The following is a 288,358-nucleotide window of genomic DNA, read 5'->3' as shown; positions in this document are numbered from 1 at the left end:
ATTAACGAGATGGAGGATCACAATGTACATTCATTGATGTGGTCAAAGAATCTCAAGCAACAAAGAGGAGAAGGAGGGGTAGCATGTATGGTTAAGAAAGGATTGGAAGATTTTGTATCAATTGTGAAAGATGACAAGTACAAACTCTATGTCTGGATGAAAACTATGACATCAAAAAGAGCACCCATTTTTGTTGTCGGTTGCTACATTCCTCATCATGATTCCCCTTTTATGCTTGCATGGATAGAAATCAACCATTTTTTAATTTAGAAGAGGACATTGCATATTTCAAAGACAAAGGTGATGTTATCATCTTTGGGGATATGTGTGCTCACACAAAAACATTGTAATATGATACTCAACATTAATTTGATATGCCATACAATTCAAGAGAGTGATTGGAAGTTCACTTGTATGATCGTACTTCAGTGGATAAGAAAGAGTTGGATTACTATGGAAAGTTACTATTACACATGTGTAATAGCACGGGTATGCTCAAAATGGTGTATCTTTGTGGAGTCGAATCAATGGATTTACATGTTGGAAACATAATGGAGATAGTGTGATTGACTATTTTCTACTCTCCAAAGCCATTGTGTATCACATAAAGGGTTTTATATTTGGCCAGTGGACCCCGGAATCACACCATCAGACCTTATGTATTGACCTTGCATGTAGAGAAGAAACTAAGCATGATAATCTCATCCAAAAGGAAGAGAAGTTATCACTAAGTATGGATTTCATACGGGCACCAATGTACATTGAAATGGTTAAGCAAAAGTTATGGATGACAAAGCTTCAATATGATGCACCATTGGAAACTAAATGGGAAGCTTTCAAGAAAAGTTATTTGTTCTTGTGCCGAAGAATTCTTTGTGATAAAGCATGTCCATGGTATCAAGAAAGATAGACCACTCAAAAGGTGGTTTGATAAAGAATGTCAAGATGCTCAAAAGTCCTTCATAAAGCTTGTTGCAACTATGGACAAAGACAACTATCTAAGTCATTTGCATACATACAAGGCATTTATTCGAAAGAAGAGAAGAATATGGAAAGTAAAGCAAAAAAAATTTCAAGTCCAAGAAAAGGCACGTGTATGTGGAAGATTTTGGAGAAACTTCAGGGGCAAGTGGGTTAAGAATTTTGGTAACTTGAGTATTGTGGATATGTACACACATTGTAGGAAACTATATGAGCAACCAAATACTAGAAAAATACCATTTTATGGTTCACTCCCATGTATGACCTCTTTTTTTACTATTGCGGATGTATGCAGTGGGCTTGAAAAGTTGGCCACTCACAAAGCAGGAGATCTTCAAGGTATCAAGCCGAAGATGATTAAATGGACATAAGATTTTACACATGAGTGATTGTGTGATAAGTTCAACCTTGCACTTCAATATGGTATGCCTTATGATTGGAGTACTAATTGGGTCAAGCCTTTGCATAAAGGAGGGGATGTAGAGAATGTAAACAACTACCAGACTATAATGATTGGGTCTCTTATGGAAAATTTGTTTGGGTGCATAATGGAGATGAAATTGAGTGATTGGGTTGAAGAGAATGACAAGCGTGCAAAAAGACAAGCGGGCTTTTGTTGATTCTATAACACCATTGATCATCTTGTCACTCTTCATGTTCTCATGGAGGAAAGTTGTTTGAAAGGCGAACAATTGTATTTTTGTTTTGTGGACTTCAAGAAATCCTTTGATATGATTCCATGTAGCAATTTGTGGAGAAGGATGGAAGAACTCCAAGTTCTAAGTGAGTTTATGCTTGCGGTTTCTCGAGTCTATGAGAAGGTGATGTGTCAATTGTTCATGGGAAGACGAATTTCAAAGATTTTTGCAAGTACTATTGGGGTTACACAAGGATATCTGTTGTCACCAACTCCCTTTGGTCTATGCATTGATCAATTGGAACAAATGGTGCTTGACTTTATGCAAGAAGAAGACATTGAAGAGGTCACTATTTGCAATGCAGTAATCATGCTTTTGTTGTATGCGGATGATGTAGTGCTTCTAGGACACACTTTAGAAGATGCACAAAAGTTTATGGTTGTCCTTGAGAAATTTTTCTTGCATAGTGGATTGATTGTGTGGGGTGGAAGAATCTCAAAGTCTACTTGGAAAGAGTTTGAGAATATCCAAAAGTGTTTTCTTACAATCTTCCTCCAAGTTAAGACACAAACACCATATATGCTCCTACTCCTTGAGTCGGGATCTCTTCCAATTGAGTTATGGACATGGAAAGGGTTGTGGCGTACATGATAAAGATGTGTTAAAACCCCTCATGTCAATTTTCTACAATTGCGTGGGAAGCAAGCAAAAAAGTTCAAAAGATGCATAAAAGCTAAAGCTTGAGCACGGGATGAATGCAAGACATAAAGAAGTGGTTTGATAGATATGATGCATTACACTTGCTACATGATGCCTCAATTGACTCGCAAGTGAATGAATCTTTTCTACTACACCAATGTATTACGGCTTGGGAGGAATTTGATGGGTCACACTTCATACATTACACCACCCATATTGCCCCCAACTACATCACTATGTTCTTTGCTGAAAGAGGAAATCATACTCACACTTACATGCTTGAGCATATCCCCTAGGCCCTTGTCAGCGATACATACTATTGCAGCCATTTGGCTTAGCTCCCACTCGCTTGAATGTGAGATAGGGCATTGGGGCAATGGAGAAGAGTCAGATTGACTGTGCACATTATGTTCACTACAAGTTCAAGAGTCTGAGTACCACACACTACTAGAGTGCTCAGCTTTTGGTCACATCCGAACTTGCTTTCATCACATTTTTAGTCATGAATTAGACCTACACACTTTCCTCTCCCAGCGACAATGTGGGCTCTCCATTGCGGCTCTTATCACCACAATTTTGGAGCATTGGGAGTCACTCATCAGCCACACACATACCACATTCTATGTACTTTGGTCCCATAGGTCATATTTGACCTCGAAAGACGATAATAAAATCTTTCTATCTATCTTATCTCTCTCTCTCTCTCTCTCTCTCTCTCTACCTCTACTCTGTATTTTTCTATTTCTCTCTCTCTCTCTCTCTCTCTCTCTCTCTAATATATATATATCTATTTATACCTTATTTTCTCTCTCTTTCTCTAATTCCTCTTTCCCCCTATTTCTATTCTCTACATTAACTCTCTCTCTCTCTCTCTCTCTCTCTCTCTCTCTCTCTCTCTCTCTCTCTCTGCCTCCCGCCCTCCCGCTCGCATTTCTCTATTTCTACTCTTTTCTCCCTCTCCCTTTTCTATTTCTATTTTACTTTCTCATTTTCTCTTTCTTTTTATGTATATATCTATTAATCTCTAATTTACACACCATCAGTTTTCTTGAATTTTTTCTATAACATCTTTAATTTCAAGAAGTTTCTGTACCACTGTCAAGTTTCCAACCCTTGATTAAGCAAGCTTTAAGCAAGCCTAATCTACTCCTACATTGCATTACAAGAAAAAGCCATCTTTTACATCAATTTTCTTAAACCTAATTTACTCTTACATCGATTTACAAGAAAAAACCATCTTCTACATCAATTTTCCTAAACCTTAACTTCCTAGATCAATTTACAAGCAAAAACCATCTTCTACATCGGTTACCCTAAACCTAATCTATGCGCATGCGTAGAAGCAAATAAAAGAGGTATGCATTTACTTTTCTCTTTTATTTTTTTTCCTATCATAGGCATTGTTTTAATGTCTTCTGCAGGATGATTGGGACAATCGTGGTCCTCGGAACGGCCCCGAATGTGGCCGAGGACTAAAGGAAAAACTCCCTTATCCTTGCACCAAGTGCAAACGGGCAATCCCTCGCTTAAGGGGCATTGCTTTGGAGCATGTGGAGAATGAAGAGCTTTGGAATGCTCAAAAAAGTACTCAAGTAGATGGTAGCACCCCCCCCCCCCCCCCCTTGCTTGAGGATGCCCCCCCATTGGTCTGTGTTTGGTGGTGGTGCTCTGGCACACAGGCCGGAAGACAACAACAAGAGAAATTGGGAAAAGGCATGGTGCATGGTGACCCTCCCATTAGATATACTTTGACAGCTTCTCCACACATGTCTCAGGGACACTTTGAGCTTGAGGATGAGCACATGTTCAACGTGGTTCATGAGTTATTGGCTCATGAAGGCAACATGTGTGAGGAGTATTTTAGACCGTGCACTCAACTGACAATAACAACGGAGGATAGGTTGTCATTGAGTGCCCACAGACCTCTTTACAATGGTGGAAAGTACTTGGTGCTCCGGGCATTGTTAGAAGTACTCAACTTGCAAGCAAAATTGAGCTGGAGCAATGCAAGTGTAGATACACTCCTTCTGTAAGTTATATATATGGATTCTTATACATAGCAGCCTCTTATTGGCCTCCCCTTGCATTCCTATAAATACTCTTTTTGTTGGAGCTTGATGGGAAAAATGCTTCCTAAAGATCACCACATGCCTTTGGATCGTTAACGAGTGAGACCTTATGTCACTGCACTTGGCATGGAGTATGAGCGCATCCACATGTGCATTAACAATTGTATACTATACCACAATGAGTATGCACATGCTACCTCCTATTTGGTGTGTGGGGAAGCATGCTAAAGACGAGACTGAGCGGGACACACCTACCCCGCAAGGTATTGAGACAATTTCCACTTATCCCTTGCACATTCAACACATGTTTAAAAGCAGGGCTATGGTGGAGCTTCTTACATGGCACACCAACCATTACTCAAATGGTGGAATGATGCATGTCCCTATCGATTCACTTGCATATTGGAGGCACATCAAAACTCATTGGCCCATGTTTGGGCTAGAGCCTTGTCACTTGAGGCTTGAGCTGACAAGCAACAATGTCAATCCCTTTGGCACCAAGTCCACATAATGGAGTACTTGGCATGTGGTGATCATCAACTATAATGTTCCACCATGGGAGACAACTCAAGAAGGGAAATATACTTCCTTCTTTTCTTGTGCTAGGGAAGTACGAGGTGGAAAATATTGATGTCCATTGTCTACCTCAAGCCCCCCATTGAGGAGTTGGGGGAGTTATGGAAGGACATCCGTGCTGTTGATGTTTCACTTACAAAGGAGAGGAGAGAGGCAATTGTGAGGGGAATCCTTATGTGGATTATGCACGACTATCCCGTGCTTGGAGAGTTTTTTGGTCTACTATGTTCATTCTACTCTCTCCTTATCATTTGAAGGTTGAAGCTTTTCTCTCAAGATGTAATATAAACGTGTGGGGTTCTCCACATCAGGCCATAATGCCTGTCCTACTTGTGGGCCATCATTGGTGACGGAGCATCTAGATGCCTTGCACAAGGTAATCTATCCAAACAACCATAGTTTCCTACCCCAAAGTCATAGCAAATATAAGGCTTCAACAAATGGTAAGACTCCACTAAAGTGCATGATGGAAAATTGGGTAAAGATTTGGGAAGAGCACTACAATAGATCTCCAACCCTGACTACTCCACCAAAAGGTATGTCGTGGCACTCCATATTTTTAAGGCTTCTATATTGGAAGAACTTAAAAATACAACACCTCTTGGATCACTATAACATATGCGTGGTATTATCGCTCACATTACCACAAAAAAACAAACAAATTTGTAATATGAAATTTCCCGTATGCGAAAAAGACTGCGGCAAACAATGCGGTAATGGTCTAGCGGTAAGGACACGATAATGCCTGCGGCTATATTTCCGCGCCTATTACCGCGGGCTTTACTGCAATAATACCCGCAACAATTACCGCGTAAACATTATCGCGATCATTACCGTGGACGGGTTTATTATAAAAAAAAAGATGACCGTTTGGATTATCCTTTGCAGAACCATCCAAAAAGTCATCTATTTTTTTATTTATTTAAAATATTTTACAAAATTATTATTAATTACAACAAAATATCACAATTGGACAATACATTGAGCCAAAAAAAGATTGATAATTTCATTTACATAAGTAGAATTACAATTGGAGGAGGTATTGAGCCAAAAAATGATAGGTGTTGCATTTACATAAAGGGCAAAAAAAGCCCGCATGTACAAAATAGAGGATGGTCATGTGGGATAGGGCAAGCGGGGTCCGTGTATACAAAATAGAGGATGCTCATGGGGGAGATGGCGGCATTTCGCGTGGAACTCCTTGACTCTGCAAAACCAGAAAAAGAAACAATTAACACTTGTTATTTAATATTTGATGTAAAATCACAATTTGATCATTTAAATAAGATTAAACTTACATGTTGCAGACTTCTGCATGCATTTTCGAACTCCTCTCGAGAGACCATCTGATTTTCAAACAACCAACACCAAGTTTGATACTCGGTATGGTTCTCTCTATATCTCTGCACATCTCTTGTCGGGTGACTCATGGTAATGTTATACTGACAAAAAATAGCAACCAATTAATTAAATGAAAAACATTAGATTTTTTACAATAAAACTAATATTTTTACTTACATATTTGTCTTTCCAAGCCGTTTTTCCTCCCGAACCATAATGCGTAGGAGTCTGATGGGAACTTGGCCTCAACTTGACGCGTATACATCCTCGCACCCGTTTCCCTTTCGTCCTCTTTCTCTTCCATAGCTGTCTCCCACTCCACATCATGGATATTTCGTGGCCGATAGCTGTGCTCTGTAGACTCCATTGTCTTCTTTGCAGCTCTCCTAACACTAGATTTTTTGTTCTTGAGAAATGTTTTGACATGCTCTTGCAACCATTGCCTTGAGAATTGTTGTCCCTCAGGGTTGGGAAAACGCATGTGCATGGTTGTCTCTATATATGTGAGGTTGTAGGGATCTTGCTGATCAAATTTGAGAAAACACTTGATATATGTGGAGTGGATTAATTGGTTGACGTCTGTGTGGAATCTCCTGCCCTACGCTGTCCCGAGATCCACCATACCTCCTCTATGAACCTGGTAGTATAACCCGCGAGCATCTGGTGAAGGCATGTCATGGTCCTCATCTTCTGCTGAAGCAGGGAGTGGTGACTGTGGAGGAGAATCTGTAGTACTCCCCCCCCCCCCACAAACAACAACTAGCTCCGCTCCCTCGTCGAGATCGACCGGCGCTAGCGCGCGAGCTGCCCTGGCGCTGACTGCCAGAAGAGCGCCGACGTGAATCTGGGGCAGAAGGTGAGATAGATGATGGATAGGTGGATGGCTGTGGCGTCGCACCCAACGGCGTCGAACCCTGGGGCATCGGACCCTGTGAAGGAAAAGATGAACTTGGAGTTGTAGGTGGAAAACTCTGCAGGTATGGAGTGCCACCAGTTGGAGTAGAGACCTCAGATAATCCAAAAGCTGCTAGCTATGCCGGTGAATAGCGCTGCGTAAGGGTCTGCTGCGAACCTAACCACTCAGCCCGAAGACGCAATGTCCTCTCTACATCTGGATCAGTCACCCACAGGTACGGCAGCGGACCCACCAAGAGCGTCCCGAAACCAGTCGAACCCTGATGATGACTGCTTAGGCAACGACTGTGAATGATAGGCAGAGAGAGCGTCGGGATATGACATCCTGTCCGCCATGAAATCCTCAATGCTGTGAAAACGTGGTGTGGAAGAATAAGACATGGTCTGCATTTATTACGACAAAGATTAACTAGGGTATAAAAATTTGAATATATGATTAAAAATTTACACATTGATTTTTTCAAACATTGGATTTTTTAACATTGGATTCTCTATAGTATCCAATGTTGAAAGAATCCAATGTGGAAAGAATCCAAGGTGTGTCTAAAACCTATAAAAGAGTCTTGCAAAGCCTTGAGTGCTAATAAGATATTAGTGTGTGTATTGACTAATAAGAGATTATTGTGTTTATGATTAGTGTGACCGATTGCACGATCACTTGGACGGCCATTGGGGCCTAATACGTCACCTACGACTTAATCATGGAGGTATGTTTATGTTTTTGTGTTGATTACTGTTTGATTTAACATAATTAGTGTGTGTAATTGACATGTTCGCACACTAATTAGTGTGTAATTGACACGAACACACACTAAGTAGTGTGTGCATTGGCCAATCACACACTAATTAGTGTGTGTTTAGGGTACACTAATTACTGTGTGCATTGGCTTGTGCACACACTAATTAGTGTGTGTTAACATACACTAATTAGTGTGTGCATTGGCTTGTACACACACTAATTAGTGTGTGTTAACACACACTAATTAGTGTGTGCATTGGCCAATCCCATTGACCAATGCACACACTAATCACAAACTAATTAGTGTGTGCATTGGCTTGTGTAATTGGCTTGTGCACACACTAATTAATGTGTGTTAACATACACTAATTAGTGTGTGCATTGTCTTGTGCACACACTAATTAGTGTGTGTTAACATACACTAATTAGTGTGTGCATTGGCTTGTGCACACACTAATTAGTGTGTGTGCATTGTCTTGTGTAATTGGCTTGTGCACACACTAATTAGTGTGTGTTAACTTACACTAATTAGTGTGTGCATTGACTTGTGTAATTGGACTAATTACACACTAATTAGTGTGCGCATTGGCCAATCACATTGGTCAATGCACAAAAAATTAGTGTGTGCATTGGCCAATCCCATTGACCAATGCACACACTAATCACAAACTAATTAGTGTGCGCATTGGCCAATCACACTGGTCAATGCACACACTAATCACACAGTAAATAGTGTGTGTTTAACACACACTAATTAGTGTGTGCATTGGCCAATCCCATTGACCAATGCACACACTAATCACAAACTAATTAGTGTGTGCGTTGGCCAATCCAATTGACCAATGCACACACTAATTACACACTAATTAGTGTGCACATTGGCCAATCACATTGGCCAATGCACACACTAATTAGTGTGTGTTAACACATACTAATTAGTGTGTGTTAACACATACTAATTAGTGTGTGCATTGGTCAATCCCATTGACCAATGCACATTGACCAATCACATTGGCCAATGCACACACTAATCACACACTAATTAGTGTGTGCATTGGCCAATCCCAAATTTAACATATTAGGTTTTGCAAGTAATAAATTTAACAAATTTAACAAGTACGTTTAGATTTTGCAAGTAACTAATAATTAAAAAAATTAGGTTTTGGTGTGTCTTTACTTACACTAATTAGTGTGTGTAATCACACACTAATTACTTTATGCACATACTAATGCATAACTTATACTAACATATGCATGTGTGTGCGTATGTGTATTTGCATGTGTATTTATTTGTGCATCATGTGTATGTGTATTTGCATGCGTGTTAACTTGTTTGTGTTTATGCATGTGAAAAAATCAAAAAACATAACAACAAAACTTACATGGAATTGAAGAGCTTGTTGGGAGAGGGTAGGAGAGTGGAAGAGTAGAGATGGTGGAGAGTAGAAGAGTAGAGATGGAGGAAGAGCTCAAGGTTGTGAGGTTTGCGCTCTCGGCTTCTGTGGAGAAGACAATGAAATTCGAAATTTAGGGTTTTGAACTTCGCGAGGCACGCGGGTGCCTCTATTGATAAAAAAATTTGAAAATTGATTTTCCGCTGATCCTATTACCACGAGCATTACCGCCATTGTTGCCGCGCTCGTTACCGCAAGTATTACCGCGGCGCAATTTCGGCCCATCCACACAGATGGCCACATTCTGACATTATTACTATTGATTTCCAAAATCTATTGGTACTATGTTTTTTATAAAATGTATATTAAATGAAAATATTCCTAGTACTTTGGAAATGACATTTCTACATAAAAGTTTTGATTACCATGCATGTTAATTTAAAAAAAAAAACTTTTTACTGATATTTTATTAACCTTTTTTGGTAATTTGATTTTAATTAATGTATGTAATTTATTAATGTAGGTTGCTTGGGATGATTTTGGCCCGTCCACTGAACCGGATAGATCATGGTGGTTGGCCGAGCGATTACCATGCCCATGCGTGCGGTGCAAATGCGCCATTGCTCGACTTCGACGGATATGCTTGAGCCATGTAGAAGATTATGGACTATGGGATGATCCTCGCAAGCGTGCGCGGATGGAAACAAACAATCCGCGAATTGTAGCAGCTATTGACGTCACCCCTCATTGGCGTGTGGTTGGTGGAGGAGGGGAAAGGAGGGTGGAAGAGCGCATGCGCCAGGAATCCATTAGAGAGGGAGGAAGCACATGAAATCAGCCAATTGCTTCTCCCTCTACGAGTGACCACATCCCATCTGCTTACGTGGATGCAGAAGACGACCATTTGCATAGAATGGTTGAGGATATCCTTGCACGAGAGGAGGAGCATGAACCAGAGTGTGCATGCGAAGAAGCTTCCGAAAGAACGAGGAGTGAGCTACTCGATTCGGCACACACTGCACTATATGATAGATGCTCTTACTCCATTTTAAGGGCATCTCTTGAAGTCCTTAACCTTCAGGCGATGTTTGGATGGAGCAATGTTAGTGTCGATGCACTTTTGAGGTATGTATACAGATTGTGAAGGATGCTTGTGGAGTGCATAAATTAGCTTTTTTCTTGTGATAGGTTGCTAGGAAAGATGCTGCCAGCTAGCAATCACATGCCAGAGAATAGACGAAAAGCACGCGATGTGGTGACTAGATTAGGGATGGATTATGATCGCATTCATGCTTGCGTGAACGATTGTGTGCTCTTTCGTAATGAGCATGCCGATTGTGACACATGTCCATCATGCGGGGAGCCTAGGTTCAAAGAAGGAATGCAGAGCAACAGAATTTCACGTAAAGTTTTGAGGCATTTTCCACTCATCCCTCGCATCCAACACATGTTTAGATTGAAGGGTACGAGCGAGCTTTTGAGTTGGCATGCAAAAAATCGCTCCACAGATGGTATTATGAGAGTGCCAACTGACTCACCAGTGTGGAAGCACATAGAGGACACATGGCCAGAGTTCAGGGATGAGCCTCGTCACTTGAGGATTGGGTTAGCTAGTGATGGAGTGAATCCATTTGGGCACCGCTCTACTTCATGGAGCACTTGGTCGGTGGTGGTTGTAAACTACAATATTCCTCCTTTGGAGGCAACAAAAAAGGAAAACATTTTACTATCACTTCTCATTCTAGGAAAGCACAAGGTAAAAAAAACATGGATGTATATCTGCAGCCTCTTATTGAAGAGCTTCAAGAACTATGGAGAGGCATAGATGTCATTGACATTTCACGCCCACCACGAGACCGCAAAGCCGTCATCAAGTGCATCCTCATGTGGACCATGCATGATCACCCAGGATTTGGAGAGGTATCTGGTAAGTATGCACATGTTAATTGTACTCTTTGCTTTAGGTTTATCATCTCATGTGTAATGTTTGTTTACCTCTTGCCAGGATTGGCAACATCTGGACATAGTGCGTGTCCAACTTGTGGCCCTTCCCTTGTGAGAGAGAGACCTCCTCTTCTTGGGAAGGTGATCTATCCAAACAACCATCGCTTCCTGCCTCCTTCACATCGTAGATATGCTCCCCCTATCAATGGAGTGCAGCCGTTCCATTGGAACATGGATGATTGGGCGAAGCATTGGGAGGAGCATCATGGTACCTCACCGCCTCCCAATGGGCTGCCAAGGGGTATGTCGAGGTACTCAATCTTCTTGTCGCTCCCCTATTGGGCTTCGTTGAAAATTCAGCACTTATTTGGATCTTATGCATGTGTTCAAAAATGTTGGGCAAGCTATATGGGATCACATAATTGGCAAGAAGGATTCATTGGGTGCTAGGGTAGATTTAAGAGCCATGAGATGTCTCCCCCCTTCAGCCACGCCCCGCATGGGGGAGCGGGGAAAGATGATTCTCCCAAAAGCACCGTGGATACTGTCAAAGGCAGACCAAGAGCGGACAAAGAAAGTTATCGCATCCATCCGAACTCCAACGGGATATATGCGGTCACTCAAAGGTGCTTTCGCAAAAACCAAAAAGGGTGGCTCCACTCAATTGTATGGATTGAAATCCCATGATTGGCATAAAATCCTTCAGGTAAGAGTAGAACAGTTTGTGGTGTCTATGTGTCCTTATATAAAGGTTGACATTCACAAAGATGTTTTATTGTTTGTAGTTTGTACTTCCTATAACTATTAGTGGTTATGGAGACACTAAGGTGAAGGCTGCAATATTCAAAGTGGGTGAGATTGTGAGGTAATGGGTTTTTTTCAAGTACTATATCATGTTGTGCCTGCATGAACAATGGAATTTTTTTTCATCTACTATATTATTTGTGCCCTGTAGATTTGTGAGCTCCAAGGAGATAGAAGTAGAAGCCATACCAATAGCCCATCGGCTAGCAGTAGAGGTAGTGTGTGCTATTGAGGATGCATTCCCACATACAATCCTTGTTAGCCAAGTACACCTATTGCTTCACCTTGTTGAGGAGATTGCCATTTGTGGGGTGGTTCACTCTAGATGAATGTTCTTCTTGGAGAGATTCTTGAAGACTTTAAAGGATTTTGTTAGATTGAGGTCACAACCGGAGGTATGCAAAATCAATACAATATAGATAGAATCTATATGCTATGGAGTTACTAATAAAAATATGTGGTTTTGATGTTTTCAGGCGAGCATGGAAGAAGGTTGGGTGGTGCAAGAGGCATTTGTGTATGTCTCACAGTATCGCATCACAGTGGATCCATCATTGCCTCGTCTGTGGAGTGAGGAAGAGGATCCTAGGAAGCACTCAACCATTCCCAGTGGAAAAGGCTCACTCTTGGTCATGGATAGAGAGTTTCATGCCATAGTCAACAACTACTGTTTACTCAATGCCACTATCATGACCAAATGGGTCAATATGTACTTGGAAGCCTGCGCAGCTAGAGAAAGGGATAGAGATGCATGGAAGAGGTCCCATGGAGGTAGATGTGCACCTCCTTTTCCTAAAGAGCTTGCAAAATATCCTGATTTGATTCAAGTAGAGTGGATCCATAATGCCATGACCAATGCCAAAGCACAAGGAGAACAAATAAGCCCTAAAGAATGGGAGTATGCGCGAGGATGCTTGCGCAAGGTGAGTGTGTATATGTTATGTATGCATGTATGCAAATAACTTAATGAAATGCGATGTAACCTCTTATGAATTGTGATTGTAGGGTCTCATTTTCAACTCCATTTGGTCCGAAGGCCGACATTTCCGCACCCGCAAGATAGATGAGCGTCGGACCACTAATGATTGTGGCGTGATGGGAAACTTTGACACAACAACAAATGAGGTCAGATATTGTGGTACTATAGAGAGAATAATCAAAGTGGATTTCAGATCTTTTCACAAATTCCTCTTTGACTGCCGATGGTTTGCGGGTGAGGTCAAAAGACATGAAAATGGGCTCATTATGGTGGATTCCACCCAATTCCATCGGGGAAAAACTGACAACTTGGTGTATCCTAGTAGTTGCGAGCAGGTAATTTAGGCTATGTGCAATTAACTTAAATTAAAAATTTAATATATGTATATCAGCTTATTCTTTGTGTGTGACGTACAGGTCTTTTATGTGCCATGTATATATCAAAGAAGACTTTGGTATGTCATTCCAGTCACGCCACGGGGTAGATCTATCTTTGCAGAGACGGACATTGAGCCAGTAATTGATCCCATCATACCATCACCACAAGATGCAGAGGAAGATGTAACTGAAGTTGAAGAAGGTCAGCCAAGCCTTGCAAATAGTCATCTTGAGGAGGAGGAAGAGGGAGAAAGCGATGATGATTCTACAGGAGGTGATGGAGAGGAGGAAGAATCTCTAAACTTGTTTATTGATTTGAATACTATGGGTCTAAATATGGATCCTAGTGCTTGTAGAGATCTTATACAAGATGAGAATTAATAAAACTCTCCATTCTTTCACTTGGTGTAGTATATGATTAATTCACAAATGTTTCGTTATGTGCTTATGAATAGTATTTGTAATGGTTTTGTTGTGAGTTAAATGATTTATGTATAGAATTTTTAGAGTGAAAGAGAGATTAAGTTAAGTGAGCATTCTGGAGAGTGTAGGAGTTGTAGTGTGTAAATACATTTACAATTGTATTGGATTTAAATGGCAACCCACGTGAGAGGGAGGGGGGAGGGGGTCTATGGCCTTAGCGGTAATGGGTGCTGCGATAATACGGGCGGTAAAATGCCGCTTGAACAACAAAAGGGTTTCTCTCTCCTCATTTCGAATTCCTCTCTCTTGTTTTGCGGTAATGGTCCGCGGTAAACACCACGATCTCTCATAGTGGATCCCATGCACATATTCAAGAATTTAGCTCACACCATGTGGGACCACATTACGGGGTGTTATTATGAAGGGTCATGGGTGCAAGTGAAGCTAACATTTTGTGTTGTGCACAATGCGAGAGTGCTTTGAAGAAGAGATCCTTTATTGTTCTCCTTGCTCAACACCTTTTGATGACAAGAGAGCTCTTACACCACTACGTAAATTCTTTCAGAATATGCAAAGAATGCGTGGATTCAGTCGCTCGTGGTAAACTGTGTGCACTATTTGGGGGAAGCGTGTGGTAGTAGAAGCGGTAATATCTGCGATAAAATTCAAACACCGGCCAAAAATTTGGTATCCCACACTCCTCTCTCTTCATTGGACAACCCATTTGCAAGAGAATGAGAAAGGTCCTTGCAAAAGTGTAGGCCACTTGCACATTGTTGCAAGATAGAGCTTGAAGAAACTAGCATAGGTGCTACCATAATCTGGTAAAATGTGGGCACACTTCACTCTATCATGATGAAAATTGAAAACTGGGGGCTCAAAAGGGGCACTAAGCAAACAACACTAGTATTACCTTCAAGGTGAGGATGCTTTATTGAATGAAGGGCTTTCTAGATCATCACAAGGCAGGGCATCCCCAAGCTTGGAGGGTGTAGGTAGAAGAGGAGGGGTTCCACTTGTAAAACAGTCTTGTCTGTGTTTTGCTATAATGGGATGAATTGGCTAGCTCTGTTTGTCAGAGCCAATCCAAAACATGATGGATGGATGCCATGCAGATCGCTCCTATGGGCATATACAAAGTCCGAGAAAGTAGTATCCATGCCTCGACAAAAGATGCCATCCATGTTTGGCTTCTCATCTCTAACGGTGCTTGCTTTACATGGAGGCGCATGCATAACTCTAGGATGGAGCTTCCTCTTTTGTAGTTTCATGTTTATCCACATAGCCAATGTTTCATGTTTTGATCTCATTTTTTGCATTTTTCTAAAATTTTAAATAATGTTCTTTAATTTTTAATCACAAGCAAAACAAAGGGAAACACCAAAATTTGAATGTTTAAGCGCTAAAGCAAGGTTCGATAGTTAGCGCGATAATTTAAGCGGCAATAACTACTGCATACTTGCGGTAATATAAGTGGTAATATATGCCATAATATTTGAAATACAAAAAATGTCCCCCCGCCCCCCTCTCTCTTCTTTTGCTAGCCCATATTGGACTCTCTCTCTACAAAATGCAATAAAAGATTGCGGTAAATGTTTTGAGATTTTCATAGTGAAACTAGGATCTCAAAGGTCCCATGGAACATTTGCTACCTGTCAAAAGAGAAGGGAGGCCTAGGACTTCTCAACTTGGAAAAAATTTCCACCAGGATGGCTGCTAAATGGGTCCTTAGAGCTTCAGACTCCAAAGATTACTTGGTTTCTCTCCTCAAGGGAGACATTCACAAGTTTAAATGTTTGAACTATAGAGTTTGGAACAACCTCCAACTTAGGGAAATCGTGCTCTCCTCAATTCCTATACACCCTGTGAGTACCAAGTTGGCCTGCAGGATGTGGAAGGCCTGGGATTCCATCAAGACCAAATTTTAGCCTGGTAAGCATTGTTAAATATTCTTCCATTCCTTTCCCGACAAATGATCCAAAAGAATTCTCCTCGGATCCTATTCCAAACGATTGAGAAAATTAAAATTGAATCACCAAGTAGAAATTGCTTCCAATTGGGGGTGAAGCCAAGGGCACTAATTAGAGGGACAGAATTGCAGAATTAGAGGGTCAATTCATGAACAAATATGGGATTTCCTCTTTTACTTGGTGGCACCTACTACAAGCTCATGTTCCTAGCCCAGCAGACCTCATCCTATTCCCTGTCCAGACAGCCTTGTGTAGGATTAGCTAGAGAAGAACAAAGTGTTTAGTAGGAGTTCCCTTATTCCATATGGATTGGAACTTGAAGAGCCACTGTTTACTTGCCATAGTAATTTTCCATTTTTTGTTCAGAGTGACGTGCATAGGTTCTTGGAGCTTAGGTGGAAGGTTGGGGAGATTAGGCAGTGCGCTACCACCTGCCCAATAGATAGCCTTGGGGGAGGGGTATTGATAGGTTGACAAGGACCATTCTAGCTCTTTCGGGAAAAGAGACTTCCTTGTATCTATAAGGGTTGTAGTTGGTATCTTCTTAGGAGTGCCACAGGTCGTGATTCCTTTGTTGTGTATACGTCGAGCTGTCCGAGACTGGATCTAGGAAGGTGGGGGAATGGGGGGAAAATTCCACCATAATGATTCTTGGGCTCTGAGATCAAGACTATACTTGGAATCCCATGCCAATTAACCTGCAAGAGGGCTCTATATCTATTCCAGGGATTCCAAAGTGACTTTAGGAGATCAAACCCACTTGCTTTTATCTCATATAGTCCAAAAAAAATGGTGGTCCATGGGAGATTGAATACCCCTTGAACCCCTTTTATTTTGAATTTGACTAGGTTGCAAAATAGAAGGGAGGCCCATTATTCCTCTGCCTGGTCTAGGTCTCTGAGGATGAGCTTAACAACCATCTTTTTAGCCCAGCCGTTGATGCTTGTGAGCCCTAACCCACCTTGCTCTTTGGGGATACAACACAATTCCCACTTGACTTTTGCTATCCCTTTCTTAAGAGGGTCTCCTGTCCATAGAAAATTTGTGCAAATCCTATTGATATCCTTTAGGTGGGCATCAGGAGGCCGTCTCCAGCATGAGAGGAAGTAGAGAACATAGCAGTAGATGAAGTGTTTGATGATTAGAGCCCTACCTGCTAGGTCGACTTGAAAGCCAATCCATCGGTTTAGTTTGGAGGAGAACTTTTCCAAGACCCATTTTCATCTCTGAGTCATAGCGACTTTGAAGCTAAATGGTATGCCTAAGAGCTTGAAGATAACTCTATCTTGAAGAATAGCACATGCCTGGTCATAGATCTGCCGGCTAGGGAGAGGGGAATGTGAAACTCCAAGTCCTCTTTTTGTGTGCATGGTTGATCCTAGATTCTGAAGTAGTGTAGAATACCCTTGGGCATTCCCAAAACTGCCTAAGGGGTTGGTCGTCGTTTTATGAAGCAGGCCATTGGTGTCATCTGCAAATTGAGAGAGACACTGCTACCTACCATTTGGCAAAGAGATACCTTTTATAACTCCTTCAACTATCTTTGACTTGACCAGCAAATTAAGAGGGTCAACAGATGTGGCTAAAAGTAGGGGGGCCAAAGGGCAGCCCTGCCTGACCGACCGATTAAGGGGGAAGGGGTCAAAAAGGGAGCTATTCACCAGTAGGGTTTGCACAAATTTTACCACCTTGGGGCCAAAACCAATCATTGCGAGACAGTCAAGTAGAAAAGACCATTCCAGTCTGTCATATGCCTTGTCGAAATCAACCTTGACAAACACAAAATCCTGCCCAGACTCCTCAACATATTCAATCCCTTCCCACATTGCAATAACAGCTTCCATTATTCTTATGCATCTGATGACTCCCTCTTGCTATGAGGACAACCACTCTGTGAGTGCTAGGAGATCCTTAGTGCAATGGATTTAGCATAGATTTTGTAGGCCAAGTTAAGTATTGTTAGGGGTCTCCAGTTGGATAACTCCTCCTTGGGACCCTTTTTATGAAGGAGTTTGATGACCCCTGTGTTCATCTAGATGGGAGAGCAACGTACTTGACTAACATTAGGAGAAATATGAACCTTGCATGGGCCTTGTAAGGAATCCTAATTTTTAGGGATTAAGGCTAATGTTGTGTAGGGTTAAGGGGACAAGGGCATTCAAGAAGCTAGTTTTGAGTAGACTTTTCTAGCCTTTTTTTAGACACATGTAGGATGTGGACTTAAGAGGTCACTTTCTCTCTCTAGCTTTTGGAAAGTGAAGGGAGTAAAGGGGTGTGGCCACATTAGCAAAAACGTCGGTCACTAAGAGCCAAAATTTGACTTTTTTTCAAAAAAGTTATTTTTACTTATTTTTGACTTAAAATTCCCTCCCAACATATATACACATCAAAAAATCATTTTTTGACATTTTTTTAAACCTACAAACACTAAAAGTCCACTTTTTCAAAAAAAAAATCCCCCCCAAAAAAAAACCTTTGTTCTCTCCTCCTCCTTCCTCCTCTCTCCCTCTCCTCTTCCTCCCTACCCCCTTCTCTCCTCCTCCTCCCCTCTCCCCCCTCTGCCCCCTTCTCTCCTCCCATGTTCCTCTCCTCTCCCTCCCTACCCCCTTCTCTCCTCCTCCTCCCCTCTCTCTCCCTCTCCCCCTCTGCCCCCTTCTCTCCTCCCATGTTCCTCCCTCTCCCTCCCCCCTCTTTCTTTTCATTCTTTGCTTCCTCACGCAACAACTACCATGGTGCTCACGGACATCACAAATCGTATCCCTCCACCACCATGTACTCCGCATAACAAAAGTGTACATATTGCTTGTCCGCGGTGTTTGCACCGAAGGCCGCACGTGAGGGTGAACAGAGGTCATCCCAAGATCGTCATACTGTCGGTGAGACGAATGTGTATGGTTCTTCAATATCTTGGGAGGGGAGAAGTAGGCTTGTTAGGCTATTGCAATTGGTTGTGTATGGGTGCAGGTGCTTCTTTGCATTCGTGGATGCACGAATGTCAAGCTCTTCAGCTCAAAACAGTGGCATTACAAGAAACAGTGGGTGCAGGTTAGAGAGGTCAAGTGTCACCACTTTTCCTCTAAAACAGCCTTCTTTGTTACATCTTGCAGGTAGGTGCTTCAAATCCATCCTTATTAGAGGTGGGTAATCTCATCCTAATGCAAGAATGGCTCAAGGAACTAGCATAACATGAAGCTTTTACGGTGGCACAAAGCTCTCCTCAAGCAATGTGGCTCCCACTACACCAAAAATCACTATGCTAACATGGAGAGATCCCTAGTAGGACAATACAACAACTTTTCATCAGCAGCACACCCTTTCCTAACATGAGGGCACCCCCACCAGAGATATTTTTATATGATAGGTCACCCCATGAGCATACCATGTCATGGAATGGATGTAAGAACTATGACTGCACTACCCCTTGGAAGTTGTTCACGAATGTATGTTTATCAAAGTTAATGAGAAGAAGTTTGGACTTTTTTGTTTGTTGATGTGTAAGAGCACTCTTGGTCTACCATATTTTAGATTGTTTGATAAGTTAAATAAGATTTGTAGTCATTTAAAGTATCATTTTTCTTTTGTAGGATTGTACATGAGAAGACATGATAAAGTACAAGAGATCTTGACGGAATAAACCTCGATGAGATTCCCACCATGCACTTGTGACACCATACCTCTCCTTGAACCCTTTGACTTCTATCGTTGTGGGGAGTCCAATGGGGGGCTATTTTCAAATTTTTAGCATAACTTTTTTTTGAAGAAAATTTTGGTTATTCTAAAGTTTATACACAGTCTAGGAGTTCATTCTGATTGTTATTCTTCAGTTTCAAATTTTGATCGAGTACACTTCTTGGAAGCCACTTTTGAAGGTGTTAGGGCGAGATTTTGGGAAAGTTTTGTATGTAGGAAATACAGTCCTTAACACAATAAAAAACAATGGTTCTTTGAGTATTTTCAAATTCCATGGTTTTAATGCTCGTTGGAGCTCGTAGATTAAGAAAAAAGTAAAAAATGTATGTTTTACATCATTTTTAAATAAACTGTCAACTTGCACATTGAATTTTGGAGAATGCGAGCAAGATATGAATTTTTCTCATCACATGATGGTCGAAGAACGCGATGAGATGAACAAATTCATGTGAGACAAGCCCAGACAGATTCGGAGCCGATTGAAATCTAGAAGCTGTTGAAAACAACCGAAAAGTTCAATACTTTAAAAAAAAAAAAAAAAAAAAACTTAACACTTGAATCATGGCCATGCATCAAAAATATGCTCACACGGTGAAGGAGGTGCTTCAAAGCTATGGAAATCAGTATAAAATGCAAGCAATAGCGTTGGAGGCTATTCAAGAAGTTGTAGAGGCTCACATCATTTCAGACGACTTTGCAATGACAAAATGATTAAGAGTTGTGTCTACTGTCTCCATAGTGATTTGGCTTTTCGGTTTATCCATGTGTTTTAAGTCAAGTGGTTTTGGCCATGAAGAGTTAAATTTAAATCAAATATTAACATTTTTGCCATCCTAAGGGGCAAACAAAGCTAGAAAATGCAAAAAAAAGGGTGGCCACAAGGGCGCGCAGATGGCCCATCCAGCAGTTTTGGATGGCTCATCTGCGCGCCCTTGTGGCCACCCTTTTTTTTTGCATTGTCTAGCTTTGTTCGCCCCCTAGGATAGCAAAAATGTTAATAGCTGATGAAACCAGATGTTTATGTAGCATGAGACTAGATTTTTATATTGTCCAATGTGATTTGGCCTTTTGGTGCAGGGAACTAGTAAGTTGAGTTGAAGGAAGGCATAATGTGCTTGAAAAGTTAAATTTTACATTCATCTCACCTTTTTCAAGGTCCTGGAGTGCAACAATAGCCTAATTATGCAAAAAAAGGGTGGCCACAAGGGCGCGCAGATGGCCCATCCAACAGTTTTGGATGGCTCACCTACGCGCCCTTGTGGCCATCCTTTTTTTTGCATTATATGGCCTTGTCTGCCCCTTATAATAGCAAGAATGTTAATATTTGATGAAACCAGATGTTTATGCAGCATGAGACTAGATTTTTATACTGTCCAATGTGATTTGCCCTTTTGGTGCAGGGAACTAGTAAGTTGAGTTGAAGGAAGACATAATGTGCTTGAAAAGTTCAATTTTAGGTTCATCTCATCTTTTCCAGGGTTCTGGAGTGCAGCAATAGCCTAATTATGCAAAAAAAGGGTGGCCACAAGGGCCCACATATGACCCATCCATCAGTTTTGGATGGCTCACTACGCGCGCTTGTGGCCACCCCTTTTTTTGCATTATATGGCCTTGTCTGCACCCAGGATACCAATTTTTTTTTAGATTAAGTGAAAGCAAATCTTTATGCAACATGATAGTACAAATTCCACTTCTTTTCACTCAGATGTAATTAGAGCTCCCCCCCCCTCCCCCCCCTTTCTTTGTGTTCAAAGGTCCAGAGCATTCACTATGTAAAATTTTCCTATATCACGTGTGTTCACTAGAATGGATTAAAAGTACCCCTTATAGGCCTTATCTACACATGTTTCTGCAACTTTACAAGAATATAAAATCCCTTCTGTTGAACACATGTGCTATGTTACATATACTTTAGTGAACTCCCCATGTCAACGGCCTCACAAATCCTGTGCACTAAACATTAAACACTCGAAATTTACCAAACAAGGAGCCAATTTTTACTTCCTTGTGTCCACCTAGTGTTCTTGTGAAACATTGCTAATGATATATATTCAACATCCCCAAATGAGGACATCTTGACAAAGTTTATGATCCACTTTAATAAGAATAACCATTAATGATTAAACTGAAATCAAAATATTGCTTGAATTTCTTCAAGGTGGAGTGATTAAGACTTGCGACTTGAATCATCGTACAGGCAAATCAAAATATCCATAAAAGTAAACAATATTTCTCAGATCTGTCTGAAAATTCAGTAATCTAAATTAAATACTCTCACTCAATGCCACACCATTTAACAAAAAAACATATTTATATTGCATTTATAGAGGAATCCAGCCTCATGAAAAATAATTACAAATGGAGACAATGTTGTTGCTGTTAGGCTTATCTTACAAGTATTTGTCTTCCTCATCTAGAGATTCATATACACTTGAGTATTTGTGTGTCTATGACACTAGGGAAGATAGTAGTACTATATGGATGGCTTCTATGAGAGCTCCTAGAGAGTCCCTATTGGTTCAAGATTCTAAAAAACACTTACTATTCTTATCAAAATCTTTTAACATGGTAGTGAAAGGTTCCTCAATGAACAAAAATAGAGTAATTTCCATCTCTGCACATGGTTGCTTGCTCATGTCCTCTTAAAACAAGTTGAATCTGTAAGTAAACAAAAGATTATGTGAGGACAAAGTTATAAAGTACAAAATGATATCATTCCAATTATCTAATGACAATTATATGAAGAATAAATTACAAGAAAAATCTTTGACAAATCTCCATAGATAACACAACTTACTTACATTGTGAGACTCAAATCACATGCTACACAACTATAGATGGCGCACCAAAGTCATCAACAAAATAGCACCACCCAGTGTTATGAGGTGTGAAGCCTAAACACTGAAATCCATAAAGAGGTTAATTCTCTCCAGCATGATAAACTTAAAGATGGAGATGATGTTAAGCTCTGAATGTAAGCTACAAGGGTAGTTTTCTTACCATTCTATCTTTATGTTGGAGATGAACCCTTGCAATGCCCAAGCGATATTCACACCTCCTATTGTTGTGGTATGCAACTGATGTGAGCTCATACTTTTGCCACCTTCGGGAGTAGAGGTTTCCATGTAGTGTGAGTAAATGAAAGTAGAAGGAGTTGAATCTTGTTTCATGTTGTAATGGAAATGAGAGAAGGGAGAGGAGCTAGCTTGGTGTGAAACTATGTGGTGGGTAAGGGGAAGAGATGGAGGAGGAGCTTGCTTGGTGCTACAATGGAGGTGGGAGAAAGCTAGCAGAGAGATAATGATGGACTATAGGGGGTGCATGTGGTTGTTGCAGCAATGGAGAGCTTGGAAAAAGGTTTGTAGAGAGAGAAAAACACTTTTTAGCTATAGAATAGGTTTGGAAAGACTTTGGAGGGTGAAAATGATGTTTTGATTTGTTTTTTTTTAAAAATCAATTTTTTGGATTTTTTAGTGCACGTTTTTAACTTTTGAAGGTCAAAAATAATTTTTTGACCATGAAATAGGTTTGGGGACCTTTTAAGGAGGGAAAACTTGAAATTTGAAATTTTTTGAAAATTTAAAATTTTTAGTGTATTTTTAAATCCGGGCCAAAAAGTGGGGGAAAAGAGGTCAAAGTGGTCCCTCCCCCCCCCCCTCTTTCCCCTAGCCACCTCCCTTACCTTCTCACTAGGTAAGAGACAATTAAGAGGTGTAAAGCTACCTTGTCCCCCTACTTTTTTGAGGGTATAGAGTGTGTCCACCACCCTCTTCCTATTGGCTGACCTCTAATTAACCTTAATCCCAAAGGTTCCCTAGAGGGTTCATATTTTTCCTAATGATTCCTCCCAGACTATAACAAGAATGGGGGCAATCACTTTCTTGAAGGTTTGATAGAATTTGGTGGAAAGCCCATCTAGCCTAGGGGTTTTCTTGGGTTTGAGGGGGTATATATGGACCATTTAATTTCCCATACAGAGAGGTCAGAGAAGTGGCGATTTCAAGGTTTATATTTTTTGAGGTGGCTTTACCTTTGGGGCCGACCAAGAGAGGAATGGCTTCCCTCTAGTGCTTCCTTCTGAGGTGTCTGAACATCTCCTTGGTGGGATTTTCTACTTTCCCGGCTGTGTGCTGCAAGGTAAGGTCTTCCTCAATCCCAAGCTGATGGCGAAGTGTGATGATCTTATCCTGGGTGTCAGCGTCCTCTCTATTGGAGGATTCTAGTTCAATGAGTTCATTATAGATTTTGTCTTTCCTTCTCCTTCTAATCTCAGTGACTTTTTCCCTGTAGCTTACTAGGTTTTCTTGGGTGTTTGAGATGGCCGCTGCCCAGGCTTTGGCCGGGATGAAGCCTTTAGAAAACGATTGAAGCCAGACTGCTTTGACGCAGTCCTGCACTTCTCCTCGTTGAAAGAGGTAGGTGTCAGTGTGGAACCAATGGTTGCGGATTTCGTTACACTTATTGTCCAGGGTGATGAATAAACAGGTAATGGTCAGACGCACACGAGGTTAACCTGGGTTTGGCTTTGATCCGGTTAAAGTTCCTAGCCAGAGGAACACTGATGTAGCATATGTCCAGCCTTGATTTTCTAGCATTTTCACCTTTTGAATAATTTTGCCATGTGAAATCTCCAGGTGTGCATGCATCCCACATTTCTAGATTGGATTTGAGGAGCTCCCATTCTTTGCGTTTTGTGCCTACTATTGTCCCCCCCCCCCCCCCCCCCCCCCCCCCCCCCCCCTCTATTGAAATCTATCCTCCATAGCTTCAACCATCTTGAGGTCTCCAAATAAGATGGCCTGCCCACATAAGCGGTTGAGTTGTCTCCATAGCTAAGTTCTATCTTTAACGGATCCACCTGCATACAATGAGACCAGAAGGCAATGATGAGGGGCCTCGATTGCCACGGCCACCGAATAATCGCCTACTGAGAAATGTTGTTGATTGATCTTCCAATCTTGAGGGATCCCTAGGAAGGTGCCACCAGAGCCTCTACTGTGGGTTGAGTTGTGCCAATGATGTTCCTTAGAAATAGTTAGGAGACTCTGGTTGAGGTATGCTCCCGTGGTCTTGATCTCTTGGAGGCTATGACATCTACCGGGTAGTTACCTAGCCATGCCTTGATTTTCTTGGCTTTGTCGGGTCAGTCAGCCCTTTTATGTTCCATGATAGGACTTTCATTGATTATTATGTTGATCTCTATGATTCTTGCTTTGGGTCTGCAGTGAAGCCTGCATCACCGAGTTGTGCATTCTCTTATTGTCATACACCTCCATGGGGGAGGGGCCCGGCGTCGAGTTCTCCTTTTGTTTGGGAACAACATTTTCTTTGTTGTGGGTGATGCGAGAGGCTTTATTTAGGTCAATAACTGTTTCTTTGTCTCCCTTATTTACATGCATCTCTAGCCGAGACTCTGAGTTCTCCTCCTCGCCCGATTTCTAACCGATTGAATCAGGTACCTCAGAGTCTTCCCACTCTAGTAGAGAGGCCAACATCGCAAATCTATTGGGGGATCTGGGCTTATTTCTCTCGTTGGTTTGTTTCTCGACCGGAGGTCTGTCTGCCTTTGCCGGTTTTGGGGGGGGGGGGGGGGGGGCTTGGTGGGCCTATAGGCCTCTTGCTCTCCGTCTCTATAGGGTGGTCGGTTTCTGGATTGGTTTGGGGTTCTTGATGGGAAAATCTTAGACGAAGTGCCCCTTTATGCCACAATGGAAGCAGGCGTTGGGCAGATATTTGTAATTAAGTGGCTGTACGAAGTATTATCCATCGTCCAAAGCTATCATCATGGCTTGGGGAAGGTCCACAGATGTGTCCATCTCTATGAGTGCCTGCGGATGCTAGGCAGGGATGTAATCCCCTCGAGGGCGTCCCCCTAGCACTTTTTTGAGTTCAGACCCTATCACCCGTAGGTGGTTGTGGAAATGCAAAGGAAGGTTAGGAAATTTCACCTAGACAAGGAAGGTCGATAGAGCATCTTGCTCAGCGTTGTACTCCTTGTGCCACTTGAAAAGACAGAGAGGAGAGGTTCAAAGAAGCCATTGGCCAGAGTTGAGGACGCAAAAAGCCATCTCAGCACTTCTGGAAACAAACACATACTATTTTTTGGGTAGGGCTTGGATGGTCTCGACCTTTGCCCTTATAGGGCCCCAATGATTCCTATCCATCCTCTCAGAACGTCGGCGGGGGGGCGGGGATACCGGCGAGCAGTCCTATAAGAGCTCTGTTCTCTAGGTCTGCTTGAGTTTTACGAACTTGGGCAGCAGGAAGGATAACAAGAGGCTTACCGTCTGAAGTTTGTCCAAAGCCTCTTGGCCCGCAGCGCTTCCATTGCCTCCTTGGTGAGGGTTAGGGGCAGCAACAGTGGCGGCTAGAGCGGGAGGGCCCTTAGCAGACAACGCAGGAAACCCTCCTGCTGGAATGGGAGCAAGTGGCTGAGTGAAGAATCCGACGCCATGGCGGACTAGAAGAGATGCTTCGAGCCTTATCGTGTTGTCGGGTGGAAAAAGAAGTTTGCCTCTGTTTAGTAGCACGGTTAAGTGGTTGTGATAGGTTAGCACTTCACGGTGGAGGCCATTAACTCCCCGATGTGGGTGACACGGGAGTTATTTAGGGAGTGGTGCGGTAGCCTGCTACCAGAGGCCCATATATTAGGGGGTCTTGCCTAAGAGGCCCATATATTAGGGGGTCTTGCCTAATGAGGGTGAGATGACCTGGGATAAAAAAAGTTCTACCTTTCTTATATATATATATTTTTGTGTGGCCTTTCAATTTGTGTGAAAAGAATAGGGAAATTTGAGGGCTGCCGCCAGAGGGAGTGCTGGAGAAGGAAAGAAAGTACAAAAGGTCGTGTGGAATTATGGTGCTTTGTCGTCTTCACAGCTGCTCAAAACGGCCAGTTTGGAAGGAAGCAATTTGGTGCCTCCAGAAGAGAGACACACAGAGAGAGAGAGAGAGAGAGAGAGAGAGAGGAGAGAGAGAGAGAGAGAGCGCTAGGCAGCTAGTAGCTATGGCAGTGTGGCTGCGCAGTGCGTGGTAACAACTGGGCTCTCTCGATTTGCGAAAGTCGGAACTTTGCAAGTGCAGTCGACAACGTCATAATCGTACTTTATATGTACGTCACAGCGACAGACACTGTCACAGAGAGAGACAGAGAGAGAACTCGCGGGAGAGAGAGAACTCGGGGAGTGAGGGAACCCCCAGGGGCCAGACTCCAGGCCCCAGGGGGAGTTGCCGAGTTGGGGAGGAGAGAGAGAGAGAGAGAGAGAGAGAGAGAGAGAGAGAGTCACGGATGGCAGACTTTATAGAAGAGCGGCGCTGATTAAAAGAGCAGCCTTCTTTCATAATCGCTGAAGCTGCTTCTGCAAGTAAAGACCTTATTATAGTTTGTGCGCAAGGTACTATCTCTCATACACACATGTCACACACACAGTACAAATTTACATGCGTCGAACTTGGATAGCTGCCACTGCCCGATTCGCTGCAGAGGCTGTCCAGAATATTATTACGATTTTTAGGTTGCTTGCTTCTGGCTGCATCAGACGTCATGCAGAGCTTGCTCATAATTGGTACCTGAATTTGCTGATTGGTGCAGCTGATCACGCACTAAATAATTCCCGGACCACCAAAATTTGCAAACCTTCCCGCAGAGAGCGTGGCTCACGAGCACGCACACAAAACAGAGAGCGGCTTCACAGCCAATCGTCGGTGTGCAGCTTCTAACTGAGCCCTAACTTTCAAGCATTTCTTAAGAGCCTTTTTTTTTGGTTCCATAAGTGCGCCTAGAAATCATATAAGAGATACATCAGTGCCCCTGCAGAAGCAAGATTCACTATGATGGAAGCCATGGCTTGATGTGATGAATTGGGCTAACCCACCCCTTACCTGTGGGTTCTTTGTAACTCTCTTTTTTCTGCATTTGTTAATCAATTTCTACTTTCATAATTTTTTTTTTACAAAATTCCTTTTCTTGAATTTGCCAAGAGGAAAATTTGAAAAAGTAGGTTATTTTTTTATTTTTTACACTATATTTTTCTATTTTGGGGCGGAATTTCACTTGCTCTCAACCGGCATTTTTGAAATTGAAAACGTCACGATGTTAAGTTGAGACACATTTTTCCCAAACACTGCAAGGGAGGATATCAACAAAACGTTCAATACCATAAAGTTCAACTACACAGCTCTCATTCAAAGTAGTTGAAGTATACATCAAAGTAGCTTTCATTCACTGATTACCAAGTCCCATTGAGCCTGCACATGTATGCTAGACTTGGCCAGAGTCTAGCGGTAGGTCTCCAACTCCTCTGCAATTTCATTCTTCCAATCGTTCAAAAATGAAGGGAGGCCGGACTCTTGACTTGATCTTCTCTTCCTTCAACAATGAGCACTGTGTAATTAGTGGTTGCGACTTTGAGAACAACTGCCCTAGTCCTTCATATTGTGATGACTTTTGGTTTGGATCCAAATATAGGATAGGTTTACACTTAGTCATACCAAATGATTCTAATGACTCTTGGACATAGCAATACTGAGAGAGAGAGAGAGAGAGAGAGAGAGAGAGAGAGAGAGAGAGAGAGAGAGAGAGAGATGCCCCCCTCTATTTGCCATATGTCCAATTCAACGAAGTATTGAAGTAAGCCAAGATCTATCCTCTCGAAATCCTTAGCCTAAGGTCTCCAAAGTAGTGCAGGTGTGCTCAACATGGCTACATCTAATAACAAAATCATCCACATAGAGGATAATAAGAGTCACCAATCCTCCCTCACTGTAAATATACAAATCTAGGTCTACATAAGAACAATGATGTAAGACCTAGGGTAACTGAACATAGGATCCTCCTCCCTACCGCCTGCCCCTTATATAGGCTGGCTTCTAGCACTTGCCCTAAGCGGATCCCCAGTCCGCACTGGTCCAGCCGGCCCTTGGCCTAGGTCCCTGACCCCCCTAGGTTGGGCCTTGTCCCGTAGGACCCTTGTCCTGACATTACTCCCCCCTTAAGGAAGAGTTTTCGTCCTCGAAAACACAAGTAGTAATATCTTCTTAAGAATACTGATGTTCTCTTTATTGACGTCCCATAAGTGATCCAGTTGTCTGTATCACCGATAATTGGTGCAGTGAGGAGATTCAATGAAACCAAGAGCAACATCTTGATTTTCAACATTGTTGTCCGTTTGCAACCACTTGGGTCTAAATGGTAACTGGGTATAAGCATGTTAACTTGTCATGCTTTTTGGTGTCCCGGACAATGCTAGTAAGAGGTGCTTGTTAGCATCTATTTCAAAACCAAAGAGCAAATGAATTTTGAAATTTTAATAACCATAAGATATATTATTTGTTCCCACCCATATGCGGTGTGGCCTCTGTTTTCAGTTACGATGACGACGTGGGGTGTGGCCTCTGTTCTCTCTCTCTCTCTCTCTCTCTCTCTCTCTCTCTCTCTCTCCGGCGCAGACTCCCTCTCTGTCTCACTCTTAGACCAGTTTACAGTTTGCCCTGTTCCTACTCCCTCCCTCCCTCTCTCTCTCTCTCTCTCTCTCTCTCTCTCTCTCTCTCTCTCTCTCTCTCTGTGCGGCGCAGACTCTCTCTCTGTCTCACTCTCAGACCAGTTTATAGTTTTCCCTGTTCCTACTCCCTCCCTCCCTCCCTCCCTCTCTCTCTCTCTCTCTCTCTCTCTCTCTCTCTCTCTCTCTCTCTCTCTCTCTCTCTCTCTCTCGCATTGCTTCTTGCCTCGAAGTTGAGTTGTCAAAGCTTAGCAGACTTGCAGATATGGAAAACCAACAGACAACATTATTGCCACTAGAAATGGAGGCAAAAGGGAGCCATTACAGGAAATGAATCACGACTACCAGCATCCAGCTCTTTCTATTATCAAGAAATATGACACAGAAAGAAAGCGTAAAACAGCGGGAGCATCGACAGATGACAACTAAATGAGGACATCATGCCACGATGAGGAGAAAAGAAAAATCTCCTTCCAGATTGTGAAATCTTTCAAGAGGAGGAATGAAGGTCTCAACAAAGAAGCAAAGTGTGAAATCTGAAATCTTGTTGCTCAACATCCACTTGTTCGGGCAATCCGTGATCGGTCTTTAGAGGAGGAGGCTGTTGTGCAGAGTGCAATTGTCTCCAATGTACGCAACACACTAGCTATCGTTAACACTAGGTTGGTAACCTAACAGGACATAAAAGTGTCCTTTCAGGGTTTTGAAAAAAACCTCCAAAACCATAGTAGATCCATTCATTTTGTAAAATCCTTTCATGAGGTTATAGTTCAAGGCGTACTACACATGGAAAAAATAAGAAACTTGTAAAATTTCTCATCTTTTGGTCACACCAAGCCTCCAAAGTTGATGGACCAGTACATTTTCATCAAAACAGTCATTTCTTACGTTTTGTTGCATAAAAATAAGATTAGGGATTTTTGTAGGACTTGAGATAAATTCCCTAGTTAACTTCAATGGGTTGGTGATCAGAACATATGATTGCTTCTCACTCACTATTTTTTGTTTTGCCAAAAGAAATAGGTACAAAAAAGTTGAATTTTTGCCATTCTGCAAACCTATCATCAAAGTTTCTATAGCCACGCTCAATACAAATAATATATGCATGTTTTCTTAGTTCCCTATTGTCCTTTAGGTTCATAAGGAGCCATGGAGCATGTCAAAAGAATAATACATCTCTTACCAAGGGGAGTCTTGGGGACAAAGATGAAGTGATAAATACAACAAACATGAAAAAACTGGGTTCAACATTATGAGTTGTAGAATCCCATAGAAACTATTCAATATCTAGCCAAATTTGATCCTTATGACTAGATATGGTTACTACCTACAAAATGCATGTAGTTGCCACAAGAAACTAACAATATTGAAAAAGCTATACTTGATATACTAGAATGCTTCGTTTTCTTCTATAATTGAGAAAATCAACCATCGTTGTCTACTATGCAAAATAGGGTATTAGGTGCCCCAAAACTCAAGGAATATTAGCTTTATGTTACAATATGCAACATAGAAAATCAAAACTGCATTTGGATATCATGAAAGCCACCAAAAAAATCATAGAAGAGCTAAAATTGGCTAAAAAACAGGATTTGACAATTTTTGTAATTTGGTCATAACTTACAACTTTAACATTTATTTCTCCCTAGAAGCATCAGGACATGTTGAGGACTACTAAAGATATTTCTCTAGCATTATAGACCTCACAAACATGAATTCTAGAGTGGTATAGTTGCAAAAAGTTGAAAAAAGCCAAAAACAGGACCCGTTTTTTCACACAATTTAGGTTGTGAAATGTTGTGCAAGGACAAGGTTAAAGATAGAATTGATATTCCAAAAAAAATTTCAAGTTTTTTTCAGCTCATGAGACAACTTTCTAGACATATAGAACCTCAAAATCCATTTTGAAACTCTTGACATAATTCAAGGAAAATGGTCACTTAACAGGACATAAAAGTGTCCCATTACCAACCTAGTGTTAAGCAGCCAACTTCTAACGAGGAGCTGTTTTTTAGGAATGCAGCATTGCAGATGATGATAAATTCAAAGGAAAACATGCCTATTGCCAAATTCTCCAGGGTCCTAAAAGTCGACCATCGCAGCTTGTTCAAAGCAAAATCACGGCAGGTGAAGTTTGGTGTCAATGCTCGACTGTTTTCATTGGCTGGATGTCACAAGCAACACCGTCATAGCCCTATCACATATGAAATTAAGGAATTGGTCTACACATTTTGGATAGAGGAGATTCGTGTTTCACCCAATAAGAAGGATGTTTGTCGAAAGAGAGTGGGAAGGAAAAGCTACATAAAACACCCTGTGCACCTCCTGGATGAGTCTCAGGTGATCAATTACATTCTTGCGCCATAACTTATGCATTCTAGCATGCTAGTAATCTACCTAGCATACAGAGCATGATAGTTATCACAATATGTTATGCTATGTATGCCACCTAGCATGTGTGCTAGTTAGCATAGTCTCACTCCTAGTATGCTGGGTATGCTGTTTAGCATGATAAGTATGCTGTCTAGCACAATATGTAAGCTACTATAACACCCTTTATGCTAGTTAGCATACCTATTATGCTAACTAGCTCGCTCAGAATGTTCTTTGACACAATGAGTATGCTAGCTACCTTTCGTAGTATGCTAACTAGCATAATGTGTAAGCTGGTTTATGGTATATGCTAGTTAGCATTCCTGTCTGGTGGGTATGGTGTTCATCATAAATCTTCTGCTAGTTAGCATGCCTAGTGATCTTGAGGACTACACTGGTTAGCCAATATGTATGCTACTTTAACACCTTTTATGCTAGTGTGCTGGCTATGCTATTCAACATAACAAGTGTGCTGGTTAACCCAATATGTATGCTAGTTAGCATACTTTCTATTCTTCTTAGCACACTTTGTGTGGTTAACCATGACTCATATGTTAAACTACACACTGATTTTGCTTGTTAGCAGAGCTAGTATGCTAGCTAGCATACTCAGATGTGCTAACTAGCAATATAGCATGTTAGTAAGAATACTCAGCTAGCTAACTAGCATGCTGAGTATGCTAGTTAGCACAGCTAAGAATGCTAAGTAGCATAACGGGTAAGCTTGTTTATGCTAGTATGCTAGTTAGCATATTGAGCTATGCTAACTAGCATACTCATGAGTATGCTGGTTAGCACAGCTGAGAATGCTAAGTAGCATAACGGGTAAGCTGATTTATGCTAGTTAGCATTCGTAGTGTGTTGGCTATGCTGTTCAACATAATAAGTGTGTTGGTTAACACAATATGTATGCTAGTTAGCATACCTTCTATTCTTCTTAGCACACATTCATGTGGTTAACAATGACTCATATGCTAAATTACACATTGATTATGCTTGTTAGCACAGCTAGTATGCTAGTTAGCATATTCAGCTATGCTAACTAGCATGCTGATGAGTATGCTAGTTAGCACAGCTAGTATGCTAACTCAGCATGCTAGTTAGCATACTCAGCATGCTAACTAGTATGCTAATGAGTATACTCAGCATGCTGATGAGTATGCCTCGTATGCTAAACTACACACTGATTGTGCTTGTTAGCACAGCCAGTATTCTAGTTAGCATACTCAGCATGCTAACTAGCATACTGATGAGTATGCTAGTTAGCACATCTAGTATGCTAACTCAGCATGCTAGTTAGCATACTCAGCATGCTAACTAGCATGCTGATGAGTATGCCTCGTATGCTAAACTACACACTGATTGTGCTTGTCAGGGATTTCATTAATGTAATCACGATCAGGTGATTACGTAAATAACTCTAGTATTTACACAAAAACATCATGTGATCACGTTAATTGTTAACGTGACTTTGATGATGACCTGCAAAAACCTATAGAGCCGGTTAGCCCACCGGGCTTCCACCATTTCCCTGCGGGCACCGCTGGGCATCTGTGTCTCCTCGGCAGGCCCGCCGGGGTAGGGTACTGCATTAGCCCGGTGGGCCCGCTGGGAAAATGAAAAAGCCCAGCGGGCTTAGTTATATATAGTAAATAGTGTGCTAACCCCGGTTTTTTATCTAGGAAAATCCTTGGGGAGTGTATATAAGTGCCGGGTATTGTCATCTCCTTCTGATTTGACCTAAGGTTACAGAGTCACAGGTCCTTTTTTGGGCCGGACGTGATTCTTAATTCGGTAACCACTTCTAAAAAATTTTAATTCGTTTACCGACATAAAGGTACGAAACCAAAAAAACTGAAAACTTGGAGAATCATGCTCATTGCGAAGAAGCCATTGGTCCAAATGAGGGCTGTAATTGGTTTTGGAAGATGAGCATATGTAAATGTCTAGTCGATAGTCAAGGGTCGGATGTCCTCTACTAGTGTATCGGGCATATAAAGATCCTTGAAGTCTTATATTTGAGTTGATTTACAATATAAGAGCTATAATCCTTGTTTGGATTAAAATAGCTTTTATATATTGAATTGGTTGCATGGGTGGGCTACAATCCTTCACTGAGTTCAAGTTGTCCCCAATTGGGTGATTATATTGAAGATTTATTTGCGTTAGTTCATGCATTGGTTTATACAGAGATTGCATTATTTATTACGATAGATTATTAGTGCATGAAATGACCAATTATATATTTTATTGCTTTCGTTTTTTTTTTGTAGCAAATGAAATTAGATGTGTCTTATTGTTTTGCAAATCAAAGTGAACATATAGATAATCATTATAATAATAATTGCATAGAGAGATTCATAGTATTGTTATGGTTATTACGCCATGTATAGATTACATTGCAATGTGTATGGTTGCTCACAATATAGGTGATAAATGATATGTGGATTGACTAGCGTGCATTCAAAATCTCATATTGTGCATCATGGTTACTTTCATATTGAATGGTTTTTAAATTATAATATATATTGAAAATAAAAAAATTGTTTTCAGTTTGTAACATCTTGTTCTTTTCTCTTTAGTTTTAATTTAAAAGCAATGGAGCAAAATGTGGGCACAAGTGGTACAAAGAAGCCAAAGAATAAAAAAGCTCATGGCAAAGAGTGGGATTATGCTCACAACATATGCGGCCGATATATGGAGTGGCAGTGTAAATTTTGTCACGCAAAAAAATCTGGCAGTGCACCACGTATAAGGGATCATTTCCTTGGTAGCACTAAAAACAATTGTAGACAATGTGAACATTCTCAGGCACCTGCAGTTGCAAAGCATTTGAGAGAAGAGCTCGCCAAAAAGGGTGGCAAGAAACGACAGATATATAGCTCTGTGCCTTCGAATCAAGAGTTCTGAGAGCCAAATATTAACTCCGCAGATCCTGTAGTGACGCCAACTAACCTAGGAGAGCAACTTGCGCAAGGAGAGGAAATTCCAGGCAGTATTCCTTTTAAATGTCACAATGAAGGTGGACTTTGTCAAATGCGTCAAAAATCATTACATCAAAGCTTTCGAGTGCAATCTCTAGAAGAAGCACAAACAACACTCGCCAAAGCAATATTCTTTACTAAAAGTGCTTTGGTCATGGTAGACAACAATCATTGGAAGGCTACTTGGAAGAAAATCAATGAGTTTGGCCCAGGATTTTCAGCTCCTTCTTATCACACGATAAGAAATGTTTTCTTGGACAAATGTTACATCGAAGTCAAAGAGCGTGTTGGCAAAATAATACTTGGGAATATTTCACTTTCAGGGTGTACGATTGTGAGTGAAGACTGGTCAAATGTTCAGAGAAGACCGTTGATCAATGTAATGCTGGTTTGTCCAAGGGGAGAAATGTTTATAAAGGCGATTGATAGTTCTAGTGCAATTAAAAGTGGCAAATACATTTGTGAGGTCTTGATTGATGTAATTAAAGAAATTGGTGTTGAACATGTCGTTCAGGTTGTGATGGACAACGCAAAGAATTGTAAAAACGCCAGTAAATTAATAAAGAAGTGCTTTCCACACATTTTTGTCAATGGTTGTAATACGCACAGCTTGAACTTGGTGTTGAAAGATTGGTACACTAGAGAAGAAACCACATGGTTCGCCAAAATAATTGATACAGCACATCAGGTTGCAATTGTGAAATTTATCTTGAAACAACAAGGAGTGATCGATTTGTATAGGATGCGCATGTCAGTGATGCTGAAACTTCCTGCTGAAACTCGGTTCTGCACACACTTTTATACCTTGGAATCACTTCTCCGTAATAAATGTGTTGTGATTGACACATTCAGTTGCACGTCCTTTGATGAATGGCAGCTTGAGCAGAAAGAAACAGTGAAGGATAAAATTACATGTCTACGTGGCAATGTAAACAAGGTTGCTTGGTGGAGGAGTGTAATGGATGCATACCATGTAATGATGCCTCTTATGTTCGCGATCCGCAATCTTGATCAAAGGGCACCAAACTTGGGAAAAGTGTGGATGACATTGTGGTCAGTCCAACAGAGACTTGAAAATCCTGAAGAGCTGAAAGAGTATGTAGTAGATAAGGAGTGGCGATTACCATTCTCTGGCAAACAACGGAAAATTTTGGCTAAGTATTTTCATGCAAGGTGGAAGAGCGCTCATAGTCCACTCCATAGCATGGCTTACATGCTCGATCCAGAGTATTGGAATTTAGATCTGATGTCCAATATAGAGGTGGTAGGCGATTTCTATCACGTGGTCAACACGTTCTACTCCAACGTTCAGGACCGAATTGATTGCATCAAAGAAATGAGCGCATTTAGATTACAAGAAGGTCCTTTTGCGAATGATTTTGTACAGGTAATGGCAAAAGAGCAACCTGCATGGAAGTGGTGGATGATGAATGGTGGAGAGCATTACTCTACCTTACGTCCTCTTGCAATGAAAGTACTCGCACAATGTGCATCAAATTCAAGTTCAAAGAGAAACTGGAGTATGTACAAGTATGTTCAAAACACTATTCGCAACAGACTATTAGCAGATAGAGCAGAGAAATTAGTGTATATGTATTGCAAGGAAAAGATACTGAATCACATCGAAAGTGCTGGCTACGAGGAGGAAATGCCAACCTGGTTGTATGATTGTCAAAACAAAAATGAAGAAGATTTCAATGTTGGTGTATCTCAATGCACTGTAGACGAAATAGAAGAGAATTTGATAATAGATGTGGAGGTTGAATTACAAGGAGAACCACAACACTCAGACTTAGAACCAGATAACAACTCAATTGATTCAATATAGCTTGAGAGTAGAATGAGAAAATGTAAAAAACCATTGTAAAAGACCTTGTATTTATATGTGTTTTGAGTAATTACAATGCTTCATATTCTCGATAGTACATAGTTTGTCGCGATATTACATAGTTTGTCGATCTCAATTGTGTTGCCCTGAAGCAGCATCTTGCTTATCCAACAAATTTCTAATTGTGCTAGGGGTATCTGGGCGTGCTTGCTTGAATTTATATTCGTTTGCCATGCCAAACATAATATACATTCCTTGTGGAATATCTTGTGAACAAATTGCGCATCGGCTATTGTTTTGCATCAAACGAATAAGACAAACTAAATGATAATAGTGACCACATGTCAATGTATAGTACCCACTCCATCCATCAAAATTCTTGTAGCAAACTGGACATTGGGAAGATGAGGATGCATCTGAAGTAGACGAGGGGACCAACTCCGGATGCAAGACAAGGTGGATGATGTGTGTCCCTTGTACAGGTGTTGGATTCACTCGCTGTGTTAGGGCTCCTGACTTAAGCGGTGAATGCTTTTCTCCATCCGGACTTGTGAGGGTTGCGGTGTCTGGGTGGCTAGAAAGACGTGTTATTTCTGTATCTTTCTCTGCCAACTGTGTTGTGTAAATATCCTTCTCTTTCTTTAACTATAGGTCGTCGCCTTCCACTATCAATGCCAGCTCATCTCGGATGAAAGTGACACAACTCTCCCTTAAATCATGAGTGGCAACAATTGTCTCTTTTGACGAGAAGTCTACTGGTCGTTGTTGCACAAAGTGAACATACAACATTTTGGCAAAATATAGCGCACAATCTACATTGTGCAGGGGATGGCCATAAACCTCCAAATAAATCCTCTCAGCGTTATCTTTGATACCATCATGCGTGCACTTCGAAACTTTCCACCTTCCTTTCTTGATCTCTGCATCCTCACATGGCCATATTGTCTTGATTATGTCATTTGTCACTTCTTTATTGATCTCTTTCCACTTCATATAGTTTGGATTTGCCCACTTTGAGAGTCGGCGAGCAGTACACGTCGCTTGTTGTGCCGACATGCCGTGTGCCAGAGACTTCATGCGCTGAAATGCATTAACAGCCACTTGTTGTTGATCATTAGGCAGTGATTGGGTGCCAATATCTTGTTCTTGATCGGCCATTTTCTCTTAGAGCTGTAGTCAACAGAGTGGCAAATATTCAATATCATTGGCAAATATATATTCTCACTCATTGGGACACTGCGTGGAATCCACTAAAAACCACCACTTCAAATGCGACTAATTGAACCACAAGGAAAATTTGAAATAATGACAGTTAAAACTTAAATGACAAATTTGAAACAAGGTAGATAATTGACTCAATTAGGTGAACCACTTCAATTAGTTAAATGACACAAGGCAAGATAATTGACTCAATTAGGTGAACCACTTCAAACCAGATAATACAATTCAATAAAAATTTGAAGTGGAGATGTGGTGTACCTTAATAACTCCCCAAGTTAAAAATAGCTCCCACTTTTTTGCCCTGGCATGAAGTATGAAAACGTAAAAAAACATCTATTTTCAAAACTAAACCAAACGTCCGTTTGACCTACGGGAACAAGAAAACGACATTGCTTTTCATTTTAATAACCTTAGAACCCTATCAAACAAGCATTATGAACCTAAATTCAAGAAGCGGACTTTGGAATCTATATTTGTTTTTTATAAAGAGACGCAAAAATTGGGGATCTTACATTTTGCTGCTCTCTTCGCTCCAATAGCATTTCTATATTGTAGGGCATCAAGGAGTGCGAAGACTTTGTGTCTACATCATAGAGGATCTAGAAATCTGACAAAAAATGTCAACATGTCCTAATTGAATCAAGTGCTCCTACTCTATACAAATTGATACACAATGTATGATGCTAACTTGGGCATCTAGTGATATGCAATCACTCACTAATGTCAATAATTGATGTGTGGTGACTAGCCCTATATATATTTTTATCAACCCTAATTGCAATTAGAGTCAAATGTATGAACTGTAAAGTAAATTTTTACTCTACTCTAGGTGGTACCTAGGTCTAGCCTCACAAAATACTTCTCTACAAAGAAATCTAATTTTTTTCAATGTATATCAAGAAAACCCTAATTTATTTGGGGTTTCCAACACTATAAGAGGAAAATTCCACAACCGCTAGCATTGCCATGGATTAACAAAGGAAATTAGAAAGAGAAAATATTGCATGTGTATCAATAATAGCGACAAAGGATGTGGTATTGGTTTAACAACAATGTACGTGGTAATAGCGGCGGTAATAGAGCCGCGATTATTACCACAAATATTATCGCACATATTACCATGTATATTACCACGCATATTACTGTGCATATTACCGTGCATATTACCTCACATATTACTGCATATATTACCGCCATATAGATTATAAAAAATAAAGACGCTCATCTGGTCCATCCAGTTTGGATGGCCTAGATGAGCATCTTTGTTGTTGACCTTCATAAAATTATATAGTCTATGATTGTCTTCTTCAAGCACACATTTCACATCAGCAAGTATTGGTTGCTTCTTCTTAATACTCTTCTCTCACAAGGGATCTCTATTTATTTTAGGGGGTTTGTATACTCATCTTTGACATTAAAGAGTGAGTCAAATCAACAAATGATTTGGAAACTCATATTGTAGTTGATTATTAAGAGCCTTTGTGCATGATCATAATTCTAGTACTAGGAGCACAGCCATAAGCTTCAAAATAAGCATTGTATTTGAAAATTTGTATCATTGCCATTGTCATTGCAAGTTCCATGTTTGTGATGGGGTCCAATGATTTGGCCTTCTCAATGATTATGCATTCATCTCCATTAGGAAAAGTTTGGACTCAAAAATGGGCCTTGTAAGAATTGTTGATGTGGCATAGCTTTCAAAAAGTGGGGATCGGTAAATTTTTTACAAATAAGATCCAAACTTGTCGGAGGTTGAATATTTAGAATCTACTCTTCAAATGCTATCTACTGATATATAGCATGCATGTATCGGACATTGCCTTCATGTAGATCTAGAAAAAGGTGATTTTAGATTACCATAACGGTAACAAAACCTGACTGATTGAAAAAAAATGGCATAACTTTCATAGAAGTCATCCAAACGTTTCGGACCTTGGCTCTTTAGAATTCATTTTTCAAGAACTTTCCAATGATATGTCATATCATGGGGTTCTAAGCAATATTTAGAGGGGTCTACCGGGTTGCTTTCTTTTGTGCAACTTTGATGATGTGGCACTCTTAAAAGGCCCAAAAATGAGTTCAAAATTTTCCTAATGATTATGAAATCTATAATAGGGATTTAATTATCATCCATGAAGGTCAGATATGACCTATGGGACCGAAAACAAAACATAGCAAAGGTCCTTCTGAATAAAGGGTTTGTTGGATCTCGGGGGCTCCACCTAAAAATATGTACGTGTAGCACGGGACTTCACCTATAGGGTTTTTTTATGTACCAAAGAGTTGCAGAATTCCATGTACAAGAGGGTTTAAAAATGGGAAATTGAAAAAATGTTACAAGTTTACAAAGGAAGATGGGTCTTTTAATTCATGATGAAGTGTGTGTGTATAGGGGTTTTAAAAATGTTGGGGTATAAAGCCCAATGTGGTCGCCCAGGTAAGTGGGCGGGCCGCCAGGTATGTACACATATTCTTTTGTAAAAACCTAATAAGAACTCACTATGCTCTACACATTACAGTCGAGTGAGTTCACCATATCGTCGTGCTCTTCTTCTCGCACTCTCTCTCGCGTCGCACTTCCGCTCGTACTCCTTCAACTGGTATCAGAGCTCAGATCGAGGCTCGGGGCAGCACTGCAGGAGGCTAGAGTCACCAACTCAGATTAGAGTGAAATTCGACAGGCGAAGACACGGCCCCAAATCTCGTGGGACAGCCTGAAGGCCTGGGTGTTGTCAGAATTTCATTCTGAGGTCATCTCGGCCACCGTTCGGCTTCGACAAAGGTCTGCGCAGGCCATTCTTGACTACGTGGTCTCAGCGGGTGCAGATCCGACTCTGCAAATTTGGGGTTTTCGGCCTACGACTATAGTTGCTGAGGGTATCGACACTCCCAGAGTGTTGATTTGTGGCTGTCTACACATCGAAGGATGGCTCACAGTTCGTGGAAATTTTTTTAAAGAGATACCTCCTGCTCATAAACTCTAATTCTAAAAAAGGACTAAGGACACAACCAATATACATAAAATTCTATCACAATGGCTCCATAGAGTGCACTTTCAAAATGCATGCCATTTCAAAAAAAAGCAACACAATTTCCAATAGATTTTTGGAGCTTTGTGGGTAGAAGCATGGATTTGATTGATAGCCCCCAACTCTCCCGACCTCTTTTGCTTGGAGAGATAAACATCGTTGTCTCTATATTTACATTCTTGTTGTACAAGTCCTTAGTTAAGAATTATGAAATAATGTATTCATCTCAAGCAATCAGAATATTTTGTCTTGTTTCCTATAATAGAGTTTAGTTTTGATTCTCATCCTTTGTGTACTCGAGTACCTAGCAAGTGTCAAGAGCACTAACATTTTCTCTAGATCATTTGTTATTTTTGCAATTTCACAATCCCGATGTTGAACGATGTACCATATGAAATTTTTAGAAGAACGCGGTTTGCATTGAGACCTATTGGATCATATTCAGATTTATTACCTAGAATCTCCAAAAATTGCCTTCTCAGATTTGCAGGCAGTAGTCCATGGAGTTAAAAATAGCTAGAACAATATGCGAGTCAAACTCGGGTGTGCATGATTAATGATACACTTGCTAGTCTGAACATCCCATCCCTTTCTCCTCGTTGTCCATGGTGCACCCACTTTTAAAAAATTAGCTTGGCGATCTTTACCAAACTCTCTTGACTCCTAGATCCTTGCTTTTCTCCCGTGCCACCTAATTTTTGTCTTGCCTGCTCATGTTGTTGAACGACTCTTGCCATCTATATGCCTTCTAATCTTTTTCTCCCTAAGGCATAAATGAAGGTTTATGGTAATAAAGGAATTATGCTCTCTTCTTTGTAAAAGTCTTGAAGGTTTGTTCTCTTTTTCGGCCTAGTCAAAGTCATCTGAAAGTGGCCATGTCGACACGGAAGGCTTGGGATGGGTGGTTGAAACAAAATGGATAAAGCTAATATCTGAATAAAAATCGAGTCTAAATTTGTCTTGAACTCACCATGTCGACATGGATACTTTGGGACGATTGAGAGAAGCCATTGAAACTGTACTGGGAGAAAGACCTTGCTCATCTATGCTTGTTAAGTCACTTTGCAATACTAGCCATGGTGAAGCTCCACACAACTTTCACATAGTTTGCAAAAGTCTAATATCTAAATAAAACTGAGTCTACATCTGTTTGATACTTACCGTGTCGACACGGATATTTTGGGACAATGGAGGAAAGCCATTGAAACCTTGCTGGGACAAAGTCCTTGCTCAACCATTGAAGCTAGTGCATGTTTAGGAAAAGTGTGCCTCAGCTTAGCATTGATCCGGTTGAAGCATCAGGCTGAAGGGAGGAAAAGAAGGAGAAATACGCTTTGAAAATTCAAGAAAACAGAGTTAAATTGTAAAAGATGCCCGATATTTTGCATACGTACTTCTGTGGATCTACCCTAAAGGAAATCATGTATGTTTGTGAAATTGATTTTTCTCAAACGCTGAGTCTGAAGCATGTGAACCTACTCTCTCACTCACTCTCAAAAAACTATCTAAAAGAGCGCGCACCGTCGCGCGCTCTTTCAGATAGTCTAGAGAGAGAGAGAGAGAGAGAGAGAGAGAGAGAGAGAGAGGACACTGAAAATTTGTTGAACGAGGCCACTTGAGGCTCGAAGAGCGAGTGACATAGAGATGTGCCGAGTCTAAGAGACTCTGGTTGTTTGGGATGCTACCTTGCTGTGCTCTCTTTGCCAGGATTCTACATGCAGCCATCACATGTTAGCAAAGATAGATACCGTTGTAGTGCAGTGCGTATAAGATGGGGGAATTAAGAGTTTGTGTTAACACGCACAAGGGTCCAAGGGAGGAATAAGAGTTGAGGATCAACGGTGCCATTGCGCCAGCTAACACGGGAAGCAAGTGCTTCCATGCAGCTTGCTGCCAAGTGGCGGAGTCAGGGAACTCTCAGTAGAAGAGGGTGGAGATGCTTCTCCCTGGCTTGCTATTCCTACACCTCGCCATCCCATATCAAAGCTGAATCCAGGGCCCAGAATGCATTGCTTCTCCTTGTTGTTCCTCATTAGTAAAAGAGTCAACAATGCTCCATCCCATAAGTAGGAGGAGAAGGTGAATTTCGAACGTTGAACTTCTTGTGGTGAGCATGCCGTTGTGGAAGAAGAACCTTGCGCTCTCTCTCTCTCTCTCTCTCTCTCTCTCTCTCTCTCTCTCTCTCTCTCTCTCTCTCTCTCTCTCTCTCACACACACACACACACACACACACACACACACATTCTCTGAAAGGGAAAATTACCGAAATACCATTTGTAAAAATTCCCAATATACCCTTCAAATTTCAAAAACTCCCAAAATACCCCGAGTATTTTTTCATAAATTGTTGTGAGAGTAAATTTATCCAAACCATTTTTTCTTAATCTTCTTATAAGATGATTGATTGTCTATCATACAAGATGCTAAAGCAAGAATTTGAACTTGTTATGTAGGCTTTGGAGCTGAATGGCTTTATTATTTTTAGACATAATTGTCTTTTGGGCAAGTGGTCAATCTAGGTTCAAGTATACCTATGTAAGAACATACACTTCTGTATGAAATAACATACAAGCATGATTTCCTTGGGAAAGAAAGATAGAAGATATAGAAAAAATGAGTCTCGATTGGACAGGTGGTCAATCTAGGTGCAAATATACCTATGTAAAAACATACACATGTGTATGAAATAACATACAAGCATGCTTTCATTGGGAAAAAAAGATAGAAGATATAGAAAAAATGAGTCTTGATTGGACAAGTGGTCAATGTATGTGGTGATATGCACATACAACAACGTACGACCATCACTTGACCTAGAATGGACAGGTGGTCAATGTAGACAATACATCTAACAATACACATAAAAAATGAACCTAGATTGGAGTTGTGGTCAATCTATGTGTATATCTACACATGTAACATCATATGACCATCACTTGACCTAGAATGGACAGGTGGTCAATCTAAATAACACATGTGCCTATTAAAGAACATGGTTATACAAGTCTTTCCTAGAAAAGATCACAATCACATATGACCATCGCTTAAGCTAGAATGGACAGATGGCCAATCTAAAGTGCACATATGCTTAACAAAGTACATTCCACCATAACCTAGCATGGAATGGACAGATGACTAAGATATTCAATAGACATGAATATGAACATACAAGCACACTTTTCTAGGAAAAGAAAGATAGAAAATATAGAAAAAATGAGTCTAGATTGGACAAGTGGTCAATCTACGTGCATATATACTTATATAAGAACACACACATGTGTATGAAATAACATACAAGCATGCTTTCCTTGGGAAAGATAGATAGAAGATATAGAAAAAGTGAGTCTGGAATCGACAAGTGGTCAATCTTTGTAGAGAAATACAGATACAACAACATACGACCATCACTTGACCTAGAATGGACAGGTGGTAAATGTAGACAACACATCTCACTATAAAGATAAAACATGAACTTAGTTTGGACATGTGGTCAATCTATGTGTATATCTACACATGTAACATCATACAACCATCACTTGATCTAGAATGGACAGGTGGTCAATCTAGACAACACATGTGCCTATTAAACAACATGGTAATGTAAGTCTTTCCTAGAGAAGAGAACATTCACATATGACCATCACTTGAGCTAGAATGGACAGATGGTCAATCTAAAGTGCACATATGCTTAACAAAGTATGTTCCACCATAACCTAGCCTGGAATGGACAGATGACTAAGATATTCAATACACATGAATATGAAAGAACATACAAGAACACTTTTCTAGGAAAAAAAAGATAGAAAATATAGAAAAAATGAGTTTAGATTGGACAAGTGGTCAATCTAGGTGCATATATACTTATGTAAGAACATACACATGTGTATGAAATATCATACAAGCATGCTTTCCTTGGGAAAGATAGATATAAGATATAGAAAAAATGAGTCTGGATTGGACAAGTGGTCAATCTTTGTAGAGAAATACAGATACAACAACATACGACCATCATTTGACCTAGAATGGACAGGTGATCAATGTAGACAACACATCTGACTATAAAGATAAAAAATGAACCTAGATTGGACATGTGGTCAATCTATGTGTATATCTACACATGTAACATGATACGACCATCACTTGACCTAGAATGGACAGGTGGTCAATGTAGACAACACATGTGCCTATTACAGAACATGGTTATGCATGTCTTTCCTAGAAAAGAGCACATTCACATATGACCATCACTTGAGCTAGAATGGACAGATGGCCAATCTAAAGTGCACATATGCTTAACAAAGTACATTCCACCATAACCTAGCATGGAATGGACATATGACTAAGATATTCAATACACATGAACATGAAAGAACATACAAGCACACTTTTCTAGGAAAAAAAAGATAGCAAATATAGAAAAAATGAGTTTAGATGCGACAAGTGGTCAATCTAGGTTCAAATATACCTTTGTAAGAACATACACATGTGTATGAAATAGCATAAAAGCATGCTTTCCTTGGGAAAGAAATATAGAAGATACAAAAGAAATGAGTCTGAATTGGACAGGCTAGGTGGACAATCTCCGTAGAGAAATTTACATACAACAACATATGACCATTACTTGACCTAGAATGGACAGATGGGTAATCTAGACAACACATTTGACTATTAAAGATAAAAAATGAACTTGGATTGGACATGGTTCATCTATGTGTAGATATACACATGTTACAACATACAACCATCACTTGACCTAGAATGTATAGGTGGTCAATCTAGACAACACATGTGCCTATTACAGAACATGGTTATGCAGGTCTTTTCTAGAAAAGAGCACATTCACATATGACCATCACTTGAGCTAGAATGGACAGATGGCCAATCTAAAGTGACATATGCTTAACAAAGTACATTCCACCATAACCTAGCGTGGAATGGACAGATGACTAAGATGTTTAATACACATGAATATGAAAGAACATACAAGCACAATGAGTTTGGATTGGACAAGTGGTCAATCTCTGTAGAGAAATACACATACAACAACATACGACCAACACTTGACCTAGAATGGGCAGTTGGTCAATGTAGACAACACATCTGACTATAAAGATAAAAAATGAACCTAGATTGGACATGTTGTCAATCTATGTGTATATATTCACATGTAACATCATAAGACCATCACTTGACCTAGAATGGATAGGTGGTCAATCTAGAAAACATATGTGCCTATTAATGAACATGGTTATGCATGTCTTTCCTAGAAAAGAGAACATTCACATATGACCATCACTTGACATAGAATGGAAAATTATAAAATACCTTAACTACACATATTGAAATCACCTATTTATAAGGAACAAATGCTAATGTTAAGAATGCAAGTATGCCAAGAAGACCCTACTACAATCCATCTATCCTAGAATGGACTAGTTGTGAATCTAGTGTGCACATGTTATTGGACATATGCACTATAGATTGTTCACTTCCCCATGTCTAGCCTATTGGAAGGCCATTATTGCAAGGGACAATGCACCCAAAGAGATAGCATTTCAACTACATGTATTTAAAATCAAATTTCCCTCCAAAGTTCAAAGTTCCCTCCAAAATTTAAATTTTCCTCCAAAAGTCAAATATTGGCCAATTTGAATTTAAACCAAGAAACCCCTATCTCCTTCTCTCTTGCCCCCAAAGGAGCCTATATTGTCACTCTTGCTCTATGTCTCCCTCTCCTTCTTCCTCAAGATATCCTAGAATGGACGAATGGTCAATCTAGTGTGCAAATGTTATTGGACATATGCAGTATAGATTGTTCACTTCCCCATGTCTAGCCTATTGAAAGGCCATTATTGCAAGGGACAATTCACCCGAAGAGATAGCATTTCAACTACACGTTTTTAAATTTGAATTTCCCTCCAAAGTTCAAATTTCCCTCCAAAATTCAAATTTTCCTCCAAAAGTCAAATGAAGGGAAATTTGAAGTTTAACCAAGAAACCCCTATCTCCTTCTCTCTTCCCCCCAAAGGAGCCTATATTGTCACTCTCCCTCTGTGTCTCCCTCTCCTTCTTCCTCTAGATATCCTAGAATGGACGAGTGGTCAATCTAGTGTGCACATGTTATTGGACATATGCAGTGTAGATTGTTTACTTCTCTATGTCTAGCCTATTGGAAGGCCATTATTGCAAGAAACAATGCACCCCAAGAGAAGATAGCATTCAACCTACACGTATTTAAATTCAAATTTTCCTCCAAAATTTAAATATTGGCCAATTTGAATTTAAACGAATAAGCCTCTATCTCGTTCTCTCTTCCTCCCAAAGAAGCCCATATTGTCACTCTCCCTCTGTGTCTCCCACTAGATATCCTAGAATGGACGAGTGGTCAATCTAGTGTGCATATGTTTTTGGACATGTGAAGTGTAGATTGTTCACTTCTCTATGTCTAGCCTATTGGAAGGCCATTACAATTACACCTATTTAGATTCAAATTTCTCCCCAAAATTCAAATCTTGAATTTGAATTTAAATCAAGAAACCCTTATCTCCTTCTCTCTTCCCCCCAATGAAGCCCATATTGTCACTCTCCCTTTCTCTCTCCCCCTCTCTTTCTCCCTCTGTCACTCACTTGTTTTCACTCTTTCTCCCTCTTTATCTTTCTACTTTCCTCTCTCTTTTATCATGTGCGTAACAAAGGTGTAGCTGGTGGTGGAAAAAAATCAAAATCATCAATAAAACAAAGCACGTGCAAGCATATACAGGTGCAGATGTAACTCTTTTTATTACATACATGTTTTTTAAATACTCGATGTATGATTATGCTTTTTAGTTAGATTACTGATTTGAATAACTATGTATTAATAAGTACCTAGAAGTAGGAATTAGAGATGAAAGGTAGTATTCTTGCCTTTTTTACATTCAAATATAGGCTCATATTCATACTCTAAATTAAATTTTATAGCCTAAAAATTTGAAAATCCAGAGAAGAGACTAGAGACTTACCCATTTTTGTCTGTGTGTGTTGTTGTCACTGTTGTTGTTGTTGACGTTGTTGCTGTTGTCAATGGCCACAATGATTTTATTGCTTCCAAGTTATAGCATGGATCTCTCAATGCTATATACATTCACACAATAAACAAGATCTTGATATCCGTCTAAAAAATGAGCATGCTACTTTCAAATCTAGAGATATGTGCACATGTTCTAAAGTCCTTCAGACTAATATGAACTAGAAGATTCCAATATAGTGTTCAAAATAATATTAGCAAGTGTATTCATAGGAATGGAGGGTCATTGATCTCCATATATAGAAACTTGATATTTTTTTATTTTGACATGTTAAATCTTTTTCTTTTAGGATGGATGTTCAATCTGGAGAAAAGGTGCATCTACTTCTACAAAATGAAATTGTCATATTTGGATCTATTTGTAGGATAAATCCCAATGCAACATGTGGTGGTACAAAGATAGGTCTAGGAAATGTGTCAGTGTTAGTGGAGGAATGCTTAAAGGATGTTTTGTTGCCTTTTCCTACAATGGATACAACCTCATTGCAGAACTCATGTAGGAGTAGTGTTCGATGGCCAAAGAATTTACTTGGACCTTTGTCAAGACAACAAAACTTAATATCATCTGATATATGCAATGGTCATGAAGATGAGAAAGAAAATCAGGCAGATCCTATGATTGTGGATGCACTACCAATAACTTCTCCTGAATTTGAAAGGTCTATACGAGAATCATGGAAGAACCAAAGAGTTCTTTTAAAGGATGAGACCATGATGCAGACTATCAATAAAGGATTGATCTTATATGTGTTTCCAGATGAGTGCGTTAACTTTCACGAGCTTGGAGATGAGAATGTGGGTGTGGTAGTTAAAAGGGAAAATGCAAATGATGGAGTACTGCTGCATGCAAATAGTGTCACTTTGATTACATGGCCAATAAAACAGATAACAATGCTAGATGGAAGTCCATTGCAGCAGTACACTCCCCTTGATGATTTGAATGCTCAATATGCACATGTATGTGGTGAAGCTAATGATAAACCTGCAACTCATGATGCTAGTGCTACTCTTTGTTCCACAAAGAGACGATACACTTTTATTAATAGGATACAGAAACAAAGATCAAAGCCTATTGCAAGTATCTACTTATCACTTGAGTCAATCAAAACTGTTTCATGCATTGATTACTGTCCAAAACGATGTTGTCAGCTTGTCAATCGTGAAGTGTTGCTGCATATTTGACAACAATTTTGGGGTCAATCTCAAAATTCACGCACAAACTATATCTATGATGTTCTCTCAACATGTTATGATCATCAGAATTCAAACAAAAAAATGCGATACCAATTTCGGTTGAATGGGAGTTCCATCTGTTTTGTAGAGCATGGTATGAAATGCATGGAATACCGAAGACATCATTTTATCGCTATAAGGAAAAATTTGAATTGGGAACACGTCAATATGTGCATGGAAACACAGGTGTATTGAGGAGGGGACTTGATTATACTAGCAAGGCCAAATCAATACTTGATGAGTTTGTGGAAAGAACTCTGAACAGATGCCGCACAAAAGTAGGACCTTATTGGATGGATAAAGGGAAACTCAGTTGGTGATACCATCCACTATAAGCAGATTGACATTTTAAATGAAGTTAACACTACTCTTGAACAACTTGGATGTGAGCAAAGGCTATCTAAGTCCTCCTTTTCTAGGATTTGAAATAAGGAATATCCACATGTATCCCTAACAAAGACAAGTGAGTTCTCTAAGTGAAACTTGTGTAGCTCAATCAGGGCAAGGCTAGAGGCAAAACCTAGTCTTCAAGAAATATTAGTAATCTTGCAGGAAAGAGAAATTCATATGGCACAACAAAAAAGCTGTAGAATCTTATACTATGCATGGCGAACATTGTCTGAAACCCAACCTCAAAAATATTTATGTATCATCCATGATAAGATGGACCAAAAGAAGACTGCCATACCAAGGCTACGTGTTGTGCCTAACGGTGTAGATTCAAGGTATAACTTGCAGGTGGCATTGATTGGTATGATAACACATGGACATGTAGCTGGCTATTATGGACACTTTGTTTTACATGGTTTATGGACATTTGACCCCAACCTCACAATTGGATCAATAGCATCATGTTTACATAACTTAGAGCGAGAGGATCAACACCCTATTGGTGATTTGGATACAAGTGGACCTCCAAGGAGTAATGTTTCATTTCTAAATGCTCTAAACTCAAGGGATTCCTTAGACTACCACAATATGGTTGATGGAAAATGTTCTAGCATGCAAACACATGAAAGTAACCCAACAACTAATACATGTTCTAGCATGCAAACACATGAAAGTAACCCAACAACTAATACAAGTTCCTTTCATACATTGCCAGAGAACTTGTTATTGTAGCTAGATAATTGTGCTGGAGAAACTAAAAATCGATATCTTTTTGCATATCTATCCTTGCTAGTTGCAAGGGGCATTTTCAAGACTATCCAATTGGGATTTTTAATGGTAGGCCATACACACGAAGATATAGATGCCATGTTTAGTAGATTTTTAGAGAAGTTGCGGGTCTCACAGACTAACACTTTGCCACATTTGATGAATACATTAAGAACAAGCTCAACAACTTCTCCAGTTCCCTTTTTGCTTGGGGAGGTACCGGATTTCAAGAAGTATTGTGATGGCTATATTTGTGATGGTCAAGATGCACTTGTAGAACATTCAAAACCCCTTCAGTTTAGGTTCTTAATGCAAGATGAGACACCAGTTATGCAATATAAAGCTCATGTAGGTGTTCCTAATTGGAGTGGAAGCATTCCAATATTGAAGAAAGATGCTAGTGGAAAGACAATGCTACCACAAGGGAATCCACCTCTTGTACCAATGGAGAATTTCATAAAGGCACATGAGGAGGTCATATTGGGTCTAAAGAACTATGTTAAATTTGGGCAAATCTAGGAAATGGTTCATTTGTGCCAAGATATTATCGTCCTATGATAGAGTATTGGAATAATGTGATTGAAGAGCTTCACAAGCCAAACTTGACCCAAAATATATACTTTGAGAATTTTTGGCCACGATCTCAAGGATTTCATCAAGCTGATGATGTTGTCACAATTCAACAACAAGAGGTAGAAAGATTCATTGGAATTGAGGAATATAATGATCATTATTGCGGGCCTCAGCGAGAAAAACCAAGGCAAGAGTTCGATCCTATTCTAGATGTAAATAAAGGTGACTTCCTATTGCTAAGGCCAAGTGACCCAGAGATATATTCCGTTTGGCTTGCTACAGCTTTGTCTAACATTGATAAGGATCCCTCATCACCAAATTATCAAAACCTATATATTCAATATTGGGCACCTTGTGTAAGAAAGAGTGGGTTGACAGATGCACATGCATATTCCAATTGTTGGAACGGATTTTGGATGCTCAATGATAAAGACCAACCAGCATGGGAAAATGTAGATGCAATTGTTTGGTCTTGGAGATCAAGCAAGAAAGGTCCATTTGTCAGAATTAAGATACCAAAAAGACATGCAATGAAAGCAAAAACTTGTTTGGGCCTACTTGAGGTGCAAGAACAAGGAAATGAATTGGATGGTGACTCCACTAGGAAGTAGCACATTGTAAATTCCAATGTATCTCCATGAAAAGTTTCATTTCTCCATAATGTAAGTATAGTGATCTTGCAGGTTGTATTTCTCTTGGATTGAAAATATGATAATGGGTCAAACTTTCATCCATTTATGGTCATCATTGTCATAAGTGTAGAATGGTGTTTATCAACACCACAATGGTGTTCATTGATACCTCAATGACAGTCATCAACTCCATCATGGTGTTTATTGACACCATAGTGGTGTTCATTGGACACCACATTGACATTCATCAACTCCATCATGGGGTTTATTGACACCACCAATCAACTTCATTATCAATTGTATGCTTGAACACTATTTTGAGGACTTTCAATGGTGTTTATCAACACCCAAATCTTAATGGTTATCTCTCATGTTCACATGCATTTTGTGATCTACTACTATAACATGCAGTCTTCATACTCAACCAAACAATGTTATCACATGGACCACTATCTCGCTTGCTAGTAGAATTCCCAAATTATGTGAAACTAGTCCATTTAAAAATTCCCATAATGAGAGACTTTTCCCACATTACCTAATATGGATTTACATCCTAGGCTATACTGTTGGTAGGCATTTGGTGACCAACATTGTTTGTCAATGACAACAAATTTGTTCGATGATGCAATGCATGTTAGCAAGCAAGATGTTGAAAAAAATTGATAGTATGCCACTACGACCTATGATGGGAGCACATGCATTGCAAAGTGGGGAATAGAATTTGTCAGTCTGATACAACCACTGGCATGAAAATCGAGGTGCAATATATTATTGTGGCCACAGATTACTTAACCAACAACCTATCATCCTCAAGAAAGCGGTTAAGTAGAACATAAAAGCAAAATCCTAAGCTTTGTACTAACTAAAATTGTTAGTTTAGGTAGAACAGACTGGCACATGCATCTTCATTCAGCCTTGTGGGCGTATCAAGTTTTATTCAATACAACTTTGAAAATGACTCCTTCTAAGTTGGTTTATGGTCTTGATGCAATACTACTAATGGAGTTCTTATTACCCACTCTTAGAGTCACACTTGAGTTGGAATGAAAAGGGCACGAGTTGTCAAAACGGTTCGAGGACTTAGAACGACTAGATGAACAACAATTAGCGGCCATTTCTCATATATATATGCATAGAAACAAAAACAAAAACAAATATTTGACTCACATTTGCTAACTAAAGTTTTCAAACCAAGGGATTTGGTTCTAGTATACTCCTTGAAATAGCATATACCCAAGTTCAAGAAAAAATAACATGGTCCTTTTTTCATTGAAGATGTTTCACCGAGTGGTTCCGTCAAACTAGCTATCTTAGATGGAGAAATCATGGAAAATTGGATTAGTGGATGTCAACTCCGCAAATACCATCTACCCTTGATTAATGATCTTTTGCAAAGGATGCATGCAGCAAGGGAACAAAAGCTTAAATGATAACAGGTGATTGAGGAAGCCTAGAAGGAAGCACGCATTCAAGTTTTGAAGTGAAGGGAGGCAAAGGCAACCTATTCCTCAAGCTCTACCCCTCAATACCCTTCAAACTCAACTCCTTGCAGATGATGAGGACAAAAATAATGATGAATGGTTGGATGGTCTTGATATGTGAATCATAGTGACTCTGAACAAAAATTACACGATCAAGGCCTTAGTAGATACAGGCGCCGGAGTCAATGCGATCAGCTATTGTACTTATTGCAAAGTAGCTACTCAACCACTTGAGTATTGTTGAGCCACTCTCAACAAAGAATGCAACAAAAAAATCACTCCAACTTTAGGGAAATCAACTTGAATATCATGGTTCATGGATTCTTTTGCCCGCATACTTTCTTATGTATAGCAGATGAGCACATGAATAAGGACTTGATCTTGAGAGTTCCATGGAAGCGGACCTATAAAGGAATCTAAGATTGGTATACCAAAATTTTGGAGCTTACACTTAAAGGACGACATGTTAAGTTACCACTTTTATACATCAAGGAAGCATGGAAAGAGGCTCTCGATGATTTCCAAAAAAAAAAGCAGGAGTCATCCGATACAATTACTATTGCTGCTTTGCCAAAGATATCTTCTTACAATCGTAACATGCAAGGAACCAGGAAAATTTGGGTACCTAAAAGTCAACTCATCAACCGACCTCAACAAATCTGGGTGCCTAAGAGGCTATTGCACATAGGCAACAAGCCTACTGTGAAACAATACTACCCACCTCAATAGAGGAGACCGCCATTACAAACAACAAAGTGGGTTTGGAAGCCTAAGCATAAACCATAAATCAAGACCAACAAATGTTGTAAATTGGAAAAAATCAGGTACAAATGGGTACCAAAAGTTAAATCATCCTCCACAGTGGTGACCACAAATTTTAGTCATCATATGCGGCGCATAGTGTATATCTCACAATCAAAGAACAAGATCAATCTCTACAAGATTTACTCTTCAAGAGAGTTTCAACACAGGATACCTCGCCATCGAAAACCCTTGAGTGCAATACTCAAGACCCACCTCTTGCACAACATAGTGTGTTTACATGCATTGACATCAATAGCATAATAGGGCCAATCATGGCCATGCATAGACATGACTTTCTAGCCCATGCATTGCACAACCCGGATGGTACTCTATCGTCTCAGAGGACTTGAGCAAGGAGGGGGAGAGAAACATTTTGAATGTGGACCCAAGCGTATGAATTTGAAAGAGAAAAGGGCAATGTTTTGAAGTAAATGTGTGTTAAGGTGCTATTTTTTTCTAAAAATAAGATGAGATGCCTTAATAACTAGAAGAATGAGAGAACATAATATGATAACCTTAGGTGTGTATATATTGTACATACATGTCAAAAAAAGACAAAAATAGTGTAATTTTACTCGTGTTGTGTGTTTTCACACCAAGATCATGATCAAAATGGAGCAATCCACAAAATTATAGCCAAATAATATCATTAGAAGTGTTTTAGAATTTTTGAGTATGGATGGAATTTTTTTGAGTAGTTTGGTTGATTTACTTCACTTTTTGCTAGTAAAAGGATATAAAAGCCACAATAAGTAAATATACAAGCAAGAATGTCAAAATTGGATTCTGACTTCAAACACCAAATCTCAAAGCTCAACAAAAAGGCCAATTTTTTTTTGGGGCAATTCCGATTAAGAAGCTCAGTGGCTACTCTGACTCACTAACCATTTGGGACAAATTGTGAAAAAAGGGTCCATGGATCTTGGTTTTCAAAAAATTTCGATTGGTGAGCACATTGTGAAGCCTACTGGGATCAATGGGTAGATAAAGAATGGGGGGTGGCAGAAAAGTCCAGGTATGTATAGCCAGTTTTCCTCTCATTCCATCCTTGTCCTTTGAGAGAGAGCTCTAGCAAGAGGATTTTTGTGACCTTCTACGTGCTTCTACGCATTGTCTATCAGCTCTTATTCGCTCCAACCATAAGGGATAAGTTCCTAACTATATCAAGAAGCATTTTGATTATTCTTTGTCGGCCATGAGGACTATAGGGAGCACGACAACATTGGAAATATGGGAATTTTTTAGAACAAAGAGGAATACACTAGCACCAGCCACACCAAACATCCAAATCCTACCAAACTTGAAGCATAGGCTCATCTCAAGCGGGGGAACACCTTAGTAGGCTCCAAAGTGCAAAAAATGCCAAAAAATTTGACCTAGCATCTTTGGTGCATCGAAGATAAGAAGCTCACATCTACACCAAATTTGACCCAGGTGTAGATATCATCATGTTGGGGAGTTGTGGAGAATTGGGGCTGCATTAGAGTTCAACTCATCAAGATAGGAAAAAATGACCATATCTTCACCGCAAGGTGACATTTTGCACCGTGCAAAATACTGATCCGTTTGACCTCAAACTCAAGGGTGTCACTCTACACATTACACTCGACCCTTACATAGGGACTCCAATTCAAGCTTGGCTCAAAAGAGGACCATCAACTTCATTAGGGGGCAACACCAAGTGCAGGATACCCGACCAAGGCCATCACCCACCATAACTAACATAGTAGAAGCTGAATAGGGCAAGTTAGGGACATAAACAACAATAAAATGCAATTTGTATCTTAGGTGCACCGAAGATGATCTTCCATGTTTTAAGCACTTTTTGCACATTTTTTCACATGAGCATGATCCCCATACCTGGCACATAGCCTACATCACCCTAGTACAATTCTCCCATGCATACATTAGACCATGATCACTTTATTGCAAAAAAGACACTAAAAGTGGACATAACTGACTTTCAACTTCTCAACTGAGCCCAAAATTCACCAAACACCAAGTCCCCACTCCATGAAGCCAATCAAGCTGATAGGAGCCCAAATCTTAGGTGTGCCTAAGATAGAACTATGACTAGAGGGGTCTGACCCATCAATCATCATCACAAAAATGTTTACATGGCTCATCTAAAGCACCATGACCATTTTCATCAAGTTTGAAAAAGCACAACTCCATCAATCATCAAAGTTGCCCATAACTCTCACCGTACGTGTCAGAAATCCATGACACTTCATGCATGTCATCTACAACACATGTACACCCTGTGCATCCGCTCTAGTACCAATTTGCATGCATACACACACACACACACATGCATGTGCCTAAGGTAGAGTTTGCCAGAAATTGTGATTTTAGTTCTTCTTATTTGACTTGTTAGCTTTGCTACTTGTTGGGAAGTGGTTTGAAAACCAAATTTGATGAGTTTTTGTCAGGTTCTCTCTCATCCACTTTTGGAGTTCCAAAGAAGAAGACCATGAAAGAAAAATTGGCAAAGCTCCCCCCATACCAGCTTGAAGATATATCTTTGAAACAGCCCAATGTTACATGGCTAGCTAAAGAGAAATTAGAAATTCAACATGTCACGGTGTACCATGTAACATTCAAAAGTGCACAAGGATCCCAAGTAGAAGTGTAGACCATGCCCAAGGAAGCTCAAGATTTGGCCAAAGAAGACGCACTTAGGACATTATGGGAAAAAATCAGCCTAAAAGACTATCTTGAATGGGAACCATGTGGTGTGGATTACAAAAGAGCTCAGGGGGGGGGGGGGGGGGAGTCACTATGTATAAATTGTGTATATTGCGTGCGTTTAAGGACTATTTTAAAAACTCCTTACTTGTGAGTTCTTGACAAATAAAAGACACCCTTTTTCTATTCAATCTGTAAATTTTTCTCCAAATTTTATTTTATGCCTTCTGTATGTGAAAATGTGAGAAAAAATGAAAATAAATAACCCCTTGTACTACACTCACATGCTAGTCACATATTTATTAAGTGACCCCCCCCCCCCCCCCCCCCCAAGAAAAAGGGCCTATGAACTATTACACAGCATCACTGAAGAAGATTGGGCCACCATTTTTTACTTAAATGACACCCCAATTGAGGTCAACATCACAAAAGATCAGGTAGCAGACACTTTAAAACTGCCAAAAGGAGGAAAGTCGATGACAGACTGCCAGCTTCCAAGCACTGGCATATTTACAAGCAGATCCACTTCGAGTCACATATCTCAATCAGAAGGAGATAGTGTGGGCACTTTGACTCTATCACCAACATTTCCACTTCACTGCAAAGCGACCACCGAGATACATTGTTCCAAACCATGTAGTGGCATCTACATTTACACAAGCATCCAAAAAAGAGGGAGCCACCAAAGTAGACCAATTCCACTGCATCCATAACACTCTCACACATGTAAAGAATCTAGAGAACGTCACCTTTTTTGAATCTCTTGAAGTACTAACAAGGATAGACTATCATGCTATCGACCAGGCAAAGCATCTACTGCCAGCACCAAAACAAATTGTATGGCTGACAGGCAAAAGTGAAGAAGAAGAAGAAGTGTAAACTAGAGCACCTCCAGTAGCCACAAGATTGTGGACAAGACTAGTCAACACATGGGAACAAGAAGCAACCACAACAATTGCGTTCATAGAGAAGGCAACAGAGAGCGACATAGAAGATGAGAACTCTTCTTGAAAGAAAGAAGAGAGAAAAAGGAAAATCTAAAGAGGATGAAGAGGAATTCAAGAGAAGGCCAAGACCTACAACACCAATAGAGGAGCCTATTTAGAAAGAGGTGAGAGTAGAGAGATAAGCATCTGCATTTAAGCTCAAAAAAGGGCTCAAGGGTGACTTTGAAGAGAAGTGGAAACATCACCCAAGAAATTCAAGATTCAAACTAAAAGCCCCATGTACAATTTTAATGATGATCATGTGGTTGGCTGGAATACCTCTATCAAAGGAAGAGAGACAAAGTGAATATGCAAATGAGCAAGAAAAAGAGTCAAACCCACCCAAAGACTCAACCGCCAAAACAAGTACAAGTACACAATGAATAAGCTTTGCACTCTCCTCCACCAAGGTAAACCCAACAGGATGAAAGTGTTCCAAATGTTGAAAATGTAGAAGCACAGCCAGAACCTCTCAAGAAACTTGAGGAGGACCAAGTTGACAAGCCAGATGAAGACCTCCCACGATGGAAGCTTAGGATAAGCAATCAAATCAATCAAGATAAGCAAGCCATTCGAGAAAGTTGGAAAGTATAGACGACAAATTGATGAGTACACCTAGTATACGCATGAATCCATGGATCAAATGAAAGAAGAGATTTACGCTCTCCACCAATAACTTCACAACTTATATCAGCAATTGATGTACTCAAATGAAAGGCTCGACATGGAAAAATATTTTAATGAAGCATATAGTGAATCCATGGAAGCAAAAAAAAAAAGAAACTAAAAGAACTTAGTCTAACTTCAAATTCTGAAGCGGACTTAGCCCTCAAAGCAAAGAACCAGAAGCAAGATAAAGAGCTTCAGGAGGCAACAATCACTTTACAAGACTCAACCTCAATAGTTCAAAGGCTGCAGATCCAGTTAAATATTGCCAATACTAAACTCTAAGAATCAAAATATCGCTATGAAGAGCAAAACATTCTACTCAATCAGCTCAAAGATAACCCCATTGTGGCCACACTACGAGGCATGGATGATGCCTACAAAGACCTGGAGCAAAACGTTAGAGACATGGGGATGGAAATAAAGCTAAAACAGGTACAGCGGGCAAGAGCTCTCTATTGGAATTATGCAAGGGGAAGAAGGATATTAGAAGGAAATTGCGCAACTCAAAGAATACCTTCACAAAGCTCAAGAGGAAGCTAAGACACATGCATCCACATTGGGGGAAGAACAAATAAACACGACAATGGGAGATACAAATGCCTATCACTTCATGAATTTTGAAGAGGACTAATCTCAAGAACGCATTCTCCTAGATCTTGTGATTCCCGAGAGGAAGCTGGACCCTCCCCTCAACCAAAAAGATTTACTGTAGAGGAAGAGACTGCACCCGAGAAAATGCATTCTCCTAGATCTTGTGATTCCCGAGAGGAAGCTGGACCCTCCCCTCAACCAAAAAGCCTTACTGTAGAGGAAGAGACTGCACTCAAGAAACAAGTGGAAGATTAAATAGGGCACATATGGAAAGAGGTGTTGTAGTGGGAAGAGAAAATCTTGTACTCAATCAATGTCAATCTTCTCTCACTGGCCAATATCAATGATGCATGGAATCAGGAGGCTCTCCTCTTCCCACTCATCAAGTTTGAAGTGCTACAAATCAAGGAAAGACTGCTCAAGGACATTGAGACTAACCCTCCAATGGTACATCCAAAATGGCAAAAAATTTGGTTAAACCCATACCCAAGTATCTCATCCTGTATGCAAATGCACCTTCAAGTATAAAGCAAGATCATGTGCAGTGTTCGATACCAAGAGTCCGCAGTTGGCAAAAACACCTCATCATTCAACAAAAGTGGCCAACCTAGCTAAATTATCCTAGGCTTCCACCACCACCAAATGGCATCCCTACTAAAGATTATATGATGGACAATCTTTCATTGACTATTTAAATTTTTAAAGGAGTACGATATTTTGCTTGCATCATGCTGGTAAAGATCTCCAAGATGCTCCTTACCTGTCTTCAGACTTTCCTCCATGCAGAGAAAATAGATGCAACATGGTTGTCATTCCTCGAGAATTACAAAGGATTGTGCTATGATCTATCAGGCCAATCTTTGGAGGAATTGCTTCATGGATTTTATGCTCGGGTGATGTTCTTGCCATCCTATTGCCTTTGAAGAGGCATTTTATACGAGCTTCGTCACTTACAAATTAAAGATTTTTTGGCCCAATCATCACTAATCTCTGAGCAAGATTTGTAAGCTATTCCGCAGTGGAATAGAGGAACAAGATCACCATGCAATTCATGTCCATTGAAGATAAAGAGCTTCACCTCAAGTATCAGCAAGGACTAAAACATCATGCAAAAAGGAATGAAGCCAGAAAGACCGACCACTACTTAGCACCCTAAGTAGTTGTGTCGCGGACAAAACAATCAAGCTGGGAGGGAACGCTAGCTGCTCAGCTAACAGAAGGACATCACTCTTATTTTAACCCTCATTGATTGTATCACAACTTTTTCTATTAATGACAAATCCCATAAAATTCCAAAGCTCTTGTATTAGCATTGACTATTAAAGAGTGTAAAGGGACTGAGGCTTCTAAATTTGTAACTAAATTCAGTTCCTAAGCCTTGTTACTGAGCCCAAATAGTTAGGAATCCATTCTTTAAACCTTGGATAAGGTATAAAAGCCAACTTTTGTAATTTTGAATCTATGTTTTGGATAATGAAAGGGAGCATACGCTGCAGCTAAGTACTATGAGTTATGTGTTTCTTTCGATTGCTCGTGTCTGCCTCATGTAGTGTTGCATTGTGAATCCGAGCATACCAATGTGCTCACAGGTGAAAGCTCTCTTTTTCTATGTAATTTTCTCGCGATGAATTTGTGTTTTTAGGCATGCTCGTATACGAGCTATTTTCATTTCCTAAACACAATATATTAATTTTTGACCTTAGGGATAGATGAAGCATGTCCTAAGGAAGCCCTAGGCTGTTTCGGAGGCCGAAATTGACCTGTCCAAAATAGGTTGTTTATCTTAGGCACAATTTTTTCAGAGTTTCAATAATAAAATTTGAGCATATGGAGATGTTCGAGATACTTTGCACATTCTAGGTAGTAAGTTCCATTGCATTCGGACATCATAACTATACAAAATCATCGAGTAAACCTTGTGGTAAGGAAAGTTGCTTTTGATGTTTGACACAGCTGAGACCAATTTAGGCAAGACCACATAGGACTTGGGTTCTCCAAGAGATTATCTATCTCTTGTAGCCTCCATGCACTAGTTAGGTCAGCTACGTCCCATGGATTGACATTTTATGTATGTAGTTATCGCTTTTCTAGCATCAATATGGTGAGGCTTGGTAGTCAACCGACATATACCCATGACTATTACCACACATATTGTTGAAAAACCATTGCCGTGTCTATTGCCACTCTTAGTTTTGCCAACACAATTCTTTCTCTCTCCTTTTTTATTTGTCATTCTATGGTAATAGGAGCAGTTCTCAATTTTTCCTTTCATAGTGAAAGACTAACTCTTTCTCTTTTGCATATAATGCATATTAAGGGCTAACAAGTGCAAAAGGTCTCTCACAAACTCTTCTTACACTCAAAGTTACAACTACAAGTGACTTGTGACACCTTAATTTATTCTTGACATGATGCTCAACATCCACAGAGTTTGATTCTACTTGAGAGTACTTTAATCCATTAATAGGCTTGCGGAATTATTTTCAAGACAAGTCCTCCAAGAGGAATATTCATTCCCCGAGTTCACGTTTCTAGACACGTTACTTTATTCCCAACAAGATGGTCAACATCCACACAATTTGATTGTTCTTAATAGCACTTTTTTAACCATAATCCATTAATAGTATTGGAATTACTTCCAAGACAAGTCCTCCAAGAGGAATATTCATTCCCCGAGTTTTCTCTCCTTCTTCCCCTTACCGCATCCACACCATGAATGCACATCACCCTATCATGTCGTGGCTCGTGAGTAATGTGAAAATAAAAATACCTACCTCACTCTTAATGTTTTTGATGTGTGGGACCAAATGGCACAATGTACATAGTGTGATATATGATAAAACGGATGCCATGGTTGTAGGCATGTACATACCTTGTCAAGCAGGCAAGGCCACGGATGTGGCACCGTTGCATGTTTTACCACATTAAATCAATCCTAATTTTCATTAGGAATGTACAAATGTCAAGTGCTTCGAAGTGGCACGCTCGTTTTGCCTAGAAAGTTCAAGACGAACGATCTTGGCCAAAAATAGCACTTTCATGTGCAGGCATAAAAGACGTTTCCAAAGTGCTTACCAAGTGGGAAAATGAAATTCAACATGAAATTTGAGCCCAATGAAATTTTACCACAAATTTAGAGATTTTCCCAGCTTGTTTGGGCATTTTACGGACAAAAAGGGGCATTTTTGGGCAAAAAATGACCATAAAATGGTCAAAAATGGCTCAAAATTCCATATCAACGATGGTTCCATCCTTTCTCAAGCTGAGAGGGACGTTTTAGAGCCAAGAGAAATCTCAGTTGGACATATAAGCAAGGAGATACAACCATTCCATTACATGGTGCTAGTGCAGTCCCATGTTGCTTCCACTACATGTTCGAGGCTGTGAGGCCTCCAATTAGGGTTTTCCCTCTTCAAATAACTACTTGGACTTCTCCAATGGATTATTGAACCTTCCATGAAATGGTCACAACAAAGAATCAAAGCGTCAATTTAGGGTTTTTAACAGGTCGAAAGATCATTGCATTTGCGCAATTGGGAGCGAGGGTACACCTAATCTTCACACACACAAGAGTTTCAGTTAACCTTCATTCTATTTCAAAGTGGAGATTTCATGGCTGGATGTTTTTTATTTTTGAGTGTGTTTTTAGCTTCAAATCATCTACACCTTGCTTGATTTGGCCATGAATCCTCACAGTTAGAGGCCCGATGCTTTCCTAGCCACACTACATGCTCCTTGACACATTTTTGGTGAACCCAACGTGAAGTAGGCTAGGGTGAGGGTTCAAAAGCTTCATTGAAGGTTTCAAATTAAATCTTTACATCTATGGAGCAACAAGAGCAACATGGGGTTCGATTTGATCCAGTCACAATGCAAATGTTTCAAGCGGAAAGGAGGGAGCTTTCATCAACCAAAGTTCTTCAATCTGTGGTGATGAGAATGGACAAATTCAAAGGTAAATATGTTAAAAAATTATCTTTGTGGATATGTAAAGAAGATGGAGCTTTTTGAGTGTCCGAAGCAGAGATGGTACAAAGTTTTGAGATAGCTGTGGTTCTTGAGATCAGAGAGCATTTAAGGGGAATTAGAAATGAGCATGGGGCAACATGGAAAGCATTCACGTTAGTTTTGAAAGAAGAGTATTTCGTGGAAGACTCTGAAAGGGTGACAAAGAGGACTTTTCTAGAGTGGTTAGTTTGGCCAAAAGAGGGACTTTTGCCTACTATCAAAATGCTAAGGGAATTCGAATACCGCTATGATCGACTTTAAAGGACTGAAAAGGCTACCTTAAACTTGGAGAAGACAAAGATTTTTTTACAGGCCGTAAATAAAGAGATTCAAGAGAAGTTAGAACTACTACTTGAGGATAAGGATGCGGAACAAGGCTTAAAGGCTGATTGGAATGAAGTTGAAGATGCAATTTCACTGCTAGCCAAGTGACAATGATGGAGAGACAAGATGATAGTTAACCCTACTCAATCCCCAAGTGTTCCCAAGAGTTCTATAAAGCTTATGATTGTGGTTAGAGTGACAACTCCATCCTTGATGATATTGTTAAAGGAATGCAAGAGATAAAGTTAAAGCTTACAAAGCTAGAAGAGACGGGGCAACCATCAGGTCAACCTACAGGGCAAGGACCTCAAACTAGAGAAGGCTTTGTAAATAGATGCATATGGTGTGATAGTACTAACCATGCAAGGAGGGATTGTGAAAGTTTCAAAGATAACTTGATGAAGGAGCTTGTTTTCTTTAAAGATGGAAAAACTCACTTAGGTGAAATAGCTAAGCTCTTGGGGACAAACTTTGGCAAAGGTGGGGTGAAGAAACTAGTTGAGGACATGGTTACTAGCCATGCCATCTCAATGGTTGAGACAGCCGCGTATGGGTTGAAGGTGGAGCCTATTAAGAAAAAAGGATTAGCCAAGGTAGGGTAAGAGGAATCTTATGGTATTGGAGAGCTATGGCCATGCGCTATAGAATCTACTATGAAGGTAAGATGACTACAAAGGTTTTACATGACGCTGGAGACTGCATTCGGCTAGAAACAGGTTGGAACAACCTTGTAGATTCTTTGTCAGTGCATGTATATATTTCTAAAGTTCAATCCAATGAGGTCATTGTCGAAGAGAAACGTAGGCGTGAGAATGGGGATGAAGAGCCTTCAAAACTAGTGATGAGGAGTGGAGGCAAAAATGACACAGTGCCTCGTAGATCACCTTCCCCGCAACAGATGCCTATCCCCAAAGTGTATATGCAGGAAGCCTCTAAAGAAAAGAAGAAGGATGCAACAAAATCTAAAGCAAAGGGTCCGGCCTACAAACTCCAATTTGACATAGAGGCAGCAACCGATCTCAAAAAGGTTATTGAAGAGAGGATTTTAAATAGTAAGGTGGAATTTACCTTGGCTAAGGTCCTTGGAATAGCAAAGAGGGAGTTTCATGAAGAAATATTTGATATCATAAAGAGGAAGCGGAAGTCTCTTACTAAATCTATCCATGTACAAGGTGAAGAATAGACTTTAAATGCACAAGGTGTACAGGTCTATGGTGAGCAAGGTGAAGAAACTGCCATTGGATGCTACAAGTCTAGGGGAGGAGTAAAACACGCTCACTTCGTGGATGATGAACATGAAGTTGAGACCAGTCACAAGAGTTACTACTTGAAGAGTCATTGGGAAAGAGCAACTACTGAGACCCTGGTAAAAGTGGGAGACGTAGAAGAGCCATACATTGCGTTGATAGATCATGGGTCAGAAATTAACCGCATGTCAAAGAGTCTTTAACAAAAAGGAAAATGGCCAATTGATATAAATCATGGATGGATGATTTGTGCAACAAACAACTCATCAACAGGGGAGCTATACGGAGCTTGTCCAAATGCAAAGGTGACTATAGGGGATGTGAAAGATGACCAAACTTTCTTTGTGGAGGAGATGTCTACATACCCTCTTATCCTTGGGCAGCCATACATCATTGCTACTCGCATGGAAACCAAGGTGATGGACGATGGGTCAGCTTATGCTAGGATAAGGACCAGGGATGGAAAGAGTGCAGTACAGTTCCTTACTGTTTGTGTGGACCATGAAAGGAACGGTGAAATCCTTAGAGAGCAACCCTTGCCAAAGACAAAAAAACAATTCAAGGAATACAAAGATATGAGGGGTTCTGGCCATGTACCATTGTAGAGTGGGATTGCAGTGATACAAGAAGAGATAAGTTCTCGCATGATGTTTATGCAAAGGAAACATTTTCTACAACTTTTGTAGGATTAACAAACTATGGATCTATTGTGTCTACAAAGTGTGAGGACTTAAAACGGGGTGAGCAACAACATGTAAATAGTGTACAAAGAGGTTTGAAGATGAATGGTTTGCTAGAAGATGGTGAATGCATTGTAGGTGTGTCTGATGATTGTTTGTTTGTGGATACTATGCAAGACTTGGAGTCTTTAGTGGATTGCAAATCTCATATGGGAATTGAGGTCGTGAAAGTATGCTCAATAGAAATGTACAAAGTCATTGTGGATCTCAAAAATTCTCAAGGGGTTAATGTACGAGTGGAGACCAAGTATAAGTCTGTGGCAAAGAAAGTTAAACTAGTGGCGTTGCCTCTACCAAAAGACTGTACAGATAAGATATATGAAGCTGCTTTGCAACCTAGTCTTCGTGAGCCGAGCAAGATTGGACATAAGTTTACACATGATACTTTGAAGGAGTTAAAGATTGGTTGCAAGTACAGTTTGACAAATGTTGAAGGAGTATGCTTTGAAGAAATGCTTGCCGAAGATGGGAAGGCTTTTGCATTTGAGCCGCATGAGATAGGGTGTGTTGATCCATCTATTGTTTCTCCTATGGTGATCTTCACTATCCCTCATGTATCTTGGAACTTAAGGCCTATTTTGGTTCCAAAGGCCCATTTGCCAAAAATCGTTGAGTTGCTTAATGAAAAGATTAAGATGGGTATGTAGGAGCCTTCTTGTGCTCCATATTCCAACATGTGGTTCACAGTTCCAAAGAAAAATGGTTCATTACACGTCATCCCAGATATGCAACCTGTCAACAAGGTTACAATTAGAAATATGGGTACAGGGCCAGTTGTAGATGGATTTGCAGAGGCATTTGCAGGAAGGGCAATAAATTCTATGGGGGATTTGTACTCAAGGTATGATCAGTTCCAACTAGCAATGGAAAGCAGGGACCTGACTACCATGAGGACACCTTTGGGTTTGGTAAGGATGTGCACCTTAACTCAGAGAGAAACTAACTCAGTTGCACATATGATGAATGGTATGAACAAAGTCCTACGTGAATTCATACCACAAACTACAATGCCTCTCCTTGATGATGTGCCAATCAAAGGATGTGATGTAAGTGATATAGATGTGGATCTGGACTTGAGGGGGTACTGAAAATATGTGGCAAACCACATCAATGATTGTGATAATATCATGTCAAGGTTGGAAGAGGTGAAATGTTCCTTGTCTGGCCAAAATTCAGTGTTTGGTGTGAGCAAAGTCCTTATTGTGGAACATATGTGCGGGCCATATGGTAGAACTTGGCCTTGTCCAACAAAGATTGATGTGATTCAAAGATGAAAAGAGACATGTATTAATGTAACTGAGGTTCGAAGTTCTTGGGTGAATGTGTGGTCTATGTTATCTGGATTCCACATTATGCGCATGTGGAATAATCTTTGTATCAACTTTTGAGAAAGAACCAAAAGCTTCAATGGGAAAAAATGCATACCCATGCCATGAGAAAATTAAAAAAGTTGCTACTTATGTCTCCAACTTTGAGGAAATCAAACTATGAATGTGGAAGATATGTAATTATGATAGTGGATACTAGCCCCACAGGAATTGGATGGGCGATTGGGCAAGATGATGATGATGGCAAGCGATATGTGGTGAGAGTGCTCATAAACGCAACTATCCACAAGTAAAAAGAGAGTTATGAGGAGTAGTCACAGCATTGAAATGTGACAAAGAGTATTTCATAGGAGCAAATGTAATTGTGGAGACTGATTAGGCTACCCCTTCTTGGAATGATCACAAGCTTCTCAACTCCCGACATTGCTATGTTGAGATGGATTGCCTACATAAAGTCCTTAAATCCAGAATTTAAGCATATTGCAAGGAAAGATAATCCAGTTGCGGATATGCTTTCAAGAGCAAGGTATGAAAATGAAGAAGACATGGTTGTCGAGGGCAATGATGTAGGCACACGGTTCTATAGTATCTCTCATGCCAAGGGTGATCATGTTTTCTTGGCTAATTCACTTGAATCATTTATAGAGGACCTATATCAAGGTGAGTGGTTAATCATTGAATGCTAGTTGAGCACTTTGACAAGGCAAGAAGGGTGGACTAACCAAGAGTTCAAAAGAATACAGAGAAAGTCCTATGGATACCCTTTTGAATGATCGGTACTTATGGAAGTATCCAAAACAAAGAAATGGAATTCCATTGAGAGTCGTCAATGAAAAGGGCATTCAAGTTGAGCTTATGAAAAAGTTTCATGAGATTCTTTACGCTGGACATAGAGGTGTATGGGCCACCTTTACTAAACTCAAAGAGAGGTATTGGTGGAAAGGTATGTATAAAGATGTATCTCACTTTGTGGAGTCTTATGAAACCCATCAAATGTATTCAAATGTATGTCATCGTGATGGGTTTCACCCTACTTACCCATTGGCTATGCACCATAAGTGGGTAGTAGGTCTGGTTACAATGCCATTAGGCTTATGGAAAATGGTCAAAAACCTATAATGCCAATTGAGGATGTAATTCCCACATGGAATGTATTACCTTGGGAAGATGGAATGACTAGGGAAGAACTTCTTGATTTGTGCATACAACAGTTAGAAAGAAGGCCTCAAGATATTGAGAATGCAGTAGCACAATTGAAAGATGCAAGGTTAAAGAATAGAGACATATTTGATAAGAGGCATACGCTTAGACCTAAAGCTATTGAGGAAGGTGATTGGTTGTTGGTGTATGACAACAGTCTTGACAATCAGCATTCAACAATAAGAAATCTTTCAAAGAGATGGTTTGGTCCTTATGTGGTTCAGCACGTACATGGGAATGCAACTTATACCTTGCATGAGTTAAACGAGATAGAATGAAGATTCCCATCGCAGGGAAAATAATCAAGTTATTCATCAAAAGAAGAGGTGATGCAAATCCCTTTGATTCACAAAAAAATCAGAATGAAGGCTTTGATGAAAATGGTATGGATGTGGATGAAGAACAAGAGGATGGTGCGTTAGATTTTGTTGCAAGCGATGATGAAATCGACATGTATGTGGACTTAAATGAAGACTGAACATGCTGCAAAAGGATATGTGTGGCACATGCCGAAGGATATGCAGATTTAGAGGGGGTGGATTTAGTGTTGTGGCACGTACATAAATAAAAATATCTACCTCACTCTTAATGTTTTTGATGTATGGAACCAGCTGCTACAATGTACATAGTGTGATATATGCGATAACGGATGCCATGGTTGTAGGCAGGCGAGGCCAGGGACGTGGCACCGTTCCATTTTTTACCAAATTAACTTTCTTTAGTAATGTAAAAATGTCAAGTGTTTCGAAGTGGCACGCTTGTTTTGCCTAGAAAGTTCAATGCTAGCAGGTTTCGTGCACGGACGTAAAAGACGTGTCCAAAGTTCTTATCAAGTGGAAAAATGAGATTCAACATAAAATTAAAGCCCAATCTATTTTTTCGCAAATTTATGGATTTTTCTTAGCTCGTTTGGGTATTTTACGAACAAAAAGGGGCATTTTTGGGAAAAAATGGCAAAAAAATGGTTAAAAATAGCTCAAAAATAGCAACAAATGGCTCAAAATCATGCATTAGCAATAGTTCCATCGTTGCTCAAGTTGAGGGAAAGTTTTAGAGACAACAATGCACTCATTTGGGCATATAAGCAAGGAGATACAACCATTCCATTACAGGGTGCTAGTGTAGTGCCGTGTTGTTTCCACTACATGTTTGAGGCTGTGAGGCCTCCAATTAGGGTTTCCCCTCTTCAAATAACTACTTGGGATTCTCCAATGAAGTACTGAAGCTTCCATGAACTAGTCACAACAAAGAATCAAAGCGTAAATTTAGGTTTTTTAACAGGTCGAAAGGGCACTGCATCTGCGCAATTGGGAGCGAGTCTACACCTAATCTTCACACACACAAGAGTTTTGAGTTAACCTTGGTTCTTTTTCAAAGTGAATATTTCATGGTTGGAGTTTTTTTATTTTTGAGTTTGTTTTTAACTTCAAAATATCTACGCCTTGCTTGATTTGGCCACAAATCCTCACAGTTAGAGGCCTGACGCTTTCCTAGCCGCATTGCATACTTCTTGGCAACACACACACACACTCTTCAAGGAAACCTTGGCACATTGGGTGAATAATTCAATAGAACCTCAACAAAAGAGAGCGTAAACTAAGAAGATAGATTTTATACCATCTTTGAAGTGATGCAAGATGTATACTCAAATACTAGCTCATAAATGTCCTCTATGTCAATGGAACCAGCTTCAAGTATTAGGGGTTTGAACCTAGCCCTAAGGTACTGTTGTATCTTAATTCTTTTGAAGCTAAATGTCCATGAAGCTTATACCTACTTGGATGGAGAAGATAAACCTTGTGTGAGAATAGATGACCATAAGATAGATTTTGAACAAGAGGTTCAAATTAATAAACAAGGAGCATCTTACATGGATTCTTAAGGGAACAATGTATGTGGTAGTAGAAAACCCAGATACTATGGATAAATAAGTAAATAAAGTGGAAACTTAGGATCCAAGTAAGGATATCATGGAGGGACCACTTTCCATAGGATTGTAGACTATAAACTAATGAGCTCAAGGATCCTTAGACGCTTCAAAATTGACAACAAAGTCTTGGGAGTGTACTACTAGAAAAATGTGGATTCAAATCAAATGTTATGGGTAAAAAATGCAAGACAAAAATTCCTTGTGAATAGCAAGATAGTGTATATCTTTAGAAAGGATGATGGAACCATGCCTTGGGCAAGTGAGGCCAGCAAATTTCCCAAAATGTATGAAGAAGTACAAAATGATGGGAATGGAGATCCCGATACTCACATGGAGAGAGCCGAGTTTATACACCTTCTATCAACGTTAGGGCGTCTCATGTATGATCTACTAGTGTCAAGGCCCGACCTAGCAGCTACAATGGAAGCATTTTAAGCAAGGAATGTCAATTGTACAATGATTGACACTAGCATGATGCATGGTGGAGTTTTGGAGACCATACAATTTTGTCTACAGAATTTACATGTAGGATCTAGCATGGATATGCACGCTCAACTATCACTAGAGCTTATATGACTGCATGTACATGGACTGAGTGAGCAAGCAGGCATAGGCTAAGAGAGTCTCTCACCTATTTTTTGGACATAATAGTAGTTTACCTAGTCGCACCCACTTATCAATGCATTTTCCTTTAAGCAATAGTTTGTTGGGGTTAAAGGTACATGGGCCTTTACCTCAGGGTAAAATGATCAAAACCATGTCACATTCGTGTGGAAACTAACTAATGTACCAAATGGGTAAAAGTAATCTGTCATTGAAAGACAACAAAACAACTAGTGTGGCAAGAATTTTGACTAGATATGTATGTCCAACTGTAGATCAGGGAGGAAACTTCTTCGACAAATTCATTGAGCAATTAAACAAGTGTCAACATGATTTTGCACAAGAAATCTAATGTTTATTAATTACCATCAAGCTAATGGACAAGATGAGAGTAGGAATAGTTTTCCTTTTGAGAATTTTGAATAAGATATTGGTAGAAAATAAGAATCAAGACCAATTTTTGGGGTTATCTTGTCAGCATTTAGAGCTGATTTTAAGGTTCTACTGGTCTCACACCATTCAAATTGGTGTACGAATGGAGGCAGTGGTTCCAATGGAATATGTTGATCCAAGTTTGAGGGTAGCTATAGAAAACAAGCTATCACCCAAGGAATCACTTAGAGCTACATTGTAGGATTTATTTTTTCTGGAGTAGGATAGGATTCAAGTATCTTATTTGGTTGAAGTAATCCAAAACATAAGACAAGTGTGGATTAGAAAAAATGTTAAGTTCAAGGTCCTTGAGGAGGGGGACTTGATACTATTGCATAATTCAAGACTAGGACCTAGGATAAGAAACTTGAAACTGAGGTGTGTAGGTCCTTTCAAAATCAAACTGTAGATCACTATGTGGGTGGAGTAGGTCTTAGAATGAGCTACTCCTTTTTTTTTTTTTAATGTACACACAATAAGGTGAGGAGTGGACGGGCGCCCATAGCATGGGTGCTCAAGCAAGGCACATACGCCTTTACCCCAACAATCTCCCACATAAAGGTGAATGTGTCCTACTAGCTAAACTACTAGTATGTACAATAAAACAAGTTAGAGACTCTCTCAATCTATGCCCAGTGGCTTGCTTAATTGATCTACATGCAGTCGCATCAGCTCTAGTGATAGGCAAGTGAATGTAAATCCCATAGATAATTCTCTATGGTCTACAAAACTCCACTATGCATCATGTTAGTGTTAGTCAACATAAAACTAACAATCCCCATTGCAAATGCTCCCATTGTAGGTGCTAGGTTGGGCCTCGATACTAGTAGGTCATACATGAGATGCTTGAATGCTAACAAAAGCTGCATAAACCTAGCTATCCTTGTCTCCCCTTCCCTATCTGCATGTATTGCATCATCATTACTACTCATCGCATATGGATGTGTCAATTCCAACACTAGGATGGCTACGTCCCTCTCATCCATAGGTGGAATTGTGCTTCTTGGCACCAACTCATCAGCCTCTAACATGAGTATGTCAAAGAACTCCATTTCTATCATCTTTGCATGTTTCTGTAGAGAGAAGCCCTGCTATGAACAATTTCTAAGTGATTATGGGGATCTCCATTCCCATCGTACTTCTTCATCCATTTTGGGAAATTTTTTGGCCTCACTTGCCTAAGGCATGGTTCCATCATGCTTTCTAAAGATATACACTATCCTGCTATTCAAAAGGAATTTTTCTCTTGCATTTTTTACACATAACATTTGACTTGAATCCACATTTTTCTAGTAGTACACTCCCAAGATGTCGTTGTGAATTTTCAAGCGTCTGAGGATTCTTGAGCTGATTAGTTTATGGTCTACAATCCTATGGAAAGTGTCCTTCCATGATATCCTTACTTGGATCCTAAGTTTCCACTTTATTTTCCTTTTTATCCATAGTATCTAGGTTTTCTACTACTAAATACATTGTTTCCTTAAGAATCCATGTAAGATGCTCCCCGTTTATTAATTCGGACCTCTTGTTCAAACTCTATCTCATGGTCACCTATTCTCACACAAGGTTTATCTTCTCCATTCAAGTATAAATAAGCTTCATGGACATTTAGCTTCAAAAAAAATCAAGATATAACGATACCTTAGGGCTGGGTTCAATCCCCTAATAACTAAAGGTGTTTCCATAGACATAGAGGACATTTATTAGCTAGTATCTAAGTATACATCTTGCATCTCTTCAAAGAGTTCCTTGACGAGTGTGTGTGCGCAAATGCATGCATTCATGGTGCGAATGTGATAAGGAAAAGAAGGAGAGAGTGAAACAGTATGTGGGTGGAGTAGGTCTCAGAATGAGCTACTACTTATTGTTGTATATATTGAGGCGGTCCAGGAAATGCAACAAGAGAGGCAGCCTCTAAGCACCCCTCAAGGCTCCCATGTTGCTCAATTGGGGTTGGGGCATCCACAAGCAAGACAAAGCAACAACAAACCCACAGCCAACAAGTGAAGGGGCACCACCTAGTTATGGGATGCAAACTAGGACGTAAAAGAGATTTTGTCATGACCAAGGAGGCACAATAAAGCACACAAAATCAATCTCACACCAAGGCACACACCAAATGAAACAGAGAGAGTTAGAGCAAAGGGAAGAGAGAGAGGAATGAGACTTGCATAATACCTCGTTTGTGACTTGCAAATGGAGGTCGTTTGTTGCAGTTGTATCACATAGCTTGCACAAGATTAAACCAATGCCTAGTTAAGTCTAATCATTGTCATCATGCACACATTGTCTTAGGGTTGTGGGATGCCTCTCACCACCATACCCTCTTACAATGAGCAAGAACTTGACAATGAGAACAGACTAATCACTTACTCAGGTAGCTCAAATGACAAAACTTAAAGATAGAAGTCACTTTGCATTTTCCAAATAACTCTACACAAATTGAAGGACAATGATTTTGAATCCAAGCATGCCTTTGAATCACCAAACCTCAATTGTTGATAGTGGAAGAGCATGTACAATAGTGGTTTGAGATATGACACTCATACTCTCTCACTTTGGAATGTGTAGCATCAAAGCTTTTCTCACACCAAGTGTGAAGCTCACAAGGTGATGATTACACCTAAATCTCAACTCCCATATAGAGTGTTGGGGTGCTTTGTGAGATATTGGAGAAAAAGAGCTACGAGATGAGAGGTTAGAGATGATTTACAAGAAGGAGAGGGGCCTATTTATAGGTTGCAAATTCTCATTAAGGTTATTAATAAGCCTATTTTACATGTTAATCAAATAAAGATTATGATTTTTTGAGTATCAAAATATAGTGAGCCTTCTTTGTCGGCTTGAGTCATTGATGTGGGCTAAAGATAGAGGAATTATTGATGGTAGATAGGGTGAAATTAGAGACTTAAGGAAGGAGAGATAGATAGCGAGAGAGAGAGAGAGAGAGAGAGAGAGAGTTTTTACTATGTACATGTCCTGAGGTAATGTGCCTTTTATGGTTAGGTCAATGGATATTTTGTGTTAGTAGGTTAGTGGTGGTTATCTTAGTAATAATCACTAAAAAATTAATGATATATTTACAATGGATAGAATGAGGTGGATGGTTAAAGGAAGATGGGTGAATGAAGTGAGGAAATCCCTGTGTTGGTGAATCTTTGAAGAATTTTTGAACCTACTTGTGTAGGTTATAAAAAATGACTGTAGATCCTCTTCTTCTTCTCTTCTTACGTCATCGCCACAAAGGTTGAACACATAATGAAAGTGACAATGTTGGTTGATGAGAATCCCTTAATTTGCAGAGATTAATTAGGGTTTTACATTGAATTTTATGTATATTGAGAAAAGCTAAAAGGAATTGTGATTTAGAGGTAATAGAGAGAGGCATAGATATGGTGTATGTACATGTAGAGTTCATATGAGAGCTATGGAAGTGAGAGTGGAGGTTAATGGTGAAGAGGGTGAGAGAAACCATGGAAGGTGCAGGTTTGAGTGAGGGATGGAGAGGAATGTGTGTGTGTGTGTGTGTGTGTGTGTTTAAGTATGAAAAATCCCCTCATAATTGAACCATACTTAGACAATTGCATTAGATAATATATTAAATAACAATATTGTAAAACAAGATGTCATAAATTGTTTCATATACACCAATACATCATTCTGTATCTAATGGATAATACAATCATTTAGATCAAAAATTTGATCTTTGCTCATTACAATATAATATCTCAGTGTTGTATCTCTTACCTGTCACCATCCAAGAAACACAAGCCCGCAGAACTGGCATTACTTGGGAAGAAAGGTGTCAACGACTCCCTCCCCTTGTTATTGACATCCTGTACCATTTCTGGTTCAGAGGAGATACAATCAAAATATGCCTCCTATGACTGAATATAGAGCCAAATGAGTAAAAAAACCTTTTCCTTACCTTTCCGCTGAGACTTCTTATATTCTTCTATGACTGAATGAATATCGAAAGAGTAACTAAAAAACCATTTTCATTATTTTTCAGCTGCGTACGACTTATGACAGCAATTTTCTTGTGTATTTGACCTTTTTCCAAAAAATAACAGTAGAACATTCTCCAAATGTAATATAGGACCAGAAAATGCAAAAAAACGAATTCAAATGTTACACGAATCCGCTTCCAAAACCTAAAGTCTAGTAGAATCACCACAAGTTCAATACCATGGCATGGAATCTATGCTATGAGCTATGTATAGGCAAGTAGTCAGGTAAATGAAATCATATAACGGTCAGAGTTCCTCAACTGTTGACACCGAATTTTCTAGAATACATACCTGTAGACTTAATAATGCAAATATACCTATTTTTAGAGAATCAAAAAATTTAAATGTATTGAAGACCAGTACCAATATCTTACTGAGCCTATCACTATCTATTCAGGTTATACATTATCAAAGCCAAAAACGAGGAAGTAGGTATTAAGGCACACCATGACTTTCACGCACAAGGAAGCCGCAACCATGTAGGTTATTTTCAATGTACAAATCATATAATATAAGCTTTGATACACAATACTAGTTCCAATTTCTGATTGTAAGTTCAAATGTTATACGTATTGAGCAAGTGTATTATCTGTGATTCCTGACACATACTTAATTGTACATGAAAAAAAATTATACATGTGTTAAAAAACCAGTACCTCCACCATCATGCAATGCTTAAATACTGAGTAGGTGCAAGAGCACCTACCTGAAGTCCTTGCTGTGAAGTTGTAGATTGAGAAATGCTATCGATCCAGTATGGGAAGTCTACCTTGATAGGCATCAGTAGACAAATTAGATGCTTGCACCAGTTTTCCTTGCCCGAGTCCTCTTGAGTGTTTACAGCAACAGTCGCCTGCTGATGTGCAGCCTTCGCTACCATATCCCTCTGAAGTATTGCATGTTACGTGTGTATGTACGTATGTAGATAGGTGTTTGATAGCCGCGTGTGAAGCGTAGCGTGTATACCTATTGCCTGCTCTATACCCGAATAGTAGCCACGTGATAGCCACATAGAAGAAGAGAAAGATGGAGCATGAGCATACCCGTATGCAGAGAGCCTCCCAATGAGTACTCACTGTGAGCGAGTCAAATGGAGATAAGGTGTGTGGGGAGAGAGAGATCCGTTGTTGTGGATGTGTGTGCACGCGCGTATGCGCACGTTCATTCACAGGGCAGAACGGGACCCAGACAGGTTTGTGAGTATGTAGAGAAAGCCAACGGGTTCATATAAATAAACCTCAATACAAAAAATAGAGGGTCCATTATGAAGCAAAAAATAGAGGGTCCATTTAAAAGCTCCTACACCACCCACATGAAATTAGGTGTGAAGAGGGCCACTGAAAATCCATTTAAAGCATGTATGCTAACCATGGCAAGGAGTGAGCAAATTATATCTATCTATTGTTATCCACCCACCAGAAAGCTAGGTAGGTGAAGATAGATTGATGAACCGTACCAAGGTGAGGAAGGTCAACCAAGGATACCTTCATACAAAGATTAACTAGGAATGCCTTCCCGCCGACTTATTGATGAGGAGGATCCAAAACCTTAGCCAAAAAATTAAAAATGTATCAATGGACATGTAGATGCAATGGTTTCATTATGATCCTAAAACACACACATTATTATTAGCTAGGTAGTGACTGGAGCAGGGCCAAAATAGAGAATAGTATCTATATCTAATAAGCAAGGGTGTGTGTGGGTGTGGTAGAGATTTGGTACCATGAACGATTACCTGTGGTCTTCTATAGAAACACAGTGAAACTTTTCTAGAGAATAGCAGCTCTAGGTTAGCACATCAGAAAGGGAAACTGTCAGCCAAGGGTTGGCCAAAAATTTGCCAGCTAGATAAGTATGTGTGTGTGTGTGTGTGTGTGTGTGTGTGTGTGTGTGTGTGTGTGTGTGTGTGTGTGTGTGTGTGTGTGTGTGTGTGTGTGTGTATGTGTGTGTGTGTGTGTGTGGAAGTGTGAAAGAAGGTGAGGGAAGACTAGGATGACTTGTGAGAAAACGTGGACAGATTAGGGTCCACCAGAAAAATCATATCTCACCGATAAAAGCTCCAAAAATTATGAAAACGTTTGAGGTGATTGTTTTTTTCATTTTGGTCACTTCCTCAAATTTGGAGTGGAGGTGGATGCCAAAAATCCCACCAAAATGCATGTTTTTCCTCCTACAAAAGTTTTCAGTGGCCCCCCTTTTGTTGAATTTCCATAATCCTCCAAGAGTAAGCCCCTCCTTGCATGAGAGCATGACCTAATATATTCTTGAGGGTTTGAAAATATGCATGGATTAGGATTATTCACAAATATGATATATGGATATGATGGAAAAAAATAGGTTAGTATATAAACAATTTATGGAATCTGGAATAGTGTCAGTTTTTATATAAATATAAATATAAAATCACAAGTATAGGGAATTAAATGAGGGGGTCCTCATTTTTTGTTATTGATTTATGACTATTTACAAGAAGTAAAGAAGAATGCATGTATAAAAATGGTAATTTAGTAAAAGGGAATGACTAGGTGAAATGTATTTTTGTGATTTTTCTCAGAGTGGGTTCACACCAAGATTTAGAGAGGCTTGCATGAAAATATATATTAAATAATAAAGAGTAAGTACAGTGTAACAGAATTATGGTAACGGTAAGTCAATGTACATAACATACTTCAGTAAATAATGCACACCTAGGTAAAAATATTTAAATAAATACCTAAATAATTATTAAAAATCCCTATTTATAGTCCCTCTATACCATGAAATATTTACACACAGATGGTCCATAATATATTTTTAATTTTGTTTTGTTATGTTTTTTTCGTTCAACTAGCCTGGGAGCTTTAAAGGGATATGGGAAAGTCTCAGCAGTGAAAGGGCGAGGATAGCCATAGGGTTTGAGTAATTTTGATAGGGTGAGGTAGCTCACTATGGTAGTAACAGATAGCCAAAAAAGGCTATCATTAGCCCCCTCCCCCCCCCCCAGATAATGGAACATTCATGTACCATTGTCCAATTGATTAAGGCAGAGAGATATATCTTGTAAGGCTTGTAACGTCTGTCTTTGTCTGCGCTTATCTTTCTTGAAGCACGTGTGTTGTATCATTAGAAAACGTTGTGCACTATGAAAGATTTTCTACAAACCCAATAGCATGATGCAATGAAGTGGTTGGGTAAACCGCCTTATCAAAAAAATCATGAACACCCCCCAGGATCAAAGATCTTGGAGTTTTCTTTCTATAGAAAGATGTATGGTATGGAATCACTTACTGAATTTGGTTGAAGAAACTTGTAACTCATTTTTTGTCCGTCATTGCTTCCACCTCTATGAATGTGATATAAAAGATAGGTTGCTCTTCCTCTTGAGTAAAGTCAATGTATCTGCTACGATCTTGAAGAGCTTGTATGAGCATATCTATGAACTCTAGCTATAAAATTCATTCAACCTGGGTAGGCTCTTAAAGTCAAAAACTCCGTGACCCTCCTAATTAAGAAGATCTTGAGCCATGCCTCCAGCTATAATTTAAAGTTTTTGCAAAAATTTTATCACATAAGTAGAAAATAGACCTGTAGCATTTAATGGCCTAAAAACTTGTGTATAGCGGAAATTAGCATGAACATAGTGGGCATTTCAGTAGAATAGATTCCTAATGAGAATTACAAGAGTGCTTTGGTGGAGAGAGCAACAAAAAGCATAACACCTAGCTAGATAGCATGAACAATACTTTCAAAAGAGAGAGAAATTAAGCTATTGACAACAGTTGAGGACCGGATTTACATGGAGCCGGTCCCCCCTCCAAAAGGCTTTACATTATGGTTTCTCCCATCAAGAGAGACATTGTACAATACAATTCTTTGTGTTCCTTCAAGACTAGCTAGTGCAATGAAGATGAAAGCTTCATGCACTAAGCAAAACACTTATCAAACACAACATCAATTCTCTCCGGTCTCAGACTCAAGACCTCACATACCTTCGAAGATGGTGAGAGCTAGCGGGGTATGAGAGTAGATTGAGAGGAAGAAGGAGTATTCTTACGAGAAAGATGTACATCTCCTCACATAATCACTCATATTAGCATAGCTTAGCTTAGTAATTAGCATGGTAGAGGAGATGAGCATGCATTGAAGCTTGGCTCTTGGTTGGATTTGCATCACAAAGCCAAGAGTTGTTGGTGTAGGCCTCCCTTCTCACAAGCTTGGAGTAGGTGGTAAGCTTTCTATTAAAGATTGAGAAGGAGAGAGAGTCTTCTTTAGTTCACACATGAGATTGTGTGATTGTGTGTGTGGTAATGCCTTGCAAAAATCAGCCCCCTCTCTCTCTTGGTCGACCCCTCTTGCTATTTGCTCATGCTACAGTCTCATTGGACCTCCCTAGAGCTAGCCAATGATAATTAAGCAGTATAAGTGATAGCCTTTTGACATGTGTCCCCCTTTTCCCTTTTGTGAGAGCTTTATGTAATTAATAAATGCAACTAAACTCTCATTGGACCCCTTTGCCTCCTGGCCAATAGGAATCAGTCAAGCCATTGGGCTGCTGAATGCTCATTGGTCCCCTTGGGAGACTGTCCAATAGTCTTCTAGAGAGCTTAATTATCATTGGTTCTTTTATTAAGTGTTTTTAAATTAAAAATTAAACTAGATTTACTCTAGCCTAATTCTCATTGGTCCACCTCCAAGTCCATCCAATAGGAATTGGGTACACCTTGTGGGCATGATCTGGGGTAGGGATCTGACATGTGTCCCTCATTCCCTTTGTGTGAAGGGAGCTTGTGTGTGTGTGTGAGAGAGAGTTTCTCTCTAATCCCCTACTCCCAAGGCTCGCTCCCTCCTATGTAGGGATTGATAAAGACTTTTGGGACACACACAAAGCATCCTATTCCCCCCATGCTTGACCTTTGGACACAACCTTTGAATTTTGGAACCTTAGCATTTTGGAAGTCTTAATGGGCTGAACCTTAGGGTCTTTTAAGCCCATTGTTGCACATGGATATTTTGCAGATGGCCCCCCCTTTGGATCCCTATTTTCCCTCCTTTGTATCCCTACTGTGGCCGGTCTGCTAGCTTAACCAATATTCTAGATTTTTCTCCCCTGGTACTTCCCCATATTAAATGATCAGTTTAACATGAGAAAATCATTTAGGAGAATTAGATATTGATTATTATGACAAGACCAGGCTCTATGGACCTATACCTGTCCAAAAAAAATTGTGAACCTGTGAACCTGCTTCTTACAAGCTATACCTAGCTCAAGATGTATCTGCAAATGAATACATAGCATGAGACTGCACAAAATCATGCTAGAAATTGCTCTTGGGAATGCCCCACACAATCATACATAGTCTGCACTACAAGAAAGTGCAACCTGTGAGCAAAATTGCCTAGAACTGGCACACTACCTCATCGATCGAAAAAACATGTCGATCAAAAACCAAGTGCAAAGCACAATCAACCAGATACCTATGGTGGAAATTTCTATTCAAGAGCCGCACTCATGAGAAAAACTGCTCCGCAATTAAACTTTGGATATGCTATGCATTGATATGTGATGCCAAAGCTGGAAACTAGGGAACCATTGAAGACAAAAAAAAGAAGGTCGATGTTGCCTTCCACCGCCAGATGGAAGCAACCTTCGATTTCGTCTCCGCTACAAGACACTGAGAAGAACGCCAAATCGCCTAATTGTTGTCAAGTCGTAGAGGAGAATGCCAATAGCAGAGAAGTTTATGGTCTTTGTCAATCTCCTTGCTCCGAGGCTTGCCAGATTGTGTGTGTGTGTGTGTGTGTGTGTGTGTGTGTGTGTGTGTGTGTGTGTGTGTGTGTGTGTGTGTGTGTGTGTGTGTGTGTGTGTGTGTGTGTGTGTGCATGCACAAATCCTCATTTTCCTTGCACTTACTTAGAACTATTCAACACTATTAAGGTCCCCAATTTGTTGCGCTGGTTTGCTTAACTACTCTAGAATTTTCTGTGCTGGCTCCCAATTGCTCCCAATTGCTCACTATTGATTGCAATGTTTGCTTTTTCTTCTTTAACACACAAGCACACATACCTTGCCTTCAAGTTTGCAGTGCTGCCTACTAGCATTGATTTCTATTGGTCTACACTTGGCCATCAAATTGCACTCCCAATGGAGCTTCTAATGCACTATCTCTGCATTTGATTCAGCTGCAGGGCCTGCTTGCCCGATTTGTTCTCAGACTTTTGAGGTCCCAAGGCTTATACTCACAATTAATGTCTCGCTGGTGAAATGGTTTGACTTTTGGATACCAAATTCTCAGTTGTTTTCTCCTTTTCCACTTATTCATGAGTTTTTTATGTTCAATTTTAGCTCTGTCTAAAGATCCAATGAAGCAAATGACACCAAACTTGGTATCCTTTGCCTATACAATGCAAAAAATTAGGCTATAAGGTCAAATTTGAAAGATGGATCCTATATGTGTACACTATAGAATAGGTGCACCTATTTTCTAGGTGACCTATGAATGTCCAATTTCCAAATTTATCACATGCTCATGTTTTTAGTGATATTTGGAGTATACTATTGAGTTTACTCAAGAAAATATAGTCCCACATTAGTACTTTGTAAATATAGGCGTGCCTATTTTACACTTGGCTAGATTTTGATCCACTTCAAAATTTATTAGCACATATCCAAAATTGACAATGTTTTACTTACTTTACTCCTACCAAAACCTAAAAAATAGCTCAAGATGAAGATAAAGAAACAATTATCTGTATATCTTACCTTCCTAACTTAGTGTTATCCTTACCAACCCACACAAGACTCAAGCACCATCCACCATACTTTTCCTAACTAGCATATAGCTACCAAGCTTCCTGGCAAGTCTTGCTACTCCCAAGTACCCTACACAATCAGTAAGCTACCTTGCAACTATGTAAATTGAAGAAGGCAACTATTATAGAGGAATCTAAAGGAAGTAATGGAATTTATTTGTGACTGATGGGTTTTCCTCTAGTCTAAGTTGCCTTGTCCTCCGAAATGGTACCAAAATGTCAACAAGTTACCAAGCCTCATCATATTAATGGTAGAAAAGCTAGAACCACATATACAAATATATCAATTCATGGAACAAGCCAACCCAACCAATGCATGGAGACTACAAGAGGTAAATAACCTCTTAGAAAACCCCAGCATACCTTGCTAGCCAAAGTGAAAATCTCAAGTGTACATCAAACACCAAAAGTTAATCTACTTTCTTGAAATCTCCAAGTGATGATTTGAGATAACTAAAGTGCTTCTAATTATTAATCACTTGAACGTACCACATGAATAGACCATGCCATATTCAATGTCCCTATGACATCAACTCTTTATTTAAACACATTAGCAAATCACAACATTTTTCAGCAGTTTATTTTAAGCAAGATCTATCTAGTTCTATGCTCAAAACTTGATTCAGATATGTATTTGGTACAATGTAAGCAAAAGCATAGGCTAACATACTTAAAATCATGAGATATTGTGAGAGATTTACATCAAATGGAAGAGCTTCCACACGTGGACATGTAGCTATACTCCAACTTGAAATGCCACACTACACAAGGGAGATATGAGCAAGAGAAACAAGAGGGAAGACAGAGTCGACATAAGCAATTGTACCCTCACTTTCATTATCCAAAACTTAGGCTTTTATGCCTTATCCAAGGTTTAAATAAAGAATTTGACTCAAACTCAAATCTCCATCATCCATTGATAGAGTAATTAAGAAGTAAGAAAATATTTTTGGTTAATTTTTGGGCAATAACAATAATTTTGTTAATTTTCTATTTTTTGATAATAATAAGTAACTATAAAAAAATAATATACATCACCAAAAAGATCAAAACCAAAATCTAAAATCAAACATAAAATCTACAAAGTGTACACTTCAAGAATCATAAAATGGAAAAATTTGAAGGATGTCAAAATTTGGGCTCGTCCATACCTGGCGCAAATGATATAAATGAAAATATGCATTTCTTGATCATCAAAATTTTAAATTTTTTCAACCATAGATAATATAGATGAGGTGACTAAGCAAACAAAGTACAAATCACAAGACAACTTTTGAGTAAGTGGGACAGATATGGGCAAAAGTGGGGGTAACTGCCTCATTTTCACTAGCATTTTGTGTGTGTGTGTGTGCACGCGTCTGTGTGTGTGTGCGTTGAGGTAGGAAAATCAAACTTGGCGGCCTCTACACCAAGATGATGCCTAGGGAACTCATCAACGGGGGGGGAGATAAAAACTTGGGGGCACCACCTAGCAGATGTGCGGCTAGGACGCACGCGGTAGGGTCTCAGAGAGTAAGACACACACACACACATACAATATCTAGGATGCTCGTGCTCATCCAACGAAGCCAGGAAAATAATACACACCGTCCATATAATAATTACGAAAATAAAGAGCACATGCATAGGGAAAGTGTGAAAGAAGGAGGAAGAGAGAAAGAAAGAGACCTTTGAATGTTACACTAAATATCACACCAAAACTCATGAGTCACAAGCATCAAATGCATGCATATATTTTACAAATAGAGTATATGGTATTTTATAGAAAAGAGAGCTCTTGTTGTTTCTCGTCCATTCACGCTAGCATGCCCACAAGGATGCTTTTACTTTGATTTTTGAGCAACAATGCCAAAAATTAGATCATAAGGTTGTGAAAAACAAAACTTCAAAAATTTTAAATCTTGGTCATTTACTATACTAAATGTTGTATCTAAATAACTTTGATTCTAATAATGATAGTGTGTATATCAAATGTTGACCATGTTCTCATGGCATTCATGCGTGCATGTTGGACACTCCATTTTTTGTAAATTTGTACGTATGGACATGGCATCAAGTGTCAAAAGGATGCGTGGGATTTTTTTTATGGGTTTCTATAGCGAGCACATGTACATGCAATGCAAGACACTAGTATATCACAAGTTGGTGCCTGTTAGTGAGTTTTTTGAAGTATGATCTGATTTGTATATAACTTACACTCATATACAAACATAAAGAGGCAAATTCGGATTACTTGGCCACACGGTGCAGGCACCATCTAGAACCCAAAATACTGACGGATTCCACACTGCTTTACCAATGGTGCTAGTGAGGTGTGTAGCATATCATGCGGAGACTATTGGTATGATTTACGAGATGCCATTGAGGCGGTCCGGGGCGGGCAACAAGAAGAGTGGCCTCTAAGCACCCTTCTAGGCTCCCGTGCTGCTCAATTGGGTTGGGGTTGGAAAAAAATAACAAACACAGACACATACCCGCAACCTAATCCTATACAAATTTGGGGCACCACCTAGTTTTGGATGCGAACTAGGACGCGTAGAGAGAGAGAGAGAGAGAGAGAGAGAGAGAGAGAGAGAGAGAGAGAGAGAGCTCATTAGGCAAAGTTTGGACTCAAAAATGGGCCTTGTAAGAATTGTTGATGTGGCATAGCTTTCAAAAAGTGGGGATTGGTAAATTTTTTCCAATAAGATCCAAACTTGTCGGAGGTTGGATATTTAGAATCTACTCTTCAAATGCTATCTATTGATATATAGCATGCATGTATCGGACATTGCCTTCATGTAGATCTAGAAAAAGGTGATTTTAGATTACCGTAACGGTAACAAAACCTGGCTGATTGAAAAAAAATGGCATAACTTTCATAGAAGTCATCCAAACTTTTCGGACCTTGGCTGTTTAGAATCCATTTTTCAAGAACTTTCCAATGGTAGGTCATATCATGGGGTTCTAAGCAATATTTAGAGGGGTCTACCGGGTTGCTTTCTTTTGTACAACTTTGATGATGTGGCACTCTTAAAAGGCCCAAAAATGAGTTCAAAATTTTCCTAATGCGGGCTGCTTTGAAATGTATCAGCAGTGATCAAGCAAACACAAATATATATGTAAGAAAGAAAGAGAAGGGGGAAGGGGTGCTAGTTGCACTAATACCTTCTTACAAATTTGTCATGACCAATCAAAGTGAGATTAGTGTCTGTTCAACATAGCTTGAGTAAATTACACCGCAACACATCACAAGAAAAGCCACCCCAATCACTGTCTTAAGGCCAGGGGAGTCCTCTCCACCCTGTCACCCTCTTACAATATGTGGGATTTTTGGCTAAATTGATAACAACACCGAGAGACAAGCTATCAAGAGCTTAAATAAAACACCAAGACACTTACACATCATTGTTTTCCATGACTTCACGTTGGAAGAGAGACAAAGTATCCATGCTTAGTCCAAATCCACGTTCCTTGATTTAGCAAATATTGGGCTTACACTAGTAGGAGAAATGATAGATTTCCTACTCTCAATTGAATTATCACTCTCTCTTACAATGGCATAGATCTCCCTTGCTAATTGTTAAGTATGGAGCCTGATTTACCCTTGTAATTTTTTGTGGTAAAAGTGCACATTTGTAAGGCCCCCACTATGAGGAGAAGCCATTGTGCGTGAAGGAAAATCACTCACCGGAAACCAAAATTTTCACGGACAAGAATCAGGGGCAACTTTAAAGGCCTCGGGGGTGGAGGCCCCCGAGACTTTTTTCCGCCGGAATATTCTTTTTCGCCGGAATATTATGGCCGGACGACGGCCGGAAAGTGGTCGGAAAACAACCGATCGGTTGGCCGGTGGCCGGTAGTCAATGGCCGGTGGTCGGAAGTCAATGGTCGGTGGCCGGTGGTCGGAAGTCAATGGCCGGTGGCCGGTGGCCGAATTCAAAAGCGGACTTGTCTTCTCAAGGGCGGCCACACATGGGCGGATTGGAGGGTCCGATTTGGACTTATTGGCACAAGGGTGGCTACACATGGCTGTCTCTCATAAGAGAGGGCAGCCCTTTTGGCCTATAAAAGGAGGCCATTTCTACACACATTTTATAGTGTGAAGTTGATGCAACAAGGTGAGTGTGAGGTGGTGAGAGTGAAGCAAGGCGGGAGCTCCATTAAGGGTATAATCCCTTTGTAAATTACTTCTTGTTTTGAAGTACTAAAGCCATTGAGTGGCTGCTTTCCCGTGGACGTAGCCCACATTGGGTGAACCACGTATATCGTGTGTACTCTCTCTCTCTCTCTCTCTACTCTATAATCTCGTGTATGTAAATCTGTCTCTCTCCATTAAGTAATCTACTCAATTATCTATTTAGCTACGTCTTATTTCCTAACACTAATCGCCCCTAATACAACACATATATATGCATAAGCCAATGAGATTACATTCAAGAGCTCCTTCTTAAGAGGTTGATCTTGGCTCCTCAAGCTATAGCATAGTGCTCTTGCTTATGGCTTTCCCCTTTTGTGCTAGCTACACCCTCCTTTTATAGCAATTTCGAGGGCTAGGGCTACTCCTCTAACCATGGTTGGATTATATTTTCAGCACTTATATAATTCCTTTTGCTTGGAATTATCAAGAATTTGGTGGGGATAGATGACGAAAAGAGAGTGGAGAGAAGTGGAGGTGATAGGACTTTTCATAGTAGGTTAGTGTTAGTAAATTTGTAGAGTTAGTATTTTTATTGATTTACAAGTGGAAGTGGATATTTACAATGGGAGTATCCATGTAGGATACAAATAAGGAATACAAAACTCTTAATAGGTAAGAAAATATGGATTTCTTACGATGTTGATGCTCCAAGTGTCTTGAGTAGGGTCAATTTTGACGCTTGTTGACGGTCCACTAGCTTTGACGGTACGTTTTTTCTCCACTCTTGACCTTCCTTGGGAGCCAAGGTAATTGAATATAAGTAATCAATCACTATGATGCTGTCTTTCAAGAGAAGAGGCTGAGTTTTGTGGTTTTTTTGATAGATGTGGGTAATATGGAAGAGGAAAAATGACACTAGGTGGTCAATTTTGGAATGGAAGTGTGTGTAAGAGACATGAGTTCACCATGGTTTCTCTTATTCTTCAAGGTTGAGAAGAAGTTAAGTAGGGTGCAGAGAGGAGTGGTGAGAGAGGTGGGGATGATGAGTGAAGAAGTGTGTGTGAAAGAGGAAATGATAAAGTCGAAGAGGGAGTGTGGTTGCATACCATGGGCAAACTGGGGTCCACCAATAAAATCATAGCTCACAGCTCGTAGCTCAAAAATATATGAAAAACTTTGAGGCAAAAGTTCAGCCCACGAGCTACACCTTTTGTTTGTATCACCTTTTCAAATTCGGAGAGCAAGTGACCTTTAAAAATTTAGCAAAACCAACTGTCTTTTCCCACTGCACAAAGTCCTTGTGGGGTCCTTCTTTGGATGATTCTTTTGAATGCCTCCAAGAGTGAGCCCTCCATAGTGCATACATGCATGCCACATACCCTTGACCTTATTTGGTAGGTCTATAATTGAAGATATTGTTGAGATCATGATATAAATGAATAGTACAACTAAGGAAATCAAATATTGAGGGGTCTAAAAAAATATGTACATGTCAAATATAAATAATATAGGTGGAAAAAATATAAAGGGGTCAAAATAAATCTGTCATTGAAATTCTACCATAAAATGATGAATATTTTTGGTGTTCTAATTTATGAGAGTAATAGAGAATAGACGTAGGAAGGAAAAAATCACAATAGTGAAAAAATATACACATAAATAAAACTAGTTTTTTTGGATTTTTGTTGGGGATGGAGTTACACCAAAAATAAGAGAAGCTTGCATGAAATAATATCTATATGGAATAAAGAGTATGCAAAATGGTTAAAAAAAATGTGGTAATGGTGAGTCAATGTACATAGCATAAATACTACACCTAGGTAGAAATATTTAAATAAATACCAAACTAATTATGAAAAAACCTTATATTTACGCTCTATATACAATGCAATATTTACACACAAAGAAGAGGCCATAATATACCTTTTTTTTTTTTTTTGGCTCAACTAGCCCAGTGACTAGCTAATTGAGGGTTTTTAAGAAAATATGGAGAAAGTCCCCTAACTCACACATGCCTATGTACAGTGAAATGGTAGGGATAGCCACAGTGTTTGGGTGATTTTGGTAGGTTAGGTAGCTCACTATGGCAATTTGGATAGCCAAAAAATGGCTATCATTAGCCCTCCCCCCGGATGATGGTATATTCATGTACCATGAGAGAGCATCTTTTCCAAAGAGAGTGCTTCATGAGTCCTTGACGAGATCTTCATTATTTGGCCCCTTGGCATTTTGGCTCGAGTTACACACATGCTTCATTGAACAATACTTACATAAGATAGCTGCCCTTTGACAGATCTTTGGTAGATTCTTTGGTAGAAGGCGACTCAAATAGTGCTTCAAGCAATAACCATTTACCTTCCTAGAGTGCTCTTTCCCATTCAAGTCCATAAGTTGATAGTAACTTGAATTGAAAGCCTTCTTAACTATGTATGGCCCCTGCTATCTAGTTTCAAATTTGGCATCAAAACGATTATCGAGTCGATTGTCATACCTTAGCACAAGATCTCCTTCATTGATGCCTTTTTCCTTTAGTTTCTTGTCAAGCTTCTCCTTTGCCTGTGTAGCTTTCCTCTTGTAGCACTCATATGTTGCTTCTCTTTTCAACTCAAGCTCAGCTAAGGTAAGAAGTTGATCCATCCATGCTTCTTAATCATCTTGTGCTTCTTTGCCATGAAGTCGCATTGTTGGAATTTTGAGCTCAATTGATTGTAAAGCCTCTTGACCATAGACCAAGTGAAATGGTGTGAACTCTGTGGCTTCCCTATATGTGGTTCGATACGCCCACAAGGCACCATCCAAGAAGTCATCCCACAACTTTGTCTTGTTTTTATCCATCTTTCTAATGATGCCTGTAATGACACCATTAGCTTTTTCTACCAGACCATTTGACTGGGGATAGTAGGGTGTACTGTGACGATGTAGAATGTGAAGTTCTTCACAGACTTCTGTGAGCAAGCCCTTCCTAAACCCTGGACCATTATCAAAAACAATCTCCAAAGGTGTGTCAAATCTACAACAAATGTGAGTGTAGACGAATTTGCTCACTATCCTCTCGTTTACCTTTGCCACACTTTGTGCTTCCACCCACCTAGTCATATAGTCTACAGCCACTAGAATGTAGAGTTTACCATTTTTTGTCCTAGGCAGAGGACCCATAGCATCAATGCCCCACTTTTCAAAGGGTCTATTTGCAAGCACGATTTGCCTTGGACCATAAACCAATCTTCTATTCCCATTAACCAGACAATTGTGACAACTTTTACACCAATGTTGGACATCCACATGCAAGCTTGGCCAAACATACCCCGCAAGCAAAATCTTCTTCACAGTTAATTCTTGGTCAAAATGACCACCACATGCCTCTTCATGCAAACCTTTTAGAATGGCTGGAATTTTCTCAATAGTTGGTACTCTTCTGCACACTTGATCCTTCCCTCTTTGATAGAGGGAGCCTTCTAGGAAGAGATAGAAACTTGCCTTCTTCATGAGTCTCCTTTTCTGAGCTTTAGTGAAGTCTTGTGGAAACTCGCCCTCCAAAATGTAGCCAATAATGGGAGCCAATAACTTCAATCTCTGGTATCTCGGTTGCTTGACAGCTGCTGCCACCATGATGACCTACACTTCTTTCTCAACACATGTAATTGTCTTGTTGTGCAAGTAAATTGGCATCTTCATTTTGTTTCCTAGGAATATGATATAGTTGCACTTCTTCAAACTGATTAAACATCCTATGACTGGCATGAAATTTTGTCCTTAAGCTTTCATTCTTGCATGCCCAAATGCCTAAAATTTGTTTAACAATGAGAAGTGCATTACCATGAGACATTGTATCCCTTGGCCAATGCACATCTTCAAACCATGAAGTAGTGTGTCGTATTCTGCTTCATTGTTGCTAGTTGAACCTGGTAGATTGACCTTCTCTTTCATGACCACCTCTCCACTTGGGTTGAGCAACACTAGCCCTCCCCCTGCTTTCCCTGTGGCTCGTCGAAAAGCTCCATCAAAGAACAAGGTAAAAGCATTAGGAATACTTTTAGGTGGTGGCAATGGTAAGGTCTTTACTTCAGGCACCTTAATCTCCTTCTCATGTACCCCATAAGTAAGGATCCCTGCCAATTGTGCACGCACACTATCTTCTACTTTGAAAGAGTATTGAAACTCTTGCAACTCCATAATCCACTTTGAGATCCTAGTACTAAGATTCATTTGAGATGACACCCAAGGGAACAAATTTTCTGCAGTGAGAATTACAAAAGATTTTGGTAGCAAGTAGGATCTAAACTTTCTTACCTCAAACATGAGAGAAAGAATCATGAGTTCTACCTCCGTGTAGCCTCTCTCCACTGCATTCATGACCCTACTAGCAAAGTAGATAAGTCGCATTCTGGTACTGTGGGGATCTTGTTGTAGCAAAAAAGCACTTATTGTTTCTTTCCCAACACTAGAGCTAACAAAGAATGTGTACTCCCAACAAGGAGACATAAGTGTTGGTAGCTCTAACAGAATGAATTTGATGTTACAAAAATATTCTTCAAGCTCATCAGACCAAACAAACTCGACCTGTTGTGTCAACTTTTGCAAAGGGTGAAGTAACTCCGAGGCTAAGTGAATGAAGCGTGACATATACTTCACCTTTTGAATGAATGAGATGACCTCCTTAAGACTCTTCGGTGACGGTAACTCAATAAGAGCCTTTGACTTCGAAGGATCCACCTCGATGCCTTTGTAAGAAACTTTGTGACCAAGCAAGATCACTTCATCCTCACCTATGTGGCACTTCTCGGGGTTGAGTTGACCTCCCATGTCATAGAGCTTCTTAAAACCTTCTTCTACCCTTTGTAGATGTAATGATTTTGAACTATAAATGCAGAAATCGTCAATGGATACCCTAATTGACTTTCCGAAGAATGCTTAAAACACCATGTTCATGAAACATTGGACAGTTGCAGGAGCATTTGTCAGGCCAAATGGCATGAGTCTAAAATCATAACAACCCCAAGGAATGATGAAGGTTGTTTTCAATTGGTCCTCCAATGCAATCCCTATTTGAAAGTAACCTGAGTAGCCATCACACATAGTGTACTTCTCATGACCAACTACCTCATTCAGTATCTCATCCTGAAATGGGAGGGGAAAGTGATCTCTTTTTGTTGCCTCATTGAGCGGATGGTAATCTACACACACCCTCCACTTGCCGTTCTTCTTCGGAGTGACAACAACGGGAGAGACCCACTATGAATTCTCCACCGGATAAATGAAACCTGCTGCTAGAAGCTTTCTTACCTCCTTGAGTAGAGCCTGCTCCTTGATGACTCCTAGCCTTCGTAGCTTTTGAGCTTTAGGTTTGGCCTCTGGCTTTAGCTCAATCTTGTGTTGAACATCATCTACTCCACGCACATCGGTGTAGTCTTTAGCAAAAAGCCTAGGAAACTTCCTTAGCACACATTTGAACTCCTCTCTTTCATCCTTTGTAAGTGTTGTTGATAGCATACCTTCCAGCATCCCTTCATCTTGAACACCTTCTTTCTCTTGAGGACCTACCTCCTCCAAGCCGTGACAAGAGGTCTCTTGGTTGTTTGCCTTAAACCTTACCCCCATGACCTCGATGGAAGACTCCTCTTCAGTAATGCTACCACTACTTTCTTCTTCTGAAGTGTTATCGATCCAATCTTCTTCCATCTCACTTTGAGATGATTCTTCATGGAGCTCCTCTTCACGTTGCTCCTTCATGTCAAGGACAACCTTCTTATGATTGTCATTCCTGCAGATCAACTTTCCACTTTCCCAATCCTGCAAAGCTCGCATTTTCATTAGCCATGGTCTCCTAGGATAAATGGGTAACCATTTCCCTTGGTCGACATAAAATAAAAATCCACCGCCTTCTTAATGCCAAAGGCCTCCACAAAGACATTTTTACAAATTGCTACGCACCTAGCCTTGCTATTTTTTGCCATTTTTACTTTGATTTCAGGTGTCTCATGGATGTGCATGCCTAGTTTTTGCATGAGTCCCTCTGTCATGATGCAAATTTGTGCACCCCCATCCACTAGAAATTTCCTAACCAATCTTCCTTTGATGTAACAATCTAGCACAGGTGTAATATCCTCATTCATTTCAGCATGTGCAATTTTTACAACAGGCACACTCTCTTTTACCTTTCTCCTAGCGCTAACTGCCTTTGTTAAATCCCTCCTAACTTGTGGGCATAATGCAAGAAACTGAGGCCATGAGATATCAGGACCCTTACCTCTCATGTCTTCCAACAAGTTGTATGGAGCCAAACCATGTCCAAGAGGGAAGTCTTGGAGATTGATACGACGTCGAGTCCTCTTAGCTTCCTTGGTCTCCTTTGCCTTCTTGCCTTGTCCATGGTCACTCTGTGATGTGACTCCTTCTTTCTCTTTACCTTTTCCTCGACCACGCTTAATGCCATTTTCTTCCATGTCAACCTCATTTGAATTGTTCACCTCTACCACATGCACATTTGGATCTGGCAAAGGTGGAACTCCTTCTACCCCTTGTGGAGGTGTTCTTGTTCCATTTGGCCTTTGTAGAAGCCTTGTTTGTTGACCCATTCCTTCACCTGCATTCATTACTAGGTAATTCAAGTTAGGTCTCCCTAGCTCGCCACGGGGCCAAGGACAATTATACATCCCATGTCCAGACTCTCCGCAATTCCAACATTGCAAGACTCTCCTAGGTCGTGGCTCTCTCTCTTCTGACTTCTTTGCTTGTGCCTTTGGACCTATGGCTTGTGCAAGGTGAATTGACAAGCTACTTAGAGATTCATTTAACTTCTCAATTACTTCAGCTGTTACCTCAGGAAGCTCCCTAAATGTTGATGCTTATGACTTACCTTTGGGTCTAAGACCTTCTATTGGAACCTCTCCCCTTAAGCACTTGAGTTTCCTATATTTCTCAGCAGCCCTAGTTTTCGCTGTATCAAAAGTAGCAGGTGCACCCGTCTCAACTTATACCTTAAGGTCAGGATAGAGTCCGGCTATGAACCTCTCCTTCTTTAGAAATTATGCACCATCACCAGGGTTAGCAACATTTCGTATCCATAGAGCCCAAAGACGTAGAAACTCTTGCTTGTACAAGTAGTAGTCATCTAAGTCTTTTTTCTTATGAGAAACAATGTCTTGCCATAATTTTTGAGTGTTTTGGGGATCAAAGAAGTATTTTTTGAAATGATTCAAAACTTTCTTGTAATTCCCCTTAGCTTCCTCAGGCAAAGAGTCAAACCAAGTACTAGCATCTTTCCTAAGGACCACCTCAAACATTTCTACACGTTCTTAATCAGTTATTATCCTCTTAATACGGCAATACATCTTGAAATTCGCTAAAAATAATTCTACATCCTCTCCAGGCTCTCCAAAGAAAAGAGGATATCCAAACATTTGGCGTTGGCTCTCTATTGAACTGATTTCAAAGTGATGCATGTTTTTGTTTTTTTCTTTCTTTAAAAGATTTACACAATAATATTTTCTAAATTGCAATCTATTCTACAACAAAATAAAAATATTCACATCAAATGACCTATGATAATCAATAAGAGGTAGAATGACAGGGTTTGGTGACGCGAGAATTTCTCCTACTGTTTGGGCACCAAACAGGAACACCATACGTAGTTGAAAATGGATTTTTCTACTAATTGCAATGTTTACTCTAATGTGTGGAGTGAAATGAAAGGGGAAAACCTCTATTCCTGGGCCATTATCCATGGTCTATGCATGACCTAATTCTTAAAACAAGACAAAAATATAGACGTCCAAACTAAGGCCGTACCTAATGAGAGGCAAAATAAAAGGATTTAAGCGTTTATTTCGGCTAACCTAAGAGAACCTAAACTTCTACGAATTACACATTGAAATTGCAACTTAGTACTAACAATTATGTGTACCTTTTGCCTTGCAATTGGAATGAAAGGATCATACAAATTCCGTGATTCATGCAAACTACTTGACTATTCTAAAGATTGATCCTACACAAAATATACACAAGCCTTCCTCAGTGGGGAGTACCAATTTGAGGCGGTCCGAGGCAGGCAACAAGAAGAGTGGCCTCTAAGCACTCTTCTAGGCTCCCGTGTTGCTCAATTGGGTTGGGGTTGAAAAAAAACAACAAACACACACACAAACCCGCAACCTAACCCTACACAAATTTGGGGCACCACCTAGTTTTGGATGCGAACAAGGACGCGTAAAGAGAGAGAGAGAGAGAGAGAGAGAGAGAGAGAGAGAGAGAGAGAGAGAGAGATAATGCTCGGGCTGCTTTGAAATGTATCGGCAGTGATCAAGCAAACACAATTATATATGTAAGAAAGAGAGAGAAGGGGGAGGGGGTTCTTGTTGCATTAACACCTTCTTAAAAATCTGTCATGACCAATCAAAGTGAGATTAGTATTTGTTCCACACAGCTTGAGTAAATTACACCACAACACATCACAAGAAAAACCACCCAAATCAATGTCTTAAGGCTAGGGGAGTCCTCTCCACCTTGTCGTCCTCTAACAGTATGTGGGATTTATGCCTAAATTAATGACAACACCCAGAGACAAGCTATCAAGAACTTAAAAAAAACACCAAGACACTTACACATCATTGTTATCCATTACTTCACGTTCGAAGAGAGACAAAGTATCCAAGCTTAGTCCAAATCCACCCTCCTTGATTCAACAAATGTTGGGCTTACACTAGTAGGAGCAATGATAGATTTCCTTCTCTCAATTAAATGATCACTCTCTCTTACAATGTCATAGAGCTTCCTTGCTAATCACCCCTAATACAACACATGCATCTGCATAAGACAATGAGCTTCTACTCAAGAGCTCCTTCTAGAGAGGTTGAGCTTGGCTTCTCAAGCTATAGCATAGTGCTCTTGCTTATGGCTCCCCCCTTTTGTGCTAGCTACACCCTACTTTTATAGCAATTTTGAGGGCTAGGGTTACTCCTCTAACCATGGTTGGGTTAGATTTTCAGCACTTATCTAATTACTTTTGCTTGGAATTATCAAGAAGTTGGTGGGGATAGATGAAGAAGAGAGAGAGGAGAGAAGTGGAGGTGATAGGACTTTTCATAGTAGGTTAGTGTTAGTAAATTAGTAGAGTTAGTATTTTTATTGATTTACAAATGGAATTGGATATTTAAAATGGGAGTATCCATGTAGGATACAAATAAGGAAGAAAAAACACTTTATAGGTAAGAAAATATGGACTTCTTACAATGTTGATGCTCCAAGTGTCTTGAGTAGGGTCAATTTTGACGCTTGTTGACGGTCCACTAGCTTTGACGGTACGTTTTTTCTCCACTCTTGACCTTCCTTGAGAGCCAAGGTAATTGAATACGAGTAATCAATCAACATGGTGCTGTCTTTCAAGAGAAGAGGCTGAATTTTGTGGTTTTTTTTATAGATATGGGTAATATGGAAGAGGAAAAATGACACTAGGTGGTCAATTTTGGAATGGAAGTGTGTGTAGGAGACATGAGTTCACCATGGTTTCTCTTATTCTTCAAGGTTGAGAATAAGGTGAGTAGGATGCATAGAGGAGTGGTGAGAGAGGTGGGGATGATGAGTGGAGAAGTGTGTGTGAAAGAGGAAAATGATAAAGTGGAAGAGGGAGTGTGGCTGCATACCATGGGCAAACTGGGGTCCACCAATAAAATCATAGCTCACAGCTCGTAGCTCAAAAAAATATGAAACAATTTGAGGCAAAAGTTCAACCCACGAGCTACAACTTTTGTTTGTATCACCTTTTCAAATTCGGAGAGCAAGTACCTTTAAAAATTCACCAAAACCGACTATCTTTTCCCACTGCACAAAGTCCTTGTGGGGTCCTTCTTGGATGATTCTTTTGAATGCCTCCAAGAGTGAGCCCTCCATAGTGCATGCATGCATGCCAAATACCCTTGACCTTATTTGGTAGGTCTATAATTGAAGATATTGTTGATATCATGATATAAATGAATAGTACAACTAAGACAATCAAATATTGAGGGGTCTAAAAAAATATGTACATGTCAAATATAAATAATATAGGTGGAAAAAATATAAAGGGGTCAAAATAAATCTCTCTCATTATAATTCTACCATAAAAAGATGAATATTTTTGGTGTTCTAATTTATGAGAGTAATAGAGAATAGACGTAGGAAGGAAAAAATCACAATAGTGAAAAAATATACACATAAATAAAACTAGTTTTTTTGGATTTTTGTTAGGGATGGAGTTACACCAAAAATAAGAGAAGCTTGCATGAAATTATTTCTATATGGAATAAAGAGTATGCAAAATGGTAAGAAAAAATATGGTAATGGTGAGTCAATGTACATAGCATAAATAACACACACCTAGGTAGAAATATTTAAATAAATACTTAAATAATTATGAAAAATATTTATATTTAGGTCCTATATACAATGAAATATTTACACAAAAAGAGTCCATAATATACCTTTTTTTAATTTATTTTTTTTATTTTTTTTGGCTCAAGTAGGCCAGTGACTAGCTAATTGAGGGTTTTTAAGAAAATATGGGGAACGGTCCCCTAACTCACACACGCCTATGTACAGTGAAATGGTAGGGATAGCCACAGTGTTCGGGTGATTTTGATAGGGTGAGGTAGCTCACTATGGCAATTTGGATAGCCAAAAAACGGCTATCACCATAATGGAAGTGGAGTGGTGTGTGTTAACTATGGTTCATACTAAGCCTTTGAAGGCTGAGAGAGAGAGAGAGAGAGAGAGAGAGAGAGAGAGAGAGAGAGAGAGAGAGAGAGAGTTATTCTCAATAGTGCATAGTGGATGCCTAATGATCATCAGCCTGGTGATAACTATCATACCCTCCTTCTCTAGAATCTGCTAATGGTAATGAGTGCTTACTTGTGATCATGATCCCTTGAGAGTGACCTCTTATCCCTTTATATAAGCAGAAGAGAGGAGATTTGGAGAGACTATTTTAGTGCTGATCTTAGCTTAGATGCATGGAACCAAGCACTTAGCTTAGATGCATGGGACCAAGCACATGGATTTGGCGCCCACCAGTAGACCACTTTCTTGGCTTATTCAAAAAGGAGGTGCGGCTAGATTCTCTCCCTAGTGTGTGGGTGGCCCCTGGAGCTAGACAGAGGGAGAGAATATATAGTTTTTATATTTAAATTACAAGAGAGTAGGCACAAATAGATGACTGAAGATCTATCCACCATTGATTGGCTGCTAGGAAAAAAAAGGTGCATGGTACTAGCTTGGATATTCCCTCCACCCAGTCATGGTACCTGGGATGCTGCCCGCATGGTTTAAATGTTTCTTTTTTATCATCATGATCACCCGCTTTTGTAATTCAACACAAGATCAAATGTGATCGGCTTTGTCATTTTCCTTCAAGATGCCCTTTTTCATGATCCCAATATTTCCATTTCCATTTTTGTTGATTGTCATCTGGGCCACCACCATCTTGTGCATTCAGTGCATGTGAAAAGTGAGTGTGTAATGTGTGCGGTGTGTCTACATAGGTAATACAAGAGATGAGGAAGTGGTCATGAGAGGTTGAGAGGGAGGATGTGTTGTGAATGCGTGTGTCATAAAAATCTAATATCTAACCAACCCAAATGATTTTCTCATATTAAACTGATCATTTAATGTGGGAGAATAGACTGGAACATGGGTTAGAATATAGACGTGTGCTTTTGGGTCTATCTGTACACGAAGCCAATGGTAAAGGGGCCCAAATGAGAGATGATCTGTCAAAGAAAAAGGTTAGCTAATGGAACTTAAATACCTTAGGGTTATCTTCATTAAAGACCTCCAAAGGTTAGTGCTAAAAGCTCTTTGACCTTAGGTAAGCTATGGCTGACCTTGAGGTGGGAACCCAGCCCAAGCTTGAGGTGCTTTTTGTGCTTGATGACTAAGGTGCTTGAGGTGCTTCTCGTGCTTGATGACTAAGGTTCTTGAGGTTCTTCTCGTGCTTGCTAACTAAGATGCTTGAGGTGGTTGGCATGCTTTCCAACTAGGGAGCTTAAGGTGCTTGTGGGAACACTACACAAGCTTGAGGTGCTTTGTCATGCTTGCTGACTAAGGTGCTTGATGGTAAGGTGTTTAGAAAGTCAAATCCCATCCCTACAAGAGAGGGGTTGAGTCCTAAAGCTAGGGGGATGAGAGAGAACACACATACCCTCACACAAGGCAAGCTTGATACAAAGAAAGCAAATAGGACACTTGTCAAGCTCCTCCTCATCTTGTCCTCCTTGTGTGCCTAAAGCCTATTGGATAACCTCCCAAGGGGTCCAATGATAAATTAGTTAATTTTATTAAAAAAAAATTCATTTATCAAGTCTTTTCTCTCAATGGGAAAAGGGTGACACTTGTCTCAAGACTACCCTTGTTGTTTGTTATGCATCTGGCATGTGATTGGCTAGGCTTGCATGGGTCCATTGAGCTTCAAGCATGAGCTAGAAGGGGGGGTCGACCAAAGCAAGAAGTGAGGATGCTTGGGGGGTATACTCTCCCACACACACTCTCATTGTGTGAAGTGCAAAGTGCAAGAGCTCCATCTCCTTCTCCAAGCTAGTAGAGAAGTTGAGAGTCTACACCAGCACTCTTGGCTATTGAATGCAAATTCAACCAAGATCCATTCTTCAATGCTTGAGCTTGTCATCTTCTCCATCTTCATTAATATGCTATTATGTATGAAAGCAAGAAGAGTAATGATAAGTGAGGAACTATTTATTTCTCCTATGGAATGTTTCTTCTTCCTCTTCCCTACCCTCATTCCCCGCTAGTTCTCTCCACCTTCGAAGGTATTTGAGGCCTTGGGACTGAGGATTGGGATAGTTAATTATTCTTGCAAATTTTATGCTATGCTCATGATGCATGAAGCTTTCCATATTCATTGCATCACCTAGGTTGGAAGGAACACAAAGATTGTATTGTACCAAGTCACTCTTTATGGGAGAATCAATAATACAAATGCCTATTGGAGGGGGGACCGGCTCCACATAAATCCGTTCCTCAATTATTGTCATGTGCTCTAAACTCTCTCTCTCTTGCAAAATTACTATTCATGCCAAGTTAACTAAGTACTATGTTTATGTTGCTACCATCAATTAATTTCACCCTCTATGCTGTCAAAGTAATCTCACAAAAATGCTTTTTCTAAGTTTCTTAATTCCTCTACTCTCAAAGTTCATAGGCCATTTCCATTACATTGGTATCAGAGCATTTGGCCTCTCTTCTTGCTTAAGAAGAGAGGTCCTTAAGTATTCTATTAATGGTTGACTTTGTTAAGTATATTAGGGTAAGTGGGACTTGGATCTCAAGGCTATTGTCTTCTAAAAGATAGACTTTGTCGAGTAAATGCAACAGTTTTGTGCGGGATTACCTGAAGAGATGGCCAAGTACATCAACTCTCAACGGCTTGGTTCTATCACTGAAGTAATCCATCACACCATGGTTGCTTCGTGCATCAATTTCCAACAAGGGGCTAGACAAAATGTCAAGCCCATGGAAAAAAAAGACAAAAGTGATGCAAAGGGAAAACCAATGCCCAAAATTCTTCCCAAGGCAATTCCATCAACAACAACAACAACAATTGGTCCAAGGAGAAGGGAGTTTACAAAAGTAAAAACAAACTCTCTCCTGAAGATCTTGAAGTTCTTTGCAAGGACCATAAGTGTTTTAAGTGTGGGGAGCAAGGACATGGCTATCGTTCTTGCCCCAAGAGAAATGCTTGCAATGAGACTCCTAGAGCTTCCACCATCGAAGCTCCAAAAGAGGATTCTCATTGCAAAGATCACCTCTCTCCTATGCTTGGGGAAAGGTAAGGGATCGCCTTCATCTTGTTTGACCATGGCTCTACTCACAACTTCATATCAATAGAGTTGGCCACCAATTCGGGCATTCAATCTTTCAAGATGGAAGATGCTACAACTGCCAATATTGCTTTCAAGGGATAGCAATCCTCCGTTACTCCCTTCATTGGGAAATTGAGGCTTCATCTCCAAAGCTATGTCGACAAAGAAGACTTCTTTATCTCTTCTCTCCAACATGAGGATGCTATCCTAGGGGCACCATGGTTCAATCGCATGGCTGCCAACATGAAGTTCCTTGAAAGGAGAATCTACTTTACCTACAGGAGGGGAAAGAACATGTATATAGATGCTAGTGAGTTAGGTCATACTATACCACTGGTAAATCCTCCTACTTTTGATAAATCAATGAAGAGCTCCATTTTTGCGTACATGATTTTTTTCAAAGAGTCCCTAGAAGGTCCTAATGTTTCATCAAATGTAAATGGTAGGAATCAAGAAGAGTTAGACTTGTCTAATTTTCTAAAAGGATTCAAAGATGTGTTCATCGATGATATACCTATGGAATTACCTCCAAAACGAGGGAATGATGACCATCAAATTGAGCTCCTACCAGGAAGCTCATCACCTAACAAGCCTCCTTATCAAGTTTACCAAGCTCAACAAGAGGAGATCATGAGGCAAGTGCAAGAATTGGTTGACAAAGGGATGGTTAGGCCTAGCTCCTCTCCCTTTTGTTCTCGAGTCCTTTTAGTACAAAAGAAAGATGGTACATATTGAGGCGGTCCGGGGCAGGCAACAAGAAGAGCAACCTATAGACACCCTTCAAGGCTCCCGTGCTGCTCAATGGGGCTGGGGCACAACACAACACAAACCAAAACAACGAACCCACAGCCAAATCCCAACTACACCAGGGGCACCACCTAGTTTAAGAGCGAACTAGGACGCAAAAGAGGATAATCGTTAGAGCAACCCACAAACAAGCAAGGAATTTACACTAACCCTAACACCAATGGAACACTCTCACACACTAGAACACGAGAGAGAGAGAGAGAGAGAGAGAGAGAGAGAGAGAGAGAGAGAGAGAGAGAGAGAGAGAGAGATAGTGCTCGGGCTGCTTTGAAACGTATCGGCAATGATCAAGCAAACACAATTATATATGTAAGAAAGAGAGAGAAGGGGGGAAGGGGTGCTTGTTGCATTAATACCTTCTTACAAATCTGTCATGAAAAATCAAAGTGAGATTAGTATTTGTTCAACATAGCTTGTGTAAATTTCACCACAACACATCACAAGAAAAGCCACCCCAATCACTGTCTTAAGGCCAGGGGAGTCCTCTCCACCCTGTCGCCCTCTTACAGTATGTGGGATTTATGGCTAGATTGATGACAACACCAGAGACAAGCTATCAAGAACTTAACAAAAAACACCAAGACACTTACGCATCATTGTTGTCCATTACTTCACGTTGGAAGGGAGACAAAGTATCCAAGCTTAGTCCAAATCCACCCTCCTTGATTCAGCAAATGTTGGGCTTACACTAGTAGGAGAAATGATAGATTTCCTACTCTCAATTGAATGATCACTCTCTCTCTCACAATGGCATAGAGTTCCCTTGCTAATCCCCTATTAGAACACATGCACATGTATAAGACAATGAGCTTCCACTCAAGAGCTCCTTCTAGAGAGGTTGAGCTTGGCTTCTCAAGCTATAGCATAGTGCTCTTGCTTATGGCTCCCCCTTTTGTGCTAGCTACACCCTCCTTTTATAGCAATTTTGAAGGCTAGGGTTACTCCTCTAACCATGGTTGGGTTAGATTTTCAGCAATTTATCTAATTTCTTTTGCTTGGAATTATCAAGAAGTTGGTGGGCAAAGAGAGAGGAGAGAAATGGAGGTGATAGGACTTTTCATAGTGGGTTAGTGTTAGTAGAGTTAGTATTAATTTACAAATGGAATTGGATATTTACAATGGGAGTATCCATGTAGGATACAAATAAGGAAGAAAAACTCTTCAGAGGTAAGAAAAGGTGGATTTCTTACAAGGTTGATGCTCCAAGTGTCTTGAGTAGGGCCAATTTTGACGCTTGTTGACGGTCCACTAGCTTTGACGGTACATTTTTTCTCCACTCTTGACCTTCCTTGAGAGACAAGGTAATTGAAGCTGAGTAATCAACCACCATGATGCTGTCTTTTAAGAGAAGAGGCTGAATTTTGTGGTTTTTTTGATAGATATGGATAAATTGGAGGAGGAAAAATGAGACTAGGTGGTCAATTTTGGAATGGAATTGTGTGTGGGAGGTATGAGTTCACCATGGTTTCTCTTATTCTTCAAGGTTGAGGAGAAGGTGAGTAGGGTGCAAAGAGGAGTGGTGAGAGAGGTGGGGATGATGAGTGGAGAAGTGTGTGTGAAAGAGAAAAATGATAAAGTGGAAGAGAGAGTGTGGCTGCATAACATGGGAAAATTGGGGTCCACTAATAAAATCATAGCTCACAGCTCGTAGCTCAAAAAAATATGAAAAAATTTGAGGCAAAATTTCAGCCCACGAGCACAACTTTTGTTTGTATCACCTTTTCAAATTCGGAGATCAAGTGAACTTTAAAAATTCAGCAAAACCGACCGTTTTTTTCCACTGCACAAGGTCCTTGTGGGGTCCTTCTTTGGATGATTCTTTTCAATACCTCCAAGAGTGAGCCCTCCATAGTGCATGTATGCATGCCACCTACCCTTGACCTTATTTGGTAGGTCTATAATTGAAGATATTGTTGAGATCATGATATAAGTGAATAGTACAACTAAGAAAATCAAATATTGAGGGGTCTAAAAAATATGTACATGTCAAATATAAATAATATAGGTGGAAAAATATAAAGGGGTCAAAATAAATCTCTCTCATTATAAGTCTACCATAAAAAGATGAATATTTTTGGTGGTCTAATTTATAAGAGTAATAGAGAATATATGTAGGAAGGAAAAAATCACAATAGTGAAAAAAATATACACATAAATAGAACTAGTTTTTTTGGATTTTTGTGGGGATGGAGTTACACCAAAAATACGAGAAGCTTGCATGAAATTCTTTTTATATGGAATAAAGAGTATGTAAAATGATAAGAAAAAATATGGTAATGGTGAGTCAATGTACATAGCATAAATAACACACCATAGGTAGAAATATTTAAATAAATACCACAATAATTATGAAAAATCCTTTTATTTAGGCCCTATATACAATGAAATATTTACACACAAATGGGCCATAATATACTTATAATTTTTTTTTATTTTTTTGGCTCAACTAGCCCAGTGACTAGCTAGCTGAGGGTTTTAAAGAAAATATGGGGAAAGTTTCCTAACTCACAGACGCCTATATATAGTGAAATGGTAGGGATAGCCATAGTGTTTGAGTGATTTGATAGGGTGAGGTAGCTTACTATGGCACTATGGAAAGCCAAAAAACGGCTGTCATTAGCCCTCCCCCAGGATGATGGTATATTTATGTACCATCATAGAGCATCTTTTCCAGAGAGAGTGCTTCATAGTCCTTGACGAGATTTTCATTGTTTGGCCCCTCAGAATTTTCGCTGGAGTTACACTCATGCTTCATGTAACAATACTTACATGAGACAGCGACCTTTGGACAGATCTTTGGTAGATCCTTTGGTAGAAGGCGACTCAAATAGGGCTTCAAGCGATACCCGTTTACCTTCCTGGAGTGCTCTTTACCATTCAAGTCCATAAGCTGATAGTAACTAGAATTGAAAGCCTTCTTGACTATGTATGGCCCTTGCCATCTAGTTTCAAAATTGGCATCAAAACGATTGTCAAGTCGATTGTCATACCTTAGCACAAGCTCTCCTTCCTTGATGCCTTTGTCCTTCAGTTTCTTGTCGTGCGTTTCTTTCGCTTGTGTGGCTTTCCTCTTGTAGCACTCATATGCTGCTTCTCTTTTCCACTCAAGCTCCACTAACGTAAGAAGTCGATCCATCCATACCTCTTGATCATCTTGTGCTCCTTTGCCATGAAGTCGCATTGTTGGAATGTTGAGCTCGATAGGCTGCAAAGCCTCTTGACCATAGACCAAGTGAAATGGTGTGAGCTCCGTGGCTTCCCTATATGTGGTTCGATATGCCCACAAGGCACCATCCAAGAAGTCATCCCATAATTTTGTCTTGTTTTGCACCATCTTTCTAATGATTCCTACAATGACACCATTAGCCTTCTCCACCAAACCATTTGATTGTGGGTAGTATGGTGTGCTATGACGATGTAGAATGTGAAGCTCTTCACAAACTTCTGTGAGCAAGCCCTTCCTAAACCCTGGACCATTATCAGAAACAATCTCCAAAGGTGTGCCAAATCTACAACAAATGTGATTGTACACAAACTTGCTAACTGTCCTCTCATTCACTCTTGCCACACTTTGAGCTTCCACCCACCTAGTCATATAGTCTATAGCCACTAGAATGTAGAGTTTACCATTTTTTGTCCTAGGAAGAGGACCCATAGCATCAATGCCCCACTTTTCAAAGGGTCCATTTGCAAGCACTATTTGCCTCGGGCCATGCACCAACCTTCTATTTCCATTTATCTGACAATTGTGACAGCTTTTACACCAATGTTGAACATCCACATGCAAGCTTGGCCAAACATACCCCGCAAGCAAAATCTTCTTCACAGTTGATTCTTGGGCAAAATGACCACCACATGCCTCTTCATGCAAACCTTTTAGAATGGCTGGAATTTCCTCGATAGTTGGTACTCTTCTGCACACTTGATCCTTCCCTCTTTGATAGAGGGAGCCTTCTAGGAAGAGATAGAAACTTGCCTTCTTCATGAGTCTCCTCTTCTGAGCCTTCGTGAAGTCTTGTGGAAACTCACCCTCCAAAATGTAGCCGATAATGGGAGCCAATGACTCCAATCCCTGGTATCTCGGTTGCTTGACAGCTGCTGCCACCATGATGACCTGCACTTCTCTCTCAACACATGTAACTGCTTGTTGTGCAAGTAAATCGGCATCTTCATTTTGTTTCCTCGGAATATGATATAGTTGCACTTCTTCAAACTGATTAAACATCTTACGAATGGCATGAACTTTTGTCCTTAAGCTTTCATTCTTGCATGCCCAAATGCCTAAAATCTGTTTAACAATGAGAAGTGCATCTCCCTTTACCATGAGACGTTTTATCCCTTGGCCAATGCACATCTTCAAACCATGAAGTAGTGTGTCGTATTCTGCTTCATTGTTGCTAGTTGAACCTGGTAGATTGACCTTCTCTTTCATGACCACCTCTCCACTTGGGTTGAGCAACACTAGCCCTCCCCCTGCTTTCCCTCTGGCTCGTCGAAAAGCTCCATCAAAGAACAAGGTAAAAGCATTGGGAATACTTTTTGGTGGTGGCAATGGTAGGGTCTTTACTTGAGGCACCTTAATTTCCTTCTCATGTACCCTATAAGTGAGAATCCCTGCCAATTGTGCACGCACACTATCTTCTACCTTGAAAGAGTATTGAAACTCTTGCAACTCCATAATCCACTTTGAGATCCTAGTACTAAGATTCATTTGAGATGACACCCAAGGGAACAAATTCTCTGCGGTGAGGATTACAAAAGGTTTTGGGAGCAAGTAGGATCTAAACTTTCTCACCGCAAACATGAGAGAAAGCATCATGAGTTCTGCTTCTGTGTAGTCTCTCTCCAAAGCATTCATGACCCTACTAGCAAAGTAGATGGGTCGCATCCTTGTACTGTGGGGATCTTGTTGTAGCAACACGCACCAATTGTTTCTCTTCCAACACTAGAGCTAACAAAGAATGTGTACTCCCAACAAGGAGGCATGAGTGTTGGTAGCTCTGACAAAATGACTTTAATGTTACAAAAATACTCTTCAAGCTCATCAGACCATGCAAATTCTACTTGTTGTGTCAACTTTTGCAAAGGATGAAGCAACTCCGAGGCTAAGTGAATGAAGCGTGACATATACTTCACCTTCTGAATGAAAGAGATGACCTCCTTAAGACTCTTCGGTGATGGGAGCTCAATAAGAGCCTTTGCCTTTGAAGGATCCACCTCAATGCCTTTATAGGAAACCTTGTGACCGAGCAAGATCACTTCATCCTCACCTATGTGGCACTTGTCGGGGTTGAGTTGACCTCCCATGTCGTAGAGCTTCTTTAAACCTTCTTCTACCCTTTGTAGATGCAATGATTTTGAGCTATAAATACAGAAATCATCAATGAACACCCTAATTGACTTTCCAAAGAATGCTTGAAACACCATGTTCATGAAACGTTGGAATGTTGCAGGATCATTTGTCAGGCCAAATGGCATGACTCTAAAAGCATAACAACCCCAAGGAGTGATAAAGGTTGTTTTCAATTGATCTTCCAATGCGATACCTATTTGAAAGTAGCCTAAGTAGTCATCACACACAGTATACTTCTCATGACCAGCTACCTCATTTAGTATCTCATCCTGAAATGGGAGGGGAAAGTGATCTCTTTTTGTTGCCTCATTGAGTGGACGGTAATCCATACACACCCTCCACTTGCCATTTTTCTTAGGAGTGACAACAACAGGAGAGACCCACTCTGAATTCTCCACTGGATAAATGAAACCTGCTGCTAGAATCTTTCTTACCTCCTTGAGTAAAGCCTGCTCCTTGATGACTCCTAGCCTTCGTAGCTTCTGAGCCTTAGGTGTGGCCTCTGGCTTCAACTCAATTTTGTGTTGAACAACATCTACTCCACGCACATCGGTGTAGTCTTTAGCAAAAAGCCTAGGAAACTTCCTTAGCACACATTTGAACTCCTCTCTTTCATCCTTTGTAAGTGTTGTTGATAGCATACCTTCCAGCATCCCTTCATCTTGAACACCTTCGTTCTCTTGAGGACCTACCTCCTCCAAGCCGTGACAAGAGGTCTCTTGGTTGTTTGCCTTAAACCTTACCCCCATGACCTCGATGGAAGACTCCTCTTCAGTAATGCTACCACTACTTTCTTCTTCTGAAGTGTTATCGATCCAATCTTCTTCCATCTCACTTTGAGATGATTCTTCATGGAGCTCCTCTTCACGTTGCTCCTTCATGTCAAGGACAACCTTCTTATGATTGTCATTCCTGCAGATCAACTTTCCACTTTCCCAATCCTGCAAAGCTCGCATTTTCATTAGCCATGGTCTCCCTAGGATAAATGGGTAACCATTTCCTTTGGTAGACATGACATAGAAATCCACTGCCTTCTTAATGCCAAAGGCCTCCACAAAAACATTTTTACAAATGCCTACGCACCTAGCCTTGCTATTGTTTGCCATCTTGACCTTAATTTCAGGTGTCTAATGGATGTGCATGCCTAGTTTTTGCATGAGTTCCTCTGTCATGATGCAAATTTGTGCACCCCCATCCACTAGACCTTTCCTAACCAATCTCCCTTTTATGTAACAATCTAGCACATGTGTAATGTCCTCATTCCTTTCAGCTTGTGCAATTTTTACAATAGGCACACTCTCTTTTACCTTTCTCCTAGTGCTAACTGCCCTTGTTAAATCCCTCCTAACTTGTGGACATAATGCAAGAAATTGAGGGCATGAGATATCAGGACCCTTATCTCTCATGTCTTCCAACAGGTTGTATGGAGCCATTCCATGTCCAAGAGGAAAGTCTTGGAGGTTGATACGACGTCGAGTCCTCTTAGCTTCCTTGGTCTCCTTTGCCTTCTTTTCTCGTCCATGGTCACTTTGTGATGTAACTCCTTCTTTCTCCTTACCTTTCCCTCGGCCACGCTTAATGCCATTGGCTTCCATGTCAAACTCATTTGAATTTGTCACCTCTACCACATGCACATTTGGATCTGGCAAAGGTGGAACTCCTTCTACCCCTTGTGGAGGTGGTCTTGGTCCATTTGGCCTTTGTAGAAGCCTTGGTTGTTGACCAGCTCCTTCTCCTGCATTCATCACTGGGTAATTCAAGTTAGGTCTCCCTGGCTCTCCACGGGGCCAAGGACAATTATACATCCCATGTCCAGACTCTCCGCAATTCCAACATTGCAAGACTCTCCTAGTTCGTGGATCTCGCTCTTCAGACTTCTTTGCTTGTCCCTTTGGACCTACAGCTTGTGCAAGGTGAATTGACAGGCTGCTTAAAGATTCGTTTAACTTCTCAATTACTTCCGCTGTTACCTCAGGAAGATCTATCGATGTTGATGCTTGTGACTTACCTTTGGGTCTAAGACCTTCTATTGGAACCTCTCCCCTTAAGCACTTGAGTTTCCTATATTTCTCAGCAGCCCTAGTTTCAGCTGCATCAAAGGTAGCAGGTGCACTCGCCTCAACTTTTACCTTAAGGTCAGGAAAGAGTCCGGCTATGAACCTCTCCTTCTTTAAAAATTCTGCACCATCACCAGGGTTAGCAACATTTCGTATCCATAGAGCCCAAAGACGTAGAAACTCTTGCTTGTACAAGTAGTAGTCATCTAAGTCTTTTTGCTTATGAGAAACAATGTCTTGCCATAATTTTTGAGTGTTTTGGGGATCAAAGAAGTATTTCTTGAAACGATTCAAAACTTCTGTGTAATTCCCCTTAACTTCCTCAGGCAAAGAGTCAAACCAAGTGCTAGCATCTTTCCTAAGGACCACCTCAAACATTTCTACACGTTCTTGATCAGTTATTATCCTCTTGATACGGCAAGACATCTTGAAATTTGCTAAAAATAATTCTGCATCCTCTCCAGGCTCTCCAAAGAAAAGAGGATACCCAGACATTTGGCGTTGGCTTTCCATTGAATTGATTTCAAAGTGACACCCAGTTTTGTTTTTCTTTCTTAAAAAGATTTACACAATAATGTTTTCTAGCTTGCAATCTATTCTACAACAGAATAAAGATATTCACATCAAACGACCTATGATAATCAATAAGAGGTAGGATGACAGGGTTTGGTGATGCGAGAATTTCTCCTACTCTCTGGGCACCAAACATGAACACCATACGTTGTTGAAAATGGATTTTCCTACTAATTGCAATGTTTATTCTAATGCGTGGAGTGAAATGGAAGGGGAAAACCTCTATTCGTGGGCCATTATCCATGGTCTATGCATGACCTAATGCTTAAAACAAAACAAAAATATAGACGTCCAAACTAAGGTCGTACCTAATGAGAGGCAAAATAAAAGGATTTACTGAAGCGTTTATCTCGGCCAACCTAAGAGGACCTAAAATTCTACGAATGACACGTTGAAATTGCAACTTAGTACTAACAATTATGTGTACCTTTTGCCTTGCAATGGGAATGAAGGGATCATACAAATTTTCGTGATTCATGCAAACTACTTGACTATGCTAAAGGTTGATTCTACACAAAAATACACAAGCCGTCCTCAGTGGGGGCACCAATTTGAGGCGGTCCAGGGCAGGCAACAAGAAGAGCAACCTCTAGACACCCTTCAAGGCTCCCGTGCTGCTCAATGGGGCTGGGGCACAACACAACACAAACCAAAACAACGAACCCACAGCCAAATCCCAACTACACCAGGGGCACCACCTAGTTTAAGAGCGAACTAGGACGCAAAAGAGGAGAATCGTTAGAGCAACCCACAAACAAGCAAGGAATTTACACTAACCCTAACACCAATGGAACACTCTCACACACTAGAACACGAGAGAGAGAGAGAGAGAGAGAGAGAGAGAGAGAGAGAGAGAGATAGTGCTCGGGCTGCTTTGAAACGTATCGGCAATGATCAAGCAAACACAATTATATATGTAAGAAAGAGAGAGAAGGGGTGAAGGGGTGCTTGTTGCATTAATACCTTCTTACAAATCTATCATGACAAATCAAAGTGAGATTAGTATTTGTTCAACATAGCTTGCGTAAATTTCACCACAACACATCACAAGAAAAGCCACCCCAATCACTGTCTTAAGGCCAGGGGAGTCCTCTCCACCCTGTCGCCCTCTTACAGTATGTGGGATTTATGGCTAGATTGATGACAACACCAGAGACAAGCTATCAAGAACTTAACAAAAAACACCAAGACACTTACGCATCATTGTTGTCCATTACTTCACGTTGGAAGGGAGACAAAGTATCCAAGCTTAGTCCAAATCCACCCTCCTTGATTCAGCAAATGTTGGGCTTACACTAGTAGGAGAAATGATAGATTTCCTACTCTCAATTGAATGATCACTCTCTCTCTCACAATGGCATAGAGTTCCCTTGCTAATCCCCTATTAGAACACATGCACATGTATAAGACAATGAGCTTCCACTCAAGAGCTCCTTCTAGAGAGGTTGAGCTTGGCTTCTCAAGCTATAGCATAGTGCTCTTGCTTATGGCTCCCCCTTTTGTGCTAGCTACACCCTCCTTTTATAGCAATTTTGAAGGCTAGGGTTACTCCTCTAACCATGGTTGGGTTAGATTTTCAGCAATTTATCTAATTTCTTTTGCTTGGAATTATCAAGAAGTTGGTGGGGAAAGAGAGAGGAGAGAAATGGAGGTGATAGGACTTTTCATAGTGGGTTAGTGTTAGTAGAGTTAGTATTAATTTACAAATGGAATTGGATATTTACAATGGGAGTATCCATGTAGGATACAAATAAGGAAGAAAAACTCTTCAGAGGTAAGAAAAGGTGGATTTCTTACAAGGTTGATGCTCCAAGTGTCTTGAGTAGGGCCAATTTTGACGCTTGTTGACGGTCCACTAGCTTTGACGGTACATTTTTTCTCCACTCTTGACCTTCCTTGAGAGACAAGGTAATTGAAGCTGAGTAATCAACCACCATGATGCTGTCTTTTAAGAGAAGAGGCTGAATTTTGTGGTTTTTTTGATAGATATGGATAAATTGGAGGAGGAAAAATGAGACTAGGTGGTCAATTTTGGAATGGAATTGTGTGTGGGAGGTATGAGTTCACCATGGTTTCTCTTATTCTTCAAGGTTGAGGAGAAGGTGAGTAGGGTGCAAAGAGGAGTGGTGAGAGAGGTGGGGATGATGAGTGGAGAAGTGTGTGTGAAAGAGAAAAATGATAAAGTGGAAGAGAGAGTGTGGCTGCATAACATGGGAAAATTGGGGTCCACTAATAAAATCATAGCTCACAGCTCGTAGCTCAAAAAAATATGAAAAAATTTGAGGCAAAATTTCAGCCCACGAGCACAACTTTTGTTTGTATCACCTTTTCAAATTCGGAGAGCAAGTGAACTTTAAAAATTCAGCAAAACCGACCGTTTTTTTCCACTGCACAAGGTCCTTGTGGGGTCCTTCTTTGGATGATTCTTTTCAATACCTCCAAGAGTGAGCCCTCCATAGTGCATGTATGCATGCCACCTACCCTTGACCTTATTTGGTAGGTCTATAATTGAAGATATTATTGAGATCATGATATAAGTGAATAGTACAACTAAGAAAATCAAATATTGAGGGGTCTAAAAAATATGTACATGTCAAATATAAATAATATAGGTGGAAAAATATAAAGGGGTCAAAATAAATCTCTCTCATTATAAGTCTACCATAAAAAGATGAATATTTTTGGTGGTCTAATTTATAAGAGTAATAGAGAATATATGTAGGAAGGAAAAAATCACAATAGTGAAAAAAATATACACATAAATAGAACTAGTTTTTTTGGATTTTTGTTGGGATGGAGTTACACCAAAAATACGAGAAGCTTGCATGAAATTCTTTTTATATGGAATAAAGAGTATGTAAAATGATAAGAAAAAATATGGTAATGGTGAGTCAATGTACATAGCATAAATAACACACCATAGGTAGAAATATTTAAATAAATACCCCAATAATTATGAAAAATCCTTTTATTTAGGCCCTATATACAATGAAATATTTACACACAAATGGGCCATAATATACTTATAATTTTTTTTTATTTTTTTGGCTCAACTAGCCCAGTGACTAGCTAGCTAAACGTTTTAAAGAAAATATGGGGAAAGTTCCCTAATTCACACACGCCTATATATAGTGAAATGGTAGGGATAGCCATAGTGTTTGAGTGATTTGATAGGGTGAGGTAGCTTACTATGGCCACTATGGAAAGCCAAAACATGGCTATCAATATCATATATGTGTGGACTACCGAGCACTAAACCATATCACTATTAAAAATAGATTTCTCATGCCTCACGTAGAAGATGTGTTTGATAAGCTACAAGGCTCTATCTACTTTAATAAGATTGACCTTAAAGTGGCTATCATCAAATAAGGATAGTGGATGAAGATATCCTAAAGACCGCATTTTGTACAATGTTTGGCCTTTATGAATATCTAGTCATGTTCCTTTTGGCTTGACTAATGCACCAGTCATGTTCAACTAATTTATGGAGAAAATCTTTAGACCCTACTGCAAATTCATTGGATATCATCATCTACTCCAAGTCCTTGGAGGAACACAAGCGACATCTCCAAGTGATTTTTCAAGCATTGAGGGAGAACAAGCTTCTTCTCAACCAAAAGAAAAGAAAATTCATCCTACAAGAGATTCAATACTTAGGTCATATTATCTCTCAAGATGGTATCCGTATGTTGGAGGTAATAAAAGCATGGCCTAATCCAAGGAATCTACATGAGCTAAGAAGCTTTATTGGTATGTGTGCATATTGTAGACGCTTTATAGAAAAATTCTCTCAAATAGAAAGTCTATTACATGAATTAACCAAGAAGAATGTTAAGTATTCATGAATTGCTAAGGAGAAAAATGCTTTTGACAAGCTCAAAGAGAAGCTTACCTCCCAATTAGTCCTCATGCTTCCGGATCTCTCAAAGCCATTTGAGGTCCAATGTGATGCTTGTTGTGATTGCCTTGGAGAAATCTTGCGTCAAGAAGGGCCAACCATAGCATATGAGAGCCAAAGGCTCAATATTGATGAATGAGTCTTGGGCATTTATGAGAAAGAGCTTTTAGCTATTCTACATTTCCTAGACACATGGAAGCACTATTTGTTAGGGACTCCATTCATTTTACGAATAGACCACCAAAGTCTCAAGTACTTCATGACGCAAACCAAGCTTCCCGACAAACAAATGAGGTAGAAAAATTTCTTTCTCAATTTAATTTTCATATTTCCCACATTGCTAGTAAGCTCAATCAAGTGGCCGATGCACTTTCACGACGACCAAAAGTTAATGCACTGTCTATAGCAACTCACAAAATGATCTATCTTCTATGATAGATGAGTATGCTAATGACCACGACTTTAAAGATGTAATGTCATCCCTTGCTTTGGGGAAGAAAGAGGAACCATTCACCTTGCAGGATGGTTATCTTCTCCACAACAATAGGCTATGCGTTACCCACTCCCTTCATGAGAAAGTCATGTATGAATCCCATGCTCATCCCTATGTGGGGCATAGAGGCATTCAGCCTACTCTCCGAGGATTAGAAACATACTTCTACCCACCTACCATAAAAGTGGACATACAAGAGTATGTTTCAAAATGTGTAGTATGCAAAAAGACCAAGTATGATAGTGGGAAGCAACCTGGATTACTCCAGCCATTGCCTATCTCAAATTCACCATGGGAAAGTATATCCATGGATTCTATCTTTGGATTACCCAAGTCTATCCATGGGAATACAGGAATATGGACAATAGTCGACAAGTTTAGCAAGCAAGCACATTTTATTCCTGTCAAAAAGACTATTAAGGCACACCAAATGGCAACTCTCTTCATATCTTAGATTTTCAAACACCATGGATTGCCAACATCCATCGTGTCAGATAGAGATCCTAGAATGACCAGTAATTTCTACAAAGGTATCTTTAAAAATCTAGGTACAAGATTGAATTTCTCTTTGGCCTATCACCCACAAACGGATGGCCAAAGTAAGATAGCCAATCTTACGATACTCGATCTACTAAATACTTATGTTACAAAAGTAGATCAACGCTCACAATGGGAAAAGTACTTACCTCTTGTAGGGTATGCGTACAATAAAACTGTCCATACTTCTATGGGAAAAGAACCTTTTGAAATCATTGAGGAAAGACCTAAAAGTCCCTTGCTACTTAAAGTACATGGGAATATCTTCGCCCGCTGCCAATGAGTATAGCCGTGACCTACAAGAATCTTTCCAAAAGATTAAGGAGGCTATATCCATATCTCAACAAAGGTAAACATCTGTTGTTGACAAGCACAGAAGGGCCTTAACATTTAAAGAAAATGATTGGGTCTTACTTAAGTTTCCCAAGGCTCGATTGAGGCAAACGACGGACCAAAATCTTATGGGCCATCAAAAGTATTATGCTAAGTTAGAAAAAAGATACTATGGTCCTTTTCAAATCTTGAATCCAACCAATGAGATGGTTTATCAACTCAAGTTGCCCAACCATTAGCTCATACGAAATTCTTTTCATGTGAGCCTACTTAAGCCCTACAAAGGAGACAACCAAATGAACCAATTATTGAAGATCCTCTCGAAATTAAAGACCAAGAAAAGGTGCTACAACCCGAAGCTATCCTTCGATATGAAGACAAGGTCCTATGACATGGTAAGATTATCTAACGATATCTTATTAATTTCAAAAATTATCCTTTTGAAGATGCTAGATGAATGCAAGGAATACAAATTAACAATAGTAATCAAATGCTAGATGAATGCAAGTAATCAAATGCACAAATTGTTTTTGAATGGCCAATGTTTTTATCTTATAAGGCTAGTTCTCTTTTTATTGTGCACAAATTTTAATAGTATGCATGCTTAAAATCATGTTTGTGATGATGACCTCTTTCAAGCACCAAGTAGAATTTTTAATACTACTTTGGGAGAATGAAATGGACTAAAGAGCATACATTCTTGTGGCAGCTCTGTCTTGTTACCATATACATGTGGTAGTGATGTGTGAACACACTAGACCCGCCGGGGCATTTTTTCCCTCTTTAAGAGGTTTTTTCCCCCGAGCATTGTATATACGCCCATCACTCTAGGGCTATCCATCTTTCCATTGCACACTAAGTAACAAACTCTCTATTGTGTGCCTTGAGCTTCCTTCATCTTCTCCGAGCTATGTGTGTTTCTCTGCAACCCTAATTCCAACAATTGGTATCAGAGCAGGTCACTTCCTCCCGGGCTTAGTCGCCAACTGCTCCAGCACATGCCTGCTCACTTTCTCCGATTTCAATGAGCTTTGGCAAGCGTTCGCAAGTTGACAAATACTTTGGGTGGGCTTATAGAGCTCAGTCTGCTCAGATTTTTGATTCGGACTCATTTCGGCCTTCGTTTCTACTACAGGCAGGTCTACACAGGCAATTTCAGCATTTTGTGCAAAAATTCTGTCAGTGTCGTTTTTTGCATAACAGGTGCCTTATAGTCTTCTACGATTTGTGCTATATAGCACGTGTTGTTCCCGCTCCATTTCTCTTATTTTCGGGCAGTTTTCACATCAAGTGCAACATTTACCATGGCTGACAACAACAACACAGATGTGTTCAAGATGTTTGTTGCTGAGGACAAGTTGGATGGGGACAATTACCCTACGTGGGCTTATATGATGCAACATGTGCTTGTGTCAAAGGGCATCTGGAATATTGTGCAGGGCATTGATGTTGATATACGTCTTGGTTCTGAGGATGTAGGCGATGTTGGGATGTTGCAGGTCTTGCTACAAGGATTTCTATAGTTAGAGTTGTTTTGCCTACGAGAGAACAAGCTCGTTGGGATGTAAAGGATGCACAGGCTCATGCATTGATTGCGTTGTCTGTGAAGCGCACCATTGTTCCTCACATACGTTCAGCAAAATCTGCAAAAACAGGCTTGGGATATATTGGCTGGTCTTTATGCAAGTCGCAATGAGGCTAAAATTGCTTTGCTGCGTAAAGAGCTGGAGTCGAAGATTATGCATGAGGAAGATGATATGGACACTTTCCTTGCTAGTGTCAAGGATATCAATGAGTAGCTTATTTCTGCAGGTGAAGTCATTTTAGACAGTTCCCTTGTGCAAACTGTTCTTGATGCCTTACCAGATTCTTACCAGACTTTTGCTAGTACTTGGAGACTTATGACCCAAGGAAATCTAGAAGTTGTCAAGTTTGATGCATTATGCACATTGCTGTTGCAAGAGTCACTTTCCAGAAAAAACAGGACTAGGCAGCGTGCAGTTGAACAGGCTTTTATTTCTTCTCAAAGAAAGGGTGGTAACAACAATGCAGCCACTTCTTATGGTTCTGCTACGAGTGGCAAAAATTTTGTTCCTAATGCTTCTACTGGCAGCAATTCCTCTGGAAATTCTGGTGATAAGGGCAAAAAGAAGATGCGTTGCCATTATTGTAAAGCCAATGATCACTTGATCAAGTCGTGTCCTAAGTTGAAGGCCAAAGAGGCTAAGAAGAAAGAGGGTGGTTCCACTGCAAATGCTGGTTCCACTACAAATGCAGCCATTGTTGAGTCTTCTGTGAAAGGAGACTGTGTTGCTGATGTTGATGCAGAATGGGCTTTTAGCGCAGAGTGCACTTACAATCCTGCTGTCCATGATGCATGCTTGTCAATTGTTGCAGATTCACATGTGTCGTATTTCGATAGTGGTGCTAGAAAGCACATTACCTCACATCGTGAATTGTTTACCTCTCTCGAGTCTGTCCCTCATGGGAATTCAATCACTTGTGCCAACAACGCCTCTTATCTAGTCCAAGGAGTTGGAAAGATTGTGCTCACTGCTGCTACTGGCATCTCCTTCACACTTGTTGATGCACTTTATGCACCTGGGATCAAGAAGAACCTCTTGTCCGTATCCGCACTTGCTAAACTTGGACTTGTAGTCAAATTTGTGGATGACAGATGTACAGTTCATGATCTCAGTTTTGGTGATGAAATTGTTGCATCTGGCCTTTTGTGTCGTGGGCTGTATAAGCTCACTTTGTATGAAAAGTGTGGATAAAATTTTGCAAATGTTGTTGCAGATTCAAGGGCTATTACTGATGCAAAACTTTGGCATGCACGTTTTGATCATCTTAATTTTGCCAGTTTACTGCATTTGCAGAAATTTGATATGGTTGCTTCTTTGCCGCCTCTTGAAGCACCTGTCAAACATGTTTGTGAAGGTTGTATTTTGGGTAAGATGCAGCGTTCTAAATTTCCAAAGGATGGTTCAGTTCGGGCCACATGCAGGTTGCAGCTTGTGCATAGTGATGTTTGCGGGCCCATGTAAACTCCGTCCTTGGACAATTACCTGTACAACAACAACAACGATGACGATGGAGATAACAACAACAATAACTACATCCACAAGCGGGAAGCCAATAATTTGGGAAATGGGGAAGGGAGGAGAGACTAGGGCCTTCATCTCCTAACTCTTGGATACACATTCTTTTTAGCAAGCCCCCCCCTCCTCCCATACCTTTGGACGAGCCCTCCCCTCTCTACCCCTCCCTCCACCTCACCCTTTTTTGGCGAGAATCCCCCCCTCTTCTCCTCACCATCCAACTCACCCCCGTTTGGTGGAAGAAAAAGACACAAATTTTGGCTACCACTCACTAACCCTCATACCTATGAACTCTTGATGTTTGGTAAGCTTCCCTCACACACCCTTCTCTTCAACCATTGTAATAATTTTGTCCATAACTTCACCACCTGTCCCCTCTCTATAAACGAAAAGAAATGTTTGGATCTTGGGCTTAATTATATCCCCCCTCCTTCAAACCCCCCTCCCGAACTCATCTTAAAAGCCCACGACTCCTTAGCTAGGAGCCTACAACTCAAAACGTTCTTCCACACTTCTTTGTCTAACACACACTCCCCTTTTAAAACACCTAACCCCTCATGGATACCTCCCACCATGGAACCCACTCTAGAGAGCATCACTTCCCTTAAACGCCTCAACGTTGGGAATACTCTTTCACGCTACAATCCCTCCCGCTCTAAATTCCCAAAATTTGTTAAAAATGCCCTTAAAACACTTTCAATGGACCACTCCATTATCATTAAACCAGCAGACAAAAACTTAGGCCTTACCATCCTACCAAGGGAATGGTATGAACAAGAGGCTCTTAGGCAACTCGGTGACCCCTCCACATACCAACCCATCACCCCACCGACACACAATTCCCTCGCCTCTTTACTCCAATCCATCACCGCTAAATATACTCTCCTCTCCCATGAGGAAACCACCTTTATCCTCACACCTCTCTCTAAACCCTTCAAACCTTGTCCTATCAAATTCTTGCCTAAGATACACAAACCTCTGCTTGTAGCCCGCCCTATTTGCTCCTATCAAGGATACTTGTTTGAAAATGCCTCCAAGTGGCTACACTACCAACTTTATCCCATCCTTCTTACACAAAAACAACACCTTAAAGACTCTTTATCCCTCATCATCGATCTCCAATCTAAAACCTTCCCTCCACAGAGTCTCCTTTTCACCTTTGATGTGACCTCCTTATACCCTAGCATCCCCATGTCGGAGGGACTCTTGGCCCTCAGAAACACCATTACCAACTCCTTCGATACCCCTAAAACAGAATTTATCCTTTCACTCGCCACTCTTATCTTATCAGACCATTATATTTGCTTCAAAGATAAAGTGTGGAAACAAATCAAAGGAACCGCAATGGGATCAAACTTCGTAGTGGTTTACGCCTGCCTTTTTTTATTCCATCTAGAAAACAACTCCCCCCTTATCCATAACCCAAACTTATCGTATTACAAAAGATACATAGACGATGCTTTTGGAGTTTGGACAAGCACTCTCATCTCCCTCACCAATGCTCTTGCCTCTTATGCCTTCCCTCTTCAAAATCATATCATAATCACACCCGTCATATCCTCTTTTGAAGCCACTATTCTTGATATCCATTTTTTCAAGGGTCAATCATTCAACCTACATGGTATCCTCGACTCCAACTGTTATCAAAAGCCTCTTAACTCATACCAGTATATACCTTGGATCTCTTGGCACCCTCTCCACCAAAAAATAGCCTTCATTAGAGCCGAATTAAGACGTTATATTATTAAAGAATGCACTCCAAAAGGATTCTCTCTCTTAAGAAACCTCTTCTTCCAAAGGCTCCTCTACAGAGGATATCCTAATAATCTCCTCCTTAAGGTGTTCTGTTCAATCTCATACAAGGAACGACCTACCCTTTTAACAAAAACCCCCACTTCCAAAAATCCTCTCCCCAACATCCTGAAACTACCTTTCTCACTAGAAACACGGAGATTAAAACCTACACTAACCATTACCAAACCACTCCATCTCTCCTGCAGCATCTCCCCTAACCTCTCTCATCTTGATAAACCCGTCCTTTGTTGGACTAATGGACCAAACTTAGCCACTCTTCAATCCAAACAAAGGATACTTAACTCGTATAAAGTTGTATATCTTTTTGGATTCACTACCTCACCCTAACTACTACCTCTTCTTGTGCAGGTTGATCCTCCTCCTCCTCCTTTCTATTACCCTTGGATCATACTCCCTCCTAGCCTAAACACCCACTTCCTAAAGATTGTACCCTCTTTTCCAAGAAAAACCTCAAATTTGTTCCTCATAAACTCTAATTTTGTTGTTCCTCAAGATGTACCACTTGACCCTAATTTTTGTTGTTCCTCAAGATATACAACTTGACCTCTATTTGATTGTTCCTCAAGATATACAACTTGACCTCTAATTGTGTTTCTATAACACCCTCTTTCTCAAAGAATAAGCCTAATACTTTGCGGTTCCTCTAGTTGTATAACTTGATCACTAAATTTTTCTATAACACTCCCCCCCCCCCCCCCCCCCCCCCCCCCCCCCCCCCCCCCCCCCCTTCTTCCATTTCCGCATCTACAAGTCCTCTACCACTATTCATTCCATACCCAATTGTTATTCTTGAGAGATACCGTTTGGAATCACACCACCAATTTTTAACCATACCTTCCTTTCTTAATTGCCTCCATTTAAGTCCAACACTCCATTACACCACCAATTTTTAGCCATACCTTTCTTGATTACCTCCATTTAAGTCCAACACTCCACTTCACCAATTAGTATGGACCAACCCCCACCCGTCCCTTGAAAACTGATTTAACCAAAGAGGGCCCCCACCATACTTTCTCTTTCCCCTCCCAAGCAATCTAACACCATCCCCCCTTTCTACCCAGACCGGGCCACCTTACCCCCACTTCCCACTTTCCCCTCCCAAGCAACATAACACCATCACCCCGTTTTTCCCCCCCTTGTGTATCCCCTGAAATTCCCTAAGGAGGGTAATCTCATCCTTCGTCCCCCCCTTGTTTTCTCTAAAAACCCTTTGGTAATTAATACTTCCCCACACTTTACCTCAATACTACACCCTTCACTCTTGTTTCCATATAATATTTTAAGGAAACTTCCCAACCAATACCTTACTAGTACTCTCTTTTGTAGAGTACAATTTCATTCATTAAAGATTCCCCCCCCGCCCCCCCCCGTCCCTCTTTTTTTTCCCTATATAAACTCCCCTTTCCTCCCTCTTTCAAGTTCTAAACCCCCTACTCCTATAACTTGCCACTGATGAGCTCCATAAGGAGTGAAACGCGTTTGGTACACCCTACCCAAGCCCAATCTCTCTTATCCTAGTGCTTCGCACGCTTGAAATACTACTTTTAGGCACAAATTTTAATAGTATGCATGCTTAAAATCATGTTTGTGATGATGACGTCTTTCAAGCACCAAGTAGAATTTTTAATACTACTTTGGGAGAATTAAATGGACTAAAGAGCATACATGCTTGTGGCAGCTCTATCTTGTTACCATATACATGTGGTAGTGATGTGTGAACACACTTGGTAGTGATGTGTGAACACACTAGGCCCGCCGGGGCATTTTTTCCCTCTTTAAGAGGTTTTTTCCCCCGAGCATTGTATATACGCCCATCACTCTAGGGATATCCATCTTTCCATTGCACACAGTTTTTTAGGGAAAAACTACTCCCCTGTTCATACTCACGAGCACGACACAGACAACATACTTATCATCCGATGACACGACTAACCCATAGGTGCACGTAGGCAATCTCGTTAACTTGTCAGGCTGAGACCAATCTACACATACGCACTTTTATGATGCATCAATCACTAACCCTGGTAGATTGCAACCCACTCTATCCCTTAACGCTCACAACACAGTTCACACTTCCAATGAACTCGGAATCGCATCAAACTTACTAGGCACCATCCTCTCACTAGGACATATTTACCTATAAGTCTAATCTCACCAGATTTGAACCCTAGCTATCTCGAATGCTGTCACGATAGACCAATAGGTCATAATCCAAAAGTGGGCGAAACTTAAGTTTATCAGTATCTATGTGTAGCTAATCTCTTTCTCATTCCATGAAGCACTTGATTATTGAAAATAGACACCGTTTGTGCTATTTACAAGCAAGCTCGAGGCAGAATCGATCGCGATCAACTCGAAACGGTGAATGCGTGGCGTGGGCGCGTAGCTCTAGGAGAGACTACTGCGATGGTGTGGTTGCATCGTGAATCCGGTGAGGGAGAAGCGCGTAGCGAAGAGGATAAGACTCTCTCTCTCTCTCTCTCTCTCTCTCTCTCTCTCTCTCTCTCTCTCTCTCTCTCTCTCTCTCTCTCTCTCTCTCTCTCTCTCTCTCAGACTCCTACGACACAGGATTAATTCAAATGTTTTTCAAAAAAATGGTTCTAAGGTGACTTTTATACTTTAGTCACCTTAGCTCAAAAATGTACATGGGGTTCTCTTGCTCATAATTACAAAGTGGGAATAAATCTGAGTCTTGACTAACTGACTAATATTTACATAATCCAGACGAATGGATCAAAATGATAAGACGTCTTTGACATAAAAAATGGAATTTGATATGCTTTACAAGATGGGCTCATTACAACAGTTGGACCAATGGGCTCCAACACTCCCCCCCTCCTAATTCATGTCTACCACGACATGATCGTCTTTGTCTTCATTGTCGTTGTCATCGTTCTTTGTTGATTTGATGTAGAAATGCATCATAGCGCATAGACTCACTTGCCATTAATGGGCCAAATTTTTTTGACTTGTACATGAAGAAGCCCGTGTAAAATGCTTCTTCAAAGGTTTGGAGATGGTAGCTTGGCAGAAACATCAGCCGTTTGAAATAGGCATACAATACTGGCTCTGTTGGTGGCCCACTTAGATCGTATGACAACTCTGAAATGCTTCTTTCAGTATTCATATACTCTGATGTCCAGCTTTCTGAGAAGACTGTGAGACAGGCCAAAAATGTTCGAGCTATCTTACATAGCATCTTGCAGGAGAGGTCAGGAGAGCCTCCGAATTCTGCTATGGCGCCCTGCAGGGTTTTCACCATGTAAGAACCGGATATTCTCTCTCCCTCTGCTGGCCCTGGCATTACTGGATAATTCAGCCATGTCGGATTTCTGCTCTGTAGGGCTTTATGTTGGCTGTAGGTGTATGTTCGGGGAGTTGGGCAAAACGTTCTATCATTCCTCAGCTCAGGCGGTGCGTTGACTATGTGGATCAGGTTATTAGGATGATCCAATAGCCATTGACGCCTCCACTTTGGCTGGCTATCCACTATTCTGTTTTGTTGTTCCCTATCTTGTACTTCTCCTTCAAATACTGGCCCTTGTTCTTCTTTTTCGAGCTGCCGTTGATGTGTTAGAGTCTCATACTTCAGCAGAGCATAGGGTAACATAGGTGCATTCCATTCCTGCCGTAGCTCTGCTGTTGTTTTGCCCGCTCTAGAAAGCCCTTGTAGCAACTCCTTTTCGAGTTGCATAGCCTTGTACCATATCATTTCTGTTTGTTTTTCCATGTGCTCGGCCAGTCTCTGCTCTTCCAATTTTGTGACTGAATCTTCTTTTGTCTCTTGGTCTTTGGAGCCGGTTTGATCAGTCTGCGTATGTGCATCTTGTTCATCTGAATCTTCTTCGTACTCATCTTGACCCCCATAAACTTCGGCGAGTCCAGCCAAATTCGTTGTTACTGGCTCCATGTGCACTCGTACCTGTCCTTGGTGCTGCCTTGCACTTTGTAGACTTGCGATTTGTGCGGCCATTGTTCTGCTATTGATTTGTAGAGCTTGAAATTCCATGTCTTTTTTAGTGGCCGACTCCTCTAACTGTTTTATCCTGATGTGTAGGTTTTCATTTTCTTCCCTGAGTGATTTGGAAACAATGCTTTCCATTTCACTGTCAGGAGCTGGTCCTTGTTGTTGTTCACTTTGCAAGTCTGAGATTTGTCTTTGTAGTTCACCTTCTGCTCTAAGCGCACTTTCAGCAATCATTAAACGTTGTTTTCTTTCCAACTCCAGCTCCCTCTTCAATGCAACCACTTCTTCTTCTGGGTGGACTACCGGTGTTGTTGGTAGCGACGTTTTTTGCTTCTTAGCGCGTTTGATTTCTCTTGCTTGGATATCTGTTACTGCTCTCAAATCTTTGACTTCAATTTGTAAGTCATCGATGACGACTTGCAAACTCTTGATTGTCTCCAGCGCATCTTGCTTTTCCTTTTCCAACTTCTGGATGTGTTCATCTCTGTCACTGACATCTTCAACGAACACGTTTATTGTATCTTCACATATGGCATTGAAGTCTTCCGACTCCTGTAAATTGTCCTTGAGAAGATTTATTGTGCCTTGGAGTCCCAACATTTCAGCATCTCTGATGCTGATCAGCTTTAAAGTGTCCTCCCTTTTCTCTTGCAGTCTCAGAACTTCCTCATAAGTTTTTTGTAGCTTCCTTTTGTTGGACCGGTTCTGATCAGCTAACCATTGACTGTGCAGTCTTGTTCAGTTTAGTATTGTCGCCATTGACTACAAATCTTCATCTATAGTAGCTTCCAGCTCAATTTCTTGAGAGGAGGAAGCTTTATCTTTAGACTGATCCACCACCTTTTGCTTGCCTTTATCACTTTGTGATATTGCTACAGTATTTGGGTGTCTATCTGTTTCTTCTTCTTCCTCTTCTTCATGTTCACTGGGCGGTGTGTGAACTCTGTCATCACAATGTGAGCTTTCTAAATGCGAAGTAGATTCAGCAGATGGGCTAGATTGCCTTTCACTTGTATGTGGCCCTGGAGATGGAGGCGGTGTTTCCTGATCACGTGAAGTTGGCCTCAGCTGATCTCTCAAAGTTTGGAGATCCTCCTCTTCTAGTAGCAAATCTGGTTCATCCCGTGCATTTCTTTCTTGGATGTATTTCTCGAACCAGTCCAGCTCAAAAGCTGGGTTGTTGCTATTCTTCGTTCTCAGTTTGAAAGTGCTACTAGAAGGTTTCCAAGTGGCGCCTACATCGCCTCGTAGAGATCTTTCTAGAGCAAACCCTTCTAGCATCCTTTCCATCTTTGCTATCTTCTGCAACCTGGTGTTGTTTTCCATTTCCGCTTTCCGCTTCTTTAGTCGGGCATCTTCCTCTTCAGTTCTTTTTTCTTCTTCCATCTTTTCTTGTGTACTTCTAGTCACTCTTTCCAACTTGCGTCCTCCAATGGTATTAATAGATGTCGGTACTTTGTTTTGTGATTTGTCTTCGATATTTTCCCTTAATACCAGCCAGTCGTTCTGATGAGGGGCAGGTGGCAACTGATCTGTCGCGCCTATGGCATGGTATATTACTCTGGTTAGGACTTCTCCTTCTGCAATGTAATTGGGTATGTCCTGCCTTAGCTTTGTCATTTCTTCAAACAGATATGACCTGTGATCTATGTAGAACTCACGGGTCATTCCCATGGCCCATGTCAATGTGGTTGAGATGCTCCCGTGCGTTGTAGTGTATCTTGGCGGCCTTTTGCTGTAGCTCAACAAACACTGACTGTAGATCTGTGTCAGTTCTCTTACTTCCGGGTTTGCTATGAGTTCGAAAGAAGGTAGTTTGGACTTTTGCAAGTAAACTGTGAGGTTTTTCCTTCTTTCTCTCATGTTTGCTCCTTGATCTGACAATTTCAATGCCTCTTTGATGATCTCTTTGGTGATCTGGATCTCCATCACTTCGTTATCCATGCCTGCCACTCTACAAGTTCCATCTTCTTGGATAGTCTCTATTAGATGTTGTACCCTCATGAAATCTATCCCTACTGGTGGTAGTGATACAAAGTTCCACAAGCCGACTTTTTTGAGCCATGACCTTTGCGGTGATCTTTTCAAGTAATTCTCTGCCTCCTTGGGAATCATCACTGTATCCACTAAGTTTCTTTTGTCATCCACATATGAACCTTGATATATCTGAAAGGCAGCTGCCTGTTGCACATCTGCAGGTATCCAGGTGGCTACTGGCTTTAAAGAATTTGGTAAAAGTGCATAGGGTACTGCACCTTCCGTTGCCAGGTTCTTGCCTTTTCTTTTTCCCGGAGAAGCCTCCATAGATCATGTCATCACAATTATCAGTTAATGCACAAACAAAGTACTACTCTGCTAAATTGATTACCACTTAATCATGCATCTAGATGAGCCTTCTTAATCCCAAGATTAGTTAAGGTAAAATGTTAGCAGATAGACAAGCTCTTCCATTGTGCGACTTTGGCGGCTTCAAATTGATGTTGTTGGTGAAGGAGAACAAGTCCAAATGCCTTGAAATTTTGTGTGGTGTATGCTCTCATGGCATGTAAGGTCATTCCATAAGCCATAGCTCAAAATCTGTCCATTTGCTCCTTTTTCTCAGTCTATCGCGATAGACTGGCATTTTTTTGATCTGGGTCCTTTTTTGCAGTTGTGACTCCACCAATTGGTTTCCCATACCTTGCACATGATCTGACCCCATTTCTAGCTCAAATGAATGTCAAGTGACCCCCTTTTGGATCAACTCCCAATTTTCCAGATTCCCTTCATAGAGATGTTGGTCTATCTCCTTCATTTTGTGTTGTTATGGGCTCAAACTTAATGGGTGGTTATCTTGAATCATGTTGAAGACAACTCCTAATTCAAATTTTTTATAAGATGGTCCAGTATCCCTCTGCCTGGTCTATCGCGATAGACTGGGACTTAGTGCCAGTTTGTCACTTTTTGGCTTTGTGACCATCTGTCTGCCTTCTCCCAATTGATGCAAGGCTTCTTGACCCCTCACATATAAATTTTACATGTCTGCCCTTGAGATGTCCAGTTCTGACTCTGAGTTGTCTGCATGTCTTTCTCAACTTGCCATGTGAGTCCCTCTTGGCACCAAATTTGGTGTACTGCCTTCATTTGCTTCCCCAAGTCTAGCTTGTAAAAATTTGAAAAGTCTTTCCCCCCAAAAATTGTTGTAGCAAGTCTATCGCGATAGACTGAGCTTTTTGGCCAAAATAGATTTTTCTGGCACTTTGACTTGATATTGTGGTTAACATTCCTTGTTAGCACCCCTCATGAAGCCAAAGTCAAAGTTTCCCTTGTCTAAGTGCAAGTTCAAGTCTATCGCAATAGACTGGGCACTTTGTCATTTTTTCCAGTTTTTTGATGTTAGTTGACATTCATGGTGTTAATAGGCCCTCCTAGACACACATATCAAGTTTTAATCAATTTAGCAGAATTTACTCCCTGTTTGCAACACTTAGCTGGTCCTGAAGTCGAAGTAGATCACTTAGGTGATGGTCGCGGTTCCTTTTGGTCTTTGTATGATTCCGGCTGTCTTTTACTTCCTTTTGACCTTCCATCCAAGCAGTCAGTTGTTGTTTTGGTGTTTGAAACACCAAGAACCATTTGGACGTCTTTCTGGCCTATTGCCGGCATTTGCCCTAGTGAAAGAACTTTTTTATTTCTGAGTGGACACATTCCATCCCGTAATTGACCTCCTTTGGATGTTCCTTGTTGAATTTGGTGTAATTTTGTCACTTGGTCGGCCCGTTAGAGTATCGTGACGCTTTGTGCGGTTTTCGTCAGATAGGGACTTTAGGCTCCGTTTTGACGAACTTTTTCATAGTCTAACCCTTCAATCGGTTTGTCGAGGTCATTGGCTTGCTGTCTATGAATTTTGGCTCATTTCCGATCACCTTGGTTTTGTCGCCCTTTTGCAGGTCCTGCTAAATTAGGGTTTTTTGAGCGGCTTCCTTCATGCTTTCCGAGGTCATAGGCTCGATCCCTAATCTATAGGCATTGTGCCTTTCACTTTTGGTCCCATTTGGTGGCCTCTAGGTCTCCCTAACAACCATTATACCGTATGTGTGCACAGGTTGTGATTGTGATGCCGGCGAGGTTTTGCGACTAACTGAAGTAAACAACACTTAGAGTCAGTGTTGACGAGCATACCTCTCATATCTGATGTCGATCTGACGACCGTGCGCGATGGATGAGCTCCTGGAAGTCTCAACTGCTGTAGGGAGCTCTCTCTCTCTCACTATGGAAAATGACTCAAATGAGGGATTTCTAGCCTAGCCTCTCTATATGTAATCGAGACTCCGACACCAAATTTTCCCATCTTTTACCTGTGGCCATAACTTTTTGTGAGATGCGGTTTAGGCTCGCAAATTTCCTGATTTGGACTTCGGTTGCTCCAGTTTTACCAGTTTTGTAGATTTCCCCTGTTGGAGGTCCCTTCATGACGGTGGTCATTTTGCTCTGTCACCTTTGCAGTCCTTATTTTTTCTGTGTCTTCTTTACCTTGCTCTGATCAAGCGTCTCTTCTTTTGTGTTTCCATACGGATTACGGATTTTTTCTATAATTTTTGCTAGAAAATGGCTAAAATAAAGCAAATAAATCCCAAAATAACCCAAAAATAGCAATTCTAACCTAACAAAATACCAATGAGAAACAAAACACTTTGTAGCTCACTTTTCTCTCGTCTATGTACTATCTCGCTCATTATCGTCAACCTTGGCCTATTTTTTGCTGTTTTTAGACAGTTTTTGGCCAGATTTGACTCTCTTTATAGTCTATACACATCCCTAGGGGCTCATGAATGATGATTTGGTCCCCAATTCTGATTAAATACGAGGGCATATTCTTTTTCCCAAAATCACACAATAGAACGCAAAAATGGTTGAAAAATTGCTCACAAACATTGCCCTCTAATATATGACATGATGAGTCCGCATTTGGAATGCCTCCCCCCCTCCTAATTGGAGTCCTCCCGGACGACAGGGTATCGTCAAGGGTATGTGTTGTGCATGGGTTTGAACTCGTGTTAATGCAGGCCTTGTAATGTAGCCCTATATGCATGTACGGTCAATGCATGTAGAAAGAATTTATGCAGTGCAAGAGGAAGGTATAAGCGATTCGCTTATTGGCATTTGTGGTTGAGGTTTCCTCTGGTAGCTTGAGTTGGCTGATAGATTTTCTTTGCAAGTAGTAGTTGTAACTCCGTCGCCCTTTGTTTGATTGTTTTCCACTGGTTTTGAATTGGCGTATGTGGTTCCTTTGAAGTCAATATTGTGGTATCTGGTGGAACATTCTCTCTTTCTGCTTTGATGACTTGTGTCTTAGACATCCTTGTAGTTTTTGTTGTTGATTCTGTTTGTTTCCTCGTGCTGTTTGTATGCTGTTGCTTGACCTTGACAGTTGTAGATAGCTGCACGATTGTCATCTTTGTCCGCCCTTCTTGTGTTGTTGGCTCGTTTTGAATTGGCACTTTTGGCCTCCATACCAATATAGATCGTTCCGTATTTGACAAATTGACTATGTTTCTTTGAAGTTTTGCTGGCTTTCGGTGTTTTTTCTGTTCTTCAAACTCCTTTTTTATAGGAATTAGGCGGTCGCGCCTTATCCACACTTTGTATTTCCGCTTTTGATGTAATTGTGCCTCGGTCAGCTCTGTACGCCGTACCCAAACTTGCCTGGTTCCCTGCATGGTTGCTGATTTTTTATAAGACGTTGCTGGACTTGTAAACTTTGTTTGTTGTTGGGAAGATTTTTGTATTGACTTTTGTTTCCTCCTTGACATGAATTGGTTATATGATAAGAAGGGTTCTGAAAAGTTTTCCTTTCTGAACAGTGCCTCATTCGTATCCAAATCAATGAATACCCTGTTAGCTTTCATCCATGACACTGCTAAGATACACGGAGTTGCTAACCTACTTGGTGGTAGTACATGGAATTTTGTAGTGTACGTGTGTGCCTGCACTGTGATTGGTATTATAATAGACCACATCGTGGTCACCTCATCACCCGACGCTACTTTCAACCTTTGTGTCTCTGGAATCGTCTTCATTGGTCCAAGTTTCTGAAAGAGCTCAAAGCTGATGACACTCATTTTTGCTCCAATGTCAAGCAATGCATAGATTTCAACTTGTTTTGTGCTTGCATAAGCTTTTATGTAAGGACTGCACCATGTATCTTCCAAGTCGTTGATGATGCTATCGTCCTGAGCCCTAAGGTCTGTCATGGTCGTTTCTAATTCGTTGCTTTGTATATCGGCTTCGATTGTTTGGGATGTTGAAAGGGGATATTCATCAGTCATCATTGGGGTGACCATGTTTATTGTCCTGAGAAAATGCTTTCGTTTAGCAATCCGTTCTTTTGCTTCTTGTTGTGCCTAGTCTTGAATTCGTTGTTGTTCCTGTCTATATGTTTTTCCATAATGCAGTTGAAACAACATTTCCGGTATTAAAGGGAGATTATATTTTTTTAAACGACACCCACTAATCCAGTTCGGCATTTCTTTTCCATCTAGTGTCGACAGTTTTACTGCTCCGCTGGACGATATTTCTTGGATCACATAAGGCCCCATTCCCCTTTTCTTTAGCTTTTTGGCATGTTGTTTAAGGGTGTATACTAAGACATATTCGCCCGTTTTAAAGTCCTTGTTCTTGACATGTTTGTCAAAAAACTCTTTCTGTTGTCTTTTTTTTGCATAGATGGCCGCTACAGCATTGAGTCGTAACTCATCTAATTTTTCAAGGTCCTCTAACCGTTCTGAAAGTTCATGCCCCGTCCAGTCCAATTGTTTGGCTACCCTTAGTGTGGGGATCAAAAAGTCAATAGGAAATATTGCATTTAACCCATATACCATATTAAATGGTGTAGCATTAAGTGTTGTTTTATATGCAACTCGATAAGCCCACAATGCCGAATAGAGCATCTGATCCCAATCTGTTCTTGTTTCACTAACCAGTTTCGTAAGAACCGTGCACAATATTTTGTTGGTCTCTTCCGCTTGGCCATTGGCTTGTGGATGATAGGGTGGAGATTTGCGATGAATTACCATAAACTCATTTAAGAGATGTTGGATAACTTCATTTACAAAGTGTGTCACTCTATCACTCACCAGCTTGATTGGAAGGCCATAACGTGTAAACACATATTCATATAAGAATTGTGCCATGGTTCTAGCGTCTGCTTTCGTTGTGGCTTTTGCTTCCACCCATTTGGTCATGTAGTCCGTGGCCACTATGATATATTGTGCTTGTGAACGATACGCTGGTAGAGTGATAGGACCAACGAAGTCCAATCCCCATTTAGCGAATGCTCGAGCACTCATCATTGGTCTTAAAGGCATTTCGTCTCTTTTAACTGGTACCTTAGTTCGTTGACATTCATCACACCTTTTCACAAATTCTGTTGTATCTTGAATCATGGTCGGCCACCATATACCTGCAACCATAATGATTTTTATGGTTCTCTCTGCTGAAAAATGACCACTTGCTATGCCTGCATGAGCCTGTTCCAATAATGGAAAGTAGTCATTTTCATGAGGAACTAACCTCAGCTGGTCATCAATTCCTCTTTTGTACAATTGGTCACTAATGAGGGTATACCTATTCGCTTCGATTTGTAAAGCCTTTTGTCTGGCTTTAGACCAATCTCCTGGCAGCTCCTTATTAGTCAAATAATCCACAATAGCATGACTCCATGAGGGTGCTACTGTCACTTGGTATAATGTGGCATAATCCACAGTGGTATTGGATGTGCAAAAGTCGCATTTCTTGATGTAATTTGCTACATCACCTGCCATTCCTGGCCAATACACTCCAAGTCTTCTTAATTGTGCATACATCATTTGATTTCCTCTATGGAATCCCCCTGTTTGTGTGTGGGCCTCCTCTAGATACGCTTTGTACTCCTTTGGGCCTATACACAACCTTAGAATCCCATCGTTTCCATGATGGTACATTCTTCCCGCAAGCATTGTGTAATTTCATGCTTGTCTAATGTCTTCCACCGTGTGTTTGTCGTCAAGATTCATTCCATATGTCAGCAACGGAATAATTTTCTCTGACCATTTCGGTACCATCTCTATATTAAACAGGTATGCGTCTGGGAGATCATCATCTACCCCAGTAGCTTTTTCACCATGTAGTAATCGAGAAAGGTGGTCTGCTCTTTGATGAGATTTTCCTTTCTTAACCACTACCGTAAAATCAAACTCTAGCAACACAATGAACCATCTTACAATTCGTCCCGTGTTGCAAGGTTTGTTTACTAAGTACAAGACTGCCTAATGATCCACAAAGAATGTAAATTTGTTCGCGAGTAAGTAATGCCGAAATTTCTTTACAGCATATATTATACCCAATCCTTCTCTTTCAGTGGTAGTATAATTCTTTTCTGCACTGTTGAGTTGTCTACTAGCATAACTGATTGGAAAATCCGTCTTTCCCTCATCTGGTTGTGCCAATATACAGCCTATTGCAAATGCCAAAGCATCTATATGTACATGGAAAATCTTTGACCAATCTGGTGCTTTTAGAATTGGTGCAAATACCAATGCATCTTTTAGTTTCTGGAATGACTCCTCACATTCATTTGTCCAAATGAAGAGCGTGATTAGACTATACAAGGGTTTTTCTATTACAGCGTACATGTAGATAAAACGTCGGTCGTATCCACAATGTCCCATAAATGATTGTACCTCTCGTACAGTGTTTGGTCTTGGCAATTCTATGATCACCTTCACCTTGTCTTCATCAATGGTAATTCCATTAGCCGGCACTATGTGGCCTAATATTTTACCTTGTCGTACCATGAATACGCATTTTTCTGGGTTGAGGAAAATTCTATACGTTCTGCATTTTTCGAATACTTTTCTCAGATGATCTATATGGTCTTCTCTCAATAGAGAATAGACACACAAGTCGTCCATGTAAATATCCAAGAATTTTCGCAAGTATTCTTTAAAAGCGTGTGTCATTAATCTCTGAAATGTGGCTGGAGCATTGGTCAAGCCAAATGGCATTACCCTAAACGCATATATGCCCCATTCTGTTGCAAATGCTGTTTTGTATTGATCTTCTAGTTTGACCCCCAATTGGTTATAACCAGAGAATCCGTCCATAAAGCTATAGGCTTGCTTGCCCGCCACTCGTTCCAGGACGTGTTCAGTGATAGGAAGAGGGTAGTTGTCTCTTATTGTTGCTGCGTTTACCTCTTGAGATTTACACACACTAGTAATTTCCCGTTTTTCTTAGGTACCACCACTATCGGGGACACCCAATCCGTGTGTTCTATCTCATAAATAAATTCAGCCTCCATAAGTTTGTCTATCTTCTCTTTTATCCTTTTGGCGAATGTCTCATTATACGTGTATGAACGTTGTTTGCTTGGCTTTGTATCAGACTTCAAAGGGATTGAATGTTCACAAATGTTAGGATCCACTCCCTTCAAATCTTTGTACGACCATGCAAATACATCTCGAAATTCCTTAAGTGTTTTGATCAGTAAGTCCTCTTCTTCTCGACCTAGATCTGTGGCAATGTAAGCAGGTCGAGGATTTTCTCCTGGCTCTGCTAAGTCTATTTTCTTGGCGTTCTTTGGCCCATCGTAGGACTCGTTTGATTTAGGCTCCCTCATTGGCTGTTGAACCACCAATCTTATTTCCTGAATGGTGTACTTACAATAGTGAGGAGGTACATCTATCTTTTTACTCCCATCACTAGCGTTCGTTCCATCGCTACTTTCCATTTCAGTTGTCCATACATTTTTTATCTTTTGTTTCAACTCATTGTATCTCGTTTTCCGTTCAATTTTCGACATAATTGGACTACCACAGACATTCAGTTTTTCTTTTTTTGGTTTGCTGGTTTTTTTAGGTTTCAACAGTCTGGACTTAAATCCTGAGTCTTCAGCCACCTTAAGAAATCTTCCTGACACTTTATCCTTAGCACAATCAACTGCATGAATGTTCATAAGAAAATGTGTCTTACCCTCAAACTTCGGCATGGGTCTCAACCTGATTGGTGTACTGATGTGGTGTCGTTTACTCTTGTATCTTTTTTGTCGTTTCTCACTTTGGTTTGGAAAATTGTAGAAGACGTCATTGTCTTGATCTTGATTGTCGTCTCCCTCTATATTTTTCGACTTCTCGTCATCCGCGTTATCCTCGTTTTCACTTTGATCAGAAGAATCATAAAATTCTTCTTCTTCCTGCTTGATTTCTTTAGTGGGGATGTCCACATAGCCCACTATTTTAATCTCAAGTTTCGTTTCCGTTTTATGGATCCGCGTATTCTCAGTATCTACCTTGTCCTCGTCCTCCTCCACAATTTTGCTCAACATGTAGTATGGTATGATATCGTAGTCATTCTCATCACAAAATTTGGTGGGCGTGACTTCATTGGCGTATACATCCAATGTAGCCAAAATTTGAGACCATTCTAGGGGTTCGAGCTTCTCTTCAGGAAAAGGTTCTCGTATATAGGCATAGTCTTCCAAGACCCTCTCTAGTGTCCTTTCATCGTGGTCAAATTCACTACATTGAGATGCCCCACACATCCATATCTCTTTTTTCTTACAAAGCCATGCTGGGACTTTTGATCCACTAATGGTGGCTAAGTCAAATTCTTCCACAGGGGTTCTCGTGACATCATGGTAGCTATAATTTTTCATGTTTACGCATGTAGTAGTTTCAGCATGTCTTAGATACAAATAATCATACCCCCAGTCCTGTACCATTTTGAGTTGCCTCATGAACGGCCTACCAAGGATAATTTCAAAGTTGTTCTTCTTGCCGAAATCCACTATGGCAAAGGTATGTTCGTATTCTATGCCACAAGAAGATACCACAATTGCCTCAAGCAACCCTATAGGCCTTTCTATGTGCCCATCCGCCAGTTGCAATTTCATTCTAGTTGTTCATATTGCTGGTTTTCCCCATTTTTCCCATAGCAATTTGGTCGCAATGGCAATGCCAGCTACACTATCAAGTATTGCCTTAGTCTCTATGCCATTATACTCAATTGGTAGGGTTGTGTTGCCGTCTTCACCCTCACAATACTCTCCTACCTTGTTGAGTGGAACTGGTCTAGTGTTGACTTTCTTTGGTTCTGTGTCATCAAGCTCGGTTTCAAAGAACTTAAGAGGCGTCCTTATGCCAAATTTTTCAAGACATTTGCCCACTTCCGTCCACATGCTTGTCCTAATTTTCAACAATTCTGCCAATGTGATTGTACACTTGACCGGAGTGGTCAACAAGTCTGTCAGGATTTTAGTGTCCAATTGATTTGAATCGCCTATTCTCTGAGAAGGTACTCTTCGAATTTCTGATCTTGCCTCACAGTCCCCCATGTATGATGGCAAAGTTCTGAGAGATTGTGGTCTGCTATCTTCGGATGCAACTGAACCATTATCCCCTTAAAATGATTTAACGTCTAGATCCCATGGAGTTTTATTCAAGTTCAGCTCCAAGAATGGTGCTGACTCGACTGTTATTGTCTCATATTTTTCTTGAGATTTTCGCACCGTTTCCCATAGCTCTTCAGGCCAATTTTCTTCCACAATAGGGGAATATGGTGGAAAATCTTTCAGTGATTCATCAGTTCTATTAGGTACGTCTTTTGCATCCTCTACATCCGGCAAGGATTTAATGTTTTCTATCTTGTCGAGTATCCTTTGTTCGGTTTTGTGAGGTGTTTCATTGTTTGGTGGTTTGATTACTCTATCTCCTGCTTCCATAGGTGGAGGCTCCAGTAAATCTTGTGCAGTTTCAATCAGCTGTTTGCACATCTCTAGTCTCTGTTTTTCTATCTCTGGATATGGATATGTCATCCACCTTTGCTCTAGGGTTTGCCTGTTCTTCAATCTTGCTTCATATGCTTGCAAGATTGCATCTAAGGGTTCGTTGATCTTATCTACCAATACCGACCCTCCTGAGCTTGCACTCTTTGGTCCTCCCGTTGATTTTAGAGAGTCGGACTCTCTTTGATGTTTAAGTTGCTCTCAAGCTATTGTTAGCTCAGCTTCTACATCTTTTTGTTTTCGCTCACGTCTAGCTTTCATTTTCGCTCTTCGTTCTTTCCAAGGATTATCACGACTGACGCTAGACTTGTCAGTCTTGATTTCTTCTTGATTTTCATCGTTACTCTTGGGCTGAATGTCATTTTTCCTTGCTTGGGCTCTCGTCAAGACCTTAACAGGAATCGGAGTTTCGTTTTCTGACCCTCCATTGGACGGTAGCGCTCCCAGCATATTCAAGGTAGTTTTTGCTCCTTTGCTCAGGTTTTTAGGGTAATCAGGGATCAAGTGAGTAATTCCACACTCCGTGCAATATGCGTTGACCCTAATGATTTTGTCATGAGGACAGTCCCTCAGCCAATGATCTCCTCCACACTTGTAGCATGGTCCTTTAGGCTGTTGAGGTGCTCCTGGAGCTCCTCTTTGTTGGTGCGCAATTCTTTGCCCGCTCATGCCTCCGTTGGCTATGAACAAATGTGTTCTTTCATCCAGGCTATATCGTCCTTCTCCCGCTGCCTGTGCTGCAGTTGGTGGTTCTGTATTTCCTATCATGCTCCATGGTTCTAGTGTAGAGGGTTTGTCCGGTGGATAATAGTAAGAGTTCGCCGCATATCCATTGGGCTCGTCGTAGTATGCATGCATAGGTACCAAAGCCTTCTCGTCCGACTCAGTTACTGTGGGTGTATATCTTATGCCGACTGGTCGTAATCCTGGTAGGGGTGGTTATTGTCCCAAGACTGGTTGTGGTCTTTCTGCACCTACTGGTCCTGGTAGGTTGCCAGTCTAATATCTAGGCATCGGTTGGACTTGAGGAGATGTCGCCTGAGCTTGTGGAGAATATGGTCGTTCTCTCACATATCCCTTGTTATAATAACACTCCTCCGTCCCATGGTTTGTCCATTTTTGTTCAATCGCACACCATTTTGGTTGTTTAGCTTGTGGTTTGGAATACAAGTTAATTTTTTTAAGCACTTCCTCTACCAGCTGCTCTTGGCTTACCGCTACTTCCCCTTTCAGTGTTGTCTTAGCAGACTTGCTCCCGCTTTGTTGCGAGGAAGAATCATCGTTAAGATCCTTGAACTCGCCCTCTTTGTAGACCGCACAATTGTCCACAAGGTATAGAGCTTCCTTGGTCAAATCATTCAACGTAGTGCTCCTTTTCATATGTAAGTCCTTTTGAAGATCTGCATTCCTTAGTCCTTGGATAAATATAAGCATAAGTCTGGACTGAGTTGGTAGTTCTTCCATGGGACAGAATTCAACATATCTTTTTAATCGAAGGGCGGCCTTTCGCACCGACTCTCCATCTTTCTGTTTGAATTTATGGATTTGCGAGACTGTATTATGAGCTATCCCCCTTTGTGAGAATTCCTCGATAAACTCATCAAACACTTCCTCCATAGACTCAAAGTCTCTTCGCTCCACCGAGTCAAACCATGTAGCCGCATCATCCTCTAAGGTTAAACCAAATCCTGCAAATTGGGTAGGAAAGAGCACCTCTTCAGCTCTAATTACACGCACAAAGGCTGCTACATGATCTCTCGGATCCCTGCTTCCCGTATATTTCTTGTTTACCCATTTTTGCACTTGAGAAGGTCTAATTCTATGATGGTCTCCAAATCTCATCATGGGATCTCCCCGTCCTAGTCGATATACCTCCTCTGGTCTTCTATAGTGGCCAAGTTCCTCTCCCAATGGTGCTCCTAATCCATAATTTCTAACAGTTCTCGTGAGAGATGGTTCATCTCTCCGAACTCGTTCTCAAGGTGTTCTTCCAAGCTCAGTTGACCCCTGAGTCTTTGTCTTACTCTCTCCTTGATATTGTGCATAGAGTGGTGGTTGTTGTAAATCCCTTAACCCTCGTGCGGTTTGATAACCCTCTCGGGTTCGGTCTTGTTCTAATGTAGCACTCTGTCGAAGCCATGCCTGCAGTGATGGCTGAGTAGCTGGTTGGTCCTGGTAGTTGGACGTCGGTGGTCAGGTAGAATGTGAGGTAGCGTCATACTCTTCTGAAAAGGGATTATTCAACTTGCTAGGGGTGTAGGTGGCTCTTGGTACCTCATCGGAGCCATATGTTGATGCTCCCGAAACTGTTGCCTTTTCAACCTCTTCTGGGAGAATACGTTTGTATTCTCGCCCGTATCTGTCAACGAAAACAATATCCTTACCCATAGCAGTTTCATAAGAAAATAAGTAAAGAACTTTGTCCTTGCTTAATTCATTTGGGTAGGGTTCCTTGCATCGAAAGTAAGAGAATATTCCCTCGCTTTCATGCTTGCAAATCCCTACATTCTCATTATAGGTTGGGACCCTGGTTGTTTTCTTATCATACATAAAAAGCGCTCCAGGTCGATCAATGTTAGGAGGCGGTTCTTGGGTTTCTGAAACCATTTTCCCTTTTGCCACGTTATCCCCATATCTGTTGTAATCCTCAGGGTTACTCACTATCAGATAGTGGTTTCCCTTTTCGTCTCTGAATCTGTCTCCATCATCGTAGACTCGAATTATCTCTAGTCTCTGAGCCGGTCTTTCTTCAATACAAATACACTTGCGTCCCCGATAGTCAGAATAGACTAGGGCTCCCTTCAAGTTAGTTCCTTCCAAGAAGATTATAGTGAACTGGGTTTCGTGTAAACGATGTAGGGAGGTGCTCCCTCCTGGCATTGGTCCTTTACCGATGAAACCTCCTGGCTGTTGACTCCCCATCATGAAGAAGGACTTTTCCGACGAAGTGTCAGTATCACTACCCTCTTCAATTATTGGTGCCAATGGGTCTAGTCTTGTCTGTGTTACACTCTCTTCTGTGGACGTGGTGCTAATTTGACTTTTGACACTTTTAGTTCCCGACTTAACAAAGGCTCCTGACCTTAAATACATAAGAATGAAAGTTTTGTTACAAACTTAAAGCTTACCTGGACTCCTTCTTCCTGTATAGCTTTGTGATGGCCTACTTCTGGGATCTACACAAGGATGGTTAGTCTGTTCACAAGTGCTTTTCCCTAAATTACCAAAAAATATTTCAAGTATCTACAGCAACCACTTAATCAGTCTTCTGGTGGTCCAATTTCAATTATGAAATGATGGCTGGGATCTATATAGAGAGTATGTTCTAGCAGTATAGTCACAAATTGCAAAAAGTGTCTGATTCACTACTTCCTTAGTCTATCGCGATAGACTGACAGTTTTCTTTGGCACAAGTAAATTCAAAATTGTGAATATTTCAAGTATCTACAGCAACCACTTAATCAGTCTTCTGGTGGTCCAATTTCAATTATGAAATGATGGCTGGGATCTATATAGAGAGTATGTTCTAGCAGTATAGTCACAAATTGCAAAAAGTGTCTGATTCACTACTTCCTTAGTCTATCGCGATAGACTGACAGTTTTCTCTGGCACAAGTAAATTCAAAATTGTGACTTTACCCTTGAGTTCCAGTTACCCTCTATAGCCTATCCCTCAAGTTTTGTGAAGTTTGGACACTTGGGTTGGGTTTTGGTCCCATTTTAGTGTTTCAGTCTGAGCTTGATTCTCTATCTGACCCTCAGCTTGACCTTCAGTGATCTAAATGCCTTGAATTTTGGTGTGTCTGCTATTTAGGACCTGATAAAGCTCTCCCTAGGGAAAATTTGAAAGAAAAGTTCCCCAGCAGAAAGTTCCTTGGTCTATCGCGCTAGACTGAGCACTTTCTTCATTTTTAGCTTTTTTTCCAAAGTTTTCTCCACAATTAGTTTAGTCTCCCCTTGTGTAGTGCATTGACCAATTTTGGCACTGTTTGGACATTTGGTCAAAGACTTCTTGCCCTTGTCTCTGAATTCAGACTCCACACACCAGTTTTGAAGTTTTGGGGTCAAAATTGGTGTTCAAATTCACTCAATTTTTGTGAGTACCCTTGTATTGATGTGTTAAGCTTGTGGTATCAGGGTTTTTTGCTTGTTGCTAGACAAACACCACCTTCACCAGTCTATCGCGATAGACCAGGCAGTGAGCAATGGGGACTTAATTTTTTGTCTGTTTTTGCATAGTCTTGTTCCCTAAGTCCATATAAGTCTATCCCTCAAGTTTTGTGAAGTTTGGACTTATTTTGACCTCAAACTCAAGCACTTCACAAATTTCACTTTTCTCTGACAATTCACAACTCCATTGCACTTGAAGTGATGCAAATTTGATGACACTACATCTTAAACTTGTGCACATCAGTCATACCTCATGACACAGTCAGTTTACCCTTGGCTAATGGTTATATCTCATCTTGGCCTCTTTTAGGTTCACTTAATGTTTCCTTATGACAATCATCTGTTTCTTTTTTTCTTTTATTGGTTTTGGTCACAGTTTTTATGTTTTCTGGAGTGTTGGATCATAAATTTCAATGTCGACTCTTTTCACCCCTTTCAAGGGTATATGGGGTGGGTTTTGCTTTCAAGGAAAGCAAACAGCCTTATTGTTCCTTCTTTTTGTTTGTTTTTTGCGGTTTTACAGCGTTTTTCTACTCTATTTCTTCACAAATATCACAAGCACTCAAAACCAAAAACCATAACTCCTCTTTATCCTATTTAACTAAATCTAACTAGTCGCAGACCCTCGGCAAGACATAGGCTTCCTGGCTATCCACTAGATCTCAGGATACTCTATCCTGGATCTTGTTCTAAAAGTTTAAGCTCTCTCTAGTCAAAACTAAAGTAAGCTAACCATCACACGAGTGACGTAGATCTCCCTACTTAAGGTCTTCGTTCCCCGACAGCGGCGCCAATGTTTTTTAGGGAAAAACTACTCCCCTGTTCATACTCACGAGCACGACACAGACAACATACTTATCATCCGATGACACGACTAACCCGTAGGTGCACGTAGGCAATCTCGTAAGCTTGTCAGGCTGAGACCAATCTACACATACGCACTTTTATGATGCATCAATCACTAACCCTGGTAGATTGCAACCCACTCTATCCCTTAACGCTCACAACACAGTTCACACGTCCAATGAACTAGGAATCGCATCAAACTTACTAGGCACCATCCTCTCACTAGGACATATTTACCTATAAGTCTAATCTCACCAGATTTGAACCCTAGCTATCTCGAATGCTGTCGCGATAGACCAACAGGTCATAATCCAAAAGTGGGCGAAACTTAAGTTTATCAGTATCTATCTGTAGCTAATCTCTTTCTCATTCCATGAAGCACTTGATTATTGAAAACAGACACCGTTTGTGCTACTTACAAGCAAAACAAGCTCGAGGTAGAATCGATCGCGATCAACTCGAAACGGTGAATGCGTGGCGTGGGCGCGTAGCTCTAGGAGAGACTACTGCGATGGTGTGGTCGCGTCCTGAGTCCGATGAGGGAGAAGCACGTAGCGAAGAGGATAAGACACACTCACTCTCTCTCTCTCTCTCTCTCAAACTCCTACGACACAGGATTAATTCAAATGTTTTTCAAAAAAATGGTTCTAAGGTGACTTTTATACTTTAGTCACCTTAGCTCAAAAATGTACATGGGGTTCTCTTGCTCATGATTACAAAGTGGGAATAAATTTGAGTCTTGACTAACTGACTAATATTTACATAATCCAGACGAATGGATCAAAATGATAAGACGTCTTTGACATAAACAATGGAATTTGATATGCTTTACAAGATGGGCTCATTACAACAGCTGGACCAATGGGCTCCAACACACACTAAGAAACACACTCTCTATTGTGTGCCTTGAGCTTCCTTCGTCTTCTCCGAGCTGCGTGTGTTTCTCTGCAACCCTAATTCCAACAATTGGTATCAGAGCAGGTCACTTCCTCACGGGCTTAGTCGTCAGTTGCTCCAACACATGCCTGCTCACTTTCTCCGATTTCAAGGAGCTTTGGCAAGCATTCGCAAGTTGACAAATACTTTGGGTGGGCTCATAGAGCTCAGTCTGCTTAGATTTTTGATTCGGGCTCATTTCGGCCTCCGTTTCTACTACACGCAGGTCTGCGCAGGCAATTTTGTCATTTTGTGCAAGAATTCTGTCATTGTCGTTTTTTGCATAACAGGTGCCTTATAGTCTTCTACGGTTTTTTCTATATAGCACATGTTGTTCCCACTCCATTTCTCCTATTTTCGGGCAGTTTTCACATCAAGTGCAACATTTACCATGGCTGACAACAACAACACATATGTGTTCAAGATGTTTGTTGCTGAGGACAAGTTGGATGGGGACAATTAACCTACGTGGGCTTATATGATGCAACATGTGCTTGTGTCAAAGGGCATCTGGAATATTGTGCAGGGCATTGATGTACGTCTTGGTTCTGAGGATGTAGGCGATGTTGAGGATGTTGCAGGTCTTGCTGCAAGGATTGCTGCTGTTAGAGTTGTTTTGCCTACGAGAGAACAAGCTCGTTGGGATGTAAAGGATGCGAAGGCTCATGCATTGATTGCGTTGTCTGTGAAGCGCACCATTGTTCCTCACATACGTTCAGCAAAATCTGCAAAAACAGGCTTGGAATATATTGGCTGGTCTTTATGCAAGTCGCAATGAGGCTAAAATTGCTTTGCTGCGTAAAGAGCTGGAGTCGAATATTATGCATGAGGAAGATGATATGGACACTTTCCTTGCTAGTGTCAAGGATATCAATGAGTAGCTTATTTCTGCAGGTGAAGTCATTTCAGACAGTTCCCTTGTGCAAACTGTTCTTGATGCCTTACCAGATTCTTACCAGACTTTTGCTAGTACTTGGAGACTTATGACCCAAGGAAATCTAGAAGTTGTCAAGTTTGATGCATTATGCACATTGCTGTTGCAAGAGTCACTTTCCAGAAAAAACAGGACTAGGCAGCGTGCAGTTGAACAGGCTTTTATTGCTTCTCAAAGAAAGGGTGGTAACAGCAATGCAGCCACTTCTTATGGTTCTGCTACGAGTGGCAAAAATTTTGTTCCTAATGCTTCTGCTGGAAGCAATTCCTCTGGAAATTCTAGTGATAAGGGCAAAAAGAAGATGCGTTGCCATTATTGTAAAGCCAATGATCACTTGATCAAGTCGTGTCCTAAGTTGAAGGCCAAAGAGGCTAAGAAGAAAGAGGGTGGTTCCACTGCAAATGCTGGTTCCACTACAAATGCAGCCATTGTTGAGTCTTCTGTGAAAGGAGACTGTGTTGCTGATGTTGATGCAGAATGGGCTTTTAGCGCAGAGTGCACTTACAATCCTGCTGTCCATGATGCATGCTTGTCAATTGTTGCAGATTCACATGTGTCGTATTTCGACAGTGGTGCTACAAAGCACATTACCTCACATCGTGAATTGTTTACCTCTCTCGAGTCTGTCCCTCATGGGAATTCAATCACTTGTGTCAACAACGCCTCTTATCCAGTTCAAGGAGTTGGAAAGATTGTGCTCACTGCTGCTAATGGAAGCTCCTTCACACTTGTTGATGCACTTTATGTACCTGGGATCAAGAAGAACCTCTTGTCTGTATCCGCACTTGCTAGACTTGGACTTGTAGTCAAATTTGTGGATGACAGATGTACAGTCCATGATCTCAGTTTTGGTGATGAAATTGTTGCAACTGGCCTTTTGTGCCGTGGGCTGTATAAGCTTACTTTGTATGAAAAGTGTGGATAAAATTTTGCAAATGCTGTTGCAGATTCAAGGGCTATTACAGATGCAAAACTTTGGCATACACGTTTTGATCATCTGAATTTTGCCAGTTTACTGCATTTACAGAAATTTGATATGGTTGCTTCTTTGTCGCCTCTTGAAGCACCTGTCAAACATGTTTGTGAAGGTTGTATTTTGGGTAAGATGCAGCGTTCTAAATTTCCAAAGGATGGTTTAGTTCGGGCCACATGCAGGTTGCAGCTTGTGCATAGTGATGTTTGCGGGCCCATGCAAACTCCGTCCTTGGACAATTACATGTACTTCGTGACTTTCATTGATGATTACTCCAGGCATGCATGGGTATTTCCGCTTAAAGCGAAGTCCGAAGTTTTTATGTGCTTCAAACAATTTTTGGCTATGGCTGAAAATGTCTTGAAATGTACTATGGGCACCCTCCATTCCGATCGAGGGGAGGAGTATATGTCTCATGAATTTAATGCATTTCTGGCTAGTCGTGGGATAAAGCACCAATGTACAGTGCCTTATACACCTCAGAAAAATGGTGTTGCTGAGAGGAAAAACAGGTCACTGACGGAAATGGCACGATGTATGGTCAAAAGTCAAGCTTTGCCGCCTTCTTTTTGGCTTGAGGCCATCATGTGTGCCACTTATGTACTTAACAGGTGTCCTACAAAAGCTTTGCAGTCTATTACTCCATATGAAGCATGGCATGATAGAAAGCCTTCTATTGATCACATGCGTGTTTTTGGTTGTTTGGCATATGCTTTGGTGCCACAAGTGCAGCGCAAAAAATTGGATGATAAGGCTGTCAAATGTATTTTTGTTGGTTATAGTGCAGAAAGCAAAGGTTACAGGTTGTATCATACGCAAACAAAACGTATTCTGGTTTCTCGGGATGTAGTGTTTGTGAAAGATTCTATTCAACCCTTACTGTCATCTACTAGAGATAGTAATGTAAGTTCACAGGACATTTATGACACTTTGTTGCCTCTTTTCAGTGGTGGAAATACGAATGTAAGTTCCAATGAGGAAAATGTATAGTCTATGGGGGTTTCTGAAGATGTTTTAGATCAGCCTATTACTGATGCAGATGTACATGATGTACTTGATGAGGAAAGGGTTGAAAATGAGCAGGCTAGAGGTATGCCAAAATGGCCGGTGCACACTTTGCGTGACAGTAAATTGGATGCACCTTTGTCTAGTCGTACTTGTTCAGGGTCTCGCCATGCATCTTATGCATCAGATTGTTATGCTTTGGCTGTGTCTAGCTTACATGATGTTGAGGAGCCTTTGTCTTTTGATGAAGCACAGAATTCAGAAAATTGGATGGTTGCCATACAATCAGAATATGATGCACTTATAGAAAATGACACATGGAATTTATGTGATTTGCCTCCTGGAAAAAAGGCCATTGGTAGGAAGTGGGTTTACAAGTTAAAACGCAAGCCGGATGGTGAGATCGATTTCCATAAGGCTCGACTTGTTTCAAAGGGTTATGCACAACAAAAAGGCATTGATTATGAAGAGACTTTTCCTCCCACTTGTCGTATGACTACTGTGCGTTTTCTATGTGCATTGGCAGCTCATTTTGGTCGGGATGTACATCAATCAGGCATTGTTATTGCTTTCTTGAATGGTGACACACAGCTTGGAGAAGACGAAGGAAGCTCAAGGCACACAATAGAGAGTGTGTTACTTAGTGTGCAATGGAAAGATGGATAGCCCTAGAGTGATGGGCGTATATACAATGCTCGGGGGAAAAAACCTCCTAAAGAGGGAAAAAATGCCCCGGCGGTCCTAGTGTGTTTACACACATCACTACCACATGTATATGGTAACAAATCTCCCCTGGAGTGATGCGGTGAATGAGAGCTGCCACATGAGTAAAGGGAAGTTCCATGCCCTGAGGACATGATCAGTCCACAAAGGGGAGTAAGCCTTGCCTTTGTGAAAAGATCTGCAAGGTTGTCCTGTGTTGGCACATAAGCCAAGCTGATCTCTCCTGCTGAGAGCCTCTCCCTCACATAGTGGTAATGCACCTCAATGTGCTTTGTGCGAGCATGAAAAACTGGGTTCCTCGCAACTGCCAATGCGCTCTGACTGTCAGTGTAGATAGTGTTGGCAGTGTCTTGTCCAACACCCAAATCAACCATAAGGCGTCTGAGCCATACACACTCAACCGTAGCTGTGAAGACTGCCTTATACTCAGCCTCACAACTCGAAGTGGCCACAGTAGGTTTCTTCTTGCTCAACCATGATATACATGAACTACCAAGCATGAAACAAAAACCACTTGTGGACACTCGCGTGTCAAAACAACCAGCCCAATCTGAGTCCGAAAAAGCATGTAAGTCTGGCGGCAATGATCCCCCCCTTGGGATAAAACAAGCCAAGATGTAAAGTGCCACTAAGGTAGTGGAAAATCCTCTTGAAAGCCTTCCAATGCTTAGACCCTGGGCTATGCATAAATCTGCTGACCTGTGAGATTGCAAACTGAATATCTGGCCTCGTGTTGCATACATAAATGAGGCAGCCAACATCATTTTGGTAAAGAGTGACATCAGCAGGATCGCCAGCATCATGTAGACTCAACTTCAAACCTGTTTCCATGGGAGTGGCAATAGGTTTGCAATCCTCAAGTCCAAATTTACATCGCAATGTCTCTATGTAACTTTTCTGACACAAGGCAATACCACCATCACACTGCTTAAATTGTATACCCAAGTAATGATGCAACAGCCCCAAATCTTTCATCTTGAAAGTAGCATTCAAATCAGCCTTATTCAGCAATATGTCTCTCATTTGGTCCAGTGATCAGCAAATCATCAACATAAAGAACCACAATGAGAAGTACATCACCCTCACGCTTTACATACAATGTGCTTTCTATTGGACTGTTACGAAAGCCTCGTTTAACCAAATGAGTGTCAGCTTTCTCATACCAAGCACGAGGAGATTGCTTCAACCCATACAAAGCCTTCTTACATCTGCACACTTTGTCCTCTTGTCCTTTTATGACAAAACCGCGAGGCTGTGTTACATAAACTTCCTCAAATATTGCTTCTCTAATTCCAACATGTCTCCCAAGCATCAAATGGATTAGTCATCCATCTTGGAACAATGTCCTAGTGTAAAAAGGAATCCTCTACCCGCTAAGAAAGATTGACTGATGACCAAGGCTTTATCTCTTCTACCTCATAGTTGAGGACGACTATGATTTCAAGAGAGAGGTAATGTCCGCCACAAAATCGAAGTCGCTCAAATCTACCAAAAACATCAGAGGCCAAGCCACCTCTTGAATTCAATTTGAAGGCATCCTAGTAGTCTCAAAGAAAGAGATGGGAAAATGGATTGAAGATATGCATGAGGCATCAAGATGAATTGGGAGCCCAAGGTGCTCTTGTCAGTCATCATGAAATTCATCAAACTTGAAGAACACGTGAAGAACATTGGGCATGAGAGCTGCTATCAACACCTTTACTAAAACACAAAGTGTACTTGTGGAGAAAGAAAATTCTTGCAAACTTAGAGTCAAACCCTCAACAAACTTAAAAAGATATGGTAGCCACAAAAGAAGAACTTATGAAGGTGTGGCAATCACAAAAGAAGAAGCTTATGCAATCTTGGATAATTAACCTCTATGGAGAAAAAAGTTGCTCAAAACGAGACCAAGGGATGAAACAAGGTACACAATTGCACTTTAATACATTTCGATCATCCCATCATACTACTTTGTACCAAGAAGGAAAACTTGGATGCCTTCGGCACATGGAAATATAGAAGAAAGGTGGTAGTCAACTATTCAATTTTGGCAAGCCATGCATCACATACAGTATCTACACAATCCTATATGATCGATATATTAAAGTACACCTTGGATTTGGTGCAAGATGTACCATATTTAGCATGCCAAATGCTATGTAAGATTGCCAAAATGCTTATCAATACAACAACTATATTCAATGATGTTGATGTTGTTGATCTTCCCTTGATTGTACTTACTGAAGGCAACAAAGACTTATGCTAGGATCTCACCAACATGCCTTCAAAGAATACAATCATGGGCTTACACACGAGGATGATGTTTTACCCAGCCACTACATGCAAACACTAGAAGAAAGTGTCATCACAGGATCCTTTGAAGTTGATACATCCATTCTCAGTCCACATTCTCATTCCATTGGTCATGGAACTTCAATCCAAGTAGACTTCTTATCAAGATCAGGTGGTTTCCAACCCATTGATAAACATAGAATATGCATTTGAAGTTGAAGCAAGGGTGGAAATTTATGGACGTGTTCTCAATGCACTTGATGCCTACAATTTTTGCGACCTCGATTAAACGATGTTTAGAACGAGTATTGTTTAGGAGGGGGGAGTGTTTGCGGAGGTTGTCATGGATTCTCAGTGTAAAAGCCACATTGTAATAACAAATTAAAATATGCCCAACTTGATTTGTAATATGTAAATTTATGTTCCATTATTGTGAAGTTGTAACCCATGGGAACACTAACTAAAGACATTTTTTAGAAACCCTAGGGTATAAAGAACAAAATTTAAAATTGAAGGAGGGACCTTTTTGGAAGATAGCATTGTATGAGTGATCTGCCTACTCTGTGAAACCTTGTAATCAACATTACTCTTTCTCTAGTGATCAAAATCAATTTCTGACTCTTATCTCATGTTTCTCTCCTCTTGTTCTTTCAATTGATTACCTTGATTGTCTAATAATAATTTTGACAATGAACAAAGGAGAGATATGCCACATGGCAGCAATCGATTGGCCTCTTTAAAAAAGAGGATCTCTTGGAGGAAAACACACACACACACACACACACACACACACACACACACACACACACACATAGAGAGAGAGAGAGAGAGAGAGAGAAGAAATCAAGGGTGTGCATAAAAAAAACAAGAGATAACTAGTAAAAAAAGGTAAATAGAGATTGCAAAGCAAAAGATTTGCATGAACAAGAGAAAAGCATGGTCTAATTCTGAAAAAGCATAAAAAATAAGACACTAAATTTGCAACATGCTATGTACCAAAGAGAGACAAGGATATAAGAAACACTTGCAGCTAATTAGCAGCAACAAGCTACAAGACAACAAGCTCTACTTTGCATTGCAACAAAGGGCTCAAGCGGCGAGCTTGCACTCTTGGCAATCCATCAAAGTCTGACTTTTCTGGTATACCTTCATTTTTTCTTCCATTAAGATACATATTTTGTAAATGTGACTGCACAGTAGTAGCCCTGTGTGTGTGTGTGTGTGTGTGTGTGTGTGTGTGTGTGTGTGTGTGTGTGTGTGTGTGTGTGTGTGTGTGTGTGTGTGTGCGAGAGAGAGAGAGAGAGAGAGAGAGAGAGAGAGAGAGAGAGAGAGAGGTGTTGCAAGTTAAAGCAATTGAGAGAAGACAAAAAGTGAAAGTACTCTTTTACCTATTGTATCTTCCCACATGCAAGGTTCTACAAGAAATTTAAGTGCATACATTTTTTGTTAATCTACATATTTTTACACCTTGCAAGCATCATCACATTAGCATTGTGTGTGCGTGTGTGTGTGTGTGTGTGTGTGTGTGTGTGTGTGTGTGTGTGTGTGTGTGTGTGTGTGTGTGTGTGTGTGTGTGTGTGTGTGTGTGTGTGTGTGTGTGTGTGTGTAGGAGACAATTAACAATAAAGAGACATCATGCAATATCATCAAAAAAGCTTTATTAACCAATGGTGTTACAAAATTGCAGGAGGATCATTTTCACTACATATGAATGTCTATAAGGAGGAAAAAAACACAGAATGGCTTCCCAATTGCAAGCCCACACCTTATACCTGCAGCCATCACATAGAAAAAACACACAGTTAGTTTCTAATGTGGAATGCGGGTGTCATTAGGTGTGTGCACTTGTTATCGATGTCAGCAAAAAAAAGATAGGCTACTCACTGTTCTACCACCTGAGAATCCATACGCGTATCTGTTGTCTCGTTCTGTAGTAGGATTGGTCCCAAGAGGTCTTCAACAATGCTCTCTCCTTGCAGGGTTATAACCCTTTGATAATATATAGAGTAGGGCATCATCCTGGCCCACATGAGCTGCTCTGCATGGAGCCTCCACTCTTTTGAAAGTAAAGAGTGGGAGGGTGGTGTATTCTGTTTCATTTTCTGTGTGGGGTAGTGGAAAGAGTGGGGGTGAGGGAGAGTACTTTCGCATGTATGAATAGTCTCTCATCCTACCTGCCTCGACGTCATCTTTTGCCACGTCAAAAAATTCCCTTAAAGTGGATGATGTCCCATAACCCCATATGATTATACTTGATTAGGGTGTGTTCCCACTTATGGGCATAATGCTTTAATCCTGCAAAGGGGTTTATGTGTGTCCCACCAACCATCCTGCAGCTAGTAGTTCCCTGATTTTTTGAATTACACATTATTTGATACACATGGGGGCCCTAGGCCCCTTCAAAACAGGGGTTGTTAGTGCCCACCAATGAGTAGATTGCTTACCTTCTTTGGGTTACAAGCTACAGAAATCGGAGTACATGTTTGCAGATAGTTGTGAATTATCCTCCATAATCTTGCTCTCTCAAAACCATTGCTGCAGAAAAGGTCAACTAGTCTTTTGATGTCTAGACCAGCTTGCCTTGGTTCACTGTTACAACATAAGATAGGTTTTATTTGGGATAGACATACTTTGTGGGCCCAATTGGCAGGCCTATTGCTACATCTATGGATGTATTTAAAAGTGGGGGTGTCGTCTATGGCATCCTTCAAGTTCAGCCCTCTTACTAGGGTATTGTTATTGATTCGTAGTACCATGTTGAGGAATGTAGTGGAAGTACCATCCTTGTTAGTGCCCTGATCATCAATCATAAATGATGAGGGGTAAATGAGATGAGTATCAATTAGGAAGTGTGGGTTGGGGATATTCATCCATAGGATACCATCAAAATACCTATATACATATCTAAAGTCAGTAAGGTTAGGCCTAATCTCTGCATTGTGTATGATTTTCTCAAAGAACATGTATTCTAGGGCATGTAGGTATAAGTTGCACCATATAGGTGAGCATGATAGACCCATGGGTATCCCGTTCACTTGCCTGTATAGTCTATCCTGTAATTGAACAATCATGTTTGAAATGAGCCATTCGTTTAGCTCGAGTGCTTTGTCCTTATTAAAGGATAGGCCATTTTTATACCTTTCTTTGGACCATGTACCAATACAACAAGAGGTGGGTTGGCTTATAAAGGAGATGAATGGCTCCTTGGTCTATTGGTATGAGTAGGTGATCAGCTGGTTGGTTAGCTTAATGAGTCCTTGATCCCCATGGTGGGATATGTGCTCATAGCATTTCTTTATATCAGCTGAGAACAATGTGGTTTTTGCCTTTGGGAGGTTCAATACAACATCATATATTGCATCTACCACCCGCCAGGGCTGTATGTGGATGTTATAGCATAGTAAGTCTTTTTGGTTTAATGTGTATGCCCTCGTTTTCAAGATAGGGATGCATGTTTTCAGGATACATGCTAGAAGTAGGGATGCCTAGGAAAAACAACAATTGGCTCCATTTGTGATCCACCTGAAAGCCCTCTTATGTGACTTATAAGTGGCCATGAGGTATGGTAGCTGGAGATCATTGGGGCAGAAAAAAAAGTTCAATTTTTTCCTTATAGTAGAGATGATCTGTGGGTCCGTAATGGGCTGGAAGTCTTCTCCCTCCAATCGTGTGTATGCCTCTTGCAAGATGTAGCTCTTGCATATAAAAACTGGGTTGTTAGCTGCCTTATCTAAATTGGTTATGTAGTAATTTTCTCTTAGTGATGTTAAGAGATAGTCCCAATCAAGCAACTGCTTGATATGTTTTTTGCATGGGAGGTGTAGAGAACAGTACTGGTAGAAGTACATTTTCATGTTCTCTAGTGAGACTCCTTTAGGAAGGAAAATAGTTTTATCTGCTATTACTATCAGCAGTACTACCCATAGTTCATCAGTGGCCTCCTTTTTGCTAAAGGGTGCTGATGGGATGTGATTGAGCCCTTTGCTTAAAACAAGCTTTACATGGGGTTCATCAAACAGGTTTAAGTCATAAAATAATTGATGACCATGCGTTGTGCTATACCCCATATCTTGTGGCTGGCATCTGCACGTATCAGTGTGTGTGGTCAAAAAAGTGGAACTAGCATTACATAACTTCAATTTGATATTAGCATTAAACCTCCATCCAAACTTACACATGTCCCAAGTATCTGCAACTTGGAAGTTCAAACCAAAAAAGAAGACTCCAAAAAAGTGTTTGATTGATTGGATATCCATAACCGCATTCCTAAAAGTAATAGGATAGTAAATTACTCCCTTGGTAGAAGGCTTAGGGTAGAGGACTCGTCTCCTTCATCCCTTCTAATAGAGTCCTGCAAAACATCAATTGTACATTATGTTCTTAGCACTAGGCTGGCAACCCGGGTTAAACATAGACCTAGACCTTTGAGGGGGTGGGTAGTTGGTTACAGAGGGTGGTGTGCGTGCTGAAAGATTAGTGGTGGGGGTTCTGCTTGAAGTAGAATAAGATGGGGATGATTCTGCCTGAGTAGTCATAGGAGTCCATGAAGGTTGTGGGGATTGGGAGTAAGAGGGTTGAGTGAGGTAGCGTGGATTAGCAAGCCTGCCTCGACCTCTCCCTTTGTTATCATTCCTTGCCCTTTTGTTGCTGCGCCTATCCTCAGGGTCCACTGATGGTAGCACTGCCTTCTCGAGAAAAACTTCCAAGTCATTGTTTGGGCAGTTTGGAGGTGCCTGTTGGCACAATGCTGCATGTTTGACATAGGCCTTCAGACTTTCCCTGTACATCAAATGGATTAGTATAGATTTAATGGCCTCTTGGGCTTCACTTGCCACCCACTGGAAGAATTTCAAGGTGGACAGCCTTAGTGAGCTAGCAGGGAAGAAAGTAGATAACTTGTGCATCATTAACCATAAGGCATGGTCAAACCATAGAACATTACCATCTTTGCAGAAGTCCCCTTCCCCTATATAGTCACAACCACATTTTATGAAAGGTCTGTGCACATTCCATTTTTGCGTAGTGTATGAAGCATCTCTTCCAGTGTAGGAGATAACCCCTTTTACCCCAATCGTACATCCATAGTTAGTAGTACATCTTTGAGACTCAAAATGGCTCATAGTAAAAGGGGTAGCCATCAGATAGGACTCCAAGACATTGGAGGAGTTTGTACTGACAATGTGCTGTAAGCCCAGCTTTGTGGACACTTTGTCCTAGTCGTTTAGTAGGATTAATAGTAACCCTTCACTGACCGGAGCTAAGAGGGCGTAGTTCCCAAAGGCCCATGCTTTCTGGTTTGCATCCAGAAGGTGCAATTCTAGCAACCTTTCAGGGATGGAAGGGTCAGTATACATTTCGTATGGCTTTGCTTCCTTTTGCCTTGGGGGCATAGGGGTGGTGAACCCTTTGCTGATGACAGCCACTTCATCCTCGTCCAGCTCTGGTGGTATGAGGTTGCTACTAGTGTTGGTGGGAGGGGTGAGTAATATTGAATTGGGGCCTTGCAGCATCTATCTCTTCCTCTGCCTAGCCATGGGATCATTCCTGAGCTTCCTTCCATGTAACTCCATAAACTTCCTCATGACAGCATGAGAGTTCTCAGACCACTCCTTCTGTTCCCTTTCGTCATCCTCAATGATTTGAGGTAGTAAGTGGCTAATTTCCTACAACCGATTGATAGCCAAAGCTGGATTCTCATTGGCCAAGGTGTAGATTCTGAGCCAAGCCGGGACATCCAGTTGTGATAGTAGCAAGAGGGCTGTGTGAGCATCTGTATCCAACTTGAGTGAATCATGTTTGATGATTGCCTCATGCAAGGCTGGGTTTTTAATACAGAGAAGGAGCCCTTGTACAAACTCGGGTACTGCAATCAATCTATCATGTTAACCCAAGCGTTGTAATTATGCATGCCATGGTGAGAGTAGGTCATGTCATGCATGAACAACCCCTTTATTAGATATGTTTAAAAGAAGTTGGACAGTGATACTGCCAACTCCATGAGTGTGAGTGTAGGAGACAATTAACAATAAAGAGACATCATGCAATATCATCAAAAAAGCTTTATTAACCAATGGTGTTACAAAATTGCAGGAGGATCGTTTTCACTGTATATGAATGTCTATAAGGAGGAAAAAAACACCTGGCTTCCCAATTGCAAGCCCACACCCTATACCTACAGCCATCACATAGAAAAAACACACAGTTAGTTTCTAATGTGGAATGCAGGTGTCATTAGGTGTGTGCACTTGTTATCGATGTCAGCAAAAAAAAGCTAGGCTACTCACTGTTCTACCACCTGAGAATCCATACGCGTATCTGTTGTCTCGTTCTGTAGTAGGATAGGTCCCAAGAGGTCTTCAACAATGCTCTCTCCTTTTGCAGGGTTATAACCCTTTGATAACAGATAGAGTAGGGAATCATCTTGGCCCACATGAGCTACTCTGCATGGAGCCTCCACTCTTTTAAAAGTAAAGAGTGGGAGGGTGGTGTATTCCGTTTCATTTTCTGTGTGGGGTAGTGGAAAGAGTGGGGGTGAGGGAGAGTACTTTCACATGTATGAATAGTCTCTCATCCTACCTGCCTCGACGTCATCTTTTGCCACGTCAAAAAATTCCCTTAAAGTGGATGATGTCCCATAACCCCATATGATTATACTTGATTAGGGTGTGTTCCCACTTATGAGCATAATGCTTTAATCCTGCAAAGGGGTTTATGTGTGTAACAATTCATGGAAAAATATCAGTGCAATAGCATTGTGTGTGTGTGTGTGTGTGATGCATTTTTTGTTTATCTACATATTTTTACACCCTGCAAGCATCATCACATTAGCATTTGTGTGTATGTGTGTGTGTGTGTGTGTGTGTGTGTGTGTGTGTGTGTGTGTGTGTGTGTGTGTGTGTGTGTGTCTATGTGTGTGTGTCTATGTGTGTGTGTGTGTGTGTGTGTGTGTGTGTGTGTGTGTGTGAGAGAGAGAGAGAGAGAGAGAGAGTTGCTTCAAGTTAAACAATCCATGGAAAAATATCAGTGCAATAGCATTGTGCGTGCGCACGCGCGCGCGTGTGTGTGTGTGTGTGTGTGTGTGTGTGTGTGTGTGTGTGTGTGTGTGTGTGTGTGTGTGTGTGTGTGTGTGTGTGTGTGTGTGTGTGTGTGTGTGTGTGTGTGTGTGAGAGAGAGAGAGAGAGAGACAGAGAGAGACAGAGAGAGAGACAGAGAGTTCTTAGAAGTACTACACATGAACTATCAAGGTAATAATAGGTCATGTTCACAAGTAGGGCTCTACGGAGCCCCAATGTCATGTCATAGGACTATCTTACTACAAACATAGCTTATTTAATCTCTCTCTCTCTCTCTCTCTATATATATATATATATTTATTTATTTATTTATTTTTATTTTATTTTATTTTTTTGCAATGAGAGGCAATGGAGGCTTTTGGTCATGAATAACTATATAAAGCTAAAGGAAAAACCTCTCGACCTATGGGGTGGTGCTTTGCTCAGTTTCTTAATAAAATATTAGAGATTTGACAAAGTTGAACTTGATAGGCAACATGCACACCTTCGTAGTGGTGTGGGTAGACCCCCACTAATGCCAATCCGTGGGCATAGGTGAGAAGGCTGGCAGTAAGCCCCAATGGAACATGATGCTCTCAAGTTTCCTGTGAAAAAGCACTTCTACGAGCATGCCAATTTGTACCTCACTGTCAAAATCTACTATAAATGGATAAAGATTGTCCAAAAGATGTGAAATCAAGAGAATGTGAGCGTTGTAGTATAGTTGGGCCTAAGAGAAAAAATGTACATAAATATTAATGTAGAAGAACTCCTCTGTACCTTTAGCCGCCTTTGTAGCTTTAGCCCCTTAGGCCTCCGTCGTGCCAAAAGCCTCCTCCAAAACCTTTGGGCTCCTCAAAACCTATAGCCTCCTGTACACTTTTAGCAGGTTTTAGCGTCCACTTTGCCTTCTTCCTCCTCTTTCTACCCGGTATCATTCTCCTCTGCAAATTTTGATGTCGCATCCAAAAACTCCACTACTAAGAGAACTTCAACTACCACCTCTTCAGCAATCATTTATTCGTTGATCTTCTTGCCTTAGAAAATCCCCATTTCAGCAACTTCCTCCTATTGTTTCTCTTGTTGTCGCCTTCCCTCTTTACCCTGTTTAACCCTCTCCTACACTTTGGATTTCTTATGGTCTTCTCCCAAGCTTGATCCACAGTGCCCTCATCCCCTTTGCCTTCTATTGTGCTGGCATCAAGGTCTTGTAGTATATCCTGTACCTCATCTTTCAGTTGATCTTCTCTCTTGGTTGAATCTATAGTAGGCTTAGCCCCTTTCCATTTCATTGTGTTGGCATCAAGGTCTTGCAGTATTTCATGCACTTCAGCTTTGAGTTAATCTTCTCCCAAGTTTGAGTCTACAACAGGCTTGACGCCTTCCCCTTCCACTGTGTTGGCATCAAGGTCTTGCAGTATTTCCTGCACTAACTTGTGAGGATTTTCTTGGAACATGTAAGCTGCATCTGACTTTTTATGACCACGGAGATCCTTCCGATCCACTAGGGCGTTTTGATGGGTGTTCACACCAAAATATCCTCTACCTACATATACACGAAGATGAAAGACTCCAGGCGAAACAAACATACTCTATTAACTTATCTTCTAATAGAACCAAGCCTCCAAAATACCATCAAAATAGTACCAAATAACTTGTAACAAAAATGTTCCAAACCAGTACCAATTCACCAAAATAGTACCAAATGAAGCATAGTAAACACTAGAAAAACCAAAGATAGAACCGATATAGCATCCAAGACATATTTAGCAGTGTCCAAATATTATCAATGTAGTACCAAAATATTTCCAAATAGCACCAAAAGTACCAAAGACATTAACAACATAGTACCCACCAAGTCAAACCCAATTGTACCCTATAAGACCAAAAAATATGTAACTAGAAAGTACCAAATCAATACCAAAGAAGATGAAAACAACACCAAATGAACAAAAAAGCACCCAAAGTACCGAGGATTGTGCCAACATAGCATCCAATGAAAAACAAAATGTACATTATATGAGTACCCAGAAGCACCAAACCAATACCAAAATAGTCCAATGGAGTACGAAATGTAATTAAGAAGCACTATAATTCATCAAGGAGAGTACCAACATAGCACCTAGTGTTTAAAAAAAGTACCAAAATAGCTATATAAAGTAGCAATACAATTCAAAAAATTACCAAATCACTATAAAAATATTTCAAGAAAGTACCAAAACAGTCCTTAAGATGACACAAAAATGTAGCAAAAGTACCATGGATTGTGCCAACATAGCACCCAAGACAAAACCGTCAGTACCTTATAAGACTCCAAATTTAGTAACAAGGAAGTACCAAATTAGTTCAAGAAAGTACCAAATGAAATAAAGAAGCACCATAAAGTATCAAGGAAAGTATCTTGACAACATCTAGTGTTAACCAAAGTACGAAAATAGCCAAAGAAAGAACCAATCAGTTCAAGAAAGTACCAAAAACACCTAAAAATTTCAGCAAATAAACCAATCAAGAAGTCAAACATGCCAAAATACCAAACCATGTGCAAGAGAAACACTTTCAACAGTAATACACAATGCAATAAGCCAGAAACATAATACCTTTTGTTGTTGAACCTTAGCTTGGAGCTTTTGGATATGTTTGAAAACCCCGTGTCGTTGTAACAAGCATTGACTTGCTCCAAGCTTGGCCTCAACCTCTCTGATCTCTTCATGAAGGACACGGATTTGTTGTCGTAGCAAAACAATGTGTGCTTCCAAGGTATCAACGTCCTCCATCAAATTTCTCGCCACACCCTCTTTACCTTCATATACCAGTAGTTGGTCCTTGTTTGCTTGAATAGAGTCCTTCAGGTCTATTAGGTTTGTCGATCCTGGATGTGAAGCTGGTTTTAGAAATCTCTGCAATGTCTTTGAATCAGGTAGGTAGTCAACCACTACCCCTCTACTAGCTTTCTCTGGTTCTGTGCACATGTTGTTGCCACTTTGAGTCATCCGTGCCTTCTGTTATGAATGTAATCCACTTCCAAGGGAGGAACTATTTTGCCTCCTCCATGCCTCAATTTTACGATCAAGCCCGTCATTCCTAGATGCTATCATCTTCAACACTCCTTCTCCAAACCAGGCCCATGCTCCTCTATGCCTTGCTGGGTCTTTTTTTGTTGCATGGCATTTCTCAAAAGCGTAGCTGCTAGCAAATTTGTTGGTCAATTCACCACATGAAGGGGGCCCCTGATAAATCTTGAAAAATAGAAACCTGCAGTCTTCCACCAAATGTGACTGTAAATGGTTTGAATAAATCTTGTTGTTCTTTTGGTACTTGTACTTGAAAACAGTTAACCAATGCTTGGGTGGCAAGTCTTCATCATTCATGTCCTCAGGGAGTTTGCCTTCTGGACTAAGGCCGTACTCCTCATGCAGGTCTTGTGTTGTGTAACAAAACTTGGTTTGTTGGGGGTACTCCTGCATTTTATTCTTACCTAAAATGTGAAAAACATCAGAGAAAATTGTTGAGATATATATTAAATGTATTGTGATGCCCTACAATACCAAATGGGGTCTAGAGTTAAAAATTTGGTACTGTATATCTAACTTCAAATGTCACATCAAGCACAGGAAGTGAACATGCAACACTTAACACAATCCTGATGCCAATGAATACAATACCATGTATCGATCATTGGCAAATTTTGTTTCATCTTCATCAAAGAGGGAGTGTCCATTTGGAGTCGATATCAGCAACCTTGCACTGTTTTGCACTAGCCTTTGTGTTGGGACTTGTTTTGTGCTCTGGCTCTATTTCTTAGGGGGATGGGGTGGAAACGCCTTTGTTGTTGCTTCTACCAGGGGTGGACATTCTCTCCTTGGCCTTCGATTTCAGTTTGCATGTTGAAGATGATGCTCTATTGGCACCAACCTTTACTTTTAGTCAAAATCCTTAAGCCAAGAAGCCAAGGGGGAAGGTATTGCATGTTTGATGCATGGTGTTGCATGTGTGATCTCTCTCTCTCTCTCTCTCTCTCTCTCTCTCTCTCTCTCTCTCATGGCGGGCATGGCCTCTTGGTTCGAGGAGGAGGGACCGTCAGTCAACAAGGCACGGGCACAAACCCTTATTTGGAGAGGACGACCGCGTGCATTGTGGCTAAGCAAGAAGTGGAAGGACAGTGTGCAGGACCGCTTAGGCGGGAAGGTAGTGGTCGAGAACCGTGGGCAAGAGCCCTTGACAAGTAGCGTATGGCCGCAGGAAGCGATGCTTGCATGGACAAGCACCGTAGGGTGACCTGCACCAAAAACGGCGCGAGTATGGTCAAATCAAAGTGCCCCAGTGTGAGGAGCGCATCTCGTTTGCGCAGCAAGCTTAATTACCGCCTTCATCGTGCACCGCGAGCAAATTGATTGCCATATCTACTGCTCGTCGTTTTTCCATCGCTCAGAGCTCACGAGGTTCAAACCTGGCGCCCACTAAGGGTAAATATACCAGGAGGGGTTTCCTACAACGGACTTCATTGCATGGTTCGGTGGGAAATCCTCCAATCACAGGAGGAGATATGGCAAGCTTCACGGAACATCTTTACTCTCAATAGTAGTTTTCTTTGCTGATTGAGTTGTTGTTCCCAGTGTTTGCATCATCATGGTGATCCCGACATGTGGACTCTAACCAGACTACGAACCAAACATGCATGCAAGGGCATGTTGGTAGGCATGCATACCATGCAAATCTATAGAAGCATACTCTCCACGAGTAAAGGCATCGTGGAGGGTGAATTGAAACATCTCGGTGTGTGATGACAAATTTCTAGCAATTCCATGAATGGATGCACGAAAGCACATGCCATGTGGTCGACACAGCAAGTTGCTCGAGGGCATTAAGGAGGTAAGCAATAGATTTGAATTTTTCTTGGTACTTTTCTCAAGAGCATGCCACACGCAAGGCTTGTGCCTTCAGTGTTGTTATTAGACACGCGTGCAAGCATGGCTTGTTCAAGGTGTAAAAACCTAGCACGACTAGATCTTACCAAGGTTTATGTTTAACAAACTTTGACTATCCAAATACCAATGATTGGTTTGACGACCAAAATCAAGCATGGCTTGAGTATAAAATGGTTACGCTGCTTTCGAATGGTTAATGTTTGCATCCATTAATACGCAATTGTTGCCTCATTTCTCCATAAGCAACTACGACTTGGTTTTGTGACAGTAGGGTTGTGCGTTGCTTATGAAGCTTATTCTCGAGATGGAGAAAGTATCCCCTCTATTCCATCGCTCTAGCATGCATCAGAGGATAGTACACTTTAGACACTCCAAGCACAAGCACAACTTGTGATAGTTATCATATGCATTAAAATTTTGCTGCATATATAATTGGCAAGCAACAATTCTTAGTTTGCAACCCCAAATCAAGCAAGCCTTGAGTGGGTACTACTCTCGTTTACAAGCTAGGCTTCTTGCATGGCAAAGGTCAGGGCATAGCAATGCTTGAAAATCTCATGATGGTTGGCACAGCCTGTTGCATGTGTTGCTAATGACGGCACAAGTACTCGGTAAGCTTGACCCTTACGTGCAATACCAAGATGCTATGAAGCACATTCCAGAGCTTGGCTTCTAGGCAAGCTGTTTTCCCATGATGCATGGAGATATGGATATGATCCACCCATTCTCAGCACGCATGATCTGACGAGTTTTTCAAGACATCCCTGGAGCACGTCTCCGTCTAAGTAATCCACTCAAGCAGATATGACACATGGTACAACTTGACAAGGTCGATTCTTTTTGAATGCTCACCAAGTGCCACGCAAAGAGCTTGGACAAAATCCCTAAGAGGCCGCTGCACAAAGCAACGTGCTTTGCTCGACTTCATGTGCAGTATGGATTCTCTTATCTGCAAAGATCTTATCGATTGACTTTAGATCAAGATAATGGAACACATCTTTTGCACTATATGGATATAAGTTCACAGTTTATGCAACACTACATTGTGATGTATCCATGCCAGTGTAATTGTGCAAGGCATATATACCAGAGGCTCACACGGTTGAGACTTTCATTGAAGCCAAGGGCTTATCATTCCATTTCTTTTGTAATGTATGCACGACATACTAGTATGATGGACGTACAACACCATCATTGCATACGCTTTCACCATAGCACTAGCTACCCTGTCAAGGACGCGCTCATATATACTAAGTGGGTCATGATGTGACTTATGATACCTCTTTCTACGAGGGCGTGGTACTAGTACATTGTTTCACGCTTATAGGATAAGCTAAAACACATGCATGGTCTACAATGCATCATATTATATTCAGGGGCCTACAACACATTCGCATAAGGGGTTTTCCTCAGCCCAGCATTCTCTCTCTCTCTCTCTCTCTCTCTCTCTCTCTCTCTCTCTCTCTCTCTCTCTCTCTCTTCCCAACTTCTATGCAGAAAAGGTGAAACTAGACATGATTTTACTGCAATCTTGCTATGTCCATACGGCAACCGGAAGGGCTACGAGCCATCTCTATCACCTATTTTTGGTATGGCTAAGAGTATTGGCATGGCTAAGATCCATCAGTTTGTAGTCCACCAGTGATTGATTTCAAGGTCAAACAATTTTATCCACTTGCGTACCCATCAATTATGATGGACAAGCAAGAGTCTTGCCATTAGTGATTTTTGGGGCATTATTTTATCACTCCACACTTTAAGTGTGCATGGGCATTATTTTAGCACTCCACACTTTAAGTGTGCATGTCAAGTTGAGTTTTTGAATGTCTTAAACTTGTAAGGGCTCATCTCTACCATGGTGTATGGATGAAGACATCATTTCAGACTGCACGACTATACACAAAAACCCCAGATTATGGATTTTTGGGTGTGAAAAGATCTAGTTGTGAATACGATTCCAACTTCAATGGAGCTCCTTTTAGCACTAAGAGTGCCTGTATGAGTACAGTTTTGGTAAGACCCGGCTCGTGATTACTAAATCACTTAGTAAGAGTGGATGGTCAATTCTTGGAACCTTCACACTTGCATTTGTAATGCCACGGGCAAACCCAAGGAGAGTGATGGACATAGGCCAAGGGTCGGCTACTAGTTGAGCAATTTTACTGCATATTAACGAAGGGGTTTGACAATGTTGACTTTAACCATGGGGTCTGGATTACAACGGCCACACCCAAATACTAATTGCATTTTACTAATTTTCAATTAGTGTTCCTAGGCCTTTGTAGACGGGAAATTTGGACAGGATATGCAAACTATGTTATCCTCCATTTTTGCTCTTAAGAGAAATGACAAGGTCATGTAAGAACCCAAAAATTTGGGTCGTAGTATTCAAAATAAGTTTCTGCATTATGCAGTTATAGACACACTTGTAGGGTTTATTTGATACATGTCGTCGCATGGGATGCAACATGGTCTAGGAACTCAAGGAGTTTGGTTTAGCCAATGTGGAGCAAGTCTAATGAGGGTCCCTCTCACTCCCATCGTGGAGTGTTTGCAGTTAACTTCACACACAAGTACATCACGTACTTGAAGGATGTTCTTCTTTTAGACACCCTTACATGAGACATATTCCACATGGGAAAAATATGAGTCTCTGGGACTGACACTGACGTCCACTATTTCAATTTTGTGTCACGACGAAGTCCCTCGATGTTGATCAAATGTGTTTTCTAGACCATTTTTAGCACGGCGTATCAGGAGCAATTTAGTTGGCCAAAAATTGTTGGATACTTAAACGACTTGTTAAGGTACAAGTGCTGCTAAACAACATCAATGAATGGTTGTTTATGCATATATCAAGGCTATCAGTTGTTAATGAAAAGGTTTCCTTGTTTGTACCTAGAAGTGATTAATGTTTCACCTTCTTTTATGGTTCAAACGTTTCAGCAAGGCTTGCAAATGATTGCAGCAAAAAAAAATTAGTTTCTTTTCAGAACTATTTTCATTCCTCTTTATTGTGTGCTACGAGCATCACATTTGCCATGAATATTGGCCAGTAAGATAATGGGTATGACCGTTCAGATCTGTTTTAGCTAAATGCATGCACACTAGGTGTTATGGGTCCTAGTGTTTAGCAAAGACTGATTTGGAGCGGCATGTGTATTCATCACATTACTTGCTTATGAAGCATTTTTCACTCTACGTGCAATATCTCTATGAGATTCCTTTTGGGATCTACCAATCACCAATAGAGGTCATGGCTCAGTTTGGGTGCTTGTGGATCTTTCAAGTTAACCGTGATGGGTATTCAGGACATTGTTGATTCCTCAACAATGTTGTCCAATATTGTGATCCCCGTTTACCAGTCATCTGGGAAGACTGTATGTAAACCGTGGGGGAAACACACCTCAGTATTGTCAGTTATCCAAGGGGATAGGCAAATTACAAAGTGTAATCTTGTGCTAAAAGATATGCAAAGTGCGTACATTAGCACCAAGCAATCCAATTAGTAAGAATTATTGCTCTACTTAGATTTTTCTTACCCTCAGTTAAAGCATGTTTGCGACTAGTTTTAGTCTCTTCATGTTTAAGTCTAGTTTTCGACCTTGAACACTAGTTATGGTGGGGTTGTTGACTGATGAAATTTGAGAACAAGTCAAGGACTTAAACTTGGCTAATGAGTTATGTCAGCAAGTTACTTTTATGGCAAGTGCTACTCTTTCGGGTACATCTTTGTTGTGATAACTCATTTAGCATGATCATGTGCGTTCTAAATGGGGTCTACACATTATGATTGGATTGGAATTGGTAACACAAGAGGGTTGCAAATGGACAACAATGTGCACTATTGAGATGATTATTCTTGATTTCATTAAACCTACTATTAAACCGTGTTTCGGTCACACAAACAGCTGGCTCCTTGAGGGATGCCACTATAGAAACATTCGTGTTCTTATGAAGATCCTCCACTTTTGTTTTCGCGGGCGAAAACGCTTCTCCAAGGTGGGAGTAATGTCAGGCCAAGGGCTAGAGGGCACTACCCGACCTAGGGGCTTCAAGGACCTTGGCCAAGGGCCAGGCTGAAGGTGTGGACAGGGGATCCATTTAGGGCAAAGGGTCATGGGCCCTCCTATAAAAGGTTGGCTAGGAGGAGGATCCGGTATTCAGTCTCCCTATGTTCTTTCAGCCTTATTAGGTTCACATAATTTGATCTAGGCCACCAAATAGAGGGATTCTTCTTCAATATCTTATTACAAAATGTTCACTTTAGAAATGAGGCAGATCTTCTCTCTCCATATGATACATTCTCTTCCTACTTTATGGAGTGGAATATCCATAGGTTGATTCTCAATGATGAAGACTTAGGTATGTATATAAAGAAACACATGCAAAATGCTCATTCTCATGTCTAAAAATGCAGGACATACTCTAAATTTGATAAAATAAAAATTCATCCTCAGTTGTGAAAATCCAATCGCATGTGTAGTAGATCAACCTATCAAGCAAACAATATCTCAAAGTCGTGGTAGAATGCTCCAACTGCTTCAAGAATTCCACGAGACCAACAATGTACCTCTCACTTCACAACAACAACAAATAATCTTTGCAGAGGTATCAAGTTGGAACAAAGGTCTAGATATCCTAATAGGCGTGCTAGGGTGTGGAAAGACATTGCTCATCAAATACTTGACTTCAACTTCCATGAGATAATAAAAATTCTAGAGATGCACTAATTGTGCGTCTCAGTAGCCTGATGACAACAGTTCACTACCAATTCAAAATTCCATCATCAAAACAACATTTCACTAGCAATACATCCCATCGACGAGATATTGATAGCCATACATAATGCCAACATCAATATCATTGACAAAATATCGATGTTGATAAGTACAGTGTTCAACATGATCAGTCGCCAAATAGTGAACATATGTACTAGAACACTGCTTGATCCATCCTATAATAAGGTCTTGTTTGGTGATATTGCACAACTACCACCAATATGCCACTACTAGACATCACTATGTCATGTATGCAACATTCAAAATTAGACATACATTGCTGCAGCCACCACACAACGTGACTTTCTCGGTTTGTGATGCAACAGACCTTGCCCAAGGATGTCAAATGCTACCTAAATAACCCATCTACTTCTAGCACTTGAATAACTATTTCCAAATATCTAAGCATTTTAATGCAAATTAGAGCGTCTCTTAATTAAAAATTTTACAAGTGCTTAGGCACCAAGACGTGCACTTTCCATACCATGCCAGAATTTTGTCCCTTGAGTGAAACATGGCAAAAGTCAATCACTACATATAGGTTGTGCCCATGGAAATGGAAATATCTATTTACACATGATAGTACAAGATTTTTCTAGACAAAACATGAGGTTGGAACATTATATTTAAGCTCAAGTTAGGTGCATGATAGAAAAGATGCACGATGACATTTCAAGTGAAATCTACGCTCGAAGCTATGACATCAAAAGGGATAAAAAAGAACAAAAAGAGGCATTCAAGGTGGTATATGGTTAGGATGCAATGAATCCAAAACCATGTAAGATAAGGTAACAAGTTATGCCAATGTATTAAACAGGTCACTATACCAAATTTTTCGCTAAAGTATGCTCTTCAAGGTTACTTTACATTAAAAACAATATAGATCTAGCATGATTTATAGAACTTTAAACCCCCTTGAAAATGTGTGGAAGATGTTGAAGAGTGAATCAACAAATAACTGGCATGAAGCATTTGTAAACGAGTGGCTAGACACACACAACGAGCTTAGTGGCCCTTTACCCAAAAACTTACACTTAAAGTCCTTTTGTGTCTTTATGCAAGCTATGGATAGAAATACAATATGTTTAGAGTTTAGGTCTCTACACAATACCCATAAACACTTAATCGTATGCAAACTTCTTGAAGGATAGATCCTTTCTAAGAAGATATTCAGGGTTGTCATCTGTATCGTTGTTTTGATGTGTTTGCGTTCGAACACATTGAGCAGCTTGCAAGTGAGGTTGCTACTTTTGACATAAGATAATCTATAATAAAAGACCAAGCACAACCCATCCAATAATATAATGGCACCTATCATACCCTACTAGATTTTATATAACTACACACAAGTTAATATTAGACTAATAAACTATAAGTAGAACCCTAGTAGTGCATCAAAATTTCACCCAAAGGCCGCAAGGATAGTACCTAGCCAGCAAACCTTGTATACATTATACTTTATAAAAGTACGACATGCCATTGTTATAGGTCAACAAGAACAAGATATGTATAACTTTAATCCACCAATGTAGCCTAATTGTAAAGTCCAAGTAGATAGATTAGAAAGATTTTAACACTAAAGACCAAGGTTTGTATAGGCCTATAATTAATCAATAAGAAAACAAAAACCTCATCACAAACAAATGATCATACTGGGTGAGTTTTAATTATGAAATAAGGTCACCCATTGCTATTATTTATCGATTTCAATCAACCATGTTCACCCAAAAGGTATAATATTTAGATAGCCTATACAACTGGGATTCTAAGCAACCAAACCCCTAACAACAAACAAACTGCACCCAAGTAGTAAGGAATTCTACAAGAAAACTATTAGTCGAACCAATACATAACACCATTTCTTTCAAAAGAATCAAATGCAAAAACCTCAAAAAGTGTCCTATATATGCAAGAATCTTACATAGCTAGCAACCAAGATTAACCTAGTTAAAAGATTTCACCAATACTACATGGAATACTTGAGATCCCCATCCTATTAGAAATCATAGACACACAAGATAAGAAAGATGTGTGGAGTAACAAGTTACAAAATGGTATGAACAACACTACATGAGAAGAGTAACTATATAGGAGCAATCCCAAAGAGATCTCAAAGATGTGTCCAACAATGGAGATGCAACTTATGTAGAATGGAGATGGAGAATCTATATCGTGTTGAATGCGAATGGACCTTATACAGCTTTAGATAAGATGGCCTTGACCTTGCACTATGTGAAAATGAGAGATATGCTAGTCTAGAGTGGGTTCTCACCTAGGATGGAGACCTTGCCAACATTCCCCGCTTCATCCTCCCCTTGCTATGAGTGTATGGTCAGTTTTGAATGTGTACAATGCTAAATTCCAATGGACCTTGTATAGATCTAGATAAGATGGCCTTAACCTTGCACTCTATGAAAATGAGACGTTTGCTAGTCTAGAGTGAGTTCTCACCTAGGATGATGCCAACATTCCCCCCTTTATCCTCCCCTGCTATGAGTGTATGGTCTGACATAGTTGGTCGAAGTAAGGCAACAAAAAGAACTTTCCATGTGTATAGCCAATAAACGACCTCAAATGTGAATTGGTAAAGAGGTGATAGTATCGCCTCAAGAAAACAATGGCTATAGCAGTGGGTGCAGTTTGGAAGTTGCAAGAGTTGGAAGGAGATATGGATAGGGTACTAGTGCATAATGTACGATGCTCAAGCATGGTAAAGAGGTGATAAGTATTGCCTCAAGCAAACAATGGCTATAGTAGTGGGTGCAGTTTGAAAGTGGCAAGACTTGGAAGGAGATATGGATAGGGCACTAGTGCATAAAGCATGATGCTCTTATCAAGAGAATATGTTTCTATCAATTCAAACAAAACACCTTTCTTTTAAAGGTCTTTGAGTTTAGAAAAGGTCATTCCTCATGCTTTTTAATGTTAAAATAGAAATAAGGAGAGCTTCTCCCCTATGATTAGAGAGAGTATCTCAATGGATTTTGATGGTAACTTTGCTTATCCAAAATCAAAGTGATCCACTGAGACGATTGAATGACATTCAAACAACTAAGAGATTATTTTGATGAGAGCATAAGTGAACTTTACATGCAATAAGTGAATAAAGATTAGTGCTTATTTTGATGAGAGCATAAGTGAACTTTACGTGCAATAAGTTAATAAATGTTAGTACTAAAGGCTTCAAAAAAAATTAAAAGGTATCCCTAATTCAAAAATTCCCTCAATAACAACAAAAACGATGCACTAGTCTAGAGCACGCAACAACAACAATGACAAAGCACAAAGATTTGCAACAATATCAATTGGATGTGAGAAGAACGGATACAACTTTGCACACGCAAGAGAGAGAGAGAGAGAGAGAGAGAGAGAGAGAGAGAGAGAGGACACTTTAAAGAGAAGAAAACGTTAAAGGAAAAATAAAAGAGAAGAGAAACACAAGTATACAATGTGAAGTTGCACACCTCTTTATATGGATACACAAGGTCTTTTGACTTTCCACCTTCATATGTCTTTTCATTTCCTAAAGTCACCCTTCACTTACGCACTTAATATGTTTTGAAATACTTTCTATTTTTTCGAGATTAGGGAGACCTTATGGATCTCTAAGAGCTTCTAAATGCTATCCTACTTGAATGAATCCCTCAGACATAAACTAACAAAACATAGAGAGAATCCATTTATTCGCCATACAACACAACTTGAAGTCCTAGACTACCAACTACCAATCAAAAGAATCATCATAGAAAATATTCACTCAGAGTACTCATGTTTCGAGGAAATCCTGCCAATCCCTCTAACCAGAAGAAGTGTGAAGTGAAAGATCTTATTTACAAATATCCAAACAACTAAATAGAGGCAAATCCCTACTTGGCAAGGCCATATTATTCTATAGCTATCACAAACAAACACCATACGAAGCAAATCTTCAACATATTATTTACAAAAGCTAGTACCACTACCAATAAAAGCATCCATAGCTTCGAAAAAGCCCAATGGCATAGTTTCCAAATAATCAAGATGAAGGGAGCAACCCAAGTGTTGGATAATGCACCAACCATGGCACCACCAATAAAACTATTGACTACGACTTCTTAAGAGCTTCGTTAAGTTCTTATCAATTTTCGATTAACAAGAGTAAAGTGTGTTCGAAGTAGGCTGGAGGCCAACTTGTAAGTAGGGCAAGCCACTTTGTGAGCTCCAAGTCACATATTAGAAAGAAGAAGCCTTTGAAATAAACATTAAACATTGAAGCCCCTTAGCATTTTATATCGATGCATCACTAGAAAGCGAATGCTACTTGCTCATGGTAGAGGTGCGAACATCCTAGAATAGAAAAATCATTTGAGGGCCATCATTCTGTACATAGTCATTATCCTTAATATTGGAGTTGTGGATATTGGAGAGAAACAAGGTGAGAATGCTATGATATTTCTCACAGGGCTGTACCATGTGTGTGTGTGTGTGTGTGTGTGTGTGTGTGTGTGTGTGAGAGAGAGAGAGAGAGAGAGAGAGAGAGAGCTGCTTTATGGAGAAGCATTTCACACTGGCAAGCCCAATAGTCCATATCTAACAATATGTGATAATAGTCAACTTCAAAATATTTTCTTAAACTTGGAGCCCAATCACAAGCAGCCACTAAATAAACTAGTTATTGTTCAAAATGTAAGACCTGGCCCATGGTGGGCCAAACATGCACTGTCAGCACATACAAAGAAAACAATTCTCGTGTGAAAATATACTCGATGGAGATAGATGAGTAATGAGTGAAGGAAGTTCACACTACAAGGTATGATCATAGGAGTCATGGACGGTCCACATGCAATGGTCCAAGAAGGATGTGAGCTCTTACAAGAAGCTTGACCGCAAGGTTGTGTAAGAAAAACTATTGAAGTGAGGTGGGTGACGGAGGCTTGCCCATGGGGAAAAGGAATACAACATGGGAGCAAGGAAAAAGGAAATATTCAACTAAAACTTCGGACAAATATTGTAAATACGTGAAGAATTTGCTAAAATTTCTGCGATTGCATCATAATGAAGAATCGGGTATGGTAAGGAAAATGAATTTTCCTCCTTGAAGTAGGTACCATATCGAGAGATATACAACTGGGTATTTGTGATCCCTGGGCAGTGGGATCAACAAAGGAGGGCGAAGTTTGAATCTTCAGACAAGTGCTCCAAAAAAAACAGCACCGCCAAAAAGGAACAGATTTGTGTGACATGGTGTCAAGTGGCCACCCTCTTTGGCTTCATGTCATGCCCAATCTACATGTATCTTTTAGCCTGTTACATTGCACTTCGTGAAAATTTGCCAATTTTTGGCCTATATAAGGCATTAGGAAACAATTTAAGTATTGGTGAGCAATTGTGGACCCTTAAGTAAAGCTTATCAATTAGTGCCACATGGCAAACTAACGATGACACCTTTTTCTTACTTTTCTTGTAATAGTAGGCCATGTGAGAGATAGTTGACATTTGTTTTCCTACTTCTATACAGAGAGAGATTGAGTAGATGGTCACACACACTCATTATAATGTCGGCCACTGTGATTTTCACCTTTGTTTCAACCTCTGCTTGCATCTTATGATTTGGCTGTGGGCATGTTTTGTGATGGCAGTTTTTTCCTTTTCCTAATATGCGCGCGCGCACACACACACACACACACACACACAGAGAGAGAGAGAGAGAGTATTCTCGAGTTGTGCTTGAGTTGCTAGTAGAGTTGTACCAGTAAATTCCATTGTCACATGGCATTGGAAGCCACAAAATATCCATGTTCTTCCTTTAAATTGCCCAAATCTTGATCCCATCTGATTCCTAACTAGCAAAGACAAGATCATGCCGTCTGAAGGATGTTGTCTACAATAACTTGAAACTTGAAATCTTGCCTAATTGACCCTACAGTGCTTCAAATTATGGGAATTATCTCCACCAAACTTGCCATCCATGCCTGACAACAATACACTGACAAAATCTACAAGACAAACATTGATAAGGGAAACAACTCAAAGGCTATCGTCAACTCTATGAGAATATGGCCTTTTGCCTTCTTCTTCTTTTTATTGTCTAGAGTGAATTCTTTTATTCCTAAAGTGTATGTTCATTAGGGCCGTTGAAACAGGTTATAACTTTTCACTCAATGGCAGCCTACACCTATGCACGCCTGCAAGGTCAAATCCATTAGTTCTTGCTGAGAACCACAGATAACTTTCTCATTTAATTATGATAATATTGACTACTTTCACTTTTAGTTGTTCACCTCCATCTCCTGAGAAAAAAATTATTAGGGGGCTTTCTCTGCATGCCGAGTACTTAATGCAAGCGAAATGCGAGCTATGGCATTACATAAAGTCTCAGATGTAACATCATCGCATCAAGGGAAACTTCCAGGCGACAAAATGCTGATTTCAACATCACAAAGCTTTCTTGAGACCCCCTCTTGAAGCAAAATCTGACGTTCTTCAATTCTTGAATCCTGTAAAACAGGGCGGACATCTGTAAATATGGCATGTCAGTATGCCTCACTTTCTTTGTAAGTCATTTTTGGTGTCAGAATCATGCCCATACAACACTACACCAAAAAGACGTTGTGACAACACTACATTCATTGTCTTCTATTGCTTGGCAGTCAGACAGAGGCAATTGCGTGCACTTAATTAGCTCTCACAACTAGATCATCATGATAGTAAGTTGACATTGTAGCTTTGGTAGGGGACAGAAGTGAGCCGTAGCCAGTACTCGCCACACGGATTGAAAGCAATAAGCAGCAAGGGTAAAAGCCTTTATGCAATTGGAAGACAATGGTATACAAGAAATACAGCAATTAAAGGTGAGTTACCTTCCAGCTGCCAATGTTTTGCTGGTGTGCGGCACTCAGAAGTGCAACCACATATCGTTGTAATGTAATATTTTGAGCTGAAAAATAAGTTGCAGTGTTAGATGCAGTCAAGACCACTTTTTTTTTTTCTAAAGGGAGGGGGGGGGGGGGGGGTAGAGAGAGAGAGAGAGAGCTACCACAGTTGCATGCAGCAACAAGATCTTTGAGCACGATTGATTTTGTGTTCTGTTTCTTGAAAATTGAGGCCATGTGCGTGGAGAGCATCCGAGAAAGCGGTTCAAGATCAAAGTGGCTGTATGAATTTTGATGCAGTTGGCATTCTGCAATTACTGCACCTGTAATCAAATCATCTAAATGAAATCTTTTTCTCTCTCCTCGATGACCTTGATTCTGGCTCTCTTCTACCCATGGAATGGTTTTCTGGTGTGAAGCTACCTGAGAGAACACACAAGAAAGATTGGAGTCTTCAAGGGTAACCATTCCCTGGTTTTTTAGTTGGCTTACAGCATCATCTTGGTTAGCTGTTTCCGTTGGTGTATCATCCTCATTTACTACTCCAGATGAGTGGATGCTATTTGATGACTCCATCTGAAAAACCTTAGCCAATTCACCTTCTTTCGATGTATCATGTACCTCAATTCCCATGTCATCCGGTAGCAGACTGTCTGCAACAGCAGCTAAGCTGGCGCTGTGCTTCATGCAGCAGTCTTCATCTTCTCTGTGTGTTCCAAACTCAATGTATTCACTTCTTACACCAGTTGCTGTTGACCATGAAAATTTGTCCCAGCACTCGTCTCCGATACGTAGAGCATTGTCTTGAAGTATGGGAGAGCGATGGCACAAGAGTATAGTTTCTGTTTCCTGCAAAGATTGGCAATCCTGATGTGTCCTTGGAGCAGCTCCACATTCTGCTGACTGCATGCATTCGCTTCTTTGACTGGTTGGTGCCATCCCAGGTGGCCACGAGAAATTGTCCCAACACTTTTTCTCTTTGTGAGAATTTTCCTGACACATCAGAAAAGGCTGATTGTTCAGAAGAATAATTCCTGGTGACTATCTCCTGTCAAGATGGCACATCCTGCAATTTACATGCAGCCTAGAGACATCACAGTGGTTCACTAACCTTATTTAGATGCATTGATCCCTCCAAGTTTTGAGAATTGAATCCTGGCTCTATAAGACAAAAATATCTCTAAATCTCTCTCTCTCTCTCTCTCTCTCTCTCTCTCTCTCTCTCTCTCTCTCTCTCTCTCTCTCTCTCTCTCTCTCTCTACACTATTCTACATTTTCACACTTCACATTTCACACTTCATTTCAGTTTTCATTTTTACTTTCAGTACTTTTTGTACTTGTACTTCAGACATTGTATTAGATTCACCACTTTGTATCTGATGGTCTCATAGGTCATTTTGGCCTTTTGAAGACGTTAATATATCATTTCATTTCATTTCTCTCTCTCTCTCTCTCTCTCTCTCTCTCTCTCTCTCTCTCTCTCTCTCTCCTTCCGGCCACTGCTCTTAGATTAGCACTACCACTACCATGTTTTAACGCGTGCACATTGACTCCCTCTCACGCGAATGTTGCTGTGTTTGATCGCCTTGCTGTTGGCAGATTTCGGAGCGTTCGATAGTGTTCGACAGCCACTAAGGTTGGGTATGTCTGATAATTTTACCAAGCAAGGGGCTTCCTCAAGCACAAGCCCTGTTTCTCTCCCAAACAAAGCACGCACTTACTTACAGCAAGCAAGGGGGGTGCTAGCTTTCTGAAGAAGAGGGGCTGTGTAACAGACTTGGACACCCCAAGTCGGGCATCTGGCACGACACACGAGAGAACACTTAAAATCACTTAGCAAAACTTAATCACGATTAGAGAGAGATGACACGGCCCGGCGTAGTTCCGTGCCCAGAGGTATTGGCCCCAAAGTCTGGCCCCCTTTCGGTATCTATTTTTATATTATTAATTGAGCAAAGTACAATGTCCGAGGGTCCTCTCTCAGCTCAGTGCTCCCGCTCCCAAGCCAATTCGAGGAAGAATACGCCCTGGCAATTCTTATATAGGCTTTGGGCCTAAAAGCAGTACATGAAAAGCTACAAATTCCAAAAGCATCTGGTCTCTACGCTTGAGGCTCCCAGCGTGAAAAGCAGTGCAGAACGAGGGCGTCCGTACAACCTACCACGTCAGTGCGATTTGCGGAAAGTCATGCTGCCTGCCACCTCAGCAGTCTCCACGCTGTTTCATTGTTTTTTAATAGCCCTTGAGTCCCCTCGGCCCCATCAGACAGAACCCCATAAGTTGACACTTATGCCATTTTTTATCTCGGTATCTGTCCGGATGGTCATGCCACATAGTCACTTTGAGACGTACCCCCCCTCTTGAAAGAATTGCAATCGCCCTTTATTACACCTGCAAAATCAAACAGAAGCCATAAACCAGTTCAGTAGACACTGACTCTAAGCACTGACGCACTAGACAACACATCCAACACTTTCACACGACAGTCACTGAACATTCATATCACTACTTCCATTGAGATATTGGATCATGATCAATCGGCAACGTGTTTAGCAATCACATCTAGATCGTCTCGATTGACTAATGCTTATTGCTATCGTGTCCATCACATCTCTCTAGAAACACAAGACTGAAATGATGCAGTCATTTCGTCTTTCAAGCTTGCACTCAAACACTACTTACATGAGAGAGCACAAGTATATCAGATTCATTTCGAGAATTCCCAGTTTGAAGTACTACTTTCATAAAGTCATACAGCAGAATACTATCAGCACATCAATATCCCTGAAATCCAAAGGAAAATCAATGACTTTATTCCATCTGGGTAACCTGTGAAAAAGGAGCGGAGTGACTCGCCTCTTGTGCAATACCGTCTGCGCCAGATTCAACCCTGCCGATCTCCGGGATCTCTCGAAATAGTCAAAGCTAGACCAAAAGCCTCAAGGTAAAGTTCTAGTATTAGAGGAGGTACTCCTCCTCCATCCACTTCGTATCCAATGCCGATAGTTCTTGAATCCAACTAAGAACCAACGTATCACTTAACCTTTCACTTTCCTTTCCTTGTGAGGTAGTATCTCTTCTGGAACGAGAATCTCCTCGCTCTCTTCTACTTCACGTTGCTCCTCAAGCTCCCTGTCGATTGGCACCTCACCCTTGAAAGGTTTCAATAGATTCACATGAAACGCATTGTGAATCTTCCAAGTATGTGGCAACTTCAGTCTGAAGGATACATCATTTATCTTCTCTTGAATTTGGAAAGGGCCATAGTATCGCATACTTAACTTTGGAAAAAGCCACTCCTTTCCCTTTCGTTTCCTTAGGCGTGCCTTCTCAAATCTAATAGCACCCAATCATCTTCCTTCAACTGCAAGTCGCGTAGATGCTTGTTGGTTGCATGCTTCCCGTGCTTGAGACGTCTCAAGAGCCTCGCAAACCTTGGCAAAAGCAGAGTCCAGATCTCGCGTGTACTGATCGCTTCAAAAAATTTATCTTTAGTGCTTAGAAATGGTGGGACCTTCTTAGCACCCTCGATTACCTCAAATGCACCTTTCCCGTCAATGAATTGTTGTAAACAAACTCCACCAAGGGCAAGTACTTTTCCCATTGAATCTTCTGATCCGAAATATAAGACTTCAACAAATCCAAAACCACTGAATTGGCTATCTGAGATTGCTCATCTGTCTGTGGGTGGAACAAGGACGAGAACTACAACCGCGTGCCAATGTTCTCCTAGATTGCCCTCCAAAACAAACTAGTTGGTCAATGCTCGACGCACAACTGAACACCTCAAGAGCTTGCTCACACCTGTGCAAGTTGGCCTCCAGCCCTCCAAATATATGCCTGAGGCCTGAGTTGTCGGCAAACTCAATCCCCTCTCCCCTAATAGGCAATTGTAGTCCTCGCAGACCAACCTCGTGTGAAGTCAAAAGTCTGCTCATCGCCTCAACATAGAAAAGAAACAAGAAGGGGGCAAGAGGGAAGCTCTCTCTAACCAACCACGTGAGCATGAAATGGTCCCCTCTTTCTCTAGCTTAACTAACCACGTGAACTGTAACATGGCTGCCTCCAATCCTGTCCAAGGGATCCTCCAACATGTTGAAGTCTCCCCAACACACCACTGCTCTGCATGAGACAAGGAATCAACAATATGTGCCCAAACCACAGCTCATGCACTCGCATGATTGCGCGCAAAGATGTTCAAGAAGCCCATAAGGCTACCTTGAACCTACATAGTGATCCATTGGGTCCTGCCTGACACAATACTACCTCTGTCCACAAGAGCCGGTTGCCATGATTCGACAATAGTCGTACATAGACTCCAAGCTTGAAAGCAGCTGACCAAAAGGTCTCATAGTGACCACGCAAGATTTGACCACAACACCGAATATGGCTCTCACAAAGGTGATGTTCTTGTAGCATAACCCACAAGACATCTTTCTAACTCCTGTCGCAAACAACCCCTCTGATGCAAAATTTGGGGTCCCTCTAAACCCCGCACATTCCATGAGACAATCCTCATGGGATCAATGAGAGAAGATTGATGTTGCTACAACAGCCAACTTCGCAATCTTCGAGGATGGCTTGGATGGGGAGTAATCCGCATCCGAGTGGCCCCAAGATAGGCATGTCTGTAGTGACTGTCCAACCCAGGCCCAAGAAGAGCGTGCAGTCCGTAGGGCTACATCCTTTGTCCAAGAATCCTCATGTACAATGTCACAAAACGGGAGCGTACACGAGCACTTAGAAAATCTGAAAATTATAATACTTTGCAAACATGAGAGAAGGGAGAAGATCGACACAATATTGGCGACCAGAAGATGGGCTGGTCCCCCCCCCCGTTAAGAGTATTCTTTTATTCAGGGAGAATTCGTATACAAGAACGAGAACCCGAGGAAACCCCTCCGTTCTGTAATCTTAGACCCGAAGGTCGTGCTTTCCCGTAAAGGGCTTGGGCACAAGGCCGTTTCTTCCCGTAAGGGACTTAGGCACAAAACCGTACTTTCCCGTAAGGACTTAGGCGTGAAGCCGTACTTCCCGTGAAGGGCCTTCCCGTAAGACGGGAGATTCCTGCAAACAAACCACACAAGCACGCGACAACAATTCGTATGGCGAATCCACGCTCTTGCGCGGGAAAAGCGACTTCTGTGCTTCGTAGTCTCGCGATCTCTTGCGGCAGAGTCTTCTCTTGCTGATGTTGGTACCCCCTTTGAGTGAGGGCATGTGGTGCTTTTATAGCTCCCTGGCCACGGCACGAATAGCTGCTCGCGTAGAGATCGCGGCTGTTTTTTCTTTTTTTCTTTTTTTTTGCGCTGTTCTACCCAAAATAGGGAGAGAGAATTCACTGGCTGGTTTTGTTGCCTTATCTTCTAAGTGGCTGCCCACTTATTAAGTGGGCGGCCGACATATTTTAAAATTGGTCTGAACCTGCCCAAAAACTCAATAAAACCTTATAAGTTAAAACCAATGCATTTAACAACACTTCCCAGGCGTCCCTGGATGCAACCACATGCACGAATGCAATGCAAACATAGATTCCTCACAGGAAAGCGTCTGCCTTCCCACGATTGTTCCTGCTTTTCGTAAAAAGCTTCATTGAACCCATCTTTATTCTTGTGCTTGCGTTCTTACGCGTATTTTCTTACTCAGTTCGGATTTCCTCCTTAGACCCTTAGAGTGTCCCCTTACCGATGAACCTGTCACCCATCTTGTGACTCATCAGGGACCACCATTACCTGGTCTTCTCCCACCGAACTAACAGGCCAACTCCCTCACGGTGCTTCTTGTCACCCATCATATGACACACCAGAGTTGTCTGTTTCCTGATGGCTTTTCTTAGAGATCTGTGATTCCTTAACTTATTAGTTAACTTGTGCACATTTCTTATTAAGGTCCTAATTCTAGAAAATAGAAATTAGAAACAAAATAGTCAAATTAGTTTCATACAAATACATAGCAAGGAGTACTAAGTGTCTGCAAAGAAGTAAACCACAATGTGTCTACATCTAGGTGCATCAGGTGGCATCACACTGAACTTGGCTAGCGGCCAAAGTGTATGAATCAAGTATGTCACACCCAGGTCCCCTGTGTGCCAGAACTCTAAAGCCTAGACCTAAAGCCAATCTAGGATTGTGTTAAGAGTCCACTCTGTGTGATCTATGGGAAGGAGAAGCCAACCGCTGTATCCAAATCCTGGATACCTTTGGTGGCTAGAAAAAGAACGTGTACTCGAAAACAAGCTGCCTCGAGGTCGGAAGATGGGTCGCCGAGGAACCAAGTAATGTTGTAGTCGAAGAAATCCCAACATCGGCAAATGTCAAAACTGGTCAGCCCATGAGGGGCTCACGCAAAAGGAGAGACATATACCAAAAGCGGCGTTCTCTTGTAGGGTTGTCCCTCCCGAGTCGTTCGACTTGTAGTGAAGGCACTACCAAGAGAGCGTCTAGCTACGGATGAGTGTCCACTCCCCTGCGTCGAAGGAGGAGTGCAAGAAGGGTCAAGAGACGATGCTCAAGGCTCGGCCGGGGGGGGGGGGGGGACTGACGGCGGTGAAGCTGAGGTGGAAGGAGACTCCTCAAGGAAATCCTGTTGTAGAGGGTACAAACGGTTTCCTGTAAGAACCCACTGTTGCCAAACTACCAGAGGTCGGCCACTAGGGAGACGGTGTGATGAGCCCGTCCCTGTCAACGACGGCTGCGCCCTTGCTGCTAGCCATCAATTGGCTGGTCGCTGGGCTTTGAAGAGGTGCCAGCCTGTGTGTCTTGGGTACCTGTCTACTGTGCCTGATCACCCTTGGGACTTGGGAGGAAGAGCATGCGACACGGGTTGAAATCTCCTGCGAGGACAGGCCTTAGCTAGAATGCCCATTTGTCTACAAATGAAGCACTGGTTCGGAAGTCCTGAATACTCCACCCTCTGGCGGAGCGAACCACCACTCACCCTAGGTAGGAGGACTACCTTCGTGAGAGTGTGGACACCCGAACAAGAACGCGTACTACGGGTATACCTGCAGCCTTGGCAACAACTAAAGCTGTCGTATGCGGAGACTCCAAGATTGTCCCTATCTCAGAACCAATCCTGGAAAGAAGAGGGATGCACTCTCTCCTTAGGCCGGGGAAGCAAACCAAAATGGGCAGATCTGCTTTCTCGACAAGAACGTCTGAAGCTGGGTCGAAGCCATGGAGCCACTATCGGAAATGAGCCCTCATCGCACAAATGGCCAGCAGGCTCACTTGGCAACCATCATGGGAGTCTCAAACTCAATTCGGCAATACCCTCGTCGGAGAAGCTATATGTCGAACATCTTTCCAACCTCTGCTAGGAGACGGGGACGGGCCAATAGGAGGTCGCGCACCTCGCCTCTACCAGGACGACTGCCAACGACTTTACGCATAACAGAGGTGGCCTCAAGGCGTTCCACCTCTGCTGCAAGACTCGCTTGCTCTGCTGGCGAGAGAGCAAGTCGGATGATGGGCTCAGCGGGGGTCGGTCAAGGAGAATTCATTTGAGTCCCTTTGAGATGGAGCACAAGCTTCCATTTGTGCCTGCTACTGCAAATGTAGGCTAAAAGAGGTCATTCTCTTGCTGGAGCAAATCGCGCCTAGCGAGTCCAAGAAGCCACTAGCGAAACCCGACAAGGAGAAGCGAAGCGAGAGGAGGGCGTGGGGGGGATAAGAGCAGGTGGGGCACAGCAACAACAACAACAAGCGTGTGTATTTGAAACCCAACCATATTTTGCATACTTTGTCATAAAGCTAGCATGAGTCTACATAATATCCGAAATTTTTGTGTATAGATCCTCATAACTCTACTTACACTTTAAAATTGATAGAAATATTGGTGAAATAACTTCACCCCCTCTATCTCAAGAGCACTCAAAACTTTGGAAGAAGCTAGCATGATAACTTTATCATGGAACTTGGATCGTAAGGATACACTTGAAATTTTGACATACTTGGCACGTTCATAATAGAAACCCCTGGCATCATCCAACCTCTGGAATCAAATGTTTCATACACCATCTTCATTGCAATGCAAATAGTTATTTGCCACCTTGGTGAATCTATCTCGAACATACCTTCAGTGTCCACTTCACCTGGATCTTATGATCTCAATAGATCATGTAACATACATACCACCCTTCCACAAAGATAAATGTATTCATGTGCATTGAATTTCCCACACAGATCAAAGGATCCATAGTATACATGACCTCACTTGGTTCCTCAAGAGTTGTACACATAACTTCTCTGTAGGCATAAAATACTTTAGAACCTCATCCAACAATTTCGTAAACTCTGTATCATCTTCATCTTCTCTTTGCTTTACATCCAATATCCCATTATGTTGTTGGATGACCCTGTTATAAGGAACTTGATATATTTCTAAAGCATTATCCAAAAGAACCATAAGTTCCACATCTTCCTCTGCATAAGACAAATTATGTAGTGATCATAAGAATCCTCATCAAGTTGTTGTCCCAGGTCAAATTGTTGAGTGTCCTTTTCATATGTAGCATGGAACCCCACCAAAGCTTCATCCAAAAGAGACATGATTTCCATGACTTCCTCCTCATGCAAGAAACCCTCTTGAGAACGCATCTCATGTTGCAAGAAACCCTCTTGAGAACGCATCTCATGTTGCAAGAAACCCTCATCACATGTAAAATGCATATAGGCCATACGTCCTGCTCAACCCTCTTACCTCCTTTCAAGTACCTCTGCTTCATAGAAATCTATAAGTTTCACAAAGATATCATTCACTTCTCTTTCCAAATCATCATCATAAGCCTTCCACTCATTTGTAGCAAACCATTTTTGCATATCAACCTGCACCCCCTCTGAGTAGGGCCTAGACATCCACACCTTTGGAGTTCCCCTCATCTATCATATCCCAAACATATGAACCATATACAAAAGCATCAACATCATCATGTGAAACTGAATTTTGCATAGACATAACATTGTCATCTTGCTTTAAGTCATCAGCATGCGCACCCTGCCAATCTATGGTAAATGAACGCTCATACGTGTGCTTGCAAATACCCTCTCATAGCATAATTTCATCCTCTTTATGACTTGGATATAGTTTGCATACACGGAGACAATCCTCTTTATGCCCAAGCATCTCTACATGGATTGAAAATAGCACCCATATCACAAACCATCTCTAAATAAGTTTTCTCACCTTCTAATTCATTCTTTGATGTCACTTCAACCTGTATATCGTTCATAGATACTTCTTGTGCCCTGCTTTATGAGCCTTGAAACATCATAGCTTTACCCCAAAAAGAACAAGCCTCGTGTAAAGAAAGTGGAATATCCAATTTTTCATACACCAATTTGATTATGTCCTCATCTTTAACCGGTAATAGTTGGTCATCTTATTGTAGAAGACACTTATCTACATCATTTGGTACATGTACCATTTCCTTTTCCTCTGTAGAAGCAATCCTCTCCATCTCCAAGTCTATATATTCAAGATACCCTTGCTTAATAGCTTCTTCAAAGTCATCCCAATTGTCTTCATATTCCCTTGCAAGATCTTGTATTCTCTCACGTAAATTTGGAGCCGCCAATTGTTCAAACGTAGCAATCATCTAATGTTCTGGTACCCCTTGAAGCTTCATCTCCATGACATATCACTCCAGGTATCCTCCTGGGTCGTAGCCTTCAAACATGTTCCACTTGTCAAATACCTCACCGAATGGCACTTCAATCTCTTCTTCCATTTTCTTTTGCACTAATATCTGCTCTTCTTCTGCGGCCTGTTGTTGTTGCATGAACACAACAAAGGCTTCAAACATTTGTATTGTGGCCGGATCAAACCGCATCCCCTATTGTTTTTGTTGCTCAAAGCTTTAAAGCTTTATTTTGAGACCTTTGAACGAGCTTTTGAACCCTCACCCTAGCCTACTTCCGGTAAGGTTCACCAAAACTATGTCAAGAAGTATGTAATGCGGCTAGGAAAGCTTGGGCATCTCACTGTGAGAGTTCGTAGCAAAATCAAGGGAATCGTCTAAGTTTGGAAGCAAAATACACACTTAAAAAGAATAAAACTCCTATCATGAAAGCATCACTTTTAAATAGAACCAAGTAAACTCAAAACTCTTGTGTGTGATGATTTGGTGTAGCCTCGCTCCCAATTGCACACATACAGTGCTTATTCGCCTATTAAAAACCCTAATTTTACACATCAATTCTTCGTCGAGACTACTTCATGGAAGCTTTAGCACTTCACTAGACAAGTCCAAATGCTTATTTCAAGAGAGAAAACCCTAATTGGTGGCCTCGCAGCATAGAACATGGGGTAGAAATAGCACGGGACTGCACTAGCACGTTCACTTAAAACTAGGAGCTCATATTTGGCTCTATAAGCACCCCCCTAGCTTAAGCAATAATGGCAACATGTTTGGATGAGCATTTTGAGCTATTTGTTTGTATTTTTGGACCATTTTTTACCATTTCATAGCTATTTTTAGTCCAAAAATGTCTCTTTTTTGTCCGTAAAAAGCCCAAACGAGTTGGGAAAAATCCCCAAATTTGTGGAAAATTTCCCTTGCGCTCAAATTACATGTTGAACCTCCATTTTCCACTTGTCAAGTGCTTTGGACACATCTTTTACGGCCACACATAAAACCTGCTATTTTCGGCCGAGATTGTCCGCAATGGACTTTGCAGGTAAGACAAGCATGCCACTTCGGAATACTTGACATTTTTACATTTCTAAACTAAATTAGACATGTTTTAATATGATAAACCACGCAACAATGCCACGTTCAAGGCCTCACCTTGCCGGTAAGGTATGCACACGAACGCAATCATGGCAACTGTTTTCACACATATGACACTATGTACATTATCGCACTTGCTCCTACATATCAAAAGGCATACAAAATGAGGTGAACATTTGAATTTTACATTGTAAACATGCCAGAGCACGATAACGGGTGCCAATGCGTGTCTCTGTACATGCAAATGCACGAGTATGCACATGCACACACAAACATTGTCTGATACCCTTCGCCACCACCTTTTGACTGACCCTATTGCCATCAATTGTTGCCCATTTCCACCATCTGCTTGCTCCTCATCCTTATCATCTGTTAACAAAACTGCTGCAGTAGTAATCCCACCACAGCAGTAGCTCACAGACACCCCTTGGCCCTGGGGCCAAAATCCCTTTTCTTTATTTCCTGCTAATCCTATACCAGGTAAAACATCATACACTACACGTGACAGCACAAACATTGATTGCACAAAACACCACCACCAACGGATTTGAAAAATAGCTGAAGGTCAATGCAGGTTCATGCAGAAGACCCATGAAATCTTCTATAACAACATGTGCTATAAGCAGGAGTAAAAGATTATTATTTGCATTAAGGAGGGCAGAAAGTCTATCCTGTCAGGATTCATTTGCAGGGTGTGCTATCATGAGACAAAGTTGGAAGAACACTGAACATCCACACATGCATAGACAGGTAGCAGCTGTGCTAAAAAAAGACTTCATTATGTGCCTCCTTGGCACATAAAAAGCTACAAGGCAACGCCTCAAAAGAGCCTCTTAACTTGATACTAGCAAAGCTCCTTTAACACATTTGTTGTCCAGATGACAAAAATGAAACAGAATGCTGGTATTACCAACCGCAATTAGAATGATGCTGACTTTCACCTACAGCATTTAGAAGCTGATCAAAACACAAGCCATAAAATTCTATCCAACAATAGTTGCCATATATGTCTTTAGATGTGATGTGCAAAAGGTTATTATTGATCCCTCCCAGAGTAAACATTGTAAGCATTGTTTGGAGCCAAGCAGCATAAAAAAGTATGCCTGAGATCAATACCTTGCGAAAAACTACTGCTAGTTGGAAAATCCTCTGAGTCTATCGCTGATGAGTTAAAGTGAAATGCTCCAGGAATCTGAACCAACAGATTCTCTCTCTCTCTCTCTCTCTCTCTCTCTCTCTCTCTCTCTCTCTCTCTCTCTCTCTCTCTCAAATAATAGGTCCTGAGTTCAACTCTCCTCGTCAAATAGATCTTTAAGGCCTCTTGGCATAGTTTCCTACAACGTTAAAACTCTCTTCTTCTTCATCTCTCTCAAAAAACACATGGAGATAGTCTGATTGACTATATGTTAATTTAGAAGCCATATTTGATTGCATGCAAATTTTTACACTTGATCAATGGAATCCGGAATTGAATCAGAGGACTTTGTGTATTGATTTTAAATGTAAAGAGAGACCCAAGCATGTAAACTCCAACCATAGTGTGGGACAACCATCTCTGTGCATAGACTTCAATCGGGCACCTATGTATATTGGTATGGTCAAGCAAAGGTTTCTGAAAACAAAGCTTCCCAATGATCCAACACTAGAATGCAGGTGGAAAGTTTTCAACCAATTCATTCGCTCGTGCAGAAGAATGCTTTATTACGAAGCACATGTCTCACAAGGGTGTCAATAAAAGTAGATCAAAGAAAAAATGGTTTGATACGGAATGTAAAGAAGCATGTAAGTACTTGATGGGTTTAGATACAAGCAGATATAAGTAAGACTATCAAAAGCATAATCATGCATACAAAGCACTTCTCCAAAAAACAAGGAGTTGAGAATTGAATCGAAATTTTTTTCAAGCTCAAGAGGAGGCACAAGCATGTGGAAAATTTTGGAGAAATATAAATGGAAAGTGTGTTGAGAGCTTTAGTGACTTGACCCTTACGGACATATATATGCATTGCAAGAATCTATATGAGAAACAAAATGTGGGAAAGATGTCATGTCATGGTTCTCTTTCATGTATGCCTTCTTTCTTTGCCATCGGAGATATATATGAAAGGCTTAAGAAATTGGCCACTCGCAAGGCAGGAGACCTTCAAGGTGTCAAGGCCGAAATGCTCAAATGGACAAGCAAGGAAACGCATTGTTGGATAAGTGATATGATTAACCTTGAACTTCAGCATGGCATGCCTCATGATTAAAGTATAAAATTTGATCAAAGCTTTACATAAAGAGGGACATGTGAACAATGTAAACAACTACCGGACTATAATGGTTGGTTCTCTTATGGCAAACTTGTTTGTGGAAACAAAGATTAGTTAATGGACCGAGAAGAGTGCCAAACGTGCATATGGACAACTAGGTTTCCAAAAACATCAGAGCACCATTCTCACTCTTCAAGTTCTTATGGAGGAAAGCCCGCTGAGAAGTAAAGGATTGTATTGCTGCTTTGTGGAATTCAAGAAAGAGAGGGAATTCTAGAATTTTTCATATGTATCATTGGTATCAAGCAAGGATACCTACTCTCACCAACTCTCTTTGGAACGAATTGGAACTCGACACTTTGAATCTTGAGTTTATGCAACAAGAAGGCATTGAAGAGTTTATGATTGGGAATGTGCTGATCATGCTTTTGTTGTATGCAGATGATGTAGTGCTTTTGCACCTTGGCCCATACTTTAGCAGATGCACAAAAGCTTATGAAGAATGTCTTGGAAAAAATTTCCTTGCATAGCGGGCTGATCGTAAATGGCTCCAAACCATAGCTTATACTGAAAAGAAGCCATGCATTGTGTACAATAAAGAGCCCCTTGAGGTGGTAGAGCACTTAAAGTACCTTAGCCTTGAGGTTTCGGCTAATAATAAATGGAATGGTTACATGTTTATGCTTGCTCTTATCAACCAAAACTCGCACCTTGCATAAAGCATACTCAAGCTTGAGAAAGGAATGAGAAAAGAGACTAGAGAGCATTTGGCGAAGTTCCGCCAAATGAATTAGAGACTAGCAAACAAGGCTAAATCAGGAGATGGGAAGAGGAAAAAGCCAAACAGGTGGACGGTAGTGCCAGCTGAGCTCACCCCGGACCATGGTGAAGAAAGGCCCAGGGCCCCAGAGTCGAAGGAACTCCTCTATGCGCTCCCGCGTACGGTCGGAGCTGCCCTGAAGTCTCTCGAACTGTCCCCTGAGAGTATGGATCAGCTCCAACCAAAAATCTTGAATTGTCTCCGCTGGTGGCATAGGGCAAGCCTCAAAGATGCGGAAGCAAAGAGCCTGCCGGATGAACAAGAGTGTCACGCCACAGACGAGCTCTCAACACACCTCTCTCTCACTGCACCACTCCAGTGGGGTAATCTCTGTAGCAGGCTGGAGTGTAGGACGACCCCCCTGTATCGCTATCATCCTGCTAGCTGCCCCCCAAGTGTATTGTCGTGCATTGGAAAAAGCTAGCATCAGCCGAAGCACCCGAAGCCAAACCTGTTGTGCCATAGGGCAGTCCCAAAGACAGTGACGCTGACTCTCCAAAGGATGGTCACAAGCTGCACATGCTGTCGAGAGACCACTGCGTACAAGCCAAGTCCCCACTACTGTAGCTCTATGTGCAACCAACCACTGGAACAACGTGACTCGCCGCGGCTGTCTAGCGTCCCACTTCCTCGCCCAAAAAGCTCACAAGAACTCAATTGTGAGACCCTCCTCTTGCCAATGAGGTGCTGCAGCACGATGAGTCTCTCTCCATGCTGCCGGTGTGTGACGTCCCAGTCGAACAATGTACTGAAAGAAAGGGACACCTGGATGCTCAGCTGAGGAGAAAGGGTCCCTCCAGAACCACTCTCTAGGATCCCACTGCACTCGTGCCGGTGGATAGCTCTCCAAAGCCCACAACCTCCAATGGCCTGTCTCAAGAGCTCCTGGGTCAGGATCTATGACACAGGTCCTCCCACACATGCCCACCACTCGGATTCTCTGAAAACAATACTCTGCAACCTGTGGGGCATCTACTGCGACTCGGTGTAATCGACCCTCGCCCTGTAGCTCGAAAAACATGGAGGGTATAGTCTCTGAGCAAGCCCGAACTACGATGAGGACCTCCAAACGCGTGAAGGCCCCCATCCATCTCGGCACTGCTGACTCGAGAGGTGTAAACCACTCAGCTGGTACTGCCTCTGTGATGTCCTGTCACAAACGGGAGCGCATAGCAATATAAAATATACTCGGATAAGTAAAATTTATCACTTAATATTGAAACCAGAGGATATAGAGAGAAATAGATAGAGTGAGAAGATCGACACAGTACCGGGGACCAAAAGATGGGCTGGTCCCCCCCTGTAATAGTATCTTTATTATTGAGGAGAAGTCTATACAAGCACTTGAACCGAACGTATTACCACGTTCTTTCTTGAATAAGACTTGATGGTTCCCGGAAGCCTTAGCTTCCGAATCCTAGGGCAAAACCCTATTCCAAGGAACTTCCGTTCCTTATTCCAATTCCTCGAGAATCAAGGTTCTCGCCTCTGGATCTCACCTTGCAGACTCAGGACATGGCATCCCTGCAACTCTTTTCCAACTCTCTTTCCAGAGTCCTCTTCCCGCAGAACAACTCTGCTATCTCGGACACGAAGTCCCAACTTCCGGATCACAACTTGAGAGACTACCTCTCTCCGATCCGTGGATCTACTTCCCAAACTCGGGTACGAAACCCCTGGGCTGATCTGGCTCTAGTTCCTCAGAGCGCTTTTCTCCTGCAGAGGCTCATACCTTCCTCTGCTCCTACTCCCTCACTAAGAGGAAGTACACCTGCAAACAAATACTCAGAGTTCATAACATGAAAACCGTTACCTTCAAAGTCTCGACGCTCGAAACGCAACTCCGTTCTCAAAAAGAAATTCCCCGGAAGAGATCTCTCCATAGAAAATCCTCTCTTCCAATCCTACACACAAAAGAGGTGCGTTCTCGGGTTCCTTCTCGTAAATGAGCCCCGTCTACGACGTTTATGGGCTGAAAACAAAGAAAAACAGCAACTTGTCGCGATGGAAACACGCTTCATAGGCACTTCTTCGCGAGGGAACTCACGCACTGGGTCTTGGTGACATCTGGTACACTTGGGACAGCCATGGGCATCACCGGCAACGTCTTCTTTACGGCTAAAATTTGCAGCAGCATCTCCTCCTTGCAAAGATTGGTCCTCCCCTCTGAGTGAGGACATGTGATGCTTTTATAGCTCCTAGCCACGGGCACGAATAGCTGCTCGCGTAGAGATCGCGGCCGGGTTTTTTTTTTTTTTTTTCAATTTTTTTTCCAATTTTTTTTCGTTGTTCTGCCAGAAAGAGAGAGAGAGAGAGAGAGAGAGAGAGAGAGAGAGAGAGAGAGAGAGAGAGAGAGAGAGAGAGAGAGAGAGAAAACGCTGGCTGATCTATTGCCTTATTTATCAAATGGCTGCCCACTTATCAAGTGGGCGGCCGGTCACCTTTAAAAATGGTCTGAATCTGTCAAAAAACTCAAGAAAACCTTATAAGTTAAAAACAATTCTTTCGCTGCACTTACCAGGCGTCCCTGGATGCAATCACACGCACAGTTGCAATGCAGACATAGACTTCCTCGCGGGAAAGCATTTGCTTTCCGAAAAGCAATTCCGCTTTCTCAAAAAGCATCCGTTTTTTCTCAAAGTTTCCGCTGAACCCATCTTCATTCAAGTGCTTGCTTTTTCCTTGTGCACAATTCTAACACAGTTCGGAATTTCCTCCCGACTATGGATATTCCCTTTCCGATGCACCCGTCACCCACCTTGTGACGCATCAGGAATACCCATCACCTAGTCCTTTCCTACCGAACTTACGGTACAATCTCCTTCACGATGCTCTATGTCACCCATCCTATGACGCATCAGAGATGTCCGTTCCCGAATGGTCGGATACTTCTTCCCGATGCTCCCTGTCACCCATCCGATGTGACGCATCAGAAGTACCCGTTCCTGGTGGCCTTACAGATATTCCCTTTCACAGTGCTCCAGTCATTACTCTGAATGACGCACTAGGAATATTTTGTACTCGGATATCTCCAGTGAGAAAAACCCTCTCACTTAAAATTCCAATAATTCATTTAGAATTATTTTTCCTTGGTGTTCCAAGCGAGAAAACCCTCTCACTTATAAATCCAATAATTCATTTAGAATTATTTTTCTGTCAGATAAAGCCAATTTGGCAACATCCTTCTCACTTATAAACAGTTGTCCTCAACTGTAGAGGTGCAACTGAACTGCCAAGGAGAAATCGGAAAAATTCCAAATCTTGCTCAATGGTGAGTTGAGCTAGTCCTTTCTCAAAAGAGAACTTAAAAATTAAATTAAACAAAAATTCAAAATTCCAATAATTCAATACTTAGCTTACCGGTTCCTGTCCTTAGTACCTCGAGGATATCCTTCACCAATCATCAAACTTACGAGCCATGTAAGAACTCGTCATTCACATCTTTCCAACAGATCAGAAGTTTTCTTTATCCGAGAATCTGTTAGCTCAATTCTACCTTCTCAATCCCGAGAAGAATAATTCCTCCTAGAAATCAATCTAGGTCTATGTCCTTGTGCATAACCTTGCGCTATTAGTCCTGAGGATATTAAACCTCTGGTGTCCTCCCGCATAGGGCATGTCAAGAGCATTAAGCTCATGTGAATCTTCCTATGGCAGAACAAGTGTGTCATCTTACCAAAGTAAGTTCTTTTTCCGGGCCTTTGCTTTGGGTAGGCCAATTGTTCTAATCCAAAGTTTCCTTATCTAAGACTCTGTTAACTTGATTCTGTCTTCTCAAATTCGAGAAGAATAATCTTCCTAGAAATCAATCTAGGTATTTGTCCTTGCGCATAATCCTACGCTGTTAGTCCAGAGGGTATTAAACCTCTTGTGTCTTCCCACATAGGGAATGCCCAAGTTAGAGCATTAAGTTCGATGTCTTTCTTCCACAATTTGCGATCACCTTAAAGAAGGTTCTTGTTCCAGGCCGTCGCTCAACGTAGGCAGACGGTTCCAGTCCGAAGATTCCTTGTGCACGGCGGCACTTCCTTCCGATCTATTCCTCCTGCAAGTTATTATCACCAGCAGTGTTTTCCTAACACCCATTAGCGTCTCTTCCTTGCAGAGGCCATCCTTGCAAGCATCTAGGACTCCTCGCAAAATCTTAGGCAGATAAAATTCTAGCCATATCATTCTGTGAACATAAGTTCAAACTCGGCCCACTTAAGGGCGAACACACTTTAGATCTCAATGATGTTCTCCCATATGTGGTTAAGGTAATTCTCACCATTTTTAAAACAGTTGGCGAATTTTACTCTTACGAACATAATAGTTCGAATTTATTCCAGCAGCGTGTAAATGCTACTTGACCTGCTCATGGAGAAACATATACCGCAACCAAAAGTTGCTACTGTAATGGTAAAGCACATAGCGTACTCAATAATCAACGACCATCAGAAAACCTCTTCTCCGTAGAGAAACTCAAATTCCTTCTACCGAACACATCTCAAATAGAGATTCTCGTGTCGGAATATCCTTGCGCGCAAAAAGGCGCTCAAGAGAGTATAACAAACTCTCGTCCAGTTCCTTGGCATAGGTCTGCATCTTCGTGTGTTATCCATGTACTCAAAAGTGTACATAATTCTTATGTTGTGTTAGAGTTTCAATGAACCTAGGAAATTACCTTCCCTTCGTAAGATCCTTAGAGCAAAGACGCTCAACTTGATGATCACTTGGCTCGATCTTAGAGCAAAACCCGCTCATCAAATAATCTAGGATTTTAATCCTTGGATTCCTCAAGCACAGGCCGTAGTCGTCGCTTGTTCCTTCCCTCCTAAAGAGAGTGTTCATTCACTTGTGCAAAAAGCACTACCATCTTCCCTTACCGTGTAGGGGGTGTGGGCTTAAAGAGTACTGAAGCTTCATGAAAGCTTTTCTTTGCTTGAAAGCTCAGAATGGTTCCTTCATAATTTCCTACCCGCAGTAGCAGGTAATTTGTTTGAGAATTACCGGATACCAGATCAATAGTTGACCTTCCGGCTAGTTAAGCAAACCAATTCATCTCAGAAAACAATGTTTCAGTTTGATCCTGCTCTCATAAACACTCAAGAGTGGTAGTCCCGGTTAGACATAACCATATCTTGTGCAAAAGAGCAAACAAGCACAATGCACTTTATGATTTCCTTAAAGATGTAACTTTGATTGAAAACCTACCCTCTCACTTAAAGTTCGAGGGTCTTCTATTCAAGAACTCATGTGTTCAATGATTCCCGTCCCACTACGGGGATTGGATTCTATGTACACTAAGGTGTACACTTTCAGCTTTTATTGCTGACTCTACCATCTGCTGCAAAGTATTTTGTAGATGCGTCTACAAAATTCGGGCAAAAGTCCTTTGTTGAATTTCTTCATCTTTCCTTCCTCAGAGAGGATCGAGAGTGGAGCTACCTTGGCAAGAGTGAACCACTACTTGCTTTGACTCACTCGTGTTCCTATTGGGCAAACCCATCCCAATCTTCTTGGATGCCTTCCTCAAAGTGTAGAGGAAAAAAATTTATCGAAAAATTCAGCCTTGAATTGAATCCAAGTCTTGTTGTAAGTTCCTTGCAGAGCTTTGGTATACCACCAAGTACTTGCAATCCCCTTGAGGTGTTTAATCACATGCCTCATCTTCGACGCTTTTTCAGAAATTGCCGTTTACAAAGGCAACTTCAAACTTATCGAATCAAAGCGGTAGCTTTCGGGGCATCTTCCCTTCCGTCAAAAGTATCAAACTTGACTAGAAGTGTTCCTAGGTCTAGAGACCTTCTTCATATCCTTCTCGGAACGACGGGATTTCATGGCTATAGTTCTGGATTGACGTTCATGAATATTTTCTGGATTCTGAAGAATCTCGAGCATTCCGCTCCTTGGATTCTCTAGGTTCTTGAGCATCATGCTCTTGTCGCCTTCTCAGAGAATCCCAAGCCTTGTGTCGACTTCTTGCAGAGAGAGAAAAAAAAATTCCAACTCTGCGAGCTTTTCCTTGCAGGACTTAGGGTTCTGCCTGCTTACTTCTCTCTTGGCTTGTAATGGCTTCTTCCCGTATCTTCCCAGAGTCGTCCTCCTTTACAAAGAAAGAGAGGAGACCATGCTCTGATACCACTGTCACAAACGGGAGCGCATAGCAATATAAAATATACTCGGATAAGTAAAATTTATCACTTAATATTGAAGCCAGAGGATATAGAGAGAAATAGATAGAGACAGAGAGATAGAGTGAGAAGATCGACACAGTACTGGGGACCAGAAGATGGGCTCGTCCCCCCCCGTAATAGTATCTTTATTACTAAGGAGAAGTCTATACAAGCACTTGAACCGAACGTATTACCACGTTCGTTCTAGAATAAGACTTGATGGTTCCCGGAAGCCTCGACTTCCGAATCCTAGGGCAAAACCCTATTCCAAGGAACTTCCGTTCCTTATTCCAATTCCTCGAGAATCAAGGTTCTCGCCTCTCACCTTGCAGACTCAAGGCATGGCATCCCTGCAACTCTTTTCCAACTCTCTTTCCAGAGTCCTCTTCCCGCAGAACAACTCTTCTTTCCCGGACACGAAGTCCGTACTTGGGAATCCCAACTTCCGGATCACAACTTGAGAGACTACCTCTCTCCGATCCGTGGATCTACTTCCCAAACTCGGGTACAAAACCCCTGGGCTGATCTGGCTCTAGTTCCTCAGAGCGCTTTTCTCTTGTAGAGGCTCATACCTTCCTCTGCTCCTACTTCCTCACTAAGAGGAAGTACACCTGCAAACAAATACTCAGAGTTCATAACATGAAAACCGTTACCTTCAAAGTCTCGACGCTCGAAACGCAACTCTGTTCTCGAAAAGCAATTCCCCAGAAGAGATCTCTCCATAGAAAATCCTCTCTTCCAATCCTACACACAAAAGAGGTGCGTTCTCGGGTTCCTTCTCGTAAATCAGCCTCGTCTACGTTTATGGGCTGAAAACAGAGAAAAACAGCAACTTGTCGCGATGGAAACATGCTTCGTAGGCACTTCTCCGCGAGGGAACTCGCGCACTGGGTCTTGGCGACATCTGGTACACTTGGGACAGCCATGGGCATCACCGGCAACGTCTTCTTTACGACTGAAATCTGCAGCAGCATCTCCTCCTTGCAAAGATTGGTCCTCCCCTCTGAGTGAGGGCATGTGATGCTTTTATAGCTCCTAGCCACGGGCACGAATAGCTGCTCGCGTAGAGATCGCGGCCATTGTTTTTTTTTTTTTTTCCATTTTTTTTTTCATTTTTTTTTCGTTGTTCTGCCAGAGAGAGAGAGAGAGAGAGAGAGAGAGAGAGAGAGAGAGAGAGAGAGAGAAAACGCTGGCTGATCTATTGCCTTATTTATCAAATGGCTGCCCACTAATCAAGTGGGCGGCCGGTCACCTTTAAAAATGGTATGAATCTGTCCAAAAACTCAAGAAAACCTTATAAGTTAAAAACCCATCTTCATTCAAGTGCTTGCTTTTTCCTTGTGCACAATTCTAACACAGTTCGGAATTTCCTCCCGACTATGGATATTCCCTTTCCGATGCACCCGTCACCCACCTTGTGACGCATCAGGAATACCCATCACCTAGTCCTTTCCTACCGAACTTACGATACAATCTCCTTCAAGATGCTCTATGTCACCCATCCTATGACGCATCAGAGATGTCCGTTCCAGGATGGTCGGATACTTCTTCCCGATGCTTCCTATCACCCATCCGATGTGACGCATCAGAAGTACCCGTTCCTGGTGGCCTTACACATATTCCCTTTCACAGTGCTCCCGTCATTACTCTGAATGACGCACTAGGAATATTCTATACTCGGATGTCCCCAATGAGAAAAACCCTCTCACTTAAAATTCCAATAATTCATTTAGAATTATTTTTCCTTGGTGTTCCAAGCGAGAAAACCCTCTCACTTATAAATCCAATAATTCATTTAGAATTATTTTTCTGTCAGATAAAGCCAATTTGGCAACATGTCCTGACACATGCTCGCCACCCCTCTCATGCCCCATAGCTAGCTGTTCTGAAGCTCCTTTGACAACCTGAGAACTGTAGCCAGACACCTAAAGTGCGTGGTGGACCCTCTCCCATGGGACCCCAAGAAACATGAGGCCTACTACCAATCAGGTGGCCTCTCTGAGTGCTGACTATGGGGTTGCAAACAAGGGGCTGTCTTAGGCGCTCCTTCGTGCAAGTAGGTTGGTGCTGCTCTAGGCCTCTTCGCAGCTGCTCCTAGGAGCGAAGCAAACTCACAGAAAAACGGTCCTCCAGTCTCCTGCTCGGGCCAACTTTGCGCATCTATGTGAAAATCCATCTGATCGTAGCTCTCTAAGGGCCTCCTGCCTGAGGCACTCTAGCTCTAAGCCGCTAAAGCAAAAACTCCTTCCAGGGCTCCTCCCCTGGAAGCAGGTCTTTGCTCTGCTGCGCTCGGTCTATGATCCCCAAACCCCCCTAAGAAAAAGGTAGAGTGATGATCTGCCAGGCCACTTTGGCCCATGCTATCTAAGTGTCGCCCCTGACCAAAGGAACTTCCCGATCAACCACTCTACCTGGTTGAGGCAAGAACTCAAAAAGATCCAACAAGATGTAAATGTACCACATAGTAGCCAACAACACCTGGTTGGACACTACAACTCTGCCTGCCAAAGAAAGTTGTGCCGAGCTCCAATGTAACGGCTTCCTCCTGATGGACAGGAGGAGGGGAGCAATCTACGGCTCAAGAGACAAGTCCAAGCCAACCTGACAGCCCAAGTATCGAACTACAATCCCTGGTGGGATCCATCAGAAACCCTCACCTGCAGGCGTAGGAGCACTGCCAATAGAGAAAGCCACTATCTTCCTCCAGTTGATCAGTGCACCTGATGCACAACAAAAAGTCTCGAATAGGGAGCGCTAAGCCGCGTAAACCAACCTGTTGTGAAACCAAAATCCTGCTCATTGCCTCAGCATAGAACAAAAAGAGGAAGGAGGAGGAGGAGGGCAACCCTATCTGACCGAGCGTGTGAGCAAGAGGGCAACCCTGTCTGACCGAACATGTGAGCACGAAACAATCTCCTCTACCTCCTGCCAAAAGCACCTGACTGTAGACACGTCTGTAAAGAGCTGACACACCTCTGATCCAGGCATCTGAGAAGCCAAACCTGCGTAGAATGCCCTCCAAAAAGTCAAAGTCAACTCTATCGTAGACCTCAAAATCGAGAAGAAGTATCATCGGATCCTCACCACGGAGGCGCGCAAGGGAAAATGCCTCCCAAAAAGTAAAGATGTTGTCAAGGATACTGCGCTCTTTGACAAAACCTATCTGGGTCCCATGTATAATGCTCTCTAGAAGTGGGTGAATCCTCAAACTCAGAGCCTTGGCAAGAATTTTGTAGGCTGAGTTGAGGATGGTGATGGGCCGCCACTGCCAAATCTCATCCAAGGAGCCACCCTCCTTGGGAATGAAGTAGATCAAGCCCTCACTCATGCTGTCATGCATCTCTCTTGTGTGTAGGATGTACTGAAAAGCGTTGCAAAGATCTGAGCCAAGCAAGTACTCTAAGAAAAAACTAAGAGTCAAACCATCCTCACCTGGACAGCTACCATGGGGAAGTGTTCTCAGGGCCGTGTAAAGCTCCTCTAGCTGAAGAGGCAGCTCAAGCCTCTGGCGCATCTCCTCGGTCACAAGACAAGGCATCTGTGCCCAAACCTGCTCTTTTGTATGCATCCTGAAGCTCTGATTGAGGCTCTACTGACAACAGGTCACGGTAAAATTTAGTGGCAACTGCACAAATGTCCTCTGGCTCTGAAGCAACTAACCCGTCAAGACTCCTCAACTGGCTGACACTGGCGTGCGCATGTCGGGGTCCCACTGTCTCAAAGAATGCCCCTGTCACTTTGTCACCCACCTAGGTCAACTGAGATGCTTGTCGATGGAAGCAAACTCATGGCACCTCTCCACTGTGCTGGCAAGCTCCTTGCAAGCATGCTACAATTGCTCTTCCAACCAAGGACTGTCTGCGTGCTGCTCCCGCATCCTCTGCAAGGAAGCAACACCCCGTCGGAGATGATGATCCTCCTCTCTCGCTGCAGCGAGGCGGGCCGCAGACTCCTTAGGAAAAAGCCGACTAAGATGAGCAAGTCCAGAGGCCACTCTGTCAGCAGGAGAGTCCTACGTGTCCAAGCCCTCAGTCCAAAGAGCCACCACTCGCTCTCTGAGCTCGGAGTCCAGCAAGACCCTCTCAGAGATGCGTAGCATCGTGCTCCCCCTCCTCTGTCTATCTGTCACTCTGAGGACCACTGGTGCATGGTCCGCAAAAGATGTCCCAGCCAGAATGCTAACTGTCCCACCCAAGTCACAGAAGTGGTCACTAGTGTAGAAGCGATATATCCGAGATAGATTCACTCCTCCCACTCTACGGACCGAACGACAGAAACAGGCTGTCTGAGGGCCTCACAAAGCCAGAGTGCTGCCACACATATGAAGCCCACAAAGTCTCTCCCAACTTGCCAACTCAACTCCATACACAGTAGTATGGCTACCTCCAATCCTGTCAGAGGAGTCCTCCAACATGTTGAAGTCACCCCCAATGCACCATTGCTCTGCCTGCGGCAGAGACTCTACAATGTGAGACGAAAACTGTGCATGTGCACTCGCCACATTGGGCACATAGATGTTCAGGAAGCCCAACAGACAACCCTGAACCTGCATAGTAATCCACTCAGCCCTGCCTGGCACAATGATACCTCTGTCCACAATGGCTTGCTGTGCCAAGAGTCCGCAATAGTCATACATACCCCTCCCTGGATGCCCCCAGGTCCAAATGCAGCTGACCAGAATGTCTCATACCACCCACGCAAAAGCTGACCACATCATCTAATGCGGCTCACACACAGATGATGCTCTTCTAGCATAAGAAGGTCAATCTTTCCTCCCACAAGGTATCGATGAAGCTCCTGACGTAGTCGACCCCTCTTGCACTGAAACTGGGGCCCACCTAATCCCTACACGTTCCATGAGACGATCCTCATGGAGAGTGAGAGAGAACTGATGCTGCAGCAGCGGCTAACCATGCTATCTTCGAGGCTGGCTTGGATGGGGAATAATCCGCATCCGAGCGTCCCCAAGATAGGCGTGACTGCAAAGAGTGTCTAACTCAAGCCCAAGAAGAACGAGCCGTATGCAAGGCAACCTCCTCTATCCAAGAGTCCTCATGTATGTGTACATAGCATGGCGGGCTCTACGTGTCAACAAAGAAGTGAACCACAATGTGTCTACATCCTGCTGAGTCTGGAGGTGTCACTCACTCTGGAGGTGTCACTGAGAACTTGGCCAACGGCCACACAGTCTGAACCAAGTCTCTAACCCCTAGGTCTTCCATGTGATGAGAGAACTCGAGGGCCTGTGCCTGCAGCCACTCTAACAATGAGTCCAAAGTCCACGCAGGCTGGTCCATGCCACATAGGGGAAAAGAGAAGCCAACTGTTGAGTCTAGGGCCTCTATCCCTCTAGTTGCAAAGAACAGTACATGGACTCTGAAGCAAGTTGCCTCAAAGTCTGGTGAAGGGTCGCCGAGAAACCGAGTAAAGTCGTAGGCAAAGAAATGCCAATGACGACGAATGTCGAAGCTCGTCAGTCCACGAGGAACTTCTGCAAAGGGACACGTCTGCACCAGAACGGGGGTTCACAAGAAAGGTTGTCTCTCTCTCGCCAAGCAACTCATGGCAAAAGCGCTGCCAAGAGATCTCCTAGCAGCCGAGGATGGTCTTGCCCCTTGGGTCGGCTGCTGCGAGGAAGGAGCGGGAGGAGATGTGGAAGGACGGTGGCTAGCAGGAGGAGGAGAGCAGGGGCCGGGAGCGGCAGAGGGAGGAGGGCGAGGAGGGGAGACGGAGGAAGGAGGCGGGGGGGAGGAGCAGAGGGGAGGGGGAGGGGATGTCGGAGGTGAGGCTCAGGTGGAGGGTGGAGCAGGGACCTCGTCATGCTGAAGAGGGTCGAAACGGTTCCCTGTGAGAACCCACTGTTGCTGGACTGAGCCTGGGGACCACTTTGAGGGCCAGGCTGGCATGGTGGCCCCTGTCGACGTCGACCACGAACCTCCTGCCAGCCCTCCTCCGCTTGAGCCCCAGGCTCGGGGGGTGGCTCTTCTTGCATACCCTGTGACTGTGTCTGTTGTCACAAAGTGATGACGTGGCTACTGGGAGCAAAAACCCTAATTTCTGCCAGAAACCCTAAAAATCCTGCAAACCCTAATTTCTGCCAAAAACCCTAATTTTCAGAAACCCTAACCCTAACTGCTGTCTGAAACCCTAAGTGGCTGGAAACCCTAAAATTGTTGGCGCCAATGCCACGTGGCAGCAGGTACGGAATCCCCGATTTTGCGGAGGCTGAAAATAAAGCACTAGCGACGCAATTTTGCTGGCTTTTTGCTACGCAAGGAAATTGGAGAGAGAAAAAGAGTTGTTTTGCTTTATTTTAATTGCTCTCATTGAGAGAGAGAAAGAAACTGCTTTTGATTTCAAGCTTTTGGGGCTCTGCTTTTGGGCATCCCTTGTAATCTTTTTATACGCGGTGACGGCCTCACTACTCAGAGATCTGGACGCAGAGTCTGAGAGTGAAACCCTAACCGCTCTTTGTACTTTGACAATTGATTTAATACATAAAGAAATACCGAAACAGGCGCCAGTCTTTGGGGCCAATATCTCTAGGCACGGAACTCCATCGGGCCAGTGCAAATCTATTGTGATCTGTGAATTGTTTTGAAGTGGTTATTTGGTGCTGTCGCGATTGATTCATGACTTGGAGTGTCCAAGTCTGTTACAGTGGTATCAGAGCACGGCCAATTTCTCTTCTACGGGAAATCCGATCCCCAATTTTTTCCCGCGGCACCTATGGCTTCACGCAAGGATCAGTCGACTCCCTCTGCATCTGGAGATGCGAGCAGGGATCACAACGAAGATTCCGGCAAAGAGTATGGCCCGCCTCAGCCTACTCAGGTAGAGCAAAGAGAGATGAAGCATCGTCAATTGATCGGCGATGCAACAAAGATGATGCTCAGTTTTGTGAAGGATTCGAAATTGACAAAATATATGAGCGAGACTTTTTTTCAGGAAGTGCATGCGCAGTGGCAAAAGACCACTACACCACCCCTGAAACCCCTCTCAAGAAACCTTCTGATCAAAAACAGTATTCGGAGAAGGAATTACAAGAGGTGGTGGATGCACGGATTGCTCAGCTTTTTGATGCGCAAAAGAAAGCCAAAAAGCACGGCAAAAAGCAGAATAAAAGCACTGACTTCCCGGGATATTTGGGTCGTCAATCGACTTTTGACAAGGCAAAGAAACAGAAGAAGCGTGTTCGATTTGAAGGAGTACCCAGTTCTTCTTCTTCTTCTTCTTCTTCTTCTGACAGTTCTTCTAGCTCTTCAGATTCGAGCGAAGAAGATAGAAAAGGTAAAAAGCGAAGCAAGAAACAAAGCTTCGGAAAGGGCAAGAAAAAGGCAAAGAAGGTTAAATCTCGCCCAGAGACTGACAGTTCTACTGAGGACTCGTCTACAGACGGCTCAGATTCCGATGACGGAAACTTTTATGCAAACAAGAAGAATTTTTACAAAGCCAACTATTATGACTTTCTCGAAGATAAAAGCAAGAAAGTCCAAGAGTTTAAGGAAGGTGGCCACTCGATCAAGTTTGATACTTTTTCAGGATACTCAGATGCTTCGAAAGCTTTGTCTTTTATACAGCAGTTTGACATCGCTTTCACGGGAGGATGCTATTCAGAGCACTCCAAGATTCGGAGAGCTGCCTCTTATTTTAAGGGGAATGCTTGTACTTGGTGGTCCACGCTTCTTTTAAACAAGACTGCACCAGTTAAATGGCTGAAATTTAAAAAGCTTTTTATTTCTTCTTGGTTGACGCAAGAATATGAACGAGATATACGAGTTGCTTGGAACCATCTTCGGATGACCAAGAAAGATACAATCAATGCTTATTGTGACAGATTCTGGAGCTCTTTTCTACCCGCCTCTTCATTCAAGAAGACCTCGTTCAGAGAATAGATTGAGCGGTTCACCTTGGGTCTACCTACAGAGATCCGAGATCACTGCTTGGAGCAGAAGTCAGCTTCTATTCAAGAGTTGATGAGTCATGCGAAGCGGGGCTTTGCCATTTACTCTGGCAGTATGGCCTACCCCACAGATGAGAACATGACACAACGAGCCGAACAGACTTCTAGGACTGAAAGTAGAAAGAAAAAGAGCAACCCAGAGAAAAAGGATGCACGACCCAAGCTTACTCCTCAGGAGCGAGCTCGATTCATCAAGGAGGGGAAGTGCTTCGGATGCGAAGAACATGGACACATCTCTGCAAAGTGCCCTAAAAAGGAACAGAAAGAACAGAATGATAAGGACGACGACAGGACTAAGAGTTCAAGAGCAACTGAGGAACGTGGACGAAAAGGCAAGATGAAAATAGGACTGATTCCAGATTGTGTGGGTACCGATCCCGACACCATGGATGAGAGTACAAAACTTTGCCGAGCTTGGGGCAAAGTGAAAGATCAAGAGGCCCTGATTTTCTTTGATGGAGGAGCCAAGGCCAACTTCATCTCACCGAAATTGACGGCGCGGCTCGAGGTTACTCCCGATCGGATGGGACCACTTGCGGAGGCAGTTCTAGCGGCACCTGGCAAGAACGTAGCCATTACACCTGTCATTGGAAAACTTCGGTTGCATTGTCAGGGGTATTTGGGGCATAAGGACTTCTTCATAATGCCTTTGGAGGGTTGTGATGTTCTTTTAGGGATTCCCTGGTACCACAAGAACAACGCCGTGGTCGACTATCGCGCAAGAAAAGCGACCTTGACTACAAAAAAAGGCAGAACAATTGTACTTGATATTAAACTGAAGGGCGAGTCTGTCCCTATTGTATCATCTTCGGCCATTTCAAAATTAATGAAATCCAGTCTGTTTGTTTACTCGATCTTTATAAAAGAATTGAGCGATAAGGATAGGACAAATATGTCTAAACTTGATAAAGAACGCCAAGATTTTCTCCACTCTCACGCCGATTGCTTCTCAGAGGGCCTACCAGGAGAGTTACCACCTGCTCGTCCTGAAGATCATACCATTGATCTGATACTTGGAAGCACACCACCAAACTGGCCACCTTACCGTGTGAGCCGAGCACAGAATGAAGAGATTATGAACCAAGTGAAAGACCTCTTGGAAAAGGGTCTTGTCCAGCCTAGTACTTCACCGTATTGCTCTCCAATGTTGTTGGTTTTGAAGAAAGATGGATCTTGGAGGATGTGCATCGATTATAGAGCTCTCAACAAAATCACCATCAAGAACAGCTTTCCAATTCCTAGGATCGATGATATACTAGACAGGTTACAAGGATCCTCGTGCTTTAGCAGGATTGACTTGAAGAGTGGATATCGTCAGATCCGAATCGCGCCGGGAGACGTCTACAAGACAGCCTTTCGGATGACTTTTGGGTTATTTGAGTTTTTGGTAATGCCTTTTGGCTTAACCAATGCTCCTGCGACATTTAACCGGATGATGGACAAGATTTTTCGAGAGTACAAACTATTTGTTGACACTTTCTTTGACGACATCATTGTTTTCTCCAAGAATGAGGCAAAACACAGAGATCATCTGCTTCAGGTCTTTCAGGCATTACGAGATCACAAGTTAGTGATTAATGGAAAGAAAAGTGAATTTTTCCTACCAGAGATCACTTTTTTGGGACACATTGTCTCTGCAGTAGCAGGAGTGCAAATGGACCCGGCCAAGATAGAGACTATCCGTGATTGGCCCGATTTGAAGAATGTCCATGAAGTGAGAAGCTTCTTGGGACTGTGTTCGTACTACAGGCGGTTCATACGAAAGTTTGCAGAGGTTGCTTCCCCTTTGCATGTCTTAACGCAGAAAGGAGTCCCTTTCTCGTGGGGATCCACAGTGGTGACTGCCTTTCGGACATTGAAAGAGAAATTGACTACGAGACCAGTTTTGACTTTGCCGGACTTGCAGAAGTCATTTGAAGTATATTGTGATGCTTGTGGTCGTAGTCTGGGTGCTGTCTTGATGCAAGGAGGCCATGTCATTGCTTACGAGAGCCGATTGTTCTCTAGGCCGGAGATGACAGCACATACATATGAGAAAGAGCTTTTGGCGTTATCCACGCTCTTACTCAGTCGCGGCATTACCTACTCGGAGCGGATTTTACTGTCTTTACAGACCATCAGAGTTTGCGCTACTTATTGTCACAGAAGCAGCTTTCAGAAAAGCAGATGCGGTGGGCGAACATCTTGTCACAGTTTCACTTGTAGATTGTCCATGTGCAGGGACAGAAGAATGTGGTGGCAGATGCTTTGTCTCGGAAGCCGTTGGTTCTGGCTATTTCTGCGATACATCATAGGAGCTTCGAGGATATGGTCGATCAGTATGCAATAGATACAGATTTTGCAGGTATTTCCACACGGATACGGGATGGGGAGACAGTAGCTGGATACTCCCTTTGGGAAGGCTACTTGATGAGAAAGACTATGTTGTGCGTTACACAGCCATTGAGGGAAAAGGTTATGACTGAATGCCCTGTCCACCTTTTACGGGTCACTGCGGCATTGCTACCACCATGAAGGGGGTAGAGAGATACTTATTTTGGCCGAGACTCAAAAAGGATGTGGAAGAGTTTGTGCGCAGTTGCTTAGTATGCCAAAAGGTCAAGTTTGACAGGCGTAAGGCACAGAAATTGTTACAGCCTTTACCCATACCCACGCCCATGGGAAAGTATTGCGATGGTTTTCATTTTTGATCTCCCGAGAACACAGAGTGGTCACGATGGTATCTGGACTATTATTGACAGATTTAGCAAACAGACTCATTTCATTCCAGTGAAGAAAACAGTCAAGCCGGATCACTTAGCGAGACTGTTTGTGGCCCAGATCTTCAGATAACATGGCATGCCTCAGACGATTTTCTCCGACAGAGACCCCAGATTTACGAGTTTGTTTTGGAAGGAAATTTGGGAGAACATTGGCACGCGGTTGCAGTTCTCGTCATCGTTCCACCCGCACACTGATGGGCAATCTGAGATTGCAAATTCAATGGTTCTAGATTTATTGAAGTCTTATATCTCTGATCAGAAGACTCAATGGGAAAAGTACTTACCTTTGGTGGAATTTGCCTACAATAACACGATACACTCTTCGATGGGGAAGGCTCCACTTGAGATTGTTGAAGGTGCTGCGAAGGTTCCACCCTTCCTAAGCACGAAAGATAAGATCTTTGAAGCGGATGAATATACGCGAGATTTGGAAACGGCTTTTGCCAAGGTTCGCGAGACTTTGCAGAAGTCTCAAGAACGACAGAAAAAGACTGCGGATCGCCATCGTCGCGATTTGAAATTGAAGGAGGAGGATTGGGTGCTCTTACGTTTTGAGAAGGCACGCCTACAAAAGAAAAAAGAAAAGGAGAGGCTTTTTCCAAAGCTCAGTATGCGATACTATGTACCTTTCCAGATCACTGAAAAGATAAATGATGTCTCCTTTCCATTGAAACTGCCAGATACTTGGAGGATTCACAATGCATTCCATGTGAGTCTCTTGAAACCTTTTAAGGGTGATGTGCCTGCTGATGGGGAGCCTGATGAGCAACCCGAAGTGGAAGAAAACGAGGAGATCCTTGTTCCTGAACAGATTTTGGCACATAGGGATACGAAGACTAAAGGTAAAGTCCGAAGGCGGTTCTTGGTTAAGTTCAAAAACTATCCTGCATTAGATGCGAAGTGGATGGAGGAGGAGGACCTAGCAGATACTCCTCAGATTGAGAAACTTTACCTCGATGCTTTTGGTTTAGCATAGTCTATTCCAAACAAAACCCAGAATTCAGCTTGGCCGAAGATCTGGTGCAGTGGGATGCACAAGAGGGGAGTCGCTCCGCTCCTTTGTCAACAGATGCCTTGATTTAGATACTAGAGTCACTAATGTCTCTTTGAGCTTCACGGATACTGAAAGCTGACAGTATTTTGCTGTATGACTTTAATGAAATGGAATTCCTGATTATGATACTGATTTGTTCTTGACTTCTCTTAAGTGCAGGAACTGATAGACGAAATGACTGCAACATTTTGGTCTGATTGATCTCGAATAGACATGGTTGCAATAGGGGTTAGTCAATCGGACATCGATAAGGTCCCGATTGGACCTAGATGTGATTGCTAGCTACATTGCCGATAAATCATGCTCTAAGATCCGAATGAATGTTGAATGTCATGTGATGTCCTATGATGTCTAGTGATGTCCTGTTATGTCGTGTGATGTGACTGTCGATTTGGTACATGTGCTAGATGTGTGTTCCTAGTACGTAGGTACTAACAGTCAGTGTCTGCTAAGATGGTTTATGGCTTCTGTCGGTTTTGCAGGCGTAATCGCGGTCGATTACAATGCTTTTAAGAGGGGGGTATGTCACAAAGTGATGACGTGGCTACCGGCAGCAGAAACCCTAATTTTTGCCAAAAACCCTAAAAATCCTGCAAACCCTAATTTCTGCCAAAAACCCTAATTTTCAGAAACCCTCATTTCTGGAAACCCTAACCCTAACTGCTGGCTGAAACCCTAAGTGGCTGGAAACCCTAAAATTATTGGCACCAGTGCCACGTGGCAATAGGTACGGAATCCCCGATTTTGCGGAGGCTGGAAAAAAAGCACTAGCGACGCAATTTTGCTGGCTTTTTGCTACGCAAGGAAATTGGAGAGAAAAAAAGTTGTTTTACTTTATTTTAATTGCTCTCATTGAGAGAGAGAAAGAAACTGCTTTTGATTTCAAGCTTTTGGGGCTCTGCTTTTGCGCATCCCTTGTAATCTTTTTATACGCGGTGAGGGCCTCACTTCTCAGAGATCTGGACGCAGAGTCTGAGAGTGAAACCCTAACCGCTCTTTGTACTTTGACAATTGATTTAATACATAAAGAAATACCCAAAGGGGCACCAGTCTTTGGGGCCAATATCTATAGGCACGGAACTCCGTCGGGCCAATGCAAATCTATTGTGATCTGTGAATTGTTTTGAAGTGGTTATTTGGTGTTGTCGCGATTGATTCTTGACTAGCAGTGTCCAAGTTTGTTACATCTGCTAGTACTGGCCAGCCCTTGAAGGTTGGAGCTGAGCCTGAGGTGTAGGTCGGGGTCTCCTCCGTGGACACGCCTTCGCAAGATGGCCCATCTGACGACAAATAAAACGCTGATTCGGGGGCCCCGAATACTCGATGCTCTGACGGAACCAACCTCCACTCACCCGAGATAGTAGGATGACCTTCGGGAGAGTGTGGGTGTCCCGAACAAGAACACGTACTATGCTTTCAAGAAAAAATTTCCCGAAGTTACATGCCTTCAGACATCTTACTTCGAAGTGCAGATTACAACTTGAAATTTTTGAACATCTCTCAGCAAATGTCTCTTTTCGAGCTGATAACCTTGGAGATCCAATGCGATTGCTATGTCAGGGACTACCATCACCACTACAGGAACACTGTCTATCCAAGAGCTTATGGACCATGTTGCCGTCGGCTACAACTTTTGGAAGAAACCAACCCTTATTTTTGGTGCAGGTCTTAGAATGAAAAGCGAGTCGTCTTTTGGACTTCGACTGATGCCGAGAATGCTTTTTGAGTTTGATTTAGCAGCTTTCTAAATTTTGTTCAAGAACTTTGTTGATGATCTTGTTTGGAATTTGTTTGAAATGGATGGTATCTATTTTAAACTGCCTTGGAGCTGATTTAAATTGTTTGACTCTGATTTTGATACTAGTTTCATTGCTTTGTGATTTACTCCCCGATGGAGTAGAGAGAAATGTTGTTTTGGTATTGTTTGAACCTCGGAACGACACAGACGGGATGTCTTGGGAGCCGTTTCGTTGTATGCTAAAAAACCTCCAAACAATGCGGACGGGATGTCTGGGGAGCGTTTGGTTGTATGCTTGAAACCTCCGAGCGACGCAGGTTGCAGTTTGGGTAGTGTTTGGTTGTATCAGTCGTTTGAGCTCATGGCCCGAACCTTTTTAGGTTATTTGCGAGGCGAGTGACGAGGTAGTCGTTGAGTAGCTTCATACTGCAGACCATCTGTCTCGGGGGAGTGCTTAGCGGCACTGTTTGTTATGTCTTGTAATATGCATATGTGAGCATTTGTGTTGCATTGTGATGTGCCAACAATTGAATATTCCTAATAGGGTGAGAGCTCCGATCGAGAATGCGAGTATACTCCTTATTGGATAAGAATTTCTGAGAAGTCAACAACCCAAGATATTCAGAGCTCCGATTTGGCATGAGAAAATTGATTGACCCTTGGATTTTTTTTTTGAGCTAACTTGAGTTGTTTTGCAGATATACTGTAATCGTGGACGATTACTCTTTTTTCAAGAGAAGGGGATGTCACAAACTGCTGACGTGTCAAGCCACTAAAGAACGGAGCAAACCTACAGATCCCGACTGAGGGGCCTAATCCCTAGAAGCAGGAGAAGAAGCAGAAGTTCTCACCAACTTACAGATCCTCGACGAGAGGGGCAAAATCATTAAAGTTTTACCAACTTATGGAACCCCGTCCGATGGGGGGCTAAGTAACTAGAAGTAATGCCATGACCCTCACATACACACAATGAGAAAACCCCTGTGTAGTTGATTTGATGACGCGGCTCATAGTAACAGGGAATGGCTGTTTTCAGGTCTCCATTCCCCGTTCCCATTCTAAGTTCCCGTTCCGAATCCCCATTCCGTGTTTCAAACGTGAGAACCCATAACTGGGAATGGCATTTTGTGGTAGTTGTCGTTTCCCGTTCCTAGTAATTATGACGCAGTTGACTTGTACGGATGTCCCACGTCTGAAGCTAACAGGTTGTACAGGTTATTGCACTGATAGTTGCTGACGTGGCAGCATATGGATTTCCTGATTTTGCGCTGAGCTTTTGAAGGTCAGTAGCTTTTGAGTTTGAACGCTTTTCATGTAAACTGCTTTTAGAGTCCAAGGGAAGACCATGGGCTCTCATTCTGGCAGTCTACCCACGAGAGATGCAGAGCCAAGACATGGGATTTGTACCATGTTGAAGCAATATAAAGAAATATCGAACGGGGCGCCAAGGTTTAGGGCCAGTGCTCTCTTGGGATGGAACTCCGCCACTCCCCGTCTTGTGTATCGTGCATCTCTTTCAATTTAGTGTTATTTAAAGTGCTTAAAGTTGTTCAGTCTGTTCTTTTCCGTTGGCACGTGGTGCCCATCCCGTTACAACACCACTCAAAAAGCAAAGGAGATTCCCTCTAAGAAGATCAAAATGATTTTCCCCTTCCCTCTCTAGACTCTGATCCATCTAGTCAACCTGTTTTACCTCAAGGAAATCCATTGATTCGTTTAATGCCTCTGCTTCAACTCCTTCCACAAGATGGTGAAAACCACAATTGGCACCACATCAAGTGTTTGCAATACTAGACCTTCCCACGTCACAACATGCTAACCCTTCATGCTCTCAGCTAGCACCATCGGACTCAATTTTCTCCTCTTCCCGTTCTATGATCCGAATCAATGAATCTACATTTGCTACTTGAGCAATCCTTGAGCATCAGCATATGGTTGAGCCACCCATTCCTTTATCTTTTCACTCAAACCCTGCCGCAATTGTTCCATTTGCCCCTTCAATTCCGCTTTTATGACCAAAACATTATCTTTTGACACTTCAACGTCCTACATTTCCATGTCATCTATAGACAGTGGCCTTTGACTAACTAAACGGTCAACAGTTAGTCAGAGGCCCAATTCGACGCCTATAAATAGGGCCCACTACTCATTTTGCTGGATCTATTGTTATTGTAGTTGTGACTCTGGAGCTAGTTGTACATTTGTACTCTTTTGGTAGTTCTCTGAGCATTACTTGGCTCTCACTGTTGTACTTAATACCGTTTGTACTCTTATTTGAATATACATTCCAGTTCCGGTCTCAGTCTCTTGTTTCCATTTCACTTCAGTCTCTCTTTGGTCTTGTATTTTTTTTCCGAGAAAAAGATCCTTCTATTAGTTACTGAAACTGCCCATGGGGCTACAACCACCTTTGCTGGAGAGGGCTACAACAAACATAAGGGGGAGACTCTCCCAATGAAAAACAACATATGTACAATGAGGCTAAATCAAGAGATGGGAGGAGGGAAAAGCCACACAGGTGGGCGGTACTACCATCTCAGCACACCCTGGACCATGGTGAAGAAAGGCCCAGGGCGCCAGAGTCTCCAGCATGCGCCGCATGCGGTCGGAGCTGCCCTGGAGTCTCTCAAACTATCCTCTGAGAGTGTGGATCAGCTCTAGCCAAAGATCTCGAACAGTCTCTGTTGGTGGTACAAGGCGAGCCTCAAAGGTGCGGAAGCAGCGGGCCCACCAGATGAGCCAGAGTGTCAAGCCGAAGATGAGCTCCCAATACTCCTCTCTCTCACTACACCACTCCTATGGAGTAAGCTCTGTAGCAGGCTAGAGTGTAGGTCGACCCCCCTGCATCACTATCATCCTGCTGGTGGAGGATAGCTCAAACTGAAGTGTCGCGCCCGTGAGAGTGGACCAAGCAGTTGCCCCCCAAGTGTACTGCTGTGCCATGGAAAGAGTTGGCATTAGCCGAAGGACACGAAGCCAAACCTGTTGTGCCAAAGGACATTCCCAAAGACAATGGCGTTGACTCTCCACAGGATGGTCACAAGATGCGTATGCTACCGAGAGACCACTATGTACTAGCCACCTTCCAACTGCTATAGCTCGATGTGCAACCAGCCACTGGAACAAAGTGACTCGTCGCGGCTGTCTGGAGTCCCACAACCTCTCCCAAAAAGCTGACAAGAACTCAGTTGTGAGACGCTCCTCCTACCAATGAGGTGCTGCAGTAGGACGAGCCTCTCTCCGCGCTACCAATTTGTGAGGTCCCACTCGAACAGTGTACTGAAAGAAAGGAACACTTGGATGGTCGATTGAGGAGAAAGGATCCCTCCAAAACCACTCTCCAAGATCCCACTGCACTCGTGCCAATGGACAGCACTCCCAAGCCCACAGCCTCCAGTGGCCAGTCTCAAGAGCCGCAAGGTCGGGATCTATGACACAAGTCCTCCCACAGATGCCCACAACTCGGATCCTCTGAAAACAACACTGCCACTTGTGGGGCCTGTAAGCGACCCTCACCCGGGAGGGTACAGTCTCTGAGCAAGCCCGAATTGCGATGAGAACCCCATCACTGACTCGATAGGTGTGAGCCACTGAGCTGGTACTGCCTCTGTGATGTCGTGACACATGCTCTGCACCCCTCTCATGCCCTGTAGTAGCTGGAAGCTTTGAAGCTCCTCTGACAAACCTGAAAACTGTAGCCTATCACCTAAAGTGCGTGTTGGACCCTCTGCCATGGGACCCCAAGAAACATGAGGCCTACTACCAACCAAGTGGCCTCTTTGAGAGCTAACCATGGGGTTCCAAACCAGGGACTGTCTCAGGCGCTCCTCGTGCAAGTAGATTGATGTTGCTCTAGGCCTCTCCGCCGCTGCTCCCAGGAACGGAGAAGACTCACAGCGAAACGGTCCTCCAGTCTCCTGTTGAGGCCAACTCTGCGCATCTCTGTGAAAATCCATCTAGTCGAAGGTCGCCAGGGGCCTCCAGCCTGAGGTACTCTAGCACTAAGCCGCTACAGCAAAAACTCCTTCCAGGGCTCCTCCCTTGGAAGTAATCCTCTGACAAAAGACTTCCCAAGAAGGGCTCTACTCTGCTGTGCTGAGTCTATGATCCCCAACCCTCCCTAAAAACACAAGGAAGAGTGATGACCTGCCAAGCCACTTTGGCCCGGGCTTTATGAGTGTCACGCCTTGACCAAAGGAATTTCCTGATCAGCCTCTCTACCTGGCTAATGCAGGAACTCAAAAAGATCCAACAAGAAGTGATGTACCACATAGTAGCCAACAACACCTGGTTGGCCACTACAACTCTACCTGCAAAAGAAAGTCGTGCGGAACTCCAATGTAACAACTTCCTCCTGATGGATAGGAGGAGGGGAGCAATCTGCTGCTCAGGAGACAAGTTGAAGCCAACCTGGCAGCCCAAGTATCGAACTACAGTCCCTCGGGGAATCCATCTGAAGCCCTCACCTGGCAGCCAATCAGGCGTAGAAGGCTGAAGCACTACCAACGGAGAAAGCCACTGTCTTTCTCCAGTTGATCCGTGCACCTGATGCACAACAAAAGGTCTCAAGAGCCTGCTCACAATTGTGAAGGTTGGGCTCCTGGCCCTCCAAGTACAACGCTGAGTCGTCTGCTAACTCAGCATCCAGTAGCTCTTCTCCTTGAATAGGGAGTGCTAAGCCACGAAGACCAACCTGCTGTAAAGCCAAAAACCTGCTCATTGCCTCAGCAGAGAACAAAAAGAGGAAGGGGGCAAGAGGGCAGCCCTGTTTGACAGAACGGTGAGCATGAAACGATCTCCTCTACCACCTGCCAAAAGTACCTAACTGTGTGCCCGTCTATAAAGAGTTGACACACCTCTGATTCATGCATCTGAGAAGCCCATCCTGCGTAAAGTGCCCTCCAAAAAGTCCCAATCAACTCTATCATATGCCTTCTCAAAATTGAGAAGAAGTATCACCAAATCCTCACCGCGGAGGCGCGTGAGGGCAAATGCCTCCCAGAAAGTGAAGATGTTGTCAAGGATACTACGCTCCTTGACAAAAATCTGTTTGTGTCCCATGTATGATGCTCTCTAGAAGTGGCTGAATCCTCAAACTCAGAGCCTTGGCGAGAATTTTGTAGGCTGAGGTAAGGATGGTGATGGGCCGCCACTGTCGAATCTCATCCAAGGAGCCACCCTCCTTGGGAATGAGGTAAATCAAGTTCTCACTCAAGCTGCCAGGCATCTCTCCTGTGAGTAGAATGTATTAAAAAGCGCTGCAAAGATCTGAGCCAAGCAAGTCCGAGTACTCTAAGAAGAAGTTGGGAGTCAAACCATCCTCACCTGGATAGATACCACAAGGAAGTACTCTGAGGGCCGCGTGGAGCTCCTCTGACTGTAGAGGCAACTCAAGCCTCTGGCACATCTCCTCTATCACAAGACAAGGCATTTGTGCCGACACCTACTCTCTGCATGCATCCTCACGCTTTGACTGCGGCTCTACTGCCAACAGGTCACGGTAAAAGTCGGTGGAAACTGCACGAATGTCCTCTGGCTCTGAAGCAACTAACCCGTCAGGCCTCCTCAACTGGCTGACCCTGGCATGCGCATGTCCAAGCCCCACTGTCTCAAAGAAAGCCCCTGTCACTCTGTAACCCACCTAGGTCCATTGAGATGCCCGTCGATGAAAAGCAAACTCCTGGCGCCACTCCTCTATGCTCGCAAGCTCCTAGCGAGCCTGTTGCAACTGCTCCTCCAACCAAGGACTGTCTGGATGCACAGTAGTATGGCTACCTCCAATCTTGTCAGAGGAGTCCTCCAACATGTTGAAGTCACCCACAATGCACCATTGCTCTGCCTGCGGCAAAGACTCTACAATATGGGACCAAAACTTTGCACGTGCACTCGCCACATTGGGCGCATAGATGTTCAGGAAGCCCATGAGGCAACCCTGAACCTGCATAGTAATCCACTGAGCCTTGCCTGGCACAATAATCCCTTTGCCGACAATGGCCTGCTACAAAGAATCCGCAATAGTCATACATACCCCACCCTGGATGCCTCCAGGTCCAAATGCAGCGGACCAAAACGTCTCATAGCGACCTTGCAAAATCTGACCACACCGTCTAATGCGACCCTCACAAAGATGATGCTCCTGTAACATAAGAATGTCAATCTCACCACCCACAAGGCATCTCTGAAGCTCCTGAGGCAGTCGACCCCACTGACACTAAAAATGGGGCCCTCGTAAATCCTGCACATTCCATGAGATGATCCTCATGGAGTCAGTGGGAGAAAACAGTTGTTGCCACAATAGCCAATCTCGCTATCTTTGAGGCCGGTTTGGATGGGGAGTAATCCGCATCCAAACGACCTCTAGACAAGCGCGAAAGAAGTGACTGTCCTGCCCGGAGCGTGCAGCCCGAAGGGTTACATCCTCTGTCCAAGAATCCTCATGTACAAATACATAACAAGGAGGCCTTTGAGTGTCACCAAACAAGTGCACCACAATGTGCCTGCAACCCACTGCATCCGGAGACGTCACGCTGAACTTGGCCAGAGGCCAAAGTGTCTGCACCAGATCTGTCACCCCTAGGTCCCATGTGTGGTGTGAGAACTCAGTAGCCTGAGTCTAGAGCCAGTCAAGAACTGTGTGCTCAATCCACTCTGTGTGATCCCTACCACACAACGAGGAGAAACCCAATGTTGTGTCCATAGCCTCAATGCCTCTTGCTGCAAGAAAGAGGACATGGACTCGAAAGCAAGCCTCCTCCAGGTCAAGAGAAGAGTCACCCAGAAACCGAGTAAAATTGTAGTGGAAGAAGTCCCAACGTCTACGAATGTCAAAGCTAGTCAAACCTCTAGGGACTACTGCAAAAGAAGAAGTCAACACCAAAAGGCGGCATCAAGTGGGGCTGTCCCTCTCGCGTCACACGGTCCATAGCGAAAGCACTACCAAGAGATCGCCTCGCGGCAAACGCGTATCCAGTTCTGTGCGTCTGAGGAGGAGTGGTGAAGGGGTCGGGAGATGAGGTTGTGGGCCCCACCAGGGAGAAAGGGGGGACAGGGAGCGGAGGTGGAGGTGGGGGGGCGGGGGGGGGGGGGGGGGGGGGGGGGGGGGGGGGGGTGTGTGTCTGAGGGAGGGGGTGGAGGGGGGGAGGAACGAAGTGGACGGGGCCTCCTCAGGCGGGTCCTACTGAAGGAGGTCAAAACGGTTACCTGTCGAAACCCAGTGTTGCTGAGCTGTAGAAGGTCGGCCATCAGGGGGAGCAGTGCGGCGAGCCCTCCCCTGTCGGTGGCGGCGAGGAACTTGCTGCCAATCGTCAACTGTCTCATCGCTGGTCTCAGTCGAGGTACCAGCCTGTGCATCATGTGTGTGTGGCTGTTGGGCATACTCAACCTTGGTAGGTTGCGCCTGCGCTGTGGGTCGAGGTCTCCTGCGAGGACAGGCGTTAGCCAAATGGCCCATCTGTCTGCAAATGAAACACTGATTCGGGAGGCCCGAATACTCCACGCTCTGACGGAACCAACCCCCACTCACCCTAGGGAGTAGGATGACCTTCGGGAGAGTGGATGTTCTGAACCAGAACACGTACTGTGGAGATGTCGGCCGCCTTGGCAACTACAGAGGCTGTCGTGCAAGGTGTCTCCAGGACAGTCCCAATCTTTGAGCCTATCTTGGACAAAAGTGGCAGGTATTCCCTCCTCAAACCAAGAAAGCAGACGGAGATGGGCAAGTCTGCCTCCTCTACAAGAATACCTGTAGCTGGATCGAAACCATGCCTCCACTATCGAAAGTGGGCTCGAACTGCTCTGATGGCCAAGGGACTCATCGCGATGACCTTGGACACCATCTCGGAGGTCTCGAACTCTATCTGATAGTAGCCGCGTCCAAGGAACTGAACATCCAATATGTTGCCCACCTCGGCGAGGAGGCAGGCCTGGAGAAGATCGGGCCTCGAGAAGATCGCGCACCTCTCCTCTGCTGGGTCTGGTGCTGAGAATCTTGCAAATAACGGAAGTCGCCTGCAAGCGTTCCACCTCTACTGCGAGGCTCGCTTGCTCTGTCGGCGAGAGAGCAAGTCAGATGGTGGGCTCTGCGGGGTCGGGCGAGGGGCTTCTTGAGAGTCCCTCTTAGGTGGAGCATCAGTCTCCATCAGTGTCTGCTGCCGTGAAAATAGGGTGAAAAGTCGATGACGAGCGGTGGCCCTCTGCTAGCCGAGCGCGACGGAGATGCTGACAAAATCAGCTGAGCCAGACCAGGGGGAGGGGGGGGTGGGGGATGCGGTGTGGGAAAAACGCGAGTGCGAGGTTGGGGCGGGCGGGCGGGCCGGCGGAGGCGCGGCGGGAGGGGGGCTGAGATGTGGCGGGTTGGGGCGGCAATGCAGAGGTTGGCTGCGTGCTGTGGCTGATGCACACTGGTGCTGAATGCAGGCAGCGGGCGGGCGGGCGGGCAGGACAGGGCAAGGCAGGCAGCACGAGGGAGGCGGGCTGTGCGCTGGTGCTAAGTGCAGGTAGCGGGCAGGCAAGGCAGGGCAGGACAAGCAGCGGGAGGGAGGCTGGGACGATGGCGAGGGAGGGGGGGGGTGCAGAGCGTGCGCAAGGGAGAAGGCGAGGGCAGCAGCGAGCGGCGAGTGAGAGCAACCGTGAGTCGGTGTACTTTTCAGTATGGTCTTGTATTTAAAGTCTGCTTGCCGGATCTGATCTAACTAACTCTAACAATCCAACCTGGAATAGCTATCAGAGGTGAGCAGCTCATTCCATTTTGGTGATCACGGTGGTGAGCTAAATAGCTCTTGACAGCAAATCTATCTCCCCGTTAATTTTGGAGTTAGCTAAGATTCAATCATGGCGACCATAAGAGTGCGACATGGAAGGAGAATTTCCAGAAGTCTTATCGAGGATCAGGATAGAGGCTTTGATATTGAAACTGACTTTGGATATAACATGGTCCAGATGTGAAGACGGCATTCCCGAAGGGCTGATAGGTGCTTTAGGTTGAATGGGTATGAGAGAGCAGCTCAAAGTAACATGGTGCAGAACGCAAAAATAACAGGAATGAATATTGATGAAGGATTTCTTCAGAAGTGGACTGATTTTTTATCTGAACCTTTTAGGAAATGCAAGTATTGTCATTCCAGATATCACTCGAAGTTCCATTGCTCAGCAAAATATATTGATTGGAGGCCATTTCAGAGGCATTATGCTTGTTCGTATGAAGATGTCTTGGCAATTTTAGAAGTTGTCAAGGAATGGTGGCAGCAATACTTGATCCAAAATATTCAACCACGAAAAGTATATGATCATTGTCAGAAGAGAGGCCACAATGTTTCTTATGTTGAGGAGTGTCCATATTTGTTCTTCAAACTTTGGTGGATAGTCAGACACGAGTCCAGAACCAATGGGATGCAGACATTCACGTCCAAATGGAGTTTTTCAAATCATCCAAAACTTTTAACGTTTCTTATTCAAATCTTGATTTGGGGCAGCAACATCAGAATGATTGGAAACACCATCTTCAGGAGCTGATGGTGGTTAAACTAAGTGTTCCTCAGTTGGATGGTGACCAATCAAAATTGCAACCTGATTGGATAACTGGTCTTGCTTTGGAAAAAGCACACTAATGGAAGGATCTTTCTTTTTTTCCCCGAGAACAAGAACCTTCCATTAGTTAAGAATACTGCCCAAAGAGCTACAAATGGCCTCTACTATGAGGGCTACATCAAAACGTGGGGAGACTCTCCCAATGAAAAGACAAGATAAATACAATGAAGGATAAATCACGGCCACGTACTTGGATGCTTTGAATCTCCTCGGAAAGACCTGAAAACTGTAACAAGTCCCCAAAAAGTACAGGCTAGACCCTCTGCCATGGGACCCCAGGAAACACGAGGCGCGCGACCAACCAAGTGGCCTCACTGTGTGCTGACCATGGGGTTTTCAACAAGAGGCTTTCTCAAGCGCTCCTCAATGTATGTGGGTTGGTGATGCTCGAATCTGACCACATCGCCGAATGCGGCTCTCACAAAGATGATGCTCCTGAAGCATAAGAATATCAATCATACCTCCCACAAGGCATCTCTGAAGCTCCTGACCAGGCGGCCCCTCTGGCACTGAAACTGGGGCCCACCTAAACCCTATACATTCCACGAGCCAATCCTTATGGGATCAGTGACAAAAGACCGATGCTGCAATAGTAGCCAATCTCGCTATCTTCGAGGCCGGTTTGTATGGGGAGTAATCCACATCCAAGTGACCTCTAGACAAACGCATCTGAAGTGATTGTCCCACCCAGGCCCAAGCAGTGTGTGCAGTCCGTAGATCCTCATGTACAAATACATATATGGCAAGGGGGACTCTGCGTGTCAGCAAAAAAGTGCACCACAATGTGCCTACATCTTGCTGCATCCGGCAGCATCGCACTGAACTTGGCTAGAGGCCAAAGTGTCTCTACCAAATTTGTCACCCCTAGATCCCCTTGTGGTGTGAGAACTCAACAGCCTGAACCTGGAGCCAGTTAAGAACTGTGAGCAAGGTCCACTCTGTGTGATCCCTGCCGCAACGGAAAGGAGAAACCTACCGCTCTAACCACAGCCTCAGTGCCTCGGTCTTGTGATTCCAGATGAGATGGACGTGATAGCAATAAGGATTAGTCAATCGAGACATCTGTGAGATCTGGGATAGATCTAGATGTGATTGCTAAACATGTTGCAGATAGATCCTGATCCGATATCTCGATGGACGATATGTTGTGAATGTAATTTGAATGTTCAGTGACTGTCTAATGCGTCAGTGCTTAGAGTCACTGTCTACAGAACACGTTTATGTCTTATGTTTAATTTTTGGAGGCGTAACGAGGGCAATTACAATTCTTTCAAGAGGGGGGAATGTCACAAAGTGATGACGTGGTATGACCATCCAGATGCAGATGAAGTTTTTAACTTGCAGAACTTTCCGAGGGGCCTAATTTAAAGAGTCTGAAGCCTACAAGTTGTACCAACTTATGGTACCCCATCCGAAGGGGCCTAAGGGACAAAAAGAATAATAAATTGCGCAAGGGATGCTGACGTGGCAACGCTCTACGGACAGCCCACGTTTTTTCGCTAACTGCTGACGTTGCAGCATACAGATTTCAGTGAGTTGCGTTGGCTGCCTAGAGCGCTAGCTTTTGGGCTGCTTTTAGTACTTGAATCTTTTTAGGTACTGCTTTTTGGAAGGCCATGGGCGTATAAATATGTAACTAGGGTCTCTCCCTCTCTCACATTGGCTTGGGAGCACTGAGCAAAGAGGACCCTCGGACTTTGTACTTTCCTCAAGCATTAATATAAAAATGAATACCGAAAGGGGCACCAAACTTTGGGGCCAATACCTCTGGGCACGAAACTACGCTGGGCCGTGTCGTTTCTCTCTTGAATTGTGATAAATTCTGTCAAGTGATTTTTAAGTATTGTCTCGTATGTCGTGCCAGAATCCAGACTTGGGGTGTCTAAGTCTATTACAGTGGTATTAGAGCTCAGTCGATTTTCTTTCTACAGAGATCCAATCCCTTCTACTGTGACACACATGCATTTAGTCGACGAATCCCACAAGGATCACACCAATCCACTTGACAGCTCCAAGTCGGGTGAGGTGAGAACACGGAAGATTCAAATGGACGACGCCCGCCTTCTGTGTACTCGAGAGAAGAATACAGGCCATTCCCCACCAACGGAATATGAACGAATGGAGATGCAACGTCAACCGCACGTTGATGCTTGTGCTCGGCAGATGCTCCAGTATTTAAAGGATCCCTAGTATGCTTTGACCAAGCACCCGATTGACGAAGTGCATTCTTAGTGGCGTACAGCCATCGACTCACCTCTCAAGCCCGCTTTGAAGAAAACACCTGCCCCGCGGGTGTACACTGAAGATGAACTTGACGATGTAGTAGAAAGATGAGTAAATCGGCTCTTAAAGTCCAAGAAGTATTCGAAGAGACACAGTCGAGTAGCACACTACGCTCGCTACTATGTCATAAGTCTACTTTTGCAAATGCACGAAACAAAAAAGCGTGAATGTTTTGAGGGTGTTTCCAGTTCGCCGTCATCCTCTTCTGACAATTCCGACAGCTCCTCATCCTCTGTGAGGAGGACAGAAAGAGCAGAAAACGAAGAAAGACTCAAAGACACGGCAAGAACAAGAAGAAGGCTAAGAAGACAAGATCCCACCAAAGATCTCGGAAATCTTCAGACAATTTTGAGCAGGACTCATTTTCTTCTGAGAGTTTAGCCTCCGATGAGCTGATGTTTTACTCTAAGAGGAAGCACTTCTACAAAGCTAACCAATACGATTTTCTCGAGGACAAGAGCAAGACGACCAAAAATTTCAAGGAGGGTGGACAAGCACTAAAGTTTAATACTTTTTCAGGCTTCCGAGACACTCATTGTCACGAGACTGTGACAATCAATATATATATATATATTTGTTGGTTTCTTTCCCTTGATTTTTATTTTATTTTTGCGACCCTCTTGTTAAAATCACAAATGCCCGGACATTGCATGGCCAATGTGAAACAGCCATTGGCCGAGAGTTTCACCCGCAAGAGTTAAGGCCAAGCAACCACGAGACGGTTGGAACGCTCGGCACTGGAATCCGGCTAGTAAAGAAGTGGCTAGACTCAGTTAAAGTCATTTAGGCCCCTCGGAAAGACTTTATAAGTTGGTGGGTACTAGGAATTGACTCAAGAGAGGCAAATTGGACACATGACGGCTCTAGGTGCACTTGCTAGGCTCATCCCAAGAAGGGGCACCCAATTTAAGAAGGGAAGCTGATTTTCATTCATTGCGAGCCTACACTGTGTGTGTGAGTAGTGGGTGCAGGTGATCACAGCTCTAATGGAAAGCTTGCCTTCTCCCTTGTCTCATGCAGCGCGATGGTTTGCTCTCGTGCATCTCTCTCTCCTCTTTTCACACATGGTAATGCCCCACTTGTTGGGTTTCTCAAATGACCATGTACAGTTATGGGGTTTTTATGCACGTTTGCCAAGGCAAGAGCCTTTTGTACAAGAACCGATTAGCTAATTTCCCTTCAAGTACGCACAGTTCCACTTCATTCCAATAAAGAAGACAGTTAAGCATGACCATTAGGCGAGACTGTAGGTTTCACAAACATTTCGGTTACATGGCATGCTTGAGCCCATAGTTTTGGACAGAGACCCCTGATTCACTACTTTGCTTTGGAGGGAAATCTAGGAGAAAATTGGCACGCGGTTGCAGTTCTCGTCTTCATTCCACCCACGTACAGACGGGCCATCTGAGATAGCCATTCAATGGTTTTGGATTTATTGAAGTCTTATAGTTTGGACCAGAAGACCCAATGGAGAAAGTATTTGCCCTTGGTGGAGTTTGCCTACAACACTACGGTTCATTCATCGACGGGGAAGGCGCCATTTGAGGTAATCAAGGGTGATAAGAAAGTCCTACTATTTCGAAGCACCAAAGATAAGATTTTTGAAGCACTCCGGTATACGAAGATCTGGACACTGCTTTTGCCAAGGTTCGTGAGGCTCTTGAGAAGTCTCAAGCACGGCATAAGAAGGCGGCTGACAAACATCGACGCGACTTGCAGCTAAAGGAAGATGCAGTACTATGGCCCTTTCCAGATTCAAGAGAAGATAAATGATGTATCCTTCAGAGTGAAGTTGCCAGATACTTGGAAGATTCACAATGCTTTTCATGTGAGTCTCTTAAGACCTTTCAAGGATGAGGTGCAAGTCGACAACGAGCCCAGCATTGGATGCAAAGTGGATGGAGAAGGAGGACCTGGCAGATACTCCTAAGATACTGGAACTTTACCTTGAGGCTTTCAATCAAGCTTCGACTATTCCCAGAGATCTCGCAGATCAGCAAGGTTGAATCTGGTGCACAGAGGACTGCACAAGAGGGGAGTTACTCCGCTCCTTTGTCACAGGTTACCCAGATGGAATAAAGTAACTGATTTTCCTTTGGATTTCAAGCATACTGATGGGCTGATAGTATTCTATTGTATAACTTTATAAAAGAAGTACTTCGCAATGGGAATTCCCGAAATGAATCTGATTTATGTGTACTCTCTCATGCGAGTAGTGTCTGAGTGCATATTTAAAAGACGAAATGATTGCAGTATTTCGGTCTTGTGATTCCAGATGAGATGGATATGATAGCAATAAGAATTAGTCAATCTAGACATCTGTGAGATCTGGGATAGATCTAGATGTGATTGCTAAACACGTTGCCGATAGATCATGATCCAATATCTCAATGGACGATATGTTGTGAATATGATTTGAACGTTCAGTGACTGTCCTCTTTGTGCGAGTGCTGGATTTGTGGTCTAGTGTGTCAGTGCTTAGAGTAAGTGTCTATTGAACTAGTTTCTCTCTTGTATTAATTTTTGCAGGCAAAATCGAGGGCGATTACAATTCTTTCAAGAGGGGGGCATGTCACAAATTGATAACGTGGCATGACCATCTGGATGGACTCCGGACAGTAGGAGGTCCACCTCCTAGAGAAAGATGTAGATGAAGTTTTACCTAACTTGCAAAACTTTCCGAGGGGCCTAATTTAAAGAGTCGTTAGCCTATAAGTTGTACCAACTTATAGTACCTGATCCGAAGGGGCCTAAGGGACAAAAGAATACTAAATCGCACAAGGGATGCTGATGTGGCAGCGCTCTACGGACAGTCCGCGTTTTTCGCTGACTGCTGACGTGGCAACGTACGGATTTCCGTGAGTTTGGCTACATAGAGCGCTAGCTTTTGGGCCTAGAATGGTTTTAAGACTTGAATCTTTTCAAGTACTGCTTTTTGGAAGGCCATGGGCGTATAAATATGTAACTAGGGTCTCTCCCTCTCTCATATTGGCTTGGGAGCACTAAGCAAAGAGGACCCTCGGACTTTGTACTTTCCCTAAGCATTAATATAAAAATAAATATTGAAAGAAGCGCCAAACTTTGGGGCCAATACCTCTGGGCAAGGAACTACGCCGGGCCGTGTCGTTTCTCTCTTGAATTGTGATAAATTCTGTTAAGTGCTTTTTAAGTGTATTGTCTTGTGTGTAGTGGCAGAATCCTGACTAGGGGTGTCCAAGTCTATTACAGGGAAGGTGGTGGTGGTGTGAAGTTGAGGTGGAGGGGGACTCCTCAAAAGACTCCTGTTGTAGGGGGTCAAAACGGTTCCCTATCGGAACCCAATGCTGCTAACCTGCAAGAGATCGGCCACCGGTGGGGCAATGTGACGAGCATGTCCTTGCCGGCTGCCAACCGTCAGTTGGCTGATCGCTGGCCTCTATTGAGGTAGCAGCCTGTGTATCCTAGGTACCTGTCTACTGGGCAAGTTTAGCCTTGGGAGGCTGAGCATGCGCTGTGGGTCGAGATCTCCTGTGAGGACAGGCCTTCGCTAAATGGCGCATCTGCCTGCAAATGAAGCACTGGTTCGGGAGTCCTGAATACTCCACCCTCTGGTGTAACCACCCCCCACTCACCTTAGGTAGACGGACCAGCTTCGGGAGATGAGTGTCACGTTCTGAAGGCACACCAACAGCCTTGGTTGCAGCTGAAGAGGCCGTGCACGGGTCTCCAAGACTGTCCTGATCTCAGAACCAATCCTGGAAAGAAGCGGTAAGTACTCCCTCCTCAGGCCCGGGAAGCAGACTGAAATGAGCGCCTCCTCGACAAGAACATCCAATACTGGATCGAGCCATGGTGCCACTATCGGAAATGAGCTCTGACCGCTCGGATGGCCAACGGGCTCATCGAGATGACCTTGGCAACCATCTCAGGAGACTCAAACTCAATCTGATAGTATCCTCGCCGAGGAAGCTGCATGTCAATGTTCTTTTCCCACCTCTGCTAGAAGGCGGGCGTGAAGAAGGTCCCGTACCTCTCCTCGACTGGGACGACTGCCAATAATCTTGCAAATGACAGGTGGCCTAAAGGCGCTCCACCTCTGCTGCGAGGCTCGTTTGTTGTGCTGGCGACATAGCAAGTCGGATGGTCGGCTCGGCGGGGTTGGACAAGGGGGCTTCATCTGAGTCCCTTTGTGGCGGAGCACGAGCGTCCATCTGTGTCTGCTGCTGCTTGTGGGTGAGGTGCCGACTCAACCTTTGCTGCTACAGAGCCCTTTCTCAAAAGGGAGGATCGACCAAAACAGGACAAGGAAGGTCGACACGATGGAAAACAAGAGGGATTTTGGGGGGGGGGGGAAGTGAACGGGACACATAGCGTGCAATCGAGTGTCCATGCTCCCTTGCTAGAATCAGTGCGTAACCTCCCCTCTCACAGAGATATTTCATGAAACAGCACAAGAAACCCTTGATCCAAAGGACCCATATTAAGATGTTATTTTCAACTTTTTAAGACTTTTAAGTTACACAATTATGATTTAAAAACGTACATTCTACAAAAATTAATTTTATAATTTTGTCCAAAAAATCAAAACAAAACAAAATAAAGATTGAAATTTAAAAAATAATAATAATAATAATAAAACAAAAGAAAAAAATCACCCACATAACAAAACCAAACCAAAATCAAGACAAAAAGAAACTCTACACATTGATCATAATAAAACCAATACTACAGAAGGACCAAAAGAAAAACAATCTTTATTTAAAATAAATGGAACAATTACACACATATAAGTATAAGATCAGTAGTTGTTGGGGTATGCACACCCTCCCAATATATCTCCATGAAGCTCACCATCTGGTCAACTCAAGGAGAAGGAACTCCAACTGTGAAATCCCTACAGCTCTATAGATCTCCACAGGAGTCCATCGTTTCTCTGCTCATGAAGCACCAAACGCCGGGCTGCCATATGCCTTGCTCTTCCCACAAACAGAACAATGGCTTAGGGGCCCAATGGAGAACATCCTCTCGTTGTCTCCTCCATTGATAGTAAAGACAGAGAGAGCGAGGTACAAAAAAGGGGAATGGATCACTCTGAGAATTGGGTTTTGGCCACCATCGGAGGGTGGCTGTGGCATTGGAAAGCTCCTCGTTAGAAGAACACTTCATAAGCCACTTTTACACACGAGCAGCTTCAACAGTCTAAGGAGATATGCTGAGGAAGCATGTAGGAGAACCAGGCTTATACTGGCAGATCTAGCAAAGCATACTGGGACAGCAATGGCCGAATGGCAGGGGTGGTTGCAAACAGAGGTTGCACTACAGGTACTTCCACCTCTTCTTGCTAGGTATTAGCCGTACGAACATTACATACTCTACAGAAAAGGAGGTTTTGTATTTCCTTTGTGGGCTCATGTGTCCATGTTAAGAAGCTTTGTCTTGTTTCCCTTCGGATTTAAAAAAATATGGGTGAGACCCTAAAAAAAAAAGGCTCAATAACATGCTTAAGGACTTGAACAACAGGCCTTTCCACCTTTGAAGGATCTTCTTGCAGCAAATTGAAATGGAGAATGAGATCCAGTCCTTCTGCTAATAGATGAAAAGCAAAACATCAGTGGCCTATTGGTTTAATATGTGTCAAAAGTTAATATAAGTAGCTCAAAACACACCACCTCTTGAGAGCGCTTGTCGAAAGGTTCTTCCAGTGACACCAGAAGATTCCACCACGCTTTCTATATCCTCGTCTTTTGGCTCAATGTTACGTTTCAAAGTTGCAGGAAGTAGTAGCTTTTCTGGATCCTGCACAAGCCTACAAAAGACAGTAACTTTTTACAATAAAAAGATTGAGAAGAGCAAGCGAATGAAATGATTGCTTTTGTCTTGGAAAGAACTTGATAAATACCATTTATACCACTAGGTTCTTAGTTTCTAGTTAGTTCATAATACCATTTATACCACTAGGTTCTTAGTTTCTATACTTTGTCAATCAACCACTGCAGCAAGGGAAAGGGACTCCTGAAATTACCAAGAGCTCTTGCTCTTCTTTGACTGTTTTCGGACAGCTAGAAATTTCTCAATGTCCTCGTTTTCAAGGCAAAATTGCACATTGACATTAGCCCCATGTTGTGCAATCTAATGTTAAGATTAACAGTATATAATCAAATACAAAAGTTACAAGCAAAGGCTCTGTCGGATACTTCTTCATCCTCAATGTCATCTTCAGCTTCTTCATTACTGATGTCCTCCATCATCTCATCAGCAGAAGCAATTTCCATTAAGTCTGCATCAATTGAACGCTTAGTACACTATGAAGAATTCCAAAGCCAGTCTTAGAACTCCTTCAGAGAATCTGGGATCAGGTGCTTCCAGATACGAATCTATCCATAATATAGAGTATCACAGTAAAACTGTTACCTTGATAATACTCCACTGGGCTCGATATGTCATCTAGTTCTGAGCTTGCCGCACTGACACCCCTTATATCTACAGGCTCCAGAGAATGCAGAACCTTGGAGTCATCAAGCGGTTTATCCAGAGGTACAGCTGACTCCATCTGATGCAGCTTTGTTAGTTCAGTGCATTCCGGGACAGTAGTTGTAGGTGAACCATCATCAGATACCTTTACATTCAGGCAATCACGCCATTAACTTTTAATGAAAATTCTCTACATGCTCGTAATTAGTCAGTACATAGCATAGTTGATAGACCAGCTGCAAAAAACCTAACAAAAAGTTAGTTGTCTGTACAAGGTCCTGGTGAGAACCATTCAATGTTCAGCAAGCAATCAGAAAATCGATCACATCAAGCTTTATCAGGAACACTTGCCTCACATAAATTCTTAGAATCCCACACTAGACACTCTTTTGTGGGAATCTTTGATTCCACCTCATCATGCTGTGAAGTTGTCTCCTCAATATTTTCGCTGGATTGAGTAGGCGTCACAAAGTCCAGGATCAACTCTTTGGTACTTGGAGAAATAAACCCTTTGAATGGGCTCAAATCTGCATAGCCATCCTCACAATGTACTATTGACCTGAAATCTGACGGTGTTCTGCACAAAAAGTTACCAGCCAGGAAAAGGTTTCAAATCCTGTCGTGAAAGTACTCTTATCAATCTTGTTTTTCTGCTTTTGGGGTTTGAACATGCAGAAATAAGAAAAGAAAAGGGGGAGATGGCATGAGCATTGAAAAGCCAGCAGCAATGTTGAAATAGAAGTTCATAAACAAGTCCAAACCGTACCTTTGAAGCACATCATGTAAAACCTCCATTGTTTCCTTATTTATGTTGAAAGATAATTCATCTTCTGACATAAAATTTGCATTTCCGTTCAAGCAAGAATCCTGCCTAGAACATAGATACCAGATCAAGCTCTGCTTAAGGTTCTAATTCTTCTAATTTTTAAGGAAATGATCTTAATGAGCATTGATTATCTAACTTACACACCAGATCATCCATCACGTGTGCCAATTCAAGGTTGATGCTCCCCATTATTGGGGACATATTGCATTTATACAACAGTGAACCAGGGTCGTCCCTCAAGACTTGAAGAGCTTCAAATGCCTGACCAAATTTTCTTTGGTATACATTGATACTATCATCTTCAAAAAAGTTACAAGCATAACTTTTCTGCTGCGGTGTAATACCTGTTAGAGGCTAGTCAACCATTATAAGTGGCTCTCCGATTTGCAACAAGACACCTAAGGGATAATTCTTAGAAATGCTAGAGATGTAGCATACCTTCGTCAAATCCACATGCTTTGTTCTCCTCCAAAGTGAATTTATGTTTTGGTACCCTTTTGGCTGCTCCTTTGCAATGTTTCACGGCATCATTGGTAAGTTTCACCAAACCATCTAGATTCACAGGACCAAGAGAAATTTGCTAGTTTCTTCTCTCAAGGATGAAGTATATCATATTGAAATGAAAAGGCCATATTTAGACAGCAGTAACTATGAGGTGATCATAGGCGAGAAGAAGACCAAGGCAAACCTCATAGCCTGAATGAAACTAATGAAACTAATGAAACTTTTAAGCCAGAGTATGGACACCTCCTGACCTTTCATTGATTTGATAAGCTGCAGTTTCGCATAAAAATAAGCTTCATTAATAGCTTGAAAGTAGACGCGTAACAAAAGAAAAGAGTTTTGCTTTATTAGATGTGATTGATCAGGCTACATAGACTCAGTTGTATGCTACATACTGTCTTGAAATTCAGCAGCTAATTTCCACACATATTAAGGTACAAGTTCACAAATGCTCCGCAGCTTACCTTAGAGATGATTGGAAACAGTTTTTTCTGGCTTATTTCATACACGAAGCCCTTAGTGCCAACTGATTTCACACTTTGTTTGCTTCTTTACGAGAAAACGCTTCTGGCTTATTTCAAAAAATACAAGGTGCAAAATAAGGGTACTGACAGGTCTAGAAGACAACAAAAAGAATTTTATAGAAAAAACAGACTACTCCCATCAAGCATTAACTGTCCTCATTTACAAAAATCAGATAGACAGTAATCCAGAATACTTGCCTGGTTGTGCTACTACTTGACTTATTGGCTCTAGGCTTAGGGAATGTTCCTTGGCCTTTAGAGAAATGAAATGAAATGAAATGTTATGTTAACGTCTTCAAAAGGCCAAAATGACCTATGAGACCAAAAGGTGACATCCATGTGTGACTCTAGTACAATGTCTAGGGAACATAAAAATAAACATAGATGACAATACCTAAAGTGGGTAGGTATGTAAGCCTACCCTACATCCTCATCATCAGCATCGCATAATACATCATCTCAAAACATACGAGGAGGGGTACAATCAAATGAGGACTAATGAGGTGTACACTGGAGAAAGTATACAATGGTGATCATGCTAGAGTTATGGCATCTCTCTGGATTCGTCCAGTCAGTCCCAGTATCTCCCATGGACATGTAGCTGGGAGTGAGCTGTTTTGTGGCTATGCCCAGCCACAGTGAGGCAGTTTTCTCATGTCGGGATTTTCCAACCATGTGCAGCGTGGGGTTTTTGGTTCTTTCCATGGCCATAGAGGCTTGTGTATGCTTGAGATATTTTATCCTAGCCTCCCCTATTTTCTCTCCAGGCACTTGTACCCTCTACTGCCCTTGTTTCCCATTTCCTCTCATGATTCCCCTATTTATTGGGTTGTGGGATGCAGATGTTGGGTCGGGCAGCCAGCTTAGTACCTATTGTAACAGACTTGGACACTCCAAGTCAAGAATCAACCGCGACAGCACCAAATAACCACTTCAAAACAATTCACAAATCACAATAGATTTGCATTGGCCCGGCAGAGTTCCGTGCCTAGAGATATTGGCCCCAAAGACTGGCGCCCCTTTCGGTATTTCTTTTTGTATTAATCAATTATCAAAGTACAAGAGAGCGGTTAGGGTTTCACTCTCAGACTCTGCGTCCAGATGCCCTGAGAAGTGAGGCCCTCACCACTAATTTAAAGGTTACAAGGGATGCCCAAAAGCAGAGCCCCAAAAGCTTTTAAAATTAAAAGCATCAGTTCTCTCTCCCTCTTCGAGAGTCTTTTTCTCTTTTTTTATAAAAAAAAAGCAAAATTCGTGTCGCTCATCATTTTCCAAAAATAAAAAAAATAAAAAAAATCAACCTCCGCGATTTCTGAAAATTAGGGTTTTTGGCAAAAATTAGGGTTTGCAGGAATTTTAGGGTTTCTGGCAGAAATTAGGGTTTTTGCTGTCCACCACGTCATCACTTTGTGACATACCCCCCTCTTGAAAGCATTGTAATCGACCGCGATTACGCCTGCAAAACCGACAAAACCAATAAACCGTCTTAGCAGACACTGATTGTTAGTACCTACGTACTAGGAACACACATCTAGCACATGTACAAAATCGACAGTCACATCACACGACATCACAGGACATCACCAGACATCACAAGACATCACATGACATTCAACATTCATTCGGATCTTAGACCATGATTTATCGGCAATGTAGTTAGCAATCACATCTAGGTCCAATCGGGACCTCATCGATGTCCGATTGACTAACCCCTATTGCAACCATGTCTATTCGAGATCAATCAGACCAAAATGCTGCAGTCATTTCGTCTATCAATTCCTGCACTCACAAGAAGTCAAGAACAAATCAGTATCATAATCAGGAATTCCATTTCATAAAGTCATCCAGCGTCAGCTCTCAGTATCCCTGAAGCTCAAAGAGACATCAGTGACTTTAGTATCAAACTGGAGGCATCTGTTGACAAAGGAGCGGAGTAACTCCTTGTGCATCCCACTGCACCATATCTTCAGCCAAGCTGCGTTTCTGGGTTCCGTTTGGAGTAGACTATGCTAAACCAAAACATCGAGGTAAAGTTTCACAATCCGAGGAGTATCTGCTAGGTCCTCCTCCTCCATCCACTTCGCATCAAATGTAGGAAAGTTCTTGAACTAAACCAAGAACCGCCTTCGGACTTTACCTTTCTTCATATCGTTATGTGCCAAAATCTGTTCAGGAACAAGGATCTCCTCGTTTCTTCCACTTCGGGTTGCTCATCAGGCTCCCCATCATCAAAGACATCACCCTTAACAGGTTTCAAGACACTCACATGCAATGCATTGTGAATCCTCCAAGTATCTGGCAGTTTCAATCGGAAGGAGACATCATTTATCTTTTCAGTTATCTGGAAAGGTCCGTAGTATCACATACTAAGCTTTGGAAAAAGCCTCTCCTTTCCCTTTTTCTTTCTTAGGCGTGCCTTCTCAAAAGTAAGAGCACCCAATCATCCTCCTTCAATTTCAAGTCGCGACGATGGCGATCCGCTACCTTTTTCTGTCATTCTTGAGACTTCTGCAAAGTCTCGCGAACCTTGGCAAAAGCTGTATCCAAATCTCGCGAATATTCATCCGCTTCCAATATCTAATCTTTCGTGCTCAGAAAGGATGGAACCTTCGCAGCACTTTCAACAATCTCACATGGCGTCTTCCCCATCGAAGAGTGTATCGTGTTAGTGTAGGCAAATTCCACCAAAGATAGGTTCTTTTTCCATTGAGTCTTCTGATCTGAGATACAAGACTTCAATAAATCTAAAATCACTGAATTGGCAATCTCAAATTGCCCGTCAATCTGCAAGTGGAACGATGACGAGAACTGCAACTGCGTGCCAATGTTCTCCCAAATTGCCTTCCAAAACAAACTCATAAATCTGGGGTCTCTGTCGGAGACAATCGTCTCAGACGTGCCATGTAATCGGAAAATCATTGTGATCGTTCTGTGTTCTCGGGAGATCAAAAATGAAATCCATTGCAATACTTTCCCAGGGGTGGGTGGGTATGGATAAAGGGTGTAACAATCCCTATGCCTTATGCCTGTCAAACTTGACCTTCTGGCATACTGCGCACAACTCTTCCACGTCCTTTTTGAGTCACCGCCAAAAGAAGTATCTCTCTACCCCTTTCATGGTGGTAGCAATGCCGCGGTGACCCATAAAAGGTGGACAATGGCATTCAGTCATAACCTTATCCCTCAACGGTTGTGCAACGCACAACATAGTCTTTTTCATCAAGTAGCCTTTCCGAAGGGAGTATCCAGCTACTGTCTCCCCATCCCGTATCCGTGTGAAAAATATCTGCAAAATCTGTATCTGTGGCATACTGATCGACCATATCCTCGAAGCTTCTATGATGTATCGCGGAAACAGCCAGAACCAACGGTTTCCGAGACAAAGCATCTGCCACCACATTCTTCTGTCCCTACACATGGACAATCTGGATGTGAAACTGTGACAAGATGTTTGCCCACCGCATCTGCTTTTCCGAAAGTTGCTTCTGTGACAAGAAGTAGCGCAGACTCTGATGGTCTGTAAAGACAGTAAAATCCGCTCCGAGTAGGTAATGCCGCCACTGAGTAAGAGCGTGGATAACCACCAAAAGCTCTTTCTCATAGATCTGTGATGTCATCTCCGGCCTAGAGAACAAACGGCTCTCGTAAGCTATGACATGGCCTTCTTGCATCAAGACCGCACCCAGACTACAACCACAAGCATCACAATATACTTCAAATGACTTCTGCAAGTCCGGCAAAGTCAAAATAGGTCCCGTAGTCAATTTCTCTTTCAGTGTCTGAAAGGCAGTCACCTCTGTGGGTCCCCACGAGAAAGGTCCTCCTTTCTGTGTCAAGGTATGCAAAGGGGAAGCAACCTCTGCAAACTTTCGTATGAACCGCCTGTAGTACGAACACAGTCCCAAGAAGCTTTTAACTTCATGGACATTCCTCAAATCGGGCCAATCACGGATAGTCTCTATCTTGGCCGGGTCCATTTGCACTCCTACTGCTGACACAATGTGTCCCAAAAAGTGCATCTCTCGTAGGAAAAATTCACTTTTCTTTGCATTAATCACTAACGTGTGATCTCGTAATGCCTGAAAGACTTGAAGCAGATGATCTCTGTGTTCTGCGTCATTCTTGGAAAAAACAATGATGTCGTCAAAGAAAGTGCCAACAAATAGCCTGTACTCTCGAAAAATCCTGTCCATCATCCGGTTAAATGTCGCAGGAGCATTGGTTAAGCCAAAAGGCATCACCAAAAACTCAAATAACCCAAAAGTCGTCCGAATAGTTGTCTTGTAGACATCTCCTGGCACTATCCTGATCTGATGATATCCACTCTTCAAGTCAATCCTGCTAAAGCACGAGGATCCCTGTAACCTGTCAAGTATATCATTGATCCTAGGAATCGGAAATCTGTTCTTGATGGTGATTTCATTGAGAGTGCTATAATCGATGCACATTCTCCAAGATCCGTCTTTCTTCAAAACCAACAACACTGGAGAGCACTACGGTGAAGTACTAGGCTGGACAAGACCCTTTTCCAAGAGGTCTTTCACTGGGTTCATAATCTTTTCATTCTGTACTCGGCTCACACGGTAAGGTAGCCGATTCGGTGGCGTGCTTCCAGGTATCAGATCAATGGTTTGATCTTCAAGCCCTCTGAAAAGCAATCGGCATGAGTGTGGAGAAAAATCTTGGCATTGTTTTGATCAGGTCAAAACATATTCAACCTTTATCCATCGTTCAGCTCTCTTCCAAAAGAATCAGTAAGAAACTGAAGTTCATCAAGTACAATCTCTAAGCCCTTCATTTATCAAAGTCGCTTTCTCCGCCCGGTAGTCAACCACGGCGTAGTTCTTGTGGTACCAAGGGATCCTGAGTAGAACGTCACTCACGTGCCCTGAACACCCCTGTCACTGCAAACAAAGTTTGCCAATGCTCGGTGTAATGGCAATATCCCATCCGGGTGCCAGTCGAACTACCTCCGCCTATGGCGTCAGTCTGTCGGGCGTAATTTCAGATCGAGCCGCCAATTTCAAGTGAAAAGAAGTTGGCCTTGGCTCCTTCAAAAGAGCTTCGTGATCCTTCACTTTGCCCCCAAAAGCGGCAAAGTTTGTACTTTCATCATTAGATTCGGTGCAGGTCCCACGCCATGAGGTACCAGTTCTGCTTTTCTATCTGCCTTTTCTGCCACATTCCTCAGCTGCTCTCGAACTCTCAGGCCTGTCGTCGTCTTTATCATTCTGTTCTTTCTGTGCCTTATTAGGGCACTTCGCGGAGATATGTCCCTGTTCCCCGCATCCAAAGCACTTCCCCTCTCTGATGAAGCGAGCTCTCTCCTCAGGAGTAAGCTTGGGTCCTGCATCATTTTTCTCTGGGTTGCTCTTTTTCTTTCTACTTCATTCCCAGAAGTCTGTTCGGCTCGTTGTGTCATGGCCTCATCTGTGGGGTAGGTCAGACTGCCAGAGTGAATGGCAAAGCCCCGCTTCGCATGACTCATCAACTCCTGAATAGAAGCTGACTTCTGTTCCAAGCAGTGATCTCGGATCTCTATAGGTAGACCCAAGGTAAACCGCTCAATCTGTTCTCTAAACGAGATCTTCTTGAATGAAGAGGCGGGTAGAAAAGAGCTCCAAAATCTTTCACAATAAGCATTGATTGTATCTTTCTTGGTCATCCGAAGATGGTTCCAAGCAGCTCGTACATCTCGTTCATATTCTTGCGTCAACCAAGAAGAAATAAAAAGCTTCTTAAATTTCAGCCATTTAACTGGCGCACTCTTGTTAAAAGAAGCGTGGACCACCAAGTACGAGCATTCCCCTTAAGGTAAGAGGTAGCTCTCCGAATCTTGGAGTGCTCTGAATAGCGTCCTCCCGCGAAAGCGATGTCAAACTGCTGTATAAAAGACAAAGCCTTCGAAGCATCTGAGTATCCTGAAAAAGTATCAAACTTGATCGAGTGGCCACCTTCCTTAAACTCTCGGACTTTCTTGCTTTTATCTTCGAGAAAGTCATACTGGTTGGCTTTGTAAAAATTCTCCTTGTTCGCATAAAACTTTCCGTCATCGGAATCTGAGCTGTCTGTAGACGAGTCCTCAGTAGAACTGTCAGTCTCTGGGCGAGATGTAGCCTTCTTCTTGCCCTTTCCGAAGCTTTGTTTCTTGCTTCGCTTTTTACTTTTTCTGTCTTCTTCGCTCGAATCTGAAGAGCTAGAAGAACTGTCAGAAGAAGAAGAAGAAGAACTGGGTACTCCTTCAAACTTGACACGCTTCTTCTCTTTCTTTGCCTTGTCAAAAGTGGACCGACGACCCAAATATCCCGGGAAGTCAGTGCCTTTCTTCTGCTTTTTGCCGTGCTTTTTGCCTTTCTTTTGCACGTTGAAAAGCTGAGCAATCCATGCATCAACCACGTTCTCTAGTTCCTTCTCCGTATATTTCTTGGAGGCAGAAGATTCCTTGAGAGCGGGTTTCGGGAGTGGTGTTGTGGTTTTTTGCCACTCCATCTGTACCTCTTGCAAAGAGGTCTGGTTCATATATTTTGCCATCTTCGGGTCCTTGGCAAAATTGAGCATCATCTTTGTTGCATCATCAATCAATTTTCGACGCTCCATCTCTCTTTGCTCCGCCTGAGTAGGCCGAGGCGGGCCATACTCTCTGTCTGAATCTTCGTTGTGATCCCAGCCCGCATCTCCAGATGCAGAGGGAGTCGATTGATCATTTTCTGAAGCCATAGGTGCCGCGGAAAAAAAATTCGAGTATCAGATTTCCCGTAGAAGAGAAATCGGCCGTGCTCTGATACCACTGTAACAGACTTGGACACTCCAAGTCAAGAATCAACCGCGATAGCACCAAATAACCACTTCAAAACAATTCACAGATCACAATAGATTTGCACTGGCCCGGCGGAGTTCCGTGCCTAGAGATATTGGCCCCAAAGACTGGCGCCCCTTTCGGTATTTCTTTTTGTATTAATCAATTATCAAAGTACAAGAGAGCGGTTAGGGTTTCACTCTCAGATTCTGCGTCCAGATGCCCTGAGAAGTGAGGCCCTCACCACTAATTTAAAGGTTACAAGGGATGCCTAAAAGCAGAGCCCCAAAAGCTTTTAAAATAAAAAGCATCAGTTCTCTCTCTCTCTCTTAGAGAGTCTTTTTCTCTTTTTTTAATTTAAAAAAAAAGTAAAATCGCGTCGCTCATCATTTTCCAAAAAAAAAAAAATTTCCAACCTCCACGATTTCTGAAAATTAGGGTTTTTGGCAAAAATTAGGGTTTGCAAGAATTTTAGGGTTTCTGTTGTCCGCCACGTCATCACTTTGTGACACCTATATAGGTGCATAGAGGGAGGACAGGGAAGGGAGATTTACCTTCTCGAAGATGCTGCAATCGAGCCCAGCAGGGGGTGCCCTCATGGTGCAGCCCCTCAGGTGCAGATCAGGTTGACAGCCAGCTAGTAGGTCTTCCTCTAGCGTTTTTGGCTCAGCCCTCTGGCATTTTTCAGATCAGCCCCAACATTTTTGTTGGGCTGCAGAAGCGGTGACAGGACCATGCCCATGACTATCCCCACAAGATAGTACATTCCCATAGCATGTAGTCCACAAAATCACACACTTAATTCACATTGAACACTTGTGGTTCAATCATTCAGCCATCTCATCCTTCCGGAACTCTTGATGCACTAGAATTTCATTCACTTAGGCATCACATCAAGATCGCACCTATCTATAGCAGGTGTCGAGATGCACTTAGTACTTAGCCATCACATCCAGATCTCACCGATCTCTAGCGGATGTCAAGATGCACTAAGTTCAAATCATCATCAAACAATGTTGCAGACATTTCATGTTTCTCTACATGCCTCTAACGAAAACACACATAAAAGAGCACATGTTGTTATCAGTTCAATCAAGAAAAATTCCAATTCAGTACACAGTTCATAAAGTCATTCCGCAAAATACTGTCAGTCCATCAGTACCCTAAATCTCAAAGAGAAATAGTGACTTTATTCAATCTAGGCAATCTGTGACAAAGGAGCAGAGCGGCTCCCCTCTAGTGCAGTCTGCACCGCACCAGATTAAACCTTGTCGATTCATCGGTAACTTTTGGCATAGACACTACTAATAGCCCTTCAAGGTACACCTCTCTCTGAAGAGAATTTGCGAGGTTCTCTTCCTCCATACACTTTGCATCAAGGGTCAAAAAGTATCCTTGACCAAATTATCCGGTGGACCTAGCTTACCTTTCTGTTCTTTTCTTGTGGCCTTTGACCTGTTGGTAGCCCTGCTAGTCTCCCTGTCCTTGGCACCACAAACTCGATCTGTGAAATTCTCTGATCTACCAGGTGATTCCATTTCCTTTCTTTCCTTGTGCCCTAGGACCTATGGGTAGCCTCCCTAGGTGCCCCTGTCTGTTGGCACGTCACTCTCAAAGAATACTGTCAACCCATCAATACCCCTGAAATCTGAAAAGAAATCGGTGACATTAATCCATCTGTCACATGACGGATACCACGTGCCAATAGAAAAGAACAGACTGAACAGACTTTTAGCACTTCATTAACAATTGAACTGAGAGAGAGAGAGAGAGAGAGACAACACGCGACACGGAGTGGCGGAATTGCACCCTAGAGAGTATTGGTCCCAAACCTTGGCGCCCCTTTCGGTATTTCTTTATATTGCGTCAACTCAGTACAAGCCGGTACTCCAGACTCTGCACCTTCTCCGGGAAGCATGCCAGAGAATGAGCCCTAACCTCATATTTAAAGGCCCTTGGCCTAAAAAGCAATTACAGTGAAAAGCCTTCAAACTCAAAAGCATCTGGTTCAAAAGCAAAGCCAAAAAGTCAGCACAATTTATGGAAATCCGTACAGTCCTGCCACGTCAGCACTGCCAGCATGAAAATCGGAAATCCGTACAATTCTGCCACGTCATCAGTCAGCGTGATTTTCGAAAATCTGCCACGTCATCAACCTGCTTCGCAAGTTCTTGTGTGTGTGTGTGTGTGTGTGTGTGAGTCCTTTATTTCCTTTATGTCACTTGGGGCCCCATCGGACAGGGTCCCTAAAAGTTGGTGGGACTTCTTCTTCTGTTACTTGTTCTTCCTAGGGTTTAGGCCCCTCGGTCGGCATCTGCAAGTTGGCTCCCTTCTTTAGGGCTTTGACACGTCAGCAGTTTGTGACATCTTCCCTTCTTGAAAGAGAGTAATCCTCCACGATTACAGCATATCTGCAAAACAACTCAAGTTAGCTTAAAAATTTCCGAGGGACAATCAGTTTGCTTTTTTGTTAAGGAGTTAGCTTCTCGTTTCGGCTCTTTTGATCAAGGAGTTAGCTTCTCCTTTCGTCCAGATCAGAACTCTTGATATTCCAGCGTAGTAAAATTAGCCATCACACCCAGACCGTACTGATCTTCCACAGGTGTCTCGATGCACTAAAATTACATACCAAGGCAATCTCATCCAATTAAGAATATTCAGTAATTGGCACATCACAATGCAACACAAATGCTTACATATGCATGTTACAAGACATAGAAACATAAAGCCGCCGATGAACACTCCTCCCGCATAACCTAACAAAGTCCGGGCCGAGAGATATTCAACGACTCCCTCATCACTCCTCCCGCATAACCTAAAAAGGTCCGGGCCGGGAGATATAGAGGCCTTTTACAACCAAACGCCCCCCAGACCGCAGCCTGCGTCGTTTGGAGGTATTGAGAGTAACCACTGCTCACACTCCTTAATACTCCTCCCGCATAACCATCTAGGTCCGGGCCGGGAGTCACAACAACAATACTTGTCACCAGGAGGTGTATTTTTCCTATTGCCTTCCATAAATAAGTACTATATATTTTTATTTATTTTTATTTATTTTTATTTTTACTTGTTTCCCCGGGACCCTTGAAAAGGTGCAAGTGGACATTGCATGGCCAGTGTAAAACGGCTGCGGCCGAATAGGTTTCTCACATCCGGAGTCTAGGTCGGTCAGTTTGGGACTGATTGGGCCAGTTAGCACTGAATTTTGACGAGTATGGAAGCCTGTGTCCGCCAAATGAGGTCAAGGCCACTCCGAAAGTCACTTATAACTCTGTAAGTCAGTGGGAACTAGAGAATTAACTCAAAAGGGGCAAATTGGACACATGGCGGGTAGATTTGCCAAATCCAGCATGAAGAGGGGGCACCCAATTTGAGAGACGAGGCTTATTTTTTACTTTAAGTGACCTATAGTGTGTGTGTGTGAGTACTGGGTGCACGTCTACAGCTTTAATGGAAAGCTTGCCTTCTCCTCTGTCTCATGTAGCACGATGACTTGATCTCGTGCATCTCTCTCTCCCCTTTGGCACATATGGTAATGCCCCACTAGTTGGGCTACTCAGATGAACATGTAAAGCTCTGGGGGTTTACGCGCGTTTGCCAAGGCAAGAGCCTTCTAAACAGGAACCGGATTAGCTAATTGCTAATCCCCGACAGGTACGCACAGTTCCATCGCGAAAGATTGCGTGTTTGGAGAGTTTTCTCGTGTGAAAACTCATCCAATTCACAGGGGAACTGTCCCATTGCGTGCGGGCGCCCTTAGGACACGCGTAGGCATGTTCGCTCCGCTAAAAACGATCCAAAACAGGGAAATACAGCCTGCTATGTTTTTCTGCAGGTTTAGGGTTTTGCACCTAAACTGCAAGGGAACACCAGGGGAGCCTCGTGAGAGCCTTGGGATGCGTTGGTGCAGCCAAAGTGTGTCGATGCTAGAAGGTGGCATGGACAGGTGTGTACAGGTAAGCAGAAGCATGGCAAAGGGCTGGAGCAGCTAGGAAAATCATGGGATGGCAGGTGGCAGCGGAAGTGTATGCATGATGCGGCTTATAGGCCAAGAAAGGCTACATAACAAGCTAATTGGGGTAGCAAGTGAAGGAGATGCAAAGTGCAGCCTTTGGGTCAAGGAATGAAGAGCTTGAAGTGCTGAAGGAACAGGTCCAAACGGCTCATCAAACCGAGCTACGGAGCCCAAGTTATTGAAGTTTGAAGCTTTGGTGGATTGTAGATTTTTGCCGGACAGGGCAGCTCGGGACAGGTGACCCAAGTGGAACTCGAGGTATAGGTGTGTAGAGCTCGATTTATGGAGCCTACCCGTCTTTTCGGATTGTGGATCGGAGCCACGGTTTGCAAGATATGGTCAGTTGAAGTTTTTCCGGGGGCCGGGTCTGAGTCCACTTGAACGCATTGGAGAGTGTGCCATCTGGCACCTTCTGAGCCTTGACGAAGTTCTAGAGCGGAGTGTACATCATACGGAGCTAACAGGAAGTGACTGCATGCCAAACGGAGTCCGGAGCAAGAAGATATGGCAGTCGGAAGTTTGGGTGTCTTTACCCGGAGTTGATGGCAGATGAATTGATCGTGTTTTTGCGGCATTGGATCTTGGGCCTGGAAAAGTCGAAAAACCGATGCGAGTTATGTTGAAGCAAGCCGGCAATGCAAGTTTTCACCCCGGCTTTGCGGCTTGGCAGTAGGAGATTGGAGCACAAAATGGGAGCCAGGCAAAGGCAAGCCCAAAAGATTTTTTTGTTAAAAAAAATAACGGGGTTTTGCTTATTTTTCAAGGCTTGGGGGTGCAAACCCTGCGGAGCCGCCACGTGGCGCAAAATATCCCATATGCGAAGTCAGGAGTGCAGGAGCCGTGGTATATATACTGGACGTGGTCTTCCCATTGCTACACAAGAGGAGTGAGGGGAGCTCCCCTCCCCATTGCTATGGCGGTCCGCGTTGGGCGCTGTTGTGTTGGCGTTGCAGGCAGAGGCACCGGTGATTTTGGGCGGAGCAGGTGCGGTGGCGCGCCCAGGGGCGGCCGCACGGCGGTGGAATTCGGTGATGACGTGGCAGTGGATAGGGGGCAGTGCCCGCGCCTGTAAGCGGCAAAAACATTTTTGAGGGGAAGGCCCCCCCCAATAGCGACGTCGCTATTGCCTTGGAGGGGAGGGATCCCACTGCGAGGAGGTGCCGACAAGCAGTTGAAGTGCAAGGCCAAACATACTCAAAGGCCAAGAAGTGGGAAATCCGGCCAGCCAAAGTGGAAGATGCAAAGGACAAGTGTGCACACCATGCAAAGCTTTCCAAAATAAACTAAGCCAAGTGTTGGCAATGCATAAAAATTCTAAAAGAAGCTCCAAATGGAGTGCACGACATGGAAGCACACCACATTTTTCTTTTTTGGGACTCCTAGGTACACCCCTATAAAAGGAGGTTTTTGTTCATTTTTTAGGGTCTTTTGACCAGTCGGCTTTTTTGCCTGTGTGTGTGATTGGAAGCTTTGAGCTTGTGTGTTGCTAAGCTTGCCATTGAAGCTGCATACATTGGTTGTACTACTCCCTATGCAATAATACCATTCGTTAGCCCCCGTCTCTTGTGTTGCTTCTCCCCATCCCCCTCCTCTTCTCTCGCTCTTCGTGTATTGGCCATTGCTTGCAGAGGGTTTGCCTGCAGCTCAAGAGGTGCTACCGAGAGGGCAGATTAGGAGTGTCTTGTGCTTCGGAAGGGTGAGTTGAGCAGTGTGGGTGCATTTGTGTTGTGGGTGTTTTTGCAAGGTGTGAGGTAGTTGTTTTGTATGCTAAAGCGGAGTTGTTAGTGCAAATAAGCCAATTTGAAGGTGTTTCTTGAGAGGTTAGGGGTGTTGTGGAATCCCTGGGCTATAGAGAGGCAAGTAGTTTGTGTGCTGAGTGTGTTCCCTATTCCCCCTCTCCAACGTATACAAGCTTTTGGGCACACGGCAGTGAAAAACAGAGAATTACAGCCCGCTGAATTTCTGTGACAGCTCACCAGAAAGCTTCCAAATAGCGAGGGAATCCGCCCTAGACAGATACTTTTGACCTACAGGGGTTTTTGCACCGTTATGCTGTCTAAATCAGGTCTGAAACATGCGTTTTCAGCCCTCGCAGGTTTGGACAGCTTTGTGAAAGCGTGTACTAAGTGGTCAGATCGTCCACCTTAAATTGAATAAAGAAATATCGAAAGGGGTGCCAGTCTTTGGGGCCTATAGAGTGTCGGTCTCGTGTGCGCAGTGACATCCTAGTCGATGGACGCAACTGTGTTCTCTTTCCTTCTCCGTGCTCTGTGTAAAGTTAACAGGTAATTGAAATAGTACCGCCCTCTACGTTGTACAGGCCGGTTACATGGTTCCATCGACGGAATAGTCACTTTTTCTTCAAAGAGTGCAGCGTGGATTGTTGTGGGTCAAAGCAAAACACAGAGCTTGTCGTTATGGCAGAGAAGAGAGACCAAGTACCTAAAAAGGAATCTTCCTCACATGGCACAGAGAAAGTTCCTTCAACTCTTCAAGAAGAGGGCAGGTTGTTTAGAGCTCAAATGCGTTGCTGCATGGACATGTTTCAGCAGTTGGTTAGCAACCGAAGGATGCAGGAGTTCTTATAGGCTCCGACTCAGGGTTTTCAGCCTCCTACACAGGGCATAACTGAGCCGTTGCAGGAAAACGAGATTTCCAATGCGCAGAGGACTCGTGATGCTCGAGGGAAAGCCCATGTGGTTGAGCAATTAGCGGTGTCCAATGATCCAAAGCAACTTGCTTTTGCTACACACGAACCGTTCGTGAATGGTCAACGGAGTAATGAACAGGCTATGCATCAGACCCTTCCATTACCTAATACTTATCCTGGATATTTTGGAGGTGGTTCAGTGTTTCAAGCTATGGCAGGACCTTCCACAGGTTATATGTCAGGGAATGTGTTTGGGAAAATGCAAACAGGCATGGGTAACCCTATGTACGCGAACATGGGTGTCCAACCAGGTTTTCAGGGTGCCTATGGCCAGTTTCGAGTGCCTGGAACACAATTTGGTATGGCTGGTTTTTTGCAGCCATACATACAAAATGCAGATACGACAGGTAAAACAGTTGATGCGAGTGCTGGAATGAACAATCATGGAGCACCACTGTTACAGGCAATTGTGTATGACAACGTGGCTCCTTTGAGTCAGCCTGAGGATTATAAGGAAGGTGGGCAGGGAGTGAAGTTTGAAACTTTCAGAGGAATTGAGGATCAATTGAAGGCTTTGACCTTCATATAGCAGTTCGATGCAGCGTATGCTAGAGGAAACTTCAAGGAACCTTCAAAGATACGCAAGGCTGCCACTTTCTTGAAAGGGAATGCGCTTCAATGGTGGACCGCATTGTTGAACCAGGGTCAAGCCCCAACAACGTGGGTCTAATTCAAACAGCTTTTTGCGCCTGCATGGTTGACAAACACTTTTGAAGTGGATGTGATGACAGAATGGGACGAGTTGAATGCTAAACAGTGTGCAAATCTGGAAGTGTACAGTAAATAGTTTTGAGCCGCACTATCGCCGGTCACCTCTTACAGGTTAGTGCCATTGTCAGAACAAATTGAGAAGTATTGTTGTGGATTGCCCAAGAAAATCAGAGACTACTGTCATGAATATGTTTCAGTTGATAGAGAATGCAACAGTGGCCAGGATTCCGATGGATTTAATAGCCACAAGAAAGGACAAGGTAAACAATTTTCAGTCAAGGGCAATGTTGCAGCAAAGCCTTCTGAGTTGATACGTCCAAGACGCAATATAAATCTTCTTCGGGACGAGGACAAGGACCAAAAAGGCATTTTTCTAGCAAAACCTTTGAAGAAAGGAAAGCTCTTAGGGAGGCCAAGAAATGCTACATTTGTGAACAGGAAGGACATTTTGCAAATGACTGCCCATAGAAGAAGTCACAAGATAAGGATGACAAGTCAGATCATAAAGGCAAGAAGCCAAAGCCGAGTGCAGGACTTGTCCCAGATTTGGTTGGAGACCAGCCAAACATAGATGCCATGGAACTGTGCAGAGCTTGGGGCAAAGTTAGAGACCAAGCAGTGCTGGTTTTCTTTGATCCAGGAGCCCGTGCAAATTTCATATCACCAGAATTGGCATCAAAATTGGCCATTCATGCAAAGGAGATGGGTATGACAGGGGAAGCACGTTTGGCATGCCCAAATCATTCAAATCCTATTACTCCCATTTTGGAAAAGCTTCGTCTGCACATTCAAAGCTATGTGGATGCAGAAGAATTTCATATTATGCCACTTGAGGGCTATGATTTCTTACTTGGTATCCCATGGTGTTACAGGTTGCATGCTATGGTGGATACTTACAACAAAAAGATTACCCTTGTACATAGAGGAAAGACTCATGTCCTTGATGTAAACCTTAAAGGCGAATCTGTTCCAATTGTTTCTACTTCTGCTATTTCATCTGTAATAAAGAATCATCTTTTTGCGTACTTGATCTTTGCAAAAGAAGTACCTCAAGTTGTATCTAATTTGTCTACCTTAGATAAAGACAGGTCAACTTTTTTGAGTGGTTTCAGTGATTGTTTTTCGGACTCTTTGCCAAGGGAGTTACCTCCTGAGAGACCTGAGGATCATACTATAGATCTTGTGCCAGGTTCTAGTCCACCGAATAGACCACCATACAGGGTTAGTGCAGCCCAACAAAAAGAGATTATGAGTCAGGTCAACGAGCTTTTAGAGAAGGGGCTGATTCAGCCCAGTTCATCCCCTTTTTGTTCGCCTGTACTCTTAGTGCAGAAGAAGGATGGTTCATGGCGCATGTGCATTGACTATCGCCCCTTGAATAAGAATACCATCAAGAACAGGTTCCCCATACAGAGGATAGATGACATTCTTGATCGGCTTGAGGGAGCGTCATTGTTTACAAGGATAGACCTAAAGAGTGGCTACCATCAGATACACATTAGGCCAGAAGATGTCCATAAGACTGCGTTCAGGACAACATTTGGTCTCTATGAGTTTCTTGTCATGCCATTTGGTCTCACAAATGCTCCTGCCACATTTAATAGAATGATGGACATAATTTTTAGACCAAATAGAAACTTCGTGGGTACCTTCTTTGATGTGATTGTCTATTCGAAGTCCGAAGAGGAGCATAGGGATCACTTGACTACAGTTTTCAATGAGTTATGTAAGAACACGCTACTCATTAATGCGAAGAAGAGTGAATTCTTTTTGCAAGAAATTCACTTCCTTGGGCACATTGTTTCAAAGGATGGGGTACGCATGGATCCCGCTAAAGTGGAAGCAATTAGGTCATGGCCAGACTTGAAGTCCGTACATGACATTCAAAGCTTTCTAGGCTTATGTTCTTATTACAGGAGGTTCATCCGAAATTTTGCTGAGATTGCTTCTCCACTCCATGCACTGCAAGGAAAAGGAGTTACTTTCAAGTGGACAGCCAAGGAAATTTTAGCGTTCAAACACTTGAAAGAGACGCTAACTTCAGACCCGGTAATTATTTTGCCAGATCTTTCTAAACCTTTTGTGGTTCAATGTGATGCGTGTGGCCATAGTCTTGGTGCAGTTCTAATGCAGAATGGCCGAGTAGTCGCATATGAGAGCAGAATTCTTTTGAAGACCGAAAGGAACTTGCAAGTCTATGAGAAAGAATTGTTGGCCTAAATTCATGCTCTCACTAGTTGGAAACACTATCTGCTAGGGGCTGATTTTGTTGTCCAAACGGATCATCAAACCTTGCGATATTTTAGACGAAGTTGTCTGAGAAGCACATGCGATGGGCAAACATCTTGTCAATGTTCCATTTTTAGATTGTGCATGTGCAAGGGAAAAAGAATGTGGTGGCTGATGCGTTGTCACAAAAGCCCCAAATTTCAGCAGTGTCAATTCCGTACCATTGTGAACTAGACGAAATGAAGACACAATATGCTGAAGATTCAGATTTTGCAAGGATCTATGACCAGCTTGTTGATGGGCAACATCATGAGCACTATATGCTTAAGAATGACTTTCTCATGATGCATGGAAAGTTATGCGTTACTAAACAGTTACGGCCAACGATTTTGATGGAAAGTCATGCTCCACCTTATGCTGGGCATCGTGGAATTGATGCGACAGTGAAAGGGGTTGAGGCATTCTTCTATTGGCCAACTTTACGTCAAGATGTTGACACATTTGTAAGATCATGCTTAGTATGCCAAAAAGTCAAATTTGACAGACAAAAGCAACCGGGATTGTTGCAGACATTGCCGATCCCTGATAGGCCATGGAAAAGCATAGCAATGGACTTTATCTTTGATCTTCCAAGAACGCAAACAGGCAATGATGGGATTTGGACTATCATTTGTAGGTTCAGTAAGCAGGCCCATTTCATTCCTGTGAGGAAGAAGATAAAGCCAGAACACATGGTCAAGATATTCATGAGCAATATCTTTAAATACCACGGGATGCATCAGTCACTTGTCAGTGACAGGGATCCACGTATCACGAGTCTTTTCTGGAAGGCATTCTTTGAGAACATGGGCACTACGCTAAAGTTCTCTTCTTCGTTTCATCCGCAAACTGATGGACAGTCAGAAGAGGCAAATTCTACTGTTCCGGACCTGCTCAATGTTATGTGTCAGAGCACAAGGAAACTTGGGAACACCATCTTCCATTGGTTGAATATGCTTACAATAACACTGTGCATACGTCAACAGGTAAGGCACCATTTGAGATAGTGGAAGGAGGGAAGAAAGTCCCGCCCATTTTGCAGACTAAGGACAAGATTTTTGAGGCAGACAAGTATGTGCAAGATATGGATGAAACATACAGGAAGATAAAGATTGCTCTTGAGAAGACTTAGGCTAAGCAAAAGAAACCTGCTGATCGTCACCGTCGTGAACTTGTATTTTCACTTGGTGATTGGGTGCTTTTGCGCTTTGAAAAGGCCAGGTTAAGGAAAAGGAAAGGCAAGGAACCCTTGTTTCCTAAGCTCAGTATGCGATATTATGGTCCTTTTCAGATTTCAGAAAAGATCAGCGATGTAGCTTACAAGTTAAAGCTACCAGAAGGCTGGAAAATACATAATGCTTTTCATGTCATTCTTCTAAGACCCTTTGTTGGTGATGTGCCAGAGAATATGCTTGATGAGGAACAACCCGAAGTGGAAGAATTGGATGAAATCCTTATTCCTGAACAGATATTGGCACATAAAGAAACAAAGATTAGAGGAAAGGTTGCAAGACGCTATTTGGTGAAGTTCAAGAACTATCCATCGTTGGATGCCAAATGGATGGAAGAGTCTGAATTGGTTGATTCACCTCAGCTATTGCAATTGTATCTTGAAGCCTTTCAGATGGAACCCACAGTGACTTGATGTAGCCTTTTTTGGAGCAAGGCAAGAGCATGGTTCATGATGCTCAAGAGAGTAGTTAAGCAATTGTATCTACTCTTTCCATACAGAATTTACCTAGAGAAGTTTGTGCTTGAGAGTACACTAGAAGACTTCTATGCTTGATATATGTGTCGTAGCCAGGTTGGTGGGATTGTTTAATCGTCCAACGCTACATTTCCGGAAGCATGTATATCTTGGATTCCCATCAAAGAAAATATGTGATATCAGGAGATACCGCATGTATTATTGGCATGCAAGCGAGGTCACTTGCAGTATTTCAAGGGTGAGGTGTGTCACCAGGAGGTGTATTTTTCCTGTTGCCTTTCGTAAGTAAGTACTATATATTTTTATTTATTTTTATTTTTACTTGTTTTCCCCGGAACCCTTGAAAAGGTGCAAGTGGACATTGCATAGCTAGTGTGAAACGGCTGTGGCCGAATAGGTTTCTCATGGCGGGAGTCTGGGTCAGTCAGTCTGGGACTGGTCGGGCCAGTTAGCACTGAATTCTGATGAGTATGGAAGCATGTGTGCGCCAAATGAAATTTGGGCCACTCGGAAAGTCACTTATAACTTTATAAGTCAGTGGGAACTAGAGAATTAACTCAAAAGGGGCAAACTGGACACATGGCGGCTCCTGGTGCAGTTTTCCAATTCCATCAGCAAGAGGGGGCGCCCAATTTCAGAGAGGAGGCTGATTTGACTCATAAGAGAGCTACAGTGTGTGTGTGAGTAGTGGGTGCAGGTTTACAGCTTTAATGGAAAGCTTGCCTTCTCCTCTGTCTCATGTAGCACGATGATTTGCTCTCGTGCATCTCTCTCCCCTTTGGCACATATGGTAATGCCCCACTAGTTGGGCTACTCAGATGAACATGTACAGTTCTGGGGGTTTATGCGCGTTTGCCAAGGCAAGAGCCTTCTGAACAGAAACCGGATTAGCTAATTGCTAATCCCCCACAGGTACGCACAGTTCCATCGCGAAAGATTGTGAGTTTGGAGAGTTTTCTCGCGTGAAAACTCGTCCAATTCACAGGGGAACTGTCCCATTGTGTACGGGAGCCCTTGGGACACGCGTAGGCGTGTTCGATCCGCTAAAAACGATCTGAAACAGCGAATTACAGCCTGCTGTGTTTTTCTGCAGGTTTAGGGTTTCGCACCTAAACTGCAAGGGAACACCGGGGGAGCCTCGTGAGAGCCTTGGGATGAGTGTTTGGGCACCCAACAGTAAAAAACAGGGAGTTACAGCCCGCTGAATTTCTGTGACAGCTCACCAAAAAGCTTCCAAATAGCGAGGGAATCCGTCCTAAACAGGTGCTTTTGACCTACAGGAGTTTTTGGGCCGTTATGCTGCAAAAATCAGGTCGAAAACCTGCATTTTCAGCCCTCGCCAGGTTTGGACAGCTCTGTGAAAGCTTGTGCGAAGTGGTCGGATCGTCTACCTTAATTTGAATAAAGAAATACCGAAAGGGGCGCCAGTCTTTGGGGCCTATAGGGTGTCGGTCTCGTGTGCGCAGTGACATTCTAGTCGCTGGACGCAACTGTGTTCTCTTTCCTTCTCAGTGCTCTGTGTAAAGTTAACAGGTAATTGAAATAGTACCGCCCTCTACGTTGTACAGGCCGGTTTTAGAGAGAGAGAGAGAGAGAGAGAGAGAGAGAGAGAGAGAGAGAGAGAGAGCGGGGGTGGGGACATTGCGGTGTTAATAGTAAATACAAGCTTGTTACTTTGATGGGTAATTTTAATTGAAGATAAATGAGATATGTAAATAAAAATGTGTGTGGACTTTTCTTTGGGGAGGCAAAGAAGTGGAGAGTAGAAAGCTAATAGGAAAACATCGACGAGAAAAGTCTTTCGAAATAAATTATTTCTTTATTTTTCTTTTCACTAAGTAAACATTAGTATCATGCCCCCTTCCCTTATGTGACCAAGCTCTAAGAGGTTATGTCAAATCTAGTTTCGTTTTCTTTGTTTATAGAAAGTGTTAGTCATGGGTTATGTAACCTCTTCTCAAAAGCTTCAGCCATTGGATATGAAAGTCCATGTGTGTACTTCAAGAAACTTTAATGCCTCTATTTTTTTTAAGTTTATGAGTATACTAACTTAATTCCAAAAACAATAGCATTCTTTAAGTGAAGGAAAACTTGCCTCTAGCAACGCACGTCGGCGTGCACTCCTAAAGGCAAATCAACTTTTTTTATTTCCAAAAACAAGAGCATTGTCTAAGTGAAGGAAAACTTGCCTTTAGCAATGCACGTCGGCGTGCACTCCTAAAGGCAAGTCAACTTTTCTATTGCAAAAGAATTGAAAAACATCTGAGCAATGTCCACATAGCCATCAAATACTAAGGGTGCCTCTACATTTTGAAGGCTTTAAATGGAATTGCTAGAAGGAGCGCACACCAAAGTGCACTCATAGATGTAGTAAAGAGAGAGAGAGAGAGAGAGAGAGAGAGAGGGGGGGGGGGGGGGTAGTCATGGTGGACAAATGCAACTTCAAGACAGGGTTTGGAAGAAGAGAAAGAGGGCATGGCGATAAGGGCAGGGACAATAGACGGGCCCAAGGCGTGCTCGCCACGACAAAGAAGAGAAATCGATGCCTGTCACGAAGCTATGACGCCTTGTTAAGGACGGTAAGATCAAAACTTAGAACAAATACCAGATTGTCGAGTCTTTCCTTGGACCTACTCTCAAGGAATATGAAGTTATGAAGATCATCCCTACTCAAAAGCGAACTCTGTCACGATTGTGACTATGTTACAGTATTACATTTACTCCTAGTTGCAGATACGCGAAGTGCCATGCCAAGGAGAACCCCTACGCTTGGATGGTCACGACCCTTCGCTCAAGAGACATGTCTCTTCACCAAAAGCCACACTCCTTCGACGACTGGTCACACCCCTTCGCTCTACGGTTGAGACTCTTCGTCCAATGGTTGCAGCTCTTCGTCGAAAGAATGTGTGTTTACGTCTAAAGTCGCGTCTCTTCACCATGAGACGTGTCTTTTCATTTGTGTCTCTTCGTCTCCTATATAAGGAGCCTATTGTACTCAGTTTTCAAGCATTCATTCAATCAATCAAACACACATTCAGTCTCTTGAGTCTTAAGTCTTAATTATAGGATTAGCACCACTACCTCTCACCCTCGTCGCTACACTCTATCCCCTTCCCGGAGTTGCATGGAAGCAGAAGAAAGATGGTACATGTGACCATATGAGGTAACTTGAATTTTATCGCTCCAATTCTATATATAAAAGACAAAACATAGATATGTCTGTATGGCGTACCCGGTGAATGTCTGTTGGTGACTCTTCGCGAGTCCCTTCCCTCGGGTGATACCTCTTGAACCCACACTCCCACCCCATCATGTGAAAGGGCACGGACCCGACAGCCAGCCACACCTTCTCCCATGCTCGCAAGCGCACTACAATATATTGAAAAGCCCACCAACGCTGGACAACTTGGCCAATGTGCGCCCCTTGGTGCAGCATGCTGGTTTTAATACATTGCGCGCTGCTGAGGTTGTACGTATTTTAAAGGGTAGCGAAGAGGCATGCCAGCGAAAGGGTGTCACGAACCAGCATGTCAGCAGCAAGGCTGCGATTTCAGCCCACATAGGGGTGCACAAAGGGGCACGTCTCCTTGGTCCTCGCGTGCTCCCCTTGTGGCACAGTACCCAAGTTGCTGGTGATCGCACCCCTTCAAGTGCCTTGCACTGCCCACAGCAAACAGCCATGATGGCTCTTTTTCCTAGGCTGGTGCCTTTTGGGTGAATCGATGTGCCCATTACACATTTCACATGGGGGTTGGCCGTTTTAAAAAGCTGAAAAAAAAAAAAAAATTAAGTTGGCCACTCTGGGGGTTCTACCATTGTGAGAATTCTCCAGCGAATAAGCCAAATCACCTCCCAGCGTAAGAAATTCCCAACCAACCAGAGATTCCAATTTTCACGCTGCCTCCTTGCGCTGAAATTGCTTCACTGAAAACTCTTTGCTGGCTTTCACGCTGCTGACAACTCTTCACTGGAGACGATTTGCACAATTTAACACTGGCCCGCAACTTTAGCTCAAGTTGAATTTACTGATGAGCCTAATTAATAAGGTGTGGACGCCCTTGTCTTAATAACCTTCAGTTTAAAATAAAAAAATGGCCAACAGCAACATTCAGCAACTCTGCGCAATCTCCGATACAACGCTAGCAGCCACCTCCTGTGGACACCATGGTTGACGAGCCGGAGAACCCCCTTCCTATCCACAAGATTCTCCAAAACAGTACCTGTCTCCCATCAACGAGGTCGAAGATTTGTAAGCGTCCAATCTGGGTTAAAATTTCTTGAAAGAGCTCGGCGAGACCTTGACATCGGGATCACCCAATTATATACCACACAATTCTCCAACTTCTCCTTGGTATTCCCTCTGAGGCTGGACCATGCCGACATCTCAGGATAGAGAATGCCAATCCAAGGACACACTTGTTGTTCTCCAGGAGTAAATGGCAGCACTTTCGACGAGCCTCGCATCAATCAATACTCGCCTGGAGCAGTTGCAGATGCAAACCAAATTTTCTCACCCAAAGCATGGTTTCTCAGAGACAACTAGACACAAAGTACCTTTGTGCGAGCAACAAAAGTCCCAGCATGAATATTCTTGGAAATGCTACAGTTCTAAGCAACCTATTTCTTATTTGAATCATCCGCAACAAAAGCAGCAACATGAAGCTTCCAAAGGATCATCAGCGATATCAAGATGGGCTTACTTAGTGGCACATATGTCTGACCCTAGTGCGTACTCGGTCGTGAATGATGCGACGCTGGACGAGTTCCCCCTCGCGAGCCATGTCCTACATTTAAGTCTTTCTTGTTTGATGGTGGTAAAGTTGAAGATTTATTTATCCTTTCCTTGTGCAAGAGGATCCTTCAGAGGTCTAAGAGGCAACAGCTCCGTCGACCTCCCCCTTCTCAATTGGAAGCCTTAATACCCGTTGAGAAAGCTGAAGATTCAGAAGATTCCAATTCTTGTGTGACAACCAACAAGCACATAACCCCTGCTTTGGCCGTGTACCAGGCAGAAAAACTCATCACCGCCCTTGCAGAATAAAGTCTTTGTCTCTGAACAGATACCAAATGCAATGGTCAATGATAATTTTTCAAACTTGAAGATTCCAATCCTTACCTTCAATGATGCAAAGGATAAATCAGATACAGACTCTTGCAGCACGACTTTAGTCACTGCAAATGAATCTTTGGACACAACTTGTTCCAGTGATAAACATTTATAGATGGATATACCTCCAAACACTACTCTGTTTGAGTCTACGACATCCCTTCAAGAGGACTTTGTTGTTCCAGATAAACCAATGGAATACCTTGCAGATTTCCAACCAATGGTAATCACTCAACAGAAAACTCAAGTCAGTTTACCAATAGTTTCACTTGAAGCAGATAAAGATTCAAACTTTTCTTGGACAAAGCTCGAAGTTACAAAAGACTTTAACATAGGCACTTATAAAGTTGCAAATATGATCACTTTTTAGTTTGGCAAAATAGCCATGGTCAAAAACAGTGCCATGACATAGGACTTAACAGAAAGAGCTTTGGATGCAGAAGCACTACAAGAATACATTTCCATCTAATGGAGTTTCCACAAAGACTCTTGGAAACTTTGTCGATGCAACTTCTGTTGAAGACGTTGTTGGGAGCATTTTCGACACCCCGTTTTTTGTAAATTTCTACACATGGACATGACGCCTGATGTCAAAAGGGTATGTGGGCTTTCTTTTTGTGGGTTTTTTAGTTTGCTTTAGGGCAACCACATTATAGTCTAAGGGCTGATTTGGTGAGTAGAAAGGTTGATGTTACCTTTGGGCAACTCATGGAGACGTGTCTTAAGTTAAAGAGGCAATGGAAGTATGTAGTCAACCCTATGAAGGAGGACCCTGCAAGGGGGTCAGTGAGAGTCCTTTCTTTGAATGAGCTACCTGATATATGCCTTACTATGGATGCACGGCATAAGAGGAAGTGCATTGGAGAGGCTTATATTGATGGAGGTGCACAGGTATGTGTTATTACTCAAGCTTGTGTATCAAAGTTGGGACTCAACATGGTGAAGAATTCAGGTTTTCGCATAAAGCTTGCCAACCAACACGGGTGAAGTGCTTGGGAGTTACGAAGGACTTGGAGGTGGATGTATTTGATGTTAAAGTGTTGGTCAATTTCCATGTTATGCCCCCGAGTATTGGTGCTTTCTCTTTCATCCTTGAAAGACCATGGTTACAGGCAACCAAAGCTATACAGGATTGGGGACATGGTAACATCACTCTCTACAATAGAAGGGGTGATAAGAAGAGGTTTGACATGGTTAGTAAGTAATCTTTGGATGTTGATTTTGATGAGCAAAGTGATGAAGAAGAATACTCCAGTGAAGAAGAAGACAATGGGGATGATGGCAGTGAGGTGGAAGATAGCAACGATAGTGATCTAGATTTTTCCTCCTTGTTTCTTGAAGAAGAGCATGATGAGAAACAAAGATTTCTTGGCCTTATAGAGAATGAGGATATCTGTGGTTCTTATGAGCAAATTGAAGAGATGATGTAACCCAAAGTTCAACCTAATGTCAAACAGGAGCTGATACAAGGTATGTTGTCTCCCGACTTGACTAGTCATGAGAAGGGTGAGTACCTACATATGATACAACAATTTTCCAATTTATTTATCACTTCTTATGAGGCTTCAAAGGAGAGGAAATCCACATTCCAATCGAAACAGGAGCTCAGTCCATACGCCAAAAGCTAAGGAGAATGGGACAGGTACAACTTAATGCTTTAGGAAGAGGTAGAGAAGCTTCTCAAAGCAGATTTCATATTTCCTGTGATTATTGCAGAATGGGTGAGTCCTGTTGTTGTCACACCCAAGAAGGATGGAAAGTGGAGAATATGTGTTGATTTTAAGCCTCTAAACGCAGCCATGAAGAGAAATCCATACCCTCTTCCTTTCATAGATGGCATACTTGATTCTATTGCAGGGCATGAGAGGTATAGTGTATGTGATGGATTCTCTGGATATTTTCAGCTCACCTTTGCTTTAGAAGATCGAAAGAAGACCACATTTATCACACCATGGGGATGCATTTGTTTTTGTGTTCTTATTTTTGGTCTTATGAATGGTTGTGCGTGGTACCAAAAGCGCGTCAATAAGGTGTTCTCTCCCTTTCTTGGCAAGTTTGTGAAGGATCTTATTGATGACTTTTGTGTTTATAGCTCTAGAAAGGATCATTGTGCAAAGCTTGGGATGGCATTGAAACAATATGATGAAAGTGGAGATCAACTCAACCCAAAGAAGTGTCATCTTTCTCAACCAAGAGTGAAGTGTTTGGGGCATATGATCTCAGAGAATGGGGTTGAAGTGGATCCTGACAAGGTGAAGTCTTTGGTGCTCCTATCACCTAAGGATACGAAACAACTTGCTACTTTTATTCAAAAGGTAAAGTATATGTCAAGGTTCATTCCTTTGTCCTCTCAACTTCTTTATCCTCTACAACAAGTAGCAAGGTTGGATCCTCTACAATGGACAAATGAATGTGACGAGGTTTTTCACGGTATCAAAGAGGTTCTTAGTTCTCTTCCTACTATGCAAGCTCCTAATTGAGATAAGGAGTTTTATGTGAATCCATCAGTAGATGAGGATGCTACTGGAGCTATGCTTCTTCAACAAGGTAGCAATTCCCACTACATGAAGCCTACCTATTGTGCTAGCAGGGTGAAGCTAGAGGTGGAAAGAGGTTATACTGAGGTGGAGCTCATCATGGTGAGCGTGATTTATGCACGTAGAAGGTTTAGATACTACCTTCTCCCCAAACCATTCACGTTTCTCAATAGCTACACTCTTCTACCTCAATTGGTGAATAGCTCTACTTTGTCAGAAAGGCTCATGAAGTGGATTGTGGAGCTACAGGGGTGAAGAAGCAATACATGGAAGCTCCTGACATAGACAATGCCGAAGAAGCAACACATGGAATCTCCTGACATGGACAATGCCTATCTGTTGTTTTTGTTGGCTCTTGCAGGAAAAACACATGGTGAAGGTTTAGGAGGTGTTGTAATTTATGATCCTCAAGGTGCTTTGGTAACTAAAAAGAGTTTGAAGCTTACGGCACAAAGCAATAATGAAGTTGAGTATGCTACTTTGAAGAAAGGGCTCAACCTTTGCCTTGAGCTTGGCATCCATCGTGTGAGGGTAAGAGGTGATGCTCTTTTTGGTGGTTAAGCAAGTACTTGGGGTGTGGCAAAGTAAGAATCCAAGGCTGAAAAATATGTGTTTTCAAGTGAAGAATCTGCTTAAGCGTTTTGAAGCTTGAAGTTTAAAGCATGTGGACAAGTCTCAAAATGAAGCAGCACATGGTGCAGCACAAACTTCAATTGGACAATTGTATGTGATAACCGTTGATTCTCCTCTTTATTTGGGAAGGGAAGCTTTGGAGAGGGAGGAAGAGCTTCTACAAACAGGTATGCTTCCATCAGAGTTGGAGAAATCAAAGAAGTATGCCTTCCTTCGACATGCCAAAAAGTATGTTTTGCTTGGTGATGCCTTTATATGAAAGGGGTTAATCTTATGATGAGAAAAGTGCCTTGGAAAGAGGAAATTTACAAAATTTTGGAGGAGAATCATGAGGGTTCTTGTGGTGGTCACTTTGCTTCAAAGATCACTTTGCATAAAGTCTTGCAAAAAGGGTATGTGTGGCCAAGCATTCAACGTGATGCTCATCATTGGTGCAAGTCTTGTAAAGAGTGTCAAAGCATGGCAAATAGAGTTCTCAAATCAAAAATTAGAGGCACCATTGTGACTTAGAATGTGTTTGAGAAGTGGGGTATTGATGCAATATGTCCTCTACCTATGACAGCTAGAGGCAAATGTTACATACTTACTGTTGTTTAAGGTGGGCCGAAGCCAAAGGCGTTAAACAAATCACGAGTAAAGATGCTTCCCAATTTATATATGAAGATATTTGCTGCAAATTTGGCATACCATTGGAGTTACTTTCCGAGAAGGATCCAAGTTTTAGGAGAGAGTTGGTGGATTATCTATGTGAGAAGCTTCATGCGCATCGCAGGTTTACTACTCCGTATTATCCCCAAAGCAATGGCAAGAATGAGAGGTTTAATGGAGAGCTCATAAGGATGCTTACAAAGATGACAAGAAACAATGTAAAGACTTGGGATTTAGAGCTACCTTGTGCTCTATGGGCTTACACAATTGCCATCAAATCAGGTACTAGTTTCTCTCCGTTTCATCTAGTTTTTGGCAAAGAGACTTTACTTTTTATTGAGGTAGAGATACCAGCTTTGAAGTTGATGCTTAAGCTTGAAGAAGAGCCTAATGATACACTCAAGGCGAGGCTTCTATATTTGCAATGTGTACAATTGGATAGGTTGCTAGCTTTTGAGCATTATGCATAGGTCTTGAAGAACAATCAAGCAAAGGAAAATGAGAAGGTGAAGGTCAAAGACATCAAGAAGGGTGACATGTGCTTCGTTACAATAGTAAGCTTGATAGCACTTTTTAAAAGAAGTTTCAAATAAAGTGGCAAGGTCCTTTCTTGGTCTTAAACAGGTTTCCAAATGGCACATATCAACTTGCTGACTTGGATGGTACCCCACATAAAGCACGTGTGAATGGCTACTAGTTGAAGAAGTATATTGCAAGGTTAATGACTGTAATTGAGAATGAGCCTTCTTTTGAGGAATTTTCTAATCACATGGCTAATGATGAAGATGAAATGAAGACTCCCTCATGCGGTTTACATGATCTCTTTTGTACTGCTGATCATGAATGATCTAGCAAGGTGTGGTCTGGCAAACTATGTTGGGCGCATTTTCGACACCCCGTTTATTGTAAATTTGTACATATGGACATGACACCCAATGTCAAAAGGATGTGTAGGCTTTCTTTTTGTGGGTTTTTTAGAGCAAGCACATGTACATGCAGAGAAAGTCACTAGTATAGCGCCAGCTATCGGACTACTATAAGTGCCCGCGAGTGAGTTTTTTTAAGTGAGACTTGTATATAACTAAAACTCATGTACAAACTTTAAAAAGTTCAGCAAAACTCCAAAAATTAGCAATGGGTTGAGAGAAAGAGATGTATTGACTTCTTTGACAATGGCTCCAAATCTGTTGAGTGGGCTACCTCTTGGTCTCACACATTAGAAAATTTTGCAAATGCCACAACTCCCCAAGGATACCTTGGTGTCAGTTCTTCCACCCTCTTGTGTTTGTTGGTGAATTGAACAATGGAAAATACATTCTTGACTACTCAAATTGGAGAGGTTATAGCTCGCAGAGATCAAGAGTTCAAAACATGGGTCCATTCCATTTAGATCTTTGCTTGCGTTTTAGTTTTCTCGGAAAATCTTGATCGGGCTATGGTAATACTGCGTGAGCGTGTAGAGATATATATACCTTCATAAGTTCAAAATAGTCTGAACTCGAATTATAAGAGGGAATAAAGCACTCATAAAACTATAAAAGCAAGGGACACAAGAGAAGAAAAAAAAATTTAAAATCAAAAAATAAAAAATAAATAAATCCCTAAATCACTTTATTTGCTATGAAACAAAACTAGATAAAACAAAACATTATTAACATAAAGATGTTTTTAGAAAAGGGACACGCAAAATAAGTTGACGCAACTTACTTGGCTAAAACTTAAAACAAGTACTCAACTTTAAACAAAAAAGGAAAAGACATCTTAAAACCTTAATCCTAGAAATCAAACTTCACACAATAACGTCAAAAGGAACAAATTCTTAAGTCCTAATATAAACTAAATACGAAATTGAAAAATGAATACTACTACTAGTGTATAGGCTGAAAATTCAGATGGAGTCACCATCAAACAAAAGCAAACATAAACTTGGTTTCTCCTTGCTTGCACATGTGGTCTCTTACACACGAACGTAGAAGTGTTGAAGTAACTCACCCATCTGTGTGCGCTTCCCCAAAGGCCTACCAGCGGCAGGCACACAGCTGGTTCTCTTCTCCAACGCTTGAAATGCATGGGAGTGGAGTCCTTCGATGCTCAAAATCAAGCAATTAGTCTTCAAGCACTCCCCTTCTCGCAATCAATTCAATAGCACTTCATCGTTGTGTGTACCTATAGAGCTTCTACACTCTTCAATCCATTACGAGAGAATGAGGGCACGCCTATGTGCGCGCTCTCTTCGCCAAAAAGAGCCTAATATGAGAGGAGAGAGATTCTTTATATAGAGGTTAGCTCTCCATGGCTGAAAATGGAAGGGTGTGTTGTGTCCCAAACCAGAAAGGGAAAGATATGGCCAGGCAGCTTCCTCTTTAGAAATAGTAAGAAGGTGTTTTAACTTGCCTTTGATTGAAAATCTGAAGTTTACTTTTAGTAAAACTCAATGAGCTACTGAAGGCGAACAGATTCATCACCGCATCATCACCCTACGTAAAAATTAATATGAAATAAAATTTTTGACCCGAGGCTTTTGATTCCAAATCCAATGTCCATTTTTGCAAATTCTAAATGGAAAGGTGATAAATAAATTGCACTATGAAAGCCCTAAAAAATGACAAGTTAGTGCTCAGAATAGCATTTTTACGTAACGGATACTAAGCCTTCTGCAAAATACAAGTCGCTCAATCAACAAATAGCATTCACGCATTCATTGGATGCTTTTATGTAGCATACCTAATGCTCAAGCGTTTCCAAAACAGCACTCAATGCAAGTCACCATGCACGTCTTACTATGTGTGCCTGAGGTAGATTCCATACGTTCTATACACTTGTATCCATCTATATCTCTCTTCCAATAAGGTGAGAGAATATAGTCCTTCATGCTTTTCAAGCATGTCAATGGCCATTCATACTTTCCCACTTAGTAATAGAAGTATACGTAATCAATCACAGTTCCGTAGATGCAAGAACACATGTCCAATTATGTAATCTTTCAATCAGAAAGACAAACAGATATAATCTTTCATAAATTATTTTGATACATGGTTTTGTTTACAAAGGCTGATGACAGAGTGTGGAGATGCGTAAAACGCAGCAGGATTCCAACAAGAGTCACGACCCATTTGGCACCACATTTTACAAGTGATGACCTGACATGTTGTATGGCTGCTCATGTGACTAAATTGGTCGCCAGTTTTTTTGGGTTCCAGTTATTAAAAGCATTGACTTGCAAAGCTTTTTGGGCACCTTGGTTTTAATAGGAAAAATTTTGGGTGTGAGTTATTGTAACAGTTAAGCGAAAGTGCCCTGGGGGTTCTTTTTGGCAAATCAATGCATGATGGCACGATTGCAGAGAGCAACTCCCCGACAATTATACTCTATGATTATGAATATAAAAAGAAGTACCGGAAGGGGCACCTAACTTAGAGGCAGTGTTCGGGGAAAATGTGTCTCAGCTTAATATCGTGCCATTTTCAATTTCAAAAATGCTGGTTGAGGGCAAGGGGAAAAGGAGAAATTCCGCCCCAAAATAGAGAAAAATAGTGTGAAAACCCTAAAAGTAGACCTAATTTTCTAAAATTTCCTCTTGGAAAATTCAAGGGAAGGAATTTTGTATGTTTGGAGAAATGATTTTTCCCAAACACTGCTTAGAGGCCAATGTTTTTGGGAGTGGAGCTCCGCCACTGTGTCTAATCTACAATGTGATGTTCTCAGTTATTTGTTGTTTTAGTTCAGTTCCGTGATTGTTGTAGTGATTGTACCGCCTTGCCATTGGTTTGCCGGTTACACCCGGACACGACAGCCACACTTTGCAACCCGCCGCTACCTGATAGGAGCCCTTCACTTGCTCTGACATCAGCCAATTTCCCCAATATACAAGCCTAGAAGAGGATGATTCAGCCCTGGTATCCTCCTATTGGTAAGAACAAGGCAGCCCCACAAAGCAGCCCAAGGAGATCCATACAACCCTCTCCTTGGGCTTTTGCACCAGCAAGCAAGACAAGTAGGATCACCCCTAGCACATTCTAGATCACCCATAGAGGAGCCTAGGAGATTCCAAGTAGACATTTGTCGGAGAGCATCTGAAGCATGGTCACCATCAATTGCATTTTGTAGGGATGAAACCTTGAAAATATTCAAACGCTTCAAGTGGTGTTGAAACGCCTCACAGGGTTTAAATGCCCTTAAATTTTTTTAACGGCTCACAAAGTTGAGCCGTTTTGAGCAATGAATGTCTGATTATTTTTTATATATTGAAATTGTGGTCTAGCCTTTCATCTCCTCTTTCCTAGTGGGTGAAACGATAAGTACCAAAACTCCCTGTTTTGGAACTATACATTTCGGGGCTGAAGTGTTTCATAGTGACGTTGATCTGAGGTACATCATTTCATGAGCATCCAGTAATATCGATTGAACTCTCATCATATACGCAATAAGAAGCTGGAATGCTCACAATCTCCCAGAATTCTTCTTCCGTAAGTTAGAGCGTGTCCTTTCTGTGTAGCCCAGTCTTGCATAAAACAAATTATAAGCAACTTGCCTAATATGTGATCTTACCAACTTATGAATGCTTGTTATCTTGTACATGATATCTGAGAACTTTAAACCAAATAAAAATTATGCAAAAAGAAAACATCCTAAATTTTGAACACTGAAAACCCAAACTAACACCCAAGCAAAAGCGTCCATACACTACATGAGTTCGTGTAAATGCCAGTTTTGAGTATGATTTCTTGCCCATTAGATGACAAAATCAGGACACAAATTTTGTCGTTAACTTTTCCAGATATTAAATGGAAAAAGATTTATTGACATGTCATCCAAAAGCTAGTTTGTGCCAATGTGGTTAGTGATTAATAAAAAATTGGATTCAAGCAAATGCACATCCTGTTCAACTCAAACAAACTAAAAGCTTCGTGCCATGGTGCGCTTGTCTTGTTTTTCAATTGTGATGCCTTCATAAGAAAATTCCTCACAATGAGACCATAATAAAGAGCTTGAAAGCTCAAAAATACCTCCATCCGCACGTGCACACTTGTCGAAGCTGCCTCAACCTCCTCCCTCGTCGCAACTCTATCAAAATTATCCCTTCCAAGCTACAAGAAGTTGTCAAGTTTCAAGATTACATACGACATATCATATTTTATGGAATATGAGGAAACTATAGGAAAGTTAGATTAACATCATAAAAGAGGCTAAAAAGAAAGTGCAACAAAACGATAATATATAAACCATCAAAAACCGTCATCTCCAAAGGATAGTGAGCTATACATAGATGATATTATTCTATCTCGTTACCCAGGACACAATGTCAAAAGACTCCAACTCACTAAAAAAAAATGTAAGTACTTACGATAAAGTGTAGAAATTCATCTCAATGGAAAAAAGGCATTGCTTGCAATTGGAGTCGGAAGAGTCCCATCATGAAAACTTAGTTGAGGATTCTCTATGGACTACTAGGACAATAAATAGTGCTATATTGTCATATCCTCTTCTGAAATGGATGTTGCTTATACAAAAGTTGTACACTCGATGGAAACAATAGCCTAATTGAATGGAGGTGTAAAAACAAACTGCATCGTCTTTTCAGAAACAATAGTCTACTTGAATGGAGATGTAAATAAGAACTAAAGTCACTCACCTTGATTTGGATAAAAAGATGGACTCTCAAGATTTTTTCTCTAGTTTTTCATGTGTTTTTTACTAGAGCTCTCGATTGTCACTAAAAGCTCCTAAGCTAAAGCCGAGAACTCCCCTAAAGATAGGAAGCCCCTTTCCTGCTCAATCCTCTAAAAAGAGAATGAGTACCACCAGAACGAAACCTGAGGCAACCTAAAGTAAAGCTGCGTCCTCTATACTGAATAGCAAAACTTGAATCTCATAGAACTCAAGACCCAATGATGTCACAAACTGTTGACATGTCAAGCCACTGAAGAACGGAGCCAACCTACAGATCCTAGCCGAGGGGCCTAATGTCACGTGACACATCCAACCCTATGTGTCCGTGGACAAGCTACAGCATAATAGGGTTCAATCAGTCCAGTCAGTCTAGATTTAGAAGTGATCAAGCACTTTTGTGAGTCTATTCGTGGACCGTGCATGCCCAGTCACTTAGTGTAGATGCATATCCTCTGGTTGCACACAGCATGATCATCAATATTCCCTTCAGAATCCATCAGATTCAGTTAGGGGAATTTTCCAATGCATTTAGCCTATTTTTCCTATTCTTTTGGTATTTTCACTTATTATTTTTAAGTGACTTTCCGACAAAAGTAGGGCAATTTTGCTAAGTTAATATATAAGCAAACCCAAGTTAGCACTTTCTGGCAGAAGAGGCAACAGGAGCTCCCCACTCAACAGGCACCTTCTCAGCAAGAACCTTCAAGAACTCATCAAGCACCCCTCAGCACTCACCCTAGCCCTAGCGTTTTGGGTTTTTCTCCCAAATCCTTGGCGTTTTCATCCTTTGCCTTGATCGCCATAACCACCAGCATCCCAACATTTGCAGATTCCCCATGATCGCCATCAAGTTCCAGATTCTGCTAGCGTTTTCCAATTTCAGCCATTAGCGTTTTTGGATTTCCATCAGCAACAACAGAGCAGCCCAGCGTTACTGGTTTTCAGCCAAAGTGGTCCAAATTCTCAGCCATTACCCCTTTGTGGACAGTAGATAGAAGAGCATCGAATTCAACCCTAAAATCACCGTCGTCGTCATCGGCATAGTCCCAAGTTGCATCAATCAATTGCATCGTCATTGTACCACTTGTGCAATCAATAGTAGACCACTCTCGCCGACGAGAGTGGGGCCTTCGGAGGAGGGTTTTACAATGTCTCTGGTGTCGTATCTCTCTTCTCTCTATCTCTCAGTCTCATACACTTGCACGCACATTGTCCCTTCACTTTGTTTGTGGTCATAGCACTTTCCATTAAGAACGAAAGGCTCTCCCTTGCATAAGAACTAAAAGGAACCTTGAGCACAGTTCGGAGCACTCATCTTGAGCAAAGCGCAAACAATCATTCAGCTGCACCTAACATTGGTATCAGAGCTTTGGCAGTGTTCTGTATCACTCAAGAAAAGAACCACAAGAATTTGTTTTGCTTGTTGAGGTTGCACGAACCCAAGTTCGCTTGGGCGTGTCAATTCCTAATCGTGTTTTGTTGAAGAGTGACAGGAGTCCCAAGAAAGAAGGGCTTGTCCAGCCTCCCCTTGTGTCTCTTTTCACTCATTGAGAGCGGACCGTGCACTTAGCGGCCGGCCAATCGACGTGAGGTGGGAAAAAGCAACCTTGGTGTGAGCGCAAGGCCACCAAGGGGTGCGCCCGCGGAAAGGAGTAGAACTCGGGTGAAGAGAAGATCCTTCTCAAACGCGATTTGCAAGCGAAAGAAAACCTCAAGAACCTCAAGATCCTCAAGAACCCAAGAACCTCAAGACCCCCAAGAACCCAAGTTCCTCGTGAACTTGAGAACGCAAGACCGTAAGAACCCACAAGAACCCACGATTTCAGAATGGTCATCACTCGAAGAGGAATGGATACTTCGCTTACAGGTGATGAGCATGAGAGAGGCGAAGAAGAATTTTCCCCACCAGGAGGTTTTTCCGACCCTCCCCCTTTCCCATCTACGACAAGGATTGCACCAACTCCTATGGAGAAGTTGGACCAGGAAAGAAAAGCAAAAATAGAGCGTGACCACGAAGAAAAGATGGCAGCCATAGAGCGTCAATACACAGAAAGAGTGGCAGCCATAGATCGCGAGAACAAAGCAATAAGGCAAGAGATGTTGCGACTCTTTTCTCGAATGTAGGCACAGATGCAACAGGATCGGGAAAAGGAGACTCTCTCAGTCTCTCCTTCTCCAAAGCATGATACACAGGATTTGCATGATGATGATTTGAATGACAATGATGAGCATGATGATTTGGATGACACTGACAAGCATGATGATTTGTATGATCAAGATGTGATTTCTCACGAGCATGATGATTTGCATGATCAAGATGTGATTTCTCACAAGCATGATGAGTTGCATGGAGATGATGTGATTGTTCACAAGGATGATGTGTTAGTGGATGCTTTTTCTAGCGAAGCTAACCTCGTTGTAGATTCGATCAATCACGAAGAACCGATCTTGGCTTTCGAGTCGAGGTCCAAAGAACCCCCACAGAACGATTCGATCATTCAGGAAGAACCGATCTTGGCTTTCGAGCCTAGGTCCAAAGAACCCTCACAGGAAGTATTATGTGTTCGCATGATTCATACGCACGCATTGATCGAGTGTTTCATTCGTGATCGTTTCCTGTATTTTAGTCAACGTCTTTATGTGATCCCTTTTCCTAGGCATGACATATTGTACGTTGAGCACGTTTCACTCATGAATGAGCACGAATGTATGCGGATTGTTCATGAAAAGCTGAAAAGTATGTATGTAAGGAAGTCGCATTCCATGTCTCTTCCTTGGCATGATACAGTTTCCGAACGAGCACATGGAAGTATGAGCACCAAGCATGCGCATTTCCGTTGTGAATTGCCACAATTGATTGCTCTAGATCAGAAGAGAAAGATTCGATCTCATTGTTTGCGTGTGTGTGGTGAACGGTTTGTCACTCCGTCTCTATGTTCATCTACATTGCATACACAGTCTTTTAGGACGACAAGATTTTTTCCACTCACTTTACATGGAATATGTATGTTTATGTTTTTGTGTTGGAAATGGTTTCAGGAATTTTCAGCCATAGAGATTCTTGAAGAAGAAAGAAGCATGACTCTCGACGAAGTTTAAGCATTGAAGGAGCCATAGAAGACTTTGAGTCGCTTTCCGCGCGGCCCAAAGAAGCAAGCGTTGCAGACCTTTATGAAGTTCAAGTACAGCAGGACCCACACTTCGGAGTGGGCCGACGAAGAGTCCCTTCCAAGATTCCGGATGCTATTGGCGATCTCCCTCGACGCCATACAGTTCGGTACCAATACCTCACTTTGAAAAGGAGGGGATGTCACATGACACATCCAACCCTATGTGTCCATGGACAAGCTACAGCATAACAAGGTTCAGTCAGTCCAGTCAGTCTCTCTCCATAGGTAGCAAGGGTCGCCACATTTGTGGCTCGGGTTCGATGGATCCGCCTACCAAAGGGGAAGGGGAAGGGTGTAGATAGCTACACCACCCAAAAAAAAACAACAGCTACATTTAAACAGAGAAACAGAGATACTATACTACCACCAGGATCCTTACGAGTTGGGAAAACCTCCAGGATACATGATGAGCTAATGATGGAGAACGTCCAGGTGATGCTCAAATCAAAGCTAAACTATATGAGGAATGACATCAGGAAGGAAATGCACGCGAACGCTGAGAGCTACAGGAACTCCATGTATGGAGACATGATGAGAGAACTAAGGAGAGAGATCCGGGGGATACAAAATGAGGAAATTCAGATCTTGAAAACGGAATTACGAAACCTAATCAAGGCCGAAGTAAATGTAACAAAATGCGTTATGCAAAAGAAACTCGATGAGGCAGTAGCAAGTTTTGAAGCATGGAGAACAAATATGGAAAAGCACATGGGGGAAAAAGATGCAATAATCGAGGAGCTAAAAGGAGAACTTGCGGCTTGCAAATCTGCAACTAAGGAGAAGGGAGACGACCAACCTTCAGTGCTAAAGGAGCTCGAGGACATGAAGGATAAGATGAAAGCTCTACGGGAAGGAGATGAACAGAAATCGAAAACGGCATCTTCATGGGCGGAACGTCTTTTTAAGACACAAGAAAAGGTTGATGAAGCAGAGAAATGGATTGAGGATGCGAAGAAAGGGAAGGCCCAGATGCCCGCGACCACACCTACCTCCACCATTATTAATATGACCATTGAGGAAGAGCAGAAAAGGAGGAATCTGGCTCTGCATGTGCGGGTCACAGGAGTCAAAGACAAAGAGAATGTAGATGAAGAAGTGAAGGAACTGCTACAATGCATGGGCATCACAGAGCCTACTCACACAAGTGTATGGAGAGTGGGCAAGAAAGGAATCGATGAGAAGGGAAACGTAAAGGATAGGGCACTTATTCTTCGCTTCCCGAATATAGAAATAAGGAAAGAATTTCTAAAGAAGAGGCCAACTCTTAAGAAAACCGGTATTTTCCTGGGAGATGACCTTACATTGGCACAAGTGGCACACGTGTAAGAGTTGATGCCAGAGATCAGGGCAGCAAGAGAAAAGGGAAAAATCGCCTTTTATAGAGGAGGGAAAGTAGTGGTTCTGGAAAAGCGTTTATCATGACAGTGCGAGACCTATGGGGCGACGCTCCGGATAGCGGCGTGGAATTGTAATGGATCATATAGGCTAGATGTAGGTGCCTTTGAAGACAGCTTTAGGGACAGAGACATAGTTTTCTACTCAGAGACACACCAGATACCGGGACAGCTTATGACACATGTGAAGGGTTATTTATGGGAAACAGCTGATCGACCAAACAAGAGATCTCTACGGGGTAGCCGGGGTTCAAGAGGAGTAGCAGTCTTATTTAAAGAGGAGCTGAAACCACTACTACAGATTATCAGGAAAGATGAGCAAGCAAGGTATATGTGGGTGAGAATGAGAGCCGAGACAGGTAGATTTTTATATATCGCTATATGCTACTTCCCTCCAAGTACATCAGTCTACTCCTCACCTAAAGGACAGTCCCCTTTCTCCATATTGAATAATGACATATGGGAGTTCTCTAGAGATGGAGACATCGTTCTCTTAGGAGACTTTAATGCCAGAACGGCCAACTCTCAAGCAATATTCTATGATACTTCTGAGGAAATGCTCAGAGAAGTGGATTTATCACAGAGGGGGCTCACTAGAACCTCACAGGATAAAGAACACACTGAATATGGGAGACATCTCATGGAGATGGCAACTTTACATGGTTTGGCCATACTTAATGGTCTAGAGAATTTCCCTTTATCTTGGTGATTCACATGCTTCCCGCACAGGCATGGGGCCAGTACAGTGGATTATGTCATGACTTCACCAAGCTTTATTTCTAGTATCGAGGACTTTAAGGTGGGACCCAAACCGGTTGGGATTGCAATGGATCATGCTCTCTTGACCTTATCAATCTCCTGTCAATACAATGCCTCTCAAGTACAAAGGAAGAAGACACACACAAGATATACTTTCACGCTAGAGACTAATTCAGTCTATGTGGAAAAGATCTATGATAGGATGTGGGCAGCCGAGCCAGTATATACTGTAGAGGAGATTACTTCTCAGTTAACAGAGATACTACATGGAGCAGCACAAGAGGCATACCCACATACTCAACCTGATCAGAAGAGAGGATCTGGGAACATGCCTCAAAACAGTTGGTATGACGAGGAATGCAGAGAGACGAGAACCCAGGTCCAGAAAGAGCTTGCACTTGGGATCATCACATATAAGCAGTCTCAGATTGCTCTTCTGCGTATAGTACGTCGCAAGAAAAGGGCATTTTTAGCCAAACTGGAGAAGGATTTATATCAGCTCTTCTTGAGTCAGGACTCACATGAGGCCTGGCGTTTATTTCACGAGCACTCACCGCCTCCGACAATTACTTCTCCTGAGATTTGGGGTCAATATATAACATCATTATATATGGTATCTGGACAGCCTCCATTACCAGATTCACTAGAGCCATGCCCTGCTACTAGTACTTTCTTTACTACGGAAATGGTGAAAAAAGCCATTGATAAGATGAAGACAAGAAGAGCATATGATCATGATGGTTTAGTAGCAGAACATCTGATCCATGCCAGGGATCTACTTTCAGAAGTCCTTGCTCGTCTGTTTAATCGGGTCATGTGTGAAGGATTACCTGAATCTTGGAAATTATCTACTATCGTACCCATTTTCAAGTCAGGGGTTCCTATGATTCCCGAGAACTACCGTACCATTATGGTAGGTCACACATTGACCCGACTGTACGCATCCATTCTTGAACAAAAATTGAGTAGATGGGCAGAGAATGAGGGCATAAGGGCAGCAGGACAAGCTGGATTCAGGAGGGGTTATTCCACTTTAGATCATATTCTTACGCTCAGAGCCATTATTGAGGAAGGAAGAGCAAGCGGGAGAAGGATGTATTGTTGCTTTGTGGATTTTCGGAAAGCTTTTGATACAGTACCAAGGGCCAGATTGATACGCAGGATGCAAGAGTTAGGGATCCCCAAAGAGATTATTTGGGGGATCATGGCCTTATACGGGTCAGTAACTGGTTATGTACGTACTCCAAAAGGGGATTCCGACATTGTTCATTCCACCGTTGGAGTAAAGCAGGGATGCCCACTGTCCCCTACTTTATTTGGTATGTACATAGATGAGGTATCAGATTACATTGATAGAGAGGGTGACAGAGGTGCTCAACTTGCAGGGTCATGGATCCCTTTGTTGTTGTATGCAAATGATATTGTATTGATAGCAGAATCACCATATGGAATGCAGAGGCAGCTAGATGCATTACATAAATTCACGGAGGACAGTGGACTGTCGATAAACTTGGGTAAAACCAAACTGTTTAACACCACACCGCAGTGGGTTAGGAGATCGGCACCTACATTTGCATATGGCCAGGATACAGTAGAGTACACAGATGCATACACATACCTTGGTGTGGTATTTGCAGGACCGAAGTTTACTCTTAAGAAAGCAGCGGATGCTAGATTGTCCAGAGCCTCTGCGGCCTTGGGAGGGTTGGAGAGGATGTGTTCACAAGTGCAGTTTCAGGAACCACGAACAATTCTTTGGCTCTTTGATACTGTGGTGGCTTCGGCTATGCTTTATGGGGTCCAAATTTGGGGACCATCTATGGATCAGGATAATTGGAAGTCAATGGAGAGACCTTTGGTATCTATGATTTCCCAAATGATTAGAGCCAAGGCCTCCATACCACACGCGATTACCTGAGCGGAACTAGCTGCCCCTCCGATAGAAATTGAAGCTCTTACCAGATCAGTGTCCTTTATACATGGTTTGTGGGATACAAATAATTGCCGATATACTAGACTGGCCCTCGAATCCTCTCGACAATTAGCAATGAAAGGGGATACATCATGCTGGTATGCGCAACTGTCCTCGTGGTTTCAGTGACACGGGTTCAGTATGGAAAGATTACCCCCCTTCCAATACTCTCTTGCGGCTCCATCACTGGCAATTACACGAACGGAGATTAATAAAATCATCCGTCAGGATCTTATACAATTGGATACTAAGAGGACTTGGGTAGACCCTACACAAGAATTGGGCACGAAGATGGCCGACTACAAAGAAAACTTCCTACAGCTATCTGAAGATGGATTTGTGATTCGCCCGAGCTACATGGATACCCACCTGTCTCATGGTTTGAGATGTGCTATTGGTCAGATTCGTACATCCTCACATCAGCTGGAAATTGAATTTGGCAGATTTAGGGGAATCCCACCTGAGAGCAGAATTTGCAAGTTATGCGGAATGGAGCCGGAGATAGAATTACACTACATATGCCATTGCACCGTATACTATGAGATACGTGGGCGTTTCCATTGCCTATTTAAAGAAGGCTTTGGACCTCTAGATAGAGTCATGCAATACCAAGATCAAAGATGCTTAGGCTTGTACCTATTGGAACTACATCGGCACAGGGATAATCTAATGAGAAGACAAAGAGCACTACAGCCCCAGAGGCAGATCACAGATTACTTCGGATCGAGAGAAGCAAGAGTGGAAGGAGAAGCAAGAGGCCAGCAGCCAGCACAAAGGAGTATCCACATTCATACCAAAGGCACCCTCATTGACAAGGAGATTGAGCTTAGGAAATCGAGACGACCACGACCGAGATGCAGAAGCACACTTCACCGGAGGAGACTACAACAAAGGATTAGAAGCATTCTAGCCAGACACCCAGAATGCTCCTAAGAAGTTTATATAATACTTTGTATTTAGTTTTTCACATTTATTTTCACACTTTCACACTTTTCACACTTAGTACTTTAGTACTAACGTCAGAGTTACCGGGGAACGCCCCCTAGCCCCCGTTCCGGCGTTCCGGGGGGCAGTTCCCTTCCCGAACGTTCCGAAACGTCCCGGAACGTCTGACGTTCCAGGTGGCCAGTGCAAACCGGAATGGCCGTTCCGGAACGTTCCGGAATGTTCCGGAATGCCCCTGGAACGGCCAACGGCTACAAACAAATTTGGCAAAAATTGAAAAAATTGAAGTAAATGTTTGGGCTTCTTTTTGAAGTGTGCAAGGCCTCAAGGACTCATAAAATGCACCCCCCTCCCCCTTTCTCTCCACAAGCTAATCCTCAAGGGTCAAGCTCTCTCCCTCTCACACTCTCAAGATCTCTCCCTCTCAAGACTCACTCTCTCAAGGCTCAAGGCTTCAAGCCTTCAAGCTCTCTTCCTCTCCCTCCCACTCTCTCAAATCTCTCCCTCTTCCTCTCACTCTCTCGAGTCACTCTCTCTCACTCTCTCAAGCTCTCTCTCTCTCTCATCTTCATCTAGTCATAGCAAGGTTGAATGGTCTTCAAAACGAGTTTTTTGTGAGTATTAGAGTCAAAGCACTCTAATACTCCTTGTATTTAAACACAAGGAGCTAAAAATGCACTATTTGGGTGTTTTTTAACCTCCCGTTCCACGCCGTTCCCGTTCCGGACCCCTAGCCGTTCCCCCGTTCCGCGGGGATCCCGTCGCCGTTCCCGTTCCACGTTCCGGGTAACTATGACTAACGTACCCAGACATTGTAACAGATTCACCACTTTTGTATCAGTTTGGTCTCATAGGTCATTTTGGCCTTTTGAAGACATTAATATAACATTTCATTTCATTCTCTCTCTCTCTCTCTCTCTCTCTCTCTCTCTCTCTCTCTCTCTCTCTCTCTCTCTCTCTCTCTCTCTCTCTCTCTCTCTCTCTCTCCAGCGTTTTCGACGAGCGTGGCTCACACTCTTTCCGTTGCTCACTCTCACATGGTATCAGTCGCCAAGAAGCGGAGAATCTGCATCGATCTCTCCTCCTGAGGCTAGCGCTTGCAATTCTGGCTCCTTCCGCCGCGGAAAACTGCAAAATTTCAGCCTAGCATTTTTTTTCAACAACCTAGCGTTTTTGCAAATTCAGCCAGCATTTTTGCATTTGTAGCCTTGATCTACATCCCTCTCCTAGCGCTCCCTCCCGCAACAAAATCGCACCAAACCGGCAACAAAACTCTGCAAGCGTTTTTTGCAACCCCTAGCGTTTTGGACAGATCTGCATTTTGCAGAACTTGCTGCGTTTTTCCGTGTTTTGGTGGCGTTTTTGGTGATTTGCATCTTTTTTCACAAAACGCTGATCTTCTGCACCTAAGGGAGCGGCCAAGGAACACCCAGGAGTCTTCTACACTACCTGGAACTTGCAGATCTACACCTTGGACAGGCATCTACACCCAATCGGCATCATTTTCGATACTTATTACTTGCTGTTTTTTCTCTGTTTTCAGCCCCTCGACGGCTGAAAAGTGCGAGAACCCTCTCCTCTGACACTCTGCGACGCTCTTGCACCGACCGGTGGCGTACAGGAACACTGAAAATCTCTATTACAGCAGCGTTTTCAGCACCCTTTGCAGCGTTTTTTGGGCAGACAACACGTTGAATTTTTACCTCTTGTGTGGTTGAACCATCCCTTGCTCGTCAGGGCACCATCCGGTGGTTGTCCGTGCGGTTATTTTGGACTGCTACAGCCTTGGGAACGGTACCTTCATCGACAACTTGCGATCTTATCGATCTACCTTTGGGACTTCTCTCTGAGCACGTGACATGTCGACTCCGAAGCAGAAGGGACAACAACAACAGTCCCAGAAGGGGGCCACTACGTCTTCCGCGACCAACGCGACATCCAACAATTATGCCCTCACCTAGTTTGCTGAGGAGAAGAAGTTGGATCTACACAACTATTCTGTGTGGAGGACACGAGTCCGCACAATTATTGCCTACCATCGACTCTGGGAATGGTTGAATGATTTCATCCATTCGGCTAGTCAGCCCCCCCTATCCACTGTCACTCAGGCATAGATTGACGAGTGGGTGGATCGAGACATACAAGTCTTCACCTTTCTTATGATGAACCTCTCGCACCACATCACTAAGGAAGTTTCCAAAGAGGAGCATGCACATCCATTGTGGAGACGGATTCTTGACTAGTTTGAGGAGCCCTCGGTTGCCAGACAAATCACACTTGAACGGGAGTTGTACAACCTCCAGTTCAAGGATTTCAACTCAATTAATGGGTTGACCTGCCGCATGCGGGAACTCTGGGATGACCTTGTCTCTGCCGGAGGCGACATCACCTCGGCACGCATGGCTGGCCTCTTACTATTCAAGCTTCCCCCACGCTTTGATCCTTACTTTCAGAGTTTGCTCACATCTGGACGTACCTCTTTTCCCACTTGGGACGAGATTCTCCCTTCCCTTAGACAAATTGAGGGGCACTCTGCATTCCGAGCCGGAGGTGCTGTTGATACAGGAGTTTTGATAGCTCAAGAAGGTAACAAGAAAGGTAAAGGTAAGAAGAAGAAGAAGAACAAGGACATCAAATGTTACCATTGCCACAAGAAAGGGCACAGAGAATCAGAATGCAGAAAGAAGAAGCGAGATGAGGCCAAAAAAGAGAAACAGACAGCCTCGACTGCAGTAGTAGACTCTCACGAGACGGTGGGGACCGCTCTTGTCGCGACGACGGACCGCGCTCTTGCTATATCGTCAGGTACTTGGGTTGTTGACAGTGGAGCCACCACTCACATGACTCCCCAACAGTCATGGTTTAGCTCTCTCAGGGAAACTTACAGGCAGACCGTCACTATGGGTGACAACCATGAGATTCCAGTGTCTAGCACATGCCAGATTACCCTCTTTCGTTCTACCTCAGACCCGAAGTTCAATCCAATTGAGGCGCTTTACATTCCGGACATGGCCTTCAACCTCCTCTCTGTGTCGAGTTTGGACTCTCAGGGAGCTGACATACACTTTGGGAGTGGCACAGTCACCATCTCTAATTCTACGTACTATCCTTGCACGCGGTGAGCGCGATGGTTCCCTATACTGCCTCACTGCTCTTCTGTCTAGGACCACGGAGTCTTCTTCTATGGCATGCACGATTTGGACATCTATGTTATCAGCAGCTTCAACAGGCTGCTAGGACCTCTATGGTGGAGGGTTTACCAATGATACGCTCCTCATCAGGCGTATGCAAGGCTTGCCAGATGGGCAAGCAACACAGGGTTGCCTTTTCGAAGCAGGCATCCAACAGAGCTTCAGCACCACTTGCAATGGTTCACATTGATCTATGTGGCCCGATGAACACTCATTCATTTTCTGGCTCACGGTTTTTGCTTGTGCTTGTGGATAATTTTAGCAGGGACACTTGGGCTTCGTTCCTAAAGCTCAAGTCGGAGGCTTTCAGTTTCGTTCAAAATTGAAAGACGATGGTTGAAAAGGAAAAGGACTTACACGTCAAATGTATTCGCTCAGACAGAGGGGGTGAGTTCACCTCGAAGGACTTTGCACAGTGGTGCAAGTCAGAGGGCATCCAGCGCCAACTGACTACTCCTTACACTCCTTCCCAGAACAGAGTTGTTGAGCGGAAGAATCGGACTATCATGGAGATGGCTCGTCCGATGCTTGCGCATGCTTCTTTGCCTCGGGTTTACTGGGCAAAGACGTGCAACATGGCGGTTTACATCCAGAACCGTTCTCCTACCCATGCTTTGCAGGACATGACTCCTTATCAGGCTTACTACGGGCGCAAGCCCTCGGTCTCACACTTTCGAGTTTTTGGGTGTCCGGATTTTGTCCATGTGCCAAAGGAGAAGCGACAGAAGTTAGACTTAAAGGCAAAGAAGCTCATCTTCCTGGGCTATTCACGAGAGTCTGACGGATACCGGCTTTACGATCCTGACACCAAGACCACCACAGTTAGCCGTGATGTGACTTTCATGGAGCTCTTCAGCACACTGCAGAGGGGGCAACATCCAAGCCTATACCTTCCCTACCTCCTCCTCATCCACCTAATCCTATCCCTCTTCTTGTTCCTCTACCCTCTACACCGCAGTCGGTTACTTCACCCAATCATGCCATGTCAGATTCCGATTCTGATGTGGATGATGGTTCTCCTTCGGTGGAGGCGATCCCACCTCGCAAGGAGAAGTTAGTTCCTGGTTGGCTTTACTCTACGGTTTCTTCCTCTGGAGTCACGAAGTTACCAGACTCGCCAGACCCTCGACAGCCTCGACGTTCTGCACGCCTCAAGGATAGGCAAGTTTATAATGGCGCAGAGTTCGTGAACTTTACACTCATGTCTCAGATTCAAGCTTCACCAGTTGAGCCTTCCTCGGTGGAGGAAGCACTCCAGCATGACTGTTGGAAGCATGCCATGCAGACAGAGATGGATGCTATCGAGCGGAATAAAACCTGGACTTTCGTTCCTAGGCCCAACAAGCGGAAGGTGGTTTCTACGCAATAAATTTTCAAGAAAAAGTACAAGGCCAATGGTTCCCTCGACAAACACAAGGCGAGACTTGTTGCTCGGGGTTTCACACAACGACCAGGCGTGGACTTTGACGAGACCTTTGCTCCCACCGCTCGCATGACTACCATACGCACAGTGTTTGCTCTCGCAGCCAACTTTGGTTGTTGGTCTATCTGCCAGATGGATGTCAAAAGTGCGTTTTCGAATGGAGATTTGGATAAAGAAGTTTATGTGGAGCAACCTGCTAGGTTTTGTATACCAAGCAAGGAGGATTGGTTCTATCAATTGTGGAAAGCATTGTATGGACTGAAGCAAGCTGGATGACAGTGGTACCTCACACTTGACCAGTTTTTCGTGAAGCGGGGGTTACGGCATACCTCATTAGATTCCAAATGTTATGTTGTCTCTGATGGCTCTTTGGTTGTGTTGCTAAATTGGCTTTATCTTACAAAAAAATTATTCTAAATGAATTATTGGATTTATAAGTGAGAGGGTTTTCTCGCTTGGAAGACCAAGGAAAAATAATTCTAAATGAATTATTGGAATTTTAAGTGAGAGGGCTTTTCTCACTGGAGACATCCGAGTACAGAGTATTCCTAGTGCGTCATTTAAAGTAATGACGGGAACACTGAGAACGGGAATATCTGTAAGGCCACTAGGAACAGGTACTTCTGATGCGTCACATCGGATGGGTGACAGGGAGCTCGGAAAGAAGTATCCGACCATCCGAGAACGGACATCTCTGATGCGTCATAGGATGGGTGACATAGAGCATCGTGAAGGAGATTGTACCGTAAGTTCGGTAGGAAGTGACTAGGTGATGGGTATTCCTGATGCGTCACAAGGTGGGTGACGGGTGCATCGGAAAGGGAATATCCATAGTCGAGAGGAAATTCCGAACTGTGTTAGAATTGTGCACAAGGAAAGGCAAGCACTTGAATGAAGATGGGTTCAGAGGAAACTTTGAGGAAAAACGGATGCTTTTTGAGAAAGCGGAATTGCTTTTCGGGAAAGCAAATACTTTCCCGCGAGGAAGTCTATGTCTGCATTGCAACTGTGCGTGTGATTGCATCCAGGGACGCTTGGCAAGTGCAGTGAAAGCATTGCTTTTAACTTATAAGGTTTTCTTGAGTTTTTGGACAGATTTCAGACCATTTTTAAAGGTGACCGGCCGCCCACTTAATAAGTGGGCAGCCATCTGATAAATAAGGCAACAGATCAGCCAGCGTTTTCTCTCTCTCTTTTTTGGCAGAACAACGAAAAACAATGAAAAAAAAATTGGAAAAAAAAAAACCGGCCGCGATCTCTACGCGAGCAGCTATTCGTGCCCGTGGCTAGGAGCTATAAAAGCATCACATGCCCTCACTCAGAGGGGAGGACCAATCTTTGCAAGGAGGAGATGCTGCTGCAGATTTCAGCCGTAAAGAAGACGTTGCCGGTGATGCCCATGGCTGCCCCAAGTGTACCAGATGTCGCCAAGACCCAATGCGCGAGTTCCCTCGCAAAGAAGTGCCTACGGAGCGTGTTTCCATCGCGAGAAGTTGCTGGTTTTCTCTGTTTTCAGCCCATAAACGTCGTAGACGGGGCTGATCTACGAGAAGGAACCCGAGAACACACCTCTTCTGTGTGTAAGATTGGAAGAGAGGATTTTCTATGTAGAGATCTCTTCCAGGGAATTGTTTTTCGAGAACGGAGTTGCGTTTCGAGCGTCGAGACTTTGAAGGTAACGATTTTCATGTTATGAACTCTGAGTATTTGTTTGCAGGTGCACTTCCTCTTTGTGAGGGAGTAGGAGCAGAGGAAGGTATGAGCCTCTGCAGGAGAAAAGCGCTCTGAGGAACTAGAGCCAGATCAGCCCAGGGGTTTCGTACCCGAGTTTGGGAAGTAGATCCACGGATCGGAGAGAGGTAGTCTCTCAAGTTGTGATCCGGAAATTGGGATTCCCAAGTAAGGACTTCATGTCCGGGAAAGCAGAGTTGTTCTGCGGGAAGAGGACTCTGGAAAGAGAGTTGGAAAAGAGTTGCAGGGATGCCATGCCCTGAGTCTGCAAGGTGAGATCCAGAGGCGAGAACCTTGATTCTCGAGGAATTGGAATAAGGAACGGAAGTTCCTTGGAATAGGATTTTGCCCTAGGAATCGGAAGCTGAGGCTTCCGGGAACCATCAAGTCTTATTCAAGAACGAGCATGGTAATACGCTCGGTTCAAGTGCTTGTATAGACTTCTCCTCAGTAATAAAGATACTATTACGGGGGGGGACCAGCCCTTCTTCTGGTCCCCAGTACTGTGTCGATCTTCTCACTCTCTATCTCTCTCTATTTATTTCTCTCTATATCCTCTGGCTTCAGTAATAAGTGATAAATCCTATTTATCCGAATGTATTTTATATTGTTATGCGCTCCCGTTTGTGACAGGTTGCGATCGTGATTGTCAATGTGGACGATCTCATTTTCACAGGCTCTTGGACCAGCAGGATCAAGTTGATCATGAAAGCTATGGAGACGCATTTCTAGAGGACTGATCTTGGGCTTCTTCACTATTTTCTTGAATTCCAAAAGGCCTTGGGCCTATAAATATGTACCTAGGGCCTCTCTTCCACTTAGATTGATGTCAAGCACTGAGCAATGAGGGCCCGCAGTGTAAGGTGCAGCGGAAGTGAATGTTGAACTTTGCTCAAGATGAGTGATCCGAACTGTGCTCAAGGGTTCCTTTTACTTACGGAAGGGAGAGCCTTCCGTTCCTTTAGTGAGAGAGTGCAATGGACACAAACAAAGTGATGAACACTCTGAATGAAGGTGTATGAGTCTGAGAGAGAGAGAGAGAGAGAGAGAGAGAGAGAAGGGAATACGACACCAGAGATGTTGTCAAACCCTCCTCCAAGGGCCCCACTCTCTATGGCGAGAGCGGTCTACTTTTGATTGCACAAATCTCTACAATGCTTGGACTTGCCGACAATGTCGACGAGGATGAGGACGACGACGAGACGGGCTGAAATCTGAAAATGCTAAGGGCTGAAATCTGCAAATCTTTATCTGCTGAATTCTGACTCTATGTTGGTGACAATGTCGATGGCGACGGTACGACGACGACATCTGCGTTTTCCGGGCTGAATCTGCAAACTTCGCGGGATCTGACCGTGCGGCGAGGATCTGCTGCGGGAAGGTGAGATCTACGAGGTTCAAGGGTTCTATTGCGGGGTCTGACTGCTGAAAACCGAAAACGCTGATGCTAACTGAGGTTCTGTTGCGATGAATCTGCAAAACGCTGAGTTGCTTTGTTGAAGCAAAAACGCTAGGGCTGATTTCTGTCTCTGATGCAAAAACGCTATGGATCTGATGCTTCTGCTAATGCCAGGGCTGATCTACAATGCAAAACGCCAGGGCTGGTTCTGCCATGCAAAAACGCTAGGCTTGGTTTTGTTGTTCCGCTACTGCCGGGCAGATCTGCTGTGCAAAACGCCATGGCTGAGATGATCCAGAAAACGCTAGGAGTTGCAGTTTGCAAAACGCTAGGTCTTCTAATGGGGTTCTGCTGAGAAGTTTCTTATTGAGCAAGGTGCTCCTGCTGCCTCTTCTGCCAGAAAGTGCTAGCGCTAGATTTCTATTTATACAACTTAGCAAAATTGCCCTACCTACTTTCCAACAAAAGTCACTTAAAAATAATAAGTGAAAAATGTCCAAAATAGGGAAAATAGGTCTATGCACTGTAAAAATGCTCCTGATGCATTCTGATGGAAATCTATGATCATGATGTGTGCAACCACAGGATATGCATCTATTCTAAGTATCTGGATATGCACGGTCTGCGAATAGACTCACAAAAGTGCAGATCACTTTCTATTCTAGACTGACTTGACTAAACTGAACCCTATTCATGCTGTAGCTTGTCCACGGACACATAGGGTTGGATGTGTCACGTGACATCCCCTCCTTTTCAAAGTGAGGTACTGCTACTGAACTGTATGGCATCGAGGGAGATCGCCAATAACATCCGGAATCCTAGAAAGGACTCTTCGCCGGCCCACTCTGATGTGTGAGTCGTGCGATACTTGAACTTCATAAAGGTCTGCAAAGTCTTCTTCTTTGGGCCGCGCCGAAAGCGACACAAATTCATATGTGTCATGCCAAGGAAGAGACATGGAATGCGACTTCCTTACATACCAACTTTTCAGCTTTTCATGAACAATCCGCATACATTCGTGCTCATCCATGAGAGAAACGTGCTCAACATGCAATATGTCATGCCTAGGAAAAGGGATCACATAACGATGCTGACTAAAATACAGGAAACTATCACGAATGAAACACTCGAACAATGCGTGCGTATCAATCATGCGAACACATAATACTTCCTGTGATAGTTCTTTGGACCAAGGCTCGAGAGCCAAGATCGCTTCTTCGGGGTCTATCGAATCTTCTTGTGGGGGATCTGTGGACCTCGACTCGAAAGCCAAGATCGATTCTTGGTGATTGATCGAATCTACAACGATGTTAGCTTCGCTAGAAAAAGCATCAACTAACACATCATCCTTGTGAACACTCACATCTTCTTCATGCAACTCATCATGCTTGTGAGAAATCACATCTTGATCATGCAAATCATCATGCTTGTCATTGTCATCCAAATCATTATGCAAATCATTGGCATCCAAATCATCATGCTTATCATTGTGCTTCAAATCATCATGCAAGTCATTGTCAATCAAATCATCATCATGCTTCACACAATCATGCAAATCCTGTGGGTCATGCTTTGGAGAAGAAGAGACTGAGAGAGTCTCCTTTTCCCGAATCTCTTGCATCGGTGCCGGCACTGGAGACAAGAGTCGCAAGAACTCTTGCATGTGTCGGTCGCGCTGTTCTTGTCTTGCCTTTCTTGCTGCTTCTCTTTCTACTTCTCTTTCTGCTTTTTCTTCTACGTGTCTGCGTTTCATTTCTGCCATTCTTTCCTTAAACATCTGCTTTAACTCCTCCATAGGAGTTAGTGCAATCTTTGTCGTAGATGGGGAAGGGTCGGAAAAACCTCCTGGTGGGGAAAATCCTTCGTCGCCTCTCTCATGCTCATCACCTGAATGCGAAGTATCCATGCCGCTTCGGGTGACGACCATGCACTATGATCTTGGGGTCTGAAGCTCGCAAGGAACTTGGGTTCTTGAGGGTCTTGAGGTTCTTGAGGTCCTTGATTCGTGAGAATCTTGGGTTCTTGAGGTTCTTGAGTCTTGAGGGTCTTGGGTTCTTGGGGTTCTTGAGGTTTTCTTTCGCTTGCAAATCGCGTTGGAGAAGGATCTTCTCTTCACCCGAGTTCTACCCTTTTCTGCGCGGGCGCACCCCTTGGCGGCCTTGCGCTCACACCAAGGTTGCTTTTTCCCACCTCACCAAGGTGGAAAGGTACGGAGTATACGGTACGTAATCAGTACGTAAGGTACGTACTTCTGTACGGATCGGCCTTTTAGGTACGTGACAAGTACGTAACATTTGTAACAACAAAAAGAATAGTGACTTTAGCCTTTTTCAACCTATACATACTAGGAACTACATAGAGTCTAGACATAGATACTACTTCAAACATACATTAGATACTACTTCAATTTGGTTCCTAAAAACAATCTCAACGGCTGTGTAACGCACAACAACGTTTTCTTCATCAAGTAGCCATCTCGAATGGAATATCTCGCTACTACCTCCCCATTCTGTATTCGATTGAATACGTTTAAAATTTAGAAACTAATGGCAAGATGTCCCTAAAAAAACAAAAGAACCACGTCGATTGGCCGGCCGCTAAGTGCACGGTCCGCTCTCAATGAGTGAAAAGAGACACAAAGGGAGGCAGGACAAGCCCTTCTTTCTTGGGATTCTTGTCACTCTTCAACAAAACACGATTAGGAATAGCCACGCCCAAGTAAACTTGGGTTCGTGCGATCACAACAAGCAAAAAAAAATTTGTGGTTCTTGTGGTTCTTCCCTTGAGTAATGCAGAACACTTCCAAAGCTCTGATACCAATGTTAGGTGCAGCGGAATAAATGTTGTATTTTCTCAAGATTAGTGATCTTTATTGCTCAAGGTTCCTTTTAGTTCTTCCGGAAAGAGAGAGCTTTCCGTCTTATGGAGAGTGCTATGATCACGAACAAAGTGAATGGATTGTGCGTGCAAGTGAATGAGACTGAGAGAAGGAGAGAGAAGAGATACGACACACGAGAGGTTGTAAAACCCTCCTCCGAAGGCCCCACTCTCGTCAGCGAGAGTGGTCTACTTTGATTGAACAAGGTGTACAATGCGAATGCAATGGACTGATGCAATGGGACTATGCCAATGACGACGACGGTGATGACGACGACGACTTGATGGCTGAAATCTGGGATCTTCTAATCGCTGAATTCGGGGACTGTTTTGGTGGCTGAAAATGACTGTTTTGGCTGCGTTTTTGTGGCTGAAAATGGGGGATCAATCTACAACTGAATGGGGGTGGATTGGCTACTGTTCTACTGCTGAAAACCTGCGTTTTTATCCCTGCTGAAACTGCTGATCAAGAACGCTGATTGCTGAAAATGAAAACGCTGAGATCTGCTCCCTTTGGCTGCGTTTTTAGGCTGCTTCCATGGCTGAGAAAACGCTGGACCAGCAGGTCTGCTACTGTTGATAAAACGCCAGGCAAGCTGAGCAAAAACGCTGCAACTGCTGGTAGTCTACAAGTCCAAAAACGCTATGCTGATTTGCTTCAAAAACGCTGGCTTGTGGGGGCTGATCTACAGGGAAATTATCGCCAGGAAGGGGAGACTTCAAGGCGATGGGTGCTATAGTGGGAAACACCAAGGGGATGGGAGATGGCGAGGGTCTACTGCTGAGGGGGGGGGGGGGGGGGAACTGCTGAGAAGTTGCCTGTTGAGCGGGAAGCTCCTGCTGCCTCTTCTGCCAATTACTGCTAACTTGGGTTTGCTTATATATTAACTTAGCAAAATTGCCCTACCTACTTTTGTAGGAAAGTCACTTAAAAATAATAAGTGAAAATCCCAATAAATAGGAAAATAGGCTAAATGCACTGGAAAATTCCCCTAACTGATGCTAATGGATTCTGATGGGAATTCCGATGATCATTTGTGTGCAACCGAAGGATATGCATCTATGCTAAGTGACTTGGCATGCACGGTCTACGAATAGACTCACAAAAGTGCCAGATCACTGCTAATCTAAACTGACTGGACTGACGGGAACCCTGCTATGGTGTAGCTTGTCCACGGACACATAGGGTTGGGATGTGTCACGTGACATCCGTGCTCATTCATGAGTGAATCGTGCTGAATGTACAATATGGCATGCGTATGAAAAGGGATCACATAAAGATGCTGACTAAAATACACGACACGATCACGAATAAAACACTCGATCAATGCGTGCTGACTAATCATGCGAATACATAATACTTCCTGTGGGGGTTCTTTGGACCTTGACTCGAGAGCCAAGATCAGTTCCTTGTGATCGATCGAATCTGCAATGGGGTTAGCTTCACTAGACAAAGTAACAACTAAACCATCATCCTTGTGAACAATCACATCATCTTCCTACAAATCCTCATGCTTGTGAGAAATCACATCTTGATCATGCTCATCATCATGCTCATCATTATCATTCAAACATCATGCTTATCATTATCATGCAAATCATGTGTCATGCTTTGAAGACGAAGAGACTGAGAGAGTCTCCTTTTCCTGAATCTCTTGCAACTGTGCCTGCACTTGAGAAAAGAGTCGCAACATCTCTTTCATGTGTCGGTCGTTCATGGCTTTTCTTGCTTTGTTCTCGCGATCCATTTCTGCTTTTCTTTCTGCACATTCACGATTAAATTCTGCCATTCTTTCTGCTCTTCTTGCTTCACGTTCTAACTTCCTGTCCATCATCATCATGTCGAAAGCCTCCATAGGAGTTAGTGCAATCCTTTGCGTAGATAGGGAAGGGAGAGGGTCGGAAAAACCTCTTGGTGGGGGTAATTCTTCTTCGCCTCTCTCATGCTCATCACCTCCAAGCGAAGTATCCATTCCACTTCGAGTGATGACCATCCACTGAAGATTTGGGTTCTTGTGAGTTCTTGTGGTCTTGGGTTCTTAAGTTCACGAGGAACTTGGGTTCCTGGGGTCTTGGTTCTTGGGTTCTTGAGGTTCTTCTTTCGCTTGCAATCTGTGTTAGAGAAGGATCTTCTCTTCACCCAAGCTCTTCTCTTTCCCGCGGGCGCACCCCTTGGCGGCCTTGTGCTCACACCAAGGTTGCTTTTTCCCACCTCAATGAGTGAAAAGAGGCACAAGGGGAGGCTGGACAAGCCCTTCTTTCTTGGTTTCCTGTCACTCTTCAAAACACGATTAGGAATCGACACGCCCAAGAGGTCTTGGGTTACGTGCGATCGCAACAAGCAAAAAAAATTATGTGGTTCTTTCCTTGAGTGATACAGAACACCGCCAAAGCTCTGATACCAATGTAAGGTGGAGTGGAAGTGAATGTTGAACTTTGCTCAAGATGAGTGCTCCAACCTATGCTCAAGGGTTCCTTTTACTTACGGAAGGGAGAGCCTTCCGTTCCTTTAGTGAGAGTACAATGGACACAAACAAAGTGATGAACACTGTGAATGAAGGTGTATGAGTCTGAGAGATAGAGAGAGACGAGGATACAACACCAGAGATGTTGTCAAACCCTCCTCCAAGGGCCCCAGTCTCTATGGCGAGAGCGGTCTACTTTTGATTGCACAAATCTCTACAATGCTTGGACTTGCCGACAATGTCGACGACGATGAGGACGACGACGAGACGGGCTGAAATCTGAAAATGCTAAGGGCTGAAATCTGCAAACCTTTATCTGCTGAATTCTGACTCTATGTCGGTGATGATGTCGATGACAACAGTACGACAACGAAGCATTAAAAACGCAGATGTTGAAATCTGCATTTTCCGGGCTGAATCTGCAAACTTCGCGGGATCAGGTGAGATCTACGAGGTTCGGGGGTTCTACTGCGGGGTCTGACTGCTGAAAACTGAAAACACTGATGCTAACTGAGGTTTTGTCGCGATGAATCTCCAAAACGCTGAGTTGCTTTGCTGATGCAAAAACACTAGGGCTGATTTCTGTCTCTGATGCAAAAACGCTATGGATCTGATGCTTCTGCTAATGCCGGGGCTGATCTGCAATGCAAAATGCCAGGGCTGGTTCTGCCATGCAAAAACGCTAGGCTTGGTTCTATTGTTCCGCTACTGCCAGGCTGATCTGTTGTGTAAAACGCCAAGGCTAAGATGATCCAGAAAACACTAGGAGTTGCAGTTTGCAAAACGCTAGGTCTTTTGATGGGGTTCTGTTGAGAAGTTGCTTGTTGAGCAAGGTGCTCCTGCTACCTCTTCTGCCAGAGAGTGCTAGCGCTAGGTTTCTATTTATACAACTTAGCAAAATTGCCCTACCTACTTTCCAACAAAAGTCACTTAAAAATAATAAGTGAAAAATGTCAAAAATAGGGAAAATAGGTCTATGCACTGTAAAAATGCTCCTGATACGTTCTGATGGAAATCTGATGATCATGCTGTGTGCAACCAGAGGATATGCATCTATTCTAAGTGTTTGGGCATGCACGGTCTGCGAACAGACTCACAAAAGTGCCAGATCACTTCCCATTCTAGACTGACTTGACTGAACTGAACCCTGGTCATGCTATAGCTTGTCCACGGACACATAGGGTTGGATGTGTCACGTGACACGAAGAACTTTGTACTTTGCACAAGTGTTAATATAAAAATAAAATACCGAAAGGCGCGCCAGACTTCGGGGCCAATACCTCTAGGCACGGAACTATGCCAGGCCATGTCGTTTCTTATCAATTGTGATTTAAGTTTATTTGAAGTAATTCTCTCGTGTGTCATGTCAGATTCCCGACTTGGGGTGTACAAGTCTCTTACACATTTCCCACCAAAGCCACGAATCGCGGCCTGATTCTTGGGCTGCCACGTATCATCTTGAGCTCTTCTATTCGGGTACTGGCTTAACATGTCATCACTTTGTAACATCGGGGAGTCCTCTTCTTTGGCTACAACATAGGCCCGCGCTGTTAGGTGCAGCGGAATGAATGTTGTATTTTCTCAAGATTAGTGATCTTTATTGCTCAAGGTTCCTTTTAGTTCTTAGGGAAAGAGAGAGCCTTCCGTCTTATGGAGAGTGCTATGATCACGAACAAAGTGAGTGGATATTGTGCGTGCAAGTGAATGAGACTGAGAGAAGGAGAGAGAAGAGATATGACACCCGAGAGGTTGTAAAACCCTCCTCCGAAGGCCCCACTCCTGTCGACGAGAGTGGTCTACTTTGATTGCACAAAGGTGTACAATGCGTATGCAATGGATTGATGCAATGGGACTATGCCGATGGCGACGACGGTGATGACGACGACGACTTAGGCTGAAATCTGTGATCTTCTATAGGCTGAAATTCTTGGACTGTTTCGGGGCTGAATTGGACTGTTTTCTTGCTGTACTTGTGGCTGAAAATGATCAAGTGGTCGGGGGTCTTGCTGGTGATGAAAACGCTGACTTCTTGTACCTAGCAGGCTGCGTTTTAGGGACTGGTGTACCTGTTGAAAACGCTGCAACAGCAGGCCTGTCCAAGGCTGAAAAACGCTGCAAGGGCAGCAGCCTAGCGTTAGTGGTTGCTAACAAAAAAAACGATGAAGGGGCAAAAACGCCAGCATAAAGGGAATGATGGCGATGTCTGCAAGAGGATGAAACGCCAGGAGGTGAGACCTGATGGCGATGCTGGATCTAGGAAAAAACGCCAAGGATGGGGTGATAATGGCGATGGATCTGATGCTGAGGGGGGGTACTGCTGAGAAGTTGCCTGTTGAGCGGGAAGCTCCCGCTGCCTCTTCTGCCAATTACTGCTAACTTGGGTTTGCTTATATATTAACTTAGCAAAATTGCCCTACCTACTTTTGTTGGAAAGTCGCTTAAAAATAATAAATGAAAATACCCATAAATAGGAAAATAGGCTAAATGCATTGGAAAATTCCCCTAACTGATGCTAATGGATTCTGATGGGAATTCCAATGATCATGCTATGTGCAACCGGAGGATATGCATCTATGCTAAGTGACTGGGCATGCAGGGTCTACGAATAGACTCACAAAAGTGCCAGATCACTGCTAATCTAGACTTGACTGGACTGACTGAACCCTGCTGTCGTGTAGCTTGTCCACGGACACATAGGGTTGGGATGTGTCACGTGACACGCTGTCGAGAAATTAGCGGTCTTGCCGGAAAAGCACCGGGCTTATGGCTGTGAGAGTTTGTGAGAGTAACTCAACAAAAACTATATGAATGAATTAAACCATAGATGCCATGAAGACTAGGGTTTGGAAAGAAGTGCAATCAAAGAAGACCCACTCTTTCTCTCTTGCACTCACACACACAAAGAAAGAACACAAAAGAGAATGTCAAAACAACACAAAGATGAAAACATCAAGGCTATGGTCATATCGTATCATGGGTAATATGAAAGGGTTAATAGATGAGTTAATGGCATCCAATCTTGACTGACCAAATAGGCTACGAATTGTTCTTTGGAATTGTAGTTTTGTGCTTACCATAATATATATATTTTGTCTAGTGATTGAGATTAATTGTGTATACAAAACCTCTTGGTTCATAGCAAGATAACTACGTTTACGTCAAAAGAAAAGTTATAGTCTATGAGAGATAGTATAATGGGGTCCGGTGATGGAAGTATTTCATTGAGCCTTTCTGGGCCAAAGAGAAACACTATACGTTGTTGAAAGTGTATTTTACGGCTAATCCATACGTTAATTCTAATAGATTGTACAGAGTGAAAGCGATAGAAATGATCATCATGTGGGTTATTCATCTAGGATAGTATGTGAGAAATGTAAATATGAGAGAAGTGAAGAGATGAGAATTTTCCCTCCCAAGCCCTATTCTTGCCCGTAGGCAATAAGGATACTGCGGGGAGAGATGTACCTGTAGCAAAGAGAACCTAAAATTTGTAGAGAGGATGAATTACTAAGAGTGAGAGAGATAGGTTTGGTTAAGGAGATGAGATTATATATATATATATATATATATATATATATATATATATATATATATATATATATATATATATATATATATATATATATATATATATATATATATATATATATATATATATATATATATATATATATATATATGTTGAATTAGAGATGAAAAGAAAACAACAAGAAATCAAGAAAACATCAATGTAGAACACATCTTACTTGACAAACCCTTTGGCACCATTATTGATGGAGAGAGAAGAAGAGGGGAGAACTCCACTTTGATTGATACGCCAAGTGCAAAACCTTCTTTGATTAGAGTTGATCTTCCAAGGATAGCATACAAGAATGGCTAGTCTTTCTCTAGGAGAAAGTGTAGGCTTGGGCTTATGTTAATGGGGCTAAGTACAATTAGGCATTACTACTCACTCCTTCAAGAATTCCTCTCATCAATGGCTTGAATGCTTGAGTTCCTTTTCAAGGAAGAAGAGGTCCCTTTTTATAGGTGAAGGGAACCCCCAAGGGTTTACACAAGAAGAGAGGAGCCAGTGTGAATAGGAATTGGAAAAGTTGGAAATGAGCTGTCCCTGCATGATGTGGGCACACTGGGGTCCAGTATTTTGATCATATCTCCTCAACCGTGGCTCCAAATAAAAAAGTAAAAATATGGGCAGAAACTTCAGCTCATTAGCTACGATTTTCATTTTAAAATCATTTTCCAATTCGGATTGGAACCTTGTGTAAAAAATTCATCAAAATAGGGTCCATTTCTGGCAGCAAAAGTCTTCCTGTGGTCCCCTTAGCCTAGACTTTCATTTAATTCCAAAGGTCACTTCATGCCATATGAAAGCATGACATTGCTCCTTGACAAAGTTTTGTAATCATGCTTGCAATAATGCATTAAAATAAGTGTATCTTTGAAATCATGCCACCTAGTGTCCCACTACGATTTGATTCCCTCTTACTAGCTATTTAAAAAGAAATATAAAAAAATGAAAAATACATAGAATATATATATATTGGAGTTTACCCTAGATATAAGATCTAGCTAGGGTGTGAGATGATAATGAGATAGTAGAAATAAAGAATCAATGCTTTTTGCCCAAGTTAAAAAGGCGGAGCTATTGACGCTTTTTCCATAGTATTTTCTAATAGTAAGTAAGAATAGATTACCCTTGAGATAAATAATAGGATGAGATAGAAAGCTTATTATTATACTTAAATATGCATATGTACATTATAGGAAAGATAATTATGTATCTAAAAAATTACAAGATAACTCTTGTAGGATGCGTTCCCACTATGTACGTGTCACAACACGACAACGCGCCTTTGTCCATCCAGAGTTGATGCCCTCGAAGACTTCTCCTACGACATCGGAGGTTGAGGCAATTCTTGCAATTAGACCTTAGATATTGGATCCTTGATGATGGTGCCGTGACATGACACCATCGAAGAATTTTTTGTCCGACGTGCGAGGACACAGTGGTTCTGTCTTTATTTGTCACGTAACACATCCAACCCTATGTGTCCGTGGACAAGCTACAACATGACCAGGGTTCAATTCAGTCAAGTTAGTTAGCTTAGGAAGTGATCTAGCACTTTTGTGAGTCTGTTCGCAGACCGTGCATGTCCAGACACTTAGATTAGATGTATATCCTCTGGTTGCACACAGCATGATCATCAGATTTCCATCAGAATCCATCAGGAGCATTTTTACAGTGCATAGACCTATTTTCCCTATTTTTGACATTTTTCAATTATTATTTTTGAGTGACTTTTGTTGGGAACTAGGTAGGGCAATTTGACTAAGTAAATATATAAGCAACCTTGGGCTAGCACTATCTAGCAGAAGAAGAAGGAGAGCAACAGGCACTCAGTGCAGCAAGCCTCTGGAGAACCTTCTCAGCAAGAACAAACCCCACTTCAACCTGGCGTTTTCAGCAAGGAAAGGCCAGCGTTTTCAGTCCAGCAGCTTGGCGTTTTCAGCAGTAGTTGCAGCAGCATTTGAGCAGTGGAATTCAACAAGAACCGAACCAGCAACCTCAGCATTTTTTGGACAGCCTATACAGCATTTTAGGCAGCATCTCAGCACCATAAAGACAGCGTTTTTAATGCCAGCAAGCCAGCGTTTTTAGGGACAGCATCAGCCTTTTTCAAGGGCGTTTATAGTCAACAAAACCATCGCTTGAAGATAGCCAGATTGGCATTTCCAATCAGCCGCATAAGCCATAGCATCAGATAGAAGTCGTCATCGTCACCGTCGTCTTTGAAGCATTCAGTTTTCAGCCATAGTCTCGTCCTTGTCGTCACTACCGTCGGCCTCAACATAGCCCCATTAGATTTGCATCAGCATCTTGTACCAGATTGTGCAATCAATAGTACACCACTCTCGCCGTTGAGTGGGGCCCTTGGAGGAGGGTTTTATGTCTCTGGTGTCATATTCTCTTCTCTCTCTATCTCTCAGTCTCAGCACCTTCACTCACAGTGTCCATTCACTTTGTTTGTGATCACTTGCACTCTCTCATAAAGAACGGAAGGCTCTCCCTTCCCTAAGAAAAAGGAACCTTGAGCACAGTTCGAAGCACTCATCTTGAGCAAAGTTCAACATTCATTTCCGCTGCACCTTACATTATTTGTACAAGTCAGTGATTCTTGAGGGCAATATAGAGTCGACACCAAACGGCAAAGGGGAATCCACTCCTCTAAGGTACTCTATGTTCCACAATGTACTTACATCTTATGTCAGTTCACAAGGTGTGCAAGTTAGCCATGGAAGTGGTCTTCACGGAGCATGCGGTGGCTATTCAAGATCTTGCCTCAAACAAGGTCGGAGGGTGCCACGGAGGAGCATGGACTCGACAAGCTCCGAGCTCTCTCTCCAATACACTTCAAGCATGTCAAGAGGTAGCAGAATCAACTAGTAGACAAGCTAGCTAGTAGTCATAGATGTAGCACGGTTACATGTAGCACCCACCACATATGCAGGTAGAGAGACTTTGAAGGAGATTGATGATCTTCTCAATACACGTCAGTGTTGTTGATATGTTCAAATCTATAGAGAGGAAGAATCAATCCAAAAATCTCACACGTCCACATTGGCGAATGAAGATATGATGATTTATCGTCGTGATGGGATGTTGAGAAGAGTCCTCTAGGAAAAGGAGAAAGGTATGGCTTTGGAGCAGTGCCATAAAGAAAATTGTAATCAAGGCAATGATCAAGTAATTTTTGCATTAAGGGTGGGAATGGCTAATAAGTCCGGGGCTAGGACACGAAGATTCTTTGTCAAACAAAATCTTGACAACTCTGTCAGATTCTCCTCAAGAACCTATGTGAACTGCCAAAGGGATCTGATCCTCCAAAGAAGAAGAATCTTTCTGAGCTCTAATACCACTGTTACAGGCTTGGACACTCCAAGCGAAAAATCAATAGCAACACACGAACAGAGACTTCAAAATCACTGAACTCTACTTAGAGAGAGAGAGAGAGAAGAAGAAGCAGAAGAAGAGAGTTTTAACGTCGTAGGAAACTATCCCGAGAAACCTTAAAGATCTAGCCGACGAGGAGTTGAATGAACTCAAGACCTGTTATTCAAGAGGGAAATGGCATAACCAATCTACCACACTTGGGTGATAGAAAGATTATACCATTTTCCTCTTTTTATTAGAGAGAGAGAGAGAGTCGACACGGCACGGCGGAGTTCTGCACCGAGAAGCACCAGCCCCAAAGACTGGCGCCCCTCTTGGTATTTCTTTATTATTGCTCACAACAAAGTACAACTCCCGATGGTCCTCTTCTCTCAAACTCTGCGTCCAGATGCTCTACAGAGTGAGACCCCTGGGGCTCTAATAATCAGTACAAGGGATGCCCAGAAGCAATCAATTCAAAAGCACTTCTTCCCAAAAGCATCTACTCTCAAAAGCTAGCGCTAGAAATTGCAAAAAGCAGCCAGCGCAAATTACGGAAATCCGTATAGTCTACCACATGGCACCAGCAACGCAAAACGCAAAAATTGTGGAAATTCCATATTGTCGTGCCACGTCATCATCCATACGGACTGCCCCGTCAGCATGTCAACGCATTTTAAGGAAATCCTCCTCAAAGTTCAAGCTTTTGGTCTTTAGGGTTTTAGGCCCCTCAGTCAATGCTCAAACCTTCTTCAAAGTTCAATCTTCAATTTCTCTTGTCCACTAGCCATTTCTCTTCCCACGTCATCACTTTGTGACACCCTCAGATGTAGCTAATGCAATGAAGTATCCGGAACTAGGTGGCTCTCTCATTTGGTTGTTGAGTATTTCCTTATTTATTTCTCTTCACCGATGCAACTATCGGGAGGAGCACTCGCCACAACTCTGCAACTGCATGAGTGAGAGTGGTGCCCCCTAGGCTCAAATTTGTCAGCCCTTGGCCTACTTTTAAGAAGGCGTAAAAGCTTGTAGGCCAACTACTTTTAAAAGCTAGAGCCCAACAAACTTGAAAGTCAACTGCTTCAAAAAGTGACACAAAAAAGGTACCACATCACCTTGTTGCGTTTTCCGCCACGATTGGTGGCAGAAATCTCGTCACGTTTTATGGGCCAGCCAGATTTTGGTCCTTAGATTCGGTGCCAATCCAGGTCGACTCTGTCTCCTCTTCACATTCGGTCCAAGGTCAAGCCACATCATCGAGTTGTGACACTCCTCATTTGTTAGAGCTTTACCTTGAGCTTTTGGATTGGCAGGTTCATCTCCAAGAGTGTGGGCCGATTCAGTCGTTGAGTCTGGCATAGTGCATGTTGAATAAGAGAAGAGCCACTCCACTCTCTTGTTACAAATCAAAACAAATTGAGAAAAGAGCCAACCGACTATGTCTTTGACATGTTTGGGCCTCCTGAACTGATGGCACTCTGCCTCGTGACTGCTATATATGTGCATGTGTTAAAATTTGATATGAAAGTATTGTTCAAACAAGAATGTTTAGTCTTTCAATTGTATGTTCTCTGAGTATGTGCAATTTTCAGCCTAAAGCGACCCACACATCCTATAATTCTTTGCATCAATGCTGCATTTCTGAGCTTTGCAAAATTCAAATCAGCCCCAGATCTTCCTTTCCCACATCCAAGAGGACCCTTATTCTTTGAATTTTACTGGCTGTTTTACTGGTTATTGTTGCAAACCTGAGTTCTTGATTGCAGATTCATTTTTCAGCCTTGGATCATCAAGGGCAACCCCTCCTAGCAGGTGTCTTTACCGCCCCAACTATTCAAAATAGAACCAAGCAACAGAAATACTTGACATAGAGACCAATATATTAGGTTTCTACAAGATGGAGACACCTCATTGATTTTCACAAGTAGTATTCATGTATTGACAGTCGATTGCGTTTCCAAACCCCATTACAGCATACTAATTCACCATCTCTGAAAGTAATTGGTCTTCTCTCACAAACCCATCATAATTGCATGATAAATTATGGACGTCATTATATCATTACTTCTACTTAATGAATGTCTATGGATTCAACTGAAGTCTTTGCTACAAAGTAATAAGGGCACACTAATTCGTAGTAAATAGAAATTTTTCAACAGCCTCAAAGAGTAAACTCGAGCTGAGCTCAGTCAACCTACACAAGTCTTCGGAAGCTGCCACTCTAGCAATCACCATAGCAAACGCCCAAAAATGATAGCAGCTTAGAACTCAACTCCTCTAATAGCCATTGCCTAAAGTGGGTCGCTCAAATCAACAACCACCAATTTTCTTTCATTCCAGATGCTGCCTACAGCTCTCTTCACACCAATGCTTCAAAAAAGTAAATCCTCCTAGAAATCTGACAACACTGCTTGATATGGAGGGTACAAGCAAGTGCAGTCCTATTCCATGCCCAGAGAGAGAGAGAGAGAGAGAGAGAGAGAGAGAGAGAGAGAGAGAGTCTGTTTCAAATTTAAATTCTTTTATTTGTTCATTCTGCCAAAGTGAAACATCTCGCTCGGGAAAATCTTGAGTTCTACTGACTGCATTGATATATTTCACCATTAACTATGCATGCATCTCTAGATAAAAACTAGAGAGGTACATAAAACTTTACTCGGTAAAGACATTTTGCGTCAGAAAAAGCCTGAACTTACTACAATCAGCCTTAAGGTAAAGCTCAACGGAAACATCTTTACAAAACCATTAGGACTGCTTGAACAGCAAGACGCTTCAAGTAAATATTGGTTTTCTGTGAAGAAGCTACAACTTTTGCAGAGACAGATCTAGACAAAAACAAAAGCATTTAATTTGCTTCAAGTAAAGGCTAGCTCAACTGTCTGCAAACCTCATCGAAGGACGAGAGAGCCGCTTGAATGTACTTGGGGTCAAACGGGTTTCGGCGATGCCTGTGATGTTCGACATCATCCAGGCAGGAAAAGATGCAGGAGTACACAACGCTTCCATCGCTGGCCCTGCTTGACTTCACCTTGTACAACAGCCTCCTGTTGCGCCCCCTCGCTGATGAAGCCATCGCCAAACAATGAAGGTGGTGAGAATGTTCACTATGCAAGTAGTGAACTCTTCGGGTTCTTACTTGCAAACTGAGGTGGCTTAATTTACTTTCCGGTTCTTACTTGCATAATTTTTTCATGGCCAATTGAAATCTAGTCTAAATTTTGCAATTTTAAATGCACTAAAATCCGCAATTTCTGTGAACACTCGCACGATCTCAAGTGCCCATTGCCATACTCCATGAGCAATTTTCTCTATGCTTATTAGAGCGTCAAGCTATCTCAATTCTCGAACAGGGGTTTAAGCTTTAAACCACACAAAAAGCAACAAATTGCTTGACCAATAGGAGCATCATATTTTCATGTCAGCTAATTGCACGTTTTAAAAATGGTTGTGGCTCAACTCTTGGTGTGTAAAGGACACCCTCCCACCCAAACAAAAGTAGTTTTTGTGTGTATCCGGCCTAATAAATGAAGCACATTGTGCATTTCATAGTGGATTATAGCTCTCAATCCATGCACATACTGGTTCCAATCAAGCATTTAAAAGCTACATTTGACATGGTTTACATGCAATCGAGAACAGAGAAGGCAAGCTATGAATGGCTTGACGACGTAACTTGTGCGTGAGACCTTCTATCTCCCACTGTAATGTTTCACATTATATCAAATAAAAGAGCCAAAACTTGGAGAGTTGTCATATTTCTTATGGAGCTCTTTACTTCGTTAGCGTAGGAGGCATTTTTCTATCCTTGGCCTCTCGTTAACCCACTGGCTTCTCTTTTTTTAAAAAAAAAACCAGAGAAAGAAAAGCTACGCTGTCAAAAGCTACCAAGTGAATAAAATAAAAAAAGAATTCTCCTTTGCTCTCAGCAGCAATTCGATCTTCTCCACAAGCAGTTCACAAGTTGCAGCCACAAGCACTTCGCAGGCTGCCAGAAGCAGCTTCGAGCTTTGTCTACAGGTTTGTCTCTCGCGTTCTTGTTTTTTTTTTCTCTCGTTGTGCCTTTATAAAAAAAAAACGCATGCACTGCTTGGTCTCTCTCTCTCTCTCTCTCTCTCTCTCTCTCTCTCTCTCTCTCTCTCTCCCCAAACAGGGCATGAGCTAGAAGAACTGGTCATTGAGCTTCACAATAGTATAGACGCATATTCAACGAGCACAATGTTGAGAAGTTCTTGGTAGGCTTCTCATCCAGGATGTTGAATCTTGTTATGCAGTGATTGCCGGAATGCATGGCAGTGGCAAGAAAGCACTCTGGTGTAGGCCTCTCTGTTCCATTGAAAAGAATCACGCGTTTTGTATCCACAGTAAATCCACTACAGAGAAGAAGCAATATTCAGTACACAAGTCAAGCATAGACAGGAAGAGAATGCGTTGTTGCAATGCTTTGGTCTATATGTATGCCAAATGTGGTGCCATTGTGAAAGGATAAAAAGTTTTTGTAGGTATCCTCTCCAAAATGT

At 42.3% G+C, this 288,358-nt stretch overlaps 2 protein-coding genes across 2 annotated transcripts; both read right to left on the bottom strand.

The window, feature by feature from the left end:
• Window positions 1-17,342: 17,342 nt before the first annotated feature.
• Window positions 17,343-17,693, bottom strand: LOC147431101 (secreted RxLR effector protein 78-like). Its single transcript, XM_086493624.1, has one exon. It carries the CDS (start codon window positions 17,691-17,693, stop codon window positions 17,343-17,345), a length of 351 nt encoding a protein of 116 aa, XP_086349750.1.
• A 150,784-nt stretch (window positions 17,694-168,477) lies between these two features.
• Window positions 168,478-286,968, bottom strand: LOC147431100 (uncharacterized). Its single transcript, XM_086493746.1, has 17 exons — window positions 286,729-286,968; window positions 254,918-254,998; window positions 222,506-222,524; window positions 222,189-222,302; window positions 221,895-222,094; window positions 221,691-221,791; window positions 221,276-221,501; window positions 220,865-221,069; window positions 220,648-220,730; window positions 220,476-220,582; window positions 220,123-220,259; window positions 219,984-220,036; window positions 180,979-181,054; window positions 170,245-170,294; window positions 169,298-170,126; window positions 169,122-169,198; window positions 168,478-168,758 (listed from the first exon to the last, which is right to left on the bottom strand). The coding sequence occupies exons 1-17, from the start codon at window positions 286,912-286,914 to the stop codon at window positions 168,657-168,659; spliced, it is 2,646 nt and encodes an 881-aa protein (XP_086349872.1). The 5' UTR covers window positions 286,915-286,968; the 3' UTR covers window positions 168,478-168,656.
• Between the last annotated feature and the right edge of the window lie 1,390 nt (window positions 286,969-288,358).

This window comes from Adiantum capillus-veneris, chromosome 21 (assembly GCF_014529385.1).
Source record: "Adiantum capillus-veneris isolate H3 chromosome 21, ASM1452938v2, whole genome shotgun sequence".
Taxonomy (NCBI): Eukaryota; Viridiplantae; Streptophyta; class Polypodiopsida; order Polypodiales; family Pteridaceae; genus Adiantum; species Adiantum capillus-veneris.
Note: the sequence above shows the minus strand (reverse complement) of the source record. Positions and strands in the feature narration are given on the sequence as shown.

Excerpts from the sequence above, each read along its gene's own strand:
- LOC147431101 (XM_086493624.1), bottom strand. The coding sequence starts at position 17,693 with ATGGAAGCTGTTATTGCAATGTGGGAAGGGATTGAATATGTTGAGGAG.
- LOC147431100 (XM_086493746.1), bottom strand. The coding sequence starts at position 286,914 with ATGGCTTCATCAGCGAGGGGGCGCAACAGGAGGCTGTTGTACAAGGTG. Across the intron at positions 254,999-286,728 it reads CTCTCTCGTCCTTCGATGAG|CTTGGAAGGGATAATTTTGA; the intron begins GTTTGCAGACAG and ends AACTTCTTGTAG. Across the intron at positions 220,731-220,864 it reads CCCAGTGGAGTATTATCAAG|ACTTAATGGAAATTGCTTCT; the intron begins GTAACAGTTTTA and ends CAATTGATGCAG.